Here is a 205,325-nt window from a genome sequence, read left to right on the forward strand (position 1 = left end):
TCCAGAAAATCTTGGCTGCCGTCATGGAATGGTGGCACTCCAGGGCCAGGTCAGGTCAGTGACTGAGGTTGGAGCCCCAGACACTCTGCCTGAGGCAAAAAAGAGCACCAGACCTCATCTGATCTGTATGAACACACCCAGAACAAGCCCAGGTCTTTTATTCTCCCATCACACCAAAGGCAGTACCACACCAAGACTGAGGTTTCTGAGTCCCACTCAGAGGGCAGGCCTTTGTCAGTAGCCTACAGTTTCTTGTTGCTTCTTATTGAAGGGATTGTAAGGTTTTACATTTGTGACCATTTGAGACAGCGGTGCCTGGTGACGGAAGACATCAACCTTCATTTCTTTCCGTAAGACGCTATAACAGGGTGGAGAAAAAAAGAAAAAAAGAAAGAAAAAAGAGCCATGAAATATATATTAAAATATATAACCTGATCTGTTTTCCCACTAATGATACTCATGTTCAGGAGAGGGAATGAGGGTCAGGAGCGCTCATAAAAGAAAGGGAGACTGGGGATGATTAATCCTTGTGTGCATTGTTTCATTTGTTTCTTTATTTGCATTCGGCTCCATTTATTGCATTACATGCATCATATTGTAATCAGTTTCATTGACTGAAAATCCGTTCTGTGCCTAGAATTATAGTCAGTGCTAAGAATGGATAGAATAGAAAATGTAGTCAAAAGGAGGTACTCAAATGCTATAACAAAAAGTCCCTATGGAAGCAAGCTGGGGCCAAGAGGCATAGAGAGTCACTTCTCTGAGCCAAGAAAGGATATCTCCCAGAGTCTATGTCAGTGAGGGGTTAAGTGAGTCATGATGAAAGCAGGGTGGTAGATAAAGAAGAGGTGCTTGGAGACAGAGGTGGGAGGGCATAGGGGATGTGGGGAGAGGTTTAGGGTGTGGGTGGGACGGGCCACATGTAGGGCCAAGAGTGGGTTTCCCCCTGCCAGTGGGGTTAAGCTGACTGCTCTCACATGACATCCTTAATCTCACATGTCCTAGTTTGCTCTTTTAGCCAGCAGGAGCAATATTGTCTACTAAGTCTGTTGGAAGAATTAAAAGAAAATAAAAATACAGAACTCCATGCAAATAATGCTTTCCCAACCCTGTTCATACCCCGAGGCAGTCTTCCCGGTATGGACACAGGTCATGCCAACTCTCTTGAACAACTGCATTTTGCTGTGAATTTGCTGCTGTTTGAATCACACACATTCTGTGTGGTGTTTGTATGTGGCAAAAGTTACAGAGCCACAGCAACTCAGTCTAAAGTGGCTTTTTAAAAATACTATGATTTTTTAAAAAGATTTTTATTTATTAGAGGGAAAGAGAGAGAACATGCACAGGGGGGCGGGGCGGGGGGAGTAGAGGGAGAGCAAGAAGCAGGCTTCCAGGACTCCAGCATCGCGACCTGAGCTGAAGGCTGACGCTTAACCAACTGAGGCACCTGGGTGCCCCTTTTTAATGCTATGGTTATCATGAAGTCGTCATTTTTTTAGTATGTTGTGGGAAAAATCTGTTGAAGGACCAAGTCAAGCTTCTATGCAGGTGGTATTCTGATGGGAGGGAATGCAGAGGAAGCTCTGAACTGTCCTGGAAACAGGAATGAGGAGAAGCAACACGGGCATTCTCTTGCTCTTGAAATTGGAGATTCAAAATGTCAGTGTCCTCTACCCCCTACATCCCTGCCCCTCACTTCAATCTCCTCCACTAATCTCTTTCCTTGCTATTCCATGTCTCACTTCAACCTCAATCTAAGGCACACTTGATGTCCTATATACCTTGCTTAAAGTGTGTTATGGGGACCACATGGACTGCAACCCCTTGGCATTGACATTCAAGACCTAAATGCCTTAATCCCAGACCACCACTGCAGCCTCCCAGGCATAAGGATCCACAGCAAATGCACTAGCACACCCTCTACGTGAAGAGGTATCATCGTCATGGGTCCCTTCTCTCCTGGTAGTCTCCCCCGCCTACATCTGGCAGGCAGGAGCATTGTTGACTGGCAGTTTCAGAATGCAGACTCAGGGAGGGAGAGAGTGGGCTGGGAGGGCGTGGAGGCAGACATGGGAATGGAGACTGGGTGTCCGCCTCTGAAAGAAGCTTAGAAGTGAGAGGAAGGAGGGCAGAGAAAGGGATGTCTTCTCAAAGGGGGCATCTATGATTTCTACAGGGGGGAGGTGGCTGGGGTGGGAGGCAGTGGAGTTTCTTCTCAAGCGAGAGGAAGGGAGCTGGGTTGAAGAGGACCTGGTGCTCGCACGGAAGACCAAGACCTTGTCTTTGGCGGGAAAGGAGACAAAAGCGATGGTGGGAGGAGAGATTCTGAGGTTGGGGGCAGGGAGGGGAGAATTCACCAGAACACCTGGAGATGGGCTTCAGGCACAGCAGCCTGTATGGCTGGCACTGGGCAGTGCAGGCTCCCAGCAGCACGGGGGTTTACAGAGCAACAGTGAGGCTGAGTACCAGAGCCTGGGCTCAGGAGTGCCCAGAGCATGGCCTGCGTGCAGACAGTCTCTTAGAAACAACAGGAAAAACACAGCAGATCAGTCAGACACCATCAGGAGGAAGTCAGCTAACTAAGCTCTCATGATACTCATCAGAGAGAGACTTCAACTCCCACTTTCATGGAGAATTTTCAGCAAAAATACATTAAAGAGAGTGTCACAAAAATTGAGAAGGTGATACACCAAAGGCCTGATATTCTCTGATCTCAAGGGCCAGGGAGGTCCTCATGCTACAGAAAGCTTTTTTTTGTTTGTTTGTTTGTTTTTTTAAGATTTTATTTATTTATTTGTCAGAGAGCAAGAACAAACAGGGAACAGCAGGTAGAGGGAGGTGGAGAAGCAGGCTCCCTGCTGCAGGGAGCCTGACGTGGGATGCGATCCCAGGACCTTGGAGAATGACGTGAGCCAAAGGCAGGCACTTAACCGACTGAGTCACCCAGGCACCTCAGAGAAAGCTTTTTTTTTTTTTTTTTAAGATTTTATTTATTTATTTGACAGAGAGAGATCACAAGCAGGCAGAGAGGCAGGCAGTGAGAGAGGAGGAAGCAGGCTCCCCGCTGAATAAAGAGCCCGATGCGGGGCTCGATCCCAGGACCCTGAAATCATGACCTGAGCCGAAGGCAGCGGCTTAAACCACTGAGCCACCCAGGCGCCCCCAGAGAAAGCTTTTTAAAATCTGAGTGCCCCGCTGTGTTTTCTCATGGCCAAGCCTCAGTGCCTGTCACGCACCTCCATTAGGGTTGGGCACAAGAATGGAGATCTGGAGATCTGACTCAGCAGAGGCTGGTCACTTCCTTGTGAGCAACCCTTGGGTTGCTGCCACTGTCTGTGTTTCAAGAGCCCATGTGTACCCCAAGAATAAGAACCCCAGAGAAGCCACCACAGAGGGTCCTCGGTCCCCAGTCTGAGACAAGATGGCAAAGCTATGAGCAGCACGTGGGGAGTGATGAGTGTGGGGCTGCCCAGGGCATGTAGCAGTAGCAACACTGGGGCAGCGGGAACAACAGGAGCAACATTAGTAGCTGTCATAATAGTAGCGGTAAGTAACAGTAGGGAATGGTTTTCCACTTGGAAAAACAGATTTCTTTGAAATACAGTAGAACATGGATCAGCTAGATCACATGGTTGGGGAAACATGCTAGACCCACCGGGTGTCGGAGCTGAGGTCGAGACATGTGGGGAGAGAAGATGGATCATGAAAGAAGGATGGGAATGTTCACATGAGCCCTGGGAAAACACCGTCCGGTCTCTCCTCTGTCATTAACCACCCAGACACAATGTATGATTCTAGTTTTGTGGACACTACGTCTAAACAACAGGCATCAGAATGTATTTAATTTGCCCTCCTTATTTTAGGTCTTTTAATGAAATAAAATACATTCATTATCTAAATTTCTATCCACCCTGCCTTTACAAATGGACCTGTGACACTGGAAAACGTGCCCTGCTTTTCCCTCCACTCAGTCGCTGCCTGAGAGACCAAGTCGTGCATACAGGGTGTGCAATGATCTGGGCATCTCATACACAGGTCCACACAACGACCTCCTCTGGTTTCACGGCTGCGTGGTGAGGAGCTTCCTGTGTGGGATCCCTGGGACCAGTCCTTTCACACACAGCGTGGCCTGCAAATATCTGTGAGACCAGGGACTCTCTTCCTCCAAGGGTCACAGCATGACCTGCTTCCTCTGTGAAGCCTTCCTTAGCCCCCTAGGCAGATCCCCCAGACTCTTCTGTTTGCCTCATTGTTCTGATCTGTAAAATGGGGAGAAAAGAGCACCACCCTCACAGGGTTTCTGGGTTGGTGACATGAGTCTGTGAGTACAAAGCACTTGGACAGCCTGGTGTAGATGAAGTACTCACCCACATGAATGACAGTACTCGGGTGACAGGCATCAGCCTCTACTATCACTGTGTTTTCTTGTTCAGTGCTAGACTGTGAACTCCTTGCAAACTGGGACTAGTTTTTGTGAGTTCCGGGAGCACCATGAATGTCCATTGACCCAGGGAAAGAACATACAGATGTACCAGTAAACTCATGAGTGAATGGGAGAATAAACAGCTGTACGGGGGCACCTGGATGGCTCAGTGGGTTAAAGTCTCTGCCTCCGGCTCAGGTCATGGTCCCAGGGTCCTGGGATTGAGCCCCGAATCAGGCTCTCTGCTCAGCAGGGAACCTGCTTCCTCCTCTCTCTCTGCCTGCCTCTCTGCCTACTTGTGATCTCTGTCTGTCAAATAAATAAGTAAAATCTAAAACAAAACTAAACAAAACAGCTGTATGAACTGACCATTAGGGCCCACAAGGCTCTCCCCACTTGCTGCCTTTTGGAGCATATACGAAATCCAGTGGGATGGCTTGGAGTCCACCTGTAGGTCACCTCCTCCCGAAGCCCTCCCTGATTGCTGAGGTAACTCAGCACCCTGGCCAGACTACACCCGACTACACTGTCCCGCCTTTTATTCTTCGAAGCACACAGCATGCTCTCAAATCATTTTATTTCTTCAGTTACTTGTGTGCTTTCATGCTGTCACATCAGAACGTAAGCTCTTGAGAGCCAGGATCATGCCTGTTGGGCCTTCGTGCTCAGGGCCTTAAACGGTGCCTGGCCCGGAGTGCATGCTCAATAAACATTTGACAAATGAACAGATGCTCTACCGAAAGGAGAAAAGGCATCCTTTGTGGGAGAGCCGCCTCCCAAGCCCTCCAAAACACACAGCGACCTCCCGGGATAGCTTATGTATTTGCAGGAGCCTGCCACTGGACCTGGTTAAGACCACATTCGCATTTCCAAGACTGTGTCATCTTATTTGCAAGCCCAGGACGTCCGTCAAACGTGTTCAGATTTGAGTTATAATGAACAATAAGAAACGCGCTGCTTCTCTCTGGCAGCTCCAAATAAGAGTCCGCGAGAGCCTTCTGTCTGACGTCTCCTGCTTTCAATGTGGAAAACGGTGTTTAAAAATATATGTGACATTCAACAGAATGTTGTCTCTTACAGAAACTAAGGCGGTGATTCACAGGGAGTAAATATGGGGCGCATGCGTTGGGCTCCAGGCATCCACGCATGTTCTGCTGGTCATGCGGAAGGATGACACGCGTGCAAAGCTGTGAGTCCAAGAGGTAAAGATGCTGCTCACCTAACAGGCTTTAAGCATCTTTGCATGCTCCTTTTAGCAACAGCAGGAACGTGAACACCTCTGTCTTCCGGACTTGACACCCCAGTTTTAATATGATGTAAATGTAAATTTACTCTTAGTATGTAATTGTTCTTTAATGGAATAACCATAATGAGGATCCACCCCGCCCCCTGGCCTCCCGACCACTCCCAGTGTGTCTGAGCACATTGAGTAATAGGACTCAGACTTACCGGTGAACTTCTGAGTCCGGTGATGGGGTGGTTGATGGAATGTCAGAATTGGCAGGCTGTCTGGCTGTGAAATGAACCTTCCCGGTGTATCCTGGAATATTGGCAGAGCTGAAAGAAAGAGTTAAAGATGAGGACAGAGGAAATGAGAAGAGGCATTTGTGAAATAGTCCTGGTCACCAGCACCCACATACGGAAGTACGAAGGATGACTCGGGAAATCGGGCTGGCAAACAGGAAAGGGCACAGGTGGGGGCATGCCGACTCGGAGATGCAGATAGCCGCTCTCCTCTAGGACTGAAGAAACTGACTTCCAGCCCATGTTTTTCCTATTATTTGAATTTGCCAGTATTTTACATACATGATTCACCACTGAGCTGTTTCCTAATGAAGGAGGACGTGGATTTTTTACAGAACCCCAGACCTGTGTTCCACACATGACTCTGTCTTGTCCAATCCTAGTGGACATGCAACTCATGTCCAATCCTAGTGGACACGCAACTGTGGGTTTTTTGGTTTTTAGAGATATTATGTATTTATTTGAGAGAGACAGATATAGAGCAAGATAGTGAGAACAAGCTGGGGGAGCGGCAGGCAGAGGAAGAGGGAGAAGCAGATTCCCCACTGAGCGGTGAGTCCTATGCAGGTCTCAACCCCAGAAACCTGGGACTACAACCCGAGCCGAAGGCAGATGCTCAACTGACTAAGCCACCCAGGCCCCCACAGAGCTGACTTTACAAAATAATATTTTCTTATCACCATTGTTGTACCACATTCTTGATTTCACATAATTTCTTGAAACCGCACAGATTTAAACAAGCACTGGCTTGTTCAGTTCTATCCTGCTTAACTCTGCTGCCTTCTCTGTCCTTATCCCACCAGTGACGGGGAGAGAGACTACACGGGAACATATGGGAAGGTGTTTCACAGCAGATATAAACTCCCTACATGAAAGGCAAGCCAGTATCCCAAAGAAATATCTTGATAAGCAGTTTGGAGGCATATGAATAATTACTAATATCTTTATGGGTTCAGTCCCTGCTGCTGCTTACGACCCGTGGCCGTAGCCTCCACAGCCAGGGATGGTACGGAATTTAACATGTATTTCAAGGAGCAAGAATCCAGTACGTGCAAAGCCTGATGCTCGCTCAATTAGTACCCGGTCTTTGTGGACTTGAGCTCCTAGCGTCCTGTTGGTGCTGGAACCTCAGCTTATCATGTGTGTTCGGGAGGGAGAGGGATGACCACTGCCATCATTCATACACCAGCGGCGAGGAAAGGGCCAAGATGACAGGCAGCCACTTCCAAGTGAAGCTTATCCAGCACGGGCAGCTGAAAAGATGTTCAGACAGTGGTTTTCAAATGTCCCCACACACTGAAAATTCATGGGGATTTTTCGAAGGTACCCATGCCTGACTCCCAGCCCCCAGACATCCTGATTTAACTGGTAAGGGAGTGTGACCTGGGATGTGGGGTCTTTAAAAGCTCTCCCGATAATTCTAGATAAGTGATGCTTCGAAGTTTGGAAATCCCCGTGTCAGAGCTACATTTTCAGGTTTGTTGGAGGGACCCGGGTGATCAAATGAGCATTGCCGAATTCTAGGCAGCGCCCTTTAGGATTTCCTGGAATTTTCTTGAAGAAGTGTGGCTGTATGTCAGAGAGGTAACCAAAAACGGGGCAAAATTATTTATGTGTCTGTCTTTCCCCCAAGCATTCTGTAAAGCTTCCATGCATGTTACAGAGGAAATCCCCTTCCTCTGTGTGAGATGTTTTTTTTTTTTTTTTTTTCCACTGCCTCCGAAACACCTGCAGAATTAGAATGCCTCTAAAGTCACGGCCTTCCAGGAGAGCAGTTAAGAAGTGAAAGATGGAGGCAAGCGGTTTGTCCATCAGGAGGAGAGCTTGACAGAGGACATCATACAGCTCTGTGTGCCTCATGGGAGAGGTAATTGATGTGAAGGGATATTATACACTACATTATAATGATGATATGATGTTACCTTACATCACATCCAATAACAACAAACCACGAGCCAGGACACTACGTTAAAGATAAGCCACTTAGGCTTAAGAAATGAAATCAGTTGCATAATAAACCAATTTTGAAGTTTGGGCAAATATTTGAAAGCAGAAGTCCTCACCCACGCTGCTTCTAGATCTATTCCATTTACCACCCCCCCCCTTTGTAGGCACATCACGGGGGGACTTTTTTCCCATCTTCAATGCAACATGTTGACCTCCTGTCAAGAAGAGAACAGTCTCTGGGGGACAGTCTAGAGCCTTGTTGCCGAGGGTCGACGTGGTTTTCTAGGGGGAGGAGACAATCTGTGAGGGCTTTGTGAATGTGAGGGCTTTGAAATGCACCTCTGGGTGGGTCCCATGGTCAAAGGCCCCTCTGCCCCACTTAAGGGGATCCGAAACAAGCTGGAACTCATTTAAAAATAAGACAAGTCTCCATTGTTTGTCTTTGCACCAGAGCTTCTAGGCCCTTGGACCCTTCTGGTGCATTCCTGGAGTAAGCCGGGTACGTGGGAAAATATTATCACCTACATTTGTGACTAACTGGTTTTGTTCCATCTAGCGAAATAAAATACAGAACAGAGAACTTTAGACCATAACTCAGTGAGCCTCTCAGGAAAGGGAGCACAGAAGGTGTGTGATTCCAAGCTAAACAGGAAGAAAGAAATGGTGGGAAGAGCAGGTTGGGTGGAGAACACAGGTCATGTGCACGTGGGCTGGAATCTTGGCCTGCACACAGCCTCTTCGCTGTCCCACAGATGGGACGCCTGCTCACCGAGCCAGCGCGGTTTCCCAGGGGCCATTTGAAAGGCTCCAATGAATTGACTTAATCCTCACAAGAAACTGTGTTGTAGGTCCTAGAATCATGCCTCTGGTGCAGGTGCAGGAACGGAGGCTACAGAGAAAGTCCAAGGAATGTGTCCAGAGCCTTGGGGGCCGGCGGGGGCAGAGCCACCCCACCCAGAAGGCCGGATGGAAGGACCGAGGCGGGAGAGCTCTGCTGCCTCCGAATGGTCGCATTTACTCAGGGCGTGGGTTCACATGCAAGTTCCATTCGATTCGATGATCCGTCATGGAGAGCGGTTAGTGTTGGGTGCACGTCCAGGCGGAAATCAGCCAGGCCTGCTCCTGACTCCTTTCACGTTAATAAGAACGGTTTTAAATGCACAGGCAGAGATTTGAAGAGCCCAAGTGGGGTGAAGAGTACCAATGCAAAGTAAGGAGAGACGGAAGGGGGTAAATGGGAGGGATACAGAAAGAAACTGGCATGAGGTCAGAGGCAGAGGACAGAGAGGGTGGCACAGAATCCTGGGACTGCCCTGACCGGCCGCGGGGCCTTAGACAACAGAACTGACGCTCTTGGAGCCACACTGTGCTATGGTCAGGGGACTGTCGTTCCCCTGGAGGGGGCAGGGCAGGGGAGGGGTCAAGGCTGGCCCAGAGCAAGGGGGTGGGGTGGGGTCAAGGCTGGGCCTTCAGGAGCACCGAAAGAAGGGGGCTGCCAAGCTTCCTTGGGGATCCCACTGTTCGAGGAGAGAAGGAAGGAGGGGCCTTGAGCTCGGATGTACTTGTTTTGATTGTTGGGAGAGAAATATAAGTAAGACCACTATCATTTTGGACACTGGGTTGTGTTCCTCAGAATTGAAGCTATTTGGGCTCCAAGATCTGCCCAGAAATTACAGTTTTATTGTTATCCTTATCCACAATAACATTGCTGTTGTTACCATTTACTGTTAACTCATTTTTCCTCTGTTCTTAGACTCTCCTGGAAGGGAAGGGGACACAGAAATAACCCAGAGGCTTCGAACGCCAACAGGGCTGGAGTCCACACCTGATGCCGAAGCGTGTCCTTGGGGGCAGGGCACGAGCCTGCCCTGGGGGTGAGGGAGCCCGTCTCTCAGCCTCTCCTGAAATGAATGCTCTGGGGCTCTTTACATCATGCTCTCCGGCCTCAGCCTCCTCATCTGTAAAATGGGGACCAAACCAGTTCCCGGGCCTCATCACATTATTTTGAAAAACAAATGAAGGAGTAGATGTGAAAGTCCTCTGAAAAGGCAGAAGTGTGGCTAAGGTAAGGAACTACTATTCATAGCCTCATTCTTGAACCTGGGTTGTGGTAAGGTTGTGTGTGTGTGTGTGTGTGTGTGTGTGTGTGTGTGTGTGTTTAAAGGTGCGGCACACCTTGGTGCCTGGCAGGAAGGCCCCGCCTTCTCCCATCTCAGACCTTCGTGAGCACCTGTCTGAGGATCCATTTTGGACAATCACTGCTTCTTTCCAAATGCTTCATCGCAGAGATGATTGAGGTGAAGTCACAGTAAATATGAAACTGTGTACAGTCCTGAAATGAAGGATTACAACTCTGTGGAAGGCAGCCTCATGGGGGGAGGTGGGCCTGGTGGGTTTGGGAAAACAGGCCCGTGGCGTCTGGAAAGCACCAGGTGTGGGGGCGGGAGGCACGGGTCCATGGCCAGCTTCCACCTCGCTGGGTTCACTGGGCTGCGTCAGCTGGGCGAACACCTCTCCTTCTATGAGCCTGTTTCCCTGCTGGTAAAAGCGGGGCTGGGCCAGGTGAGAGCCACCACCTAAGACTCCAGTTCCATAGCTCCAACAGCTGGTTCTTGGCAAAAGAAAACCCACTTCCAACATTTCCTTAGGAAAGAGCAGAATTGTGTGCCTTTGGATCCTACCTCGGCACAGACAGGCTGTTCCCGATCATTCCCACACTTGGTGCTTTTCACACCGATGACCCACGAATGCAAAGCACTATGGAACCACGTGCAATCATAGGTAATTACTAAAAGAAAATGAGCCTCTCGTCAACCTTGCTCATGAAGCTCTTGCAAAGAATATAGCTCTTACATTCAAGAGAAGCATAAAAAATCAGATTTGGAGGTCAAGGGGTTTCCCTAGTTAGCTTTTCCTTATGTTAGTTTTTGCCTTACTTTTTTTGCTTGACACAGATTCTAAGTGAGAAGTGACTTTGTATTTTTTTTTTTAATTCCTGAATAGTATCCTGATGCAGTAAATAGTATGTGTTTCCCGAAGGAATGAAAAAGCCATTTTTCCTGAGCTTTAAGATTTCCTGTTGAACTCAATGGATATTGTGGATTCACTTAGTTCCTAAACTAGTCTCAAGTTACAAGTTGAACTACAATGCAAACTGCATTAATACTTTGAGTTCCTCAACTGTAAATGTTTTGTCACATCCAAGCACTCCTACAAATCAAAAAATACTTCAATTTTAATGAGAAAACTCTGTTTTTAGGGATTTATTCTACATAAATGCACGCATAATTGTGCAAAGATGTATGCAGAGGTATTTATTGTTACACTGTTCACAATAGAAAAAATGTGTACTAAGCCCTTGGCTTCTGTAAACTATACTATAGCCTTTCAGGCAGCCATTGAAAAGATTTTAATAGTCCTGCCTAATGTCAGGGAGACTGTGCGTTGCGTATTTCAACTTTACACCACCCATCACAAATGTACGCACACAACAGTGCACACGGACCTATACTTTGCAGATGCTCATGTGTGTGGGGGGGGAGAGTAAGAAATATATTGAGTTTTAATTTTGGGGTTGAAAATGGAAGAGATGTTTACTTTCCACACTTTAAAAATATTCGAATTGTTTTTTAGTGAAAACATTTGGATTAAAAAAAAAAAAAGATGTCGGGTGAGTTTTAACCCTAGCATCAAAGGAGAGCACAAACATGCAGAATAAATACTTGTTCTGCTGTAAATTTACATAAAATTTCACCTCCAAAAAATGAGTTTGCAACCTGCTTGAGAATGTTCAGGTGTTTTGACTCCAAAATTCACTTGGAGGAGTCTCCCTTAAATAAACAATCCCAAATCATAAATAAAAAAGAGTCACATAAAAAAGTGCTTGTAAAGCACTTTATGTAAAAAAGCATTGTTTATCGTAACAAAAAAAATGCAAAGGAATTGCATATGTCACCTAGTCACGTAAACTAGTCAATGACAAACACATCTACACAAATAAAAATTATAAGGAGTGCATAATAAATGTACCCACAATACTGTTGTAATGTTAAGGTGGTAGATTTTTTTTATAATTATAATTTATAATTCAAATTATAATTTATAATTATAATTATAATTATATAATTATTATATATAATTAGAATTATAATTTATAATTCAAATTTTTACGAAAATTTATATCTGTATACAGAATAAAACATTTTTATAGTGGTTATCTTTAACTTGTGGAATTATGAGTTATTTCTTTTTACAGTTTTTTATTTTATTATTTATTTATTTAATTACTTTTAAAAAATTTTTAATAAACATATAATGTATTATTAGCCCCAGGGGTACAGGTCTGTGAATTGCCAGGTTTACACTCACAGCACTCACTAAGGTGGTACAATTTCAAAATGTAGTACGACCTGAGCTAGTAAATATAGGAAAGCAAGACTAAAAGTGCGTAGGACAGGTGGGACTATGTCAAAACCTTAATAATGGTTGTGTGTTTGTGTGACAGTGTGGTTAAGTTTTTTATTGTGACCATTTTCTCCCCTTAATGATCAGATTTAGTTCTATAATAACTTTTTAAGCTCTTTTTTAAACGATTGGTACAATCACTGGCAATTTGAAAACCCTGGCTGCATCAGATGACTTGGTAACCAGAAAGCAGAATCTGAAATTAAGGAGGGCAATTTGAAAGATAGTCACTCTTTCGGGAGACTGGTGATCCCAACAGTGGAACCACCTGAAGGAAGAGACAGTGGCCTTGAGCCTCTGAAATCTGGCTTCTGGTAATGGAGTGAAGAGTGCACTCAGCCACCACAATTAAGTCTCACGAACTATGGGGAGAATCCTGATGGTAATACCATGAAGACATTTTCTTTTAAGAAAGTTTAAGATAAGGAATTAAGAGAAGAGTCATATTTGCTTTGGTATAGGATGGCACGCTATATTCTGAACTTGACGCAAAAGTAGTCAAGTTCGTGCATTTCTGGGTGTGGGATTTTATATAAATGGCATTGTATGGTGGTGTCTTTTAGCTCAATGTAGTTTTGAAAAAACAACACAATATTTTGTTTAAGGGTCGGTATATATGTAGTAAAACTATCAAGCAAAGCGAGTGAAGGCTAAGCATGCAGTCTGATGGTAATGACTTCGGGGCTGGGAGAGGGGACCCAGAGGATGGGGTTGGGAGGCTCACAAGTGGCTTAAAAGAGATTAGCAAAATGTTATCTCTGTATCTAGGCAGAAAGGCGCACACATTTATATGTTATTTTACTTTATATGTTACATAGGACACTACGTATTTTGGTACCTATCAATATTCCATAATAAAAGTGCAAAGCATTGCTTTGTGTTAAAAGGTTACCATTACGTGAAAAACTGAAAGCTGATGGGAAGAAGAAACTTCGCGAACTTGGTGGCCCTCTAGTGCCCAAATTGCACAAGTACAGTACACGTCTTCTTTTCAGAGATCCACTCACCCTTTCACTTCATTAAAAACAAAAATCAACAGCAAGACCAGGGAGAGTGGCATGGTCCCAAAGTTACTCAGGTTAGATGGTATGTCTTACATCAAATTCTTAAAATACTGCCCGGCTGCTCGTCACTCTCTTTGAAGAATGACCCAAGAGCATATGTTTCAATTCTTTGACAAGAATGTTTCATAAAATGTTTCACAATTTAAAGATATATTTCAAAAGAAAAACAGTATTAAATTTTTATACCTCTAGGGTCTTTTTTAATTGGTTTCACCCACATGTCCTTCTTTTAACATCTTTAGAGTTACTACATTTAATAGCACTAATTTCCCTGCAAAATTTGAGGAAGAGTCACACCAACAGATCCTTCCTCAAGGCTCAGCTCAGACATCACACGCAGCCTTTGGGTCCCACGGGTGAAAGTGGTCTCTCTGTGCATATGAGTTTCCAAAACACGAAACTAACTTTTCTGAGGAATTATTTCAGCCTGCTTTATATCGTGATTCCTAAGGTACACAGGACGAAATCTCTTGTCTTTTTTATCTTTGTGTTACCACAGTTCTTAACACGGCACCTGGAACGTTTTATAGGCTCTTTTGTCTTTTCCTTTGAGTTCCTTTTCTAGAGATTTAAGTGAGATAAGTTCATAACTGTATTTTAAAACTGAGGTTATATTTGAAACACATTTTCTAGTTTGGCCAAGCAGTCAAAAGAATTACATAGTCAGAATAGGTAACCGAGTGGACTGTGAGATTACTGTAGGATACAAGATTGCATCTAACCTGCCATGGTAAAAGGCAACTTGTTAATCTCATGGGCACAGTTGACGTTTAAAAAAAAAGGGGGGGGCGCCTGGGTGGCTGACTCAGTGGGTTAAGCCTCTGCCTTCCGCTCAGGTCATGATCTCAGGGTCCTGGGATCGAGCCCCGCATCAGGCTCTCTGCTCTGCAGGGAGCCTGCTTCCCCTTCTCTCTCTGCCTGCCTCTCTGCCTGCTTGTGATCTCTGCAAATAAATAAATAAAATCTTAAAAAAAAAAAAGGAATCCATTAACATTGAAAATACTGTCATGATTCAGTTTGGCCTTTCATGAAATGTGCAAGTCTGTCAGTCATCACGGAAACTGAAGGGATCATATCCATGACATTCAGTGACTCAGTGGCATAATGGAAAGAGCGTGGGATTTCAAATTCCAGCAGCACCTGGTGCATCCTAGGGAAGCAACTTCCGAGCCCTAGTGTTCCCACTGGTGAAAGCAAACATACATACATACTATACATAATCAAGCCATAAATACTTATATGGCTTAATATGTTACAAGTCAAATATATTTTTATATTTATATATGATATATTGTGTATATTATATAACATATTGTGTATGTTATATTTTTATATGTAAGATTATAAACTATAAGTTATATAACTTTGTATTATATTATTTTATATTGTATATGGTTGTTGTTTTGTTTTTTTTTTTTGTCAGAGAGAGAGAGGGAGAGTGAGCAAGCACAAGCAGACAGAATGGTAGGCAGAGGCAGAGGGAGAACCAGGCTCCCTGCCAAGCAAGGAGCCCGACTCGGGACTCGATCCCAGGGCGCCGGGATCACGACCTGAGCCGAAGGCAGCTGCCTAACCAAGTGAGCCACCCAGGCCTCCCTATATTGTATATGTTTTATATAATGAATAATGTTATGTTATGTTATATGTTATATTATATAAGCATATTCTATAGAATATCCTACATATTATTGTATATATTATTTGTATATGATAAAATATATGTGACATATTTAGATTATATATTATATAAGATTATGTAGGTGATAAGTATACATAAGTATATATATATGATTATAGATGTGTATAAATATATTATTTTACAATTCTACAATATATTTTTATATAGTTTATGTGATTCTATTTTATATATGTGGAATTATATTTTATATGGGATATAAAACACATCACATGAATGTATATCCAGGTGCCCAGGGGAGTCAGTGCACAAAATTGTCATCCCGTCTGTGACAAGTGCTTTTGTGCAGCTGGTGTCTTTCTTCTCGAGCTATGTCCATGGTGACAGTCTTTTATATCTCACTTATGGTAAAGCCCATCACGATATTCCATCTTTAATGGTAACATAAGGGAGTGACTATGCATGGAACTCACCGACTTGTGTTTGTATAGAGTGTTTTAGAGCTCCGAGGCTTGGTGACAGATGTGATGTCTCCAAAGGGGTCGTCCACGTCATCAGCATTTGTGGACTGCACGTAACCACTGTTTGCATGACGAGAAAAGAAAACATGGGTTTCTTGATAAGAAAAATGGAAGAAAAGATCAACAGGGTCCTAACATCCAAAGGAAATCTTATTTGCTAAAATAGATAAAAAACTGAAAAATCAAAATAAATTAATAATAATAATAATAACAACCATGATGATGAAATAATTGCCTTAAAAAAATAAAGGCAGGAGATTTTCCCATTTTCAGAGCAACAGTTTGGAGGCCCTCATGATCTTAAGTTTGGGCCAGAGTGGGAGTAACAGGTGGGTTGGGATTTTGTGCCAAGAATCAGGCCGTCTCTGCAGCCTGCGTTGGCTCCTTCCCTGGAGACAAGGATCAAGCCTGGGGCAGGGCGGAGACTGGCATCCACCAGAGCCACTAGGGCTCCTGCTGGGGCGGGAAACCTAGCTGGAAAGACTGGTTGCCTCCATCACAGAGCAGTAATGAGGGAGGGAGAGGGCAAAGATGAAAGACCCATCTTCTCAGATTCACTTGGTTCCATGGTCCTATGACCCGAATATTTATGTTCCTCCCATATTCCTGTGTTGATATTCTAATACCTGAAGGGGATGGGAGGAGGAGGTGGAGGGAGAGGAGGTGGGAGGAGCTTGGCGTGAAGGTGGAGCCCTCCTGAGCGGGAGTCACGTTCTTCTAAGGAGGGTCACAGAGCTCTCTTTCCCTTTCCACCCTGGCAGGACCCATGGGGAAGTCTGGGACTCGGGAGAGAGTCCTCTCTCCACCATGCTGGCTCCCAGGCCCCAGAACTGTTAGAAAGAAATGTCTATTGTCTATAAGGTGACATTCTGGGTTAGCAGCCCCAATGGACTCCAAGACAGGGTCATTCCTCAACCCGAAGCAGACAGACCCCCACAGGCTGGACGACGCAGGTCTTTGCCAACTATGGAAAGCCAAGTTTAAATCTAGGCAAGTAAGAAGAGACATTTCCTGCACTTCAGTGTTAGTGGGCACGTCTGTATCTTCTGCATCGAGTATCAAAGCCTTTCTGCTTGACAACACCCAATATTAGTAGCACCCAGTGTATTTTACTTCGTAAAATAACCAATTTGGGGAAACAGAAAAATACCACTCCCCCTTTCTTTCTTTTATCAAAATCGTTAACAGATCTGTGATGAAAGTCCTGACATTAAGCAGGCTCTGTGCTGGCAAAACATTAGAAATCTGTTCGAAAGTGTTAGTTGTCTTAAACAGTGAATTACAAACATGAGTGAGCTGAAGGCAGCTACAATTTAGATGTAAATCTAGTCATTTTTAAGACATTAAGAAACACTCTCACTTACGTATAAAGAGGAATGTATTTGCTTCTGGAACTTGGACTCACGCTTAGAAAAAAGAGAGAATATGGACAATGGACATTAACTTCATAAGCATCAAATTATTACAGTGTTTCTCTTATTAAAAGAAAAGCAAAGTCTTCAGACATACCTCATGGGAATTAACCTCTAAGAGTTTGTAATTGGGAACAGAGGTGATTTAAAGATGGAGTTTTAAGTGAGAATTTTTTTTTAAAGATTTTATTTATTTTATTTGACAGATAGAGATCACAAGTAGGCAGAGAGGCAGGCAGAGAGAGAGGAGGAATCAGGCTCCCTGCTGAGCAGAGAGCCCGATGCGGGGCTCGATTCCAGGACCCTGGGATTATGACCTGAGCCGAAGGCAGAGGCTTTAACCCACTGAGCCACCCAGGCGCCCCTTAAGTGAGAATTTAAAAGCAGAACAAATGGACTCCAAGTGTTGAGGACTCCTGGCTTGCTCCCTGTGGCCCTATTTTAAAGCCTCTCCTCTTGGCTTTCTCCTTTGCTGTAGGCTTCCTTCGAAACTAAACGGGAAATATTTGACAAAGCTGGGCCCCCAATTTTCTTCAACACACGGAATTTTCATGTTGAGTGGCTTCTCCTGACTAGCCAGTCTAGTTCTCCATGGTAGAGACGAAGCAGCCAGGGCACGAGGTTTAGTCATTCACATGAGATCACAGTTACTTATGGAATCTCAAGGAGATCTGGGTTTATTTTCTATTTTCCCTGCTCTAGCCCCAGAATCAGCCATTTCTCCAGGGGTCTCATAATTTCCTTTACTGAAAAATGGTGATTAAAAGCCAACATCTTAACATAATAAAAAAATTAATTAATTAAAAAAATTTTAAAATAAAGGTCAGCATCTGGGGGCGCCTGGGTGGCTCAGTTGGTTAAGGGTCTGCCTTGGGCTCAGGTCATAATTTCAGGATCCTGGGATCAGGCTATGAATCTGCTGAGTTCCTGCTCAGTGGGGAGCCTGTTTCTCCCTCTGCCCATCTCTTCTCTCTCTCTCTTTCATAAATAAATAAAGTTTTTTTTTTTTAAATAAAAGCCAACATCTGGGGGCTAGATATGCTCATGGCTGCTGGGGTAGAGGTCCCTGCTCCTGGGTCCTCCGAGTGGACGGAGCTAGGGACGGAAGTCAGTGTAGGAAGTGTGTAGACCCATATACTGATGTGTATTTCTGTATCTATTGTTTGTAAATAAATTACAGAAAACCTGAGTTCATAGGATCCTTCCTGATCAAATCCAACAGCACAGTTCATTCATAGTCTTTCTTCCTTACTTATTTGTATTCTTCCTGACAGCATGAAACCTGCTTCCTGTTACTGACTAAACGCGTCATTTGTTCAAACCCATACCTGTAAGAAGTGTTAGAATCGCCACCCATTTCCCGGGGAGACACAGACTCTATCCAGAGCACAGTGTTTAGATACGGTTCTTTTCGTCTTTGGCCTGACATTATTCGGTCCAACTGCTGTTTCCAGACTTATTAAAACCCAAACTTATCTAGGACCACCCACTTAAAGTAGTTATGTCGTTTATTTGTAACATAGAATCTTTTGTCAACATGTGTACTCCGTTCTGGACCCCGCCGACATCCAGCAGGTTTGGCTGTCCGTGTGGATTTGTGCATATATGTATATATTTATTTCACTTCCCATTCACTGAAGTTTGTTCTTTAGAGAGCATGAGCAGGGGGAGGAGCAAGGGCAGAAGAAGAAGCAGACTCCTCACTGAGCAGAGATCCGGATGCGGGACTCGATCCTAGCCCAAAAGCATAATGCTTAACCACCTGAGGTCCCCCGGCATGCGGTGAAGTAAGTCCTTTTTAATGACTAGCTCTATGGGCTTCACAAATACAGAGTCAAGTCAGCTGTACAGAGCTGTTCTCTACCCTAAATGTTTCCTTTATAGGCTCTCTGTAATCCCCCTTTCCAGCTCCCGGCTGCCATTTTTCTAGTCTCATCCCAGTAGTTTTGCCTTTTCTAAATGTCCTATAAATGGACCCATACAACACATGGCCTTTTGGGTCTGGCTGCTTTCCCTGAGCAAAACGCATTCCACGCACGCCGTCGTGGGTTGCATTTAGTTTTGTCATTGCTGAGTGGTACGCCATTGCACAGGTGTCCAGTGCATGCCTGCCCACTGGCCTGTTGAAAGAGATCTGGGTGGCTTCTAGGTTTGAGCATTACGAGTTGAGCCACAGAGACGTTCCACTATGGTTTTACCGTGGATTCCTGGGAGCAACATTTGCACAGAGGAAGGCTCCAGGGTGAGTGCCACTCTCAGGCGTCTGGACACATGGCGATACTGACTAACACATACAGCTTTTCATTCATCAGATGATTTCCTATTTAAAAAATGCAGTGAGGGCACCTGGGTGGTCCAGTCGGTTAAGCATCTGACTCTTGGTTGTAGCTCAGGTCCTGATCTCAGGGTCATGAGATCGAGCCCCACATCAGGCTCTGTGCTCTCTCCTTCTCCTTCTGCCCCCCACCCAAAATCTAAAATTTAAAATTTAAAAAAAAATTTAAAAATTTTAAAGAGAATGGAGTCACATAAACGGGACAAATTTTATCCTCTGGGTGGATTATTTGCTATTTTACCACATGTTATATAAATAAAAACATTCTAATAAAGTGTTTTTATGAGTACTCACATAATATAAGAGTTGGCACTGATGATTTGCGTCTTTGTTCTTTTAAAAGATATTTGAATGTGACCACCAACAGTTTCAGCTTGCCGTGAGTCTTTTATATTTTGTGCAAGTCTTAATCTTTTAAGAATTATTAAATTCTCATCTCAGCTTATACATTGGAATCTATTTTTTTATATTAGGAGGTATTACACATTTGGGAAAACATTTTAAATAATCTTTATCAAAAAGTTTACACTCTATTTTTAGAATATGGCTTGAGAGAAACTAACTCGGTTGACAAGACCACATTCTTCTCAGTGTTTTCACCATTTGCAATACTAGAATCAGCAGTTAAACGGGGTTACGATTTTGCCTATTTTCACTTGATTATTCTTTTTTCTTTTAATGATATAAAAATTCATTTCTCAAGGACAATATATACAATTTTATTGGTGTCATATAGAGATTTGAAAAAATGTTGTCTTTGACATTATTTTTCTATAACTGAAACTTATCAAGAGCTCTCATCCATTTTGCTGACTAGAGGTAAAAATCTCCTGGACTTAGCAATTAATTGTGGATTAGGTAAATATAAAATTAAATGTACAAGATTAACCTTCCCATTGAGGTGACGATTGACTCTCTAGGAAAGAAGAGAGAATAGTCTTACTGCGGACACGTGTTTTTCTTAAGCATTATCTGTCTGTCTCACACAATTCTTTATAAACATCTGTAGTATGTTTTACAAAATACACAGATCTGCTTAGACTTCTGTATGATTCATTATATTTTCTATTCTATTTAATTCTACGAAATGGTGATTGTGACTCACCACCAGTGTTGCCACCAACAGGCTACACTTCCCTCATTAACCACTTCGTGGAGTATACTCATTAACCTGTACTAGCGAGATTATTCAGTCATCTGGAGAAATGGCTCTCTCATTCACACTCTAAACCTGAGTTGATTTCCTGTGGTTTAAAGAGATAAATGTGAAAAGTGAAGTGTTTTTTAGAAAAAAAGTAAAGAAGAAGAATATATTACTTCAGGTAGTGAAAGATCTATTAAAAAGCCTATAAAAATAATAAGACATGGAAGAAAATATTGATGATTTCAGTTATATTAAAATTCATAACTTTAGTTCAGCAAAGAACAGTATAAAACAGAAAAGTCAAAGACTAAAGGAGGTATTTTGATGCATGTTACCAATAAACAATTTTTTTGCAGAATAGTAAACATAAAATTTATGCAATTAATACATAAAAAAGAAGGAATCCAACTGCAAAGGGGATAAAATATGTGAACAGGTAAGTTACAAATGTGAACACACAAGTAAGTCATAACCAACAAAAAAAAATGAGTATTGGCTATCAGGTAAATAGAAGTGAAAATGATAATGAAATATGACTTCATGCTCATAAGAGTAGAGTTTTTTTAAAAAAATGCTGGCCATGATGTGCAGTCATGGGAACTCAAGCATTGCCCATGGTTTACCCCATGGATACAACTCATCTGGATAAGAATGTTTTGGTATCTAGAATATAAAGAAGTGCATCCTCCTGAGGCAGCCATTGTAGGCATAAGTATGTACATAAAATCTAGAAATATTTTTGAACTTGGTACATGAAGAAATAGGGACACTGTTTCCAACTGCAATAAAATCATAAAAAGAATTATATTACAAGAAAGATAAATAAATTGTGGTATGCCCATACAACACAAGCCTGTCCAGCAAGGAAGGTCAGCACCTAGAGATCTATGTGCCAACTTGTATGCATCTCACAAACACAGCGTTGAACAAAAACATTCAATACACACACACACACACACACACATATATATACACACATACACACACACACACACACACACACACACATATGCCACTATATTGAGTTTATAACCATGGAACACAATGCCATATCTTGGTTAAAAATAATGCATATGTTTTAAAGTCTTACAGCAATGTATGAAACATGAAAAGTCAAATTCAGAATATTAGTGATCCCTAAGGAAGCACAGAGAGGCTCACCATCATGTTGGTAATGTTCTATTTCTAAAACTGGGAAGTGAATACACAGATTGCATCATATTCTTATTTGCATGTTTCGTACATATTAAATATTCAAAAATAAATTTAAAACATAAAAACAAAGGATAACCTGGATTGTGGATAGTAGTGAGAACAAAAAATAGGGAGAAATAGTGATATTTTCAAAGACAGAAACAAGAGTTTTTTTACAACTAAATGCACAAAATGACTTTTATGGAAGGATTAATAATAAAACCACAGTTTCTAGCATAAAATAAAGTACAAAATAACTATCTGATGCAAAAGTTGATAAAAAAGTTATAATCCCTTGAAGTCCATGGATTTCAGACTATAATTGTTCATATCAACTTATTCATAAGGCATTCCTTTTAATTCTTTAATCATTCTTTTTAAATGATTTTAAATTCTTGGTTTTTTTTTCTTTCTTTTTTTTTTTTTTTCTGAGAGAGAGACAGACAGTGTGTGGTGGGGGTAGGAGCAGAGGGAGAGAGAGAGATTCTTAAGCAGGCTCCACACTCCACAGGAGCCTGAAACAGGGATCAATATCAGAACACTGAGATCAAGACCTGAGCCAAAATCAAGAGTCTGGTACATAACCCACTAAGCCACCCAAATGCCCCATTCATAGTCTAAATTGTAAGGAAGGTTAAGAGAAAGCAGGCAACACTGAGCAAGTGAATGGGATTGGCTTCTCTTTCCCATCACAGGGATGGAAGTCTGAGGTCTCTGGAATGTTCTCTATTCCAGAGGATTGGTCTATTCCAGGACTTTGGGTTCTGGCATAATTTAATGCCAAAGAATATGTTTCAAAATGACCAATTTTCCAAAGATGGAAAAATATTTTAAGTAGCTGAGAGATCCTCACCCCCTCTTATAAGCCATGGATGGGAGCACCAGACATATCAATGAAAGAACTGTGATAGGGAAACATCTACTGATGAGCACACAAGAGGATAAAACTTACAAAGTAACGGGCTTGACCGGTGTCGAGAAGGATCTTGTTTGAAATCTGTCCCAGAGTCCACCAACCACCTAAAATCAGCAGCAAAATGAATGACATATTTAATGCGTAAGTCACTGTCATGTCTTGTCTAGAAGCCACAGTGCTGCTAACTGTCCCTATAGCATCACAGGCAAGCTCCAGACTCCCAGTGGAAAGCACTCCCCAAGCCTGCTTTGCAACTCAGGGATTTGCCCCAGAGCCCCTCCTGGTCTCTGCTCTGCTCTCGGACCCTTAGTTTCCATTTGTTTTTGCAGGGCTGGACTCTGTCTCATCACCCACCTCGTTTGGATTGAAGGTATGATTTTGGTTTACATCCCAAAGCCTATACTCACTCCTTTTCGGTCCACCCTCGGCGGCCCCAGGCTGCTCTTCCCTTTCCAGCTCTGCCCATACCCTGAGATTTGAACCTCATCTTGCTGGGAAGGACTTTGGGTCCTGGTGTAACTAAATGCCAAAGAATATGTCAAAAGTGACCAATTTGCAAAATATGTAAAACTATTTTTAAGTAGTTGAGAGATCCTTAAAAACAGCTGTAATAATTCAGACACGTTTTCTATCCTCCGACTGAGTTTAATTTCGATGCGCACATCCTGTGCCAAGACTTTATATTGGAGCCGCATTTTCCCCTCTGTTGCTGCCATTTTGCTCTGTAAAAGCTGACAAAGTTTTTCAAAATGTTGTGGGCTTCTTACCCTGTGGTTCCAAACCTCTTAGGAGTCCGTGTTTAGCACCATATTCATATATAATTATTTTCTTTACTGTTATGTGTTTTATGTAGGAAAGAGTGTTGTTATGAGAGGTGGTCCCGGGCTTGTCAGACTTCTAAGGGATGAAGAACAGAGCAAAAGGGCGAGAGATTCAATGCAAGTAAGAGGTGCTTTGCAAGCACAGAGTCAGGGTTGAGAGGGGAAAGGTGAGGTCCGACATAAGACCCAAAGGATTCAGGGGACTTAGCCTGGGGGTGGGGGGAAAAGACTGTGGTAGGGAGAGGAGCACTGTTTGGAGGGCGGGGCTGGGGGAGCAGGAGGAACCCAAAGTGGGGATCAGGCTGAGGAGGTCAAGCGCAAGTAACAGAACTGGGGACCTGTCCTGTCAAAGCACAGGGATTTCACTTTCTCGAAAGGGATGGGTTTTAATCGGTGGAGGAATATGAAGTGATTCACACGTTAGGGAAGGTACCCTGGCTGTGGTGCGCATTCAGAAATTCATGTGCTAAATTCTCAATGTTTGGAAATGAAAAAAGAGGGTTGCCTGCGAGAGGCTCAGTTGGTTAATCATCCGACTCTTGATTTCAGCTCAGGTCATGATCTCAGGGTCAAGAGATCGAGCCCCGCGTCGAGCACTGTCCTGAGCATAGAGCCTGCTTCTATCTCTCTCCCTCTGCCCCTCCCTGCCCTCTCTCTCAAAATAAAATAAAATGAAATAAAATATAAAATAAAAATGAAAACAGGCATCTCTGGAGACAACTATGCTTTGTTTCACTAGAAATAAAACCTCTATGATTCATGGGTTTTCCCACTCTGTCTCAGAATGTAGAGGTTAGGTTCAATTTCAAGAACTGTTCTCAACACAGGTTCTCTGACGGAATCATAACCATTTCTCCATCCCTCAGTCCTCCCTGGGCACTTTTAAAATAAACACGGTCATTGCAAATGACTTTTGAGACAGAGGCAGTCTTTAAATAAATGTTTGAAAAGCCCAATACAGGTAACATCAAAGTATTTGAGGCCATTGATGACTTTTTATGATTACGGTGCTTTCAATTCCATAAATGTATGTATTTACCTGTTCTTTCAATATTTCTTACAATAAAATGAGAGGTAAAGTTTTGGGCTTCAGTTTAGAAATAAATGCGTTGTTGCAAAAAATGCAACTTTATATATATGGGAAAAGGCATTAGGCACAAGGAATCGAGGTCCCTAATCGCTGACCTGGGTTATTGCTGGGGTCCCTTCATATCTCTTCAGTGTAAAACACTGTGAAATCAGGTCAGCAGCTTTTTCCACTGTTGTTTCCTCTGGATCGAGTTTTGGTGGTAGCATCTTGTCCCAAGGAACAACTTCATAGGCTCTGTGAAATTATTAAATAAGGATATTTTACGAAAAGTACGTATTCAAATGGTATGAGTGTTGTATACCGTGTGGCAGGTGGAATTCTAGGGCATCCCTGCGACTCCTGCCCTCTGGTGTACGTACTGTGTATAACCACCTTCCCTCCAGTGTGGGCTGAGCAAAGGAGTATGACAAGGTATCACGGCTGTGATACTCTGTATGCCAACTTTATATGGCCAAGGGGTGGTGTCTATATAATTAAGGTCCCTAATCGGTTGAATTTGAGTTCATCAAAAGGTGGATTCTCCTAAGGAGGTCTGACCCAAAGAGGTGAGCCCTAAAAAGAGACAAAGGCACAGTAGACACTTTGCAGCTACCCTTCAAGAAACACCTCATGAGGGGCACCTCGGTGGCTCAGTCGGTTAAGCATCTGACTCTTGATTTCGGTTCAGGTCGTGATCCAGGGGACCTGGTGATGAAGTTTAGAATATAAGGGAGGATCGGTGGGGTGAGGTCCGGAGCCGATGACCAAAAAATAATTCTTGAGATGTCTTTGGTGCAGAATGGTGGTTTATTAAAGCACCAGGACAGGACCCGTGGGCAGGAAGAGCAGCTGCCCCAGGGTTGTGAGGAGTGAGTGGTCCATTGCTTGCTTACAATTTGGGAGGGGTTTAGGGATGATATAACACTCTAAGGAATTTTGGAAGCAAGGTTTCCAGGACCTTGAGGGGCTAGCTATGGTTGGGAAAAGATCATTTCTTACTGTCTAATAAAACCTTAGTTATGGGACCCTTCAGATGTATATCGGTGGGCCTTGTGCTTGGGAATGATTGCCTACATGTATCTTGGAGGGTTTAGAGATAAAGGAAGTTTCCAAAGGAATTTTTATATGTTAAAATAGATTTACAGGAGGATCCTGGCTGGGGTGGGGGTGGAGGGCGGTCAGGCCTCCCTTTGCCCTTAGCAAAGTGTTAAAGTGGAGGCAGTTGAGTCCCTAGAGGAAGGCCACTCTGCCCGTTTCAAGGACTTGAAGTCAGTGGGCTCTGGATAGTAAGGATATTTAATAACTGTTCTTGTGTCTCTGTTTCCCACATCAGTGGGGTTGAGCCCCAGGGTGGGCTCCGAGCTCAGCGGGGAGTTTGCTTCTCCCTCTCGCTCTGATCCTCCCCCTGTTCATGTTCTCTCTTTCAAACAAATAAGTAAAATCTTAAAAAGAAAGAAAGAAAGAAAGAAAGAAAGAAAGAAAGAAAGAAAGAAAGAAAGAGGGAGGAAGGAAGGAAGAAAGAAAAGGAAAGAAAAAGAAACACCTCCTGAGCCCAGCATCTGGAATGAACTGAATTCTGCCAAGAATCCGATCACTCCCAGAGCTCAAGGACCCAGCCCCAGGTGACATTCTGATTCCAGCCCAAGAAACGCTGAGTATTGACCCCAGGTGGGGCATACCTGGACTTCTGACTGCAGTCATGTGGCTTAAAGTTGGTAAAGTGTGGTCATCAGTCACATGGCAATGGAAAACCAATGCACTGAATTATATGTCTTACAGTAAGTTTGCACACAAAAATGCATTTGACCTTCGCAGCAAGGCAGAAAGACCATTCATTAACTTACAAATAAACAAACTCTGGCTTAGAAAATGAAATTTGTTTGCTTAAGGCACTCAACTACTGATGGTCCAAGTCAGGACGCAGAAGTGGATTCTCCGCCCCTGAAGAGTGAGTCCCATTCCCACTGCCCCACAGCAGGGACCCTGATTATTAAAGTCTGGAGCGTGGTACCGGGAGTCCAGCCATCTTGGATTTCAAGTTTTGAAAGTTCTGTTGTTTTGGACACACACACAAATGACAGGTGTTGCTAAACAGACTCCAGTTTGATCCTGAAGGAAAACTGAAGAGCCCTTATTCCGGCGGCGGCATCCTGACAGGATAGATGCATAGACAGCCAGCCCCGGCACCCAGCATCCTGCCCGTACCCTCCCAGCCTTGCTGCAAATGCTGAATGCTCCACTCTACCCCATCAGCCAGACTTCTCCTTCCAAACAACCCCACTCTTCTCAGCTGGCAAACACATAATTACCAGTGATCCTGGTCCCTCAACAAATACCTATTCAGTGATCCCTATATTTCAAGCACTATGCTTGGGATAAAAGCCTGGATAAGAAACCATATAAAAATCATATTTACTGCATAGGAATGATGTGAGGGTTTATTAAGTTAATATTTGTGAACTTAAATAGCACAGTGATGGTCCCACAATGTGTTCATATGTTTTCAACTCACTCACTCTGAAATTACTGTGTCCTAAAGAAAAGCTAACTCTTATAAGATATTTTTAATTGTAGCAAAACCTTAAATGGTGCATTTTTCTTTCTTTCTCTTTTTAAAGATTTTATTTATTTATTTGTCACAGAGAGAGACAGAGAGAGAGAGAACAAGCAGGGGGAGCAGAAGGCAGAGGGAGAAGCAGGCTCTCCCCCTGAGCAAGAGTCAGATGCCAGACTCTATCACAGGACCTGAGCCAAAGGCTTAACTGACTCAGCCACCAAGGGGCCCCTAAAATGGTGCAATTTTCAGACATAATACCTGAATGGTATTATCATAAGAAATTCACCTGAATTGAATTAAATCTTACAGGACGCATCTCTATTTGAGCTTCTGACGCATTTCACGAATATTTTATGGACTTTTCCATACAGGTTACCCAAGTTTTTCCCCCCCTAAGGAAACTTTTATATGATGTTTTAAATGAGACTATCAAATAGCATGATTTCATACTTTGTTGTGTCAAAAATCCCTATATTCTGAGCAAAGCATCACAACTTAACCAATTCAGTAACTATTTCTAAAATGACCCCTGAATTTTTTTCTGAGAGACACCAAGATAAGAATATGATAGGGAATGAAATTAAAAGCTGGAGAGGAAATGAGAAGCCATTTTGTTAAAATCCTTCATTTTTAAGATGAGAAGTGTGAGAATGGGGAGTGTCTCACTACCAGCCCCCAGATGGTGTGTGGATGCTTTCTTGGGAGCTCTTTTCTCAACTTGCTCTAAGGTTCTGAATCCCAGCTCCATGCCCTGTATTTCTTCCTGTCCTTTTTTAAAAATGTAAATGAAGTTTATTTCTCTTTTTAAATAATGCTCAAAGCACTGCAGCTTGGTAAATAGTGTAAATTAGTATAGTCTTTTGCTTTTCAAGAATGCTAAAAAGCTGCAGCCTGTTCTAACGGGATAAATATTTTCACCCCATCACTTGGAGTTAACGAAGGCTCCCACATAAGCCACACTCTTACTAAGGAAAACAAGAAGCTGTTGCCAACACACCAACCAAGAGAACTGTGTAAAATGATTGTCACTATACTTCTGCTGTTGTTTTACAATGGGGAGATAAGGCATACGATTTGGGTACAAACTTGACATCCAGACTTGTAATGCCTGTGGTTTATGTGGATTGTTCCATCCAAGGGACATGAACTTCAGACAGCAGGGCACCATAACCCTATTAATGCATTTTGTTGACTAGTTATCTTTTCTTCCAAAATATGGGGTAGAATGAAAATAATCCCTCATTAAAAATTGACAGTTTACAGAAAAAAGCTGTATGATTTTGCCTTAGAATCTCTTGAAATGGAATTTCCTTCTCCCCTCATCTCAGCCACAAAATGGGCAAGAAGTACAATTACTTAAAATGCCTTAATTTTCAAGGCACCTGGTGACTCAGTCCATTAAGCACGTGCCTTCGGCTGAGGTCATGATCGCAGAGTCCTGAGATGGAGCTCCTGTGTTGGGATCCCTGCTCAGTGGGGAGTCTGCGTCTCCCTCTCCCTCTGCCCCTCCCCACCACTCCTGCTCTCTCGCTCTCTCAAATAAACAAAATCTTTTCGAAAGTGCCTAATTTTCAACTTCCTGCAAACTAAGTACAGATGATCGAACCCAAAGCTTACAGAATGGCAGGATATTTCACAGAACATTTCTTATACACAAAACAACATAAGAGAAAGGGCTAGTAAGTGACATTTTCATTCACGAATTGGCATTATTTGGGTCAACAAGTTTCCAGATGTTGATTTTTCCTGCTAAGGAGACTTGCAGAGAGAGAGAGTAAGAGAGAGAGAGAGAAAGCACGACTTCTGATTGTAATCACACATGTCACATATATTCTTTATATTTTTATAAACCTTCTGGGAAAATACCTATTCATAAGTGAATTTCATGAACTCTGTTTGTGATGGGTGTGCCATCGGTGTGAAAGGAAACCAGGAGGCCCAAATGTGAGGCACGTCTGCTGGGTTTGGCCCCCGGGGAGGGAAGGAGTTTGGGGGGAATCAAGGGCTTTGTGGTGCCCACACACATTGTCTGTCCCTTGTGCTCACGGCAGCCACCCCCCTGCCCCCACTTCTCCACTCTGTGTTGCTCTGCTGACTTCAGAGTTCATTGGACAGCTGCAATCATCTCTTCTTGGGGCTCACCGTTCTTGACCCTTTGCACAGTTTCACTCCCTCCTCCCTGAACACCCTTAACGTGCGTGCCAATTCACACGTGTTGCTACACCATGACTCCTCCCCTTATTCCTCTGGCTCGGACTGCTCTTCCAAACCCCAGACCCATACGCCCCGCCACCTGCTTGACATAATCACTTGGGTGTCTGATGAACATCTTTATATTTGTATTCAGCAGGTTGAAAATGGACTTCTGACGTTTCCCTCCAAACCCACTCCCCTGCTGTCACTGTGTCAAAGGAATGGCAACCTCAGGCCAATCGGCTTTTAGTTCAAACCCTTGGGTTGTTCTTGACTCTTATTCCCTTGACACTCATTACCTCCAACCTGGAAGTTTTGTTGACTCTACTTTCAAAATATGTCCAGAAGCCAACCGTGGCCGATAGTTTCCCGCCAACCTCCAGCAAACTGTCCCTGCCTGACCTCTACAGATTCCCACAGTACCCTCCCAGTTGGCCTCCCCTTTCTGCCCCATCTGGTTGGCTGGGAGCACAGAGGCCACCATGTTGCTTTCTGCAAGTCTGATCTTACCACTTCTCTGCTAAACCTTTACTTCCCTCAGTGAAAAAGCCCTGACGTTTGCCGTTCCCTAAAGTGCCCCTGGACATCTGGTTCCAGGCAGTCTCTGCTTTTTCCCATCTTCTCTTCCTAATTCCCCTCCTGTACTCTGTTCTAGACAGCCCAGCTCCTTGTTCATCCCCGACCCTATGCACACTGCTAACACAGGTCTTCCTCCTGACTCTGGATTCCCTCTGCCTGGAAAATGGTCACTCCCAGAGTTCCACAAGTCACTCCCATTTGTTTTCTGAGCTTCTCTCAAATCCCATCATGGGAGGACCCCCCTCACCCCCAAACTCCTCCACTAATGATGCCTCCCACCCTTACAGGGGGCACTCCGATGCTCTCATCCCGTTCCACCTTTTCTCTTTAATGCTTCCACAGACTCATCACATTCTAAGATATGAGCTATTCACATGTTACGTTTGTGCTTATCGTCCATCTCCCTTTCGAATGACAGCACTTTGAGATCTTTGTCTGCCTTATTCCCAGATGAACTAATAGCCCAGGGCACAGACACGCAGCAAGGACTGGATATGGTTTTTGACTGAGTAAATGAACTCCTTCAGGCTTCCTCTGCATTGGTTTTCTGCGATGCTATACTCCTATCTCCTCCTCTCTCTGACCATTTCCTTTGTGCTTTGGTCTTATTCTTCTAACAGACATAGATTTTCTTTAAGACCCTCCCTTGACCTCTTTATTTTAGCCATCAGTGTGAGTGAGTAAATATCTACATTTGATGTTCTCTGAACGACTCACTGAAGCCCGGACACTGTGGACACAGAGAGGATGTGTCATGAAAGATGTCATAGAAATAACTTAAAAAAAAATTTTTTTTAGTTTTTACCATTTTTTAAAAGTTTTATTTATTTATGTGGAGGGGAAGGGCCAGAGGGAGAAGGAGAGGGAGAACCCCAAGCAGACTCCCCACTGAGTGCAGAGCTACCCTTGGGGCTCCATCTCAAGACTCTGAGATCATGACCTGAGCCGAAATCAAGAGTCAGCTGCTTAGCGGACAGAACCACCCAGGCGCCCCTAGAAGTACATTTTTAAATCAAACTTCTACTGGGAAAAATGCTTACTTTTGAGTCGAGGACTTGTAAAATGAGTCCTTTGAACTGTATTTCCTTTCTGGTTGTAAAAGTGGTTCCCCATCCTCCTAGAAGGGGCAAATAATGCGTTAAAGGAGATCAGATAGATACAGGAAGTGCTCACACTTTCTGTTGCACATGGTTTCTTGTTCCTCTGTCCCTACTTTTCTCCTGTCCTAGCACCCTGTGGGTGGCCAGGTTTAATGCTCCCCTACTTTGCCCAATTGCTTTGGATATATACATTCCCTACATAACCTCCCACGAATTAAGTTAAAATCGACAAATTGTGTATTCAAGTTAATGGAGAATCAATTCTTTAGGAGAAAGGTCTTGAATTTTAAATGTTAGCAAATGATGTTTTCAGCACCATGCAATTCAAACATCTTAAAATGTCTTGTTTGTCTTGTCTTCTGATGATAGGACATTAGGTCTACCATGTTTCCCGCTTCCTACCTTTCATCTCATTTAATTAAAATGACTTATTATAACCATTGCCATTACTATCTTTAAAGAGTATCTGTTTAAATTTTCCACAATATTTTATCAGTGATTCTTTGCCGGCTTTTCCTTCGTGTATTCTATTCATTTTTGTTTTTAACCCTGTATTCCTGGTTCCATTCTCTTTGGCTGAAGTTCTAGTTTCCAATATTCTTTCAAAGACATGAACCTCTGCTAGCTCAGTTGTTAACTAACTCATCCTCACCCTTCAGTACTGTTCTGGATGGATTTAGAATTCTAGTTTAATGCTTATGTTTATGTCGTAACCTAAGTGTATCTCATTGACCTCTGGCCTGTTGTCATTGCTTTGGAAGGGCACTGATAAGGATGGTCAGCTCCACGTTCCCCCACTCCCATCCTCTGCTAATATTTAGGATATTTGTCTTGGGTTTCCTTCAAAGAAAATTTGTTTAGGAGAAGATCTACTTTTTTCATCTGGCTCAAGACATGCTATGCTTCTTCAATCTGAGAATGCATAACTTTCACCAATTTGGACAAGTCTCCATTTTTCTCTTTATTGTCAGTGGATTCAATTTATTCTCTTATGAAGCTCCCATAGACAAATACTAGACTTTCTCACTCTGCCCGCCAAGTGTCCTAACATTTGCATCTCTTCATCCCTAACACCCATTCTCACCCTATGCACTTTCCAGCTTACCACACTTCCTTCTTCCTGTTTCTAGTCTCTGTTGAAACCTGGTTGTTACATATTTTTTTAATTTCACCAAGGCTACCTCTAGTGAAATCATTGTCATGGTTCTGTTAGCAGGATGAGTGATATATATATATATATATATATATATATATATATATATATATTTTAGAAGTGGTTTTAATTTTTTTATTGGTGAATGATTTTGACATTTTTGTAATTTTGCTATGGAAAATGAAGTCCTGCCTTATGAGAAAGAGAAAACTCCTCCAGACCCCTCCCTGGCATCTTTATGTATCAGAGTAGGTTAGCCAGGGAAAGTCCTGACCCTTTCACGTGGCTCCTGGTTCAGTCATAATACTGGTAAGAGAGGGTTTAGTTGTGTGTCTGCCAAGCTCTGCCTCGGTGATTTGGGGATTTTTCTGGTTTTGTACAAGATACTTTTGCCTCCAACTGCAGTTGTAACCTGCTCCTGCTGTGGGTTTCGCAGGAGACAGAATGGCAGGAAGGGGGGCAGGCGGCTGTGGGGCACTACATTAGCATCTCCAAATTTCAACATCCTGTTCCAAGTGTCTGCATTGAAACCTTGGTGAATTCCCTCATTGATCGTCACCAAAAGTACAACTGGCAAGTTGTACCATCAGACAGTTCCCATTTCCATGCTAGAACACCCAAAGGCACCATCTTCTTCCACCCAGATGACCCACTGCCCTGGGTTTCTGTCTTTAGCCACAGTTGAGCTTGCACTGGCAAATCCCAACCCAACTTCCATCATTCCAAATGCACCAGCTTCAAGCCTGTGATGAGGAAGTTGGTTCTGAAGCACAGTGTGTCCATCCCACAGCCATAGGATCTGCTCCTTCTCTTACCACAATACAGTCTCCAGGGAGTTGTTCTTGAACATGGTCTAAAGCCTTGTAATAATTCCTAGGCAGGGATTTGGGGGAAGCTGATTCCTGTGCTCTTTCGGCCCACTGGTGATGATCTCCAGGCTGGAGGAGGCGTCCTTCCATACTCACACACCAGAGAAGAGAGGCAAGTTCCTTCCATCTTGAACTGCCATGATTCCTCTGATGCAGCTACCTTGCTCTACACCTGTCTGCTCCGAGTTTTCTACCGCTTGCTCTCTGGAGGACACTGCCATGGTGTTTCATCAGATTCTCCTACAGGCTACTCAGGGACCTCATTTAGGTCTCCTAGCAAAGTCACAGTAGGCCTTACATTATTCCCCAATTCTGCACAGATGTCAGTCATATGATCTCACTCATAGGTGGAATTGAAGAAACAAACAAGCGGGGGTCGGGGAGGGCGGAGAAGAGAGAGAGAGAGAGAGACAAACCAAGAAAGAGACTCTTAACCATAGTGAACACACTGATGGTCACCAGTGGGATGAATTGTACTGAAGGATGTTTGAAAGGTAAAGATGTATTTTCACTCCTGGGATAAACCTCACTTGATCATAACATATTGCCCTTCTTATAAATGACTGGTTTTGGTTTACCAACACTTTGCAATAATTTTTGTGTCTCTGTACATGGAGAATGTAATTTCTGTAATTTCCTCTTTTTTTTTTTTAAGTTCTGTGTCTGGTTCAGGAATATTAGGTTAAGTTGGACTTCTAAGACTACTCAGAAAGTGTTCCTTCTTCTATTTTCTGAAATAACTTATATTAGATTGATGTGATTTCTTCCAAAAATGTTTGACAAAATTCAGCAGTGAAATCAACTGATCCTACAATTTTCAGTGTGGGAAGACTTTTGATCAGAAAAATTAAATTTCTTTAATAAATAGAGAGCATTCATGTATCCTGTTTCATTAGTATCAATTTTAGGATGTCATACTTTTTAAGGAATTTGTTCATGTAATTTAAGATGCTAAATGAACTGGCATACTATAGTTTATAGTATTTTCTTTTTTGCTTTTAGGATCAGCAGGAATAAACTCTTTAATTTTCTCTGTTGGTAATATGTATTATCTCTCTCTTTCTTGATTACACTAATAAAATATCTATCACTTTCATTGATCTTTTTAAAGAAATAACTTTTGGCTCTAAGTTTTCTCTCCTGTATCTTTCCTTTTTTTCACTGGTTTTTACTCTTATCTTTTTAGTCCTTTTTCTTTAACCATTCTGGTAGTTTCTTAATCATTAATCTTTAATTTTCAGAACTTACTGGTTTCCTAAAATAAGCATAAAAGGCTAATTTTTTTTCTTTTTAGCAGAATTTTAGCTGCATTATACAAAATTTAATAGGTAATAATTTTATCATTGTTCGGTTTAAAACATTTTCTAATTTTTTTATGATTTCTTCTTTAACCTACAGATTATTTAAAAGTATGATTTTTAATGTGAAAGTATTTGATATTTTTCTAAACATCTCATGGTTACTTATTTTTAACTTAAGTCTGTGGCAGTTTAAGAACAAAAGTAGAATTATTTCAATACATTTAAATATATGAAGACTTGTTTTATGCTCCAGCATATCACTGTGGTGAATATATCATATACACTTGATACGTTTTGTGTTCATTTACTTTCAGCCTATTTGCATCTTCAATGTGTAACTCTTGTAAATCCACATATAGTTAGGTCTTGCTTTTTTATCCATTCTGACAACCTCTGCCTTTCCATTCAAATGTTTAGTATATTAAGATTTAATGTAACAATTGATATATTAGGATTATATGTAGCATTTTATTATAGTTGTCTGTCCTTATGTTTCTGCTCCTCTTTTCTGTCTTCTTTAGATTATTTAAATGAGTGGGGTTTTTTTAGAATACCAGTTATGTCATAAAGTCACCTTAACAATAACTAGTTATGGCACATTTTAGTCTTGTTTCAGAGGTTTCATTAATGTCTTTAACTTTCCACAGTTGACTTGGAGTTAACATTGTACCACTTCACATAAAATGTGCAGACACTACAACCACCCGTCTCTGTCATTCCTTATTTTACAGCTGTCACATGAGCTATATCTACATTCCTAATATGCTTCAGAGAACAATGTTAGATGTTTGTTTTGAACAGTTATATGTACTTTAAAGAAGTTAAAAGGAAAAAATAATCTTAAAGACCCAAGATTTCTTGTAGTGAATTTCCACTGGCTATCTACTGCCTTTGTTTTTCTTGTCTTGCAAATTTCTTTACATAGCTTTTTAATATGTTCAATATAATCAGGCCCCCAGTTATATCCACGTCCTAGTCCCTGGAAATTGCATTTGTTAGCTTATACGGAAAAAGGTAATTCAGGTTGCCAATGGATTTAAAGTATTAAACAAGTGACTTTAAAATAAGAAAACCATCCTAGACACATGGGCACAATGTAATCCTAGGGTCCCTAAAAGTAGAAGGTCAAAGCAGAAGAGTAGGTCAGAGTGATTCCGTCTGAAGAGGGAAGAACTCAACCTACTGTCGCTGGCTCTGAGGATGAAGACAAAGCCCGGGAGCCAGAGATTGAAGATGCCAACGACACAGATTCCATGCAACAGACTCTAGAAGATAGGCAACTTTGCCAGCACCTTGATTTCAGCTCGGCAAGACCCATTTCTGACTCTGACCTCCAGAAGTCTAAGATGATAAATTTGAATGTCTAAGTCACTAAATTTATGCCAATTTCTTCTTCAGTAGAAGGCCAATCCAGCCTTTGTCTCTGAAAGTTCGAGTTTCTAGGTATAGTATTCTGGTGTGACGCATTTTTTTTATCAGACCGTAAATATTTCGCTCCATTGCTCCACTGTCTTCTTGTCTGATGAGAGGCCTGTGAGGTTTCAACTTACTTTTCTCTTGCTACTTTCAAAATTTTCTTAGTATCTTTTGTACCTGAATGTCTGATGCCTAGGCTTTTTGAAAAATGTTTATACTGTTTGGAATTCAATAAGCCTCTTGAAAACTGTAAATGTATATCTTGCATCAAATTTGGAGACCTGTCAGTAACTATTTCTTCAAATATTATTTTCTGTAACATTGTACTTCCCCTTTTATTCTTGGACTACAATTAGTGTATTTAACTTTTTCATACTGTTCCATGGGTCCCTGGGACTCTGTTCATTTATTTTTAGTTCCTTTTTTTTTCACTCTCTCCAAGTTCTACTTTTAAATCCTTCATACTTTCCTTGTCATATCCTTTATGCTAAGTAATCCCATATCATTTCTATTTTAAGATTTTGAAATTTTAGTTTTAAAATTCCTCTTTGGCTCTGTTTTTGCATTCTATTTCTTTGATGAAAGTTCCTGTCTTATGATTATAAGTATATTCTCCATTATGGCACTAAGCACAATTACAATAGCTGTATCAAAATCTCTGTGTGATAATTCTAGCCTCTAGCATGTTCCCATGTGAGTTTATCCCATTTTCCATGGTTTTTTGTATGTTGAGTAATTTTGGATTTTATGTTGGACATTGTACCTTTAATGTTGAGGAGGCCCTGGATTCTGCATTATTCCTGAGTGTGATTTGTATAATAGCCAGATCTTAGATCGGTACCTTGTTAGCCTTTGATAGGATTGATCAGAATCTGTTTTGAGCAAGGAGAGTCCAGACATCAGCCAAACACTTGGGCTAAGTTCACACACGGAACTCTGGCTCCCTCCCTGACTGTCTCCCTTCTTGGATTCTTTCCTTTAATTCTTGGTGCATGCTCCATTCTTTCATCTCTTTAGGTCATAAAGACAGAGATTTCTATTGAAATTTTAACTACTCTAGTTGCCCGAACATAGCCAAACTTGAGGCCACAAGGGGAAAATCACCCTGAACTCATCCTCTAAGTTTTAACTCTGAAATTTACGTGATTTTGTTCAATCATCCGAGGTCTTGACCCAGTGGATTTGTGTTTCATCAGAGTCTGGGGTTGTTACTGGTGGGAGGGTTAGTCTTTTAGGAGCTTACTCCACCACAGAGGAAACAAAAGTATTTAATGATTTCTTTAAAGATAAATGCTTGATTTTAAAGAATTTGCTTTGTTTCTTTTTCATATCTTCCTTAAGTCCTGTTCTTTCCTTAGAAATTCAGTTTCATGAAAGTTAATGTATATACAGATGGCTCTATTATCTGAGGGTCCTTGGGTAAGATGCCCCCCTTCTGTTGGTTTGCTGACACCTTCTCACAAGAGACCTTTTTCACTTGCAGATCATGATTTTGACTGTGGTTTCTTCTAGGGATAGCTTTTTTCTATGGGATGCTACATGTCAATGCCACTTCGTGGAAATGTTGCTGTGGAGCATTGCTTATTTTTTCTGGGTACAAAGCTTTTCTTCTTCTTCTCCTCCTGCTCCCTCTCCCCTTCCTCCTTCTCTTTTTTTAAATTTTAGGATATGGTATTCCCACACTACATGTGTCCTAATAAATTGTGATCCATGTATCCCCGTGATACAGAACAAAGTTTCTGTTTCTTCATGGATGATATATGGTATTTTCCAATTTATTGTCTGGGTCAGATAGCCAACTTCCCAACCGTGTGTAAAGATTTGTTCAAATTCTTGCTCATTGCTGAGATAGCCCTTTGTGGTACCTGAATTTATACAGAAAACTCAATTCCAAATATCTATCATGAGATCTGAGACTCCCATTCTTATGTAGGTATTAAAATCCTAGCCCGTATACTCTTTGGTTTCAGCCAAAACCAGTTCATTCATTTCTACAGTAAAAAAAAAAAAAAAAAAGCCCATTTTTATTTGGACCCATGACCTTAGATTAAAGATAATTCTTTCACAATTCCTTTGCAGCTAGTGCAATATTGAGTTCAGCCAACATCATTTAAAGTGACGCGTGCATTTTCTGGAACAAGTTCTTAGAAAGAGGAGGATGTCCATCTCTTATTTTGCTTCTATCCTTCTAACCTGATGTCCAAAAGAATGACTCTAGGAGAGTATTATACACTAAAACCACAAGATAGTCCAGAAACTATGGATTATGTAAAAGAGAATTAAACATTTATAGTGTCCCCATCACAGCGTATTGGGGTCTCTGTTACCCAAAGCTTCCCCCATGAAAAATGTAATTTCAGTGACACAACCATTTTTAGAACTAAATGTTCTCTTCCTTTCTGGAAACTACATCTTCTCTCTTCTCTTGCTTTTCAGCTCAGCTAAGTATTGGTTTTAAAATATGTGTAGCACTTTGACACATCTGTAGCACCTCAATATATCTGAGGTGATAGGGAGGATTTGTGGAAAACAAAACAAAACAAAAAAAACAAACCAACCTCATTCTTTGACAATTCTGAAAGGAAGCTTCGTAATCCTGAATTCTAGAATTGAGACATTTACATACAGGAAAAGGTATAGATTTTTACTGTACAATTTAATCAATCACTTTGACTTAAATGAGAAACTCATATATATATATATATATATATATATATATAGCCAGTATATCAGTCGGAATACAGAATATTTTTGTCATTTCCCCAAATGCTTCATTTCTGCTCTCAGTTGATCTTCACTCCCCATTGGCAGCCACGACTCCATGTTCTATTACTAACACTTAGCTTTGCCTGCTCCTGGCTTCATGTAATTGGAATCAGAATTATGTATTTTTTTTGAAACTGGCTTTTTTTTTTTTTGGCTTATTAGTATTGCCTTTATAAAAACAGATTTATTTATTTTTTTTAATTTATTTATTTTCAGAAAAACATTATTCATTATTTTTTCACCACACCCAGTGCTCCATGCAAGCCATGCCCTCTATAATACCCACCACCTGGTACCCCAACCTCCCACCCCCCCCAACTTCAAACCCCTCAGATTGTTTTTCAGAGTCCATAGTCTCTCATGGTTCACCTCCCCTTCCAATTTACCCAAATTCCCTACTCCTCTCTAACGCCCCTTGTCCTCCATGCTATTTGTTATGCTCCACAAATAAGTGAAAAACCATATGATAATTGACTCTCTCTGCTTGACTTATTTCACTCAGCATAATCTCTTCCAGTCCCGTCCATGTTGCTACAAAAGTTGGGTATTCATCCTTTCTGATGGAGGCATAATACTCCATAGTGTATATGGACCACATCTTCCTTATCCATTCATCCGTTGAAGGGCATCTTGGTTCTTTCCATAGTTTGGCGACTGTGGCCATTGCTGCTATAAGCATTGGGGTACAGATGGCCCTTCTTTTCACTACATCTGTATCTTTGGGGTAAATACCCAGGAGTGCAATTGCAGGGTCATAGGGAAGCTCTATTTTTAATTTCTTGAGGAATCTCCACACTGTTCTCCAAAGCGGCTGCACCAACTTGCATTCCCACCAACAGTGGAAGAGGGTTCCCCTTTCTCCACATCCTCTCCAACACATGTTGTTTCCTGTTTTGTTAATTTTGGCCATTCTAACTGGTGTAAGGTGATATCTCAATGTGGTTTTAATTTGAATCTCCCTGATGGCTAGTGATGATGAACATTTTTTCATGTGTCTGATAGCCATTTGTATGTCTTCATTGGAGAAGTGTCTGTTCATATCTTCTGCCCATTTTTTGATGTGTTTGCCTGTTTCATGTGGGTTGAGTTTGAGGAGTTCATTATAGATCCTGGATATCAACCTTTTGTCTGTACTGTCATTTGCAAATATCTTCTCCCATTCTGTGGGTTGCCTCTTTGTTTTTTTGACTGTTTCCTTTGCTGTGCAGAAGCTTTTGATTTTGATGAAGTCCCAGACGTTTATTTTCGCTTTTGTTTCCTTTGCCTTTGGAGATGTATCTTGAAAGAAGTTGCTGTGGCTGATATCAAAGAGATTACTGCCTATGTTCGCCTCTAGGATTCTGAGGGATTCCTGTCTCACGTTGAGGTCTTTTATCCATTTTGAGTTGATCTTTGTGTACGGTGTAAGAGAATGGTCGAGTTTCATTCTTCTACATATAGCTGTCCAGTTTTCCCAGCACCATTTATTGAAGAGACTGTCAGATTTATTTTATTTATTGGGAGGGGAGGGACAGAGGGAGAAGGACAGAGAAAATCTCCAGTGGACGGCCCACTCCGTACAAATCCTATTGCCGGGCTTGATCTCATGACCCTGAGATCATGACCTGAGCTGAAACCAAGAGTCAGATGCTTAACTGACTGAGCTACTCAGGTGCCCCTTAATATTGGCTTTTAATATTGGTGAGATTCTCTAACATTCTGGTTTACACTTTTTTATTGAATACTTTCCATTCCATGATCTGTTAATCCATTTTCTTTTCTACGGATTTTTTGTGTACATATTAATTGAGCTGCTACATACCAGTGTTCCTATACAAGTCTCTTCGTGGACACGTACTTTGATTTTATTGGGTAAATACTTAAAGATGGAATTACCGGGTCACGGTATAGGCGTGTCCCTTTATAAGGTATGCCAAAGGTTTGAGAAATCCATTTGCTTTCTGTCTTCACCAACATACGGTGTTGTCAAGCATCTTTTTCTTTTCTTTGAAAAAAACATTTCAAATTATACACATATTAAAAAAAGAATTCTTTGCCTCTCTTTTTACATCATACTAGCTCCTTGATGGTTTCCAAGCATCGTAATTTTAGTCTTTCTGGTCGGTACTCAGTACTATTCCATTTTGATTAACATTTGTACTTCCTTCACAACTAAAAATGAACACCTTTTCATGTGCCTGTTGGACATTTATATGTCTTCTTTCGTGAAATATTTATTTCAGTCTTGAGGTATTAAAAAATATTTTTAATATCAAGTCGCATGAGTTCTTACCCCACAGATCTTGACAGATGCTGCAGGCGCTTTCTTCCTGTCTATGGCTCACACTTTTACCTTAACAGTGGTCCAAAGAGCAAAGGACTTTAGTGTTGACAGAATGATTTTTTTTCTAGACATAGTGATTTTGATATCCTCTGTAAGAAACGCTGCCCACCAACTGCAGATATTTTATCTTGTATTTTGTTGTAGGACCTTCTTCGTGCTAGCTTTTTCATTCAGGTCAATGGCCAGCACAAAGTAATTTATGTGACGGTATGAGAAAGGGGTACAGGGCTCCCTCCCACGTGCATGTCCAGCTGTTCCGAGACTGTTTGTTGAAAACACTGCATGTAAACGAGTGAACCGTCTTGTTACTTTTGTGTAAAAACTGTCTATTTCTGGACTCTCAATTCTGTTCAGTTGATTTCTCTGTTATTACACCAAAACAACACTGTCTTAGCGCAGCATTGTTGTGCGTCTTCAAATCAGGTAGAATCACTTTCCTATCACATTACTTTTTTCAAGATGTAAATTAATGTAAATTTCAGAGACAAAAGCAACTTTGTATTAAAAAGGCACAGAATTATGGTAGGGAAAGAACTGCAACTATTTGGAGCTTAATTTGAATATTGATATCTTAAAAAATACTGAGTTTTTCACTCCATGAAAATAACGTTATGTCTGAATTTATTTAGATCTTTTATTTGTCTCAGCATTTTGAGATCATTTTCAATGCAGATCTTTGAACATCTTTTATTAACTTTTTTCCTAACATTATAGTTTTTAAAAATGTTATTATTATAGGGGCTCCTGGGTGGCTCAGTGGGTTAAAGCCTCTGCCTTCAGCTCATGTCATGATCCCAGCTGGGATTGAGCCCCGCATCGGCTCTGCTCAACAGGGAGCCTCTCTGCCCCCTCTCTCTCTGCCTGCCTCTCTGCCTGTGATCTCTGTCTGTCAAATAAATAAATAAAATCTTTTAAAAAATGTTATTATAGTGGTATTTTTATAATCTTATTTTTCAATTTCTAGACACTGGAAAAAATGATTTCTTTTGTATTTTGGCCTTCATTGACTGGGATGATTTATATATATATACATATATATATTAAAATTCTGTTAATACAATAAATCATAGGCATTGATTTCTGAATGGTAAGCCAATTTTGCAATCCTGGGATGATCTCTATTTCATCATGATGTATTATCTATTTAATACATTGCCAAATTTAACTTAGTAAAATTTCCTAAGGATTGTTTTGTTTGTTTGTAGACATATTAGATTGTAATTTTTTGTTGTAATATAGTTTACATTTTGGTGACAGAGCTCTATTTTCCTCAATGGATTATTTGGATGTGATGACATGATTTCTCCCTTAAACATTCGATCTTATTCCTTAGTAAAACTACCTCCACCTAGTGTTTCCTCTGTAAAAAGTGTTATGATAATCCGCAAAAGTATTTTCACAGACATAGGTCCACTGAGGTTTTCTTCTTGTGTCAGTTTTGGAAAGTTGTGTTTTTACACCATTTGTTCATTTTATCTATGTTGTCAACCTCACTGGCTTAAAGTGGCTTACAAGACCACTCTTTAACAGAAAACAGATTGTACAGAGTCGTAGTGTACTTGCAATGAATGTCATCCACTACCACATACAGTCCGAGGAGGCTGTGCAGTCGTGTACAACCGTGAAGCGACTGTAACAGATTCAGAGCATTGACACTTTGCTGAAAGGTTCCTCACGCCCCTTTGCCATCCATGTCTCCCTCTCCTCCCAGACCAGGGCAACAGCTGATCCACTTTTTGTCCGTCTTCTTGGTTTGCGTTTTCAGAATTTCATCTACATAGAATCCATGGTGCGTCATGTTTTGTTTCTGACTGTATTCACGCAGTATAATGATTCTGGAAGTTTGTCTTGTCGCAAGGCTCATCACTACGGTCGATCTAACTGCTGACTCCTCTTCCATTGTACGGATCGGCCACCATCGGTTCACTCTTTCACATGCACATAAACATTTAGCTGGTTTCCATTTTTAGACTGTCACGAATAGAGCTGCTTTCAACATGTTTATGTCCAAGTTTTCACGTGGACATGTATTTAAATATGTCTCGGGTAAATATCTAGCCGTGGAGTGGCTGTCTACAGCCAGCACAGGTGTAGGTTCACCGTCTAAACAGTGTTCAAGAGTTTCCACACTCGTTGTACCATTTTGCATCCCCGGCAACAGGGCATTAGAATCCCACTGCTCTGTATCCTTGCCACTCTTGGAATTTCCAGTTGTTTTAATTTTAGATAGGGTTTGCACTGAATCTCCAGGCCAGTTGGAGAAATAGTAATCCAGCAACAAGTCTTCTGACCCAGGAACCTAGTTTATTTTTCTTTTATTTAGGTCTTTGCTCATTTATTTCACTCAGTAATGTACCAAAGTTTTCAGTTAAAAAAAATGCATGGTTTTAAATCAAATCTTGTGTGGTTTTTGGTACTATTGTTAATGGAATGTTTTAACCTTTCATTTTCCAGTTGTTTGCTTCTGATATGTAACATTACAATTGATTTTTATACAATAACAATAAGCCTTTGCGTCTGATAAATTCGATTATTTCTAACACTTGGTTTGAAGATTTCTGAGGACTTTTTACAAATATGATCATGTCAGGGGCACCTAGGAGGCACAGTCGATTAAGCATCTGACTCTTGATTTAGGCTCGGGTCATGATGACATCAAGCCCCGCATCAGGCTTCATGCTGACCACAGAGTCTGCTTGGAATCCTCTCTCCCTCCCCCTCTGCCCCTCCTGCTCATGCTCCCTCTTTCTCTCTTTCAAGTAAATACATCTTAAAAAAAAAAAAGCCCTAAATATCATGTCATCTCTACATGAGTTGGAATTACTTCTTCCATTCCAATATTTATGATTTCTATTTCTTTTTCTTGCCTTTCTGCAATAGCTATCCTCTCCACTAAATGGAAAATGACAGTGGTAATAGCAGGCACGTTTGTCTTTTTCCTGATATTAAGGGAAAGACATTTGGTCTTTTTCATTATTTCCTTTAGCCTCAGGTTTTTCACAGATGCCCTATATCAGATTGAAGACGTTCCCTTCTAAGTCTCATTTGCTGAGAGTTTTGGTCTAAATGACCATTGATTTTTTTTTCCCTTTTGTTAATAGTACTCTTGGTTACTTCTGATTCTTTGCTTCTCTGTATCTATTTTATAAAGAACTTGTCAAATTCTACATAAATACAGCTAAGATATTGATTTGGATAGCACTGAAACTACAAAACAACTTAGGGCTTCCCATCTTACTCTTCTTTTTCTATTTTACATTGTTTTCTTGCAGTCAGCATATAGTTGGGTATGGAATTTTTTTCTCTAGCATAAAAATTGCTGACTTTCAATTTCCTTATATTAAATTGTATCCAACATAACATCTGACATAACTTGGTTTATAAATATAGTTTTATTTATTGTTTATGTCTTCTGTTCTTTTCCTTTTTATGTTACTTTCTTTTGTATTGTTTGAGGTTTTTTTTTTTCTTTTTTAAATTTCATTTTGTCTCCCCCATTAGCTTATTGCCTATGATTGATTGATTGATTGATTGGCTTCTGTTATTACTGTCACTGTAAGACGTATGTATCTTTAATTCTAGGGTTTAAAGTATAATGTTATACCACTTCATGAATAGTGTAAAAAATTATAATAGCATATGTCTATTTTCATCCTGACCTCCCTTGTGCTATTGTTGCACAATTCAGCTCTGCATGTGCTGTACCCCCAAAATACATTGCTACTATTGTTGGCTTAAACATTCAATGGTATTTTAAAGAATTTCAAAATGAAAAACAGTGTTTTCTATTTACCCACATATTTACCATTTCTCTTGACCTCAACTTCATCCCATTGTATAAACTCAAATTTCCACGTACACCATATTCTTTTGTCTGAAGAACCTCCTTCAGGTCTGTTGGCAATATGTCCCTCAGCTTTATTTTCCTGAAAATGTCTACTCTGCCTTTCTTTTGGAAATTTACTAGTGATGCTTTTTTTTTTTTTTTAAGATTCATTTATTTGTTTGAGAGAGAGAGCACAAGTAGGAGAGGGGCGGAGCGAGAAGGAGCAGAAGCGGGAGCATCTCAGGAAGATTCCTGCTGAGCCTGGAGCCCAGGGTGGGCCCCATCTCACGACCTGATCATGACCTGATTCAAAACCAACAAGAGTAGGATGCTTAACCGCCTGAGCCACCCACACGCCCCACTAGTTAATGTACTCTTAATTAATGCTTTCTGATATTTAAAATACGTGTCTCCATATTCTTCCAGCACACAGATTCTGACAAGAGCCCAGTGTCATTCTTATATGTATTCCTCTGTATATAATTTATTTTTTCCTCTAGCTGTTTTAAGATGTTCTTTTTATCATTGTTTCCCATAATTTATGTACATAGTTTCCTTTATCTTTATACAGCTTGGCACTTGTTGATTTTCCTGTGTCTGTAGATTTATAATCATCTAGGAACAACACTGGCCATGGTTTGCCCATTTTTCCCACTTTCTTTTTTTCTGGGACTCCAATTACAGGTATATTAAACAGCTCGATATCATCCTGCAGCTAACTGATACTTTATTTGCTTTCTATTTCATTTTGGATGGTTCTTGCTATGTTTTCAGTTTCACTGGTCTTTTATCCTACAGTATCTGGTCTGCTCCTAAAACTATACCCATTTATATGCCATTTTAGTTACCGTGTCTTTCATGTCTTAACGTCCTCTTGAGTCTTGTTTACATCACACATTTTCCCCATCTCCATGGTTGTGGTTTCCTCTACCATCCGAACATACAGAACATATTTGTAATAGCTGTTTGCACATCCTTGTCTGCTTGTTTCTTTGTATCTACCACCTCCAGGTATGGTAATAATGATTTGTTGTTCCTCCTGACTCTGGGTGATATTTTCCTACTTCTTGGCATGAGAGTCATTTTCCTTGGAATACCTATTTTGGATCTTAGGTTATTGCTTGCTAAAACTTGTTTTACTCTTAAATATGTTAGATTTTTTTCCAGCACAAAGTTAAGTAATTAAAATCAGGGGGTGTTTGAGGGGCTTCTTTTAACCTATTCAAGCAAGCGCATAGGAACCATTAGAGTAGGGCTGATTAACCCTGACTACGATAATGATATCATTCTAAACAGTTTGCCTGACATCCCGTGTTCTACAAGTGGGGACCTGGACCACGCCCTGCCCCATGAAAGCCTCGGAGGACGGTCATGCTTGTGCAGTCCTCTAGACAACATCTTCCTCCACTTCAGCCGTTTCCTTTTGTCAGTCTACAGATCAGTGTTCGCAGACGCACACACTCTCTTCCCCAGCTCTCCAGAGCACTGGCTCCGCAACTCCCTCCTTTCTGGAACCCCAATCTTAAAACTCTGGATGCCTTGGGTGCCCCGAACTCCACTCCCTGTCTTCCCAACTCAAGAAGGCATGGCCTTCACGTCCACGACTGGCTCAGAAACTGCCTCCGGGCAGTAAGTTAGTGAAACACAGGGTTCGCATGGTTATTTTCCCTCCTTTAGACTTTCTAGTCCTTCACTACCTTTTGTCCAGTGTCTGGAAACCATCATTTTTCTTATTTTGTCCAATTTTCTATATGTTCAAGGCAGAAAAGTGGGTGGAACAGCTGATACTCCGTGTCCTTTGCTTCCTTAATGTCTTTTATTATTTTTTAAAAAATTTTATTTTGTACTTTCTTTTGGTTTACGTTGTTGTCTGTTGTCTAGCTTCAGAGAGGGACTTTCAGCCACCAGGAAGGATGTTACTAGCATCCAGAATGTTGCCTGTGACCTTACATTGCACACAATGGTCTCCCATGGCAAAGAATTGATCCAGCTGAATCCAGCTGAAAACGTCAATGGTGCAAGGCTCACAGACCCTGGCTGAACTGACTAATTCCAGCCTGACCATTGCTTTTCTTTTTTTTCCCCTTGGGGGATTCCATATGTATATATATCTATATATATACACACATTGTTTCTTTTTTGCCTTTCTTCCATCTCAACCAGTTTCACTCAGGTATTTTTAACTGATTCTCCATCTTCTTTTCTTCTGCTGGATATTTTCTTGCCTTTCTCAATGCCCCTTGTTTAAAAATTTTAAAAGATTTATTTGTATTAGAGAGAGAGAGAAGGTGAGCAAGTGTGCAAGTGGGGGGCAGGGGGAACAGAGTGCAGAGCCAGATGTGGGGCTCAATCTCACAACCCCAAGATCATGACCCGAGCTGAAACGGAAGTCAGACGCTTAATTGAGGCATCCAGGTACCCCTGTTCCTCCTTAAATTTTTATTTGAATCTCGTTTCCCTTGGGCACAGTGTAATTCTTAATTTCTGAATGAAATTTCCATTTCTTTCACTTTTTTCACTGTCAGTTTTATTTGGATTTATTTTCTTAAATTTCTGTGTGAAGGCAGCTTTTCATATCCTCAAATGATTGTTTGAAACATGTAATTCAGTTTGGAATATTATAGTACAGTTTTCTTCTGTTTTATAGTTGATTTGGTGTTTTGTATTCTTATTAAAGTATTTGGCTCTTTTTTTGATTCTTATTTTCATTAATGTATTTTGATTCTTGTTTTCTGTTTTGTTACCATTTCTTGGAACAGATTTATCCAGTTCTCTTCCATTCATTTGATGGATTTGGTGTGGTTTGAGCTATTTTTAGTTCAATGCTGCCCCCTTCTGTCAGTGTAGCAAAGTGCAGCACTTTCTCTAATAAGTTGTTTTCCTGTGGCAGATCATTGTTACCAGAAGGGTTGTGCAACTTCCGCTCAACTCATTCTTTTTGTCTTTTAGAATATTAGTTTTTCCTCTTTCCCTCATTTTTTTTCTTTTTATCACCCCACCTCCAAACGGTGACTCTTTCTTTTGTTTGTCAGAGAGAGAGAGAGAGAGAGAGGGCACAAGCAGGGGGAGCAGCAGGCAGAGGGAGAAGCAGGCTCCCCACTAAGCAGGGAGCCTGATAAGGGACTCCACCCCAGGATTCTGGGATCACGACTTGAGCCAAAGGCAGACGCTTAACTGACAGAGCCACCCAGGCATCCCCGACTCTTTCTTTCAAACTTCTCTAACATGATCAGTGCCGCTGAAAAACTGCCACTTCAAATCAGGTGTGCTTTTCAATTCCTTCTCTGTCAGCAGACTGACAGTCTGCTTTATCTTCTGTCAGTGGTCGTTAGATGAAGGGTGGCTTCTCTCTACCATGCCCTTTTTTTTTTTTTTAAGATTGTCCTCATTTACCAATTAATTAATTAATTAAGGGCTCAAAGTATGACTTGTTAGGGTTTTTTGTTTTCTTTCTCTCTCTCTCTCTCTCTAATGATATAATATATTTTTATCCCCAGGGGTACAGGTCTGTGAATCGCCGGGTTTACACACTTCACAGCACTCATCAAAGCACATACCCTCCCCAATGTCCATAACCCCACCCCCCTTCTCCCAACCCCCCTCCCCCCAGCAACCCTCAGTTTGTTTTGTGAGATTAAGAGTCACTTATGGTTTGTCTCCCTCCCTATCCCATCTTGTTTCATGGATTCTTCTCCTACCCCCTTAAGCCCCCATGTTGCATCACCACTTCCTCATATCAGGGAGATCATATGATAGTTGTCTTTCTCCGCTTGACTTATTTCGCTAAGCATGATATGCTCTAGTTCCATCCACGTTGTCGCAAATGGCAAGATTTCATTTCTTCTGATGGCTGCATAGTATTCCATTGGGAATATATACCACATCTTCTTTATCCATTCATCTGTTGATGGACATCTAGGTTCTTTCCATAGTTTGGCTATTGTGGACATTGCTGCTATAAACATTCGGGTGTACGTGCCCCTTCGAATCACTACATTTGTATCTTTAGGGTAAATACCCAGTAGTGCTATTGCTGGGTCATAGGGTAGTTCTATTTTCAACATTTTGAGGAACCTCCATGTTGTTTTCCAGAGAGGTTGCACCAGCTTGCATTCAGAAAAGACCTCGAATAGCCAAAGGAATATTGAAAAAGAAAGCCAAAGTTGGTGGCATCACAATTCCGGACTTCAAGCTCTATTACAAAGCTGTCATCATCAAGACAGCATGGTACTGGCACAAAAAAAAACACATAGATCAATGGAACAGAATAGAAAGCCCAGAAATAGACCCTCAACTCTATGGTCAACTAATCTTCGACAAAGCAGGAAAGAATGTCCAATGGAAAAAAGACAGCCTCTTCAACAAATGGTGTTGGGAAAATTGGACAGCCACATGCAGAAAAATGAAATTGGACCATTTCCTTACACCACACACGAAAATAGACTCAAAACGCATGTAAGAAAGGAATCCATCAAAATCCTTGAGGAGATCACAGGCAGCAACCTCTTCGACCTCAGCCGCAGCAACATCTTCCTAGGTACATCACCGAAGGCAAGGGAAGCAAGGGCAAAAATGAACTATTGGGATTGTATCAAGATCAAAAGCTTTTGCACAGCAAAGGAAACAGTTAACAAAACCAAAAGACAACTGACAGAATGGGAGAGGATATTTGCAAACGACATATCAGATAAAGGGCTAGTGTCCAAAATCTAAAGAACTTAGCAAACTCAACACCCAAAGAACAAATAATTCTTTCTCTTCTTTAAACTTGCAGTAATTTGAAGTTTAGTATTTCTCTTCTAAATATGTTGAAAGTTTTTGTATGCTATTGCTTGTCCTATTCTGCTTTTAAGGCCACGTGGAGGAGCACAGTTTTATGGAGCTGCCATTACATTTGGCTCCTTAACTGCTACATTTGTTTGTTCTTTTGAACAGCATTGGCAGAAATTCATCAATTTTTTTTCAATAAACTAACTTCTGGTGATTTTTAAATCTGGTGATTTTTAAAACCATTTGTTTTCCATTTCCTTATTATTTTATCTTTCTTATTTTCTTCCTCCAGCTTAAAAAAATTGATTTTGCTGTGTTTTTCTAGCTTGCTCAGTTCTTAAATTTTTAGGTTTCCTTCTGTTATAACATACTCATTTCAGATAACATATTTCCTCTAGGAATTATTATAACTCATTCTCACAGATTTTGCTACAATATTACTATTATAGTTCAGTTCAAGAAATTTTCTAGTTTCTTTCATGATTTTTCTTCCACGCATTACTCATTCATAAACATATTTTTACATTTCCAAATACATAATTTTCTAGGATGTTCTGATCTGTCATAATTGTCTTGTGGTCAAAGAACATATTTGTATGATTTAAGATATTTGTGAAATGTACAGAACTGATGAATCTATTATACATCTGAAACTAATATAACACTGTATGTGAATCACACTGAAATTAAAAGAATAAGGCAAAAATTTAAAAAATATATATATTTGAAAAATTTCTGGTTGTTTTATGATACAGAATATGACCATTTTTATTAATGGTCCTTGCAAAAAGGTGTATCTATTAGGTCAACTTGCTAATTGTGCTGTGTTATTCTACTATATTTAGTTTTGTCTATACTAAATCTACCAATGTCCTGTTTTCTTATTAATTGTCACACAGTTTATAATGACTCTGATCAGTAACAGTTGTGAACAGATAATTCAGTGTCTTTTCAGATTAAAAAAAGAAATCTATGTTTAGCGTAGAGGTGACAACAATCCACCTAACATTCTGAATGCTATATCCTAATAAGTATTGAATCTTTGACAAATCAACTGCTGCTACATCATCAGTGTAATTTCTGTATCTTCTCTGAAAACCACATGTGAATGTAAGTCATAATAAGAGCTATGTTAGAGACAGAACCAAGAACCAACTAAAACCAATGGATCTACTGTCAAAAAGAAAGGATGCAGAAAAGCAAAATCCCATTAATTTTTCACTTGTAGAAAGTATACTAAATCAGAATTGACAATAATTCATTTAAAATATATTTTATTGGGGTGCCTGGGGGGTTCAGCAGGAAAAGCCTCTGCCTTCAGCTCAGGTCATGATCTCTGGGGCCTGGGATTGAGCCCTGAATCAATGGGCTCTCTGCTCAGCAGGGAGCCTGCATCCCCCTCTCTCTCTGCTTGCCTCTCTGCCTACTTGTGATCTCTGTCTGCCAAATAAATAAATTAAATCTTAAAAAAATAAAATATCTTGTATTGTGCCCTTCTCAGTGATTCACAAGATCTGTCACAATCACCTGTGTCCTGTGGATCATGCATTGATACGGTTGCTGGATAATGTGTGGGTAAGATCGGTCTTCCTCTTGTAGGGACAAAGATTCTGAAATCTGTGTGTTCTTACTGTTCTTCAACAGGGAGACCATTAATTCTTCTGCACCCATGTCTAAGTCTTCTCTAGCAATGTCTGAAATGGATGCTTCCTCCTTTTCTGGAGGTTCATATCACTGGTCATCATCATTTTGGTAGATCATAGGTATCATAGCATCATCTTTCATTGGCATCTGGATTTTTCTTCAGTACACCATTTTTTCCACTTCCTGATTAGTCTTTATAGGCTGCCAGTTCTGTATGTTATGTATCTTCAGTTTCTTTATGAAACGTTTGTTTTCAGAAATGTATCATTGACACTGTTTTCTCAAAGTCAATCCTTATAATAGCTTTTCTCTTGCAGCTGTGTCTTTTGTCTCTTTCTGTTCTCTACATGTTTAGTGTGTGCTATTTTATAAAAGAGGGGCTAAATTTGCTATTTGACTTCAGCTTTAGTGATCTTGGAATCTGGTTCAATGGGAACCTACTGATCCTAGATACTTCTTAGGTTCGGTGACAAGACATTGAGGACATCTTCCTTTATGTCCTAAAACCTTAACATCATTCACATTAAGATCCTTCATCATGGTCAACATCATAAATGCCTCAACTTCTTAGAATTTCACATTTTGCTAGAGCTGATAAAAGATGACAGCTGAGTCCAGATTCCAAACCATGCAATTACCATGAACAATGTGAAAAATTTCAGGAGTTTCCTATTTCTGTCCATTCATGTGTCTTCCATGCTTTGGCTCTCTCTTGAAAATTGTGTTGCCACTTTCCTTGGTGCTGGGATGAACAGTGACAGTCATTGCTGTGGTATGTGGTGCTTCTGTGGGGCCTTACCTCCCAATGTAGAGAAGGGAATGTGAGGGTACCCTCCAGGAAACTCCAGAATTGAGCACATGGTGGATATGGTAATTGCATCTGCGCATGTTGCTTCTGTCCTACTCTCCTATACATCTGGGATTTCAAATAAATACATGTTCTTCTTTTTCCACTGTATCCTCGATGTTTCTTATTCCATTTCTTGTGTATTTGTGTTTGATCCTAAATGGTATTTCCTCATTTCTCTACCAATCCCCCAATTCTCTGTGTCAGATCTGCTGCACTGTGCACTTACCAGGTCTTTACTTGTTATACTTTTCCGTTCTGGAACTACTTCTCCCCCTCAATTTCTTAACTCCTCATTTTGTAATATTTAATTTCTTTACAGAAACCCTGAATTCATCTTTTCTCTCCTTGCATATTTTCAATGTCTAGAATCAATTTGGGTCCCTTTTTGTTTTCTCTCTTTCCTACTGATTCTGAGTCACGGTGTTCTTCCTCTTTACATGTTTAGCTACCGTTGGTTGTATACCGGACATTATATTTTAAAAGTTATTGATGGAAATAATTTAAGGCTTAATAAGACATTATCTTTCTGCAAAGAAGTTTTGTGTCTGCCTGCATCCTGGAAAGGACAGCATCCTAAGTTTCCCTTAATGCCAGTTCAAGACACGAAGTGTTCTCATTTACTTGGACCAAGCCAGGCTTTAATCTGCTCAAGGGCTTTTTTCCTATTGATCTAGCCTTTCTTCTAAACCGCAAGCTTTCAGGCATTTATCCCAAAGCAGTGGTTGTTTTCAGAGATCAATTCCAACATTTGATCTTTTACACCTATGAGACCACGACATCCAACTCAAAGTTGTAGTTTTCCCTTCTAGAATGGTAAATTCCTGTATGGCCAAAGTGGCCTTGTGTGCGAAGCTTAATTTTTAGAGTTTCCTTCTTTTTGTTGACCTAGTAACGTCTCTCTCCATTATTAGCTTTTTGAAATTTTAAGAAAAAAGAAATATTAATCTAGTTGTTTTCCATTGCAAGTATTGTCCCATTTACCTGGTTAAACTTCCACTACAAGAAGTAAAATATCCAGATTTATTTTTGGTAAGAAAAAGTCTAAACTTATTTTAAATTTAAATAAGTCTGTGAGTAAGCATTTGCATGACAAGCACGTACTTCAATATTCCAACTCTAAAATAAATAACTAGATAAAGCATGGAGACTTGCCATGGATTTGCAGCTAACATGAAAAACAAAAGGCACCAGTGCCTTCAATTTCTTATAATGTTTACTTTGATTTGTTCTCAAAGGACTTGCCTGCAGGAGCAATGGATTCTTTGAAAAGTCTAGAGATAGAATAAGTGAAACTATTCAGTACACATTTTCTTTACCCTGGTGACAAAATTCTGCATTTTATCTGAGGTTGGAATAGCTCAAAATAGGCCAAATTACCCCTATTTCTAAGGTCAAGATTTTTTTTTTTTTTTTTTTTTTTTTTTTTTTTAAAGATTTTATTTATTTATTTGAGAGAGAGAGACAGTGAGAGAGAGCATGAGCGAGGAGAAGGTCAGAGAGCGAAGCCGACTCCCCATGGAGCTGGGAGCCGGATGTGGGACTCGATCCCGGGACTCCAGGATCACGCCCTGAGCCGAAGGCAGTCGTCCAACCAACTGCGCCACCCAGGCGTCCCAAGATTTTCTTATAAAGAAAAATCTATAGACAAGGAAAATCAGAAAACCCTGGCATGGGTGGATGGCATCTTGATAAAGGAGGCATTGATGCCATGTATTTTGAATGAAATTTTTTTTCCATATTCTTGTACTGTATGGTACGAGTGCTGGCTGCAGGAGGTATTCTCCAGTCCCCTCTGTGGGAAAATTAGGATGGGAAATTGTGAAGGAAGGGGGGAGGAAATTAGAAATAAATCTAACACTCCAACCACAGATAAATTCACAGGAAGAGCAATTTTTGGAAGGGACTTAAGAAATGGAAACTGATTCTTTAAAGTATTCATAACTTCATTGCTAATGGGTATGGGGTTTCTTTTTGGGGTAATGAAATGTTCTATAATTAGATTATGGTGACATTTCTTAATACTGTATCTTATAAAAAAACACTGGACACTCTAAACGGATGATTTCTGTGGTGTATGAAATATATCTCAATAAAGCCATTTTTTTTCCAAAGGAAAACCTTGAAATATCTATATATCTGTCGAGGTCTTCAACTCATTTAACTATCATGGCTTTAGAGACTGTTCAGTCCACATACAAAAAGGGTCACTAACACAATCCTTAAGTTCAGAAAGATACCTAGGTGCAAATTTTGGTTTCATACTTACTGTGGGGTTTAAAGTCAATTAGTTAACGTCCCTGGGCATTAGCTTTCTCAAATAAAGTGGAGATAACAGCACCACCTTGTCCAGAGGCAGGGACAGAAACATGATTTTTGCTCAAGTGGTGCACTCTAGAAGCACTCTATGTGAAGAGCAGGGTAGAACCAGGACAAGAAACTAGGGACAATGTGGTCTCAGCAGGACTCAGCTTAGATTTACAGGTTTCCTCAGGGAAGTCAGTTGGCCATGGGTCAAAGTCTCAGGGGACCGTGTGGCAGGGTGCTTTCCTCCGGCCTGCTGGTCGTCTGCCATTTAGGGGCCACCACTCGCTGCTACCAGAAGAGCATGCCCTTGCCAGTAAAGGGCACTTGGGTTGGGCACTACTGGCACTTACCATGCCCTCCTCCCCATAGTCTGGTTGTAGGAAGGCACAAAATAAGACACACCACGCAATCACTGTGAGGGGCTGCATGGTGCCTGGCACAGAAGAAGTACTTCATGAATGGCAGCTAATTTTTTTTTTTCAGGGCTTCGAATATCAGAGGCACAAAGAAACTAATTACAAATATTGGGTCAGATAATCTCACCGTACACGTTGATTCTTCATCAAAGGCATACATGTGATTGATAGAGCATACTTCATGACGAGGTGATAGAGGAGTGACTTTCAGCGGGCTTGTCCAACCTGAAAACAAAAATTTATGTGTGTTGGGTTAAAAACGTGATAAAGGGTTTTTTTTTCTTCTTCCACCAGAAATACTTCCTACATGAAAGCTAAACTGTATCATATTATCTGACATGTCCATGGATTATGTAACAACTTTTATTAGCAGTGAGAACCGAATTGCTCTGGAACATGCATGTTAGAGAATTGTAGCAGTGCAGTTGTTACTACTCATTACTTGAAGAGGTCTGCTGAGAACTGGGAATCTGCAGATGAGCATGTGGGTGTATTGGGGATGGACACAACGTGAAGGAGGAGTCGGTTACTAGGCAGAAAATGTATCTAATGACAGAAGTCCTAAGACACTAGCAAATCAGCACACAGATTATAACAAGTATTTACTGTGCTGTAAATGGAAGTAGATGCACACACAGAGAGGGAGAAGGGTTCCCGGTTTTGGGGTGCTCATGAACAAATGGAAAAGATAGTCCCATTAGCAGATAATTTCGTGTCATGTAGCAACTCTAATCCTTGTGCTCCAACTGCTGGGGGAGTGCAGAGGAAGAATACTAGCCCAGCCAGACTGTGGGGAGTTAAGAACAGCTTCCTGAAGATAATATTTGCTTTAACCCTGATAAAGGGGAAGTCAGAATGGTCGGAGTCTGAGAAGGTCTCGACACGCCACTGTGAACTTGGAAGACAGAGGAGACCATGTGAGGAGGAGCATGGGTAGCCTCCAGGAGCAGAGAGTCCCTGGCTGTCTGAGGCAAGGAAACGGACACCTCTAATGCAAGGAACTGGATTCTAAATGAGCTTCAAGTGGACTTCCCCCAGACACTGCAGGTTTGGGCGGTTAGATCCTGAATAGAAAACCAGTTGAGATTAAAAATAGAGCTACCCTCCGACCCTGCAATTGCACTACTGGGTATTTATCCCAAAGATACAGATGTAGTGAAAAGAAGGGCCATCTGCACCCCAATGTTCATAGCAGCAATGTCCATAATAGCCAAATTGTGAAAAGAATCAAGATGCCCTTCAACATACGAATGGATAAAGAAGATATGGTTCATGTATACAATGGCATATTATGCCTCCATCAGAAAGGACGAATACCCAACTTTTATATCAACATGGACGGGACTGGAAGAGATTATGCTGAGTGAAATAAGTCAAGCAGAGAGAGTCAATTATCATATGGTTTCACTTACTTGTGGAGCATAAAGAATAACACAGAGGACATGGGGAGATGGAGAGGAGAAGGGAGTTGGGGAAATCGGAGGGGAAGATGAACCATGAGAGACTGTGGACTCTGAGAAACAAACTGAGGGTTTTGGAAGGGAGGGGGTGGGGGTTGTGTGATCCTGGCGGTGGGTATTAAGGAGGGCACATATTGCATGGAGCACTGAGTGTGGTGCATAAACAATGAATCTTGGAACACTTAAAAAATTAAATTAATTGAAAAAAAAAAACAGAAAAGAGAAAACTGGTTGAGTGTGCCCAGTTTTCTCGCAAAACCAGGAGCTAGTAAATGGGTTTTGTGTTGGGCTGTTAAGTCTTTGTCACCGGCAACAAGAGAAAATATAGAAGCAGAGGCAAGAGATCAAGGCAAAGTGAGAAAGGCAGTGCGGAATCCCATGATTATTTCAATTTTGAGAATAAGGATAATTCTGTGACCCAGCTGGCTGAAGGAAACCCTCCAGCAGACTACCCTGCCAATAGCAGCAACAGCTTTGAAAAAGAGGAAAATAGAGAAAAAAAAACCAGAACTTAGAACTTGATATTTAAACCAGAGTAGGAGATAGGGAACAGGACAACAGATTACAGCTAAGCACCCCAGGGTCAGGACATTCATTCTTGAGTATGATGATGCTATTTCCATTACCTTGTTTCAGTATCTACTGCGTGAAACAAAGCCCCCCAAAGGCTAGTATGTTAAAACAACCATTTATTGTCTTCCAGGACTCTGAAGCTAGTCAGGGTTTCCTACGTCATGTGGCGTAGATTGGGATTGCTCAAGATGTCCAAAATTATCTCACTCACTGGCTGGTGAGTGGCTGTAGACTATTACCAGGGATCTCAGCTGGGCTTCCTGACCAGTGACTTGTTTGTTGTTGTTATTATTATTTTTTTCCCCTTATGGGCCTATGTTGAATTTTTCGCAAAATAGTGACTGAATCCAGAGAAGGAATCCCAAGGGGCCCAATCGAAATGTGGAAAAAAAAAAAAAGTCTCCACTTGCAGCATGGTTGCTAATATAGGGTAGAGCCCAGAATCAGTGTGGGAAGGAAACAGACCTCATCTCATGGCAGGAGGGGTGGCAGGAACACACGGGAAGGAGTGAACCACCGAGGGCCACCTTTGGGACCAGTGATCACACCCTCTTCCTCGTAATCCACAATCTCACTTGACCACTCTCATGCCACCAAACAAATGTCAAGTCCCTTGTCAAGGAAAGTACTGTGCCATTTCTTCACGTACTAGATATCTAACATGTTTGAGACTGTGATACTTTCATTGTGAGTTGGTTTTGTGTGTATCTCATGAAACTGAGTGAGTTTGTAACAGTTGCCATGAAACATATTTTTCCATAGGCCCTATTATTTTTATTATAAAATGTTTCCATAATGTAGTTTTAAAGAAACAAAACCTTAAAGGAAAGATTGAAGGACTATTCTATGTTTATTTTCTTATTCATGTGTTTTCTCTCCTCTAACAGTTAGAAATACATGTTTTCAACATCTAAAATACTGTTTTTAGTGGTCTTTTCTGAGGTTTCTTTCTTTCTCAATATAGTTCAAGGTAGGTCAATTTTGTTATTTTTAAAGAACCAGTTTCAGGTTTAGTTGATTTTTTTCTGCTTTTCTGTTTTCTACTTTATCTATTTACACCAAACATAGACCTTCAAAATATATGATGCAAATATTGACCAAATTTAAGGGAGAAGTAACTCTACAGTAATAGTTGGAGACTTCAATACTCCACTTTCAGTAATGGATTGAACACCTCAACAAAGATCAGTAAGGAATACAGGAGTCAAACAATACTTTGACACAGAATATATACACAGAACACTTCATCCAACAGAATACCCAAGTAGAAACAATGTTTTTCTCAAATGCACATGGAACATTCCTAGAACAGATTATATTGTAGGCCACAAAACAGGTCTTCATAAATTTTAAAAGGCTGAAATCATGCAAAGTGTATTTTCTGATCACAATGGAATCAAAGTAGAAATTGATAAAATGGAATAAAACTACCAATGTGTGAAAATTAAATACCATACCCCTAAATAACCAAAGAAATCCCATGGAAAATTAGAAATTATGTTGAGACAAAGGAAAACAAAAACACAATACAACAAAATTATGGGATTCAACAAAAGTAGACCTAAGAGAGAAGTTTGTAGGTATAAATACTTAATGAAAAAAAGATCTCAAATTAACAACCTAAATTTATAACTTAAAAAACTATGAAAAAATAAAAGAAAGAAAGAAACTGAACCCAAAACTAGCAAGAAGGAAATAAAGAGCAGTGTAGAGATACACAATATAGAGAAGGGGAAAAAATAAAAACCAGTAGAATCGATGAAATCAAGAGTTGTTTTTTTTTCTCATTTTAATTTTTATTTATTTTTTTTAATTTTTAATTTTTTATAAACATATATTTTTATCCCCAGGGGTACAGGTCTGTGAATCGCCAGGTTTACACACTTCACAGCACTCACCAAAGCACATACTCTCCCAAATGTCCATAACCCCACCCGCCTTCTCCCAACCCCCCTCCCCCAGCAACCCTCAGTTTGTTTTGTGAGATTAAGAGTCACTTATGGTTTGTCTCCCTCCCAATCCCATCCTGAAGAGTTGTTTTTTTAAATATAAAAAAAATGACAAACATTTAGCTAGACTCAGATGACTCAGAAGAAAACAGAGGACTTAAATAAACCAAAATCGCAAATGATAAAGGGGACAGTACAAATGATTTTTGTTGGAGGAGGCCATCAAGAGGACGTTACTTCCTGTGAACTGGACTCAGGCATGGGGGGCTTCTCATCCACTCCCCTGTCCTTCAGATGGACCTTCTGCCCACCATTCCCCCAGCGGGAGCTGTTTTAAGAATGTAGCCCAGAGTAAGATGTTGTTGAGGCCATCTGGATGGTATAGATAATTGAACCCTGTGAAGGTCTTATATAAACTTTTAGGATTCCAATGGCCAGGTGTAGAGATCTACTTGTCTTGTAGCTGCCCAAGAGAAGAAGCCTTGTATATAAGTTCTCTTGCTTATTAACCCTGCCACTTAGCCATCTGGAGTGGCCTGCCTCTTTCTTTGTTCTCTCTTTGCCTTCCTTGTATGAGAGCAAGTTTTGGATTTCACCCAAAGAACTCTTGAGTTTGCAAACTAACAACTTTACAGAAATAAAAAGGATAAGAATGTACCATGAACAACTGTGCACTAACAAATTCTATAACCTAGATGAAATAGACAGATTCCTAGAAACATGTAACCTACCAAGACTGAATCATTAAGAAACAGAAAATATGAAACAGATCTATAACTAATAAGGAGAATCAATAATCAAAAACTATGAAGCCAACATTAGCTTGATCCCAAAGTCAGACAAAGACACTGCAAGAAAACTACAGATCAATATCCCTAGTAAATATTGATGCAAAAATCCTCAAAGTACTAAAAAACAGAATTTAACAGCACATTGACAGTATTAGACACCATGACCAAGTGAGGTTTATCCCTCGAGTGCAAGGAGTTATATTTGTGCATTGTTGGTGGAAATTCAAAACAGAGTAGCCACTATGGAAAACAGTATGGTGGTTTCTTAAAACATTAAACATGGAATTACCATGTAATAGAGAAATTCCACTTTTGGGTATAGACCCCATTGAACTGAAAGTGGGGTCTCGAAAACATATTTGAATCCCTATGTTCATAGCAATATTACTCACAATAGCCAAAACGTGAAGCAACTTGTGTCCACGGACGGATAAACAAAATGTAGTATATACATAAAAAAGAAAGTTATTCAGCCTTAAAAATAAATTCTGATACAGGCTACAACATGGATATTGTTATCCATGAAGACATTATGCTAAGTGAAATAAGCCAGTCACAAAAAGACCCATACTTTATGACTTCACTTACGTGAGGTTTCTAGAGTAGCCAAATTCTGACACAGAAAGTAAAAGGGTGATTGCCAGAGACTGGGACGAGGGGAGGACCTAGAAAGTTAGTATTTAATGGGTACAGAGTTTCAGTTTTTTAAGATGAAAAGTGCTAAGGAGGTGAGCAGTGATGAAGATTGCTCTTAATACCAATGAACCATACACTTAACAATGGTGGATTGTTATGGACCTCCCCTTCCCCAATTCACATAGTGAAACTTTTACTGGATGGCCAGGTGATTCAGTTGGTTAATTGTCTGCCTTTGTCTCAGGCCCTGATCCCAGGGTCCTGAGATCCGAGCCCTGTATCAGGCTTCTGGCTCAGCGAGGAACGTGCTTCTCCCTCTGCCTCCTGCTCCCCCTGTTCATGCTCTTTCTCCCTCTCTCTCTGACAAATAAATAAATTAATTTTTTTAAAAAAAGAAACACTTACCCCCAAAGTGATGGCATTTGAAGGTTGGGGGTATTAGGGAGGGGATTAGGTTTAGATACCATCTGGAGGGTGTGACTCCCATGATAGGATTACTCTCCCTATAAAAAGAGGGAGAGAGGCCAGAGCGTGTCTATCTCTCTCTCTGCCCTGTAAGGAAACAGCAAGAACCAGGCCCTCTGCAAGCCAGAGAAAGGGCTCTCAGCAGTAATCAAGTTAGCTGGTAGCTTGATCTTGGATTTCCCACCCTAAATAAATGCCTGTTGCTTAAGGCACCCAGTCTGTGATTTGTTTTAGCAACCAGAGCTGAGACAGTGGCTTAAAAAGAAAAAAGCAAGAAGATATACAAAGACTTATGAGTATTTATATTAGGAACCTGAGCGCAGGGAAATCAGAGATGTGACAACCTTTATTTTTCCTGTCATAAGGAAGATGTGTCATCTGCTGTAAAGAGAGGCAAACAGACCAATGAAAGTTTGAATATAATTAGGGTAAGTTTAGAGTACTTGGTTGGTGTCTGAGAAAGAAAGCCAACTAGGAACAAAAAAATTACTGAACCCAGTTGTCCAGACAAAGTTGGAATAAGGCAAGAAATTGGCAATATAATCTTTTATGATATCTTTTTGGTATTTATGAAACCCCACTGAAAAGCATACTGGTGTGTAATATAATTAATTTTAGAAAGGCATTCTTATAAGAATGTGTTCAAAATTATGTGTATTTAGGTTTGCTAAAATTTGAAAGTATTATTTATAATTAATGATTATTTCTAAGATCTACAAAATCACTGAAAACCTAGGACAAGTTACATCGAACTGAATCCATGTGCCACCAGTATTACTCTTTGAAACTGTAACAGCTAATATTAAATAGCTACTATTAATTGAATGCTTTAGCCAGGTTCCAGTAATTTTGTTAAGAGCTTTACCTGTCTTTTTTCATTTAATCCTTACAGTTTTATAAGAGCAGTACTCTTATGGCCAAGGAATTGAAAATTCTGGACTTTCTAATAGCTCACATTTATTGGTGCATTCCTTCATGTCGAATATCTTTACGTGAGTTATGTTAAATAGTCTCCACTAATATTTTATTAAGTATTACTAGTACATGAATTTACAAATATGGATACATAGGCATAAAGAGCCCTGGGTCATAGTGCAAGTAAGCCTTCTATCAGGACTCAAGCCCAGAGGGTCTTTAGAATTCTGTTGTACTGATCTGGGTAGCAAGTCCTATACTTCAACTGAATTATTGATGTAAAGTCTATTAACTCTATTTTTGTTGTATGTTAGCTTTAATAAATTATTTCTTCAACTTCTAATTTGCTGTAATAATGTTTTGAAAGTCCAGTCTTAGGAAAACTTACAAACTAAAATATTGCTTTTAAAATTACACTAGGCTAGGGTTTACTGCTTACCAGCAAAGTGGTATACTTGTCTAGAATAGGACTACTAGATAAAACAACTTCAGTTCCTTTAAAGACATATTCTTGACACTGACCATTATTTTACATTGAAACATTAGCAAAAGAGTGAGTTCAAGCTCTTTTCCATAGAGTCGGAATCAGTAAGATGTTCTGTCTGCAAGACTGACCTGGACTCATCAGTGGTTCAATGCAAAATTACATGAGCTTTCGGTAATACTGTATTTCATTAGGTGTCATTTCCAAGAGATTAGAAAATATTTATTTGTTAAAATAGGTTGTCGAACCTCATTCATACCCTTTATATGGAAATTCCAAACTGAGGGATTTCCTGAAGCACATGTGCTAAGTCCACAGCTGAAGTGCAAAATTAAAAGCATAACTCTTATCATATGCTTGTATCTCTCCAAATTGCTCTGCCTGTTCAAAAGTGGGCATCTGCAGGGTGGGGCTGGGAAGAGGGGTCCTTCATTTTTATTTTCTTTTCCTTTATTCTTACTCCTTCCAGGTCCCAAGTGATTATGGCCCCTCTTCGTGGAGAAATGGCAGGGACCCATGGATCCCCACTGCTCCAGCAAATTGTGGTGTCACTGTTTCTCCACATACTGTCGCGTTAGGCCTCTAGTCTATGGTCAGGTGCCTAAGAGCAGTGGAGGTGGGTGAGGGTCTGGCACTAGAAGAAGTGTAGCATCTCTTGCTTCAGCATTTGGTCTTTTCCTTTCCACATACTCAAAGATGTTAACCTGCTTGCAATCCCTGCTTGCCAGACACACTTCCATACAAAAATACTCCATGTGGCTTTCCTTTGGAAGTGTTTCTCACTCTTTCTGTACCAGGCCAGTGACACTCTCTGGGAGTTCTCACGGAGAAGCCATGAGGTATAGCTATCAGTAAGGGATCATTGATTCTGTGTCCAGGGCTATGGAAGGGTTGCTTCCTAGCAGACCCCCAAATCTACTTTCAATGATCTACCCATTTCATTTCAGCTCCTGTGACCTAGCGCTTTATAACCACCAGAGATTTGTTTTTTCAAGGGAGACAGACAGATAAAAAGGCATGCTACACAATTATCAAAACTAAACATTAGGTCATAAAAATTAGGTCATCCATATGTCTAGAATAAATTATCTGAAATACACTTTGTGTTGGTCACTTACCCTAATTAATGCATTTAAAAAATTCTTTTTTTTACAAACAGGTTTATAAAAGGCTAAACATTCTTGCTAGTGTTTCCTTGCAATCTATGACTTAAAAATAAGAGTTCCTTATTCAGTTCTTCATAATTTTATGTGAAATTTTCTGCTAAATACTCAGTCTTATATCCATGCTCGTCTTGTTTGAATTTTTAAAAATTATAAAGCCCATGTCACGTTACCTCCAAGTCTTGCTCTGATAGAAATGTCTGGAATTGCCCTGGAATTCCATCTCCTGTCCTGTTTTAGTTCTTCTAACAAAATGGTCTGTCTTTTCAGTGTTGTTTGAAATCCTGTGTCTGGCCTGGGAACTCGATGTTGTGGTTTCACATCACTGAAGTCCACTAGACTTGGTATTGTTCTGCCAATGCCAGGCTTTAAGTCAGCATCACCACCAGGACTCAAAAACCCTGAACAGGAATCACCCAAGGGCACATCATCCCGAAGTGGAAATAATGGATAATCTTGCCCATATGGTGGGGGATAAGGATAGTGTAAATGGTAGTCCGGCAAGACTGACGGGGGATAAGGGTGAAATTTAAGAAAAGTAGGGTTGCATTTCTTTTCAATTCTGCCATAGTTATGTCTGTCTTCAACTCCCTTCACAAAAGGCATGTTCATTTTCCTTAAGAGATTATAGTAGTGTGGGTAATCTGTATTCTCAACAGCCTTTCTTCCTGAAAGGATGGACCTTTCAGAGATACTTATCTTTCCAGGGGTGTACTGTGAATCCACATCCATGGCCTTTCTCTTTAGACTTTTGGATGACTGTAAATTAACTGCTTCTGATGACTCCTTTCTATTTAACTATAAAACTCACTATTTGCAATAATTGAGGATTGGTTATTAACATAAAGTTACTGAACTGGTTTTCTAAATAGTGATAGTTTTTTTTTTTAAAGGCAAATATCTTTTCTCTACCAAAAGAAGTATAGGACATTAAGGCACCAGGACAGAAAAACAAAACAAAAGAGAGTCCTTGTTGCTTGGCAACAGCTAGAACTCTAGCACATTGGACTATTTACTCTATATGTCATAATTTAATTCTTAGGAAAAACAAAAATAGCCTTGTTAGTAATATTTTCATGATAGTTTTCTTCCCACCATCCATTTGTTACTTATTTTCAAATGTTTCCATAAGTTGGTATTTTATAAGTAAATGATATTCATTAGAGTACAAAGCAGTTAATCAAGGGAGAATGTATTTTTAAAGTATATATGAGCAAAAAATTAAGTATTTACCTTATAGATACAATAAATTACAAAACTCACTACCTAAATAAATGTAAACTCGAATGCAGTGCAAAGAATGAACGGGTCTTATACTCAGTTAACTCAGTGACCTATTTTTTAAGAAAAATAATAGTCAAAATACAATTTATCTTTCAAATGCGCTAAGTTACTTTACCTTTTGGCTTCCAATGTATAGAATAAGACCAATGGGATTTTTGAACTCATTTCAGGAAACTACAATAAGGTATGAGCTATTAGCTCACATGTAAAAAATATACATATATATTGGTCATTTAAACAGCTCATTTCAATGAGATAATTTGGAGTTGCATGAAAACTGCTACCACAGGAATTATAAATATTGGAATTTGGGCACAGGGCTCACACCAACCCTTCTGGAGTAAAACAAAGCCAAACCAAAAACGAAACCTATGCAAACATGAATGAGAAACCTAGTATTTCCAGCATTTGGCTTTCCCTCTTCAGATCCACAGCACACATGAAGTACAGTCTCCAGTGTTAACAGCCTACTCTTGGGTTGAATGTTGGGAATTTACACAGTGCATGAAGGTAGGAGGGACTGATAAACTTCTCGATGGCAGAAATAAAAAAATGAAGTCGAAAGTCCATTTGGTATTGTGCAGGTTTACCTGTTCATACAAATTAAGAAGAGCTTTAACAGGTATGTACCTAGACATAGCGATTGGGCTCTATTCAGTAAAATACCTATTTATTCGATGTGCTCAAAGGAACTGCAAGGTCTTGACCAAAATGCTGGCTAGATCCAAACCAAACTAAAGCATGCTCAAACACAGTAAATTTATTTTTTTAAGATTTTATTTATTTATTTTAGAGAAAGGAGAGACAGAAGAGAGGCAGAGAGAGAGGGAGACTCTCAAGCAGACCCCATCAACCCACCCTCTCTCCGCCTCCGGCAGGACTGATCCAGGACGCTGACCTCATGACCTGGGCTGAAGCCAAGAGTTCGAGGCTTCATCAGCAACACCACCCAGATGCCCTTCGAGCACAGTCAATTTAATTCAGAACCTTACACAGACTAGGAAGAATTTCCAAAGATGTAATTTAATCAGTGGAATAACCCGTGCTGCACACAGTTTACCAAACAGTTAACACATGCATAAAAAGAGCCAGAGAACTCAAGGACTGTCCCGATCCCGGTCCTGGATCAGAACGAGGCCTATTCCTTTCTGCTCATTCTTTCCTTCCTCCTTTTTTGGCTCCTTCCCTCTTTTCAAAATTCATCACGACCTGGATGCACACCGTATGAGATTAAGATGGTGTCAAAACAGACGAGATCTTGGCTTTCAAGGCCCAGACACAGAATGGGGACAGCGGGCCGCGCGGGCTGAGATCCGCACGCACCGAAGGCTGTTGACCTTCCGCACACACAACCGAACAAGCGAGGCGGCTGGGGAGGCGGTCAGGCTGTCCACTTTAAACCCTCTCCCGGAACACGGCGCCTCCAGGGAAAGGTCCCGCCAGTCTCCGCGGGCGAAGAGAGAAGCGCACGACACCGAGGGGCATCTGTATCCAGCGCGCACACCCCATTCTTTGGTGCGGCGGCTCCCACTCGCGCTCGTCCCTGGGTCGTAGCTCATCCCCGGGGGAGCTCGTAGCTCGTCCCCGCCGAGCCCATCCTTCCCGCTGCAGGGCCGCCGACGTGATCCTCCTATCACATCCTGGCTGGGAACGCGCGCGGGGGTCTTCACGTGCTCCTCGAACTCGAGAGTAGAAGGCGATCCCCCAGGCCCAGCGTGGCACCCCGGTCAACCTCCTCTGCTCGGCCCACGAGGCCTGTCTCCGGGCCCACAGTCCTCCTTTCAGCCGCACTGGGGTGCATGCACTTACGCCCCACTCAGGTGCCACCCATCCCTGGAGCACGGTGGGTTAGCCGGGGCGTCGGGGGCCAGGCAAGCCCCCGCAGTCGGGTCCCACAGGCCGCTGTTCGGGGCGGACCCCGCTCATGACGCCCGGTCAGCCTGCTCCGGAAACGGCCTCCCGGGGCCCACGGACGCGCACTCCATGGGAAGGCGCGGGCGGCGGGGTCCGCGGCGCTTCTCCCGCACCAGAACCTTCGGCAGGACCCCCTGAGCAGCGCCCGGGTCCCGAAGGCCCGATCACGGGTCGGCACAGAGCGTTGAGCGACAGCCCTCGATTGGCGTCGACGGACGCGGGCCAGGACACACGCCGCCGCGCTCCGTCCCGGCCCTCGCCTTCACCCCGGCGGAAGTGGCCGCTCGTCCTTCCGGCCTTCCTTCCGGTCCACAGCCCTCCGACTTCCGGCGGGCAGGTGGGCGCGCGCCGCCTAACGACCTTCTGCGCCGACGGTCGGCAGGCGGCGGCGAGCGAATGGAGGCTTCGGCCCCCGGCCGGCGCCGGCGGCGGGGCTGGCGGCGGGCTCCGGTCGCGGGCTCCCCGCTCTTCCGGGCCGCGGTCGTCCTCCTGCTCTCCGCCTTCGTGGCGCGGGCGTCCCCGTCAGGTGAGGCGTGGGCGGCTCTGCCTCAGCTCCGTGGGGCGCCCCTCCCGCCTGGCCCTCAGCGCCACCTGTCGGTCGTGGTCATAAAATGCGGGGACGGCTGGGGAGGTCGGTGGAGATGTTTCCCGCCGCCTTTCGCGTCCCCCCTCGTGTCCAAAAAGTTCCATCGTGTTTGCAGATACGCGCGTACATGCGCGGGAGGGAGGGCTCAGCCGCCGCCGGGGTACCGGGACGGTGTTGGCTGCACGATTGTGTGCTCAGATGTTAGGCTTTGTGAAAATAAAGGGTCTCCTGGCGTGGCATAGCAAAACCAGAGAGATTTGGTCGGAATGCCAAAAATGGCGCAGAGCGGGGGAGACAAGAGCGCTTCTCGGGGAACAGTCAACGTAGAGGGATTGCGGCCGGGGACGCGGGAGGGGGAGCAGGGAGGACGGAGGTGGGGCGAAGCCATGGTCTGGGCGTCGGGCTCCGCAGGTTCCATTCTGAGTAGGGGATAGCGGGTGGAGAAGGGGGTCCTTCCCGATCGCGGTCCAGGGTCTTACACTAGGTGGGGTAGTCGTGGGGGTGGGGGTCCGCTGGCTTCAGGTCCAAGCACAGGGCAGACCGGAGGACGGCAGACCTGGAGTAAGTGGGCGTTACCTTGGTTCCGAAGCGCTGGGTAGGCCGGACTCATGTTCACGTAGCATTTCCCAGTCCGTGCCGTCTTCCCTTCAGTCCCTGCAACACCGCCGGGAATCCCCAATGGGGTCTCTTGGTGCGGGCGAGGAAAGCGGAGGTTCTAGAGTTTAAGGTGACGTTCCCGAGGCCAGTAAGGGGCCTTCTGACTTTCGGTACACCTGCCTCCCTCCCTGTTAAATGCCCTTGGGTGGATGTTTCACTCCGTTTTTTATGCCGCTCGCACCGCTGGGCCCTTGCGCGCTGTCAGGTCCATTTGCTCATCCAGCAAGGATGGAAGATTCTCCATACATCATATTCATATTGTGTCTTATATTCATATTGTGTCTTACTGCAAGATGCTTGGTGCTGATTCTTGTTACGTTGACATAAACATTGATCCTACTGTCGAGCATCCGCCTATCAGCGGAGCTTATAATCTAACGAAAAATCATATACATTGTATACATGTGTAAGAACTGTAGCATAATGCAGCGTAGACGGCCCTGAAAGAGGCGCTGGTGATGGCGGAAGGGACTATGAGAAGTGGTGAGAGAAGTGGTGAGGACAAACAGAAGGTTTGCGGGAAGAGGGTCTTGAAGGGGGGTTGGGATTTTGAAACAGTATTCTAAGTGGTTGTAGAAAAAGTCCCGAGATGAGCTGCAGTCGGGAAATCAGTGAGTAGGTTAGTTTCACCGCAGCACGAGGGGGAGAGTGGTAGGAGGGGAGATGCCGGACGGTGGAAGACATTGGCTTATGGTCCCCCTCCAACCGAGATCAAGTATACTATGATGTTCTACCATTTGGTATCTTGGAATTTCTAATGAGGCAGGTTGCTGATAATTTCTTTTTGTTTTCAATAGTTGGATATTTGATTCGATTACCGAGAGGTTTTCGCTTGACCCAAGACGCGGTGAAAATAGTGGGATCATCAAATTTTCCAGGTATTAATAAATAGATGTTCAGTGCTTTTAAGAAAGTATTTAGCATTTGTTTAAATTTTATTGATCTTGTCCAAAAGGCTAATGTTCCCCAGACATCCCAGTCTCCTAAGGCCTTTTCCTTCTATGAAAATGGATTATAGTTGTTCCTGTATGGTTTGGTTGATCCAGCTCTGATTCTGTTTGCTGTAACTGCTTCAGTGTGTGAAAATAATTCTCTAGAAGTTACCTAATTAAAGTTGTCTAGTGTTCCTGCTTGTTATTATATGATTATGATAATAATATATAATTATTATATGATTATATATGATTATTAATAAACATATGTAGTTGAAATAATGCTAAAGTATGTTTCAGATGGGATCTGTATTATAAAGGTTTTGGATTCATAAGCTTTTCCAGTAGTCATATGAGAGGCATGGTAATTAAAACTTTCTTGGTTGTGGTTTGTTTTGTTTCGTTTTTTTTGAGGTAAATTTGCATGCTTAAAATTCCTCCTTTTTTTTTAAGATTTTATTTACTTATTTGACACAGAGAGAGGGATAGTGTGAGAGAGCACAAGCAGAGGGAGCGGCAGGCAGGTGGGAAGAGGGAGAGGGAGAGGGAGAAGCAGGCTCCCTGCTGAGCAAGGACCTCATGTGGGGTTCAACCCCAGGATGCTGGGATCATGACCTGAGCTGAAGGCAGATGCTGAACTGACTCTGAGTCACCTGGGTGCCCCCAAATTCCTCCTTTGGAGTGAACGTTCCAATAGTTTTTAGTATATTGCAACGATTTAGTACATTGCAAGGTTTTGCAACGATCACCATGTGATACGGCAGCATTTTTATAGCTCCAAAAAGAAATGCCGTAGCCAGTAAGCAATCACTCGCCAGTCCCTGGAAACCACTAGTATACTTTCTGTCCCTATGAATTTCCCTGTTCTGGACAATTCTGTGTAAGTGGAATCATACATGGTGTGGTGCTTTGCATTTGGCTACTTTCACCGAGTGTAGGGTTTTTGAGTTTATTCATGTCATATTCCACTTTATGGCTGAATAATATTCCATTGTATGGATATACCACTGTTTGTGAATCTGTCAGTTGATGGATTTTTGGGTAGTTTCCACTTTCTGGCTGTTACGAACATTGCTGTTACCACCATTCCTGAAGAAGTTTATGTGTGAACCTACATTTTCAATTCTTCTGAATATATACCTAGAACATAGAGTAACTCTATGTTTAACCTTCTGAGGAACTGCCAAACTATTTTTTTTTAAGATTTTATTTATTTATTTGACAGAGATCACAAGTAGGCAGAGAAGCAGGCAGAGAGAGAGGAGGAAGCAGGCTGCCTGCTGAGCAGAGAGCCCAATGCAGGGCTGGATCCCAGTACCCTGGGATCATGACCTGAGCTGAAGGCAGAGGCTTTAACCCACTGAGCCACCCAGGTGCCCTGCCAAACTATTTTTTAAAGAGCCTTTACTATTTTACTTTCAGACCAGCAGTGTGTGAGGATTCAGATTTTATAGCAGCCTTGCCCATACTTGTTACTGTTTATCTTTTTTTATTATAGCCATCCCAGTGTGTGTGAAGTGGATTTTGAAGTGGTTTTATTTTGCATTTCCATAATGTCTAATGATGTTTAAGACCTTTTTATGTGTTTAATGAATGTTTGGTTATCTTCTGTGTGGAAATATCTGTTCAAGTCTTTTACCCATTTTTTAATTGAGTGTTTTATTATTGAGTTGAAAGTTATTTTTAATATATTCTGGATTCTAAACCCTTATTAGATATTTTATTTACAGATATTTTCTCCAATTCTATGGATTGTGTTTTCACTTGAAAATTTTCTTTTTAATTTTAAACTTTTAATTCTAGCATAGTTAACATGAAGTGTTATATTAGACTCAGGTGTACAATATAGTGATCAACAATTCTGTGCATTACTTAGTGCTTGTCACACATGATGAGTGTGCTCCTAATCTCCTTCACCTATTTCCCCCATCCCTCCGCCCATCTCCCCTCTGGTAGCCATCTGTTCATTCTCTGTAGTTAAGAGTCTGTTTCTTGGTTTGTCTCCATTACTTCTTTTCCTTTGTCCATTTATAAACAGCCCAAATGTCCATCAGTTGATGAAAAGATAAAGAAGATGTGGTGTGTGTGTATGTATATATTCCACAATGGAAAATTACTCAACCATAAAAAAGAATAAGGTCTTGCCATTTGCAATGCCAGGGATGGAGTAAAGTGTATTATGGTATGGGAAATAAGTCAGAGAAGGAAAAATACCATATGATTTCACTCAGGTGGAATTTGAGAAACAAATGAATAAATGTGTTTTCACTTTTTAAATAATGTCCTTTAAAGCCCACATTTTAGACTGATAAAGTCTGATATCTATTTTGTCCTTTGGTACTAGTGTGTTAGGTGTTGCCTACTCAACAGTTAAAGTTTTACTCCTTTATTTTTTATAAGAAATTCATAGTTTCAGCTGTTATATTTAGGACTTTGATCCATTTTGGATTAATTTACAAGCTTGAGGTCAAACCTCATTCTTTTTCTTGTGGATATCCAGTTGTTCTAGCACCATTTTTCCAAGATACTTTTTTATCCCTGTTGAATTTTCTTGGTGCCCTGTTGAGAAGCAGTTTGCCATAGATGTTTGGGCTTTTTTTCTGGACTCTGATTCTATCTCATTGATCTGTCTTTATGCCAGTACCATACTGTCTTGATTTATGTTGCTTTAAAGTATGTTTAGAAATCATTAAGTATGAGTCCTTAAAATTCACTGTTTCTCAAGATTGTTTTGGCTATGCTGGGTCACCTGAAACTCCATATTAATGCTAGAATGAGGTTGTTCATTTCTGCAGAAAAGCCCATTGGGATTTGAGTTGGGATTGTGTTGGAAGTGTAGATCAATTTTGGGATTACTGGCAAATTAACCACATTAACTTTTCCAATTCATGAGCTTGGGAGTATCTTTCTGTCTACTAAGATCTTCTTTAATTCCCCTCCGTGTTGTTTTATAGCTACTGGTATATAGGTATTTCACCACTTTTGTTAAATTTATTCCTAAGTATTTTATTCTTTTTGACGCTGCTGTAATTGGAAAGGTTTTATTCAGGTTTTGGATTATTCATTGCTGTTATATAGAAATACAATTGAATTTTTCAAATTGTATTCGGTCACCTTCCTGAATCATTTATTATCTCTATTTTTTTTCTTTTAAGGTGGTGGGGGAGTTATTAGGATTTTCTAGGTATAAGATCATGTCATCTGAAGATAGAGATAGTTTTATTTTTCCCTTACCAATCTGGATGCCTTGTTTTTTTGATTTTGTTTTTTTTCTTGCCAGTTGCTCCAGCTCCACCTTTGGTTCAGTACTGACGACAACAGCTATCCTTGTCTCTTACTCCTGATCTTAGATGGGGGAAGGTTTCAGTCTTTCAGTATGAAATATTTCAGTCTGAAATATTCAAATATGACTTTATCTGTGAGTTTTTTGTAGGTGGATTTTATTAGATTGAGAAATTCCCTTCTGTTCATAGTTTGTTGAATGTTTTTATTGTGAAAAGATGTTGGATTTTGTCAAATCCTTTTTCTGCATACATTGAGATGATTGTGTATTTTCTGTCCTTTGTTCTATAGATATAATTTGGTATTACATTGATTTTTGTATCTTGAACAAGAAATGCAATCCTGGGATAAATCTTGATTATGATGCATAATTCTTTTTCATGCTGCAGGATTGGCTGCTACTATTCTGAGGATTTTTATGTCTGTATTCATAAGGGAAATTGTTCTGTAGTTTTCTTATGTTGTCTTTGTCTGATTTTGGTTTTAGGGCAATAGTGGCTTCATAGAATAAGTTAGGACATGTTCCCTCTTTTTTTTTTTTTTAAGAGTTTATGAAGTGTTGTTAATTCAACTTGTTTGGTGAAATTCACTAGTGAATTCACCTTGTGCTGAACTTTTCCTTGTACAAAGATTTTTAATTATTAATTCAGTCACCTTACTCAGACATTGTTTTCATTATGGTTTTTGATGAGAAATAAGCTACTAATTTAAGGATCATGTGTATTTAACAAGTTGCTTCTCTTGCTGCTTTCAAGAGTCTGTCTTTTCAGACTTTAACAGAAGATTATGATGTGTCTAGGTATGGATTTCTTTGAATGGATACTAATTTGAGTTCATTGGGCTTCTTTGATATGTAAATTTGTGCTTTTCATCAGTTTGGGGAAGTTTTATCATTATTTCTTCAGCTATTCTTTGTACCCTTTTACTCTCCACCCTTATGTGGAACTTGTACTATGCATACAATGGTGTGCTGGGTGGTTTCCCACAGGTTTCTGGTGTATTGTTCATTTACCTTTAGTTTTCTTTTTTCCTTCTTTCTCAGACTGGATAACTCCAAATTGATTTATGTTAAGGTTTTCTGATTCTTGTTTCTGCCAGCTTAGGTCTGCTTTTAATTCTTACAGTGAGTTTTTCAATTCAGTTATTTTACTTTTTATTATTTTTTTAAGTTTTTTATATTTTTTAAAGATTTTATTTATTTATTTGACAGAGAGAGATCACAAATTGGCAGAGAGGCATACAGAGAGAGAGAGAGAGAGAGAGAGAGAGGGAAGCAGGCCCCCTGCTTAGCAGGGAGCCTGATGTGGTACTGGATCCCAGGACTCTAGGATCATGACCTGAGCCGAAGGCAGAGGCTTAACCCACTGAGCCACCCGGGAGTCCAAGTTATTGTACTTTTTAATGCAGAATTTCTTTTGGGTTCTTTTTTTTTTTTTAATAACTTTGTTTCTTTATTGATATTGTTTGGAGAGAAATCATTTTCATACTTTTTTTTAGTACCAAAGACATAATGTTCTTTAATCATATTTAAAATAACTGATTTAACTTTACTTTTTCAGCATTTCTTTGGCTATTTGGGGTCTTTTATGTTTCCATACAAATTTTAGGATTATTTGTTCCAGCTCTGTGAAAAATGTTGGTGGCATCTTTAAAGAACTTATCAAACTCAACACCCAGAAAACAAATAATCCAGTCAAGAAATGGGCAGAAGACATGAACAGGCATTTCTCCAAAGACAAGCACATGAAAAAATGCTCCACATCACTTCATATCAGGGAAATACAAATCAGAACCACAAAGAGATAACACCTTACACCAGTCAGAATGGCTAAAATTAACAAGATAAGAAACAATAAATGTTGATGAGGATGCAGAGAAAGGAGAATCCTCCTTTTATACTGTTGGTGTGTTTGAAAACTGGTACAACCACTCTGGAAAACAATATGGAGTTTCCTCAAGATGTTAAAAATAGAGCTACCCTATGACCCAGCAGTTATACTACTGGGTATTTACTCCCCAAGATATAGATGTAGTGAAAAGCACATGCACCCCAATGTTCAAAGCAGCAATGTCTATAATAGCCAAACTGTGGAAGGAGCCGAGATGTCCTTCACTAGATGAATAGATAAAGAAGATGTGGTTCATATATACAATGGAATATTACTCAGTCATCAGAAAGGATGAATACTTAAAATTTGCATCAACATAGATGGAACTGGAAGGGATTAGGCTAAGTGAAATAACTTAGTCAGAGAAAGACAATTATATGGTTTCACTCATATGTGGTACATAAGAAACAGTGCAGAGGATCATATGGTAAGGGAGGGAAAACTGAAGGGGAAGTCATCAGAGAGAAAAACCATAAGAGACTCTTAACTCTAAAAAACAAGAGTTGCTGGAGGGTAGATGGTTGGAAGAATGGGATAATTGGGTGATGGGCATTAGGTATTGTGTGCAACTGATAAATTATTGAACACTACATCTGAGGCTAATGATGTACTATATGTTGATTAATTGAATTCAAATTTAAAAAATGAAATAATTTAAAAAAATGAAATGATTTAAAGTATTTGTTCAGTAAGTCCCAAATTTGTGTTTTCTCGGGGACTATTTCTGTTGGTTGCTTTTCTTTTCCCTACCTATGACAATACTTTCTTGAGTATTGAGTATAATTTCTTGATGAAATGTTTCATATTTTTAGTTGAAAACTAGATTTCCAAAGTAATTTAATGTGGCAACTCTGGAAATCAGGTGTGAATGTTATTAATGTCTTGTTATTGTTGGTATGTTTAATGATTTTTCTGAATGAATTCTTTAGTTTCTCTGTCATTTGTGATATGTAGCCACTGAAGTCACTGCTCAGTTAGCCTAGGCTGATAGCTGGATGGAGATTTTATTGACACCTGGAACTAGTTAGTCTCCTAGTCTTTGCTGAGGGTCTTTGTGTGCTTGTGTGGTATACTCTCAGCATTTAGCTAGGCATTGATTACTTTGTCCTTCACTTGTCTGCTCTGCAGAGCATCAATTTCAGCCAGAGGTGAGAACTTACATTCTGACCTGACTAAGCATCCCGGTCTTGGGCATGTGCATGTGGCCTTCTGTTTACCCAGGGGTATGTTAGAACTTTTCAGAGCTCCTATGGACTTGTCATTCCCAGATTTTCCTCTTAAGCATTTTGTTTAGCCTGTTTTACCCCAAGTGTTACCTTCTGCATCTGGCATTTGCAGAGTTAAAAGAAAGCCTCTAGTTATTTTTGAAAAATACTCTTTGGGAAAAGGTTGTGTATGGTGGTTGTGCTCCGAGTTAAATCAAGTGAAGACAGCTTTTGAGTGGTATCTTCTTGGAAGCTGCCAGAGAGGTCAAATAGTGACAGTTCTCTGGGAAGGAGGCTTTGAAGTCCCTCGAGCCCTGTCTGCCCCTCTAGTGGCTGCCAAGCTGCTGGTTCTTACAGTGATTGGCACGGTGGTTATCAGAGCTAAGGCTGACTGGGGAGGAGGAGAGGGAGATGGCAATGGGGGAACTTAGAATGCTAGGAGCCCTCCAGGCCCTTGTAACAAATTACCAGAGACTGGGTGGGTTAAACAACAAAATTTATTGTCTTCCAGTTCTGGAGGCCAGAGCTCAGTCATGGAGGTAGGGTTGATTGTGCCTGAGGGCTGTGAGATAAGGGTCTGTTGCAGTTCTCCTTCCTTGGCTCATAGGTGGCCATCTTCAGCCTGTGTCTCTTCACATCACATACCCTCTGTATTTGTATGTCTCCAGATTTTCCCCTTTCATAGGACACCAGTCACTGGATTTGGACTCACCCTAATGACTCATCTGAAGTTGATTACTTTTGTGAAGACTGTGTCCAGATATGTTCACATTCTGAGGTATAGGGATTAGGGCTCAAACGTATGCATTTGGAGAGAGGCATAATTCAGCCCATCTGTGCCAAGATTCAGTTGTTACTCTTGAATAAGTTTTTCACTGGTTGTCACACTCTTTGATTAGAATTCTGAAAATGTTGATCCTGACAATTTCTGCCAGTTTTTATATTACCTTTATGAGGGAGATAATTTTTTAGAGTTCCTTCCTCTGCCATTTTCACTGATATCACAGCTTTTGTTTTAGAGCTACAGCCTTTAAGTCTAAATTGTAAAATAGACCCATGATAAATACGGAGAACAAACGGACGGGTGCAAGAGGAGAGGCAGATGAGGGGAACGAGCAAAATGGGTGAAGGGGAGTGGTAGATGTGGGCTTCCAGTTATGGAGAGAATGTGTCATGGGGGTGAAAGGCACAGCACAGGGATTGTAGTTAGTGGTATTGTACAAGCATTGTATGGTGACGGATGGGAGCTGCACCTGCGCTGAGTACAGCATAGCACAGAGACTGGTTGATTCACCGTGTTGTGCACCTGAAACTGATGTGACCTTATGGGTACACTTCATTTAAAAACATGAACATGGGGGCACCTGGGTGGCTCAGTGGGTTAAGCCTCTGTCTTCGGCTCAGGTCATGATCCCAGGGTCCTGGGATCGAGCCCCACATCGGGCTCTCTGCTCAGTGGGGAGCCTGCTTCCCTTCCTCTCTCTCTGCCTGCCTCTCTGCCTACTTGTGATATCTGTCTGTCAAATAAATAAATAAAATCTTAAAAACAAAACAAAACATGAACATGAACTACAGAAAAAAAAAAGACTATTCTGGGAGTTTACTTTTAACTCTATTAATGGTATACATCAATAGGAGGATAAATCGACATATTTAAAGTTACCTTATTAGGGATTATGTCTAACTGTGTATCTTTGCTGGTATCTGAGCATATTCCCCACAGCGACCTTGTTTGATTATTGATTAACTTCTATCTATTGTTCTGTAAATGTAATCTTCTTTTCCATTACATGGCTTAATGCATTTTTATTGAGGTACTGGGGCATTATTTATTTCTGTATGTTGATCTTGTGTGAGGAAACTTCTGGGTTCAGTTATATTTTCTTTGATTTAAACACGTACAGAGGTTAGTGGAGGCTAGAGGAAGGGCAGAGCAGGAAGGACATACCTGTGAGGAGTTTCCACAGGTGAGGCGGCGTTTAGATAACTCGCTGAGTCAAGCCACACAGGAGCGGTTCAGTGCGCTGCTTTAGGACGGGCTGAGCAGGTAGGCTCAGGGCAAATGGTGTGAGAAGAGATGTTATAAGAGCTATGTAGAAGACAGTTGGTGCCCAGAAGAACCAGTAAGTCACACTGAGGAGGGACAACTGTCTACATTACACAGGTATCCAGGAAGTCAGAAGAAAGAAGTGGAAATTAACTGAGGCGAGTAGGAAAAAAATAAAAGAAGGAATTAATGAAAGAGACCATAGAAGAACAGTAGGTTTAATGGAACCAAAACTGTCTTTGGAATAGTTAGTAGATGGGCTTTTGATAAATGTTTCATAAGTATCAGAAGTACAAAAAGTATTATGAATAGATAAAGGTATGCTGAACTTTATAAATTACAACTTAGTACTTTGAATAAAATAATAATTTTATGCTACATAAACTTTAAATGAACAAGTCTAATAAAATATAAATTTCTAAAACAGACTTGATTAGGTTACATGTTAGACTAATAATGAATTATGTTTTCCTGATTGGTAATCAAAAATTTGTTTTCCAACTTTTCCCCATTGCCCCCCCACAAAAAAAGATGTACCAGGCTAAACAGTTTTCCAAGGACAAAAAACACTTTCCATATTCTTTCAGAGAAAATTTATAGGAGAAAATCTGCCCAGTTCACTTTATGTGGCTATTATAACTTTAGAGACCTTTCTTAATAATATTAAATTCTAAGTTAACTTTGAAATTGGATACTGAAATTGGAAAAGGACAAAGGATAGTATAAAAATGACATGCAACTGTATTTCTGAATATAGGTACAACTATCCCAGGATTAATATTTGCAAATTGAATCCAACCATATTTATTTGTTTATTTTTTTTAAAGATATATTTATTTATTTGAGAGACAGAGGGGAAGAGAGTGCATTCACCTGGGGACAGAAGTGGCAGAGGGAGAGAATCTCAAGGAGACTCCCCTCTGATTGGAAGGCCCATGTGGGGCTTGATCTCATGACCCATGAGATCATGACCTGAGCTGAAACCACTTAAAGTACTGAGCCACCCTGGTGCCCCCTGAATTTAGCAATATTTAAATAAAAGAGCATGATCAGTTAGAATTATTCCAGGAAAGCAATACTTATATCAAACATTTCATTAAAGTATTCAAGAAAAAGAATGATCACCTCATTCAGTATATAAAAAAATTTGTTAAAATTAAACCAATTAATGATAAAAACAAATAACTAAGGATACAGGGGAATTTTCTTAACCTATTTAAGAATATCTGTCTAAAAACTACATTCAGTAAACGGCATGCTGTATGGTGAAATTTGAGAGACAGTCTCTTTAAAGTTAAGAAAAATTTCAGTTCTCAAGTACAAGTACAGTTCTTGTTTTACTGGATCACAGAAAACTGTATATTTAGTGAATCAGTGAGGGGACAACATGCAATTACTGAGGAGTTACAGAACCTTTTCTGAAAGCTTACTTATATGTAGATTCAAAATAATTGAATCTTTACGGTATTCCTTTTGTATCTCCTAAAGAATACTATTTTTGCCTGTTTAATGATTAGTATTCTTTAAATTTTGAAGCAAAGTGGGAGGGGTACCTGGGTAGCTCAGTTGGTATCTGTCTTTGACTCTGGTCATAATCTCAGGTCTCTGGGATCAAGCCCCATCAGGGGCTCCCTGCTCAGCAAGGTGTCTACTTCTGCCTCTCTCTCTCTCTGTCCCTCCCCCTGCTTGTGCTCACTCTCTCAAATAAGTAAACAGGTCTCCAAAAAAAGTGAGAAAAGTGCTTAATAATTAAAGTCATAGCATGTATTTATTGACTTTTTAATCATTTAATTTTTAAGTTCAGTATTTTGTGTCACATCACTGTGAATAATCTATTATTCCTCTAATCTAAATGATTTTATTGATTGCTTTCAGTTCTGGTAGCTTTGCAAAACTAAGATAAAGTGTTAATAATTTGTAATTGTCTTAATCCTTTGTAATTAAAATAATATTCTGAGAATAAAATAAGTTAGTATAATGAACTCTTCATAAAAGACCAATGCATTATTTTCAGATTGAGATACACACACACACCCCCAGATAAAATGCATGTGTGTATTTTGAGTGTTAGTTAATACATGGAATGTGAAGAAATTTAGTTTTTATCAAGTAATTGCAGTAACCCAAAGAAAACTACAAAAATGTGAGGCATTTTAGAGCATGAAAGAATATAAAATATTATTGGAACATTTTAATGTTGTATTTTCAGTGAAAGTATATGTTATGCTTCATCAAAAGAGTCCACACGTGTTATGTGTAACGCCACGACTGCGAAATTCGGAAATGATAGATCCATCATTCCAATGGCATGGACCAAGAGGAAAAATTATTTCAGGTAGGCTTTTGTTTCACTTATCATAATTACATTAATGTATCTGAAATATATGCAGAACAGAGAGAGTATTCGTATCTCTTACATATGTATATGTTTCCTCAAGTTTTTTTGTTTTTTTGTTTTTTGTTTTTTTTCCCTGTGGCTCCCTTTGGAGTAAGAGTCTCCGTGTGTGTGGAGTTCTCTCGGCAGCTGTATTCCACAAAAATGTGACACATTTTTGAAGTTACTAATGTCATTTTTGTTACCCCAGTCAAACTTTTCTTAGTCAAGTGTATATGAAGAAGCAGATATAATTCTGTTTTTGTTAAAAGTAAAACGAGCCCTTTGAGCTACAGATGTACAATAGGGTTTTGTTTGTTTTTCTGCAGCCCCACTTTGGGACAACTTGAGACTTTATTTGTAGTTAGAGTCTTATATTTTCTGGTTTTCTATTTCTTTCTGACTAAAATCCATGTGGATTACACTTGGATTAAATATTATTATCCATTAAAAAAAAGACCAAATTTAACATTGAGTATTTTAGTATTAAACATAGGCATTTAGATAAGCTGCATGGTTTGACCGTGATTGTGTATTAATATGTTATTGGTGCTGTGCTTACAAAAGAGGGACCGTAGTACTCAGGTGTTCATCTGGAGGAGAAGGTAGACTTGAAACTCTGGATGGTTGTCTTACAGTTTTCAACACACTTTTGAGAAAACAGGCTCTTACTGTCATGAAGATACTTCTTTCCACATAGAGACTGCTATTGGTATGACTCATGTGATCGGCATTTTCTCTATTCAACTTATTTTGTTGCTAGAAATGCATATCTTACTTTTATTCTGATTTTTCATTTGCTAAAAGCTGATTTGTTTTTGCAGCATAATTTAAAAAATATTAATTAGCTTAGCTGTTCTTGTTTTCAGCCTTGATGAATACCCCGCTTAATGAATTTTCATCCTAAAGATCTGTTCAAGGAAACACCTAATTATTTTTGCATCCTTTCTGAGGAGGTTTTCTTTATTACTTTATTCACCACATTTATTTATTTATTTTTTCTTTCTTTCTTTCTTTCTATCCTTTTGGTATTTTGAGAGAGTGCCTCTGTACAAAAGCCTTCAGGTTTATTTTGTTATGTTGGTTGGGGGAAAGAAGTTTATTCATATCAAATATTTGCTCAGTAAACAGTCATTGGAAGTATTTGTTTTGTAACATGTTAATTCACATTTTTATATACTTGAATGATCTCAGCTGTATATTTCTACAATATTTATGCAGATTCTAAAGTAGCTTAGAATTAAAGAGGTACTCTTCTCTTTGCGTGAGGTGGTCCTTCAAAGTGAACTACTCAGGTCTTAATTAGGGAGTGGCCACTTGGTGGATACCATTGCACTAGGCTTTGTGGGAAATTGAAAGATCAAACCCAGCATCTCTGCCTGACTGTAGTAATGCAGGAGGAGGGGATTAGCAGAGATCAGTAGCAGAAATCCTGAGACTATGCACTTATAAATCCATGAAATGGGCCAAGTATAAAAACATCCAGTACTGAAAATGTAATTGGACTTTAATTTTACTGCTCTATAATAGTAGCACACAATGTCATGCAAACATGTGTGTTAAATATATTTTATGTCTGGTGTTAAAACTCTGTAAGTTCATGGGGCGCCTGGGTGGCTCAGTGGGTTAAAGCCTCTGCCTTCGGCTCAGGTCATGATCCCAGGGTCCTGGGATCCAGCCCTGCATTGGGCTCTCTGCTCAGCAGGGAGCCTGCTTCCCCATCTCTCTCTGCCTGCCTCTCTGCCTACTTGTGATCTCTGTCTGTCAAATAAGTAAATAAAAAAATCTTTAAAAGAAAAAAATAAATAAAACTCTGTAAGTTCAAAACCAGAAGTGTTCAAGTATTGTTCTGTTTTAACAAATGTTACTCCTTTGATTTGGAGATTGAAATCTGAAACATTTTTTTCTCTAAGATGCTATGCTAGTCTTGTAGTTTATCTTGCAAAATATAATATATGATAGAATTTTGACTTCTTCAACTGGGAGCAATAATTTATTTTACTCCCTTTCATAGTATAAGATAGATGTTGAAAAATGTCATTATAATAAAATCATATTAATAGTGTTTTTTTATTTATAAAATCTATTCCCAGAAAATTCTGGTAGTCTGACATCATGATCATATTTTAGTTTTCAGTACATCATTGCATCATAATTCACTGTCTACCAGTTTTAAAGATATTTGTTGTACTATCATTATGATTTCAGAAAGAACTGGAAATGTTGTCTAATTTTCCTAAAGCTTAAAAGGTGGAGAATCTCTTTGGAATCTAGATTAAAGTGCACTGTACTTAGTTATCTTTTTATGAATATTCCAAAGTTAGTTTCCCTAAAATTGGACAAAAGAAATGTGATTACATGTGATTATGTAATTACTTGCACATTCTCCTGGAGAGAAATATTCAGATTGTTTAGATGGGTTGTAAAATATAGGGGACCAATCTTAGATTTGGTCTCTTTCTCTTTCCCCACCTTCTCTCTCTCTCTCTCTCTCAGTCCCTACTCCCCCCTACCATTTCTCTTTCATTTTTTTCTTCTTTCTTTCTCTTTTCTCTTTTTTTTCTTTTTTTTGAGAGAGAGAGCACATGAACAGGGGAGGTGCAGGGGAAGAAGGAGAGAGAGAATCCCAAGCAGGCTCCATGCACAGCATGTAGCCAAACACAGGGCTCAATCCCATGACCCTGAGATCATGACCTGAGCCAAAATCAACATGTGGACACAACTTGTTGAGACACCCAGGCGCCCCTTCTTCAATATTTTTTTATTTACAAATGTAATACATTTTTTGCACAAAGACCTGTATCTCTTACTCCGGGCTCCCTTCCATTCTCATGAATTAACTCGTTCTGGTGTGTGCACTTCCCCACTTTCCTGAACATATATTAACACATATGCACATCTGTTGAATTTTACCCTGTAACTACACTCTTGTTTCTAATGAGATCATAGATTTTTATTTTATCTTACCTTGATATATTTCTATGGAATGAAGCAGTTCATATATACAAAGGTATATAAGATACATGCAACTTATGACACATAATAAAACAAACATCCCAGAACCTAGTATTCAATATATACCATTACCAATACTGTTGCACCTTCCAGAAAGTTGCTTACAAATCCTGTTCTTCTGTCCCCAAACCCCTGTTAGGTGAACAGTGCCCTGACCTTTTACAGTATTACTCCCTAACTTCTCTTTGTGTATTTGTTGTGTACTGGCATACAGCCACACATACACATACTAGTTCTTTAGTTTTTTGGACAGCCCTCTTCAGTAAGTACAATCATTCCTTCCATTTTATATGTGAAAAAACAGAGGACTTGAGAGAAGAAGGTACTTACCTAAAGTCATGTGCCTTTGAAGTCTGGCTTAGATTTCACAGGTATTATATAAATGAAGTAGGAATAGAATTTTCCCTACTTACCATTTTGTGACTTTTTGTATTTTGTATTTTAAAGAATTTGTCCAATTTAGAATCTTCTTTCAACTGTGAAATTTGTGTACATGAACTTGTTTGTGATACTTTCTTTAATATATTCAGAATCTGTATGATATGCCCCATTCTGCTTGATACTGGCTGTAATCTGTTCCCTTTCATTTTTGTCTCTCTTAATACAGGTTAAACAATTTTTTCAGTCCTTTCAAAGGACCAGCTCGTGGTTTGATTTATTTTTCTCTGTTATTTTTTGTTTTTGATTTCATTGGTCTCTGTTTTTGTTTTTTATTATTTTCTTTCCTCTGTGTGATTTGGGTTAAGTTTGCTTATCTTGTGCTGGTTGTGGATTCTGGATTGACAGTTTTTTTTCTTTCAACATTCTAAAGATGCCTTTCTGGATTCTTTTTGCTTACATGTTTTCTAATGACAAGTCTGCTGTAATCTTATCCCAGTCCTTCTGTAGACATTGTGTCATTTTTTTCTAATGGACTTCAAGATTTTTTTCTTTGCCTTTCATTTTCAGGGATTTGAATATTATATACCTTTTTTTTGTTTTTTATATTTTTTTCTGCTTAGTGGTCTCTGAGCTTCTTGGACATTTAGTTTGGTATTAAGCTAATTCTTAGCTATTATGTCTTCAAATATTTATTCTGTCCCATGCTGTCCCTCCTCTCCTGAGATTTCTATCATGTAGATGTAACACTGTGTGGTACTGTTCCACAGCTCTTGGATTCTTTCTTCTTGGTGGTGGTTGTGGCAGTATTTTATTTTTTTCTCTTCGTGATTCAGATTGGGTTGTTTCTTTTGACCTGTCTTCGAGTTCATCGATTCTTTCCTTAGCTGTCAAGCTTTTTACAAGCCCATGGAAGAAATACTTCATCTGTGTTATTGTGGGATTTGTGTGTGTGTTGTTGTTGTTCATTTTGTTTTGCTATTCTGCCATTTTCATTTAATTATTTCTTACAGTTTCAGTTTCTGCTGAAATCTCTCCTATCTGGTCTTATATCTGTGTTTTCTATTAAATATTTTGGTACATTTGTCATTGTTATTTTAAATTTACTGTCTAATATTTTTGATATCTGTGTCATTTAAAAGTCTGCCTCTGTATATTGCTTGGTATTTTGCAAATGTGTCATTTCTTACTTTTGTACATGCCTTCTAAGTTTTTGTTAAAGTTGGATATCTTAAATAAGACAGTAGATAATAAGTATTTTTATGTTTTGAGATCAACACCTTTTTAAAATTAGTGTTATGTCAGGGTGCTGGGTGGCTCAGTCTGTTAAGTGTTTGCCTTCTGCTCAGGTCATGATCCAGAGTATTGGGATAGAGCCCTGCATAATTTCATTACAAATTATTGATCAGCAGAGAAGTCTGCTTCTCCCTCCCCTCTGCCTCTGCTCATGTATTCTCTCTTCCTTGCTCACTCTCTTAAATAAATAAAATATATATATTTAAATAGTGTTATGTCTTCAGTATTACGAGTTTGTGTTCATCTAGTCAAGAATTTGTCTGGGTTTAATATTGGTTGTTGCAGTGGTTATTTTGGTTGTTGCAGAAAGCTTCAGATAGCTTTAAAGATGTTTTAGGTGTAGTCTGGTTCATGAGAAGTTATTTTTCCCCAATGTCTGATCTTTCTTTGGCTTTGATTTCTCCTTAATAAAAAAAATTCTCTGGAAAGAATCTCTTTCTTGCAGTTCTTCTAATTTGATTGCACTGCATTTTTACTAGATTCTTATTACTGATGGGAAGCTGGGGGAGAGGGACAGTCTCTGATGTTCAGTTAAGCTTAGCTTTTGGCAGGTATGGTATCCTTGGGTCTTGGCGGGGCGGGGTGGGGCCATCACAAATGCTTCTCCACCTTTAGGGTTGGCCTAATACTTCTTGCTGATTCTTCTACAAGGATGAGGCTCTTTTTTTTTTTTTCCTTCCTGTATCCTTCCCTAGTGGTACCAAGTTTACATAGTGCCCCACGTGACTATTTTTGTTCCTTTTTTCCCTGTAGATTAAAGCATTGTTCTTACCAGGAAGTGGGAGATGTGCGTGGGTAGATTTTGGCAGTTTGCTAGACCCATCCTTTAGCCAGAACCCAATGGGAGTCTTGCTCAGGATTCCCCTCACTTTCTATGTGACCACTCAGTTGTTGCTGAAGGTAGAGCCTGTAAGAGGGTATAATACCCCCGCCTTCCCCCACCCTAGTATCTGGTCCTCAGAAGTTTGACATGTTCACACTGGTTGACACTGGCTTTTAGCAATTCACTGAAAATTTTTAGCTGAGTCTTCTTAAATACATGGGTCCTTGTTCTTTTTATAGGTTACTGTCTATCCCCAAATTTCAGGTTTGTTGGTTGCCTTCCCACTGTAATCTTTTGATAGGTTCAAAAAGAGTTGTTAATTGAAAGTTTGCCTTTTTCCTAATTGTAATAGTGGAATCAATGTTCTCATAGTCAATTTTCATATCTGAGCAGAAACCAAAAATGTAAACCTATTTTTAAAAATTATAAGTGTGGAGCACCTAGGTGGCTCGGTGGGTTAAGCCTCTGCCTTTGGCTTAGGTCATGATCTCAGGGTCCTGGGATTGAGCCCTGCATCGGCATCAGGCTCTCTGCTTGGCAAGGAGCCCGCTCCCCCCCACCCCTGTCTCTCTGTCTAGTCCAACTCTGAATTTTTAGATGATCAAACTAAGTTGTAGAGAGAGAAGAGGTACTGACTCATTCAGTTATTCATTGACTGTATGCTGTGTGAGTTGTTATAGTAGTGTCCCTCAGCATCATGAAATTCCCATTCAAACTTAGTTACTCAAACAGTCATTTTTTAAGTAGCGTTATAGAATGGCTTTTTCTATTGGCTATGGAATCCTCTGGGTATCTTTTCAAGTGTGCCACTTTAAATTTTTTTAAAAATAAGGTGAGAGGGTATTTTATTATGGATCATATGCAACTTGTTTTTCTGGCTGTCCTAATATTTAACATTATAGTAGGCATTCAGATATGTATTAATGCACTTATTAATTTATACTTCTGAATTGGGAAAATTTCATTACAAATTATTCCCAAGAATGCATATCTTCATTGACAACATGATATTTAATATCTATGGTCACTTTTTTTTCCTTATAGTTTGAGAAGAATACATATTAATTATTTATTTTTAAAAATTTATTTAAATTCCAGGTAGTTAATAGACAGTCTAGTATTAGTTTCAAGCGTACGATTTAGTGATTCAACACTTCCATACAACACCCAGTGCTCATCAAAAGTGTACTCCTTAATCCCTCACCCATTTCCTCCATTACCCCACCTACTTCCCCTCTGGTGACCATCAGTTTGTTCTGTAGAGTTAAGAATCTGTTTCTTTTTTTTTTTTTTCTTTTTTTTTCCAATTTATTTATTTTCAGAAAAACAGTATTCATTATTTTTTCACCACACCCAGTGCTCCATGCAAGCCGTGCCTTCTATAATACCCACCACCTGGTACCCCAACCTCCCACCCCCCCGCCACTTCAAACCCCTCAGACTGTTTTTCAGAGTCCATAGTCTCTCATGGTTCACCTCCCCTTCCAATTCACCCCAATTCCCTACTCCTCTCTAACGCCCCTTGTCCTCCATGCTATTTGTTATGCTCCACAAATAAGTGAAACCATATGATAATTGACTCTCTCTGCTTGACTTATTTCACTCAGCATAATCTCTTCCAGTCCCGTCCATGTTGCTACAAAAGTTGGGTATTCATCCTTTCTGATGGAGGCATAATACTCCATAGTGTATATGGACCACATCTTCCTTATCCATTCATCCGTTGAAAAGCATCTTGGTTCTTTCCATAGTTTGGTGACTGTGGCCATTGCTGCTATAAACATTGGGGTACAGATGGCCCTTCTTTTCACGACATCTGTATCTTTGGGGTAAATACCCAGGAGTGCAATTGCAGGGTCATAGGGAAGCTCTATTTTTAATTTCTTGAGGAATCTCCACACTGTTCTCCAAAGAGGCTTCTGGGACTTAATCAAAATCAAAAGCTTCTGCATAGCAAAGGAAACAGTCAAAAAAACAAAGAGGCAACCCACAGAATGGGAGAAGATATTTGCAAATGACAGTACAGACAAAAGGTTGATATCCAGGATCTATAATGAACTCCTCAAACTCAACCCACACGAAACAGACAAACACATCAAAAAATGGGCAGAAGATATGAACAGACACTTCTCCAATCAAGACATACAAATGGCTATCAGACACATGAAAAAATGCTCATCATCATTAGCCCTCAGGGAGATTCAAATTAAAACCACATTGAGATATCACCTTACACCAGTTAGAATGGCCAAAATTAACAAAACAGGAAACAACATGTGTTGGAGAGGATGTGGAGAAAGGGGAACCCTCTTACACTGTTGGTGGGAATGCAAGAATCTGTTTCTTGATTTGCCTCTCTCTCTCTCTCTCTCTCTCCCTATACTTGTTTTGTTTCTTGAATTCCACATATGAGTGAAATCATACAGCGTTCATCTTCCTTGACTGACATATATTGGGCACCTTTTATCATATTTACTATCAAGTATTTGTCTCTGCTGAAATATCTAGCAAACAGTTGAAAACTTGTTAATCTGTTTTAGAAAAGAAACATGATAAATCTGTAATCCTTCATCAAAAAATATTCGTGAAGAAATAGGCATTGTAATACAAACAGTCCCAATTTATAACCTGTTTTCCAGCTTCATCCAGGATATGGAAATAGGAATTCTTAAGGCATAATTCTCTATGTAAATTCCTTGAGGGAGAATATATCCATCAATCCATTTCTCCTTCAGTATCTGAAGTAGAGCTTTGCATGTACTAGAAACCCAACACATTTTTATTGAGCAAATTAATAGTGAAAATTTCCTCACTAAGAACATTCATCTTTTGTCTTATTTTGAGGACATAAATTTATTCAAAATAAACCTCAAATTGAAAATTATAAGTTGTTTACTTAAAGAAGAAAGGATAAGCATTTGCTAGGTTAATACTTTTCATTCTAATGAATGGCATATTAAATTGTTGGGTGAATTTCAATGTAATGATTTTCAGACGCACAACTGGTTATGAACTTTCAGAATGACAACTTGAATTGCTTAAGGATTTGTAGATTTTTCAAATAATTTAACAGTTGTATTTGTCACAGGAAAACAATCTTGTGATGTATGCTATCATGTATTATGATTCGTTGTTTCACAAATGAAGGACCTTGAGTTTAGAAAGATTAAGGCATTACCAGAGGGTTAAACAGTTCATGAGAAAGAAAGGCAGATCTAAATCCCATGTCTGAAGCCTCTACATCAGTCTTTCCTGTTATACAGCATAGCTTTCTCTCAGTGTGATACTGAGGTAATGAAGCACATGGAAGTCAAAAGGGCTCTTACACCCAGTCCTAACTCTAAACACTGCAACTCTATGGTCTGTGCTTGGACAATTAGGGTGATCTGATCTGTTTTCTTTCTTGAGCAGCCCTTTGGGTTGTAACCCAGCCTTTGCCTGCTATCATGTGTAATAACTAGAAGTACCTAGTTGTTAGTATCTTGGGTTAGCTTTTGTTCTGGGTGCATTCCTCTCTTTCACATGTACTTTGTAGTTTGTAAGCTTACGGAAGGCATAATTTAGCTATAAAATACACATATACATAATTATAGTGTATGCAGATATCTACTGTTTTCATATATATATGAATATCTGTTAGTGCTCACAGCTGGGCAGGGAGATCAGGAGTGCATTAAGTACATGGAATTGTTAGTTTCTTACTACTTAGGTGCCACACAGTTGGTGAACTCGATTAGTAAAAATCAGACACTAAGGTGAGGTGATCCTGGTGGTGGGTATTGAGGAGGGCACGTTTGCATGGAGCACTGGGTGTGGTGCATAAACAATGAATCTTGGAACACTGAAAAAATTAAATTAAAAAAAATCAGACACTAAGAAGGTCATCCTGTCACATGCTGTCAACAAACACCAGGCGCAATGACTAGGCCCCAGCTCCTTTCAGTGATTCTGTAGGTAAAATCTGATGTTTTTAACTCTGTTTAGAAACATTTTGTGATTTTATCTCGGTGTCATATCGTTTAAGCAACTAAATACTCTATCTTATTTCTTTATTAGAGAACAGCACTGCACAAGTGACATCCACAGGAAGCCTCATATTCCAGAACTTTGAGGAGAGCATGAGTGGAGTGTATACATGTTTCCTGGAGTATAAACCTACTGTGGAAGAAATTGTTAAAAATCTTCAACTTAAATATGTTATATATGGTAAGGAGTGCATTTCATTGTATTTTTAACATTTCTTAATGTTTTCAAGTATTTATGTATCTTTAGGTTTGTCTTAGAAGCATTTTGTCATTTTTTAGTCTTTTAATTAAAGAACAATTCCTCCTTTCCTGTGTTTTACAAAGTACTCTGTAAAGTGTTAGTGGTGAGGACAGGGCTTATTTTTTCAGGGGAAAGTTGACAGGAACACATAAATTTAAGCTGATGAATGAGAATGGGAGTTACAGAAATTATGTTTTCAAATTATTGTAATATTATAGCCTATACTGCTTTTAAATCCTGAAATTTCATGCTTGATGGCACACTGCTATCCCCCTAGACAGGAGCATGAAATGCCACTGTATAATCCTTTTCTAAAAGTAATTTGATCTCTGGAAGTTTGAGATTGGGAAGGCTAGGTGGGTAATGGAGTAGCCAGGAGAACAGCTTGAGCAAAGGTGGCTTATAGGTTCCCTCTTATGGGGAGGCCCACCCATGGCAGAGAGGGTAGTAGCCCTCCCCCATGCAGGTGTCTGATCTTCAGCACCTCTTAGTGTGCTACCTCAAGACGGCAGAATGGACTCTGCACATAGTAATAAGCTAAGGATCTGGACAAGGAGAGATGATCCTGAGAAAGCTGAGTAGGCCCAGTATAATCACAGGGTCCTTATGAGAGGAGGCGTGAGAGTCAGCGGCGCATAAAGGACATGTCATGGTGGAAGGAGAGGTCTCAGTGGTTGTCTTTGAGGATGGAGTAGGGGCCAAACACCAGGGAGTGCAGGAGGCTTCTAGAAGCTGAGGATGGCAGACAGTCTCCTCTAGAGCTTCCAGAAGGAATGCACCCTGATCTCAAGGCCTTGTAAGATTCACTTTGGACTTCTGATTTTCAGAATTTCAAGATGATAAATTTGTGCCATTTCCAGCCACTACATTTGTGATGATTTGTTACAGTAGCAATAGGAGAGTAATGTACCATCTTTGTTTCAACTGAGTTACAGAACAAATGGCAGAATTATTAGTGGTTTCCTAATAATTTTTGGTCACTGAATAAACACTATCCCATATATCCAAAGAAAGACATCATTTTTTAATGAGAAATCATATTTACTATCTTTTGTAAAAATTCCTGAATCAGTCACGCTTCACTTTTGTTACATAGTTTTCTCCATCTTGTTATTTTATAGGTTTTGTCTGTACCGAATATAATTTCTGATGAGTGTATTCACATAAACTGACAATTGTAGCAGTGCCTTAAATGAATGCTAGTTTATGGTAATGATGAGCATAGCTAATCTGTGCCAGGCAGTGCTGCGTTTTTACGTGTAATTCTCATACCCATAAAACGCTTGCCTCTGCAAGGCATTGTCAGAAGTGCTTTATTTGTATTCAGCTAATTTAATCCCCACAACAGACTGTGCAGTACATACTGCTGTGGTCTGCCTGTGTACAAACACTGAGGCATAGAGGGGTTAAGTGAATGTGGGGAGACGCCAATGTGAATCTAGGAATTCTGATTCGGGAGTGTGTGTTCTTACCTTAAAGTTATTTTTTTTCCAATTTATTAAGTTAATTTTGTTATACAGGCACAAAAGCCAGTTAGATTCCCTTTTATGTTTTTAGTATAAGTTCTTTAGTATACATGTTTGGTATATAAATGGTGTTTTTATATTATTTTTGTTAGTATAGCTGACATAAAATGTTACATTAGTCTTAGCTGTACAACATAGTGATTCCACAACTTTAAACTTTATTCTGTGCTCACCACAAGATACACATGTATTTTCATATTATGGAAACTAAATTGTTAGTATTTCTGTAAGAAATACTATACTGTAAGAATTCTATAAGGTAAAATCTTCTACAGAATATTCAGTGTTGTTTTTGATAGAATCTGTCAGTTTCCCTACGAAGTGTGGACCAATTTATATCCCTGACATACTATATGAAAACTTCATCTTTTATAAGATAGGATTTTTTCTGTTGGCTTGTGTTTGGCTTATGCTGAGTAAGCTTCCCTGAATTAGAGGAACTGAATTCACTTATAATTACATTTTTATATATGGAATGTTTAAAATTTTAGAAAGTAACAAAAATAACATAACACCCAGAATTACTATCAGATTTAAATATGGCAAGACCATAGATGTATGGTGACTCATTCCTTTAATATGCCCATCCTTAATTAGTAAATTTGAGCATTTAAAAGTATTTTTGTTACCTAGTGGATTACATTGCCTTTTTAGTTTTGATGCCATTTTCATTTTGGATGACTTGCCTTTTTCTTAGTAATTTATAGGGTCTTACCAGTTTGCATATCAATCCTTTATCATACTGCAGTAGCTTCTGCCTATCTCTCAGTACGGTGTTGTTTATACTCCAGAAGGTTCAAATGTTGTTATAGTGAGAGCTACCAGCTTTTTTTTTTTTTTAAGATTTTATTTATTTATTTGACACAGAGAGAGAGAGAGAGAGAGATCACATGTAGGCAGAGAGGCAGGAAGAGAGGGAGGAGGGAGCAGGCTTTCTGCCGAGCAAAGAGCCCGATGTGGGGCTATATTCTGGGACCCTGAGATCATGACCTGAGCTGAAGGCAGAGGCTTAACCCACTGAGCCACCCAGGCGCCTGCTCAGATTTTTTTTTTTAAGATTTTATTTATTTGAGAGAGAGAGAAGGAGAGAGCGAGCGAGCACCCACATGAGAAGGGGGAGGGTCAGAGGGAGAAGCAGACTCCCTGCTGAGCAAGGAGCCTGATGAGGGACTGGATCCTGGATCTCCAGGATCATGATCTGAGCTGAAGGCAATCACTTAACCAACTGAACCACCAGGTGCCCCGATTTACCAGCTTTTTGAATTGTGATTTTTTTTTTTTTGCATTTGATTTTTTTTCTGAGATCATTCCTTATACCTAGAAAATAAAAGTTTCCTATATTTATTTGGTTGGCCTGTGTTTATTTTTTATTAAAGTAATTATTTATTTATTTATGGCAAGTAGGGGAAGGGGCAGAGAGAGGGTGAGAGAATGTCTCAAGCAGACTCTGAGCTGAGCACAGACCTGACATGTGGCTTGATCTCCTGAACCAAAATCAAGAGTTGGACACCTAACCGACTGAGTCACCCATCACCTGTGTTTTTTTAATTGAACATTTTATTTCAGGATAATTGTAGATTCATGTGTAGTTGCAAAATATGATCCAGAGATCCTATGTGTGCTTTTACTCAGTTTTCCCTCATAGTGACATCTTGTGAACATATTGCACATAATCAGGCCAAGATACTAAGTTCATATTGTACAGCCATCTGAGTCAGGTTCCTCCAGTTTTATAGTCCTCCTTTGTGAGTGTGTGTGTGTTTAATTCTCTAAGCTTTATCGCAGGTATAGTCTCCTGTATGCACTGCTACAGTTAAGATACATAGCAACACTAGCAACAGAAGTATACTTTGGGTTGTCCTTTTTTTTTTTTTAAAGATTTAATTTATTTATTTGAGAGAGAGAGAGAGAGCACAAGCCTGGGTGGAGGGGCAGAGGCAGAGGGAGAAGTGACTTTTTACCCTGAGATCATGACCTGAGCCGAAGGCAGACACTCAGTGGACTGAGGCACCCAGGCATCTGTGCGTTGTCCTTTTATACTCTACCCATTTCCCTCTTACCACCTCATTGTGACTGACAACCACCATCTTCTCCAATTCTGTAACTTCATCACTTTAAAATTATTATATAAGTACAGGAATAGCATACATAATTTTATAGGATTGGATTTTCTTCATTTGGCTTAATTCTCTGGAAATTCATCTGCATGGTGGTGTGCATTTATCATTCATTTCCTTTATTCTGAGCTGTATTCTGCAGCCCACATGTGCCACAGTCTGTTTAACCCCTCACCCGCTGAAGCACGTCCGGGTTGTTTCAGGCTTGGGGCTATAACATGTAAAGTTGCTATGAAGCTTGTGTATATTTTTTTTTGTGTAGGTACATGCTTTTATAACTGTGGGATAAATGCTCAAAGTGCATATTGGATGTGGACATGTGATAGTTAACATATTAGGTTTATAAGAAATTTCCAAATTCTTTGCCACAGCGGCTGTGCCAGTTTACATTCTGCCAACAGCTTCTCTGTGTCCTTTCTGGTATTCAGTGTTGTCATTATCTTTTATTTTAACCATTCTGATGGGTGTGAAGTTATATTTCATTGTGGTTTTCGTTAGTGTTTACTTAATATCTGTGGACATTGAACATAATTTATGAGCATATTTGCCAACTGCATACCCTCTTTGGTTAAATGTCTGTTGATATTTTTGCCCATTTTCTAATTGGAATTTTTGATGTGGTATTATTGAGTGCCTTGATTTTTTTTTAAATACATATTTCCATATATATTCTTTGGTAGGTTATGATATTTGCAAATTTTCTCTTATGGTCTATATCTTTTCAGTGTCTTAATGAGATTTTTTTCCCCAAAGGGAGGGGATCCAGAATATATTTTTTTAACTTTTAATTTTTTTATCTTGATCCCCTCATCTGTTTTTTCTAACCTTCACTACCTGCCTGTGGCAGCCACCAATCTGTTCTCTGTTATCTATGAGGTTTTCTTTTCTTTCCTTTTTTTTTTTAAGATTATACATATAGGAGAAATCATACAATATTTGTCTTTCTTTGTCTGATTTATTGCACTTGGTGTAATGCCTTCAAAGTCCACCCATGTTGCTACATGTATGCACGCATGTGTGTGGTCAAATCCCAAGATTTCTTTAGCCATTCAGCTGTCACTGGACACGGTTTCCTTATCCTGGCTGTGGTAAGTAGTGCCACAGTGAACATGGGGCTGCAGATATCTTTTTGTGTTAGTGCTTTTTTGTGGGGGCTAAATCTAGAAGTGGAATTGCTGGATCAAAATGTAGTTCAGTTATAATTTCGTGAGGAACCTCTGTACCGTTTTCCACTGGCTGCTCCAGTTTGTTCCTGTGTTGTTGATTTCAGCTCTTCTGACAGGTGTGAGGTGGTATCTCATTGTGGTTTTGATATGCATTTCCCTGATGATGATGTTGAATATTTTTTTCACATACCCGTGGGCCATCTGTGTGTCTTTGGAAAAATGCTTATGTAAATCTTCTGCCCATTTTTTAATTGGATTGTTTGTGTTTTTTTTGCTGTTGAGTTGTATTAGGTCTTCAAAAATTTGGGGTATTAACTGCTCATTATACATACGGCTTGCAACAGTTTTCTTCTATTAGTAAGTTATCTTTTTTATTTTGTTGATTATTTCCTTTGCCCTACAGAAGCTTTTTAGTTTTATGTAGTCCCACTTGTTTATTTTTGCTTTTATTGCTTTTATTCTTGGTATCAGAAAAATTGCCAAATAGCTCGTCACCTATATTTTCTTCTAGGAGTTTTATGGTTTTAGGTCTTGCATTCAGTTCTTTAATCTACTTTGAGTTAATTCTTGTGTTTGGTATAAGACAGTGGCCCAGTTTCTATCTTTTTCTATGGGTGGTCCAGTTTTTCCAGCACCAGTTGTTGAAGAGACTATCCTTTCCATCATTGCATGTTTCTCTCTCTCTCTCTCTCTTTTTTTTTTTTCTGGTAAATTAATTGACTGTGTATGTAAGTCTCTTCCATTTATCTGTTTTTGTTTGTTTGTTTGTTTTTTTACTTTTTTCATTACTGTAGCTTCATAGTACAGTTTAAATTCAGGGAGTGTGATGCCTCCAGCTTTGTTTTTTCTCAAGATTGCTTTGGCTATTTGGAGTCTTTTGTGGTTCCATACAAATTTTAGGATTGTTTGTTTTATTTCTATAAAAAATGCTATTGAATTCTGATAGGAATTTTATTGAATCAGTTGATAGTGTAGTCTGAACATCTTAGAAATATTCTTACAATCCATACACATGGACTATTTTTCCATTTATTTATCTTCTACAGTTTCTCTTCCTTTTTTTTCAAAGGTTTTATTTATTTATTTGACAGACAGAAATCACAAGTAGGCAGGGAGGCAGGCAGAGAGAGAGAGAGAGAGAGAGAGAGAGAGAGAGGAGAAAGCAGGCTCCCTGCTGAGCAGGGAGCTGGATGCGGGGCTCGGTCCCAGGACCCTGGGATCATGACTTGAGCCGAAGGCAGAGGCTTTAACCCACTGAGCCACCCAGGCACCCCTACAGTTTCTCTTCTTAATGTCTTGTAATTTGTAGTAGTTTTGCAAAGTCGAAGTTTTTTTAATTTCATGAGGTCTGTTTTATCAGATTTGGTTATTAATCATGCTTTTGGTATCAAGTCTAAAAGTTCTATGCTTAGCCATAGGCAAAGATGATCTATTTCTTCTACAGTCTTACAGTTTACTTTTAATGGCGCAAATTTTCAGTTAATTTTTGTATAAGGTTTGAGGTTTAACTTTTTATATATGGATATACAGTTTTGCCAGCTTCACTTCTTGCAAAGTCTGTTCTTCCTTTGATGAATTGTTTTTGCCCCTTGGTCAAAAACCAGTTGAGAATATTTGTGGGGGTCTATATCTGTGTTCTTTAATTTCTTCCCTTGATCAATAGGTCTTTTCCTCTGCCAGTACCACACTGTCAATTAATATAACTATATAGAAACATTCAATACCAAGTAGAGTGATTCTTCCCACTATCCTTTTTTTATGAAGATTGTTTTTGTGTTTTTCGGGACTTCTTCTTTCATATGAATTTTAGAATATCTTGAATGTACCTACAAAATGTCCTGGTAGAATTTCTGTGGGAATTACATATACTCTGTAGATAAATTTGGGGGAGAAATGTCACCTCTACTATATTGAGTGTTTCAATTCATGAACATGGTATATCTCCATTTAATTAGATCTTTCTTAATTTCTTTTATATGTTTTTAAAAAATCTATTCTTATTTCTTTCACATACATGTTAAGTATATACCTAAGTATATTATTTTGTTTTTTTTTGAATAATTTTGGATGGCATTCGGTTTTAAATTTTGGATTTCAAATGTTTATTGTTAATATATAACCAAGGATTTATTATTTGTGTCTTAATCTTATAATCTGTTTTCTTGTTAAAGTTACTTAACAGTTCTAGAATCTTTTTATTTTGTAAATTCTTTGTGAGACAGTCATGTCATAAACACACAGGGGCAGTTTATTTTTTTTTAATTTGTATGCCTTGTTTTTCTTACTGACTAGGACTTCTTATATTTTGCTGAATAACAATGGTTAAAGCAGACATTCTTTCCTTCCTTGTAAATGTGTTGTTAGCTGTGGTTTTTATGTAGGTTTTCTTGATTAGGTTGAGGAAGTTTCCTGTACCAAATTTGTTGATTATGTTTGTAAGTATGGAAGTTTGTTGGATTTTGTCAAGTGTTTGTTGTTTTTTTTCTGCATTGAGATAATTATGTGGTTCTTATTTTGTAGTGTATTACATTCATTGGTTTTTCAAATGTTTAACTAACCTGCATTTTGCGATAAATCCCATTTGGTCATGATGTATAATTCTTTCAGTACCCTGCAAGATTCAGTTTACTAGTGTTTTGTTGAAAGTTCTTGCATCTGTATTCATAAGAGATTGGTCCAAAGATTTCTTGTGATAAATTTTTTATGTGGTTTTGCTGTCAGGGTAATAATAATATGAATTGGGAAGTTTTTCTTCATTTTCTCATCTTGGAAGAGTTAATTACGAATTGTTAACATTTCTTTAAATGTTTTCTAGAATTTGGCGTGCTTGGGTGGCGCAGTGGTTTAAGAATCCGACTCTTAGTTTTGGCCATGAATTTCTTTTTTTTTTTTAAATTTTATTCCAGTGTAGTCACTTTGTACTTCAGTCCTTTTAAGTTTATTGAGATTGGTAGCTTAGAATATGCAACATCTTTGAGAATGTGCTGTGAGTACTTGAGAAGAACATTTTGCTGCTGTTGGGTGGAGAGTTCTGTAGGTATCTGTTCTGTTTTGTCCCTGACATTACTCAAGTCCTCTATTTATTTGTTGTTCTCCTACCTATTTTTTCTATTATTTTCAGCATGGTATTGACGTCTCTAATAGTGTTTTCTATTTATTTCTGTCAGGTTTTGTTTTGTTTTGGTGCTTTGTTCTAAGGCGTGTCTATGTTTGTAATTGTTCTTACTGAGAGGTTGTCCCTTTTATCTTAATAAAATGTTCCTTTCTTTCCCTAGGAACTTTTTTTTTCTTTTAAAGTCCATCTTGCCTGATAATTGTGTGGCCACTTCTGCTTTCTTGTATTTCTATATGTGTAGTGTATAGTTTCATTTTTCATCTTAGTACTTTCAGTTTATTTGTATCGTTTAAGGTAACATGTGACTCATTTAGACACCAAGTAACTGATACTGCTTTTTTAACCCAGTTTCACAGTGTCTGCCTTTTAATTAGATAGTACCATTCTTTCACATTTAACATTTTTATATAATTAGATATACACTGTTCTTTTGTTTCTTGTTTCATGAATGTTCCTCTGTTTCTCATTAATTCTTTTGAAGTAAATGTATATTTTTAATGTAGCATTTTAATTTCTTTTTTTTTAAGATTTTATTTATTTATTTGACAGAGATCACAAGTAGGCAGAGAGGCAGGCAGACAGGAGGAAGCAGGCTCCCTGCTGAGCAGAGAGCCCGATGTGGGGCTCAAACCTAGGACCCTGGGATCATGACCTGAGCTGAAGGCAGAGGCTTTAACCCACTGAGCCACTCAGGTGCCCCGCATTTTAATTTCTTTAATGATTTTTCACTGTATATTTTTGAGTTACTCCCTATTGATTGCTCTGAGACTACGACATGTATCTTAGCCTACCACTGTCACCTTGACATTTATACTAACTTATTTCCAGTGAGATATAGAAATGTCACTCATATATATATACACACACACACACACACACACACATATTCCCTTTTCCTGCTTTTTGTGGTATTAATATTATACATGTTATATTTGTAAATGTTGCATAAGTAACCATACATAGTTATTTTATATAGTTTTATGTGTTTCTGAGAAGCCAGAGCTAGAAAGGAGAGAAAGTATGTGTTTATAGGTTTTGTTTAATCAGTCTTCTTGTTGATCATGTTTTATTTTCTTCATTTGCTCCCACGTATCAAATTAACCATCTATAGTAATTTCTGTAGCCCTATACAGGGGACCTTTGGTACATTGTATACAAATTCTTTTTTACAACTGCTTTTTAAATCCATAAAGAGAAAAAAAGTAGAAGAAATATGCACTTATACTGTCTTTGTAATTATATAATTACCTTTACTAGAACACTTTGTTTTTGGGTGTGGATTCATATTATTGACTGAGGTCATGGTCTTTCAGTCTAAAGAACTTCTTTTAGCTGATCCATTTTTTAGCCAGATCATATCTGCTAAGCCCCTTGGTCCATTTCTCCTTTGCATGTTTTCATTTTTCAACTGCAGTGTGTCCACTTGGTTCATTTTTTTATAATTCTAACTTTATAGATATTCTTTATTTAATGTGAGATTGTCATTATGTCTTTCATCTTTAATAATAATCTTCTTGAGTTTTTTTAACATTTTCTTTCTTTTTTATGTGCACAAGCCGGGGGAAGGGGCAGAGGGGGAGATAGAGAAAGATTCCCAAACAGGCTTCGTGCTCAGTGTGGAACCAAACATGAGGCTCGATCTCATGACCCTGAGATCACAACCTGAGCCAAAACTGAGTCAGATGCTCAACTGTCTGAGCCACCCAGGTGCTGGTTTTAGCATATTTATGATGAATGGTTTGAAATCTTTACCTCTTAAATCCCACATCTGATCATTCTCAAAAGTGGTTACTGTTCCCTCGTTTTTTCCAGTACGTGAGTCATACTTTTTTGTTCCTTTTCTAGAAATTGGACTTTTTAGATAGTGTATGAACCCTGGGTAGTAACCTGTACCCCTGCTCTCCCCAGCCTTGTGATAATTATTTCATGTTTATTTGCTTAGCAAGTACCTACATCATTTCTGTGAAGTTCACTCCTCACACACCATAATATGAAGACACCCCCCCACCCCCCACCCCTGGTTTGTTTTAAGAAGACGCAGCTTAGGTGTACCCAGAGCAGTTTGATGGATCTTTTGTTTTTGACAATGCCCGAGACATAAATTCGTCTGAACACTAATCCAGTTAAATTTGGTTTCCTTTGAAAGCGTATTCCCCAGGTCTGTGTTTGAGATTTTTTTCTGACCCCATGGTAGCTCCTCCCCAGTGACTTTCCCAGTGTTGTTCTCAGACAAGAAAAGGAGAGGTTTTACTTGCAGTGAGCAAAGAGAACCTCAGGGCTGTTACTCACACTGGTGTCTCCTGGAACAAGAAAATTGGGGAAGCTTTAAGCTGAGGGTGCATCCATATTTATGAAGGGGCTTGCTCAAGGGGGAATACAGGTTGGAGTTGGGCAAAAAGTCATCTTAAGGTGGCAGAGTCCAGGTCAGTATTCCAAGGGCAGGCAGGGGCAGGCATAATCAGTTCTCTGGCTTGGGTGGGTCCAGCCTCTGAGTGCTCAGAGGGGTTTAGATCCGGTGAAGTTAACGCAAGAGTGTGCTTCAGGTCAGACCTCACTTTGGAATCAGTACTGGGAGTTTGTATGGTTTATTGTTTGCTTACAAATTTTTTTGTTTCTCTTTCCACAAAGGTTATTTCTGTTATCAGAAAAGTAAAGGATGATAATTGAGCATTTGCTGGCTCTGGTTACTGCAAGAAAATATTTAGCCTTCCCTAGTTTCTATACACACTTCTTCTTCCCCAGCCCAGGCCTCAGCCACCAGCCCGTGGAAGCGTTGAAGGTTGTGTTGCTGACAGATGTCATTTCACCTCCTGGGTGATGCCTCATTTCCCGTACTCTCACCCAGGAGAATGTGTTTAAATAACACTTTGCATTCCCTGAGCCACAGTGTGCAAGTTAACAAAGAGAGTGGCTTGTACCAGATCTCTCAGCTTTTTTGTGGCTTTGAAGTTCTGGCTCAGTTAAAAGTTGGTGATAGAGTACAATCCAGTAAACTGCTATCTGCTCATGATTAATTGAGATAGTTGTCATAACTAACTAGCACTGGGAATTTTATCACTAATTTATTGTTTCTGGTATGATTTGGCTGTCTCCTGGTCTTGCACAGGCTGTTCATTTCTGTATGCTTGCCTAAGATGGCCAGGGCCTGAAATTACTGTTCTTACGCCCAAAGAGCTATGACTTTCTTTTTCCAGGAACCCCTCCCTCTTTCTGCTTATGTTAGGACCATTTTCAGACATTATAAATGGCTGTTTGTAAAAATAATTGACATTGCTTTCATTGGGAAATGAGCTTGTACCATTTTTCCAAATGTCATGTCATGCTACTGTAATTGTTTTAATATTTTTAATCATCATTACTTTATTGGATATGCTATTTGTTATTTAGTAGTATTTTATTTTAAAATGTTTGATAAATTTTTCATTGTTGATTTTTATTTTGATGTCAATTATATCAAGAATGTGGTTATATAATATGTATATAATTATTATGAATTTCCTATGATTTTTGTATTTTTCCTCATTTCAGTGGGATTTTAAAATGGTTAGGGAAGAAATGGTCTCGGTTTCAGATATTGTAATGGAACTCAGAAAATTGGTAGATTTATAAGAAACATACCAGTTTTTGCCTATAGTTGGTAATTACAGGACTGTTGTTTGTTTTAAGATGAATAGTTAAACTTTGAGAAATTTCTTTCCTGTTTGAGGAAGAATAATGTATTGGTTAAGGACACAGATTACGTATGAGGCAGGCTTCTTGGTTAGAATCTTAGTTTTGATTTTTTAAAAAAGATTTATTTATTTATTTATTTTGAGGGGGGAAGAGAGAGAGAGAGACAGACAGAGAGAGAATGAACATAAGCAAGTAGGGGGGAAGGGCAGAAGGAGAGGGAGAGAATCTCAGACAGATTCCCTGCTGAGTGCAGAGCCTGATATGGAGCTCATCCTCAACCCTGAGATCATGACCTGAGCCAAAATCAAGGGTGGACGCTTCACCGACTCAGCCACTCAGGCACCCAGAATCTCAGTTTTGATACCATAGGCATGGGGCATGTGATGACATAATCCCTGTATCCCTCAATCCCTCAGTTTCCTCAGGATGGATATAAAAATACTATGATGATGAGCATTTTTTCATGTGTCTGATAGCCATTTGTATGTCTTGATTGGAGAAGTGTCTGTTCATATCTTCTGCCCATTTTTTGATGTGTTTGTCTGTTTCGTGTGGGTTGAGTTTGAGGAGTTCATTATAGATCCTGGATATCAACCTTTTGTCTGTACTGTCAGTTGCAAATATCGTCTCCCATTCCGTGGGTTGCCTCTGTTTCCTTTGCTGTGCCGAAGCTTTTGATTTTGATGAAGTCCCAGATGTTTATTTTCGCTTTTGTTTCCTTTGCCTTTGGAGACGTATCTTGAAAGAAGTTGCTGTGGCTGATATCAAAGAGATTACTGCCTATGTTCTCCTCTAAGATTCTGATAGATTCCTGTCTCACATTGAGGTCTTTTATCCATTTTGAGTTGATCTTTGTGTACGGTGTAAGAGAATGGTCGAGTTTCATTCTTCTACATATAGCTGTCCAGTTTTCCCAGCACCATTTATTGAAGAGACTGTCTTTTTTCCACTGTATATTTTTTCCTGTTTTGTCGAAGATTAATTGACCATAGAGTTGAGGGTCCATATCAGGGCTCTCTACTCTGTTCCACTGGTCTATGTGTCTGTTTTTATGCCAGTACCATGCTGTCTTGGTGATCACAGCTTTGTAATAAAGCTTGAAATCAGGTAAGGTGATGCCGCCAGCTTTATTTTTGTTTTTCAACATTTCCTTAGCGATTCGGGGTCTCTTCTGATTCCATACAAATTTTAGGATTATTTGCTCCAGCTCTTTGAAGAATGCCGGTGGAATTTTGATCGGAATGGCATTAAAAGTATAGATTGCTCTAGGCAGTATAGACATTTTAACAATGTGTTTTTTTTTTTTTTTAACAATGTTTATTCTTCCGATCCAAGAGCATGGAATGGTCTTCCATCTTTTTGTGTCTTCTTCAATTTCTTTCATGAGTGTTCTATAGTTCCTCAAGTATAGATCCTTTACCTCTTTAGTTAGGTTTATTCCCAGGTATCTTATGGTTCTTGGTGCTATAGTAAATGGAATCGATTCTCTAATTTCCCTTTCTGTATTTTCATTGTTAGTGTATAAGAAAGCCCTTAGGGAGATTCAAATTAAAACCACATTGAGATATCACCTTACACCAGTTAGAATGGCCAAAATTAACAAAACAGGAAACAACATGTGTTGGAGAGGATGTGGAGAAAGGGGAACCCTCTTCCACTGTTGGTGGGAATGCAAGTTGGTGCAGCCTCTTTGGAGAACAGTGTGGAGATTCCTCAAGAAATTAAAAATAGAGCTTCCCTACGACCCTGCAATTGCACTCCTGGGTATTTACCCCAAAGATACAGATGTTGTGAAAAGAAGGGCCATCTGTACCCCAATGTTTATAGCAGCAATGGCCACAGTCGCCAAACTATGGAAAGAACCAAGATGCCCTTCAACGGATGAATGGATAAGGAAGATGTGGTCCATATACACTATGGAGTATTATGCCTCCATCAGAAAGGACGAATATCCAACTTTTGTAGCAACATGGACGGGACTGGAAGAGATTATGCTGAGTGAAATCAGTCAAGCAGAGAGAGTCAATTATCATATGGTTTCACTCATTTGTGGAGCATAACAAATAGCATGGAGGACAAGGGGCGTTAGAGAGGAGTAGGGAATTTGGGTAAATTGGAAGGGGAGGTGAACCATGAGAGACTATGGACTCTGAAAAACAGTCTGAGGGGTTTGAAGTGGCGGGGGGGTGGGAGGTTGGGGTACCAGGTGGTGGGTATTATAGAGGGCACAGCTTGCATGGAGCACTGGGTGTGGTGAAAAAATAATGAATAATGTTTTTCTGAAAATAAATAAATTGGGGAAAAAAATACTATGAACTTATTTCAAGTAACAATTTCATTTTAGTAGTTGCAGTATATTTTAATTGTTTAAATAGCCACTTTTGTGTTGTTCTTTAATTTTTTACAGCTTATCGTGAGCCTCATTATTATTACCAGTTCACAGCTCGATATCATGCAGCTCCCTGCAATAGTATCTATAATATTTCTTTTGAGAAGAAACTTCTTCAGATTTTGAGCAAATTGGTTCTTGACCTTTCATGTGAAGTTTCTTTACTGAAGTCAGAATGCCATCGTGTTAAAATGCAAAGAGCTGGTTTGCAAAATGAATTGTTCTTTACATTTTCAGGTAAGTATATATAGTTCTTTAAAGAAAATGAATTCAAAACAAAAATGAATTATCTGCAGAATTTTTCAAAAGTAAATGTTACAGATCTGAATATGTTTCATGTTCTCTGCTTTGACTTAGTTCTGATAGGCCCCAACATAAAATTCTGATTCACATACTTAATGAAAAGGTAGCACTTTCCAATGTAGCACTTTCCAATAACTAAACCTTGCTGTGGTAATTTATTAGAGAATAGAATTTGGTATAAAGAAATGCCTACCTTGATACTTAGCTGGAAAAGCATCTAATTCTAATAACATGAGTTAATATTACGGACCAGAGGGACCATTGTAACAGCTTACCGTGCTTTTCCTAATAACACAGAGTGGAGACCCAATGTATTCTAGAAAACAAAGAATTGATTTTGTACCTACATGTATATCTATAAAGGGCCTGTTTATGAATAAATTTACTCTGTGGAGTAACGATTCGTATGTTCGTATTGGGTCTCCCTGCCCCTGGCAATAGGACTCCATCCTTTTCCATCTCAGATGATACCGCTTGCTGTTTTCCTTCCTCTTTACTCTGTCCTTCGTTCCTCTGCTGCTGATGTTTGATCCAATTTTCTGGTTTATTGTTGTTGTTTTGGCCATCTAGAATTGAATTTTTAGACATAGTTGAGATATGTGAAGCTTTACAGGAGAAAAGGTGTTCAACCCCATTTGCACTGTCTTTCATCTTCTTTAATACTTTCCTCCATCTTCAGAAGAATTTTGGAAGTTAGTCTGTAGCTGCTGAGACAAAGTATCACAGTTAGAATCTTTCTTTAGCCCTTCAAGGACTCACTATTAGCATTGGTAAGAGTTATGAGGCCTTTGTACCCACTGTGTTTAATAGGGGCTATTAATAGGAATTTAATAATCCTTACAAGACCTTGAAAGTAAAGTTTAACCCATAAGAGAAGAGATATGATATACAATAGAAATGAGGTATAGTGGGCTCGATATGAATTTTTCTAATGACTAATGATGTTGAACATCTCATGTGCTCATTGGCCATTTGTATATATTTTTTAGAGAAAAGTATATTCAAGTCCTTTGCCCAGTTTTTGCTTTCTTTCCAGCTTTATTGAAATAAATGGGCATATAACAGTATATAAGTTTAAGAAGTACAACATAAGGATTTTGTATGTGTATGTGTGTATCCTGTATATACACACATGTGTATATATGTACAACTATATATGAATGATTACAACAAAGTTAACACATCATCTCATATACTTACAGTTTATTTTATCTTATTCTTCTGTGGTGAGAAATTTTAAAATCTATTCCTTAAGCAGTTTTCAAATATACACACATTAATTATCAACTATACTCACGTTATATCTTCCGTAATTCACACTCTGCCTTATATCTGTGTGCTTACTCTTTTTATAACTACAAGTTTATACCCTTTGTCTACTTTTATCCATTTGCCTCAGGCCCCACCTGCTACCCCAGCAATCACTAATCAGTTTTCTGTTCCTGTGACTGGTTTTAGTCTATTCTGTATGTTAGTGAATTCATAAGTATTTATTTCTCTGTCTGACTTGTTTCACTTAGCACAGTGCCCTAAAGGTTCATCCACTTTGTTGCAAATGGCAGATTTCCTTCATTTTCATGGCTAAATGCTGTTCCATTGTGTCTGGAGACACACGCGTGCGTGCGCGCGCACACACACACACACACACACTTATTTCCTTTACCATGAAGAACTTTCCTAGTTTGATGTAGTTCACATATTTTTTGTTTTGTTTTGTTTTCATTGTTTGTGCTTTGGGTGTCCTATTCATAAAGTCATTGGCATGTTTATTGTCAGGGACCTTTCTTGCATGTTTTCTTCTAGGAATTTTATGGTTTATGTTTTACATTAAAATCTTTAATTCAATTCAAATTAATTTTTGTGAGTGGTGTGAGATAGGAGTCCATTTTCATTCTTTGCATATAGACTCTTTGCTTTTCCCAGTACAGTTTGTTTTAGAGACCACATGTTCTTCACAGAGTATTCTTGGCTCCTTTGACTTTATATGCATGAGTTTATTTCCTGGGCATTCAGTTCTGTTCCATAGATTGTGTCTGTTTTCATGCCAGTATCATATTGGTTTTGATTACTATATTTTGTAATATACATTGAAATTAGAAGTGTATTGCCTCCAGTTTTCCTCTTTTTCAGAAGTACATTGGCTATTCAGTATCTTCTGTGGTTCCATAAAATTTTTATTATTATTTTTTTAAATATTTCTGTAAAAAATGCTGATGGAATCTTGATAGAGATTATATTGGATCCATACATTGCTTTGGGTTGTATGGACATTTTATAATGTTGATGCTTTAAATTCATGAACATGAGATATCTTTTTATTAATTTGTGAGTCTTCAGTTTCCTTATCAATATCTGTTTGCAATGTACAGATCGTTTACCTTATTGTTTAAATTTATTCCTAAGTATATTATTATTTTTGATGTTATTATAAGTGGGATTGTTTTCTTTTTTTTTAAAGTAATCTGTCATTATTGTATTGAAATGCAATTGATATTTGTATGTTGATTTTATGTCTGTCAATGTTACTAGATTCATTTATTAGGTCTGACAGTTTTTTTGATGGCGTCTGTTGGGTTTTCTATATTTTGAAACACATCATCTGCAGACAGAGATGGTTTTACTTATTTGTTTTTGATGCAAATGCCTTTTCTTTCTCTTGCCTGTTTGCTTGGGCTAGGTCTTCTAATACTATTATATTGGAATGGTGAGACTAGGCACCCTTGTCTTGTTCTTGATCTCAGAGGAAAATCTTTAACCTTTTACCATTGAGTATGATGTCCGCTGTGGGCTTGTAATATACAGCTTTTATTATGTTGAAGTACTTTCCTTTTATACCCAATTTATTAGGAATTTTTATTGTGAATGGCTGTTGAGTTTTGTCAAATACTTTTGTATCAATTGAGATGATCATGGGATTTTATTTTTCTTCCTAACAATGGGATGCATCACAGTTGTTGATTTGCATATGTTGAACCATCCTTGCATCCCAGGAATGAATCCTATACCCATTTCTGGGATGCATGGGTGGTCCAGCCAATTAAGCATCTGACTCAATTTCGGCTCAAGTCATAATCTCAGCATTGTGAGATGGAGCCCCATACTGAGCTCTGTACTCAATGTGAAGTGTGCTTGAGATTCTCCCCTCTCTCTCTTTCTCTCTTCCTGTGCTCCTCCCCCCACCCACTCTCTTTCTTTATCAAATCAATCAATAAATAAAATGTTTTAAAAAAAAAGACAATGTATGCATTTCTTCCAGGTTGTCAAGTTTTTGGTATATTGTTATTCATAGCAGTCTCTAATGATTGTTTGTATTTCTGTGGTATCAGATTGTAATGTTTCCCTATTGTTTTATAATTTTACTTATTTGAGCCTCTCTTTTTTTCTTATCTAGCTAAAAGTTATACATTGGTTTATTTTTTCAAAGAACCAGCTATCATTTTTGTTAATTCTATTTTTTCCTATTCCATATTCTGTTTATTTCTCCTTTAATTTGTATAAGATTTTAATTCCAGTTACTTAACATACAGTGTTATATTAGTTACAGGTATACATTCTAGTAATTCAACACTTCATACATCTCCATGCACTCATCATGACAAGTGCACTCCTTAATCCCAATCACCCATTTAACCCATCCCCTACCTACCTCCCCCCTGCATTGGAAGAACAAATATTGTTAAAATGTCTATACTACCCAAAGCAATCTATATGTTTAATGCAGTCCCTATCAAAATACCAAAATACGTTTCTCACAGTAGAACAAACAATCCTAGTATTCGTATATAACCACAAAAGACCCCGAAGAGCTAAAACAATCTTGAAAAGGAAAGGCAAAGAAAGCTTAGAAGCATCATAATTCTGGAATTCAGGTTATATTACAAAGCTGTGGTGATCAAAACAGTATGGTACTAGCGTAGAAATAGACACAGAGACTAATGGAACAGATTAGAAAACCTGGAAATGAACTCCTAACTATATAATCATTTAATCTTCGACAAAACAAGAGAGAATATCCAATGGGAAAAAGACAGTCTCTTCAACAAATGGTGTTGGGAAAACTGGACAGCTACATGCAAAAGAATGAAACTGGGCCACTTTCTTATACCATACACAAAAATAAAATCAAAATGGATTAAAGACCTTAATGTGAGACCTGAAAGTATAAAGTCCTAGAAGAGAACCCAGGCAATAACTTCTTTGACATTGACTGAAGCAACTTCTTTTAAGAGATGTCTCCTGAGGCAAGGGAAACAGTAGGAAAAATAAACTTTTGGGACTTAATCAAGATAAAAAGATTTGCACAGCAAAGGAAACAATCAACAAAACTAAGAGGCAGCCCATGGAATGGGAGAAGACACTTGCAAATGATATATCTGATAAAGGTTTAGTATCTACAATATATAAAGAACTTGTAAAACTGAGCACCCTAACCAAATAATCCAATTGAAAAACTGGACAGACATTTTTCCAAAGAAGGCATCTGCTTTAATTTTTATTATTTCCTTTCTTCTTACATTGGGACAAGTTTTCTTTCCCCCCTCTTTCTTTTTCCTTGAAGTATAATCTTAGATTATTTATTGATCTTTTTTGTATACTACTTTGTTTTCTTCTAAGAATTTTGAAGTTTTACCTCTGCATTTAGGTCAAAGATTGATTTTGAGGTAATTTTCCCCAGGTATCTTATGGTTCTTGGTGCTATAGTAAATGGAATCGATTCTCTAATTTCTCTTTCTGTATTTTCATTGTTAGTGTATAAGAAAGCCACTGATTTCTGCACATTGACTTTGTATCCTGCCACGTTGCTGAATTGCTGTATGAGTTCTAGTAGTTTGGGGGTGGAGTCTTTTGGGTTTTCCATATAAAGAATCATGTCATCTGCGAAGAGAGAGAGTTTGACTTCTTCATTACCAATTTGGATACCTTTTATTTCTCTCTGTTGTCTGATTGCTGTTGCTAGGACTTCTAATACTATGTTGAACAAGAGTGGTGAGAGTGGGCATCCTTGTCTTGTTCCTGATCTCCATGGAAAGGCTGCAAGCTTTTTCCCATTGAGGATGATATTTGCTGTGGGTCTTTCATAGATAGATTTGATAAGGTTCAGGAATGTTCCCTCTATCCCTATACTTTGAAGCGTTTTAATCAGGAACGGATGCTGGATTTTGTCAAATGCTTTTTCTGCATCAATTGAGAGGACCATGTGGTTCTTCTCTCTTCTCCTATTAATTTGTTGTATCACATTGATTGATTTGCGAATGTTGAACCATCCTTGTAGCCCAGGGATGAATCCCACCTGATCATGGTGGATAATCTTTTTAATGTGCTGTTGGATCCTGTTGGCTAGGATCTTGTTGAGAATCTTAGCATCCATATTCATCAGTGATATTGGTCTGAAATTCTCCTTTTTGGTAGGGTCCTTGCCTGGTTTGGGGATCAGGGTAATGCTGGCTTCATAGAAAGAGTCTGGAAGTTTTCCTTCTGCTTCAATTTTTTGAAACAGCTTCAGGAGAATAGGTGTTATTTCTTCTTTGAAGGTTTGGTAGAATTCCCCAGGGAATCCGTCAGGTCCTGGGCTCTTGTTTTTTAGGAGGTTTTGGATCACTGCTTCAATCTCGTTATTAGATATTGGTCTATTCAGGTTGTCGATTTCTTCCCGGTTCAATTTTGGTAGTTTATATTTTTCCAGGAATGCATCCATTTCATCTAGGTTGCTAAGCTTATTGGCATATAACTGTTCATAATAACTTCTGATGATTGTTTCTACTTCCTTGGCGTTAGTTGTGATCTCTCCCTTTTCATTCATAATTTTATGAATTTGGGATTTCTCTCTTTTCTTTCAGATTAGTGTAGCCAGTGGCTTATCGATCTTATTGATTCTTTCAAAAAACCAGCTTCTAGTTTCATTGATACGTTCTACTGTATCTCTGGTTTCTCCCTCATTGATCTCAGCTCTAATCTTGATGATTTCCCTTCTTATGTGTGGAGTTGGTTTGATTTGTTGTTGATCCTCCAGTTCTTTAAGGTGTAGAGACAGCTGGTATGTTCTGGATTTTTCAATTTTTTTGAGCAAGGCTGGGATGGCTATATATTTTCCCCTTAGGACCGCCTTTGCTGTATCCCATAGATTTTGGACCGAAGTGTCTTCATTCTCATTGGTTTCCATGAATTGTTTCAGTTCTTCTTTGATCTCCTGGTTGATCCAAGCATTCTTAAGCAAGGTGGTCTTTAGCTTCCAGGTGTTTGAGTTCCTTCGGAACTTTTCCTTGTGATTGAGCTCCAGTTTCAAAGCATTGTGATCTGAGAATATGCAGGGAATCATCTCAGTCTTTTGGTATCGGTTGAGTCCTGATTTGTGACCCAGTATGTGGTCTATTCTGGAGAATGTTCCGTGTGCACTTGAGAAGAATGAGTATTCTGCTGTTTTAGGGTGGAATGTTCTGTATGTATCTATGAGGTCCATCTGGTCCAATGTGTCATTCAATGCTCTTGTTTCTTTATTGATTTTCTGCTTCGATGATCTGTCTAATTCTGAAAGAGGCGTGTTAAGATCTCCTACGATTAGTGTATTCATATCAATATGACTCTTTATCTTGATTAACAGTTTTCTTAAGTAATTGGCTGCTCCCATATTGGGAGCATAGATATTTACAATTGTTAGATCATCTTGGTGGATAGTCCCTTTAAGGATTATGTAGTGTCCTTCTGTATCTCTGACTACAGTCTTTAGTTTGAAGTCTAATTTATCTGATATGAGAATCGCTACCCCAGCCTTCTTTTGAGTCCCATTGGCATGAAAGATGCTTCTCCACCCCTTCACTTTCAGTCTGCGTGTATCTTTAGGTTCAAAATGGGTCTCTTGTAGGCAGCATATGGATGGGTCCTGTCGTTTTATCCAATCTGCAACCCTGTGCCGTTTTATGGGTGCATTTAGGCCATTCACATTGAGAGTGATTATTGATAGATACGTTTTTATTGACATCGAGTTACCTTTGAAGTCTTTCTTTCTGTAGACTGTCTCTATATTTCTGTTCAATGCTATTCTTGGGATTTTTCCTCTTTTATAGAACCCCCCCTTAATATTTCCTGCAGTATCGGCTTGGTGGTTGCATAGTCTTTTAAGCCTTGCCGGTCTTGGAAACTCTTTATCTCTCCATCCATTTTGAATGTCAGTCTTGCTGGATAAAGTATTCTTGGCTGCATGTTCTTCTCATTTAGTGCCCTGAATATATCTTGCCAGCCTCTTCTGGCTTGCCAGGTCTCTGTGGACAGGTCTGTTATTCTGATGGGCTTCCCTCTGTAAGTAAGGAGCCTCTTTGCCCTGGCGGCTTTCAAGAGATTATACCTACAATTATAATTTCTCAATTTGACTATCAGGTGTCGTGATGTTTTTTTGGAGTGTATAATCTTGGGTGGAGACCGTTCAGCCTCTAGTACATGAAGGCTGGTTTCATTCGCGAGATTCGGAAAATTTTCATGAAGGACTTGTTCCACGATATCTTCTAGACTTCTTTCTTTCTCCTCCCCTTCAGGGATTCCAATAATTCTGACGTTGGAACGCTTCATGGCATCATTTATTTCCCTGATTCTGCTTTCGTGGGATCTAAGCTGTTTGTTCCAGGCTTCCTCCTGATCCTTTCTCTCTATCTGTTTGTCTTCCAGATCACTAATTCTATCTTCTGTCTCGGTTACCCTAGCTTTGAGAGAGTTTAGATTAGATTGGAACTCATTGAGAGCATTGTGGACCTCCTCCCTGCTAGCTTTAAGCTCTTCCCTAACATTGTGAACATCCTGTCTGGTCGCTTTCAGTTCGGCCCTAATCAATTCTGTTTGGTCATCCATGGCTTTCTCCAACCTAGCTATTGCCTGGATAATTGTTAGCCTGAATTCTCTTTCCGACATATTGTCTATGTTGATAGCCGTTAGCTCTGTTGCAGAAGGTCCATCCTCTGTATTTTTCTTCTGTTGGGCATTCCTCCTCCTAGTCATTTTGGTGGGAGAAGACTGAACAGATGTAGCTGGATGTATCAACTCTGGTGCAGTCAAGGTGCACCCTGGAACACTTCCTGATCTCTGTCTCAGAGAGAAGCCTCAGTCTGGGTGCAGAAGCTGAATAAATTCCCCCTTGGACGCTGGCAGTGCAGGTTCCAAGTTAAAGACCCTGGGGGCGCAGGATCTTTTGCTCGTCCCCAAAGCCAAGGCAGTGGCGCCTGTCTGGGAGCTCCTGACCGCCAGAGAGGTTCCAAGCAGCGATCACACACTGAGATTTTGCCGCTGGCCCGGGCTGGGAGTGCCCGGCTTGCGCGCACCTCTTTTCAGAGGCGGCTGTGGGTCGGGCGCGCGTCTGGGGCACTGAGAACGGGGCGCTGGTCCGTAAGCCGCAGGCTGGGCTTATGTGCGCCTCTGTCCGGGGAAGAGTTCCGCGCGCGCGCCTTAGACTTTGAAACAATGGCGCAGGTCAAGAATCGCCTCCGGGCTTTAGAAACCCAGGAGAGCTGGAGGGACGTGCGCGCGCAACTCAAGCTTTGTGGTAGGGCTAGCGCGCGTTCTGCAGACCGGCGCAGCTCCCATCCCCTCACAGGAGCCGGAACCCACGAGCTCTGGGGCGCGCTGGTGGCTTAGGGACCAAGAGCGGTTTCTCCGCCGCACTCTCTCTGACTCCGCGCGGGGGAGGCCGTCTGGTTCGGGGACTTAAGCCCCTGTCCCTAGCCGCCCCGATTCCCACAATCCCCCCCCCCCCCCGCAATCCTTTGCTCTTTTGGAGTGCTTTCAACCAGTCTCCAAGTTAATGCTGGTCCCCAGACGCAGGGCACTCTCTCTCATATCGGGGTATTACTTTCGCACCGGTCGCCTCTGGTGGCTCCCTCCCCCTTTTGTTTATCTTCTGATATCAGTCCGCTGTTCCCATTCTGCTTTACCTGCTCACTGGCGTCTTCTGCCCCTGTAGAGATCCAGAGGTGTATAATTCTGATCTCAGGCTGATTTCATGGGTGATCGGAGTTCTTTGGTAGGTAATCAGCTCACTTTGGGGTACCAGCTGAAAAGACGCCTCTTCCTAGTACCCCGCCATCTTGTCCCCCCAAGTTCACTTATTTTTTTTTACAAGATCAAATTTGTACTTGAAACCCTACAGTGAGTTCTTCATTTTCATTGTCGTAACTGCCACTTTCAGAATTTCTTTTTCGTTTCTTTTCCTTCACTTTATTAGTATGTTCTATTTGTTGAGAAATTATTTTCTTCTTTGTTTTTGTTAATTTCTTTAGTTTTTTGAATACATTTAATATAATAGGTAATTCCAATTTCTGTGCTTCCTCGGGGATAGTTTGTTTGTTTGTTTGTTTGGCAGTTGGTTCATACTGTCTTCTTTCTTCATATTCCTTAAATTTTTTGAAAACCATACATTTTTAATAGTCTAGGAGGTAGTAATCATGAAGTCAGATTCTTCCACCTCTTTTGTGTTTGTTTTTGTTGCTCATGTGAGTTGTAATCATTTGTTTTAGTGACTTATCTAAATTACCTTTGTAAGACTCTGTTCTTTGTTGTACATGATCTCTCATGTCTTTTAGCTTGTTAGCTAGTGTTCTGATAAAAGTTTCTTCAGGTTCTGTGCATAAGTCAGCTTCTGTGGACTCAGCATTTTCTTTGTTGATGTAAAAATTAGGTGTTTTACAGAGTGTCAGCAAATTTGATTCTGACTGTTTTGTGTCATTTTTGTCAGCATTTCTATGGTAGGATATCACTTGAAATATTCTACTTCACCATGATCTCAGAGTCCTGGGATCGAGTCCCGCATCGGGCTCTCTGCTCAGCAGGGAGCCTGCTTCCCTCTCTCTCTCTGCCTGCCTCTCTGCCTACTTGTGATTTTTCTCTGTCAAATAAATAAATAAAATCTTTAAAAAAAAGATATCATTTCTTTATCATTTTTAAATTTTGTAGAAAGTTTCATATAAAAAGACAAAAAAGCATGCATAGTTTTATACAGGATGAGCTTGGCCACCTAGCCTAAGTAAAGCATGTATATCAAAGGAGGCAGGGGTTCAGAAAGAAAAGATACTTTCTTAGCTCCAGAGAGCTAATTGAACTGATCTAGACAGCATAAGTGTTGTTTGGTTTGCCTAACAAGGTGGTGGGGGTGAATATTGCCTGTTGGCTGTTACCACCTTTAGTACTGGAGTATAACTTAAGCATTCTAGATGTTAGTGACTTGATTAACCACTCTCTACACTGACTCTAAAGACTGGATATTTTTTGTGGATTCTGTTACTGTTTCCAACAATTTTGCTTTAGTTTAATGAATAGATTTTTTTTCTTTAAAGATTCATCTGTTTGACAGAGAGAAAGAGAGACATAGAGAGAAGGGAACACAGGCAGGGGGAGTGGAAAAGAGAGAAGCAGGCTTCCCACTAAACAGGGCGCTCAATGCGGGACTTGATCCCTTGAACCATGACCTGAGCCGAAGGCAGACTCTTAAAAAATGACTAAGCTACTCAGGTGCCCCTAAATTGTAGATTTTTTAAAAAGATTTTTTTTATTCCTTTGAGAGAGAGCAAGTGAATATGAGCGGGGTGAGGGGAAGAGGGAGAAGCAGACTCGTCTCCAAGCAGAAAGCCCAATCATTACTTGAGCTGAAGGCAGTTGCTTAACCAACTGATCTGCCTGCATACCCCAATAAATAGTAGATTCTGATGGATTTTTAAATTTACCTTAAACTTGTATACAGACTCAAATTAAAAATAAAATTGTGTCTCTTCATGATGATCTGATCTCATATTCATATTATGATAAAGAGGTAGACTCTGGCCTACTGTCTTCTGAAATACTTTGTAATGAACAGTAGTTTCAAAAGACCTTAGATAAATAATATTTTAAATATTTGGCTACATTTTTAAAAGTACTGTTTTAAAACTTCATTGTATATTTTTGATACATAAGTCTAGCAATTTTCATTTCCTGGGTCTAGTTTTATGATGGTCTCATTTTAAAAGGATTTAAAAGATAGTCCATAAAAAAAACAAAAAAACAAAAACTTTTTTAACCTTATTTACAGCCCTTCTTGGAGGTCTGCTTCAGGTTAACACCTGTTTTGTTTGGTTTTATGAAATCACTGTGATGTACTATATTGTCTTTTTGTGATATTTTGTAATACTTTATGATATCAGTTGAGAGGGCAACAGGGAAATTTCATGATGTGCACTGTTTTGAAGAGACACTAAAAAAGAATATTGAAGTAATGAAGATTTCCCATTATTCCACAGTACATTCTGCATTATTAATACTTCTATGGCCAGTTTTATTATTTTCATATCAGTGCTTATCCATCCAACATATTTTATATAATGTGCTAGGCAAATGTTGATAATATGAGCCAGGATCTGTCTTCTCATATAGAGAATTTGGGGAAAGTAAACTTGTCACAGTTGTTTGTGGTTATATTATATAGAACTTAAATTGTTAAGATTGACATTTAAATCCCATTTTCACAGCTAGGAAGGAGACAAAAATCATAATAGCCTCTTACTTTACAGAGCAGAGACTGGATCTCAAGGAGATATTAAATAATATGCCTGTGTTTATTAGTGCTAGACCTAGGGATAGAAATCAGATTTTTAAAAATTTTTTAAATTTTGAATTTCTTTTCTGATTTCTTTTTATGTATTTTCATAAATAATGGGAAGTTACAAGGTTTTAGAACTGTGGTAATTAACTTGATGAAATAATTTAGAAGGATTATTTAATGGAAATCCTTAAGTCATCTTTTTCTTATTTCCTCTTTGATTTTTATGTCTCATGAGTTTTTATGTCTTCCACATTGTACAGTTAAGTGGTATATAGTTATTCCTAGTAGCCTTTTAATGATCTTTTGAATTTCCATCTTATCAGTTATGTAATTTTTTTATTTATAATTTTGTTGGTTTGGGCCCTTTATTTTTTCCTTGGTTAGTTTCACTAAGGGGTTATAAACTTTGTTTACTTTTCAAAGAAGCAACTCTTCATATGGTGAAGTTTTTCTGTGATTTTTCTGTTCTCTGTTTTATGTATTTCTGCTCTAATCTTTCCTCTCATCATTGTCATCGTCAGGCATTGTTATTGTTACTATCATTATTATTAACCCTTAGGTTCACTTAGTGAAGTTTTCCTGATTTACATAAAACAAATCTTTGGCTTAGATTTATAGCTGAATAGTATAGTTTAACATTAGGAAATTGCTTAATTATTACTGGATGAGGAATATTAGATAAATGACCTATTGTATATTTCAAAAACCGATTTTAATATTGTGATACAGACTTTGGCCCTTGATAAAATATAATGTATTTTTTCAGTTTCATCTCTAGACACTGAAAAAGGACCTAAGCCATGTGCAGACCATAATTGTGAATCTTCCAAAAGACTGTCTAAGGTATGTTATGCGAGGCTGTAGAAATTTTAAAAAACATGAAAATGCTCAGTGTGTAAGTAAGCATCTCAGTAATTATTGAGCACATCAAATCTACCCCTCAATTTAGGAAATTCAACAGTAAAAATAAAACTTCATCAAATAATAAATGATAAGAACTTAATACAGTTAATATTTTTATGAAATGCTTTAAAATTTAGTATCTTGTAACTGTTAAGAAAGGTGATTTTTCCATTTCTTTGGCCTTATTTGCTATTCATGTTAATTTAGAATTATTAATCAAGTAGAATTCCCTCAGGTTTACTGTTACCCTACCCTAAAATGATAAAATTTGATCTACCGTGTTTCTTAATCATTTTAATGTTCTTCTAAAAGCAGCATCCTGTGTCTATGCTCAAGGCAGAAATTAGGCTGAGCCTCCCAGCAGCAATCTACTTTAGTTTTCTCTTTCATGTTATACTTCACATACTGTTTACACTGTAACTTATGGCAGTTTTGTGTCCTATCTGTGGTTACTCCCCTGTAATCAGAAGCATTTTGTAAAAGAATATTCTTTTTAGGGGAGCCTGGGTGGCTCAGTCATTAAGTGTGCCTTTGGCTCAGATCATGATCCTGGGGTCCTGGGATTGAGCCCCATATTGGGCTCTCTGCTCAGCGGGAAGCCTGCCTCTCCCCCTCCCCCTGCTTGTGTTCCCCACTCTGTCTCTATCAAATAAATAAATAAAATCTTTAAAAAATGTTATTTTTAAATATTTGAAATTTAAGATTACTTATTACTTATTACATTATGATAGTTGTCAAAATGTCCTGTGTTCAGGTCCACAACCATCACTTTGCCCAGTGAAACTGACAGGGGTATGGTTTCTTAATTTGTGCCTCCTGAAATATAGCTACCTCATCAACCTGTGTGTTATCTGGTATTCCATTTAAAAGTTTTCCTTAGGGGTTAACCTTCATCTCTGGGATAGATTTGATATTTATTTATTTATTTTTACTTTGGAAATAGGGCTTATGTTCTGGGGCACCAGAGAGCAGTCAGTCTTATTTTTTTATTCTTATTTCTTAATCCATGGGTAATGTGCTAATCATTCTTTCTTTAATTAATAGCACATCTTTTAGATTCCTACCAATCTTCAAACTTCTGAATAGTCATAGTCCTTCAGTTGGTGTAATTTCTTTGGTGATGTGGGAATGTGTGTTCAAGCAGAGAAATTAGGATTAGGGAAGGAAACAGACATTTTATTATTTTCCTTCAAAGTGATTTCATGCTGATATCCATTTGTAGTTTTCTCATACCATTCAACAGTGAGAATTAATTTTATTTGTACTTCTTATATTGAACAAAAAAATCAAATTCTGCATTCCATGAAACTTGCAGTAACAAAGGTGTGCAGTTTTATTAATTCCTTAGAATATTATGTAGCTGTATTGCATTGCTATCAACAAACATTCTGCCCTATGATTTTCCTGTCATTTGGATACTTTCTTTCTTTCTTTCTTTTTTTCTATACATCTATCTGCCTTTTTCTCTTCTGCTTTCCTTCCTGTTTCCCTTTTTTCTTTTCTGGGCGTAAGATGATCTCTTTTTGCCTATTATATTAAAATAGATGGGTGTTTTTTGGTTGATGGTAGTGTAATAACAGTATAATAGTTAGCACAATAATAAAATGAATTCAAAATCTCCAGACCAGAGTATTTTCACAGAAGCATTCCAGGGGCTTTGATTTACAAATCTGAAAAATTATTTTGTATTGTTGGCTTTATTGTTCATTTCATTCAGTTTTCAACTTTAGGGCCCTTTCGTTTGGTATTAGCTTCTTATTACTAAATACACTTTGAATTTAGCAAGGTCTAGGTAACCTAAAATGTTCCCCCAACTATGGGAGATTCAGACTTACTTTGCCATATTTGTCCCAGGGGAGGTGTATCTCTTTGAAGATTTGATCCAGATATATTCTGTTTCTTCTTTGATGCACTGGTTTTCCACTCTTCTCTTCCAGTGATGTATTTTTCAGTCTTTATGCCAGTGCCACCCTTTGTTCATGCCTGTACCTTTACAGCAAATCTGATGTCAAGTAGTATAAGTATTTTATCTTGGTTCCTTTTCAAGATTTGTTAGGGTCCATGATCAAAGGAATGAGACTGATACAAAGCGAAGGTCAAGCAAAGCTTTATTTCACGCCAAGCATCAAGAATCACACTGACCGGTCAGGGCTGTCTCTTACGAAAAGGTGACAACGTTGATCCCGGCAAACCCACTCCCAACGTGGCTGCTCTGGACGAGGCCTCTCCCAGGATGAGACTGTTACTAATGAGGTCACTCCCTGGACAGGGCTGCTCCCAAAAGAGGCCACTCTGGAGGAAGCCTCTTCCCCGATGCTGCTGCTCCCGCAGGGCTGCTCACCAAGGAGGCCTCTTCCCAGACGAAGCCGCTCCCTGGAATGACACAGCTCCAGTGAGGCTGTGGCTCCGGATGACAAGGCTGCTTGTGGCTCGGGGTGGCCAGATCTAGGCCATTCCCCCAGCGACGCTGCTGAGGGTTGTAGTGAGTGGGCGGGGCCGCTGGCGTCTCGGAGCTCTGAGGGCTGGACCGTTGGTGTCTCGGGACTGCAGGCATCTAGGGGCTGCAGGCATCGGGACCGCTGACAGTGGACCGCTGAGGTCTTGGGACTGCAGGCGTCGGGACCACTGACAGCTGGACCGCTGGTGTCTCGGGACCACTGGTGTCTCAGGACCGCTGGCATCTAGGGGCTGCAGGCGTCCGCTGACAGCTGGACCGCTGATGTCTTGGGACTGCAGGTGTTGGGACTGCTGACAGCTGGACCGCTGATGTCTTGGGACTGCAGGCGTCAGGACCGCTGGTGTCTCAGGACTGCAGACGTTGGGACCGCTAACAGCTGGACCGCTGGTGTCTCAGGACGACAGGCGTTGGGTCTGCTGACAGCTGGACCGCTGATGTCTTGGGACTGCAGGTGTCGGGACCGCTGTTGTCTCAGGACTGCAGACATCGGGACCGCTGACAGCTGGACCGCTGGTGTCTCAGGACTACAGGCGTTGGGTCCGCTGACAGCTGGACCTCTGATGTCTTGGGACTGCAGGCATCAGGACTGCTGACAGCTGGACCGCTGGTGTCTCAGGACGGCTGGCGTCTAGGGGCTGCAGGCGTCGGGACCGCTGACAGCTGGACCGCTGATGTCTCGGGACTGCAAGCGTCTAGGACCACCGGAGGCAGGATTGCCGGAGGCGGGACTTCAGGCGGCTCAAAGCTGCAGGCTGTGGGGCCACCAGAGGTGGGACCACAGGCAGCTTGAAGCTGCAGGCAGCTGGAGGCTCAGGACCACCGGAGGCGATTATAGCTCTTACAAGAGCTGTCACTGCTCTTCTGTTCCCGCCGACTCTTCCACTCCCTTTGACTCTCCCTTCCACTCCCTTTGACTCTTCCACTCCCTTTGACTCTTCCAACAGCTCTCTTGCTTCCTTTTTCTGACAGCTTCGCAGACCAACCTTTATGGGAATGGTTGAGCCCCGCCCCTACACAGGCAGCCAATTGAATCCCAATTCCCCCAGTAGATATACATACGCCTCACCGATTGGACATCTCCATCCGGCCTGCCCTGCCCCTACATCCTGAATCCACAAGCGAGTTCCTCTGGGAAGGGCACACCCTCACAGATTGTTCTAGATGTTCTCCGTCCTTTTTAATTACAGAATTTTTTTAAGTCTCCATGTCAGATTTCTAAAAACAAACAAAAAAATGCCCTGGATTCTGATAAGAGTTACCATGTATCTATAGGTCAATTGGTAAGTAATATTTTCATAATGTTATGTTTTCCAATATCTAAACATGTTAGTTCTCCCTGTTTATTTAGGTTTAAAAAAATTCACCTTTTTATTATTTTTTCTTTGGCAGTTTTTAGTTTAAAGGGCTTGCATTGCACATTTTCTGCCCAATTTGTTCCTAAGTATTTTGTGGGTTTTAATTTTTTTAGTGCTGTCTTAAATGGACTATTTAAAAAATTCATTGGCCAGTTGTTTCAGTTGTCCGTAGATGTTTGCATGGTGCATATTTGCATATTATATTTATAGCCACTTGTTAAATTCATTTCTTACAGTAGTTGCTTTAAAGACTACTTAGGATTTTCTATGTAAACCATCATGTCATCAAATGCAAATAAGAGGCAGTGTTTCCTTTTTTTCTGATTTTTATGCCTTTTATTTCTCTCCTGATCTGTTTGAATCTACAGTATGATGTTGAATAGATGTGGTAAGAGTAGATATCCTTTTCTTGTTCCTGATCTTAGGGAAGCTACAATTTAGGCTTTCACTATTAAATATGCTGTTAGCTCCAAATTTCATAGATGCCTTTTAGTAGATCAAGGAAGTTCCCCTCTATTCCTCATTTACTAAGAGATTATGTTATGGATATTTGTTCATTTGGTTCAAATACTAATTCTGCATTTATTGAAAAAACTCACATATGTCTTCATTACAAATTTAACAAAATATGTGAGACCTTTAAACTAAAAACTGTAGTTTGTTCTTTTATTATTATGAAATATTCCCTTTATTTTTTAAATTTTTAAAATTAATTTATTTTTTTCAGCGTAACAGTATTCATTGCTTTTGCACCACACCCAGTGCTCCATGCAATCCATGCCCTCTCTAATACCCACCACCTGGTTCCCCCAACCTCCCACCCCCCCCCGCCCCTTCAAAACCCTCAGATTGTTTTTCAGAGTCCATAGTCTCTCATGGTTCACCTTCCCTTCCAATTTCCCTCAACTTCCTTCTCCTCTCCATCTCCCCTTGTCCTCCATGCTATTTGTTATGCTCCACAAATAAGTGAAACCATATAATAATTGACTCTCTCTGCTTGACTTATTTCACTCAGCATAATCTCTTCCAGTCCCATCCATGTTGCTACAAAAGTTGGGTATTCATCCTTTCTGATGGAGGCATAATACTCCATAGTGTATATGGACCACATCTTCCTTATCCATTCGTCTGTTGAAGGGCATCTTGGTTCTTTCCACAGTTTGGCGACCATGGCAATTGCTGCTATAAACATTGGGTACAGATGGCCCTTCTAATTCTTGCTCTCAAATTTTATCTGAAATTAATGTTATTAATTCAGTTGTCTAATGCTTACTGTTTCCAAGGGATATATGTTTCTAACCACTTAATTTCAGTTCTCTGTGTCTTTATATTTAAAATGCATGTTTCTTGTAGATAACATATAATTAACCCCTTTGTCTCAATAAAAAATCTTTAATTGGAGTATTTATTCCAGTAAAATTTAATGTAATTATGATACAGTTGGATTTATGCCTACTGTTTTACTATTGTTGCCTAATTTTGTTCCCCTTTTTTATCCTCTGTGTGTATTTTTAGAGTTTCATTTTATCTATCTACCCATTTATTTATATTGAGATAAAATTGACATATAACATGATACTGGTTTTAGACATATAATGTTATCAGTTTCAGGTATACAAATAATGATTTAATATATGTATATATTGCAATGCTATTACCACATTAAGTTGACATCTGTAAATACACAGAGTTGCACATTTTGTGTGTACAACTGTACAAGGTCTGGGATGTCAGGTACACCACTTTGACTCTGGTCAACAGCATTGTATTGTATATTTGGAAGTTGCTAAAAGAAGTAGATGTTAAAATTCTCAATGCACACACTTCCCATGTTTTCAGTTACCCATGGTCAACTATAGTCCAGAAGCAGATGATCTTCCTTCTTTTGTCAGTAGGTCATTAGTAGCCCTAATGCTGTGTCACAATGCCAGCATTATTGACCACACTTCTTCTCGTCATGTAGGGACCTTTGTCATGTCACACCATCACAAGTAAAACAAGAGGACAAGTACAGTACGAAAAGATATTTTAAGAGTCAGAGATAAAGAGATTACATTCATGTAAATTTTATTATTGTATATTATTACAATTGTTCTATCTTATTATTATTGTTAACCCCTTACTGTGGTTTACTTGATAATTTAAACTGTACCATAGGTGTGTGTGGATAGAACAAAACATGGTATTATGGGGTTGAGTAATATTCACAGTCTCAAGCACCCACTGGGGGTTTTGGGACATATCCTCCATGGGTGGTTGGAAGTTTGTACCTTTAATTACTTCTTTATTTTTCATTGCTGACGTGCATATTGAAATTTTTTATTTAAAATGAATTAACTAACTTATAGTGTATTATTAGTTTTAGAGGTAGAATTTAGTGATTCATTAGTTGCATATATCACCCAATGCTCATTACATCAAGTGCCCTTCTGAAAGTCCATCACCCAGTTACCATATCTCCCCTCCCCAGATTGTTTCCTAGAGTTAAGAGGAGTATCTTGTGGTTTTCCCCTTCTTTGATTTTATCTTATTTTATTTTTCCTTCCCTTTCATTATATTCATCTGTTTTGTTTCATAAATTACACATATGAGTGAAATCATATGATACTTGTCTTTCTCTGACTGACTTATTTCACTCAGCATAAAACCCTCCAGTTCCATCCGCATTATTGCATGTGGCAAGATTTCATTCTTTTTGATGACTGAATAATATTCCATGGTATATAGATACATTTTTTTTATCTGTTCATGAGTTGATGGGCATGTAATGACTTTTTTGTCACTTACTACATTTTTTGCCTTAAAATCTATTTTGTCTCCTATTAAGCATGGCTTCTACAGCTTTCTTTTAGTTTCTATTTACATGGAGTATCTTTTCCTATTCCTTCAGTTTCATTTTTTGTGTTTCCTTAAACCTGAAGTCAATTTCATGTAGACAGCATATAGTTCGGTCTTGTTTTATATTCAGTAAAGCACTCCATGCCTTTTGATTAGAAATTCTAGTCCATTCACATTTCAAGTAAGTAGTTATGGAAATATCAGCATTTTTTTGTGTGTGGCTTTTTTTTTTTTTTAATTCCCTTTCTTTCTCTCTTGCTCACTTTCCTTGCTCACTTCCTGCAATGTTATGTTTAGATTCTTTTCTCTTTGTGTGTTCTTACTATAGGTTTTTGCTTTGTGGTTACCATGAGAATTATGTACAATATTTTACAGTTGTAACATTTTATTTTAATCTGTAATGGACTTAGATTCACATGAATTCTGAAACTCTTTACTTTTACTCCCCTTAATGTTTTATGTTTTTATGTCCCTATTTAAATCTTGTCTTGTGTACCCATTAGTAAGTTGTTATATTTATTATAGTTATTTCTACTGTCGTTTGACCTTCATACTATATTTAGTAAGTGGTTAAACTATTAACAGTAGATTATTCAGAATTCCACTGTAGATTTACCTTTTCCCTTGAAATTTATACTTTCATGTATTTTCCTTTTACTAGTTAGCATGTTTTCCTTTTAGCTTAAGGAACTCCCTTTAACATTTCTCGTAAGGCCACTTTCTCATAAGGTGAGGAACTCCTTCAGCTTCTGAATGTATGCAGAGCTCACTCTCTCATTTCTGTCATACAACTTTCTATGGAAGAGCATTCATGTTTGGGAGTTTTAATCTTCTAGCTCCTTGAAAATATTGTGCCATTACCTTTTGGCCAGAGTTACTGTTGAAAACAGTAGTAGTCCTATGGGGGTTTCCCTGTCTATAGCAAGTTGTTTTTCTTTTGCTGCCTATAAGATTCTTTTTCTGTGTTTAGTTTTTGATAATTTAATAAATGTGTCTTGGTGTGGGTTTCTTTGGGTTCTTCTTCTTCAGGTCCATTTGTGTTTCCAGGATCTGGATATTTTGTTTCTTTCTTAAGGTTAAGGAAGTTTTCAGCCATTGTTTCTTCAGATAGCTTTCTGCCCCTTTTCTCTTTTTTCTTTTAGGGATCCCCATAATGCCTTTGACTCTTTGTTGTCTTCATACTTTGTGATTTTTCCAAGCAACCTTCTTTGATGTTAGAGGTTCCCACTAGTTGAGGGTATGCCAACATCTGTCAGGGTCCCAAAGGGAAGATCTCCTCAGTACCTATATGTAGGGTGATTGGAAGCCAGGTCCTTAGGATGCAGCATTTAAATTATGCACACCTACCTGTTTCAGGGGAAGAGAGGTGAGATTTTCTGATTGTTCCCTCTGCAGCAAGCCTGTGGGGTTTCTTTTCTGTTGTCCCGTTGAATCCCTGAACATGAGCCCTGCTCGCCATCAGAGCCCAGTAATTAAGGAGTGCCCATTTAGTGGCAGCTGCAAAAACCAGGGACTAACATTTACAGGACCTCCTTCTCAGGAGATAGCTGTCCCAGACTGGGAGAGAGGGAGATACACAAGTTGTACCCCCAGCCTCTCTGGTCTCCAGAAAGTATGCAGTTGTCCCCTTGATATATGTTATGTTGGAAACCTTCCTGTTAGATTGCAGCTATTAAGTTAAGCAAATGGGCCTCTCAGAAGTTTTAATTGGCTGTTATCCTCATTGCTGTATACTCTTTGACTTACTTGTTTGAGTGGTTGCTCTAAAAATTGTGATATACATCTTTTTATCATTTCACAGTTCACATAAAATGTATATTTTGCCCCTTCCTGCTAAATATAGAAATGTTGCCATTTTATAGCTTCATTTAAACCACCTTCATCTTTTTGCAGTCATTCTATCCACCTATATTATAAAAATACTTTGGAGGCATTTGCTGTAAACAGTCATGCATATCTTAAAGATATTTAAAGAACAAATAGTCTTTTACATGTGTAGTACCATTTTCTATGTTTTTCCTTTCTTCTGAGGATCAAAGTTTTTATCTGATATTATTTCCCTTTAGCCTAAAAAATCTTCTGTTGCATTTGTTGTGGTTGTGATCTGCTGACAAAGGATTCTATTTGTTTTTATTTATTTATTTTTTAATTTATGAAGAATATTTCGTTGGTTAGGGAATTTTGGTCTGGGAGCCTACTTTTTCAACATTTTAGGTTCTTTTTCACTCTCTTCTTGCCTCTGTTCCTTCTGATAAGTCCATTATTTACATTTTTTTTTTAAAGACTGACATTTATTTTAGAGAGAGCAGGGGTTGGAGGCAAAATAGCAGAGAGAGAGGGGGAGAGAGAGAGAGAGAGAATCTTAAGCAGGCACCACACCCAGTGTGGAGCCCAACCTGAAGCTTGATCTCATGACCCTGAGATCATGACCTGAACCGAAACTAAGTCAGACACTTTATTGACTGAGCTTAGCCTCTGAGGTGGCCCTACAGGTTGTTGTTTTAATGTGTTGGTTTTTTTCTTTGCTTTCAGTATTTTTTTTTTTCTGTGTCTTTAGTTCTTAGCAATTTGATTATGGTATGCTTTGGTTTGGTCTTATTTTTATGTGGTCTATGTGGATTGGTTTGTGGTTATTGAATCTATGATTTCATGTTTTTCATCAATTTTTTGGAAAATTACAGCTATGATTTATTCTGTTTTTCTTTTTTCTCTCCCACACTCCATTCTTTACCATCTCCATATTTTCAAACATCCATGTGGTTTAAACTTCTCATAGCAGATAGTTTGTTTCTGAGACAGGGGGTCACCTTCTGTAAGAAATCCATAGGAAGGGAAAAGCATAAACCATAGGCCTTTTCTAACTCAGTTTGGGAGTTATTTGGCATCTTCTGTGTTGTAGTATCTTGGTCAAAGCATTCACAGGTCTGCCTCCTTTAAAGAAGGAAGTTCAAACACCATTACCGTAGGAGATGCATGCTGTAGAATTTGTGGCTTTGTTTTAAAATTATTGTAACAATTATACAGGGACACTCATACATCAGTTTTTTTAAGATCTTTTTATTTTATGTGGAAATACTAAGAATTTTAAGTAGACCTACAGTTGTAAAAATATTATAGGGGAATCCCTTGTCCATTTTGCCCAGTTTCTCCCACTGCTAACGTCTTGCAAACATACTGATAAAGAACAGTCTCAGAAGCAGAGATACTGACATTGCTAAAATCCACTGCTCTCATTTAGCTTTGGCCAGTCTACTCAAATTTGTTTCTGTGTGTTAAGTCATGTATCCACCACTATAGTCCAGATACAGACAGTTGCAGTCTTGCAACTTTGTTTGCAGTCTTGCAAATTTGTTTCTATATGTTAAGTCATGTATCCACCACTATAGTCCAGGATACAGACAGTTGCAGTCCCACAAGGATCCCTTCTTGCTTTTTAAAACCATGCTCACCTCTTTCCTGACTCTGCCCCTGCTCCCTTAACACTCCCTTAACACTCTCCCCCTTTCCTTAACACTTGACATTCACTATTCTGCCCTCTATTTTTAAAGTTTCAGTAATCATAAAGAATGAAACCTTACGGGATTGGCTTGTTTCGCTCAGGATATCCAAGGTGGTGCATGTACCAATGTTGGTTCCTTTATATTACTGAGTAATGTTCCATGGTGCATATACCACAGCTCATTTAGCTTTTTATCTGTTGTAGGACATCTGGACTGATCCCAGTTTTTGACTGGTAAAATTATAGCTTTTGTGAACTTTGGTGTACAAGTTTTCATGTGAAAATAATTCACCATTTTGGCTTACTAATTCTGGATCATATTATAGTTAATTTTACATTTCCATCAGCGGTATATGAGTGGTCATTTCTCCAAGTTCTTATTGGCATGTGGTATTGTAACTATTGTTTATTATATCCCCCATGGAAAAGTAATTTAGTAATATCCCATTATGATTTTAATTTGCATTTCCCTAATTGCTAATGATGTTGGTCGTTTTTTGTTATGCTTATTTGCCACCTGCACATCCTTTTGATGAACTATCTGCTGCTCATTTTCTATTGGAATTTTTGCTTATTTCATGTTCAGTGAAAAGGGTTCTTTATATATTCTAGATCTAGTGTTTTTCTCATATGTTGTTTGTAAATATTTTCTCCCGGATTTTAGCTTGTCTTTTCTTCCTCTTCACAAGGGTTTTTAAGGAAAGAGGTTTTTAATATTTATGAAGTCAAGCATATCCATTTTTTTTTAACAGGTTGTGCCTTTTTGGATCAAACCTAAGAACTCTGTATAGTCCTATATTCTGAAGATTATCCACTCTTTATTTTTTATTTTTTACATTTTACATATTTTTTGTTTGTTTCTACAATACAAATGATACCTGCAATCATTTTGAGTTAGTTTTGCTTTATGTATGAGATTTAGGACCAGCCTATTTTTGATGTTACTGTTTTGCCTGTGGATGTCACATTTCTCCCAACATCCTTTGTTAAAAATGCTGTCCTTTCTCCATTGAATAGCTTTGGTTCTTTTGTTCAACTATAGTTGAGAATATTTGTGTGGCTCTATTTCTGGGTTCTTTATCCTTTTCCCTTCTTTGTGTTTATGCCTCTCTCAATACCTCCCTGTTTTATCTACTGTGGCCTTAATGATGGGCCACTATTCTTCCCATTGTATCCCTGTCTAGCAAGATTGTGTTATCTATTTTAGGATCTGTGCATCATTAAATAAATTTTAGCAAAAGTCTGTGTATGTCTACAAAACCCTTTGGGATGTTGGTAGGAATTATGTTAGTCAGTCCTGCACAGGCATACCTCATTTTATTACGCCTTGCTTTACTGCGCTTCACAGCTACTGCGCTTCTTTACAAATTGAAGGTTCCAGACTTCAGTGCAGGAAGTCACTGCAGATGTGGTGGAAGCAGCCAGAGAACTGGAACTGGATATGGAGCCTGAAGATGGGACTGGATTCCTACAGTCTCAGGATCAAACATGAGCGGAGGAAGAGTTGCTTCTTACGGACCCGCAAAGACTGGTTTTGTGAGATGGAATCCGCTCCTGGTGGAGATCCTGTTGAAGACCATTGAAGGGACAACAACGGATTTAGAATATTGCAGGAACTTAGCTGATAAAGCAGCGGTGGTGGAGTTCGAGAGGATGGACTCCAACTTCGGAAGAAGTTCTGTGGGTAGACAGAACTTTGGTACAGGCTGTACTGAACAGCCTCCCATGCTGCAGAGAAAGCATTCGCGAAAGCAAGAGCAATCGATGTGGCAAAGTTCACTGTTGTCTTAGCTTTAGAAATGGCCATGGCCACACCATCCTTCAGCCACCACCACCCTGGTTAGTCAGCAGCCATCAGCATTGAGGCAGACCCTTCACCAGCAAAAAGATAGGACTTCCTGATAGCTCAGATGATGGCTAGCATTGTTTGGCAAAAAAGTATTTTTTAGTTAAGATCTGTACAATGTTTTGTTTAGACATACTGCTGCCATTGCACACTTAATAGACTAGAAGATTGCATAAATATAATTTTTGTATGCCTGGGGAAACAAAAAAATTTGAGTCAGTTTATTGTGATACTGGCTTTGGAGTGGTGGTTGGAGTGAAACCCACAGTATCTCTGAGGTGTGCCTCTGTATAAAATTGGGAATAACTTACACTTTTACTGTGTTCTTTCTTCCAATCCATGGACGTGATCTCTCTCTACATCATTTTAGGTCTTCGACATTTTTTAAAATCATCTTTTTTGTATGTTTTAGCATACATAACCTATACATTTTAGTAAGTTTATGCTAAGTGTTTCCTTTTCTGTGGAACAGCATTAAGTAATCTGTATTTTAATTTGGGTTCCTAAGTGCTCATTGTCAGTGTATGGTAATGCATTTTTATCAGCACGTGTTTACCTTGTTTCTAAGGTACCTGCTGAACTTAGATAAGAGCTCTAGGAGGTTTTTTGTATTGTGGAGGGTTTCACATTCTTTGGGGTTTTCTTTGCTGACAGTCATGTCATTTCCTAATTGAGGCAGTTTTATTTTTTCCTTTCCAATCTGTACGTTTGGCTCTTTACTGATTTTTTGAATTACTGAAGTGGCTAAAACATCCATGCTGTGTTTAATATAGGTTGTGAGAGTAGATACCCTTTCCTTTTTTTTGAGCTTATGGAGAAAGCATTCATCTTTTCAACATGAAGTACTATGTCTGCTGTAGGTTTTTTGTAGATGCTTTTTGTAAATAATTCTGAGACAATTCCCCTATAATCTTATTTTGGTGATATTTTGTTAATAATAAGTATTGGTTGTTGTCCAAGGCTTTTCTGAGTTAATTTTTGAGATCATAGGATTTTTCTTCTTTTATATGCGGATATGTGGATGACATTGATTGGTTTTAAAATAATGAAGCGACCTTGCCTACCTGGAATAAATCCCACATGGTCATGCTGTATAATGTCTTAGACACGGTTGGATTTAGTTTGTTCATACTGTGTTGAGTTCATGAACGATACTGGTCCCTAGTTGTTCTTTGATACAAACTCTGACTGGCTTTGGTATTTAGGTAATACTAGATTCACAAAATAAAGTGGGAAGCTTTACCATCTCTTCTGTTTTCTGGAAGAGATTATTTCAGCATTAGTTTTAAAAATGCTTAGTAGAATTTTCTTGGGAAACTGGGAGATTTTTATTTACGGAGCTTTTTCTTACATATTTAATTCCTTTAATAGTTACAGAACTATTCAGATATTTGTTTTTATTTCTTTAAAGATTATTTTTATTTATTTGAGAGAGAGTGAGAGTTAGAGAGATCACAGAGGAAGACGGAGAAGCAGGCTCCCCGCTTAGCTGGGAGCCTGACACAGGGCTCAATCCCAGGACTCCAGGATCATGACCTGAGCTGAAGGCAGACACTCAACCGACCAAGCCACCCAGGCACCCCCAAATATTTGTTTTTATTGTAGTTGTACTTTTAACTTGGTGGTGTTTGAAGAATTGGTCCATTTCTAATTTGTCATATGCTTGAAGATAAAGTCCTGTGGAGTTTTCTGTTATTGACCTTCAGCACCTGTTGGTAATACTCTCCATTTCATTGCTAATCGTTCTGTTTGGTCTTCTCTGTTATTTTTGTCACTCTTGCTAGAATTTATTAATTTTATTGATCTTATGAAAAACTAGCTTTGTGTGACATTGACTTTATTGTTTTCCTGTTTTCAGTTCCATTAAATTTGACTTCCATCTTATTTCTTTTTTTTTATTCTCTTTCTTTTTTGTCTTCCGGTTCTTTTTATAGTTTCTTGAGATAGGGACTTTGTTTAGTGGTTTTGTTTTTTTTTTCCTTGCCTCATATAAAGGTTTGTGCTGTAAATTTCCACTCAGCAGTGCTTTAGCTGCATCTTACATATTTTCATATATCATCGATTTTATTTTTCTAAATTTTTATTTAAATTCCAATTAGTTCACATACAGTATAATATTAATTTCAGGTGTAGAACTTAGTGATTCAACACTTCCTTATATCACCTGGTGCTCATCATGAGAAGTGCACTCCTAATTCCCCATCTCCTGTTTCCCCCACCTCTTCGTTCATTTTACTTAGAGTCTTTTTTTTTTTTTTTTAAACAGATTTAAGGCTTTTCCCCCTTATCTCTGTAGGCTAGCAAATTAGAATACTCTGTAGGATGGTAAATTGGAACATCCTTGAATACTAGAATTAGTATCAAATGAATAAGGAATTTAGCTACAATTACATTTGTAGTTCTCTCCTCATCTTTAGCCTCTCTTTCTCTCTCTCTCTTTCGCTCTTTTTCTTCCTGTCTTCTTTCCTTTCTGTTCTCATTCCCTGTCATTGTTGAAATATAGTGACACAAGGTCTTAGTCCTCTTATATTCAGTGAGGTGATTTGTAGCAGGAGGTTTTTTCAGGATATCTACTGTACCATATGGTTGGAAGTGGAAATCTTTTCCTGTAGTTTTAAATGTCATTTTTGTACTCCTACTGCCTGTGGCTTGCTTTTTTCAATTAGAAATATGCTACTTTAAAGTTTTTAAATATAACTTTAAATCTCTCATAATTTAAAAACATATAGTTTGCCTTTAGTGTTCTTCTTAAAAGCCTAGTTTTTCTAGTGCAAGTTGCAATTCTTGTGGAACAACCACCACTGCAGTGACATTGCTGAATGAAGAGTGGACTCTCTTGTCTTTTGCTTCAGGATTGAAGTAATACCCACAGTACAAAGTTAAAATTTTCTCTTGTGAGGTGCTAGGATTCAGTATGTATCTCTGGAATGGATTACAACTTTCATAGAATTTAAATTGTTACATAAGCTTTTATTTTCTTCCTGTTGGCTTTGGTTCTGGAAAAAAAAAAAAAAAGGAAAGAAGAAACTGAACTTTATCTCAATAGTTCTGTGCCCAGTTCACTGTCATGTGTACATAGTATTCATGTTCCAGTGTTTCCACCATGAAAATGACAGCTTTTATGTTTCTGTTTACAATACTTTTTTATAGTTCTCCTTTAGGACCTTCTCATATGAAATATGATATCTATTCTTTCATTTGCTCCCAAAGCACCAGTATCACTGGTCTTTTTTATGCAAACTCACAGTTCTCTCCATTTTATCCAAGATACCTTTAAGCTTCTGTCTCCTTTATTTCTTAATTCCATCCCCATTTGGTGATCATAGTTATTTTCCACAGAGATTTCCAAATATAGGTTCTAACCAAAGATTTCTAGAGGACTCCAACTTATAGGTGTAAGTTATCTGTAACACCTGCAGATACTAGCTCTCCCCTAGTGGATAGTGGAGCTCTGGTTGGACTGTGGTCTTGTATAATGTATGGTATGTTTTGCTTGTTGTAGAATTCCCATGATGTTAAGTAGTTACTGCTTTCTAAGCTTTTGGACAAATGAACAACAAATATTAAAGCTTTTCGAATCACCTTTATTCACTACCTAATTTGGCATGGTCAGTGGAACAGATTGTGTTATTTAAAATAAGCTACTCAACTTCTGTCTTACAGAATTCATGTATTTTACAGACTACTCATTGTTGAAACAGTAATGGCTTCTTGTTCTAGTCCTCTGATTAGTGACCAGTCACTATAGAATGTGTTCCTTCCATAGATGCTTAATCATTGTTTGAAGTACTCTGGGGGGTGGTGAAGGGGGGAGTAGCATGGGCTAGGAACTCTGATGTTTATTCAGTCAGATTAATTCTTTATATCTTAGGCCAGATAATTAATTTATGGAAAGTTTCTATAATTATGATTTGTTCTTACATCATCCAAATTGGTTGAAAGTGTTTTACATTAAAATCTGTAATCCTTACCTAGCTGAGAGAATCTGTCAGTTTCACCCTCTGGTACAAATAATTAGCCCCATGCTAACCATAAACATACTAAATATAAAGAATGCTTTGCCTTACTTTTATTTTTGTCAAAGAAGAGTTCTATCCCTTATTTTTTTTAGAGGTAAAATAAGAAATAGTTATCTGATTTATATGATCATTTTTGTTCCTATCAGGTTTTCCCATATCTAGCATTGTTGATTCCCACCCACCCCCCTTTGGAAGTGGTATTAGGAAGCTGAGTGATTATGATTGTGTCTTCTGAAACTTTTAATTGTGTCTGGCATTTAAATATGGTTAATTAGATAGTAGATTTATGTCAAATTAATTCTTAAGCACTTTCTTAACCCAAATTTATGTGTTTGACCAAATGAATAGCAACAAATTTACCAAGATTTATCAAAAGCAAAAGCAAACCATTTAAACTATAAAAAGTTGGTGAGTAATTGACTAATAGAATAAGAGTTGTATATATACTTTAAATGCAATAGTATTGAAAAACATTTATACTTATAATTTTCATGCAAGGAATGTAATTTGCCAGACATTTGAAGAAATCAGTAAGTTGAAGTATACCTTTGGTGGCTACAGACTGACATGAGTCCATTCATTCATGTTCCTGACTACATTAGAAGTTAGAACAATAAAATTGAGGAGAACTAACTGGCTTATAGAGGGTTTGAATTCATGGCCCTACCTCACACTTTAACACTGAAAATCATAAGCCTCTTAATTATAGGAGTCAGGTCAGAATAGTTACTACAAGTAGAAGGGCAATTAGTTATAGATCAGGGTGATGCTTTAATTAGTTTATAAATTTAATTTTGGAAGAACAGAGCTGGAAATTTTAGTATTTACTGTATTTCCTCTTGTTTTTAAACCTAATTTTTCTTTGTGGAAAGAGTGGAGGGTATTCCTTTTAGGGGATATGCTTTTAAAGTTAAAGTATATGTTTTTAAACACATCAATTGTTGGAGTACGTTTCTTAGAGTATGTTTAATTTCAAAGAGCTATTTTGATTTTGCTCATATGCCATATATTATTCAAAATCCAAAGGGATCAAAATGTTGGTTATATATCTGAATGGTTTCTTTGGGTTGTATTTGAAGTACATTTGGAAATTTTATGTTTATAGGTGAAATCTTTTAATTTTTATATGTGTTATTTATATCCATTGACTATAAGTAAGAACCTCAAAAATTTGTTTTCACTGCTTCTAAATACATAAGCACCCTTATTTGTTCTAAAATTACATTTATTTCTGATAATAATTTTCTCATATTGTATTTCAATTTTAGGCTAAAAATCTTATAGAGAGATTTTTTAATCAACAAGTAGAAGTTCTAGGCAGACGTGCAGAGCCATTGCCTGAAATATACTATATTGAAGGTACTCTCCAAATGGTTTGGATTAATCGCTGCTTTCCAGGGTATGGAATGAATACCCTGAAACATCCAAAATGTCCTGAATGCTGTGGTATGTAATGAACTGTAATTTCATGGTTTATATTTATGAAAACTTACTTCTTTTCATGATGCCTAAGTGAATGCCTGTTATTTATTTTTACTGTCATTTAGATATATCTCTAGCCTCTCTGAAGCAGTGTTTGAAAAGGCTATGTGAATTTGAAGTTCTAAAAGGAAAAAAGCTGGCTTGATTTCGGCCTTTGTAATAACATTACGGTAAAGGGATGGTAGCATTAGGCAGTTGTCTGGGAGGAAGTTCAAAGAATAGGTGTGTCACTTAGAGTTACTTACCCTAGCAGGAGCCTAGTGATGTTATTGTTTAGAATCAGTTATTGACGAGTTTACATTTTTATAGTCTAGAGGAGATATATTTTTACCTTTTTGTAAACTAAGCACAGGAATTGTTCTGTTACTGATTGTTTTTTCTGACTTTTGATCCTAGCTCTAAGGAGTGTGAGCACTCTCTGGCTTTCATCTGTCTTTTCTGTTAACAGAGTTCTACAGAGGCTGTTTAGGATGAGTTAATTCATGGATTCAGTGTCTTTGAATTTCTGTTTTCAAAAGTTGAATGAGGCAGATAATCTTCAGTTTTATTTTTTTTTATTGTGTTCAATTTGTAGTGTTCATTGATTCATTAGTTGTGCATAACAGCCAGTGCTCATCACCACATGTGCCCTCCTTAATACCCATCACCTGGCTGCCCCATCCCCCCACCTGCGCCCCCTCTAAATCTTGTTTTAACTCTAAAAGGCTTTCTAATATCAACGTCAATAAATTAGTACCATTGTCATTCAGTCTTCTCTGATGGTTCCTTTCCCCTCTCTTTCTACAATCTTAAGTTAGATCAAAATCCTTTTCATATAATAGAGCACTAAATATTCTTGCTTTGCTTTATTTAATTGGCTAGATTTCACTCTGGTGTTATTTTTTCCTTCAGTTCTGTCAGTATTTTAGTTTTTTTCTCTGATTTAGTTTTTGTTAAAGGATATGAAATTTGACAAAAATGTACTTGAAAACTTATCTTAGGAAATATGACACAGATGTAACAAACAAAACACATATGCCAGTTTTAACTATTTTCATAATCTGTAATTATGTATATCACTTCAGAGCACAGATAATGATGAAGAAAGCCTGGAAAACCAAACAGTGAACCAGAACCTGGTAGTTTAACTGTCTTTTAAATGAATTTATATTTTCACTTAATAAAGACCTAAGAGAAACTAAAAAGTTTAAATGTTTGTATCTCATTAATTCCAAAAATTTCGAAATAGTTAAGCATAGCTCTTTCAAATAAAATAACAGGATTCTCTGAGAAGCACAGAAATTTCATTACTAAATTTTTGTGCATTTATAAAATTGTGGAGAATAATACAGTTACCAGATTTTCTTGTTTTACCATGTAATTGTAACGTTGGGTTTGTTATGCACTGTACTGTTTGATGAAGTTATTCATCAGTTATTTTACTCCCGACGACAGAGCCCATGGGGGAGTATGTAATGAAACTTACAAGTCTCAAAAATATTTTCTGCCTACTATTTTGTTCTCCCAGAAACATGGTCTCTGCCCACCTCTGTCTGTTTAGAGATAGGAGAGATTCATCCTTGGAACAGTTAAGGAACAAGAGGTCTGCTAATCTGCAGGGAAGAGAGTGAAAAGGAGATAATATTAAGGAAACTGAGTTACAGATGGTCTGGGTCACAGGGAATGTGGTTGAGATACTGCTTTGAAATGATGTTGGACTTGAGGTTGTCTTTGAAGGTGCAGGGGTAGCATTTACTTTCCAGGGTAGGGCCTGAAGGAGTGTCAGGTTTCTGGGAGAGTTTTGCATAATCTGGGCTAGAGGAGGAGTAGAGAAGAGCTGCGGGCTTAGTGGGGTTTAGAGAGCAAAGTGGAATAGCTCAATTTTAATGTGGCAGCAGGAGCCACATCTTTTGAGTAGAGGACAGAAATAAATTTATTTTTTTAATTTTATGGGATCATTATCGTTGCTCGGTATACTTATTAACTAGAGATTTGCTAAATTTCATCTCATGCGATCATATGGTAAATATTTTAATTTAGAATTTTCTTTGTGCTGTTATTGTCTGTTAGACAAATGAAGTGAGACTGAGCTCGCTTTTTGAACAGAAATCAGTTAAGACTAATGTGACCATCATATACAGTGGTTTTTGTCTATCTTACAGGAGGCCATCACTCAATTTTTAGAGAACTTTTACTACCCGAAAAGACATTTAAATCATTCTTTGAATTGGAAGGCAGTATAAAATATTTGCCACTGGTTACAGGACAAAATTAACGTATTAAATGAACTTCATTTGAGTATAAATGGACTACTAGAAGGAGCAAATAAAACCTAGGAGGTACTTTGTAAAACCACTTACTTCCAAAATGAAAACACCATGAGTTTATGTTTAACAAAGGAGATTGGTCAGGACAGGAATGTTCATTATGTGAGGGAAGGTTATTTACTTTTTCAGCAGTAGGCGAAGTGAGTAGTGGTGTTGTCTTTTCTTTTGGATGTCTTATTTCACTCATGTAATTTTACTTGTCCATGACAGATAAAGATTACTTGCTTATAAACTAGTGGAGCCTTAACATTTCTACCTATGTAGAATTTTTCTAATTTTTCTAACATTTTAAATTAATTTTCACTGTGAAATACTTCTTTAATTTCACATTTAGCATTGCTTATTATATGCATGATTTTGTCAATCATTTCGGCCCTGAAAGAGAAGATTCTAATTAAATTGTGAATCATAGTTGTCTCTTAATTTCATTAATTGTATCCTAAGCATAATACAAAACCAAAGACCAGCTAGAGTATTATACTGTTTTCTGATTTTTTTTAAAGACATAAGATTCTGAAATATTTCCTGGTAATTTCTGTAGTTTCTGTTATTTCTATATAACCCTGTATATCTTGTTTTTTATGTTTATTTTATTCTTATCACCTCAAAAATAAACAAAAAAAAAGAACACCTGTATGTTAAATAACATTTTTTGACATAATAATCACACTTCACCTTCTTTTTCTTCCTCTTTAAATTATTGCAGTAGTTTTAAAAGTCTAATATGTGCCAAAAATACCCAAAGATTTTTGTCAAAATAAGTCAATGTATGGGAAGCAGACATCTACATCTGTAACAAGTTTTCTAGGTGATTCTAATACATGTGGAGGTTAGAGATTCCTGAGTTTTAGTGTGGGCATGGCAACAGCTGGTAAAGTGCTTTCCTGTTAGTGTTGGTCTGTTAATACCTCAGGGAAGTGCTTGAATAGTAGTAACATTGGTAAGGCAGTACCTACATAATACAACTTCCCTTCTACTAGTGAAACATTATTTTTCACAGACTTCTGAGGATTGACTGTGTAGTTTAGTAATAGTTTATGCAATGTTGTTAATTTCTGTTGCTTTCTTTATACATAAGATTTGCTGTTGTACATTCAAATTTTGGGAATCCCAGGAAGACTCAAGCAAGGAGATCTTTGATAGTGGTATAGTGTCTGTGTGAGTGGTCAGAAATAACTAGGTTACAGGTTAGAGTATTTAAACATCTTGAGATGATTTTGTTAAGTGATTTTAGTAATAAAGTCCTTATGTACTTTAATTATGCAGTGAAAGTGAATTGTTTAATAGATATAGTTGCTTCTAAAAGCGCTCTTACTTAGACTCTGAAATTTATTCTGCTTAGACATGCAAACCCTCAACCTTTGTTTTAATTTTAAATCCAAAAACCAAGAAAAATAATGCTTAAAAAGAAAAAACTGATATTGAGAAAACAGTTGAAGGCAAGAAATCTCACTGTATACACAGAGGGCGTTACAGTATGATAAAAGGATAAATCTACCAAAGATGATAAAATAATATAATATTGCTAAATTTGTGAATGCTTAATAAATAACATGTTTTAAATTCAAAAAACATAAATTGTCAGAGAGGTAAAACTGGAATGCCAAGCCATATAGAAAAACAATGAAATTGGACCCAGTCAAAAATCACCTCCACAGGTGTTATAGACATAATACATAAAGAAAAACTGTAAATATTTTAGAATATAATGTAGGAAAATATCATCATGTCTTCAGGATCAGAAAAACAATTTCTGAAAAAAGCACAAAAAATCACTAATTTTAATAAAGAATGATAATTTTTCTACTAAATTAAATATTTCTGTTTATCAAGACAGTGCAGAGAGATAAAAGATAATCCACAGAATGAGAAAATTTATTTGTAGTGGACATAACCAACAAAAGACTACTACCCAGAGCATATAAATAAAGAACCTGTAAAAAAAATTAAAAAAAAAATTTTTTAAAAATAGGAAAAGAAATTTATCAAGTTTACTTCACAAAAGATTAATTCCAGATGATCAATGGATATGTGAAAATAGGTTCAAACTTTATGTAACTAGAGAAATATGAACTAAGAATGAGATCCTACTGCCACAGCTGTGAAATTGGCAGAAAGTAAGCAGTTGTGACCAACTAGGTGTTGAAAAGGGTGCAGAGCCCCTGGGGAGCCGCTACACCCTGCCTGCCTGAATGGAGATCCTGCCACTTTGGAACACAGCTTGGCAGTGCAATAAATGCGCAGTACACCCACTGTGTGACTGGCATTCAGCTCTTAGGGAAAGCTCATCTTTGTATATTCATAATAGCCCCAAACCAGAGGCAGCCCAAATGTCCATTAATGGTAAAGCATATGAAGAAACAGTGATCTGTTCATACAGTGGAACGCTTCACGAGAGTGGCAGTCAATGAGTGGGGATCACAAGCATTCGCATACATTTTATAAACGCAGCCCCTGGGAAGGAAGCTAACCACCACAGAATCTACAACTGAGGCATAGCTAACCACTGTTACAGAGATTCATTCATGAGTGCTGAAACTATCCTGGAATCCAGGGGAGTGAGTGCCACACAGCAGAGGAATGTTGACTTCTGGAGAGATGGAAGGGAGTGTGGTTCATGGGGGCACAGGAGGAATTTTGGGGAGATGCCAGTTTTCTGTGTTATAGCCTACACTGTTTCTAGATTGGTTTCTATGCAAATATTTGTCATATTGTACATTTATATCTTGTTTTTTTCTCTCCATGGGTTATATTTCATTATAAAATGTGACAATATTAAATTTTTCCCTCAGCTTGAACACCATTGTTAAAGGTGCTGTGAAGAAAAAAAATAAAAATTGCAAGGAGTTTTTTTCTCTAATGATTCAAACTTATGATTTCTGTGTAGTGTCACTTGATCTTTGTCTTCATAAATTTATAATTTTAATAGAGCTATTAATGATGGTTCAGTGGGAATAATGAAATTATTATGAATTATTTTCTATTAACCATTAAGTTATAGTTCTGTATAACTCTGCTGTCTTCGTACTAGTTTTATTTATTTGAAACAGCTAACAATATAATTGTTTTAGCATTTTGTTTATGTTGACCTTTAGATTATTTTTTGTTTTTACTACTATGTTAAAGATGATTTATAATTACACTTAATCAACTTATATTTTTTCAGTGATTCCTTATACAAATTTACAGAAATGTGAGCACTACTTTTAGAAAGTGAGCATTTTGACTTGGATATTTTTTGGTGTGTTATTTTATTTCAGATTAAAGTTTTTACCCTATCTTAACCTCTCCAACAATAAAGGTGTAATTACAGACTTGTTGGAACTTCTTTTATTGGACTTGAGCATCACTTCCCAAAGAGTAAAAAGCAGACCCTAAGGGCCAAGTAAAGCAAGGCCTGTGTTACTCACATCACTGCATGCTCCGGGGGCTCACACCCTCCCACTCGAGGCTCCTGAACCAGACAACATTCCAGGAGGTTTTCTTCCCTTTTCCTTCCTTTCTTTCTCCCTCACTGCCCCCCGCCACAGTTAAATTCTCTTTTGTGTCTTTCTCCCAAATTTATTTCTCTGTCTCTATTCCTATTATAATTATCTACTTTGAATTCCATTTTCTGTGTGTGCCTGAGACAATCATCTTCTCCTCCTAACTGCCATCCCTCGTCTCTTCAGTCCACACCTCACATTGCTCTCACCTGTACTTCTAAATTCCACATGCAATCCCTTCATTTCTTCACTTCCAAACCTGTGGTAATAAAACCCTGGCTTCAGAGCATAACTTGCTGCACCTTCAAAGAGCCAATTCCTACTTAGCTTTCAGCAACTCATAAATACCTTTATTACAATAATGGCATCATTTTATGCTTTATCCAACCAGAAATGTGTTAGAATCCAGTAATATGTATATGGTACTTATTATTACTAAGTATAAGGCCCTACGGATACATTGATGAATGAATGACCTAAAAAGTTACTTCCTTGATGTTTAAATTCATCAGGTCAAACAACTCATAAACAGAGAAGTGAATAAAATGATCACATGTGGTGAGAGGCCCAGTGAAAAACATTCAACAAGGTGACGTGATATACTGTAGTTTATCAGTTGGGTCCAAACAGAAAACAGACGCCTAGTCACTAGTATTTTGAATAGCATTTAATGAAAGTGCCATTGTTAGAGGTTTGAGCAGAGTGAAGGGGGGCAGTAAGGTATGTTGAGGCATCTAGGACTACAACAGCTTGAAACATTTTCCATCCCTAGTTTTGAAGGATAAAGAGGAGGAAGGAAGGTGCAGAAACTTATAAGGGCTGGTGCTGGAGAGATGGGCTGCCTGGTGCAGGCTATGGGCATATGATGAGGCAGTCACTCCAGAGAACCCACAGCTAGCAAGAGGGGAACACATGCCCTGCACTGCAGTCCTCTAATGGAGCCTCTCTGGCCAGATGCAAAGGGAAGGGACCTGTGTGATGGAGTCCGTTGATGTCAGTTCTAAGAGAAGGGAGGGAAATGCACTAGGCTGTGGGTTCAAATGAGACTGACCATCAGGGAGAGTAAGTAGGATTTGGACAGAGGACTGAATGTCTACATTAATTGGACTTCAGGGAAGGCTTCACTCAGAAAGTGACTCTTGAGTTCATCCCTGTGTGATAAGAAGCAGATCATGCAGAGATCTGTGAAGTGAGTTTTCCTGCAGAGAGAAGACACATACAAAGGCCAGACTTAGCATGGCCTGCTTAATAAGGTACTATTGGCTATGGCCATAGAGAATGCGATAGGTTTAGTGTGTTTAAGAGGCACAAGAAAAAAAAAAAATTATGCATGGATTGTAAAAGCTTGAAGAAGATGAGAGGAATGAAGTGTGACTCTTATGTTTAAGCATAAGTGGGTGGTATAGCATCTCTCAGTTGGATTGTTTTGTATTATGTAAAGTAGTACTGTATTATGTAAAGTAATCTGATTTCATTTCACAGGATGCCCAATTTCACAGGCCCATTCATTGAGAAGTTCATGCTTTGCTCTGTGCTCACTTGTGTTTGTATAGGTAGATATGTTTCTGAGCACTTCTTGTTTTGTTACAATACTTACCAATCTCTTCACCAATTAGTATAACTTCATGAGTTTTGATCTCTGGTAAGGCAGGTCCTTTTACGTCATGAGGCCATTGCGTCTCCATTTAAATTTTTCAGTCAGTTTGTCAAGTTCTACAAAAATGGCCATTGGATTTTTTTTCCAATTTATTTATTTTCAGAAGAACAGTATTTATTATTTTTTTCACCACACCCAGTGTTCCATGCAAGCTGTGCCCTCTATAATACCCACCACCTGGTACCCCAACCTCCCACCCCTCCGCCACTTCAAACCCCTCAGATTGTTTTTCAGAGTCCATAGTCCCTCATGGTTCACCACCCCTTCCAATTTACCCAAAAGCACATACCCTCCCCAATGTCCATAACCCTACCCCCCTTCTCCCAACCCACCTCCCCCTAGCAACCCACAGTTTGTTTCGTGAGATTAAGAGTCACTTATGGTTTGTCTCCCTCCCTATCCCATCTTGTTTCATGGATTCTTCTCCTACCCACTTAAGCCCCCATGTTGCATCACCACTTCCTCATATCAGGGAGATCATATGATAGTTGTCTTTCTCCGCTTGACTTATTTCGCTAAGCATGATACGCTCTAGTTCCATCCATGTTGTCGCAAATGGCAAGATTTCGTTTCTTTTGATGGCTGCATAGTATTCCATTGTGTATATATACCACTTCTTCTTGATCCATTCATCTGTTGATGGACATCTAGGTTCTTTCCATAGTTTGGCTATTGTGGACATTGCTGCTATAAACATTCGGGTGCACGTGCCCCTTTGGATCACTACATTTGTATCTTTAGGGTAAATTCCCAGTAGTGCAATTGCTGGGTCATAGGGCAGTTCTATTTTCAACATTTTGAGGAACCTCCATGCTGTTTTCCAGAGTGGTTGCACCAGCTTGCATTCCCACCAACAGTGTAGGAGGGTTCCCCTTTCTCCGCATCCTCGCCAGCATCTGTCATTTCCTGACTTGTTGATTTTAGCCATTCTGACTGGTGAGGTGATATCTCATTGTGGTTTTGATTTGTATTTCCCTGATGCCGAGTGATATGGAGCACTTTTTCATGTGTCTGTTGGCCATCTGGATGTCTTCTTTGCAGAAACGTCTGTTCATGTCCTCTGCCCATTTCTTGATTGGATTATTTGTTCTTTGGGTGTTGAGTTTGTTAAGTTCTTTATAGATTTTGGACACTAGTCCTTTATCTGATATGTCATTTGCAAATATCTTCTCCCATTCTGTCAGTTGTCTTTTGATTTTGTTAACTGTTTCCTTTGCTGTGCAAAAGCTTTTGATCTTGATGAAATCCCAACAGTTCATTTTTTGCCTTTGTTTCCCTTGCCTTTGGCGATGTTCCTAGGAAGATGTTGCTGCGGCTGAGGTCGAAGAGGTTGCTGCCTGTGTTCTCCTCAAGGATTTTGATGGATTCCTTTCTCACATTGAGGTCCTTAATCCATTTTGAGTTTATTTTTGTGTGTGGTGTAAGGAAATGGTCCAATTTCATTTTTCTGCACGTGGCTGTCCAATTTTCCCAACACCATTTATTAAAGAGGCTGTCTTTTTTCCATTGGACATTCTTTCCTGCTTTGTCAAAGAATGGCCATAGAGTTGAGGGTCTATTTCTGGGCTCTCTATTCTGTTCCATTGATCTGTGTGTCTGTTTTTGTGCCAGTACCATGCTGTCTTGATGATGACAGCTTTGTAATAGAGCTTGAAGTCCGGAATTGTGATGCCACCAACTTTGGCTTTCTTTGTCAATATCCCTTTGGCTATTTGAGGTCTTTTCTGGTTCCATATAAATTTTAAAATTATTTGTTCCATTTCTTTGAAAAAGATGGATGGTACTTTGATAGGAATTGCATTAAATGTGTAGATTGCTTTAGGTAGCATAGACATTTTCACAATATTTTTTCTTCCAATCCAGGAGCATGGAACATTTTTCCATTTCTTTGTGTCTTCCTCAATTTCTTTCATGAGTACTTTATAGTTTTCTGAGTACAGATTCTTAGCCTCTTTGGATAGGTTTATTCCTAGGTATCTTATGGTTTGGGGTGCAATTGTAAATGGGATTGACTCCTTAATTTCTCTTTCTTCTGTCTTCTTGTTGGTATAGAGAAATGCAACTGATTTCTGTGCATTGATCTTATATCCTGACACATTACTGAATTCCTGTACAAGTTCTAGCAGTTTTGGAGTGGAGTCTTTTGGGTTTTCCACATAGAGTATCATATCATCTGCGAAGAGTGATAATTTGACTTCTTCTTGGCCGATTTGGATGCCTTTAATTTCCTTTTGTTTGATTGCTGAGGCTAGGACTTCTAGTACTATGTTGAATAGCAGTGGTGATAATGGACATCCCTGCCGTGTTCCTGACCTTAGTGGAAAAGCTTTCAGTTTTTCTCCATTGAGAATGATATTTGCGGTGGGTTTTTCGTAGATGGCTTTGATGATATTGAGGTATGTGCCCTCCTACCCTACACTTTGAAGAGTTTTGATCAGGAAGGGATGCTGTACTTTGTCAAATGCTTTTTCAGCATGTATTGAGAGTATCATATGGTTCTTGTTCTTTCTTTTATTGATGTGTTGTATCACATTGACTCATTTGCGGATGTTGAACCAACCTTGCAGCCCTGGAATAAATCCCACTTGGTCGTGGTGAATAATCCTTTTAATGTACTGTTGAATCCTATTGGCTAGTATTTTGGTGAGAATTTTTGCATCTGTGTTCATCAAGGATATTGGTCTATAGCTCTCTTTTTTGATGGGATCCTTGTCTGGTTTTGGGATCAAGGTGATGCTGGCTTCATAAAATGAGTTTGGAAGTTTTCCTTCCATTTCTTGTTTTGGAACAGTTTCAGGAGAATAGGAATTAGTTCTTCTTTAAATGTTGGTAGAATTCCCCCGGGAAGCCGTCTGGCCCTGGGCTTTTGTTTGTTTGGAGATTTTTAATGACTGTTTCAATCTCCTTACTGGTTATGGGTCTGTTCAGGCTTTCTATTTCTTCCTGGTTCAATTTTGGTAGTTTATAGGTTTCTAGGAATGCATCCATTTCTTCTAGATTGTCAAATTTGTTGGTGTAGAGTTGCTCATAGTATGTTCTTATAATAGTTTGTATTTCTTTGGTGTTAGTTGTGATCTCTCCTCTTTCATTCATGATTTTATTTATTTGGGTCCTTCCTCTTTTCTTTTTGATAAGTCTGGCCAAGGGTTTATCAATTTTATTAATTCTTTCAAAGAACAAGCTCCTAGTTTGGTTGATTTTTTCTATTGTTTTTTTGGTTTCTATTTCATTGATTTCTGCTCTGATCTTTATGATTTCTCTTCTCCTGCTGGGCTTAGGGTTTCTTTCTTGTTCTTTCTACAGCTCCTTTAGGTGTAGGGTTAGGTTGTGTACCTGAGACCTTTCTTGTTTCTTGAGAAAAGCTTGTACCGCTATATATTTTCCTCTCAGGACTGCCTTTGTTGTGTCCCACAGATTTTGAACCGTTGTATTTTCATTATCATTTGTTTCCATGATTTTTTTCAATTCTTCTTTAATTTCCCGGTTGACCCATTTTTTCTTTAGAAGGATGCTGTTTAGTCTCCATGTATTTGGGTTCTTTCCAAACTTCCTCTTGTGGTTGAGTTCTAGCTTCAGAGCATTGTGGTCTGAAAATATGCAGGGAATGATCCCAATCTTTTGATACCGGTTGAGTCCTGATTTAGGACCGAGGATGTGATCTATTCTGGAGAATGTTCCATGTGCACTAGAGAAGAATGTGTATTCTGTTGCTTTGGGATGAAATGTTCTGAATATATCTGTGATGTCCATCTCATCCAGTGTATCATTTAAGGCCTTTATTTCCCTGTTGATCTTTTGCTTGGATGATCTGTCCATTTCAGTGAGGGGAGTGTTAAAGTCCCCTACTATTATTGTATTATTGTTGATGTGTTTCTTTGATTTTGTTATTAATTGGTTTATATAGTTTGCTGCGCCCACGTTGGGGGCATAGATATTTAAAATTGTTAGATCTTCTTGTTGGACAGACCCTTTGAGTATGATATAGTGTCCTTCCTCATCTCTTATTATAGTCTTTGGCTTACAATCTAATTGATCTGATATAAGGATTGCGACTCCTGCTTTTTTCTGATGTCCATTCGTATGGTAAATTCTTTTCCACCCCCTCACTTTAAGTCTGGAGGTGCCTTCGGGTTTAAAATGAGTTTCTTGGAGGCAACATATAGATGGGTTTTGTTTTTTTATCCATTCTGATACCCTGTGTCTTTTGATTGGGGCATTTAGCCCATTAACATTCAGGGTAACTATTGAGAGATATGATTTTAGTGCCATTGTATTGCCTGTAAGGTGACTGTTACTGTATATTGTCTCTGTTCCTTTCTGATCTACCACTTGTAGGCTCTCTCTTTGCTTAGAGGACCCCTTTCAGTATTTCCTGTAGAGCTGGTTTGGTGTTTGCAAATTCTTTCAGTTTTTGTTTGTCCTGGAAGCTTTTAATCTCTCCTTCTATTTTCAATGATAGCCTAGCTGGATATAGTATTCTTGGCTGCATGTTTTTCTCGTTTAGTGCTCTGAAAATATCATGCCAGCTCTTTCTGGCCTGCCAGGTCTCTGTGGATAAGTCAGCTGCCAATCTAATACTTTTACCATTGTATGTTCCAGACTTCTTTTCCCGGGCTGCTTTCAGGATTTTCTCTTTGTCACTAAGGCTTGTAAATTTTACTATTAGGTGACGGGGTGTGGGCCTATTCTTAATGATTTTGAGGGGCGTTCTCTGAACCTCCTGAATTTTGATGCTCGTACCCTGTGCCATATTGGGGAAATTCTCCCCAATAATTCTCTCCAATATACCTTCTGCTCCCCTCTCTCTTTCTTCTTCTTCTGGAATCCCAGTTATTCTAATGTTGTTTCGTCTTATGGTGTCACTAATCTCTCGAATTCTCCCCTCATGGTCCAGTAGCTGTTTGTCCCTCTTTTGCTCAGCTTCTTTATTCTCTGTCATTTGGTCTTCTATATCGCTAATTCTTTCTTCTGCCTCATTTATCCTAGGAGTGAGAGCCTCCATTTTTGATTGAACTTCATTAATAGCTTTTTTGATTTCAACTTGGTTAGATTTTAGTTCTTTTATTTCTCCAGAAAGGGCTTTTATATCTCTGGAGAGGGTTTCTCTAATATCTTCCATGCTTTTTTCAAGTCCGGCTATAACCTTGAGAATTGTCATTTTGAACTCTAGATCTGACATATTACCAATGTCTGCATTGATTAGGTCCCTAGCCTTTGGTACTGCCTCTTGTTCTTTTTTTTGTTGTGAATTTTTCCGCCTTGTCATTTTGTCCAGCTAAGAGTATATGAAGGAGCAAGTAAAATACTAAAAGGGTGGCAACAATCCCAGGAAAATATGCTTTAACCAAATCAGAAGAGATTCCAAATCGTGAGGGGGGATTTCTCCCCCCTCACGATTGGGTGAGGGATCTCCCCTGATTGGGATCTCCTCTGATTGGGATCTCCCAATCTCTTCTGATTGGGGTCTCTTCTGATTTGGGGATAAAAAGAGGTTCAAAAAGAAAGAAAGAAAGAAAAGAAAAAAAAAGAATTAAAAAAAGAGATTGAATTAAAAATTCAATCAAGAATTAGAAAAAGAATTTAAAAAAGAGATTGAAGAGATTGGGATCTCTTCCGATTTGGGGATAAAAAGAGGTTCAAAAATAAAGAAAGAAAAAAAAGAAAAAAAAAGAATTAAAAAAACGAATAAAAAAAGTATAAAAAAGAAAAAATATATGTATATATATTAGATAGACTAGTTAAAAAATGTTAAAAAAGAAAAGGGTAAAAGTTTAAAAAAATTTTAGCAGAAGAAGAGAAAAAAAAATGAAAAAGAAAAAAATTAAATTAACTGCAAGACTAAAAAATCACAGGGAGAAAGCCATGAGTTCCGTGGTTTGTTTTCTCCTCCTCTTGATTTCTGCTGCTCTCCTTCGTATTGAAACTGCACTCCTTGGTAGGTGAACTTGGTCTTGCCTGGATTTCTTGTTGATCTTCTGGGGGAGGGGCCTGTTGTAGTTATTCTCAAGTGTCTTTGCCCCAGGCGGAATTGCACCGCCCTTACCAGGGGCCGGGCTGAGTGACCTGCTCGGCTTTGCTTTCAGGAGCTTTTGTTCCCTGAGCGCTTTCCGTAGAGTTCCGGAGGTCGGGAACACAAATGGCGGCCTCCTGGTCTCCAGCCCGGAGGAGCCGAATGCCCGGGGCCCCGCTCCCCTGTGCGCCCTCAGCGAACAGCTCCTAGTAACTCCCGTCTGCCCAACCTCCGGCCGCGCTCCGAGCTCACCGAGCCCGCGACTGGCTCAAGGCAACACCGAGCTGGGAGCTTACTGTCAGCTCTGTCTCTGTAGCCGGCTTTCCCATTCCAATATCCGCAAGCTCTGCAACACTCAGACACCCCGATCCTTCTGTGACCCTGTGAGACCCGAGGCCACGCCGACCCCGCGTGGGCTTCGCCCTGGTTTAGCCTCTGGAGCGATGTCCCTCAGCGCCACAGACTTTTAAAAGTCCCGATTTTGTGCTCCGTTGCTCCGCATGTTGCCGGTAGCCGGCCCCTCCCCCCGGGGTCTATCTTCCCGTCGCTTTGGGTTTACTTCTCCGCCAGTCCTACCTTTCAGAAAGTGTTTGTTTTTCTGTTTCTAGAATTGCTGTTCTTCTTTTCTTCGATCTGCCGATGGATTTGCAGGTGTTTGCACTCTTTAGATAAGCTATCTAGCTGATCTCCTGCTAGCTGAAGTAGTCTCAGCCTGCTACTTCTCCGCCATCTTGACTCCTCTGGCTATTGGATTTTGATCATGACGTCACTGAATCTATAAATCTATTTGGGGAGAATGGCCACCCTACCGATACTGTATCTTCCAATTAATTAATGTGTGTGTGTGCATATGTGTGTGCTTATGGGTATGTTTATGAATCTTCATTTAAAAATCTTCCTTTACATCTTTAGTGAATGTGTCCCCATTGTAATTGTTCTCAGTGGTCTTACAAATATTTTGCTTCTTTTTATATCTAGGTGCTTGATAGTTTTAGAACTTTTTGTTTTGCTATAATAATAGGCCTCAGGAAAGTTAGAAAAATGTACAAAGCTTTTTGGGATACTTTTCACCAAACTTATTGATGTAGACCATATTTTATCCCCCCAAAATTCATAGGCTGAAACCTAATCTCCAGGGGAGTGGTGTATCGTGGTAGGGATTCTGGAAATTGACTTTCGTAGATGATGTAAGATGAGGGTCCAGTGTTACTCACTTGCATATGGGTATTCAGTTTCCCAGAATCGTTTGTTAAAAAGACTATACTTTACCCATGGAATGAACTTGGATTTCTTGTTAAACATCAGTTTACCATGTATGGGAGGGTTTGTTTCTGGGATTGCTCTTCTTTTCCATTGGTCTTTGTGCCCATGTTTATGCCACACTGTTTTGGTAACTATAGCTTGGTGATAAGGCATTTTTTTAATTTGTTTCTGTTTTTTTGTTTGTTTGTTTGTTTGTTTGTTTTAAAGAGAGATCAAGCAGGGAGAGGGGCTAGGGAGAGAATACCAAGCGGGCTCCACACCCAGTACAGAGCCCCGTGTTGAACCCAGCACGAGGCTCCGTCCTAGGACTCTTGAGATCATGACCCAAACATAAATCTGGAGTCAGACACTTAACCAAATGATCCACCCAGACACTCCAGCTTTGTAATAAGTTTTGAAATCAGGAAATGGGATTCCTCCAATTTCCCCTTTCTTTTTTAAGATTTTCTAGTTACTTGTAGATACTTGAGTTTCTGTATGGATTTTAGGATGATGTTTTATTTTGTTCTGAAAAAAAAAAACCCTCACACAATTGGGGTTTTATCTGATAGGGATTGCATTGAATCTATAGATTAATTTGAGTAGTATTAGAGTATTAACCTTAATGATATTAAGTCATCTAATCCAATAATACAGATGTCTTTCCAATAGTTTTTGTTTTCTTTAATTTTTTTCAGCAGTGTTGTGTAGTTGTCAGTGTACAGATCTTTTACCTCCTTGCTTAAATTTGTTTCTGAACATTTTATTCTTTTTGATGATATTGTAAATGATTTTTAAAATTTCCTCTTGAATTGTTCATTGTTGATTTTAGAAATGAGTGTATCGACTTAATATGATGCAACTTTGCTAAATTTGTTTATTGGACTCATAGGGGTTATTTTTAGAGTCATAAGATCATATCCATGTACAGAAATAATTTTATTTTTCACTTTCAGTTAGATTCCTTTTTATTTTTATTTTTCCTACCAGGTTACTGTGTCTAGAACTTCCAATATGTTGAGCATGAATGGCAAATGTAGACATCTGTGTTGATTTTGATCTTGGGGATGAAGCTTCATTCTTTCATAGTTGAATATGTTAGCTGTGCGTCTTTCATGTATGGCTTTCAACATGTTTAAGAACTTTTCTTCCATTCATAGTTGATTATTTTTGTCATGAATGAGTTTTGACATTGGGAAGATGTTTTTTCTGTATCTGCTGAGAAGAGCATATGTTGGGTTTTTTTCCTCCCTTTATTCTGTTAATTTGGTGTATTCCACTGATAAAATTTTCATACGTTGAATCATTCTTGCATTCTGGGAATAAAACGCACTTGGTCATAGTGTATAGTCCTTTAATATATTGCTGCATTTAGTTCCTTGTATTTTGTTGAGTATTTTTACATCTATACTCATAAGGGATATTGGACTGTATTTTTCTTGTGGGGGATTCTCTAGGGGGTTTTCCTTCATCTGCAAACTTCTGGATGAGTTTGAAAAAAGAATAGGTGTTACTTCTTGTAAACTTTAGTAGATTTCACCAGTGAAGCTATGTAATCCTGGGCTATTCCTTATGGGCAAGTTTTTGGTTATTGATCCAATATCTTACCAGTTATATATTCAGTTATAGATCTATTCAGATTTTTTATTTCTTTATGTGTCATTTTTAGTGGATCATGTGTTTCTAGAAATTTTCCCATTTTATCTAGGTTATTCAGTTTGTTGGTGTATAGTTATTCATATATAATTTATGTAATATGTAAAATCAGTAGTAATGTTCCTACATTCACTAGTATTGTGATTTTAGTGTCTTTGAGTCTTTTCTCACTTAGTCTTAGTCTACATGAAGTTGTCAATTTTGTGGATCTTTTCAAAAGAACCAACTTTGGGTTTTGTTGATTTTTCCATATTGTATATATTATATCTAGTATATATATATGTATTATACTCACCTTTAAGCTTTATTATTTCCTTCATTCTGTTTTCTTTGTGCTCACTTTGTTCCACTTTTCCTAATACCTTAAGCTTGTTTTTTAATTTGAGATCTTGCTTCTTTTTTGTTGTATGTGTTGGGGGGGTATAAATGAAAGTCTTAGTACATATTTTCCTGCATCCCATAAGTTTTGGTATATTGTATTTTTAATTTTATTTCTCTCATAGTATTTATTTCCTTTGTGTTTATTAATCAATACATTGATTGTTTAAGAATATATTGTTTGATTTCAAATATTTGTGAATTTTCCACTGTTCGTTCTTTATTCATTTCTAGTTTTACTCTCTTGGGATTAGAAAAGATACTTCAGTGATTTCAATCTTTTAAAATGTATTAAGACTTCTTTTTTTGTCGCCCAGCTTATGGTCTGTCCTGGAGATGTCCCATGTGCCTTTGATAAAAATGTGTATCTAGCTATTCTAGTGCAGGCTTCTGTGTATGTCTCTTAAGTCCTGTTGGTTTATAGTTTTGTTCAAGCCCTGTATTGATCTTTTGTTTGGTTGTTACTATTAAAAGTGGGGTTTTCAAGTCATTATTTTGAATAATTCTTTTTCCTTTCAATTCTGTTATTTTGCTGTATATATTTTGGGACTCTGTTGTTAGGTGCGATGCATATATGTTTATAATTGCTCTGTCTTGTTGATGAACTGAATTGTCCTTCATCAATATGTAATGTCTCATCCTTTTATTTTGTAACAGTTTTTGTCTGAAAGTCCATTTTGTCTGATAATTAGGTATCCACCCCAACTTTCTTTTGGTTCTTATTTGCATGTTGTAACTTTCTCTGGGTTTTTTTTGTTTGTTTGTTTTGTTTTGTTTTGTTTTTGTTTTGTTTTTTACTTTTAGCCTATCTGCATCTTAGGTCCATTTGGGTCTCTCATGGTTAACTGTAGTCACACCGTTTTTTTATTATCTGCTATGTGGTCTCTATCTTTTGATTAAAGAGGTTAATCCACTTATATTTAAATTTATTTCTTTTAAGGAAGGACCTCAGGTTTTTTATTATTTGTTTTCTGTGTTTCTTAAAACTTTTCTTTTTTTAAAGATTTTATTTATTTATTTGACAGACAGAGATCACAAGTAGGCAGAGAGAGGAGGAAACAGGCTCCCTGCTGAGCAGATAGCCCGCTGCAGGGCTTGATCCCAGGACTCTGGGATCATGACCTGAGCCGAAGGCAGAGGCTTTAACCCACTGAGCCACCCAGGCACCCCTTCTTAAAACTTTTTTGTTCCTTATTTCTTCCATTCATACCTTCTTTTCTATTTAGTTGATTTATTATAGTGATACTTTTTGATTACCACCTTATTTCCTTTGTTTGTATAGCAAAACTATTTTCTCTGTGGTTATAATGGGGATGACATATGACAACCTAACTTTCTAACAGTCTAATTTTAACTGATACAAACTTAAATTTATTCAAATATAAAAGCTCTACATTCCCTTTAAATTATTTGTGTCCCAAATTTTATCTTTAATATTGTGTGCCCTAAAACAGAAATTGTAATTATTTTTATGTATTTGTCTCCTAAATCCTTCGGAAAACAAAAATGTGGTTACAAATCTAAATAATAATACTAATACCCACATTTATACTCCTCATATATTTACCTTACCAAAGATCTTTAATAGTCACCTGGCTTTGAGTTACTGTCTAGCATTCTTTCATTTCTAGTGGGAGGACTCCCTTTTACATTTATTTTAGGGCAGGTATAGTGATCTTGAACTCCCTCAGCGTTTCTTTATCTGGGAACAGCTTAATTTTTCCCAGATTTTTGAAGGGCATTATTACCAGGTATAGCATTTTTAGGTGATTTTTTTTTTCTTCAGCGCTTTAAGTATATCATGCCACTTTCTTTTGGCCTGCAAGGTTTCTGCTGAGAAATCAGCTGATAGTCCTAGTAGGATCTCGTGTACATGATAAGATGGGGAACCTGGGTGACTCAGTTAGTTACCAAGTTTCTGCCTTCAGCTCAGATCATGATCTCAGAGTCCTGGGATTGAGTCCCTCATCAGGCTCCCTGCTCAGCAGAGAGTCTGCTGCTTCCTCTCCCCCTGCTCATTCTTTCTCTCTCTCACTCACTGTCTCTCTCAAATAAATAAAATCTTAAAAAAATATATTATTTCTCCCTCATTGAGTAGACTGTTCTTCTATAAATATCGAATGGGTCAGTTTGGTTGTTAATGTTATTTTAATTTCCTATATCCTTACTGACTTTCTATTATATTAATAATTTCAAGAGGGGTATTTACCTTTCTTACGAAAGTGAATGAATTATGTATTTCTTTTTATAGTCCTTTCAGGTTTTGTTTTTTTTTCACTTGAAGTTCTGCCATTTTGTGCATAAATGGTTAAGGGTATTATATCCTCCTGTTTATGTTAACACCCTTATCATTATAAAATAATTCCTTATAATGGTCTTCCTCTGACTAGTAGTTTGCTTAATGTTAACATTGCCAAATAAGTACTAAAGATTTCTTTTTGTTAGTGTTAATAGGTTTTATCAGTCAAGGTTCTATCAGAGAAATAGAATCAGTAAAATATATACTATATATTTAGAGATTTATTGTAAGAAATTGGCTTATGTGATTTTGATAGCTAGCTAAACAATTTCAAAGTCCATAGGGCGGGCCTGCTGGAAGGGGAGCCTCAGTTCTGCTCCTAGGCCTTTTAACTGAGTAGACCAGTCCCATCAGGTATCACCTTTAATAAAGTCAACTGATTATAAATGTTAACCACATCTACAAAATACCTTCAGAGCAATGCTGAGATTAGCATTTGACTGAATAACTAGCAGGTATTACTTAGCCAAGTTGATACATAAAACTGACCTGTACGGGGCGCCTGGGTGGCTCAGTGGGTTAAGCTGCTGCCTTCGGCTGGGGTCATGATCTCAGGGTCCTGTGATCGAGTCCTGTATCGGACTCTCTGCTCAGCAGGGAGCCTGCTTCCCTCTCTCTTCCTGCCTCTCTGCCTACTTGTGATCTCTCTTTGTCAAATAAATAAATAAAATATTTTAAAAAAACTGACCTGTACACATGCTATGCTATATCGTTTACTATTTCCTTACTTTAAATTTGCCTTTGTATTTAAGATGTATTTAGTTTGGCAACATAAAATTTGATTCTGCTTTAAAAAAAAATCTAATCTGACAATATCTATCTTTTCATTGGGATCTTTAAACCCAGCTTAGTGTGACAGTTGATATTGTTAGGTTTAAGCATATCATCTCACTGTTTTCTATTTCCCATCCTATTTTCCCCTTTTTTCTCTAGTTTTCTTCATTTGATTAAATCAACTGAATATAGTTTATGATTGCATTAATCTTGCTGTTCACTTATTAAGTACAAGTCTGTGTTTTTATTTTAGTGGTTGCTTTAGGCTTGTAGTGTATACCATCACCTCTTCACACTTACTCATCTTGTCTCTGGCAGTGTTTCATAGACCATTAATCTTACCCCGTCTACTTTTTCCTTTCACACATCTTAGTTTTGACCTCCAAAAAATGCTTTTTATATCTTCCATATATTAAGATTTGAACTTATTGGAATACTGTTACATTAATTATTTTAATGTTGTTTTCTGCTAGTCCTCACTGATTATTCAGAGGGGATGGCAATTTATTTTTCTTTTTATTATTAGTCATATTTTCTTGCCTCTCATATAGTTGATTTTTCACTGAACGCCAGACATTATGTGTGTCTTGTTGCTTATTGAATATTTCTGTATTTCTCTATTTTGTGTGTGTAGCTCTGTGTGTGTGTGTGTGTGTGTGTGTGTGTGTGTGAATTTTGTCCTGGCACACACAGATAAGTTGTTTGGCAACAGTCTAAGCATTTCTGATCTTGCATTTAAGGTTTATTAGGCTGAATCAGAGTTCAGTCTAGGCTGATTATTCCCTGCTATTGCAATAATTTTGTCTTGACTCTGGCCATATGCCTCTCATTCATGAGGATTTGCATACTGACTCATGGTAATATGCACTAAAACCAGCCCAGCATCAGCACTGGGGACTATTACATTATAGTTTGGCAATGGAATTTAAAAGCTTATGTCCTAAGAAGCCAATGGAATGCTATGTGTTTTATGACCAGCCTCAGAAGTCACCTTGTGTCACTTTTGCCGTACTCACAAAGGTCTATTCAAGTTCAAAGGGAGGTGACAGAGACTACTGCTCAATGAGGTTGCAATCTGAGAATGTTTCGGATGGGATATATGGTGTTTGCCACCTTTGGAAAAGTCCTTTGTATTTCCATATACATTTCAGAATCAGCGTGGCCAATTTCTGTTTTCAGTAAGCCTGATAGAATGATGACTTGGAGAGAATGTGGCTTTGTATTCATGAGCTGTTTTATTTTTTCATCTTTATCATGTTACAATTGATAAAATTGTATATAGGATATACAGTTTGATATTTTGATATATGTATACATTGTGAAATAATTGCCACAAGCTAATTAACATATCCATCACCTCCCATTATCTCACATAGGTACCATTCATGTGTGTGGTGAGATCACTTACTATCTACCCCTTAATTAAATTTCAAGTATACAGTATTATTTATTATAGCTACATTGCTATATTTTGATCTCTAGAAACTAATTCATCCTGTGTAACTGAAACTATAATATCTCCTCATTTTTCCCTCTTATCAGCCCCTCTTATCAACCACCTTTCTACCATTGGCTCCTTTGAGTTTGATTGTTTTAGATTGTGCATGTAAGTGAAATCACGCAGTATTTGTCTTGCTGTGTCTGCTTTATTTCACTTAGCATAATGTCTTCCAGGTTCATCCATGTTGACACAAATGGCAGAATTTCCTTCTTTCTTAAGGCTGAATAATATTCCATTGTATATATAAATCACATTTTCTTTATTCATTTATTCATGGATAGGCATTTAGGTTATTTCCATATTTTGACTAAATATTTACAAACCATGTATCTCATATGGACTTAATCCCCAAAATATGTAAGGAATCTCCTACAACTCAATAGCATAAAATAAGTAATCCAATTAAAAAACAGGCAAATGACCAGAATAGACATTTCTTCAGAAGACATGCCAATGGCCCACAGGTATATGGAAATCACAAATCACCAGGGAAATGAAAATCAAAACCACAATGAGATATCATCATATTGTTATCAATAAGACAAGAAGTGAAGAGATAAGTGTTGGGGAGGATGTGAAAAATAGACTCTTGCATACCCTTGGTGGGAATGTAAATTGCTATGGCTATTATAGAAATCAGTGTGGAGGTATCTCTCTTTCTCTAGGGCTTCTTAAATTTCTCATCAGTATTTTGTCATTGTTGATGAGAATGCCTTACATATTTTTACTCTATTTTAAATTGGTTTTTTAAATTGTTTTCAATTGCTGATTGTTAAAAAACAAATACAAATTTATTTTATATGTAGGATTTACTTCCTGTGATCTACTAAACTTAGTTATAGCAAATAGTTTGTGGACCCCTCTGATCTGCTATGTAAACAATCATATGGGTTAGCAAATAAAGTATTACTTATTTCTGTCAATACTTGTACCCCTATTTCTAGTTTCTTGTTGCAGGGGCCTTGAGTAAATATTTAATATAAATTATGAAAATAAATATGCTTCTCTTGTTTCTAATCTTAGGAAGAAGACATACAGTATTTCACCTTGAAGTATAATGCTAACTGTAGTGTTTGGTTTTTACATGTTCTTCATCAGATTAAGAAATTCCTATTTATTATTAGTTTTTGAGCTGTTTTATTATGGATGAGAGTTGGATTTTGCCAGCTGTTTTTCCACATTTATTAAAACAACAAAGTATATTTAATCTTTAAAAATATGTATTGAATTTTACATTCCTTGGACAAACTCCACTTCATCATTACATGTTGTTGAATTTAATGTGCTATTATTTTAAGGAATTGTATTATTATATTATGCATTTTATTATAATTTCTTTCTCAGTTTTAGCAATCATGAATAGGCCAGCCACTAAAAACAAATTGGCAGTGTTCTTTCTTTCTTCATATTCTGAAAAATCATATATATATGATACATATATAATGTATATATGTGTGTATATATGATACATATATATTTATATATGTGTATATATGATACATATATTCATGTGTATGTATGTGTGTGTATATATATAAAGGAAAATACTATTAATCTATATATAGATAAAAAGGAAAAATACTATTAATATGCATATTAATAGTTTTTTTCCTCAAGTATTTCACAGAATTTACCAATGAAACTATTTGGGCTAGGAGCTTTATTTGTGGGGAATATAAGTATTTATTTTGAGAGTGAGAATGCAATGAGTGGGTGGGAGGGTAGAGGGAGAAAGAGATCTCAAACAGGCTCCAGGCCCAGCATGGGGACTGATGCAGGACGCAGTCTCATGACCTGAGGTCATGGCCTGAGCTCAGATCAAGAGTTGGACACTTAACTGAGCCACCTGGGCACCTTGGGAAAATATTTTTTAATCAACTTTATTAAGGTGTCATAAATGTACACATTTTAATTTTAGCGTAAACATTTTAATTGCACAGTTCAGTGAGTTCTGACATTTCTACTCATTGATTTAACCAATACCACTATAAAGATACAGAAATTTCTTTTCCCCAAATTGTTCCCTTTCACCGCTTCATAATCACTCACAACTACTTAGTAAGTATAACTGTTTATCCATTCAACTCGTCATAGGCATTTGGGTTGTTTCTAGTTTTGGCTATTGTGAATAAGCATGCATGAACATTTCTTTGTGAGTTTTTGTGTGGAGTTATATATTGTTTTCTCTTGGGTAAAATTACATGAGAGTTAAGGTGTAGGGTAACATGGTAAGGTATGTGTGAACTGTTAAGAAACGCCCATGTTTATAGAGTATTGGTTGGACGGTTTTCATCCATGGATGATCTCAGCAATATATGAGATTTCCACTTGCTGCACATTCTTACAATCTTGATACTGTCCATGTTTTTAGGTTTTATCCGTCTCAGAGTACAGTGCTATCTCATTTGCAGTACAATTTACGTTACCATACAATAGGTGATACCAAGTATCATCTTATGTTCTCTGTGAGCTCTCATACATATTCTTTTGTGAATTGTTGTTCAGATATTTTCCTCTACCCTTTTTATCAGATTATTTTTCTTCTAAACATAGACTTATAAAGATTTATTTATATTTTGTGGAAATAAGTCCGTGTGTATTCTCTGTCAACTTTCTGAATGGTATCTTTCAAATATGAGAAGTTATAATTTTGATAAAACTAAGTTTCTCAATTTTTTTCTTAATGGCCCAAAGATACTGTGTTTATCCAGGAAATTTCTGTTTATCCCAGATTCATAAAGCATTTTTCCTATATTCTTCTAGAAATACTAACTTTGTCTAATGTGGTCTTGCTAAACACAGTTACTGTGCTGAGTTTTGTGTTTTGTTTTGTTTTTTTAATTTTGGGGATTTTTTTTATACCTAATCATGTCACATAGGAATAATGGCAGTCTCACTTTTTTTATTAGTTCCCATCTCCTTTGTTATTATTGCCCCATTTGTCTGGCTCGCATGTTCAGAAAAGGGCTCAACAGAGTGGTGAGAGTTGGCATCTTTTTCCTCTATCCCTTGTCACAACCCACAGGTGTGACACTAGTTGGAGGTTTTTCAGAGGTACCATTGATTGATGAAGGAGATTGTCTTCTATTCCCTGTTTATTTTTATTCTTTGACTGTGAATGAGATTGAATTTTGTCATTTTTTTACACACTATTGAGGTAATTGTGTATTTTTTATCTGTTATATTTTATGATGCATTGATGGATACACAGATGTTGAACTGACCTTGTGTAAGTTAATGGAATATAAACTACATGTGATCATCATTTATAATTTCTATATATCACCAGATTTTATGTGCTAACAGTTATGGATTTTTATATCTATTCCTGAGGGACTTCAGTCTGTAGTTTTGAAAATATTTATAAAATTTTAGTATTAGGGTGCTGCTATTTAAAAAATGAATCGCAATCATTCCCTCTTCTTGTTTTTTCTAAATAGTTTGTGTAAAATTTATATAATTTTCTCCTCAGGTGTTTAATTCTTTTTGAAGCTATCTGTACCCACATGTTTATTTTTGTTTGGTTTTGCTTTTGGGGGAAAGGTGTGTGTGGGGCAGAGATTTATTATGGCTATTTGGAAATGAATCTCTTTTTTATAATGGTATATTTCAAACATCTAGAAATATAGAGAATGATACTGTAAACAACTATGCACATATATCATTCCAGTGAATAAACAAATATGTTATCTATTCAATTTATATTGGCACTTCATATTCTAAGATTTAAAGCAATTTAAATACAAAACAGCTGAAACCTCCTATAAATTAGGTTTTCACAGTCCATTGTCTTTCCTTTATGCTCAGATATATCAGTTATCAGAATTTGGTTATTTTTTATTCCATTTCAGGATGTTTGTCTTCTAACTTTTTTATTACGGTAATCAATAATGACAGATAGCATTGGTTTGCGTGAATACACATTGTCTTCTTTAACTTCTGTAATTTGCTTTGTTTGGGCTCAACATTGACTTAGGATTAACTTCTCATTTTGAAATTATACAGTTTAATGACTTGGACATGCATATATTCATGAAACTACCACCACAATCAAGAAAAGGATCTTTGCTACAATACTGTATTTTGCTTATGCCATTTTATGATTGATAGTACTTCCACATCCTTTCCCAAATACTTAATATGCTTTGTGTCACTATATATTAGCCTGCATTTTTATAACTTTCTGTAAGTGGAGTCATGCAGTATATAATGTTTGAATACTTTCACTCAGCAGAATGGTTTTGAGATTCACCAGTGTTATTGCATGTATTAATAGTTTGTTGTTTATTGCTGGGTAGTGTCCCGTTGTATGGATATACCACATTCTGTTTATCCATTCACCTGATGATGGACATTTGGGTTGTTTCCAGTTTTAGGCCATTACAAATAAAGCTGCTATGAACATTCCTGTACAAGTCTTTGTGTGGACATATGTTTTCAGTTCTCCTGGGAAAATACCTATGACTGCGATTGCTGGGTCATACGGTAAGTGTATGTTTAACTTTATAAAAAAAAAAGCCAAATTATTTTCTTAGGGCTGTACAATTTCATGTTCTACCAGCAAAGTTGGGGAGTTCTAGTTATTTTATTCCAAATACTTCCCAGAGGATAGTATGGTCACTCTTTTTAATTTAAGCACTTTTAGTGTGTGTGTATGTAGTAGTATCTCATTGTGGTTTTAATTTTAAAATTTCCTTTAAAAAGATATTTTCAAGTTCCTATTGGACATTGGTATTTCATTTACACAATATCTGTTTAAATATCTTTCTCATTATTTAAGTGGTTCTTTGTCTTACTGAGTTGTAAGAGTTCTTAATATAGTATAGACAAAAGTCACTTTCCAATATACAGGTTTTTTCTACCATCTGAAATTTCACTTTATGCCACTTTGCTTTTATGAAAGACGTACCTTAGAATAGGTTTTCTTTACCTAGAGAAGTTTCAAGAGAATTTCCTCTTCCATGAAGTGGTAGTTGCTTCTTTGCTTTGCACCATTTCAGCTTCCAAAGTGTTTCCCAGGTGTGCTCTGCTTTCAGATAGTGAGGGGAACTTGTATGTGCATGAATGTATTCTCCCAGACTGGCCTGCTTTTTTGTTTTGAGAGAAAAACACTGAAATCCAATTTACTAATTTTTTATCCTGAGGTTCTTTTGTTTTTGTGTTCTAATAAACCTTTACATATTCTACGATGACAAAGATTTTCCCCTGTGCTTTTCATTTAGTACTTTTGGGTTGTACATTTAAGTCTGTGGTCCATTTGAATTAACATGTCTCTTTGGTACAAGGTAAGGTTGATGATCATTTTTTGGTTATCAAACAGATATCCTGTCCTGGTGATCTAGCACGACTTCTTGAAACACTTCTCTCTCTCCATTAGAATTTCCTGTACCTCTTGTTGAAATTCAGTGGACTATCCTCATGTAGGCTTGATTTTGCACCATCCATTAGTATCTTTTATTTCAGGAATACAACAGTGTTGATTCCTAAAGCTTCATGGTAACTGTTACACTACATTTAAAAAACTGCTTTGGTCATTCTACTTTTTGAAGTACCATATAAGGTTTAGAATTAGCATGCCAATTTCTGTAAACAAGCCTGCTGTGGTTTGAATAGATTACATTGATTCTAGACACAAAATTGATAATGATTATCATCCCAAACAAATACACTCTTCTGACAGTGAACATGGTTATCCTCTATCCGTGCAAATTAAATTTAAATTTGTCTCAAGGATGTTTGGTAGTCTGCATATTTTTTCCTTGGATTTATTCTGAAAGATGGTATGGTTTTTTTTGTTCTTGTTTTTAGTAATTTGTTTGGAATATAAATGAAATTGTTTTTTATGATTTGATTTTTTTCAGTTAGCATATAAGAGTGCAGTGGATTTTTTTGAAGATGATATTAAATCATTTATTGATTGCGTGTGATATTGTATGATACACAGGCTTTGTTCCCATTTATAATTTTATCTGATACCATAATTCAATTTAGGTATGTTACATAGGATATGCCAACAATCATATTGAATAACCAGATAAACCCTTTGACTTTGCTTGGGTAAATGGTGAACTCCAAGTCACAACTGATTTAGTGTGTCATTTCAATTATATCGAAGGTTCTGAAGACAATGGCTTCTGTGCCCGGGCAGGTTGTATATCAGTTTTGAATGGAACCTGGAATCATCTTGGAGGAATTCTAACTTCACATTGTTGGGGTAGTTTACCAGAATGGCTTCAGAGTAGCCTGAGTTTATACTACATTTTTCAAAAGATATAGTCATTCAGCATCATGATCAGACTGTTAAATTTAGCAATCAGTAGCATGGGTGCAAAAAAGGTCTACATTAAAACCCTTTGTTGTAATGCTTTGCACTCTCAATGGAACAGAAACTAAAACAATCTGTTACACTATTCATGACAAATACAGTCCTTGAGGTTTTTTCCATGCAGGTGAGTATTGTCTGAAATATGTCTTCTTTGTGGCAGCTAGGACCTGCCACCACTGTGTTTAGCTGAGTTCATAAATCTCTTATACCTGTCATTCTCTGCTCTCCTCCCCTGCTCAGCTTTTTTTATTGACATTAATTAAAATGCTCCACCACTGTCATAGCTCCTCTTTCCGCTCTAACCACCATAGCCACCTTTGTTGTGTGGTTTGGCAGAACACTAACCTGTACCATGTTAAGGGTTAGGGCTTCTGCCTCCAAAATTTCCCTTATTCCTTGGGTTCAAAATGTGAAGTTTTATTGTTGTAGTTGACAGAATCATTGCATTCTCTCTCACTTCCAGAATAGTTTCCATCATTACGATGTCCATGATAACCATCCCCAGTGCTTCCATATTCACCACCACCTTGACTGCCACCAAAGCCACCTCGTTTCCTGAAGTTCCTCCATGAATACCACCAAAGTTTCCAGAACCACATCGACCTCTTTGGCTGGATGTAGCACTAGCCATCTTTCACTTAGGTAGGGCTTATCTTACTTCACCGTTGTGGTCATTCACAATATGGTGTTTCTGAATGATAATCTTATCTGCAGAGTCATGGTCATCAAATATTACAAAAGCAAAGCCTTTCTTCTGGCTATTATTTTAGTCATGATTTCAATCACTTCAGTTTTCCCATACTTTTCAAAATCTCTTGGGTGATGTTCTTCAGTGTCTTCTTTAATTCTACCAACAAAAATCTTCTTCACAGTAAAGTAGGCACCAGATCTTTGCAGATGTTCTCTTGAGACAGCCCACTTTGGTTCGACAACTCTTCCATCCACCTTGTATGGCTTTGTGTTCGTGGCTGCACCCACCTCTTCTGCAGTAGCATACGTGACAAACAAAACCTCCCAAGTGCTTGGTGTTTGGATCTCTCATTACTACACAGTCCATGAACATTCCCCATTGCTTACAAAGCACTGATGATGAGCTTCCACAGTTATCTGGGCTCTCCCAAGGAGACTCTGATTTAGACATGACAGCAGTGGCAGGGGAGATTTTAATGTGCTTATTCAGTGGCACCCACAGGAAGAAAAAAAGTACAGTTGATTCATAAATACTGACCTGGACCACGTAACTCTCTTGAATTCACTGATTAGATATCAAAATTATTTTGTGTACTCTGTATTTTTCTTAAATGAATAAATATACCATGTGCAAGTAAAAGCAATTTTATTACTTTGTCTTATAATTATGCCTTTTATTTTTTTTACTTGTTTTATTGCATTGGCTAGCTCCTCCAATACAGTGTTGATTAGAAATAAAAAGAGGTATTCTTGCCCTCTTCCCGATATTAGAGATAAATAACTTTTTACTTTCAGTAAAAATAGTAGGATTTTCTTTGATGCTTGTTAGTTTGAAGCAGCACCCCTACCATTCTTGGTTTGCTGTAATCATGAAAAGTTAATGAATTTTCTCCCACACTTTATCTGCAACTTTTAAAATAATCAAATGATTCTTGTCCTTAATTGTTAGGATAGAAATTTGCATTGATTGATTTTCTAATGTTGAAACAACTTTGCATTTCCAGTTTCTCTTTTGATATCTTCTTTATTCTATTGATCGTTCAAGAGAAAATAAATTCCCATGTATTTGTGAGCTTTCTACTCTTTCTTATGTTGTGGATTTCCAGCCTCATTCTGTTGTGATTATAAAATGATTTGTATGCCAGTCTTTTAGGGTCTGCATTGTGGCCCCAAATATTTTTTATTCTAGGAAACAATCCATGTACATTTGAGAAAAATGGGTATTCTGTCACTGTGGGTGGAGTGTTTTTATGTATGTCTGTTAGGGTTAATTGACTTAATTGTGTTATTGGTCCTCTGCTGATCTTCTTTCTAAAACTTGATCCACAGGCTCCTGGGTAGCTCTGTTGATTAAGCATCTGTCTTTGGCTCAGATTATGATCCCAAGGTCTTGGGAGCAGGGAGCCTGCTTCTACCTCTCCCTCTGCCTGCCTCTCTGCCTACTTGTGTGCATACTTTCTCTCTTTCTGTCAAATAAATCTTTAAAAAAATAAAACTCCATGATTTGAAGTGAGGTAATGAAATCTCTAAGTATTACCATAAAGCTTTGTCAATTTCTCACTTAATTCTGTCAGTTTGCTTTATATATTTTGTGTTCCTAGTGTCTGTTGTATATATTTTTATAATTGTTATATCTTGGTGAATTGACCCTTTTATAAGTGTATATGTTCCTTCTTTTCCTCTTATAACAGTTTTTGACTGTTTCTATATTAGTACAGCCATCTAGCTTTTTTTCGTTACTATTTTCATGGAGTATATTTTTCTATTCTGTCATTTTCAACCTGTTTGTTTCTTTTGATCTGAAGTGAGTCTTCTCCTGGTTGTATATAGTGTTGTGTTTTATTTATTCATTCTGTCAGTCTTCTACCTCTGACCGTGGACTTTAATCCATTTGTGTTAAAAGTAATTACAGATAAGAAAAAGCATTTCTGCCATATTACTATTTACAGTATGTTGATTGTTTTTCTAGTTAACTCTGAGAGTTTTTGCTTGATTTCTTTTTTCATGTTTTTTTTTTTTTTTTTTGGTTGGGAAAGCCTTTTGGAGTTACCAGTACTTTTGCTGGTATCACTGTCTATTGATGTTTTGAAACTTTTGTTTCTCTTTATTCTACAGAATGGGCGATTTCCTGTTGGTATATCTTCATATTTACTGACGTGTTCTACTTTTGTCATTATTTTGCTACTAAATACTTCTAGGTTTTTTTTTTTTTAATATTTTAGTTTTGGGGTCTAGAATATTTTGTGCTTTAGAACTTCCATTTCTATGATGCAGTTTTCCAATCTGCTTAGTTATTATGATAATGTATGTCCTTGAATACATTTATGCTAGCTGCTTTAAAGTCTTTATGGTGAATTACCATATCTGTGTTATTTTGGATCTGTTTCTATTGATCTTTTTTCCTCTTGACTATGAGTCACACATTCTGTGTCTTTGAAAATCTAGTAATGTTTATGATATATACTAAACTTTATGGATAGTACTATGTAACGTCTTCTGGTTTATTTTTCTTCTGAAGATTGTTGATTTCTGTTTTAATAACATGCCAGATTCACAATCTGAACTCTGTCCCACCAGCATAGTTATCATCATCTTGGTTTATTCAGCCTTCCAACTCTTGCTTTTTGCTGAGCTTCTTAAAATATCATTGACACATGTGAAGGTTATATATACGCAGATTTTAAAGCTCTTGATTCTGTTTCACTGAATTTTTCCCATTATTTCTGGTGGCCTAAAATCTGTCCTTTTTTTTCATACCCAGTGAGACTGAATTTCTGATTAATTTGTTATAAGTTAGAATTGGAGTTTTCTTACCACTTGTTTTTGAACATTATGGACTTTGTTTTTGGTACATATTCTTTGTTGTTATCATGTAGTATGTCTTATTGCCCCTTTTCTTTATTCCTTTCTAGAAAATATTTACCTGCCTCACAATCATTAAAAATTTTTTTTCTAGTAATGAATTTGATTAATGTCAGAATTTTCTTAATCCTCAGATTTAAAATAAGGGTACATACCATATATATGTCTTTTAAGGGGTCCTTCTTTTGTTTTACTGATCTGTGGTAATTACTAAATTTATTAAATGTCTTGATGTCTAGAGAGGATAAACCACCTTCTTTATTTTTTTAAAAATCCTACCAGTTTTAAATTGTTCATCAAGTTATATAAGAGAACATTGTGGTTCATATTTTATTTGAGTGTATCGCTGGTAAAAATTAACTTTGTTACTATTTACACTTTTCCTTTAAGAGCATAAAGTTGGATTTTTAAAAATCTAGCCTGAGGATCTAATAGTAGGCCATTTTAATTGATGCACATTATTGTGGACTGTATTTGTGAAATTCATTCATATTTTTATGGTTATAGTATCTTTAAAAGTTTCTTATTCTGGGGGTGCCTGGGTGGCTTAGTGGGTTAAAGCCTCTGCCTTTGGCTAAGGTCATGATCTCAGGGTCCTGGGATTGAGCCCCACATTGATTGAGCTCTTTGGTTGGCAGGGAGCCCGATTCCTACCACCCCTGCCTGTCTCTCTGCCTACTTGTGATCTCTGTCCAATAAGTAAATAAAATCTTTTAAAAAAGTTTCTTTTTCTATGTAATATTCTATTATATGAATATATTAAGGTGTGTATATCTGTTTCGTTGCTTGAAGTTGCTTCATACTTCTGTTTTTTTTTTTTTTTTGCCATGATGAACAATGCTTTATGAATATCTTCGGTTATACATGTTAGTATCCAAGATTCTTCAGAGTCTCTACTTAATAATGGGTCAGAAGTTATGAAATTCACTAAAATATATCAGTCTGTTTTCCAAATTTGGTATATGACACTTTTGTAATAGCAATGTAGGAGAAATCTTGTATGCAGTTTTTGGCATAATCACACTTTCCATATTTGTGATCTGATGACCCTATGTAATGTATCACGTTAATACATAAGATAATGTTTCAAGCATATTTAAAGGTACAGTTTCATAGCATTAAGTACACTTACATTGTTGTATTAACCATCAGCACCATCCATCTCTAGAACTTTTTTCATCTTCCTCATATGAAATTCTGTACCTATTAAACATTAAGTCACCAGTCCCCTCTTCCTTTATGCCCTGACAATCACCATTCTTCTTTCGGTCTATAAATTTGACTACTACAGGTACTTTTATACAGTATTTGTCCTTTTGTGCTTGGCTTATTTCACTTAGCATCTGTGTTGTATCATAAGTCAAAATTCCTTTCTTTTTAAGACTGAATAATATTCCATTGTATGGATGGACCACATTCACATTCTTGGAAATGTGTGGTAGGTTACCATCACACATTTTCAACACATTCTGCATTACTTTTCATAGTTTCACATTCCCATATTTGTTTCACATTAGTTCACCTTACATTTATGTACCACATCTTTTTTTATTTTATAATTTTTTATTTGAGTATAGTTGACACACAATGTTATATTAAGTTCAGGTGACTACACAGTGATCTGACAAGTTTATGCATTATGCTGTGTTTACCACAAGTGTAACTACCATCTATCCCCATACAATGCTATTAGAATATAATTGATTATATTCCTTATGCCGTGTCTTTATTCCTGTGACTTATACTATACTTTTTCTATCCACATGTATGTACCACATTTATATTTTATCCATTCAACTGTCAATGGAAATTGGAGTTGTTTCTACCTCAAGGCTATTGTGAATAATTCTGCAGCGAACATGGTGTGCACCTCTTTGAGATCCTGCTTTGAGATCTTGTGCATAAATATTGTATCAGTGCTTTTGGGCTTCTGTAACAAAATCCCAGCCTGGATGGCTTAAACAGTACAATTTTTTTCCCCACAATTCTGGAGCCTAAAAGTTCAGGTTCAAGGTTTTGGTTTCCCATGAATGCTTTCTTCTTGGCTTGCAGGTGGTATGGCATACCACTTTCTCATTATATCCTCAGGTGGTCTTGGTTAATATATGCAGAAGGAGAAAGAAAGTGGGCACTCTGCTGTTGCTTTATAAGGACACTGATACTATCAGATCAGAGTCCCACTCTTTTTATGACCTCATTGAACCTTTATTACTTCCTAAGAGGCCCCATCTCTAGAGAGAGCTATGCTGGGAGTTAGATTTTCACATACACATTTTAGAGAGGCACACAACTTCAGTCCATATGCTTATACCCAGAAGTAGAATTACTGGATCCTATAATACTTCAGTTTTAAATTTTTTGGAGAAACCACCGTACACAAAGTCTCCACCATTTTGTGTCCCCACTAACAAAGCATAATTCAGTCTTGCAGTTTCTCTGCATCTTGGCCAACACTCGCTATTTTAAGTGGTTTTTGTTTTGTTTTGTTTTTAAGTAACTTGCTACCCTAATGTGTGTGAAATGTCTCATTGTGCTGTTGATTTGCATTTCCTTTATGGTTAGTTATATTATTATCTTTTCATGTATTTATTGGTGATTTGTATGTCTTGTTTGGAGAAATGGCTACTTTTGAGCTTTTGCCCACTATTTAATTGACTTTGTTGTTGAATTAGAGTTCTTTATTACTATTATTATTTTGGATATTAATCTCCTTTGCATATAACTATGCTTTTCTTTTGTCCAAATGCTTTTGTTACATAAACAAACCACTGCAAAATGTAATGTCATGCATCTTTTATTCTACATTTTATTCCAGGAGTTTTACAATTTTAGCTCTTCTGTTTGGACCTTTGATCTTTTTGAGCTAACTTTTTACATATAGCTTAAGGTAAGAGTCCAGACTCGTACATTTCAATGTGGACATCTCCCTTACCTACTACCATTTGTTGGCAAGGCTGTCCTTGTCTCATTTGATGATCTTGGTACTCTTCTTCCAAATCATTTGAGAGTTTATTTCTTTACTAGTTTATTCTGTTTGTCTCTCTTTCTCTATGGCAGAACCAGACATGTTTGTTATTGTAGCTTGGTAGTGTTAAAATCAGCAAGTATGAGATTTACAGCTTTGTTTTTCAAAATTGTTTTGGCTTTTCTTTGTCCCTTGAGGTTTCAGTGAATTTTAGGATGGACTTTTTTCTTTTTCTGAAAATATTGTCACTGGGATTTTGATAAAATTTGTATAGAATCTGAACACTCTTCTTGGCGGAGGAGTAAAGATGGTGGAGAAGTAGCAGGCTGAGACTACCTCAGCTAGCAGGAGATCAGCTAGAGAGCTTATCTAAAGATTGCAAACACCTGCAAATCCATCGGCAGATCGAAGAGAAGAAGAACAGCAATTCTAGAAACAGAAAAACAAACACTTTCTGAAAGGTAGGACTGGAGGAGAAGTGAATCCAAAGCGACGGGAAGATAGACCCCGGGGGGAGGGGCCGGCTCCCGGCAAGCGGCGGAGCAACGGAGCACAAAATCGGGACTTTTAAAAGTCTGCTCCGCTGAGGGACATCGCTCTGGAGGCTAAACCGGGGCGAAGCCCACACGGCGTCGGCGTGACCTCAGGTCCCGCGGGGTCACAGAAGGATCGGGGGTGTCTGAGTGTCGCAGAGCTTGCGGAAATTGGAACGGGAAAGCCGGCTGCAGAGACAGAGCCGACAGTGAGCTCGCAGCTCGGAGTTGCCTTGAACCGGTCGCAAGATCGGTGTGCTTGGAGCGCGGCCGGAGGTTAGGCAGACGCGAGTTACTAAGAGCTGTTCGCTGAGGGCGCACAGGGGAGCGGGGCCCTGGGCTCTCGGCTCCTCTGGGCCGGAGACCAGGAGGCCGCCATTTGTATTCCCGTCCTCCAGAACTCTACGAAAAGCGCTCAGGGAACAAAAGCTCCTGAAAGCAAAGCCGAGCAGGTCACTCAGCCCGGCCCCTGGTAAGGGCGGTGTAATTCCGCCTGGGGCAAAGACACTTGAGAATCACTACACCAGGCCCCTCCCCCAGAAGATCAACAAGAAATCCAGGCAAGACCAAGTTCACTTACCAAGGAGTGCAGTTTCAATACCAAGGAGAGAGCAGCAGAATTCCAGAGGAGGAGAAAACAAACCACGAAACTCATGGCTTTCTGCCTGTGATTTTTTAGTCTTGCAGTTAATTTAATTTTTTTCTTTTTCATTTTTTTTCTCTTCTTCTGCTAAAATTTTTTATAACTTTTACCCTTTTCTTTTTTAACGTTTTTTAACTAGATTATCTAATATATATATATATTTTTCTTTTTTATACTTTTCTTTATTCATTTTCTTTTTTTTAATTCTTTTTTTTTATTTCTTTCTTTTTGAACCTCTTTTTATCCCCATATCAGAAGAGATCCTAATCTCTTCAATCTTTTTTTTCTTAATTCATTTTTAAATTCTTGATTGAATTTTTAATTCAATCTCTTTTTTTTAAAAGAATTTAAAAATTCTTTAAAAATAATAGATAAAATATATCTATGCCCCCATAGATAAAAAATATCTATGCCCCCAACGTGGGCGCAGCAAACTATATAAACCAATTCTTTTTTTCTTTTTTTTTCTTTCTTTCTTTTTGAACCTCTTTTTATCCCCAAATCAGAAGAGATCCCAATCAGAAGAGATTGGGAGATCCCAATCAAAGGAGATCCCAATCAGAGGAGATCCCTCACCCAATCATGAGGGGGGAGAAATCCCCCCTCACGATTTGGAATCTCTTCTGATTTGGTTAAAGCATATTTTCCTGGGATTGTTGCCACCCTTTTAGTATTTTACTTGCTCCTTCATATACTCTTAGCTGGACAAAATGACAAGGCGGAAAAATTCACAACAAAAAAAAGAACAAGAGGCAGTACCAAAGGCTAGGGACCTAATCAATACAGACATTGGTAATATGTCAGATCTAGAGTTCAAAATGACAATTCTCAAGGTTATAGCCAGGCTTGAAAAAGGCATGGAGGATATTAGAGAAACCCTCTCCAGAGATATAAAAGCCCTTTCTGGAGAAATAAAAGAACTAAAATCTAACCAAGTTGAAATCAAAAAAGCTATTATTGAGGTGCAATCAAAAATGGAGGCTCTCACTCCTAGGATAAATGAGGCAGAAGAAAGAATTAGCGATATAGAAGACCAAATGACAGAGAATAAAGAAGCTGAGCAAAAGAGGGACAAACAGCTACTGGACCATGAGGGGAGAATTCGAGAGATAAGTGACACCATAAGACGAAACAACATTAGAATAACTGGGATTCCAGAAGAAGAAGAGAGAGGGGAGCAGAAGGTATACTGGAGAGAATTATTGGGGAGAATTTCCCCAATATGGCACAGGGTACGAGCATCAAAATTCAGGAGGTTCAGAGAACGCCCCTCAAAATCATTAAGAATAGGCCCACACCCCGTCACCTAATAGTAAAATTTACAAGCCTTAGTGACAAAGAGAAAATCCTGAAAGCAGCCCGGGAAAAGAAGTCTGGAACATACAATGGTAAAAGTATTAGATTGGCAGCTGACTTATCCACAGAGACCTGGCAGGCCAGAAAGAGCTGGCATGATATTTTCAGAGCACTAAACGAGAAAAACATGCAGCCAAGAATACTATATCCAGCTAGGCTATCATTGAAAATAGAAGGAGAGATTAAAAGCTTCCAGGACAAACAAAAACTGAAAGAATTTGCAAACACCAAACCAGCTCTACAGGAAATACTGAAAGGGGTCCTCTAAGCAAAGAGAGAGCCTACAAGTGGTAGATCAGAAAGGAACAGAGACAATATACAGTAACAGTCACCTTACAGGCAATACAATGGCACTAAAATCATATCTCTCAATAGTTACCCTGAATGTTAATGGGCTAAATGCCCCAATCAAAAGACACAGGGTATCAGAATGGATAAAAAAACAAAACCCATCTATATGTTGCCTCCAAGAAACTCATTTTAAACCCGAAGGCACCTCCAGACTTAAAGTGAGGGGGTGGAAAAGAATTTACCATACGAATGGACATCAGAAAAAAGCAGGAGTCGCAATCCTTATATCAGATCAATTAGATTGTAAGCCAAAGACTATAATAAGAGATGAGGAAGGACACTATATCATACTCAAAGGGTCTGTCCAACAAGAAGATCTAACAATTTTAAATATCTATGCCCCCAACGTGGGCGCAGCAAACTATATAAACCAATTAATAACAAAATCAAAGAAACACATCAACAATAATACAATAATAGTAGGGGACTTTAACACTCCCCTCACTGAAATGGACAGATCATCCAAGCAAAAGATCAACAGGGAAATAAAGGCCTTAAATGATACACTGGATGAGATGGACATCACAGATATATTCAGAACATTTCATCCCAAAGCAACAGAATACACATTCTTCTCTAGTGCACATGGAACATTCTCCAGAATAGATCACATCCTCGGTCCTAAATCAGGACTCAACCGGTATCAAAAGATTGGGATCATTCCCTGCATATTTTCAGACCACAATGCTCTGAAGCTAGAACTCAACCACAAGAGGAAGTTTGGAAAGAACCCAAATACATGGAGACTAAACAGCATCCTTCTAAAGAAAAAATGGGTCAACCGGGAAATTAAAGAAGAATTGAAAAAAATCATGGAAACAAATGATAACGAAAATACAACGGTTCAAAATCTGTGGGACACAACAAAGGCAGTCCTGAGAGGAAAATATATAGCGGTACAAGCTTTTCTCAAGAAACAAGAAAGGTCTCAGGTACACAACCTAACCCTACACCTAAAGGAGCTGTAGAAAGAACAAGAAAGAAACCCTAAGCCCAGCAGGAGAAGAGAAATCATAAAGATCAGAGCAGAAATCAATGAAATAGAAACCAAAAAAACAATAGAAAAAATCAACCAAACTAGGAGCTGGTTCTTTGAAAGAATTAATAAAATTGATAAACCCTTGGCCAGACTTATCAAAAAGAAAAGAGAAAGGACCCAAATAAATAAAATCATGAATGAAAGAGGAGAGATCACAACTAACACCAAAGAAATACAAACTATTATAAGAACATACTATGAGCAACTCTACGCCAACAAATTTGACAATCTGGAAGAAATGGATGCATTCCTATAAACATATAAACTACCAAAATTGAACCAGGAAGAAATAGAAAGCCTGAACAGACCCATAACCAGTAAGGGGATTGAAACAGTCATTAAAAATCTCCAAACAAACAAAAGCCCAGGGCCAGACGGCTTCCCGGGGGAATTCTACCAACATTTAAAGAAGAACTAATTCCTATTCTCCTGAAACTGTTCCAAAACAAGAAATGGAAGGAAAACTCCCAAACTCATTTTATGAGGCCAACATCACCTTGATCCAAAAAGCAGACAAGGATCCCATCAAAAAAGAGAGCTATAGACCAATATCCTTGATGAACACAGATGCAAAAATTCTCACCAAAATACTAGCCAATAGGATTCAACAGTACATTAAAAGGATTATTCACCACGACCAAGTGGGATTTATCCCAGGGCTGCAAGGCTGGTTCAACATCCGCAAATCAGTCAATGTGATACAACACATCAATAAAAGAAAGAACAAGAACCATATGATACTCTCAATAGATGCTGAAAAAGCATTTGACAAAGTACATCATCCCTTCCTGATCAAAACCCTTCAAAGTGTAGGGATAGAGGGCATATACCTCAATATCATCAAAGCCATCTATGAAAAACCAACTGCAAATATCATTCTCAATGGAGAAAAACTGAAAGCTTTTCCTCTAAGGTCAGGAATACAGCAGGGATGTCCATTATCACCACTGCTATTCAACATAGTACTAGAAGTCCTAGCCTCAGCAATCAAACAAAAGGAAATTAAAGGCATCCAAATCGGCCAAGAAGAAGTCAAATTATCACTCTTCGCAGATGATATGATACTCTATGTGGAAAACCCAAAAGACTCCACTCCAAAACTGCTAGAACTTGTACAGGAATTCAGTAAAGTGTCAGGATATAAGATCAATGCACAGAAATCAGTTGCATTTCTCTACACCAACAAGACAGAAGAAAGAGAAATTAAGGAGTCAATCCCATTTACAATTGCACCCCAAACCATAAGATACCTAGGAATAAACCTAACCAAAGAGGCTAAGAATCTATACTCAGAAAACTATAAAGTACTCATGAAAGAAATTGAGGAAGACACAAAGAAATGGAAAAATGTTCCATGCTCCTGGATTGGAAGAATAAATATTGTGAAAATGTCTATGCTACCTAAAGCAATCTACACATTTAATGCAATTCCTATCAAAGTACCATCCATCTTTTTCAAAGAAATGGAACAAATAATTTTAAAATTTATATGGAACCAGAAAAGACCTCGAATAGCCAAAGGGATGTTGAAAAAGAAAGCCAAAGTTGGTGGCATCACAATTCCAGACTTCAAGCTTTATTACAAAGCTGTCATCATCAAGACAGCATGGTACTGGCACAAAAACAGACACATAGACCAATGGAACAGAATAGAGAGCCCAGAAATAGACCCTCAACTCTATGGTCATCTAATCTTCGACAAAGCAGGAAAGAATGTCCAATGGAAAAAAGACAGCCTCTTCAATAAATGGTGTTGGGAAAATTGGACAGCCACGTGCAGAAAAATGAAATTGGACCATTTCCTTACACCACACACAAAAATAGATTCAAAATGGATTAAGGACCTCAATGTGAGAAAGGAATCCATCACAATCCTTGAGGAGAACACAGGCAGCAACCTCTTCGACCTCAGCCGCAGCAACATCTTCCTAGGAACATCGCCAAAGGCAAGGGAAGCAAGGGCAAAAATGAACTTTTGGGATTTCATCAAAATCAAAAGCTTTTGCACAGCAAAGGAAAGAGTTAACAAAACCAAAAGACAACTGACAGAATGGGAGAAGATATTTGCAAATGACATATCAGATAAAGGACTAGTGTCCAAAATCTATAAAGAACTTAACAAACTCAACACCCAAAGAACAAATAATCCAATCAAGAAATGGGCAGAGGACATGAACAGACGTTTCTGCAAAGAAGACATCCAGATGGCCAACAGACACATGAAAAAGTGCTCCATATCACTCGGCATCAGGGAAATACAAATCAAAACCACAATGAGATATCACCTCACACCAATCAGAATGGCTAAAATCAACAAGTCAGGAAATGGCAGATGCTGGCGAGGATGCGGAGAAAGGGGAACCCTCCTACACTGTTGGTGGGAATGCAAGCTGGTGCAACCACTCTGGAAAACAGCATGGAGGTTCCTCTAAATGTTGAAAATAGAACTGCCCTATGACCCAGCAATTGCACTACTGGGAATTTACCCTAAAGATACAAACGTAGTGATCCAAAGGGGCACGTGCACCCGAATGTTTATAGCAGCAATGTCCACAATAGCCAAACTATGGAAAGAACCTAGATGTCCATCAACAGATGAATGGATCAAGAAGAAGTGGTATATATACACAATGGAATACTATGCAGCCATCAAAAGAAACGAAATCTTGCCATTTGCGACAACATGGATGGAACTAGAGCGTATCATGCTTAGCGAAATAAGTCAAGCGGAGAAAGACAACTATCATATGATCTCCCTGATATGAGGGAGTGGTGATGCAACATGGGGGCTTAAGTGGGTAGGAGAAGAATCCATGAAACAAGATGGGATAGGGAGGGAGACAAACCATAAGTGACTCTTAATCTCACGAAACAAACTGTGGGTTGCTGGGGGGAGGGGGGTTGGGAGAAGGGGGGTAGGGTTATGGACATTGGGGAGGGTATGTGCTTTTGGGTAAATTGGAAGGGGAGATGAACCATGAGAGACTATGGACTCTGAAAAACAATCTGAGGGGTTTGAAGTGGCGGGGGGGTGGGAGGTTGGGGTACCAGGTGGTGGGTATTATAGAGGGCACAGCTTGCATGGAGCACTGGGTGTGGTGAAAAAAATAATGAATACCTTTTTTCTGAAAATAAATAAATTGGAAAAAAATTTGTATAGAATCTATGAATGGTTTGCAGTAGCATTGACATCTTAACAATATTAAATATTCCAACCCATGAACATGAGATATGTCTTTCCATTTATTTGTGTCTCCTTTGATTTCTTTCAGTAATTTTTAGTAGTTTTTGGTATACAAGTATCATGCCTTGTTGGTTATTTACTCCTAAATATTATATTTTTGATGCTATTATAAATAGAACTATTATCTTTTTTTTAAGATTTTATTTATTTTACAGAGAGAGAGAGAGATACAGTGAGAGAGGGAACACAAGCAGGGAGCGGGGGGAGGGAGAAGCAGACTTCCCACTGAGCTGGGAGCCAATATGGGACTCAATCCCAGGACCTGGGCTGAAGGCAGATGCTTAACGACTGAGCCAACCAGGTGCCCTAGAACTATTTTCTTAATTTTGTTTTTGGATTGTTCATTGTTAGTGTATAAAACACAGCTGATTTTGCATGTCAATTTTGTATCTTGTAACTTGGCTAAATTTGTTTATTAGGTCAATTAGTGGTTTTTGGTGGATTCTTCAGGGTTTTTTTTGCATAGAAGATCATACTGTCTATGGACAGGCTAATGTTACCTCTTTCTAATTTGAATTCTTTTTTTTCCCCCATGCTCTAGCTAAGACTTCCAATGTTGTGTTAAAAGAAGGAGTGATAATAGTCATCCTTATCTTTTTCCTAATCTTAGAGGAAAAGCTCAGTCTCTTACAGTTATGATCCTGACTGTGGGTTTTCATGAATGCCCTTTATCAGGTTGAAGAAAATCCATTTATTCCTCTCTTTTTTTCCAATTTATTTATTTTCAGAAAAACAGTATTCATTATTCCTCTCTTTTAAGTGTTTTTTTTAAATTAAATAAGTATCTATTATATTATCCATTACCAAACATAGTTTAAATGATATGAAAGGAAATTCCCAAAAACACACAGAATTTTAGGGAGTGTATAATCTAATGGGATAAAAATCTGAATGTGTGAAAATTTAGGTAGCAGTTAATGACCAGATGTGGTAAGGGCTATATGGGCAATACAGTTTTGCTATAAGAACTCCAGAATGAGAAGAACACGAGATTGAGTTCTGTCATAGTATCCTGAGTGCTGACTATGTTTTGGTCAGTGCATTAAGCTCTGCTTACCCCATAGAAATATACATTTCACTGATTTCTTAACTTTTTTTTTAAAGATTCCATTTATTTATTTGAGAGAGATACAGTGAGAGAGAGCAGGAGAGGGAAGAAGGTCAGAGGGAGAAGCAGACTCCCCGTGAGCTAGGAGCCTGATGCGGGACTCGATCCCGGGACTCCAGGATCATGACCTGAGCTGAAGGCAGTTTCCTAACCAACTGAGCCACCCAGGCACCCTCGCTGATTTCTTTATCATAATAACTGAAGCTTTGCTAAAAGTCTGTCCTATGTTTTCATAAATAACAAATATCCTTTTGATGTAGGAAGCATCCCAATTTTGTAATCAAGGAACTTGAATCTTGGCAGTCTTAGGGTACTTGCATGTGTTTATAAAGATGGTAAATGAAAAATTAGAATTTGAAACAATCAAACGACTCACTACTACTCACTACTACTCACTACTCACTTTTTTTTTAAAGATTTTATTGATTTATTTAGTCAGAGAGAGAGAGGAAGCACAAGCAGGCAAGGTGTCAGGCAGAGGCAGAGAGAGAAGCAGGGTCCCTGCCGAGCAAGGAGTCTGATGCAGGACTCTATCCCAGGACCCTTGGGACCATGACCCAAGCCGAAGGCAGTAGCTTAACTGACTGAGCCATCCAGGCATCCCTACAAAACTCCTTTTATTTTGGCTGCTTTGCCTTGTGCTCCTTTACTTATGTTTCTGTGGTATCTTTCATATCTATTGAGGTATAATGGACAAAATTGTAAGATACTCAAAGTGTACATTGTGATGACCTGATACATATATGCATGGTGGGAGGATTTCTCCCATCTCGTTCATTAACACCCCCATCATCTCACATACTTCTCTTCTATTTACCTTTGGTGAGAACATTTAAGTAATACTTTCAGCTATAAGATGGATAAGTCTCAGGATCTGACATAGTAACTATGGTTGATAACACCCTATTATAAAATTGAAGTTCGCTTTGAGTTTTTACCATAACATGGATGTTGAATTTTGTCAAATGCTTTTGTGCATCAGGTGAGATTATTGTATGTTATTTTCCCTGTCATTCAGTTCATATGATGTAAGGAGCTCTTCTTAGATTTCATATATTAAACTGTCCTTGTGTTTTAGAAATAAATCCAAAGTGACCATGGTATATAATCCTTTTAATATGCTGCTGAATTGGTTTAGTATTTTGTTGAGGATTTTTCCATCAATATACAGAAGAGTTATTAGTACATAGTTTGTTTTTCACGTACACTCTTTGGCTTTAGTAATAGGGCAATTCTGCCCTTATGGAATGAGTCCAGAAGTTTTCCTTTCCTCTTAATTTATTGGAAGAGTTTAAGAAGGATTGGGGTTAATGTCTTTCTTTCTTTCTTTCTTTCTTTCATTATAATTTATGTTAGAATTCATCTGTGAAGATGTGGACTTGGCCTCTTATTTGTTGGAAGGTTTTTGTTCTCTTCCAATTTGTTTTATATTTAAAAAACTTTTAATAGTGGTTAAAAAACATATAACAAAACCAACTGCCTTGACCATTTTTAAGTATACAGTTTAGTAGCCTTAACTTTACATTGTTGTGCAGCAGATATCTAGAACTTTTCATAAGCCAAAACTGCACACCTCTTGAAGAACAACTTCCATTTCTTCCTCCTTTAGCTACTAGAAACCACAGCTCTTTCTGTTTCTCTGAGTTTGATTTGTTTGGATAGTTCTTGTAAGCAAAATCATGTACTATTTGTCTTTGTAACTGGTCTCAGTTCACTTTGCATAATATTCTCAAGTTTTGTCATATTGCAACATGTTGCAGGATTTATTGTTTTAAGGCTGAAGGATATTCTGTTGTGTATATATACCACATTTTCTTTGTCCATTTGCCCACTGAGGGACCCTTGTGTTCTTTTCACCTCTTGGCTGTGGTAAGCAATGCTGCAGTGAACAAAGGTCTAGAGATGTCCCTTTAGGATCCTGCTTTCAGTTCTCTTGGCTCTATATCCAGAAATGGAACTGCTGGATCATCTGGTACATGCATTTTTAATGTTTTGAGGAACCTCCATATTTTTCCTATAGCAGTTACACCATTGTGCATTCCCACCAACTGTGCACAAGGGCTCCAGTTTCTTCACATCATCACCAACACTTGTTCTGTTCTTCTTTTTTTTTTTTTGATGGTGTCCATTCTAATGGGCGTGAAATGATATCATACTCCAGTTTTGATTGGTACTTCCCTAATAATGATGTTGAGCACCTTCTCAAATGTTTGGTCCTATGTGCTCTCTTCTGATTCCTCTGTATACTTGGCTGCTTTTTTTTGGGGGGGGTGGGGTCTGTTTTTTAATATCTTCATTTCCCTGAGAGTCCACACACTGCTTCTCCTGTGATCCTTAGGTATTCTATCCTATTCCTTAATATACCAGTCTCTAACCCCAGGTATCTGGGGGCTGTCATCACCTTGTGGTTCTTAAGAATGTGCCCAGGGCTTCCCACAGTCTGAGATTTGAACAAGCTCTGAAATAAGCAACATGGAGACTGAACCCTTCAGTTGGCCGTTGGACAGGTGGCTGATCCCATCTGTTTCGCTCTCTGGTCTGTGGGATGGAACCCAGCACTGGGCTGCCTCTCCTGTAGGTCTGCCTGGAAAGGAGCTGGGACAAGGGTGAGCAAAAGAATGCTACAAATTTTGGACCATTTGGAACATGACTTCTTGATTGCATGTTCATTTGGTTGCTGTTGATCTTTGACCAATTTCCAGACCTAGAAGGTTATTTTAGCCAGTCTCTAGTTGTTTATTTAATATTTCTAGGGGAGCCTGGGGGACCTGGAGCTGTCCTCTTGCTGAAGTTGCCCTCAGTATATTACAGTTTGCTGTTGATTTTCATTCCCTAATTCTTAATTTCTTTGGATGGTTTTGGGTTTTTTTGTGGCTCAGTAAAAATGACATTAGTTGGACATCTATTTTTTCTCTTTTATTCCTATTTTTAATTGGTTTTCTGTCCTTTTCTCATGACTAATATGAATTATTTGTATCTTCTCGGTGGTATTCCATTGGTTATTTAGCTGCAACCGTGTCCCAGTTTTGTTGCTTGACTGTTGTTAATTTCATCATTTTTAAATTAAGTTCTTAATTATAATACTACATGTAACTCATGTTTTATATTATGCTTGGTTATTTCCCTTTTTAAGGAAATATTCCCTATCCAAAATTCATGAAGATTTTTTTTCTCTGCCTTCTTCTCATTTCTTTGTATGTCAGTACTGATCAGTCATCAGTGCTTCCCTCTCTTATCAAGATTTAATCACGTTGTTCTCAAAACTGCAGCTGGGAAATATTCTGCTCAGTGAGACTAAAACCTAGAAGATAATTTTGCTAATCTTCTACTTTATTTTTTTAAAAAAATTTATTTATTTATTTGACAGAGATCACAAGGTCCACAGGCAGAGAGTTAGGCACAGAGAGGGGTGGGGGGAGGCAGGCTCCCTGCCGAGCAGAGAGCCCAATGTGGGGGACTCCATTCCAGGACCTTGAGATCGTGACCTGAACTGAAGGCAGAGGCTCAACCCACTGAGCCACCCAGGCACCCCAGCTAATCTTCTACTTTAAAGTTAAATAACTTTTTGAGAATTTTTCCTCAATTCCACATGAAGGAGAACATGATATTTTAGAATATGTCTTAGGAGAGAGAGATAAGGACTCTGAAGTATTGTACATACTGTGTTATAGAGATTTATTAATTCTGAAAACATTTATTAGATCATATTTATTTAAAGTTGGGTTTGGATGATTTCTTGCCAGCGTCAGCTCCACTGGTGATACTGTATGTGTATAAAGACTGCCTGCACATTTACATTTATCTTCTCCCTATGTGTTGACTTAACACATACCTTTTCTCAGCACCCATATTTGTACTTTAAGAAATACTAATATGTGTTTTAAAAGAAAGAGTACCATGATCACACACCTTTGAGAAATATCACATCATGACATTCTTACCCTGTACATTGCCACTTTAAATACTGTTATTACTGCAGCAAACAATGGACTTAACTTTGTTTAACCAGTACTTTTTCCTGAAACATGATTCCCCAAACAAAGTATCTATTAAAACCAGAATGAAAAATACTTTCTCTGGGTAATGGTTAAACTATTTCCCAATTTGAAAGATTATTTTTTGAACGAGCGATATGAAATGAAATAATGTACCATGACCCAGATCCAAACAATGGCATGTGTCATTGATCATGGTGCCAGAAAAAGAATCTTCTCTGATGGCCCATAATAGCCATGCCTTAGATGTGCAACTGACATCCCTGTGAATCCTTGGCTGACCAAATTTGCAATAGGAAAAGGAGGAACAGGGTAATCAGAGACCCCAGCCCAGTTAGATAGGTGGGCATCACGTGGCCTCCAGCATGGGGAGAAGTGGTCCCACAGACGGCAGAGCATTTATTGAGGCATGGCGGTGTTCTCGTTGCATTTTCATATAAGTCATCTGATTTCAGTCCTCTCATAATAGTGTAGTCTTCCTTGTTACTGGAACTGTTTTACAAATGAGGAAGCTAGAACTAAGAATTGACCACTTACCCAGAATCTAGAGTCAGTCAAAGAGAATATATTTGCCATTAGATTCTTTTTTTTTAATTTGTTTTTTATTTATTTTCAGCATAACAGTATTCATTATTTTTTCACCACACCCAGTGCTCATGCAATCCGTGCCCTCTATAATACCCACCACCTGGTACCCCAACCTCCCACCCCCCCGCCACTTCAAACCCCTCAGATTGTTTTTTAGAGTCCATAGTCTCTCATGGTTCACCTCCCCTTCCAATTCCCCCCAACTCTCTTCTCCTCTCTAACTCCCCATGTACTCCATGCTGTTTGCCATTAGATTCTTTCTGCCCTTCTTTACTTTCTGACAGGCAAAGATCACTGTGGTAACATATTCCTTATATACAGTTATCCATATGTTAAGGATGATCAGACTGAGTTAAGTTAGTAATTTTTTCCAAAGTTATCTTTCAGCAAGTGACAGAAATAAGACATGAAGTCAGGAGATTATTAGAAATAAGCTGGAGGGGGGGTGCCTGGGTGGCTCAGTGGGTTAAAGTCTCTGCCTTTGGCTCAGGTCATGATCCCGGAGTGCTGGGATCATGCCCCACATCGGGCTCTCTGCTCCTCAGGGAGCCTGCTTCCTCCTCAATCTCTCTGCCTTTTTGTGATCTCTGTCTGTCAAATAAATAAATAAAAAAAAGAAATAAGCTGGAAGTCCTTCCCATATCTGGGGTATCTGTGCGTTGAAGGCGTGGTTGTTAGTGTGGGCCCTCTTCTGCTCTGTGGCTTCTGATGCAGTCTACCAGGTGACCTAGCTAGCTTTCTTAGCTCGACCTTGTGTGATCAGTAAAACCATGTGGGGTCACAGTCTTGGTCTAAGCCGGGGTAGAGTGAAAAGTTACAACTTGTCACTTATATGAGGTATTTAGAAATAGACACTAGAAGGATTGCTACTAGGCATTAGGGGAAGGGGAAATGGAGAGGTGTTAAATGATATAGACTTGCAGTTTTTCCCAGATGAGAAAGTTCTGAAAGTTAGTTGTACAACAACATGAATATACTTCACACTGTTGAACTGCACACTTAAAAATGGTTAAGATGGTAAATTTTATGTGTATTTTACCATGATTAAAAACAAAAATTATAAAAAGAAAAAAGAGTCTTTTTTGAAAATGTATTCTCCATGTAAAATTAATTGATGTGGCATTTGAAGGAACTGGTGCTTATTAACTATTCTTTCTTCACAGTGATCTGCAGTCCTGGGTCTTATAACCCCCGCGATGGAACCCACTGCCTTCAGTGCAACAGCAGCCTGGCGTTTGGAGCAAAAGCATGCTTATAGGTCATGAGTTTGAGATCTCTAGTAGTTTGTTAAACACAAAAGTATATTTTTGAAATATTAATACATAATAAATCACTATTATGCCAAAATTAAACATATTAGATTTTACAAAATATGGTGTCATCATTTTAATTGAAACATTGTATATTGTATGTCCAAATGCTTCACGAATGGAGCATCCACTAATCTTTATCCATTAATGCCAGAACTACGCATGATTTCAGAATATTTCTTGGATCACTGATTTTTAAAAAGGGTTTCAAATACACTCTATTGGTGTTATTCCCAAAAGACTTTTCCAGATTATTTTAAAACAGCCCATTCTCTTTACAGTATGTTAACTAATCTCAGGTCACCATGTTCTTTTATAATCATTTTAATTTCAGCTTGCTTCCTACCTTTGATTTAATTTTTTGAGATTATTTTCTTCTAGTTTGACCTTCCGTACTTCAGGGTCACGTCTTACAAAGCCAGTGCATCTTTTCATTGCAGATTTTTTTTTTTTTCTGTTTGTGAACTCAGCGAATTTATACTTTAATTTTTTTCCTCCGAACACTTGAAGAATCAAAGTATGTACAACATAACCTGATATGATAAAAACAGTTGATGGCATTGGCCATTGCAGTCAGTGTGGATGGGCCGGTCCATTCTTGTCATCTCTCGTGCAGATTTTTAGCCACTATAGTATAAGGTCAGGTCCCAACAACTCAGTGGGTTTTTAATGTAGTTCAATGTGACCTTCACCTTTTTGGTTTAGAGACCTTTAAATTACCTTTCTGACACTTTAGAGTGGAATAACCATTGTATGTGCCTAAATTAACCTTTGAACTTTCACATTGTGGAGAGAGAGAGATTAGGCAATCTCTTGCCCTGACGACACCTCTAGGGAAAAGTATCGAACAGTCATCACATCTTTTATTGCATTTCCTTTATCATTAAAGTGTTACATCACAGATGCTTCTGCTGCCACCAGCATACCCCTCTCTCTCACTGGGGTACTGTATTTGAATATGAAAAATTACCCAAAATGTAAGGGTTTAAGTATTAGAAAAATACCTGAGCAACTTAGAAAATCAGTAGTTTCTCAATTTTTTGTTTCACTTGTAACACTTTCTAGTCTCTTGGACATTAGCTGTTTTTTCCCTTCATATTTCCTTTCTTAAGACATAAGCATTTGTAAATGGCAAATATTCACAGGTGGGGTCTAGGCACAATTTTGCATTAACAGGAAGAAAGTTTACTTATATCTAGGATCTATTTGACTTTTTTAAAATTGACCAGTAGATAAGTTAGTTTCTCGTTTGGTCATGCTGTGGGCAAATATTACCCTGTAATTCTCACAAGTACAAAGGGAAGTGAAATGACATTTCTTTGTTAGCCATGGTGATCTTTTTTTTAAAAATTACTTGTAACTTTCATAATGATGACATAAATGTTTTCGTAAGATTTTTAGAGGTCTTTTCTTTAAAAAGCCTTCTTTGCTCTAATTAAGTCACGTATTTGCCATGATACTCTTTGGGGGCTATGGTTCTTCAGTACCTGTCTTTTGTAACTAGTAAAAGGCCTCCTAAGTCATCATCTGTAAAAGCAGTGTAGCTGCTAGAGCTCTTCAGATTTCAGATTGTGTAATAAGATGGACTGAAATGTATGTTCTTTAGTATTTCTGAGTTTGGGTTAACTCTTTTCCTGGTCTTTAAAAATGCTGAGGAATTTGACTTAGAAAACATTTTCCTGGGAATGAACAGTATCAGCTCAACAGCTAGTCAGCCTCGGGAAGCAAAACAGAATTAAAATGGTGGTGCACGTTACTGAGATCGGAATCTAGTCAAAAAAAGAGGGTGATCTGGGATAGGAGAAAACCAACCATAGGGGAGTCATGGGAGTGAGGCATGGAAGGGTGCTGTGAGTATAAATATACTTTAGTAATGAATACTTCAGTAATGAAGGTAACCACTGCGTCTGCTAACATATGATGTAGACTGTTGGAAATCGTTTTAAGTGATGACAGTGTGTTAGGTGAAAATTACAGACTAATCCCTGAAAGACATTATTGTCATAAGACAGTTTCAAGTGTTTGTTGTTTTTGTTTGCATCAGAATAATATCTTAACATTTATATAATGCCTTCATTTTAGCCTATTTTTAACAGTAAAATAATGTGATGTTTACATGAACCTGCAAAGCTAAGGTAAATATGATTCCCATATTGTATTTTATTAATCAGATTTTTTTCTTATTATAAACGTGTAAATGTGTATTCATTTGGTAATATGTAAAAAGAGCCCTAACAAGGTTGATCCAGGAATGTCACTTACAGGGAAACTATCAGAAAGTAAATCAGAAATCAGGTGTAATATTATGCCTGATGGTATTTGTAATATTATGCCTGATGGTATTAACATCCATATTCTATATAACAATGCAAATGGAATTAACATTGATGACCTACAGGAGTGAAGTGATTGAATAAATTGTGCTATTTCCATAGGGTAGAATGTTCTGTACTATTCTTTAGAGTTTTCAATCAAATGAACCAAAATGTTAACAACAGTTGTTTTATGTAATAGGATCATGTGGGAAGTTTTTTTGGTGTCCTCTGTTTCTTAAATTTCCTACAAAGAAAGAAATTACTTTTCAAAAACTTGGAAGTGATAAACATACTTGGAAAAATTAAAATAGTCAAAATTGGCAGAAGACGTTATTGCTCACCTTTCCAGCATGAATTTGCTTCTTCCCCACTTCCCAGCAAAGCACCAAGTTTGTTCACTGCAGAGAGAGTCCTTTCTTAACTGTCAGCCCATGGCTTCTTTCTGGAAGTTGTATGTTGATACCATGGAGCAACCTGTGGGCACAGAGTGGAGAAGTCCAAGGAACTAGGGCCTTAATGATGGTGTTGAACCGCTGCCCAGGTTGTGTCTGAGACCCAGCCTGCCCTGGGCTTGCCCAGTTGTCTGAGATGAGAACATGCCTTGTGCCAAAGCAAGCTAGATTTTCTGTTTAACTTGCAGGTAAAAGGATCCTAACCGATAGAATATTCACTACAGTAGCAGGGAATGTGGCCTGTAATATCAGAACCCAGATAACAGCAATGCTAACATTTCCAGGTGGTGTGAGCATTTTATTCATGCTATAGATACCAGTGTTTTCCTTAATATTAGGTGTGTTTTCCATGCTAATTTATTCAATTCATTAACATCATTTTAATATAATATTTGGTACACTTTAGCAAAGTTAATATGGCTACGTGTTTCTAATTTGTGGATGTTCATACTGCTTTCCAAAGTTTCACTGTTACACATAGCATGAGAGCTAACTTTTTCTTTCTTAATACTCTGTGGTATTTTGAAGTCTTCTCTATGCTAAGTAGCCAGAAGAATACCAGATTTGGGTACTTCTAATCATCTGGACCATTTGCCAATCTCCTTCCTAAAAAAAGGTACCAGTTTGTACTCCTACCAGTAATATATCCGAGTGCACACTTCACTACACTCTCTCTGGCATCATTTTTTAAATTGTTATTTTAATATATGGAATAGTTTCCCACATTTTAATTATGTTGAGTATGGGTGAATGCTTTCGTCGTAGAGGAGAGCTGCTGCTGTTGCTGATAATTGTCATTTACCGACTCCTTACTGTGTGAAAGGTTTTGTTTGAAATCCTTCATGTGTATTTTCATCTTTAATATTCTCAACTCTGTGACTTACCATTATTCTTCTTGTTCTATGTATGAAAAAATGAGTCACAGTAATTCTGTATCTTTCCCAGTTTACACAGCTGGTAAGTGTGAGGATGTGTGCCAGTTTTGACTGGGTTCTGCTGCAAGTCACAGAGTGCTGATTTGGTGGTTTCTTTTCTCTCCCAAGTCCAGCGAGGTCAGCTTAGAGCTGGTGCAGTGGCGGCATGGTGCCGTCATCCCCTCATGCCACTTGTCCTTTTTTTGTTCCCCTCCTTAGTGCAGCTTTTGTCCTCACGGTTGCTGGTGGTGGTTGTGCTTCTAAAGGCCTTGAGTTTACCTTCCATTCAGAAGATGAAAATGAAAACCCAGTATAAGACTTCTAAATTATACTGAACAGAATCATGTCACAAGGGTCTCAGTAGTACAAAGGAATGGAAGGCTGATAGATTCAGATTTTGTTCTCATTAATAGAAGAAAGGAATAAAAGACATGGACTTGGGTCTTAGTGGGTCAAGCAGCAGGTGAAGTAATACAGTTTAATGACTATGAAGTAAGGACTGGGTGAAAGAAAACAGTGAGTTGAAGGCTTTGGAGAACTGGAAATCCTCTTTGACTGTAATGAAAGTAGCTCTTTGCTCCTGTGACCACACAGATTTCTAATAAGTTCTAGTCAGATGGTGGGCTGATTGATCAAGTAACTTGAATTCACAACCTAGTAATGTTTCTCATGCTAAAGATAAAACAGTGATTGGGAAAGAGAGTGTAGGACCCTCAAAATTGAGATGAGGCCCTAGGGAAGATCCCAGTGACGCCAGGCACATTAAACCCAGCATTGGACTGGGTTGCTTTTGCCAGTGGAAGCTGCCCTTCCACACCTGAGGAGGGTAGTCTTCCTATTGTCTGGAGAATCTATTGTCTCTCCTAAAATGGTTGTCTCACCTTCCCAAAGCCATCATCACTGTTTTTCATTGCTTCTCAACCTATACTTAAACTTGAAGTGCCCAGTGAGTAGCTGGCCAGTTTATATCAGAAGATATCTGGGATATACATGCTGTTCCCAATGGGGATCCTGTCTCCAATGAGTTGTATCCTGTAGAATCCTGTCTGGAGTGTGGGAAGTACCTTTGTCTTGATTGGAGACGATAGAAGATGTCCAAAGGTGGGACGGTCACTTGTATGATTCCCTTACGTTATGTTAGACTTTGTATTAGCAGACTGGAGCAAGAGATTCACCATCTGGTCCTGAAGAAATGAGCTGCCATGTTGTAACAGGACCTGTAAGAGGACCTGCAGGGAGCTCTGCATACTAAGAGCAGCCTCTCCTGTCAGATAATACCTATCAGGGCCTCAGTTCTACAAGTGCAGGTAATTGAGCTCTGCCAACAGACACATGGGCTTAGAAGGGATGTCCATACTCAGAACAGAACCTATCCCAACTAACACCTTGACAAAAGCAGTGTCCTGCACAGAGGACCCAGCTAAACCACACTCAGACTCCTCACTGGCAGACACTGAGAGAATAAATGGATGTTGTTTCAGGTTACAAAATTTGTGGTAATTTGTTACACAGCAATAGAAAATTTATAACTGATACATATGGGAGTAGATCCCAAGGACACCCAGAATGGAAGGAAAGTAATGTTGAATTGGACTGAATTTACTGAAATGGACATACTTATCAGAGGTCTGGATTCAGTGTATTATCTTGAGTAGCTAAGAACAGCACTAAAAGAGTTTGCTCATCGATTGACTTTGGAATCTGTGAATCAACTTGAATCCAGCAGTGGATTATGCTGAATGGAATTGATGAAGCCAGAAGTACTTGGCATGCTGAATAAGATATCTAACGTCTGAGAAGATTAGAGTGCTGAAGTAGATTTTCTGTATGGTGACTGCTTGCCCACTCCCCTATCTCTGGCCCCTGATATGTCTAGAGCTTGGAGGAGTTCTTGGCAAGTGGACTGCTGGCTTTCTCAAAATCTCACAATGGAAGCTCGTTGGTCCCGAAATGGTAATTGGAATGCTGTCATTGAAATAGACTGCACTAATCTAATGGTGATGATGACATCTAGTTATTGTGCCAACAGGAGGTCAAAGACAGGTGGGCATCAGGGTTGAATCAGAACAATTTTTGCATGGGCCTGTTGTTCATGATGCCCCTAGCACTGAGAGAGATGGATGGCAGTCCAGATCACCATTGTTTTAGAATCTAATTTTATATATTAGAGCTCCCAGCCTGTTTCAAAGGAGCCTGATTTAAGTCATGACAGTTGAGTCTTGACTTCTTAGCTAATTTTATGAGAATTGAATCACAGTCCCACAGATGTTTATACCTTGAACAGTGTGGGACTGGGCTGCTCTTGGCAATTCTTGAGGAAGGATCCACTGCTCTGCCAAATATTTATGCTTGCAAGTCTTTCCAGCCCTCCCTAAGGAGAACCACATCCACTGAGTAGGGGGACTGCATAAAAGGTTATGAAAACCAGCAAATATTTTGGAGATTACTGGACTCCAGCTCTTACCTGATGCTCCTCCTGAGAACCAAAATGCCTCTATGCTTAGGGTGGAGACTAATAAAGGAATTTAGGGTCAGGCTCATTTCTCTATAAATTGGATGGACCTCCTAGCCCACTGTGAGTCCCAGAAAGTATAGTTGGAATAGCAGCTGGACCTATTCCTCTTTTTGGTTCCATGAACTGTACAGTTATGGTGACTATAATTTAAAAAAAAGTCTCAATGAACTTCTCTAGAACTATCTTTATCTACCAAAATGATTAACCAAAGCAATATTGCATTTCTGGAGGGCTTGCAGAGAGTAATGTCATTTTCAAAGGCCAGAAGGAGGAAGGGATAGTGATTCCTATGCATCACTGAAGATCCCATCTCTTTGGCCTATACTGAAGATAGACATGGATCTCAGAGAATGACCATCCAACTTGTTCAGGTGGGATTCCACTTAGCACTCCTTTTACAGATACTGTTTATTGACTAGAATAAATTTAGTCCCCAAAGTACGGAATGCAGCTGCGGATCTGGTGAATAGCTTCATCTCTATGCTTTAAGGTAGAACCCACCAGGAGCAGTTTGTTTTCTGCAGGCTGGCTAGAAGCACTGTCCTGCTGCAGGGCTGTGCCGTACTCTAGCCTTGCTCGTCAACTTGACTGCTGGTAATTTCACAATATTGTCCATTTTGTGGTGCACCACACTGATCTACTCCAGTTAAAGGCACCCTTATAACTGCATCTGGTACATAGGAATTATCAAGGTCTTCACACAACTTTGTGAGACGTATGATGTCAGAGGGTTGGGTATAAGCCCCCACAAAAATTCAGGAGCCTGCTACCATGGTAAAAATTCCAGGGGTCCTGTGATCTGGGGTATGTTGATGTGATGATGGATGAATTTCTTTTATTATCTGACTTCCTCCACAAAGAAGTGCATTGCCTAAGAGGGGAGTTTTCTTGGGTTTGAAGTTAGCATTTATGTCAAGTAAGTGTTGTTTCTGCTCATTTACAAAGTAACATGAGAGGCCACCAGTACTGAATGAGGCTCAGAACAAGACCTGGCCCGGCAACCATTATAGTCAGTGCGCTATCCGCTCCCTGTGTGGGCAGTGTGACCTAGCCAGTCCAGGCACACTAGGAATGTCGCAGCAGATGATGTACTGTGTGCAATCTTGGGCAGGTTTCTAGAGGTGTGGTAAATCACAGTATGAAACTTTGGATTGGGAGAGAAAACCATGCTGATAACTCTTCTTCAGATAACTGTTCTCCTTTTGAGATACAGCTTCTGGATTGGTTCTGTGTTTTAGAGTTGTTTGCCAAGCTGCTATGTGATCAGAGCTGCCGGCAAAATATCTTGTTCATTTGTACTCCCAACACATGGGGCTGTGAAGCTGGGCACGCACAGGTGTAGAGGCAGTGGCTCAGACTCTCATGGTTCCGAGCCCTGCCTTCTCACTTCCCCCTGCATCCATGACCTCATGTGGTATTCGCCAACACAAATTGCCTGGGGAGAAAAGGTTTGATTCTAACCTATCTGCACCAAATTTTGGCAGCATCGCAAAGTGGACAGCTACAGTTAAACTCACAGGGGTGATCCTGAAGGGGAGTGGTAAAGAATTCCCCTTCTCCACAGGTAGAACTTGGAGCAGTGTACCTGTTTTAACACTTTGTCAGGAATGGGAGATGACTAGAAGTATAGGTCTGTGTAGATTTTTAAGCAACAGTAAGTCAACAGTTTAGCTCACTGATCAGAGACTTGGAAGGAACAAGATTGGACATTTGGTGACAGAGTGTTAGAAAATATATAAGATCTCTCCAAATGAGCACCAAGTGTGAAGGAATGCACAGTAGAGAGAAACTCAGCAGAGAACCTTAATAATCCCGTGGGCATGATGACCCATCCATCCATGGATAATGGTCAGCTTCTCTCTTCTTGCCAGTAGGCTCATGAACTAAGTGGTCATGGTGACAAAGATGGAGGGTCTGCCGGCTACTAAGGAACAAGCTGGCTACAGCTACTTCTGAGCGCCTGACCTTCCAACAGCAGAGTCCAACTATGAGCCCCCAACATGGCAATGTTTACCAGAGAGATGGCCAGCCACCGGCATAGCAGGTTGGTTACACTGGACCAAGGTCATCATGAAAGGCTCATCACTTTGTTCACATGGGAACTGGATACAGATTTGCCTTCCCTGCATACAATATTTCTGCCCAAACTGCCATCTCTGGATTTACCAAATGCTTTTATTGCTGTCATTATATTCCTCCCAGCATTGCCACTGACCAGGGAACTCATTTTGTAGAAAATGAAGTGTGGCCGCAAGCTCATACTCATGTAATTCACTGGCCTTGAAGCCATCTGGACTAAAGCTGAAGACTTGTATGGTGCCAGCCAAGTGACATCACTTACTGGGGCTAGAGTAATGTCTTCCTGGTGTGATGATTTTTGCTCCAAATCACTAACTATTAGCAACTAGCCACATGGCCTTCATCCATTTTGTGCCTGTGGAGTTATAGTGATTACTGTAAGATGGGCATAGTGGGAGACTCTAGAACTATGACTGCCTAATGACACTGATGTATCATGCTGTTGGTGCTATAGTTAAGACTCATGGGTCTCAAGAGTTATATGAGTGTTGGGTGTAGGTAATAGGAATGGCTTCTGCCTTTCTGCTAGAAAAACACTTGCTTCCTCCCTCTTCAACTTTGGATTTTGCTAGTTTGGAGGTATTATTTACCTAGGGAAGAATGCCTCTATTAAATTGTAAGCTGGAACTTCTACCCTATGAGCTTGAACCAAGGGTAAAAAGCTAGTGACTGTACTGGTTTGAACTGATTGACCCGAATCAACAGATAATTGGATTGCCGTAACACAAAGGAATAGGGAGGATGCTAGCAGTCTTCCAAGGCAGGTCTGAGTGCTTCTTTGTCCTGTGATAAAAGTAAATGGAAGACTAGAGCACCCAGTATAGGTGTGGCTGGCAGTATTGGCATGACTGCCATGACAGTCTTTACTGGAAGGAGTAACTGACTGACGGCCCTGCTGCTGCTCTCTGAATCTACCTCTGCTCACACCAATCATGTGCTTCCCAGAGACTGCTGCCACCAGTGACAGGATGCAGGCCCCTTACCTAGGTCTGTGGGGGATTCCTGATGGGCAGTTGGGGTTTGAGAACCATTCATCAGCTGAGCCAGTTCCTTCTTAGAACTGTACTATAGTCTACAACTCAGTACCTAAGACCTTCCCTCCTCCTCTCCTCATGGGGTCCAACCTGCATCATTACATGTTTTCTCTTCCTCCCATTTTTCTTTCACAGATATATTCCCAGATTAACCTCTTCCACATCCAGTCCTAGTTTTGTGACTTCCCCAGAAGATCCAAGCTAACCCAAGTAATGCCTGGAGCTGGTCTGAGAATACAGGCAGTAAGATGGGATTTACTCACTGACCACCCAGTGGGCAGAGGGAGTGCTCTGCTGAATGGCATATCCTTGCAGGTTGTGATGAGTTAGGTCTTTAAAAGATAAGGAACAGTGATGCCAATAGGTCACTGTCAAGTCAGATTGACGCTTTGAAAAAAAAGAATCTGGGGCGCCTGGGTGGCTCAGTGGGTTAAAGCATCTGCCTTCAGCTCAGGTCATGATCCCAGGGTTCTGGGATTGAGCCCCACATCAGGCTTTCTGCTCCGTGGAGAGCCTGCTTCCTCCTCTCTCTCTGCCTGCCTCTCTGCCTACTTGTGATCTCTGTCTGTCAAATAAATAAATAAAATCTTTAAAAAAAAAAAAGAAAACAATGAATCTGAAGTGGAAGTCTTCACAAGCAGTTGAAGACCATGTGTGAGAGCCAAAGGCCCTCCCTGGTACCATACAGAAAGACCCTGTACTGGTATGGGCAGGAACTAGAGGATTGGAGATTGAGGATGTTTGATCAAAGGAACTGGAATATAAAACTGACTATGCAAGAATTTATGACCTAGTATGCTTTCAAGGGATATGATATTTAACCCCCTGGCAAGTCCCCTAGGTTATGGGGAAACTTACTGCTTGGGAGATGTCTGGAAAAAGTGATGGGCTACACTGAGCAACATAGAAATGCCAGAGCTGCCCCAGCACATAGTTGACAAAGAAATTTGCTGGAATAGTATTTGCTAATATGGCATTGTGTTCCACAAAAAAGCTCAAGGACACACCATTCACAGGGTCATCAGGATGTCCTGGTCTGAGTATTGGTGGGTTTCCCACAATGGGAGGAGAGGTAGCCAGAGCTATACAAGTCATACAAGACTGATGGAATGCCTAACTGTGGGGCACCAAGTGGCCATGAATCCAGAACTGTGGTAGTGGCCAGAACCCAGAACTGACCTACTGGCAATCCATTGTTAGATGGAGATGGTACATTGAGAACTGAATCCAGGCAGGACCAGAGGTCCCAAGTAGGTAAGCTGCATGAGCAGGTAATCCAGACCTCCATATCACCTATACCAAGTGTACTGCTCTGCTTCAAGCTCACATCAGTTCAAACAGCTGAGGATAAGGAAAAAATCCCAAGCTTGATTTTTGAGTGGATTGGCTTTGCCAGTGGTTGCAAGCCAGAATTTGAGAGTGGTTATCCTATTTTGGAGGTAGCCCTGAAAGACTGGAGAGGGTAAACTATAGTGTTCCTAGTCAGTGGTCAGTAGCCTGGCTGTGGCCAGGGGCCTAGAAGGAAAAGTACTAGGAGACTGGAGACAAGGAGTTCTGGGACAGGGGGACATGGAGTGACATATATCATAGGTGCAAAGTATGAAGACTTTTATTTTATTTGAGAAAGAGCAGGGGGATGGGGTGAAGAGCAGAGGGGGAGGGAAAAACAGATGTGCCGAGCATAAATCCCCACAACCCTGAGATGATGACCTGAGCCAAAATCAAGGGTCAGATGCTCAACTGCCTGAGCCACCCAGGCCCCAAAAGTGCGAAGATTTTTAATCACACACTAGCATACAGCAAAAATCATCCTTGGAAAAGTTACCGAATGACCAAGCAGTTCAAGTATCTTGGCCAGCTTCCCTCATCAGCTGCACTAGCATATGTGTCCGTATGGACATGTAAATGCAATGGCCAGGAGACAGTGATGGGGCTATATATGGTCCCAATAGCATGCGCTTCCCTTTCCCCCATTGGCTCTTACAGCCAATGACACCTCTGAATGTCAGATTTATCCCAAACAGAGACCAACAGTGAGTTCCTGATAGGGCACTGTTCCTCAAGGACACCAGCCATCCATGTGGTAATAAACTGATGACATCCAACTCTTTCCAGTGGTTCACCTTTTATGGAATATATGCCTGCCCACGATGTATAGCATAGCTGCCCAGGCCTGACCCCCCAGGCATGGAACCCTTCGTAGAAGAACATTCGGCCAAGGTATGGGCCACTGTGCAGTGTAAGAGGTGCAGGAATTGGGCCAAAACCAGCCAACAGGGGCATGGGAGTGCCCTCTCCTTCTGTGGGGTAGAGGATGGGTGAGAGGACAGCTGGGACAAGTAAGACTAGGGCTGGAGGTACAGTCTTGCCTTGGTGTTTTCACTTGGTAGGGTGGGTTTATGGCCACAAAGGTCTTCGGCTGCCAGGTCAGTCATCTTTTTCCCAACCAATTTTTTGTCTGTGTTTGTTGGTGGGCCTGGGATATATGGGGGACAGTAAGGAAACCAGGGAACTCCAGCAGTGGTGTCCCGCAACTCCTGAGGTTCTTAGGCAGCCTTCTCCTCCTTTACAGGTTCCTGAGTTTTCTTAAGCTTGTTTGTTGTGTCAAGGATTTTTAGTAGTAACATGGAGAACCTTGGAGGAATGAGGATACTTTATTTTGGCAGGACCAGAAGTCTCCTGTAATTTAATTTCATTATCTTAGTATCTTTGGAAACTGTGGAGTTTGCCTTTCCCATTCCTGACATTGGTTATTTATGCCTTCTATTTATTTTCACTCAGTCACATCAGATTTATAATTTCTGTTGGCCCTCTCCTTTGTCCTTTGGCATATTTGGAATTCTGTTTCCTGATTTACAACATATGGAGATTTTAAAAATATTTCTTATTGATTTATAGTTTAATTGAACTGTTGTCAGGATTCATAATCTCCATGATGTCAGATTATAGTATGTTGAGACTTCATGGCTCAGTTTAAAGTCAGTGTTTATAAATTTTCCACATATATTTTTAAAACGATGTATTCTGTAACTTTTTAGAAAGAAATATGTGCATGTCCAGTAGGTCACCTTTGTTAATTATGGTGTCCAGAACTTCTGAATTTTTTATGTCTCGTATTTATTCCACCAGTTACATATAAAAGTATTACCCTGTAGATTATGCTGTATGTCTTTATCAAGATGTAATATTTATTGGTCCTTTTACCGTTTATATAATCATCCTTTTTTAAAAAGAATTTGAGAGAGAGAGCATGAGCGAGAGAGAGTAAGAGCAGGGTTGGGGGGACGCACAAGTAGGGAAGGGGCAGAGCAAGAGGGAGAAGCAGGCTCTCTGCTTAGCAGGGAGCCAGATGCAGGGCTGGATTTCAGGAACCCGAGATCATGACCCAAGCCCAGAGGCAGACACTTCACCAACTGAGTCACTCAGGTGCCCCCTCATCCTTTAAGAATGCAGTTGCCATAAAGATACTTTCAATCAAATGAAAATTGAAAAATTATCACCAGTAGAAATTCACTAAAAGAAATACCTAAAAGAGTATTCTGCAGGCAGAAGAAAAATTATTTGCAGTGAAGCGAAGGAAGAAATAAACAATAACATGGTAAATATGGAGCTATAGCGAAATGAATAATGTGTATTAGAAAAATGGTTGTAAGGATTTACAAATTTAAAATATGCAAAACTAAAACAACCAAAACAATAGGTGTAAGTAAGGAGGGGTTCTGTGGAGTTAAACTGTCCTGGGCCTTTTGCATTGTCTACAAAATGATAAAAGCATCAATAAAAAAACTAGATCTTGATGAGGCGCCAAGTGTACTGTGATCTCTAAGGTTCTGTGTCTGTACATAGAATTCTAAGTTGGCAGTTATTTCCTTCAGCGCTTTGAAGATCTTTAACTCTATTCAGAATTCCATGGTTTTTTTTTTTTTATACCATGTTGTTATCATTGTTTTCTGCTTTGTTGTTGTTGCCTTCCTTCATTGTCTTTAGAAAGTCATCAGTCATTATCTTTTCAACTGTTGCTTCTGTTCCACCCTTCCCCCTTCATCCTTTTGTAGCTTTAAATATTCACTATATTCTTTACTTCTGCTTGCTTTTGCATTTTCTATCTGTGCTGCTTTTCTTTTGTTCAGTCTTCCAGTTCATTATTCTCTCTTAAACTATGTCTAGTATGCTGTGAAACCCATTCGACCATAACTTTGCATTTTGCAGTTCCAAAATTCTTAACCTTTTTTTTTTTTCCCGTTTTGCTTGGTCTACATTGGGTTTCTAATCCTCTGCTGAAATTTGTAATTTTGTCCTGTGCCTGCTGAGTACAGTGGACTGGCTTTATATTCTGGATCTGATTACTGGCTCATTAGACAACCTGTGGATCTGCAGGTGCTGTTCCAGATTTCAGCTCCTCTGTGTTGATGTTGTCTCTCAGTTCCATGTGCCTCTGTAGTTTTGACCATATGCTTTGTGTTTGGTAATGTTTGTCATCATAGTTCAGGGCCAAAGATGGTATCACTGACTCCCAGAAAGGAGCCAGACACTGCAATGACCTGGGATCACTTTAACTCGGTTTCAGCAACTCTTGATTTTTGGGAGTAATCCAATGATTCAGAGATGGGCTGTCATTAAGATGGCACCTAGTTCACCCTCAGAACACCTGTGCACCTTGCATGCAGCCCTGGGGTCACACGCTGAAGTGTGGGGAGGTTACGAAGGTCCCACGCTTGGTGCACCCATACTCCGCATATTGCTCTACGCACTCACCCCACATGATGCAAAAAGTGCTGTTCAGTGTCTCTGTCTACTATCCCAAATAGGAGTCATACTGGGGCAGGAATGCTCAGAATGCCAGGCTGTACTGCATATTTGAGTTTTCCAGCTCTTGGTTTGGTAGTTTTTCCTAGGTTTTTAGCTCTTTAAGTGCTTTGGGAGGGATTATATATTCTGTCCAGTTTATTTTGTTGACTTTGGCCGGAAGATTTTTCCAAATTAACATAATGTGCCAGTTCAGGAATGTGAGTAAAGTTCTTAGTTTTAAAAAGATTTTTGTTATTTATTTATTAATTTTCAAAGAAGCCTTTCTTGATTCTACAGCAAAGAAAACTCTAGTGAGGGGTCCATAAAAAGAATCAGAATTCAAGATACGTACTTACCCTGAGTCCATAGTTCTAGTTATTTTGTTTAAGGATCATTATATTCACTTTTAGAAATGACGGAGTAAAAACATACCATCATCACGTGCTGTGGGGCATGATTATAGTGTAGATACTACTAAGTATAAAGCAGTGTCTGTCCTCCATTTAAATGACACAAGTGAGGGTACCTGGGTGGCTCAGTGGGTTAAGCCGCTGCCTTCGGCTCAGGTCATGATCTCAGGGTCCTGGGATCAAGTCCCGCATCGGGCTCTCTGCTCAGCAGGGAGCCTGCTTCCTCCTCTCTCTCTGCCTACTTGTGATCTCTCTCTGTCAAATAAATAAATAAAATCTTTAAAAAAATTAAAAAAAAGACACAAGTGAAAGTCAGAATATATATTTGAATAAGCCTCAGGATTATATTTAAATAACTCAAAATAATTGTAGATTTTTGAGTATTTTTAATGACACACTTTATTCTTGTTTAATCTAGTTTAAAAGGCTGAAATATTTTAGACGTATTCTCTTAAATGTGACTCTGTCTGGAAGTGCAAAACCCAGTTTAATAAATAGTTTATTTTATAAATCAGTTCAACACACATACCCATGCAACAACACATACAGATTGGGCCTAACCATATAAATTCAGCTCCACATAATATTAAGGTATTATAAAACATTTTTCTGGCAGATATTATATATAAATGGGATAAAAGCTATGAGATTACGTAAGTTGTATGTTTTTAATTTAAACATAGGAACAAAATGAGTCCCAAATTAGACATCCACTTTTACTGAATTAGAATCTCCAAAATGTGTTAATTTTCAATATTCTCATATTTCTAGTGTATTAAGTAATAAACCCCGTTATGAGGACCTTGTGCTTTATCAATATTATCTATTCTAGCCTGTGTGTTTTACAAATAGGAATTCATGTAATTATCTTCGGGGATGCTCTGCTGTCCCACTTGACTAAAGAGCAGTCAGAAGTACAGAGGTAGGTGTCTTGTACCTGATCAACGTTCAGTGAGTGGTAGGATGGTGTTTGGAACCACACCTCCAATGGCCAAAGGCTTTGTTGCTAAATTACATAAAGCAAAGAGTTTGCAAAAATTTTTGAGGATATTTATAAATATTACAAGGATGCTTTGGACTTGGATTTTAGCCATTGCAATTCTGTAAGTGTGGACTAAGGGCTGTGCCGGGGGTAGAAACCAGGTGCCCACATCCTCTCACCCGGCACCAGAGCCATCCCTCCACCCAGCACATGCTAGTCCTTGTTCCCTAAAAGCATCATGGGCATTCCCTTTGGATCAATTTCCTCCCCTCTTTCTCCCTGACTGGAATTCCCCTTGGTATCTTCAGCACTGAGTGTGATAGTCTCCATATGTCAGAGAAGCAGGAAAGATAGTGGTTAGAGATTCCTCTGTTGTTACACTTGGTTGAGAAAATTGATGATGTTGTACCCAGAACATGAACACTTGCTGGCAGATTCACTTTCACTAAAGAACCTATAAAAATATATCATTGTTCTCAATCTATAGAAAACTGTAATTCATAAATGTAATAAGTACAACATTTTAGTATATTTTTTTCCCTACAACAGTTTGTTAGAAATGAAAACACAATTCTAATTATCTGGCACCTTGTAAAGCATCACATATATTTGCAAATGATGCCATTTAAAATCTTTTCTTTCTTCACTTTCAAATACTGGGTCCATGGAATAAGAATTTAAAATTCTTTAAAAAGATCAATTCAAATTATAAGTAGTAAATAACACAATTGAATACATATGTATATATACACATTCTCATATCTATAGCTATGCAGAAATAGTTACAGGATTTATGTAGCTGCATTTACACAGACAAATGACAAAATCAGCTGAAAAGGGTCTTGGTCTACCCAGTGCACCTGTTACTGCTTATAGCCAGCTTTCTTTGATATCTGGCTTAAAAGGAATGTCTAGCCAATGATGCTTCTTGTGTCTTTTGTTTTCATCATATCCCACTTCTATTTATATTTTAGGTTTCAGTAAATTTAGAAGGTAACTATCCATTTGTATTCATGCATGTATAGAAAGAGAACCTCCAGCTTTTTTGAGGAATAAATTGAGTGAAAATTATGTCACCCATAGACTACTTTTGTCTTATTATTTTCTTTGTTTCCTTAAGAAAGCAGTTCACTATATAACCTTGAGTTTTAAAGAAATACCTGTCATGATTTGAAAAGTTTCTAAAATGTCTTTTAAAATTTTTATTACTCTTAAATTTCAACTTTCCCATTTTGAGCTCCATGTGCAAATTAATCACTCTCTGTACGTTCCCCCCAATTATTATATAAAATTATCTGTCCTTTCAAAGTGTAGATAAACTGTTTATTGTACTAAAAAAGCCCATCGTGTTTCTTTTAAAGATATTTAGTTTTTGGTAAAGGGCACATTTTGATTCTCATTTCAGTGTTGCTAGTTGTAAGATCTTTATATATATATTTTTTACAGTATCAGTGCCACAATTAATCTACAACATACAAAAAGACAGATGGGACATATTTTTATATCAAACCCCTTTATTGCAACAACATCTATTTTAAAATGGGACTATTTTCTTCTAGAGAAACAGCAAGGGAGGGCAGGGGCAGGTGGATCCACCTGGCCAGCAGCCCACAAGTGGCAGCTGGGGACACCTTCTCCAACCACTCCCATCATCTCTGGGTTGTTTTGGGAAATAGCACGTTCTTTGAAGTCGCAGATTTAACATTACATAACGTGAGCAGAGCACTCTATAATTAATTTATAGTAACTACATACGGAGTTGGCGAGGCTGAGGTGGAAAATGTGTGTAGAATGTGATGGAGAGAGCAGAACTAACCCAAGAAGGCACTTAATTTTTTTTTAAAGTCATTGGTTCCACACAGTATGAGCTTCATCATTCAGTCACCAGCTAACGTATGCCAGGAGGTAGCGCAAATTTGTTTTCAGTTATAAATGGTGTTGCTGATGCCAGTTAATGACTTTAGTGCCCAAGTTCAAAATGGCCTGCAATGTCTTCCCTATTTCTGCTGATTTTTGCACCTCTGTAGTGTACTTGACTAAGGGTACACTTGGGAACCATGCATTTCCTAGTCACCGAGGCTGAAGCCAAACTTGACACAGCATATACCCCGTAAATATCCATAGACGGAGAGAAATGATGGAATAAGGTCAGCAGCTACTCTGATGGGAGAATATTTCATGCAGATGGTGCGATCCGTTCCAGCACTGACCACACCCCACGCAAGAAAATGGAACCAGATGGAGATGGCCTCACTTCTCTCCCTGACATGGAACAAGTTACCTACCATGTGTTAATTTCCTCATCAAGACTGCAGAGTTGACAAAAGGAAGAACTAAAATGAAAGAATTTGAAATGCCTGTTGGAGTGCTTGTCATAGAATTGGCACACAGTAAACGGCAGGTAGTTCCACTCAGCTTCAGGAAGACTGGGTCCTAACATTTGGCCATATTTTGTAAGTCTCAGTGGAAGGACCATATCTAAAAAAAAAAGACATATAAAGCACCACTGATGCTTGAATACTATTTGAACAAGCAATCTAGGTATTGTTCAGTTAGGGATCAAAATATGTGACAAATACTTAGACAAAGGAGGTCAGTATTTTGTGAGGAGCTACCTTTCGCTTTGACAAATATCAAAATCACCATAGTTGAATTAGGGGGTAAGAAGGCAGATCCCCTAAATGCCATTCATACAAGTACCATTCCCAGTATTTGTGAGGAGTAGAACCCAAGAGCATTTTGAAAATCTGGTCTTCTATCTAGAGGCCCCTGCTCTAAAAGTGAATGGTAAGACTTCAAATCCCAGGCTCTCTCATAAAGCAGAGTTTTGTTCTTAATCCCATCAATCACTACACTGAAATTTAAGCCTATTTCTGAACTTCTCCAAGCCCACATTGACTTTTTTGCAAACAAGGGGAGACTATGAACCACTGGGGATACTGAGGCTAAATGAAATAATAAAGCACCTATAGAACACCTGGGTGACTTTGTTGTTAAACCTCTGACTCTTCATTTTGGCTCAGGTCATAATTTCAGGGTCCTGAGACCGAGCCCCACATTGGACAACTTGCTCAGGAGGGAGTCTCCTTCTCCCTCTCCCTCTACGCCTCCCCCGACTCATGGTCTCATTTGTATGCTCTGTGCCTTTCAAATGAATAAATAAAAAATCTTTAAAAAGTTAACCATTAAATATTACTAAATTTTAAATAAGAGTGAGAAATGTTTGTATTTCCTGAAAATTGAATTTGAAACTAAGGAGGCAACATTTACAATTGCTTTAACTCCCCAGCATGTGTCAGTGATGTACTAAAGTGACTCTAGGTATATCCTTTGATTATAGTTAATCCTGTACCTGAATAACGTCTAAGTCATAGGTTTTGTGTACTTCTTTGAACTCACTGGAGAGAGTTAAATAGTACATATCACTTGGACTGTCAAACGCCCATGTGCCAGAGTGCATTTTCACTTAAATCTTCCTAATGTTATTGACACTTTGGATGAGCATGCCTGGCAAGGATGTCTGTGTGATGTAGCATTCAACAGGATTTATTCCCTTAAGGATTAATCATTTGGCGCCCTAAATAATAAGATACCTAGCAATAAAACCTAACCAAACAGGCGAAAGATCTATACTCTGAACATTGTGAAATACTGACAAAAGAAATTGTGGGTGACACAAAGAATGAAAAGATATTGCATGAATATGAAGTGGAAGAACAAATATTGTTACAATGCCGATGTCACCCAAAGCAATCTACACATTTAATGGGACCCCTATCAAAATACCAACAGCATTTTTCACAGAACAAAGAATCCTAAAAGTTGTACAGAACCACCAAAGACCCCAAACAGCCAAAGCAATCTTGAAAAAGGAAAGCAAAATTGGAGGCTTCACAATTCCAGACTCCCAAGTTCTATCACAAAGCCGTAGTGATCAAAACACTGTGGCACTGTAGTGAGCACTGGGTGTTATATGCAACCAGTGTGTCACTAAGTCCTACCTCTGAAACTAATGCAAGCAAACATTTTTAAAAAAAGCAGTATGAGGAGGTGAACCATGAGAGACTATGGACTCTGAAAAACAATCTGAGGGGTTTGAAGTGGCGGGGGGGTGGGAGGTTGGGGTACCAGGTGGTGGGTATTATAGAGAGCACGGCTTGCATGGAGCACTGGGTGTGGTGAAAAAATAATGAATAATGTTTTTCTGAAAATAAATAAATTGAAAAAAAAAAGCAATATGGTACGCATACAAATACGCACATATAGATCAAGACACCAGAAATAAACCTACAATTAAATGGCCAGTTATTCTTTGACAAAGCAGGAAACAATATCCAATAGAAAAAAGATGGTCTCTTCAACAAATGGTGTTGGGAAAACTGGACAGCTACATGCAAAAGAATGTAACTGGACCACCTTCTTATGCCATTCCTGAAGATAAATTCAAGGTAGATTAAAGACCTAAATGAGAGACCTGAATGTAAAAATCTTAGAAGAGAACACAGTGACTTCTTTGACATCGACCATAGCAACTTTTTCTAGACATGTCTTTTGAAGCAAGGGAAACAAATCAAAAATAAACTTTGAACACTGAAAAAATAAAATTAATTTTAAAAAAGCTGCTAGGACTACATCAAAATAGCAACGTTATGTACAAGAGCAGAATTATGGAAGCTGCCCAAGTTCCCATCAACTGATGGATGGGTGAGGAGGATGTAATATATATAAACAATGAAATGTTTGTCAGAAAAAGAAATGAAGTCCTGCCATTTATAATAACATGGATGGACCTAGGGAGAATAATGCAGAGTGAAATCAGTCAGTCAGAGGAAGATTGAGGCCATATGATCTCACTCATGTGGAATTTAAGAAACAAAACAAATGAGCAAAAGGGGAGAAGAGAGAGAGAGAGAGAGAAAGAGAGAGAGAGAAAGGCAAGCCAAGAAACAGACTCTTAACTCTAGAGAACACCCTGATGGTCACCGGAGAGGAAGGGGTGGGGAGATGGGGAAGCAGGTGGTGGGGAAGCAGGAGCTTCCCTCGAACTGTTGAATCACTCACTGTACTCCTGAAACAGATACAATACTGTATGCCAAGTAACTGTAATTAAAATAGAGATGTAAAAGCAATAAAAAATAAAAATAAAAATTAGGTGTTTGGACTTTATTTCTACATTTTCATGTTAAAGTTAAAACACATGCAAAAACAAATAAAAACCCCCCAAAACCGAGGTCCTCTGCAAAACTCAGAGTGAACTTTGACACGTGATGAAATGTAGGCAACCACCACCTCCTAACACTTTCCCAACAGCCTGTGGAAGTGGGTGTTTCTGCAGACATGACTGAGTTCATTGATTGATTACTTTATCAGAGACCTATGGAGTAATTCCGTACAAAGATGACAGCACGCATGCATACTGCACTGTGAAAGTCTAAGATAAGAAATTTATATTCTGAAAGTCAGAAGTAAGTAAATAAATACTGTAAAGACCAAAGCTGTAAACTTGACTTGTTTTATCATTACTAAGAACCAGTGTCTCCTCAACATAAGAAATTATTTTCAGCCTCAGAAATTTTACACCAAAACCCATGTGTTTCCTGGCTTGCATCAGAAATGGCCAGCACCTGTCTAAGGGCCGTTCGCTTTAAACTCTGCAGCAGTGGGGATATGTCTCAGTTTGCTATACCCTGGACACTGAGGTTTGCACGTCAGCTGAGAAAGGGGTAGAGAGAATGGGTCGAGCAAACAGTCACGGAAGCTTTGAGTTGCTCTTCAAGAAAGTCATTGGCCCTAAACATGGATAGCAAAGAACTCTGAGTTAATATATCGAACACAATTCAGCAAGCCTTTAGCATAAAAGTATTGGATGAGAGTCTAGGGACCGAATGTTCCGTAGCCTGAAAGAAAGAGATTTTAGCATGAATAATAGAGCAAACGGACAAAAGGAACTATTTTGCAAAGTATGTTATGATCTCTAAATCATGCTAGCATAAAACACCGGACAGACAGTATGGTAGGGGCCCAGAGCGACCGTCCACATTAGGACGAAAGAAGCTTTCTCAGAAGCAGCAGCACGTTAGTTGGATATTGAAAAATGGTGACCGTTTACAAGTGCTCGAAAAGCCAGGGAGTTGAGAAACAGAGGCCACGTTCAGAGAGTGGTTGGCGGCACCCAAAGCCTGAGGCTCTCACAGCCAGCGGAGACTCGGGCAGGGTGTGGGCTGTGACCTAGCCGTGAAGATGCCAGCCCATACCCTGAGGAGTTTGCCCTGTATTCGTTCAGTCAAAGACACCATCTGTGTTCAGGGAATGGAACTGGTAGACTGGGGAGACTGGCGAGAATGGCAAGGATGAGCCAGCCCTACGGGGAACAGGGAGAAGTAGACAGAACGTATGAGCTAGAAACCTTCGTGTATTCCTGAAGGAGTGATTGCTCTCTCTGCATCCGAATACTCAGGAAAAGTGAGGGCACCAGCCATCCACAGGGGCTGCTAGTGGGAACAGAGGGCTGTGCAGGTAAGTCTAGTAACGACGGTGTGTGCCAATTATACCAGCTAACGGAGCAGACGCTGGAACCACAGGTGCCTGACCTGCCTTGTTGTGTGGATAAGGTGGCACCTAATCACCTCCCCTTAATTGTTTTTTAAGTAAACTCTACTCCCAAAGAGGGGTCAAACTCATGACCCCGAGATCAAGAGTCACACGCTCTACCGACTGAGCCAGCCAGGCGCCCCTCACCTTTCCTTTTGACATGGCATTGCAGAAAAGCATCTGATTTTTTAAAAGTTATTAAGAGCAGACTCGATCTCTTGCCTATTAAAGCCAATATAGCAAACTGCTGATACTTGTTAAATTTGGCTTGTGTCTATAATTCTGTTTTCTGGATGTTTGTATTTAAAAATAATGGATATAATTTTCAGTTTTTGGTTAAGTTAGTATATACTGGGAATATTTCAAATAATGGATACATTAAACACCTTTCACTGCTTATAAGCAAAGCAAAAAAACAACAAAAAAAAAAGGAAAACACCTGAATTCTTTGAAACTGGATTTTTTAAACACTGTATACATACAACATTTGTGTTGGGGAAACAGAGAGGAGAGTTTCTTAAACATATTCATGTTGCTACAGATTTTTAAAATGGGTAAGAATCTATCTCTTAAACCTGTTTCATTGTGCAAAGAAGAAGAAGAAATTGAAAGTGTCAAAAAGCCCAAAGAAAAATGCTGAAATGTCAGCTTCAAGGCATGTCATCTCCTTGTGCCAAGGACGCTCTCACTTCTGCACCAGCCCTGACGCAGGGTGGGGACGCGTCTCACATGTGCTGCGAGAAGGAATAAAATGCAGCGCTTTGAAGTTACCCCAGACTTCCGTGAAATGTACAAGGGCTGACAGACCCACGCAACGACACAGGAAAGATCCTGTGACTGAAAGAGCACGTCTCGCTTGGATGTCTGGAACGCCAGATTCGATCGTTTCCAGAGTACATGTCGCTTCGCATGGGCAGATATGCAGGTTGAATAACTTGAAGTACGTGTGTGCGTTACGTCTGAAAGCGCTATTTCCCTTTTCAACCCGAAGAAGTCACTTAACAACAATTAAAGGGACCCAAGAAGTCACTTAACAACAATTAAAGGGACCCAAGGAGCAGACCTATGGGAATACTAAGAATTATGGCTCTCCAACACGTCTGCATGTGAACTTTGAGGCTCCTTTTCAGGACCGTGTCCAAACCAGAATATTTTGGAATCGGATAACTTGGACATGTATTTTCCTCTTTTTATAATGCAGTTATTAAGGTTGAATGAATAGAACAATGTCACTGTTAAAAACTTTTGCAAAAGATTCTATGGGAAAAAAGAAAATACAATTTCAATGTGCTACCACCTTCTAGATGGGGAACCCCACACTCATGGCAAGAACTAACCTAAGAAAAATAAGTCTCTCTTAGACAAAAATGCAAATAGCATCATTCTACATTAAGGATACACAGTGTCGATATCACCTTACACCAGTTAGAATGGCCAAAATTAACAAAACAGGAAACAACATGTGTTGGACAGGATGTGGAGAAAGGGGAACCCTCTTACACTGTTGGTGGGAATGCAAGTTGGTGCAGCCTCTTTGGAGAACAGTGTGGAGATTCCTCAAGAAATTAAAAATAGAGCTTCCCTACGACCCTGAAATTGCACTCCTGGGTATTTACCCCAAAGATACAGATGTCGTGAAAAGAAGGGCCATCTGTACCCCAATGTTTATAGCAGCAATGGCCACAGTCGCCAAACTATGGAAAGAACCAAGATGCCCTTCAACGGATGAATGGATAAGGAAGATGTGGTCCATATACACTATGGAGTA

At 38.7% G+C, this 205,325-nt stretch overlaps 2 protein-coding genes and 1 pseudogene across 3 annotated transcripts; 1 reads left to right on the plus strand and 2 right to left on the minus strand.

Moving 5' to 3' along the window:
* Positions 1–234: 234 nt before the first annotated feature.
* On the minus strand, positions 235–63,705 carry SPATA48 (spermatogenesis associated 48). The gene is made up of 9 exons (XM_044244504.1): positions 63,147–63,705; positions 54,665–54,762; positions 30,840–30,916; positions 24,587–24,725; positions 22,617–22,684; positions 16,944–16,985; positions 15,532–15,639; positions 5,873–5,980; positions 235–358 (listed from the first exon to the last, which is right to left on the minus strand). Exons 1-9 carry the CDS (start codon positions 63,703–63,705, stop codon positions 235–237), a joined length of 1,323 nt encoding a protein of 440 aa, XP_044100439.1.
* LOC122905261 lies at positions 32,289–33,252 on the minus strand (annotated as a pseudogene).
* Positions 63,706–66,567: 2,862 nt separating the features above from the next.
* On the plus strand, positions 66,568–181,425 carry LOC122903998 (zona pellucida binding protein). 2 transcript variants are annotated; one of them, XM_044244505.1, is made up of 9 exons: positions 66,568–66,697; positions 68,212–68,292; positions 78,979–79,104; positions 80,766–80,768; positions 88,712–88,861; positions 102,925–103,143; positions 115,527–115,603; positions 132,947–133,124; positions 181,331–181,425. In XM_044244505.1, exons 1-9 carry the CDS (start codon positions 66,568–66,570, stop codon positions 181,423–181,425), a joined length of 1,059 nt encoding a protein of 352 aa, XP_044100440.1. The 2 variants fall into 2 exon arrangements, with proteins under 2 accessions (XP_044100440.1, XP_044100441.1); XM_044244506.1 differs by lacking the exon at positions 80,766–80,768.
* Positions 181,426–205,325: the final 23,900 nt, after the last annotated feature.

This window comes from Neovison vison, chromosome 4, assembly GCF_020171115.1.
Source record: "Neovison vison isolate M4711 chromosome 4, ASM_NN_V1, whole genome shotgun sequence".
NCBI classification, from domain to species: domain Eukaryota; kingdom Metazoa; phylum Chordata; class Mammalia; order Carnivora; family Mustelidae; genus Neogale; species Neogale vison.

What these genes read in the sequence shown, in the direction of transcription:
- LOC122903998 (XM_044244505.1), top strand. Translation starts at nt 66,568, where the DNA reads ATGGAGGCTTCGGCCCCCGGCCGGCGCCGGCGGCGGGGCTGGCGGCGG. An exon ending in GGCGCGGGCGTCCCCGTCAG is followed by an intron (nt 66,698 to 68,211) that starts GTGAGGCGTGGG and finishes TGTTTTCAATAG; the next exon opens with TTGGATATTTGATTCGATTA. An exon ending in GGGATCATCAAATTTTCCAG is followed by an intron (nt 68,293 to 78,978) that starts GTATTAATAAAT and finishes TTGTATTTTCAG; the next exon opens with TGAAAGTATATGTTATGCTT.
- SPATA48 (XM_044244504.1), bottom strand. Translation starts at nt 63,705, where the DNA reads ATGGATGTGGATTCACAGTACACCCCTGGAAAGATAAGTATCTCTGAA. An exon ending in CCGGTCAAGCCCGTTACTTT is followed by an intron (nt 16,986 to 22,616) that starts GTAAGTTTTATC and finishes CTTTTTTCTAAG; the next exon opens with CGTGAGTCCAAGTTCCAGAA. An exon ending in AAATACATTCCTCTTTATAC is followed by an intron (nt 15,640 to 16,943) that starts GTAAGTGAGAGT and finishes TCATGCAAACAG; the next exon opens with TGGTTACGTGCAGTCCACAA.